Here is a 256,302-nt window from a genome sequence, read left to right on the forward strand (position 1 = left end):
ACAGCCTGGCTGAATGAACACAGGGATGGAAAATGTATGTGTCCTGGGACTGAAAGCACTGAGATCTCTCCTAAAGTTGAATGTATATATGTCTTTAACCCTCAGGTGAGGCCCAACTACCAAGTCGCCCTTTACCATAACCTCTATTAACCAATTCAAGATAGACTTGAAGGCTTAGGAGGAACCTGCAAAGTCCTTCCACTCACATTTGCTCCTCAAAAGACAGTGTTAGCTTGTGTCTCCTGCAACAAATGGGATAGCTTCTTGCACCGCACTTCTCTGTACCTCGATGGTTGTCCTTAGCAGTGAAAAGGACTGATTCAGCAAAGCCTTGCACCCAAAATTAACGTGAAGCCCACCTGTGCTCCTTGAAGTGGCACTGAAAGCTAGTGTTTAAATATTCTGCCACGCGGGCATGTCTCAGGCATGTGCTTAGATGGGGATAGGAATTCAAATGCTTTGTTTAATCAAGATCTGATGGAAGAGGTGTCAACATGGAGGTGGAAACAGCGGTGTGCATTTATGCGCTGAAAGCACACGCGAGCAATGCGATGGTGTCGCATCCCCTGTGAGAAACACGGGGCAAGGAAAGGTGTGTGTAAGCACTAGCCCCTGGTGTGTCATGACACTACCATGGCTCATGGAAGTAAGAGTTTGCTGTCTTGCTTCCAGCTGGCTGCCATCTTGCACGGAATCCTCCCGGAGCCGTGTGCCGCACCACGCCACCCAGAGAGCAACCTGCTCGCACGAGTGGAACCGGCAGCTTCTCTCTTGAATGTTAATTAATTAATAGCTAACACAACAGACGCGCTGCATCTTCACAGCACCTTGCAAAGCAGCTACTTGGAAGTGTGATGAATGCCATTCCTCATGAAGGACGTGTTTTCTCTAATGCAGAGTTTTCTTGGTGGGATTTTCTGACCTGTCTTATGCAGGACCAGCAGCACTATCTCTAGTGGTCACGTCTATGAATTAAGTCTCCCTTTATGTCTCAGAGGAACAAAAATTCTTTCCTCTCTTCTGGGTGAAATACTAGTGGAGCTGAGGAGTGAACTAGTCAAGGCTGCACAATCTCTGCTTGAGCTAGAAGGACAATTAAGAGCTTTTTGGGTCAAGGTAGGTCTCATTCAACAGGCCCACTTCTGCAGTCCTTACCTGGACGGTTGCCCCATTGGATTTATTGGAAGTACAGCAAACTGTAAGATTTAGATCAAGAGTTATTGTTTGCTGCTGTTTCAGCTTCTTTTTTTTTTTTTTGTCATTCTGCCCTAAAAATGCCAGAGCTTGTTATCCTCTCAGAGGTTTAACCTGAGCATTTGTGCTGCAGAATCCCCTATGCCCCTTTTTATCAGCCTAACTAGCAGATAACGGACTTCCTCATGCTTCTCTTTGAGGAGTCCTTGCTAGCCTCCTGCTTTTGTTTGACCTTCTCAGGTTTCCCTCTGCATTGCATTGACCATCACTGGAGCAGAGCAGGAGGTAGATTTCTCTGGTACTGGCTGGGTTTCCTGCAGGAGATGACACAAAGAGAGTTTTATGACACTCACACAGAGACCAAACACAGCATTCATGTCTCTTGGGCTCTTGCAACCCAAGAAGAAAGACTCAAAGTGTCACCTAATCAAAGCATCCTACCTCTGAGCATGACTTTGCTCACTCTGCCTGGTCTGGGTTGCCCTTGCCTAACTTCATCCCTCTAAAAGTTAGATTTCATAGAATCATAGAATGGTTTGGATTGGAAGGAACCTTAAAGATCATCTTGTTCCAACCCCCCTGTCATGGGCAGGGACACCTCCCACTAGACCAGTTTGCTCAAAGCCCCATCCAGTTTGGTCTTGAACACTCCGATGGATGGGGCATCCACATCCATTTCCTGCGCAGTGCTCCACACTTTCTCCACAGTCAGCAGAAAGAGGATGGGCACCTCCAGAACATGGTTCATCCTGTCCCAAAACTCCATCCCCTCCTCCCAAAACAAGGAGAGGAATTGCCTTCTTGATGTGCTGGCATCGTCTCCAGGTCTTGCAGAGAAACTTTGAAGGACCAGCTTGAACAAGACATCCAACTTTTAATTGCTAAAACAAGGTGAGACAGATTCCCATGCCCAGCTTAGCATTTAGGAACCTTATAGGGAAGAACAATTGATACAAGAGCCTTTATGCTTCTTCTATTACTTTATTAGGCAATCTTCAAGTGTATTTATCTCTTCCTTCCAGTCTCTTTAAATGCCACTGAAGTTGCTGTCATCGTAAATCAGAGTCATCACAACTGCCTTTCAAAGCAAAACTTCTAACCCCGAAGAAAAGACATCACTGTGAGGCAAACGCCAGCAGATTACACATTGCAGAGACAGCAGCATGGGGTCTGCTCCGACCTCGTCTCAGTGGGGGCCAAACTGATGGACTTGTGGCGTGCATCCTCCCAGGGAGCAGTCAGCTACCAGAGCATTACAACAGCTGGACTGGTTAACTAGTATTTTCTCCCCAGTTTTGGCCATTAACAGGTCCCTGTAAGAAAAGTAAGAACAGGATAAGCACATATGATACATATCTCTACTAATTTCTTACTTTCTGGTCATTTACAGCTCAGGGAGTTCCTTGAACCTCTTGCTATTTGCTTGCAATGGCCTTTTTTTTCCTAGTTCTCATTCTAGAAGAGCCAGTGAACAGCTGGTCCCTATTCGCAGTTCTCAAGTCCTTCAACATTTTGCAGTCCCTGCTGCACAGGGCTCTGGGCCAGTCCGTGCAGAACATGTCAGGGGTCCCACTGGAGAGGTCTGTCACTGTCCAACCTCGGTGGCTGGGTGTCCCAGATGCTCTCACGCGCCAGCAGTTTTGTATGCAGTGACTTGTTTCCAAGCAGTGGCATGACCGGTCATCACCTGGTGGTCCCCAGCGATGACTGATCAGCTGACAAATGAAGCTTCTCTCTGAAAGAAATGTGCATCAGCCCCGAGGTGAACCTGCAGGCTCAGATTCGAGGTGAATCTCAGGGCTCTGAGTCCTGGGTGAGTCCAAGCTGGGTAGTGAGACCTGGGGATGGTGATTTATAAAAGATCTTGAAGCAGTGAAGTAGAAAAGAGCAAAGGGAATGAAGGTTTCTTTGTGTCTTTCTGTTTTCTTGAGGAAACAAGGCTTGGGACGCCACATCCCCAGAATGCCCACCTCTGGTTTTCCATGTCCTTATCATTCCTACCCCCTCCAATGACACCTTCATCCCTTGTCCAGTTTCTACTGGATCCCAATGTCCAGATTCTACTGGATCCCATTGTCCAGATTCTACTGGATCTTCTACTGGAGAGACATCCCATTCGTGTCTTCTCACAGAGGACAGGCATGGCTCCGAAGGAAGGGTCTCCACTGGTTCCTCTGCAGGGTTATTACACAGTATGGCCAAGTTGTGCATGAGGATGCCTCCTGCCTTGTCCCTCTGCCACAGCCCTTGTTTATTCTTAAACCAATGTTTTCCAATGGAAGGGTAAACCTGGAGAAAAGAATCTCCCATTCTGTAAAAGTCAGTGGTTATGTGCTCTTCAATTAAAAAAAAAATAATAATTCCACACCAGAATCTAACACATAATGGTTTAAAACTAATTTAATCCTATAATGAATCTCTGTCTTTTCCTTACACGACTGTTTCACAATTCTTAAACCTACACCTTGTTCAAAGATGGCTGGTTTCATTTTGTTTGGATTTTTTTTCCAATCAGTAATTTTGTTTGATTAAAACCTGACAGCATCACTGATGTATATATACACATTTTAATTATAATCATACAGTATTGCTCTTCTTGTGGGTTCGGTGCAACTAACTTTATGACATTACCAAAATATTTGCCATGTGTTGGTTAACTACCATACCTAACCAGCTGGGGAAGAGGACATCGGAACAGGTTGGAGAAAGGACACATTCGTACCTGAAAATCCTTTTCAACAGCTATTCAGGTGTTTGAGCAAAAATCTCACTCTATAAATTCTGAAGTCGAACACAATGAAATCAAAGTTCACTTTCAGCATCAAAGAAACATTATTATAAATCCTACCATGAACTCCACGGTAGCAATACCTGGTGTCTGCAGAGCATGCATCCTCGGAGGGCTTTCTAAACGTTAACTCATGTGTGTATCGTGAACAACCCATGAAATAACTTTGTTGGCCCTTGCTAGGACTCTTTAGTCTTGGTCTTTTCTGTATTACTATGGAAATAGAGTAGATTTTTTTTTATTTCCGAAGATCAACAGAAGATGCGTCTCTCAAGGGCATGAAACAAAGTCCAGTTTATTTCCTACAGCAGAATTTCACTCACTGGTACCCCAGAGAGAGGTCTATAAACACAATGACTCACTCCGGCAAGGGCGAATCTCCCCCACCAGTGCGTTACTGCTACATGAAGGTGGCCTGAAAAATCCGTTGACACGACATAAGGAAAGATTTAGGAGTAGTTTGGGAACATAACAAATGAACCCCCCATTGAGTCGACTATACATTCCTTGGATCTATAAAGCAATCAAAATAAGCCCTTTGGATTACTCAAGACAAATGCCCGTCTGCACAACAAATCACTGCAGATGATAGCTTATGACAGCCAAATGAGACGCCTTTTCAGAACATCACCCAGCGGCTCTCACGCGTCTCTGGAGCACATTATAAAGCAGGAGTTAAGAAATTTAAAAACCGCATCACCTCTTCTGGGTTTTCTTTCATAGGCTGAGGACAAGTGACTTCAAATGTGCGTGGGAATGGCCGCTCTTACAGGGCAGTTTGGCCAAACATTCACTACAAGGCATTAGAGCTTTTCCATTGTCTTCGACATTTCAGGTTACTAAAGGATTATATCTATAGACTGTGGTAATCCCTGAATATTTAGAAAATACATGCACGACTCTCCAAACATCAGACATCTGCCCCATGGTGCTGCACATCTGCCGTTCCCGTGGATTTTTGAACAATTTCCTTTGATGAGTAGGTTTATTTCAATGGAAATCTACAAATGAGAAAAGCTCCCGTTCCCTTCGCGGCTGTGCCGAGTCTGCAGTTTTGTAGCTTAACATTTTTATCCAAGACAAAATACACAGTCAGTCTCTTTGGACATCACACAAACACGCATAAACGCCCAGAGATAAAGAAGTTGAACGCACACACACGCGCACACACATACACACACACACACACGTGCTGAAATCTGCTTTGCTAAAAAATCTGGCTCTGAAACAAATATATATTTTTTAAATTAACAGTTTTTAGAGACACTAACTGCATCTTGAGCGCAGAGAACACATTATTTTGTAGGCGTTTTCGGCAGCACAATACCAACCCCTATTTTTAACTATTGACTAATTACCAGTAGATCTTAATTACATGGTGTGTGGAGGCACTAATAAGTTTACAAATCTGCCAACAACCCTAAACACATATGTCTTTTCAAGCATTAGCCTCCCTCTCCTTTTTTTTAAAAAAAAACACCCTTTCTCTTTTTTTCCCCTCCAATTTGGCAGCAGAAGATACTGGAAAAGGCTGTAATTGTGGGTGATTAGAAGGAGAGCATCTAAACACCCATCCTTGTGGGGAGAAGAATGGCTCAAAGCGCAAGGAGGAATCAAAAGTGAAGCCAGCAGAGCCTGGAGAACTTGTATTTTCAGCAGGATGAGAGAAGGGTTGCCTTTGGAGTAGTTTACTTTTGCCTTCTGTGCGAGCTTCGTGGAGCCACGTGCCGGTTTTATTTATTAGCTCTGTTTAGGAAATAGTGGCATGATATGTCCCATATTTTGTGACGGGGCTGAAAATCAACATGAAGGGGTGCAATGCAGAAGGAGCTGCTGGTTCTGCCCATCCTGCCTGTCCATGGCAGCCCCCAGGAACCTCCCCCAGCTCTACTGCAAACCCAAGAGCATCAGGGTCTTATTCTGGCCCCAGCTGGCCTGCTGTGTTCACGTCCGCAAAATCAGACACTACAAACCCACCAAAAACTCTTGCAAAAAACCCCCAGCCTCCAAGATAAGGTAACTATTTGCTATACTAAGATGGATATAATCTCTGAGAAGAAATATGGTGGTATTTTATACAGTTACTTTTGAGCTTCTTATGCAAAAAGCTTTTGGCCCTTCCAAAAGTAGGTAACTTTCCAACAGTTCCCCCTCTGTTCTGCGTTGCTGGGTTATGGCAAATTGCAGCCAAATCCATCCCAGGGTGATTTTCTCATGGTGTTTTCAGAGAATCATAGAATTACCTAGGTTGGAAGAGACCTTTCAGATCATTGAGTCCAACCATCAATCCAAGACTGCCAAGTCCACCACTAAACCATGTCCCTCAGCACCACATCTACCCATCTTTTAAATACCTCCAGGGATGCTGATTCCACCACTTCCCTGGGCAGCCTCTTCCAATGCTTGACAACCCTTTCAGTGTAAAAATTTTTCCTAATATCCAGTCTAAACATCCCCTGGATCACCCCAGCATTCTAGAAGGCAAAGAGGTCTTTGCACTTAGCTGATCATCTGGAAGTCACAGACATTCACAACTCCCTTCAAAACTTGGTCTACCTCTATCTGAAGCCATGTTTTTGGTTGGTTTTGGTTGTGAATGAAAGACATGCATATGATTAAAGAAATGTGCATTTGATAATTGGAGTTATGTTCCTTATAATATACCTAGTATTTGCACCACGTTTTATCATGCAAAATTCCAAGTTCTTCACAAACTTTCATCCTCTTGAACACCCTCTCGTTGGTGACCACACTGTCATGTATGAACTTCTAGTGACTCATTCTGCTCCCTGAAGACACATACATATTTGCTCTCCTGGGTGAGGACTGCAGAGTCTAGCACTGGTCAGGATTTAAGAGCTTGAAAGTGGTTTTCTGTGGCAGCTCAGGAATTTCTTTTTAATCAAATAGAAGATAAAAAATTCCCTTTTGTGTTCCCAAGAGCGAACTCACTCATGTTCTACAAAAGGTACCCATGCACTTGTACTTGGTCCTTACGTTTCAAACCACAAAGTTGATTGCTGTGGTCCATGTTAGCATATGAAGATACTCTTCCAGGAAAAGAGCACTAGGAGGACATGCATTTTGGCAGCTGGCATGGAGGATGTCCCAGAGCCATCGAAAAAGCCTTCAAGTAAGTGTTTCCAAAGAGACAACTCAAGGTCTCTGCTCTCATGTGACCCCACCTGGGGTACTGCATCCAGCTTTGGAGGCCTCAGCACAGGAGAGACACAGAGCTGTTGGAGCGGGGCCAGGGGAGGCCCTGGAGATGCTGTGAGGGCTGGAGCCCCTCTGCTGGGAGGACAGGCTGAGAGAGCTGGGGGGGTTCAGCCTGGAGAAGAGAAGGTTCCGCGGAGTCCTTCCAGCCCCTGCCAGTCCCTCAAGGGGACCTACAAGAAAGCTGGAGAGGGACTTTTTACAAGGGCATGTAGTGGTAGGATGAGGGGTAATGGCTTCAAACTGGAAGCGGGGAGATTTAGATGAGATATTAGGAAGAAATTTTTCACTGTGAGGGTGGTGAGCCCCTGGCCCAGGTTGCCCAGAGAAGCTGTGGCTGCCCCACCCCTGGAGGGGTTCAAGGTCAGGTTGGACGGGGCTTGGAGCAACCTGGACTGGCGGGAGGTGTCCCTGCCCAGGGCAGGGGGTTGAAACTGGGTGATCTTGAAGGCCCCTTCCAACCTAAACCATTCTGTGAATCTATGATTCTGTGATTCTATGACTGATTACTTACTGTGCAGAACTGCACATCTGAAAGTCTGATGGTGAAGGTTTCTGTGTGTTCTTTCCGGTGGCTGAGTGTCCAACAAAAGCCTTCTCACTGGACCATCACCCTCAGCCCATCGCCACCATAATTCTTTTCCCACCCAACAGCACTTATTACAAGAGGTGATCACTTGTGGGAGTTTTAATGTTGCTTTAGAAGCTGTAGAGAGGCTAGTAACCACATCAAAGACCTACCAAAAGCAGGAATTTATGGCAGAGTTGCTGTATGGGATGATTTTCAGTATAAATAATTTTGATAATTTAACAAGAACAAAAATTAATCTTCTACCTTCAAGTGCAAATATATCCAAAGAATGAAGAATGTGCATATTCTTGGGAAAAACGCTGGGGACATTTGCAGTCTGAGTCCACACTGCTGTTGATCTCCTGAAGTATTTGCCATGGAATCACTAGATAAACTTGAGTTTTATGACTACGTAAATGAGAGCAGGTGTCGCCTTTCCATATCCATATTTCTAAATGCAGAAGGGTATTTCTGCCTGGGATGATTCAATGTTTATTTTTACATGGTGGAGGAGAGGAGATTATTGTCATTTGCATTGATGAAGGAGGTAGTTGTCACCTTCCCATTTTTCCATATTGAATCTTTGTTAGCAAATAACATGTCTTGAGTAAAATGAAAGTAGGAGATAATTTAAATGGGTGCCACACTTAGCCTCGGCAATGAAATTACAAAAGTGAATCAACATGAAAGCAGAATCATTTTTCTCAACAATTTAGGTAATTATGGACAAGGCAAGCATTAGTTTTTGCTGCAGAGAAACTGAACCAGTTACTCTGGTATCTTAGGGCAAAACTTCAGCTCCTTAATTAACAGATTGAGAAATATTGTGTGCGCTGGCAGATGGAAGAAATGATAAGAGCACTTGCCAAAGCTGGATGCGCTGGTGATGTGCACATACCAGAAAGCACAGTGCGTGCCTGAACCCAGACTCCAGAATAGCAATACTTAATTTTTAGGCATTGTCTGAAATAGCCACATGATCATTTTTGCCATACAGATGAGAGACCTTAAGCGTCCGTTTCAAGCTGGGCAAATCTCATCTGTCCCCTGAGATATTAAATGACCTGTGCAAAACCAAATTAATTAAAAGCATTTAAAAATAGAGAAAAGGAAATCATGATGCTTTTAATACGGTGAGAGAATAAAAGGAAGTAAGAAATAAAGTGTTTCTGTTATCCTACAAAAGAGATCTTTGCTCAGTTATAGAATAAACAGTATTTATTCCCCACCTCCTTACATCACTTAATGCCAACTGGCAAAGCCAGATGAACGGTTCTCTTCAAAACAGGTAAAAAAGTCCATGTTGCTGCCTGAAACTAGAGCCTGCTCCTGCCAAGACAGGATGAGTCAGGAGAGGACAGGGGCATGGGGTGGGAAGATCGCTGGGGAAGGAAGCTGGTTACTTCTCCTGCTGTCGAGAAGAAGCTGACAGCTCTTAGGGAGAACAAATCTGGTCCATGTCCAGAACCAACATCAGTAATAGGTACGTGTGGATGTGCACTGGGGGCCTAACCCCATTCCTCCCAAAAGTAATGGCAGAAAACTCAGGGCTAGATGCAGTTTATGAATGTCTACTGCCACCTGAGATGCCGCAAGGTCGCTGGGACACCCTGCTCCAAGACTGACAGGAGGTACAGGAGACCCAAGCCCTCTTGGAGCACCAGCTGGAGGCCAGGTGAAATTGCCTGGGGCCTTTCAAATGGCACCAGATGTCTGCGTGTGGGCAACATTGGTGAACTCCTTCTTGACTATGATGGGAACTCAGACACCAAACTCACGTGTGGAAGCAGACACTCAAATGTCTCAGGTTGGAGCTGAATCCAGCTCCCACTGACTTAGAATAGGGGCTCTACCAGGTCAAGGCATTTGATTCAGGACCAAAGTGGTAGAAATGGTGAGTAGTGGGGCCAAAAAATTTACTAAGTGTGGACACATAAGTGAGAAATCCCACGTGGTTCATGGTGAGAAGGCCTGCAAAAGGGTAACCAACATAAATAACAAGAATAAAGTGGGAATGGAAATTCTGTCCTCAGGATGAAAAAGGAGAGAAAAACAAGGACACGTGGTTTGGACAGAGCTTTAGGAATACGGTGCATGGGGGATCTCACAAGGTCAGTCAGGAATCAGGGGAAGACGATTTCTCTGCAGTACCTTGACAAGAGGAAGGACCATGAAGAGAAGAAGTAGAGACACTGAGGTATAATAACCCACATTAGAAACAGGCAATGCTTGGGCTGATGTTTCAGCTAAAGGGAGATGGAAGAAGCTACAGTCACCACAGAGGCTACCACCATCAGCCTTTTCTTTGTTTTCCAAGGGGAAACCCAGGTGGGTTGGGATTAGTGCAACATTCTGTCTTTATTTGGTTTGATAGAAAAGGTCATACATTTAATTAACAACTCTGTAGTGACAGCATCAATTACAGGAGAGTACTTTATTCTGTTACATGCATGGCTTTGGATGAGGTTTACAGCTTTATCGGGTATTAAAATGAGCACTGGGGAATGTGTGGAAAGGGGGACGTTACAGGGAATATACTTCACTTTAGTTAAGGTGTGAAACCCAGCTCTGCTCCGTTAGGACAAGAGGAAACAGCCTGTAGTTGCACCAGGGGAGGTTTAGGATGGATATTAGGAAAAACTTTTTCACCGAAAGGGTTATCAAGCACTGGAACAGGCTGCTCAGGAAGGTGGTGGAGTCCCCATCCCTGGAGGTATTTAAAAGCCGGGTAGACGTGGTGCTGAGGGACATGGTTTAGTGGTGGTTTTTGTCAGAGTTGGGTTGATGGTTGGACTCGATGATCTTAAGGGTCCCTTCCAACCTGGGCAATTCTACGATTCTATTCTATGATTCCTCCCCTGGTCCATGGCTACACATTGGCTTTCCCAGTGACCTAGAAGAACCGAAAAGCAATGTGCTACGTACAGTTCCTATTGGGACAACAGCCAGCCTTCACACGCACCCAGTTCAGAAGGGGAAGCATCAGCTGATAACTTTATTTGTCACTGAGCTCCGAAGAGCAGCGTGGCACGCTGACAGTAGCAGCCAGCTACTCTGTGAGATACGTCCCTGCCCTTCATAGCCAATTAAATCATTGGAGCCCCATGAGGGGAAGTAGGAAATGCTGTGTAGTCGCTTTTCCTAAATCCCAGCTTGGAAGAGCACCAAGCAAGTCCCTCAAACTGGAAGTCTTAGCTGTTAATGCTTTTCCAAGGGGAGAAACACAGTTGCCTGTACCGCTCATCACCTTTTTTGGCGGATGAAGTCATGTTGCTTCTTCCTGCTGTACCTTGAAGAGCATGACCGAGGGGATTAGCTCGTGCTCAGTTTAGCGGGAAAGCTAGGCTTCGCAAAGAAAAGGCAGAAAGCTTCTTGAAGTCACTCTCTTCTGCACAGGCCAGTCCCCAGGTGGGCCTCTGATCAGGCATCCCATGTCACTGGTTCAGATGGCCGCGTCTAAAAGGTGTCCCACAAAGGCAGGTTTCTGAAAGCAGAGAGACAGGTTCCATTTGATGCTCAGTAATAAATGAAAACAGTTGCAGCTCCCAGGAGATTAAAGGAAGCCTGAGGAGAGCTGAAGAAACCATGTCACCCCAGGTAAGATCTAGGTAAGAGGAACTGTGAAGTTTGCTAATACACACTTCCCAAGACCATCCTCACTCTTCAATTTTTCAGGAGGCGTAAAGTGATTTAAATGTAATATTACAGCCCAATAGAGAAAAGTTTGGGGTTCATGTAATCACATATTTAGTAGAGAGCTGTTATCCAGCTTTTCTCCTGCTACACCTGAGGACCTGCAGATGTTTTAGGGACTTAAATCGAGCTTCACAACCTCTGTAGGTTATATCAGTACCTCCATTTTGCTAAAAATATAGCCAGAAAGAGGAGTCTGGTTTTAAGGAACAGCCTCTTGTTTTAGATGCCTTCCTCTGGGATGGCCCCATCCAGCTGAAACCTCAGCGAGTGAAGCCAGGGTGGCTCACGGGGATATTTACCCTGAAAAACACTTGCTCCTGGTTGGACTGCTGGAGCCCAGCCGTATTCTTTAATTTTAATGTATTTCCTGGGACGTGTAAGCCATTCAAAACTACTCAGTTGCATGTGAAATTATAGAGTTGTAAGGATCTGGGATTAGAGGTCAAGCACCTGGCCCAGCTGTGAGAACACGCCACCTTCGGTTGTTTCAAGATATCAGTAGGGACTAACGCATTATTATTGACGGTGACCGAAAACTCTTACCAGTCGACTGCATCGCTAAACTGAAAACTCAGGAACTAAGCCCTCAAATAAAAAAGGAGTGCTAGAACTGGAAAGCTTCACCCATCATTCCTCACGCTCTCTCAGAAGCAGCTTGTAGGATGACCGTGAGCTGGCTTCGCAATACACAACCTTTGGCACCTTCCGCACCTTTCCTAGAGAGCCTAATGTCACCCAGTGCTGTCACAGGGAAACCACTAAGCGCAAGAGCAGCATCGTGTTAATCCTCCCCCGATATACACACGTCGCATTCAAAAAGTTTAATGGAAAGCACAGAAGTTAATCAACAGAAGGACTGGCCTAAGTGTGTCTCCTGAAGTCAAGCTCACGCAATATCTACTAAGTTTACCAACACACCCAGCTTTTAATACTGTGGAGACTTTAACGCCGTGGCAAAGGAAGCTGGAGACTTTTCTGCCTCATGCATGAATAACAAAGCCACCTGCTATATTCCAGCGGTGGATGCTTTATTGTTAGTGATGATGCATGAGGCAGAAATAATGCAGTTTGATTTTCAGAGACAATACCAAGTTGAGCTTGCAAGGCTGTCAGCCCACACTCGTTTGACTTCGGGAACTGAGCAAACAACATGGAAGTAATTGATGGAAACTAATGACACAATAAGATGTCATTTTTCTGACCTACTTTGCTTAAAGTAAATCCCCATTAACTGTAATTATCTGTGCTGGTAGCAGAGTACTCCACATACACCAAACACTCCGCTGGCTCCATCCCCCAGTTATTTAAATGAGGTAGTTCCAGATTTACACAACTCTGATTCTGGCTTACATACCTCTCTATATATAGGGTTTGTTCCTCTGATCTGAATAAATGCCTGCAAGATGGAAGACCACACAGCTCAATTAGAGTGTTGATCAGGACGAAAAAAAAAGGCCTTTAACCAACCAGCACAAGGAGGTTCTGAGCCCATGCCCCGGTGCTGCTGGAGTACCAAAAACGGCTCCCCTTCCTGGTGTCTACACTTGAAATGAGAGGCACAGATGGATCAGCCCTGAGTGCTGCAAGGCAAAAACCCTTGCTAAACATGTTTTATAAATACTTGCAGATCTACGGGTCACCCAGAGTTTACCCGGACCTCTGGACACAAGTGCCTCCAGCGTGACGGAAGCGTGGGTTGCTGCTTAGCGCTGAGAAAAGCTTTCTCCTCTCAAACACAGAATCATGGAATGGTTTGGGTTGGAAGGGACCTTCAAGATCATCCAGTTCCACCCCCCTGCCCTGGGCAGGGACACCTCCCACCAGACCAGGTTGCTCCAAGCCCCGTCCAACCTGGCCTTGAACCTCTCCAGGGATGGGGCAGCCACAGCTTCTCTGGGCAACCTGGGCCAGGGGCTCACCACCCTCAAAGGGAAGAATTTCTTCGTGAAGAAGAAATCTCTCTTAACATATGAGTTAAGAGAGGTATCAACACGGGTGTGATTGACACTGCAACATCCAAAAAACCCTCAAAAATACATTGTGTTGGCTAATAAAAGAAACAGGCTCTGACTAAGGACTCTTTCAGCTCTCTGGAAGGGCCAGTGCTACTGCAAAGCAGGAGTGAGTGAAGCTCTTGTTGATCACAGGGGCAAAGCATGTCCCATGTCCTTGGCCGAAGCGACCATGTGGAGGTGGCTGTGGGTACCAGGGAAATGAAGGGTTTGTGGGGTGCTTTGAAGGCAGCTACATCTCTGCTGAGTGCTTAAGTGAGTGAGCAGGAGCTGGAGAACATCATGGGATAATCAGGAATTAAAGATGTAAGTGGTGGAGATATCACTTCTGGCCACCCACGGAGTCATGTATCCGTGACTCATCGCCTGATGCAGGAAGGAACGTAGCGTACCATGCATCAAAATGGACAAGATCTTTCCAAGGAGAGATGATCCGAGCTGGAAAACCTTTCAAGGGCTTTTCATCCCAACTGTTTATTGTTTCACATTGGCATGCGATTTGCTTTGTAACATTACGAAGCTATGTGTTAAAACTAGTTAGTTTTGTGGTTCAGTTTTTTTTTTTAGTCTCTGCAACTCCTACTGGAAGGCTCTTCCGATTTCTAGTCTAAATATATTCATGGCCATTTCCTACTCATTTACTCTTCTGCTGCTGCCCTTCAGTGTCTCAACGCCTTTCCCTTCACTTGCATTTACTTCCCAGGATGTATTTATAGGCAGAAAACATACTCCCTCTCTAATCACATTTTGCTTAACTAAACAAGCCAAATTCTTCCAGTCCACAGTAGAAAGACAGGTTGTCCCAACTTCTGGTCAACGCCTGGCTCTTCCCAGCACATATTCCGGTCTGAATTCACCCTTCTTGGACACAGGTGACCACAAATACACCGAGAAATTCAGAGGCAGCTTCAACTCTGTATTGTAGCATGTCATATATTGCCCAAGCAGCTGCTTTTCTCACTTCGTGTGCCAACGCTAAAATCCTTAACTGCTGTTTTCTCCCACCCGTATGTCTCATCGCACAAGTTTGGGTTGTTTTTGTATCAAAACAGATGACTCTTCTGCCCCCTTATTGGTTCATGAAATGCAATGTGCACCTACACTTCTATTTAAATAATAAGACCAAATAGTTTTATTACTTCTGTGCTGTTTTGGTGAGGTGTTTTTTTTTTTTTTCCTTTTCAAATCATATGTAGCAAATCTGCTACATAGAACAGTTTGAAGAAATGAGGAATGCTTCCATTTATATCCCATCGTACTGCAAAACAAAAGTTTAAGCTTCATACGGGTGCCTCTCACCCAAGAACATGGGTCCCAGAGTCCTGATTTCTTACATATTTACTGCTTAGATTTTAAAGTGTCAAACAGGAGAGGAATTTTATGGTATATATATACATTATTATACAAGCCCTTATGCACAAGAATTAATTTTGATCAAGTTGAGAGCTGGCGTTTGCCTCATTTATTTCTATATTCCTATTTCTTGCCACAGGTTAAGTCAGCAGAAAATAAGGGACTGTCCGCAGCGTTTAAATTCAGCATCGTGGGGACCTGCAGGATCACGTCCTCTGCGATCCCATTATTTCTCTAACACCAGTTTTCCCCTTTTGAAGAACTTTGTGCCGGAGTTTTGTGCGCTGCAAATGACTTTGATTCGGCCTCATACGGGCGTGCATCAGAGCGCGTTCATCCGGACAATGCGCCGAGCTTTGCTTCCCGTTCCCTTTCTTCTGTCTCTCTGCTACAGGACGATCCAACCGTTTCAAAACCAGCGGCGTCTTTCAGACTTCGCATAACTTTTGAACTCCTTCGACATCACTCGGAAAGGCCAAATCCGTGCTTCCCAGACAGCTTATTTCCTCTGTGCATGTCCTCCCACTCTTCTCAAGATTAAATTAATTTTGTCTCCCTGGAAAAAGCATTTTATCTGCAATTATGCACCTTTCCACATGCTTGGGTTTTGGTTTGGTTTTTTTTTTTTTTCCCCTGTTGAAATTTAGACTCTGCAAAGCAGCAACTTTGGCAGCCAGTTCTGGATCTATCAGCCCTGATATTTTGCCACAACTTTTAAGAAAAAAAAAAAAAAAAAAAAAACAAAAAGAGAAAGGGCAGAATTCAAACTCCCACAGAGAGAGGCAGAACAAGAGCCCATGGGAAGAGTAAAAAGCTGCAGAAGGAGCATCTGGAAGGAGCTTGGTTATGGAATGGGAAAAAAAAATAAAACAACAGAAAAAAGGGGAGATTGTAACCTACAGAGGACAGCACAAGACAGCACAGGAAAGACAGATACGATGAAGGAACAAATGTGAACTGGTAGAAAGGGAACTGGGGGGACGGAGGGGAGGGAAGGACCTTGAATTTGTTTTCCCTGGCCTGCCAGTGGATCCTTGGGTGAAATACCTGCTCAGCCCCAGGCAGATCCCAAAACTGGAGCTGGGAGCCGTTTTCAAAGCTGGCCAGAGTTTTGTCTCCTCCAGCAAGGAGCTGAGCCCATGGAGAGGAGCTGGTGGGTTTGCCTGACCCTGTAAGAACAGGGGGGGTGAAACAGGGTCCCCCAAAGAGGGTGAGGAAGGCACAAGGGCAGAGGAGGACAGAGGATGGGGGATTTTGTGTTTAGGGGAGGGACAGGAGGACACTGCGGTGGGGGATTTGGGAGGTCACTGAGGCCAAGTGAGGTCTGGGTGCTGAGGTGAGCTTGGAGACCTCTGGGATGCGATGGGGGACCTATGGGATGGGGGTGGGACAGGAGCCTCCCTTCCCCAGCATAGCCAGAGGATGGGAAAAGGCAGAGAGGAACCCAGAGGAGGACCTGGAGCTGGCTGGAGGTGGGAAGGGGGGAGGCAGCCTGGCTTGGGGTGGGCTGAGGACAACCTGGGTGGCAGAGGGGTTGTCCTGGGATTTGAGGGTGAGCAGGTCACGGGGACAGGGAGGTTGCACTGCAGGACAGGGGTTTGGGCGCCCAAACACTGGGCTGGGGAGCTGATTTGGGAATGGGATGGGGTCAGCACAAGGAGCCCTGGCCGAGGATGGTCTGGGGGATGCTGGTGTCAGCGTACAGAGGGGGAGTGGAGGTGCTAATGCAGAGGAGATGGGGAGAAGTGCAGTGGGTGCTGGTGCAATGGGGATGGGGGAGTGGGCAGCGGGCAGCGGTGGGAACTGGCACAATGGGGACAGAGCAGAGGACAGTGCTGGGTGCCACTGCAATAGGAACTGGTGCAATGGGGATGGGGCAGAGGCAGCAGTGGGTGGTGGTGCAAGGGGAACTGGGGCAGTGGGGATGGGGCAATGGGCAGTACTGGGTACCAGTGCAATGGGAACTGGTGCAATGGGGATGGGGCAATGGGCAGTACTGGGTGCTCGTGCAACTGGAACTGGTGCAATGGGGACAGGGCAGTGGGTGCTGGTGCAATGGGGATGGGGCAGGGGGCAGCAGTGGGTACCAGTGCAATGGGGACGGAGCAGAGGGCAGTGCTGGGTGCCAGTGCAATAGGAACTGGTGCAATGGGGATGGGGCAGAGGCAGCAGTGGGTGGTGGTGCAAGGGGAACTGGGGCAGTGGGGATGGGGCAATGGGCAGTACTGGGTGCTCGTGCAACTGGAACTGGTGCAATGGGGATGAGGCAGAGGGCAGCACTGGGTACCAGTGCAACAGCAACTGGTGCAATGGGGATGTGGCAGCAGGCAGCACTGGGTACCAGTGCAATGGGAACTGGTGCAATGGGGATGGGGCAATGGGTGGTACTGGGTGCCAGTGCAATGGGAACTGGTGCAATGGGGATGGGGCAGGGGGCAGCAGTGGGTACCAGTGCAATGGGAACTGGTGCAATGGGGATGGGGCAATGGGCAGTACTGGGTGCCAGTGCAATGGGAACTGGTGCAATGGGGATGGGGCAGGGGGCAGCAGTGGGTGCCGGTGCAATGGGGACGGAGCAGAGGGCAGTGCTGGGTGCTGGTGCAACTGGAACTGGTGCAATGGGGAAGGACGGCGGGCAGCGCTGGGTGCCGGCAGAGCGCAGCACCGAACGCGGGGGCCGCTCCCTTCCTGCTGCCCGGCCGTTCCCGGCCCGTCCGGCGGCGGCTGCCCCCCCTCGGCCGCTGTCCCCCCCGGTGGCTGCCCCTCCGAGCGCGTCCCCCTGGGTCGCTGCCCCGCTCCGTCGCTAGGCGGCCCGTCCCGTCCCGTCCTGCGCGGGCGCGGAAGCGCCGCCCCCGGAAGCGGCGGGCGGGCAGGCGGGCGGGCGGCGGGTGGGGGGGTGCCGGCAGCGGGGACGGGGGGGGCAGAGCGAGCGAGCGCGCCCGGCGAAGGGGCCGGAGACGCGGCGGCGGCGGCGGCGGCAGCAAGATGGCGGCCAAGTCGGATGGCGGCGGCGGCGGCGGCGGCGGCGGCGGGGTGGGCTTCGCCCAGCTGCACAACCTGGACGAGGCGGCGGCGGCGGCGGCGGGCGTCTGCGGCGGCGTCGGGGCAGCGGCGGCCGAGGGCGCGGAGGAGCCGGGCGGCAGCAGCTCCTTGCACATCTGCCACTGCTGCAACACGTCGTCGTGCTACTGGGGCTGCCGGAGCGCCTGCCTGCGGAGCCTCTTCGGGCGGGCGGCCGCCGCCGCCGCCGCCGAACCGCTGGCCCCGCGCCCCGCCGCCGAGGGGCCGCCGCGGGCGCCGGAGGCCGGCGAGGGGGTCGAGCGGCCGTGGCTGGACTGCCTGTGGATCGTGCTGGCGCTGCTGGTGCTGGTGGGGGACGTGGGGACGGACCTGTGGCTGGCGCTGCACCACTACGGCCGGCGGGACTACGTCTGGTGCGGCCTGACGCTGGCCTTCGTCCTGCTGCCCTCGGTGCTGGTGCAGATCCTCAGCTTCCGCTGGTTCGTGCAGGACTTCACGGGCGGCGGGCTGGGGGCCGTGCAGGGCCTCAGCAGCCGCGGGCCGCCCATGATGGGGGCCGTCGGCCGGCGGGGGGGACCCGCCGGCGGGGTAGGAGGAGCCGCCGGCACCGCCACCCCCGGGGCGCAGCGCCTCTGCAGGATCTCCGTCTGGGTCTGGCAGTCCGTCATCCACCTGCTGCAGCTGGGGCAGGTCTGGAGGTAAGGGGGCGGCCGGGTGTCCACCCCGCCGTGTGTCGCGTGTGTCCCCCCCCTCCCCGCCCGCCATCCCCCGGGGGTGGCCGGCAGCGCGTTGTCCGACATGGCGGGGGGTGCGGGTGTCGGTGCGTCCCGGGCGCGGGTCGCCGTCCCCTGGCTGAGGTGGGGCGGGCGGGCGTCGCTGCCGCATGGTGTGAGGGGGGTCGGTGTCCCCCCGGCTGAGGTGGGGCGGGTGGGGGTCGTTGTCAGGTCGTGGTCTGAGGTGGACGTGCCTCAGTGTCACCTCACGGCCCAAGGTGGACGGGGGTCAGTGTCACCTCATGGTTGGAGGGGGTCAGTGTCCCCTGGCTGAGGTGGGGTGGATGGGGGTCGTTGTCAGCTCGTGGTCCAAGGTAGACGTGGGTCAGTGTCACGTCATGGTTTGAGGTGGGTCAGTGTCCCCTGGCTAAGATGCGGTGGATAGAGATCACTGTCAGCTCGTGGTCCAATCTAGTCGTGGGTCACTGTCAGCTCATGGTCTGAGATGGACATGGGTCAGTGTCACCTCATGGTTTGAGGTGGGTCAGTGTCCCCTGGCTGAGGTGGGGTGGATGGGGATTGCTGTCAGCTCATGGTCCAAGGTGGACGTGGGTCAGTGTCAGCTCGTGGCCTGAGATGGATGTGGGTCACTGTCACCTCATGGTCCAAGGTGGACATGGGTCAGTGTCAGCTCATGGTCTGAGATGGATGTGGGTCACTGTCACCTCATGGTCCAAGGTGGATGTTGGTTGCTGTCACCTCATGGTTTGAGGTAGGTCAGTGTCCCCTGGTTGAGGTGGAGCAGATGGGCATCACTGTCACCTCGTGGTTTGAGGCGGCTGGGGGTCGCTGTCCCTTGGCTGAAGTGGGGCCAGTGGGGGTCAGTGTCACCTCATGGTCTGAGGTGGACGTGGGTCAGTGTCACCTCATGGTTTGAGGTGGAGGTGGGTCACTGTCCTCTGGCTGGTGTGGGATTGATGAGGTCGCTGTCCCTTCATGGTTTGAGGTGGATCACTCTTCCCTGGCTGCAGTGGGGCTGATGGGGGTCAGTGTCATCTCGTGGTTTGAGGTGGATGTGGGTCAGCGTCATCTCGTGGTTTGAGGTGGATGTGGGTCAGCATCACCTCATGGTCCGAGGTGAATGTGGGTCATTGTCATTTCATGGTTTGAGGCAGAGGTGGGTCACTGTCCCCTGGCTGAGGTGGGGCGGATGAGGGTCGCTGTCAGCTCGTGGTCTGAGATGGATGTGAGTCAGTGTCACCTCGTGGTCTGAGCTGGTCGTGGTCAGTGCTGTGTCCCCCACATGGAGAAGGAGAAGAGATTCGGGGGTTACTCCCACTTTGGGTGAGGAGAGATTCCCACAAAATGAGGCTGTGGGTCTGAGGTGTGGGACATGGGGGTCATTGTCACCCCATGGTCCACTGTGGATGTGGGTCAGTGCTCCCCTGGGTGGAGGAGGTGTGAGCCCCCGCCTTGTGCTGAGGGGATGTCCGAGGGGAAGAGAAGTTCCCCCAGAATGCGTCTGTGGGGCTGAGGTGGGAGGAGTGGGGTTTGTTGGTCCAAGCAGGATGTGGGTTGGTGCCCCCTATGTGGAGATTTGGGGTGACCCCTGTTTCACTGAGGAGAACCCCGAAGGGAGGAGAGGTGCCCCCCAAATGAGCATGTGGGGCTGGGGAGAGGGGAATGGGGGCTGCTGTCACCTCACAGCCTGGAGGGGACACGGGTCGGTGCCCCCCATGAGCATGGGGGCTGGAAAGGGTTCTCTCTCCGTGGGGCTGTACATGGTGCCTCAAGGATGGGGTGGCTCTTGTTGCCCCACAGCCGTGGGGCAGGGCAGGGGGGGGAAGGATGGAGCTGCTCTTCCCGACAGGAGCTGGTGGGTGGGGGGACACCCCACGGGTGACAGCGTGGAGGCAGGCCCGGGGCTGGGGGTGACCCTCGCACTGGCAGCGCTGCAGAGGGAGGTCCTGTGTCCCTGGGGAGGACATGTCCCACCACTCCCCTTCTGGAGATGGGGAGCCCCCACAGAAAGGCGGGGGCTGCTTCAGAAAGGGGGAGAAGACAGCGGACACCCCCCCCGCCCCCGCCGGCTGCCGAGCGCTGGGATGTGCCATTTCCAGAGGGTCGGTGTCCTCTTGGCGTGGATCAAACCCCCCATAGATGATGAGGGTGTGAGGGTTGCATCCATCCCGGAGAATCTCTCCCCACACAGCGGAGGGGGAGATGCCCCCCCCAACCCGGCACCGAAGGAGCAGGTTGTGGGAGTGGAAAAACGCAGCCTGATGCTGTGGCTTTGGCAAAAGAAGAAACCTTCTCCTCCGGGGAGTGGGGATGGCGGTGGGGTTGCCGGTGTGAGGCTGAAGGTCAGGGATGGGGGCTGTTCCCCGCCAGCAGCTCCCGGGGTAGAGGGAGATGCTGGTCAGAGGAGAGTGTGGGAATAAAAAAAGCATCCTTTGGAGTGAGCTGAAAATTGCATTATCCTCCCCAAAAAAAGAGATGTGGGAGGGATTCTCCGGGATGAAAGCCTGTAGATGCAAACACTTCCAACAGAGATGTCGGTCTTACCGAAAGGGGTGTTGTAAGGACAACTGTGAAGAACCCGGCGTGGCCCAGAGTCCTCTGAGATGGGACGCCGGGTTAATAAGATGGAAGGGGTGGGAGATGTGGGTGACGGAGGGTGGAGGGAAGCCTTCGCGTTGTGTCGCGGGGTGCTGGATGCCCCCCTCCACCCCACGGATGGGTTAAGACTGTAGGGAAGAGGCTGCAGATGGGGTTGGTTGGGTTTTTGTAGCTTTAAAAATAATCCTTGGGGAGAAGAAGGTGATTTTTTTTAAGGGGGGAGAAGGTGACGCATCACGGGGAAGCGGTGGGAAGCCCTGGAGGGGCTCGCTGGAAGGGTTAATACCCCTGCGTTGGTATTTCCCAGATAGAATTAAAAGGGGCAAAAATAAGCTCGCTGATGGATTTTAGGAATTTTTTTTGGATGGGAGAAAAGAGGAAGGGGAAGGCAGAATGTGGTGGTTGATGGGGAAGTCCTTCTCTTTTTCGGCTAGAAGGGGTTAATTCTGCCGCCTAATGAAGAAGTGGCTGGAGTTAAGATGGAGACAGCATGGTTGAGCCTGGGGGAGGGCTGCGTGGGTGGAGGCAGGGGAGGGCCTTGACACCTCTTCTGAGGACACCGCTCTCTCCCCGGATAAAATGAATATACACATCAAAGATTTTTTTATTTTTTTTAAATTTTTTTTTTTTTTATTATTTTTAAAGAAGCCGAGGGGGTGGAGGGGAGAGGATCTGCGTAGGAAGGGTGCGTGAAATGTATACCTAGGAAATCAGCCCGGGAGATCGGGCAGCGCAACAGCAAATACATATTTCTTCTGCATCTTCAATGTCATTTGCGTAGCGTTCAAAGCACATTTGTTCTTAACTTCTGCTTGGGGGTTTCTCCTATTTATTTATTTACATTATTTTTTTGTGGCTGAGATTTGGGCTGGGGGGTGGCGGGAGGGGGATGTCTGCGGGTGATGCGTGCCTGAATGATGAATTGGTCCGCGACCCTTTCTCCTGCTTCCCCTGGTACTCCCGACTGCTGAGCCCATCAGCAAAAGCAGTTCTCGATGCAGATGCTCCTCTGGCAAGTTGGATTTTTCCTTTCTTCCAGCCAGGCAAAACGAAATAATTGTGTTGAAACCCGGCATTTGCCAAAACACCCGTGTGCTTGAGTGAACAAGGTGGGGAGGGGGACACCAAAGCGATGCCAGCAGAGATGGAGGGGTGATTTTATTTATTTTTTTTACCCTCGTTAATACGAAGAAGCAAGGCGCAAGTTGCCCAGACTTTATTAATGCAGAGAAAAACGTTTGCTTCTGAGGTTGTGCAGGGCTGGGACTGCCGAAAAGGAGCTCTGCAGATCGGCTGGCGTTAGGTGAAATAAGGCAGCTTTCTCTCCTGTTGATCCCTAAATCCCACTAGCACACGGCTCCCGCTTTTTAAGGTACGACGGTGTGGAGCTGCCTCCCAGTATCTGACCAGAGCAAGAATTAACTTCATGGGATCCGTGGGCTAACCTCCACGAGGGTGTCTTTTTGCATTCCCACTGTAGCTATTGCCAACACCATTAAAATTAATCCTGAATGCGGTGATGGGACTAATAGTGGAAAGCGCTGGTTTCGCGGTGTTCGCCTGCAGCTTAAATCGCTTGGTGCTGGGAAGAAGTTTATACGTGGCGGGGGGGGACAGAGGAGGAAGAAGACCCGGGACGATATAAGTTCAGAAGGGGATGCAGCCAGCCCGGTTTCCTGCGTAATCGCGGAGACGGCGGGATGTAGCGTAATCGGGATCACATGGAGCGTAATCGGGATCGTGCGTTTGGTAGAGGCTGTTGTGGCTGTTGCTCAGCAGCTGGAAGCAAAGTCGTAGAGAATAGAGGGGGCAGATTAGTCTTACAGAAATCCTCGTCCGGAATTGCCGAGGGCTTTCGCTTCTTGGGAAGCTTTATTTCATCTGGGTTTTGATTTGGGGGGATAACACAGTTCCTGTAGGGACTTTTCCTCAGCGTCGGGACAGCTTGCCAATAAGATGATGAATAAATAACATTTCACAGCAGAAATATAAACATACATCGGGCTCTTATTTTAGCAAGACCCTCTCTTCATTTTGTCAGGATTGTGGGAGAAGTAGCTGGTTGTTTTTTGAGCAATCATCTGGGTGGGGGCTTTGTCTTCTGTTCGTGTCCTCTGTTGTCCTATTCAGAGAGTGAATCGTGACCAGGCAGGAGTGCTGGGGGGGGTGGGTGTGTGCGCGATGCAAGTACTTTATCATATTCCTGATTTTTTTTTGTGGCTGTTTTTTTTGCTCTGCTGACAGCCTAAGGCTGTGTTAATACTGCCTGCCTATAGCGGCTGCTGGAAAGAAAGTATGCATATACATTGTAAAAACATGTGTGTGCATACGCATATAGGTGTGTATATATATATATATTTAATTCTTGCTTGAAGTAGTACGATTTCAAATGGCATTGAGAGTGATAAAGCTCAGGTCCTGATTTTTTTTACCATTATAAATCTGCAGTTTTCGCCTTTTCTTTTAAATCTCCTAGATTACCTTGAAGACTAGAACAATTCAGCCAGACTATCCAGAAAGGAAAGGATGCCAGCCGGGGCACATCACGCTCGCTATTGAGCCGCTGCCCTCGCTGGGAGCTGCAGAAGAGCTCTTCATTGAGGAGGGATGTTGCAGTGCTGTGGTTTTGCTGGAAACAGGCTGAAAGCGGGTCGGCCGTCAGAGCTTGCCAGGGCTGTTGCTTTCGCTGAAGCCATTCAGCTGTATAAATTGAGGAGACTTGAAGTTTTCGTGTCTTGGGTAGTTGCGCAAGTTGTATTAATGGCAATTAAGAGCAGAACTTCTGTGTCTGATGTCCCTTTCTTTAACCTCTGTTGGAAGTGGGTTAGTGGGTCGTGGTTGCTGTCCTGGAGTACAAGGGTTAGAGTATAAAGTATGATCCTTCGCGTCACGGCGTGCTATTAAAGAAAACATTATTGGATTCCATTGGATTAACAGTATGCGGAGTTTGAGCTAAAATGAATGCTGATCAGCTGGAAATCGCTCTTGTGTCTGTTAAACTGTCAGTAACGGTAAGTTTCGTGACTTGACTGTACTATGTTTGCGGCTTTTGTTTTTCAAACTGATCTGAATACCTATTTAGAAGAAAAACACTCTGTGAAAAAACAACCAAACAACCCAGAACAACCCTTGTCACTGTTCTGACATTAAAAACACCTTGTGTTTGTGTGTGGTTAAAAGAAAAATTCCTAAAATCTAGGCGAAGACTTGATATCTTGTTTATTAGTGGAAAGACCAAATCTATGAGTTGTTCAGCTTTTGGCACGCCTGGAGGTGGAAGGAGATGAATCAATGGGTTTAAATGGAATATGTGGTATTTAATGACTACGTGATGAGTGGGCTTAGGCTCTACTAAAATACTTTGTTCTGGGATGAACTGTGAGTTAAATACATCCTACTTCGGATAGTTTAGATACAGAGGCAGCTACAACTCTTAAGATATCTACCCAAGTCCCTTGAAGTGGGAGACATCTGCTTGTCAAATGACAGATGAGCGAGAAGCTGCTGACCTAACACTGCCTCCTTGTCTTGGTTTGGGATGTTCAGCTCTGTAGAGCCTTTCTGTAAATTTACTGCCTGCCCTGGCACACTCGGAATATTTTTTTCAGCTTTTTCTGGTTAGCTTGTCTGGCAGCTAAGTTTTTCCCTTTAGCCAAGTTTTAACAGCTTGCTTTTATAGTATGGAGTTTTGTCAGCTTTTGACAAGTTGGCAGAGGGAAGACATTCTGGGATAGATGATAAATATGTTCTCCCTACAAAATCAGGTCTGGGGTATAATTTTTTTTTTTTTTCCCCCCCCAGCGAGGTGGTTCTCCCTTCCAAAAACCGTACCCGTTCTGCCCCCATTTCTAAGAATTTTCTGCAGTATCTCTGTAGGGAAGTGTCAGGCTGCGGGCGTAGAGGTCCAAAGACATTGAATCGGAAGTGCAAGGCAGGTAGGTTCTGTGCGTGGGAAAATAATCATCATCACAATAACAAAAAAGGCTTTATCACTTGAGTAGGGTCTCCATTGGTTGCGAGGTGGTGGTAAGGCTCGGTGTCTTGTTGAGTGCTACCCACTAGAGGGGGTCAAACCACAGATGTTGAAGCAGATCTGCTGTGCCAGCCTTGGGAGGGCAGAGTTTTCTCCAAATCTTTTCATGGGAGAAGTAACTGCTGCCCTGACCTGTTGGGAACTCGCCTTCCTATGCAATTCAGCGTTCCTGCAGTGATGGTGTGGCTTGGGTAGGTGGATGAGCAGGATCTGGAGGAGGGACTGGAGTTTGGTTTGCTCTTGGAGGTGGGGATTGTGTTGAGGAAGAGCCATGTGGGCACAAGGTGCCCTGTGGGTAAGGTGGTCCTGCAGTGACAGCAGCTCATCACCTCTCCACCATGGTGTGTGGGGAGAGGGAAGGGGAAGCAGAAATGCTTTGGTGACCTGACTGTGTTCTTTCTGGAACCAGCATGAAGTTTCCATGGCTTTCAAGGTGAGGACACTGGTGCTAGGTATTTTCAAGAGACCATCTCCAAGGCCAGCCTGGGTGGAGCTTTGAGCAACCTGGTCTGCTGGGAGGTGTCCCTGCCCATGGCAGGGGGGTTGGAACTAGACGATCTTTAAGGTCCCTTCCAACCTAAACAATTCCATGACTCTATAAGGGCAGAAGGCTGCTTTGAAGCTGGGTTGCAGGCGGCTTTCTTAAATGCTGCTACCTGCATGGTCTTTGACCAGAATGTCCCTTTTCAGTTGCTCAGGCTTCATGGTGAAGTCTAGGACACAGTCGTGCCTTTTCTTCCAAGTACCCCATGGCTTCATCTCTAATGCCAGCGGCAACCTGAAAGTGCCTCTCCTGGTGGAGGGAAGGCAGGGTGCCAAGGGAAGGAGGAAAGATGGCTCACCTTTATTTTTATGTTAAAATCATAAGCTCTCTATTTTCTGCCTTTCTAGACACTTCCATTTTGCTTTTAGCTGCATTGAGCTAAGCTTTATTCCTTGCAGTGGTTCTCCTCTCAGTACAAATGTAGGTTATTCAGGGAGCATTTCCTTTAATGAAAAGGATGGAGGTAGAACTGATGGTGATAAAGCATCTCTTTGGAGGAGAGCTGCTTTCGCTGTCTTGAGACTGCAAGGAACAGAAATTGGACGTCAAACGTGTAATTTTCCTTGGGGAATGAAGGCGAGCCTATGGAGGAGTCTGGATCCCTCGCAGAACTTCTCCCTGTACTTTCATTTTGCTTTATTTCCCTGGAATCCTGACTTGATTTTTAGCACCTCGCTGTCACGAAAATCAGTGGTAGTATAAGCCAGTGTTTTAACACCTGAAAGCTTTTAGGCAGGAGGACCTATGAATCAGAGTAATGCTTTGCTATAGCTAGAGATAAAATTAAATTGTAATTAAAGGCATAATAAGCAAAGAACATGTGCCAGATACTGTTACTTCATTGACCCACCTTCTTCTGATGTGCTGGGATTCAGGCTGATGCCTTAGTCTGCTACGACTGCTTTAGGGCACCTGAGATGCTTTTCCAAACCGGATTCCCAAAAAATGGGGAAAGAGCTTTCCTGGGGTGACGGATCTTTAGAAAATCCTCAAACCTGGCAGCAGTCTGGCGGTGGGAGGAACAGCTTGCGTTTCTAACCCTGTTGAGCAGAACAGGGTGACCTTTGCAGGCAGATCAACAGGCACATCCCGTGTCCTTGGGGAGTGGTGGTGCCTGCAGTGTCAAGGATGCTCCAAAAATCTCTTGGGTTGCGGGACTGAGCATTTGGCTGTGTCCCAGGATGGCTGGCAGCATCCCGCTGCAGCTCCCCATGGCTGGATTTTTATTTTATTAGTTTTGCAACTCCCCCCGCTCTGGGAATTTCTACTGCCCACCACCCTATATTCCAGTTTCAGCCTACGTTTGGTTATACCTAAAGGGAGGCCTACAGGGAAGATGGGGAGGGACTCTTGATCAGGGAGTGGAGTGATAGGACAAGGGGGAACAGTTTTAAGCTGAAAGAGGGGAGATTTAGATTGGATCTGAGGAAGAAATTCTTTGGTGTGAGGGTGGTGAGCCCCTGGCCCAGGTTGCCCAGAGAATCTGTGGCTGCCCCATCCCTGGAGGGGTTCAAGGCCAGGTTGGACGGGGCTTGGAGCAACCTGGTCTGGTGGGAGGTGTCCCTGCCCAGGGCAGGGGGGTGGCACTGGATGATCTTCAAGGTCCCTTCCAACCCGAACCATTCTGTGATTCATGTATCTGCTGTAGCGTAGGAGCCACGTTTGTGTTGCTCAGGAGGAGTCTCAGGAGGTGCTATTTGTCCGCCCTTGGTCAAATCTGACCCATGGGCTGAGTACTCCATTTAAAGTATGCACATGCTTGGATGGCTAAGCTATGTGTCTGTGTCTGCTTTCCTTATTTCAGTATAAATGGATGTGTTATTCCTTCCTTCAGCGTCTCGAAGCCCTAGCTGAACCAGCAGCCCTGTCAGAGCAAAATCAGATCTTGGCCAAGAGACAAAAAATAGAGCGAAAGGCAATCTTAAATGTGTCCCCAAAACCATAACGGGACCTGAAGACTGTGCTTCTGCTCACGTCTCCTTTCTTCTGAAATCTGTGAGAGCTCAGGTTCACCTATGAAATATTCACAGTCTGTCCTTAAGTGACTTCAGCCGCACGGAAGATCTTTTGCAGAATTGGCAGCTTTGCTGAAACCTCCTGCGTTCAAGCCCAGAGCCTTTATCGCGCCGACCTCCTCTTCCTCCGCTCCACTCTGCCTGCATGGTTGCACGTTAGGATGCTTTGGTTGGATGCGGAGGCTCTTGAGGATTTTTGCGTCCCGAATAAATACCTGTGTGTTGTATCCCCTTTTGCACAGGATGGGGTGAGGGAATAGGCATGTCCTCACTTGTCCCCAAACCCCATGGGAAATCGGACTAAGCCAGGAGTGAATCATAAATGCTGCCTCAGTGCCCTGCCGGAGATGGTCTGTGAACGGGGACTATGGAAAACAAGCCTGTTTTGAACAGGCTTAAATTAACACTGCAGAGGTCTGCGCTCGTGCTGGAAAAACTCAGTAGGCTGTTGTGCTTTATCACCCTTTCTACCTTTGCAGGTCATCTTGAGGCGGGAAAAAATTTGCCGTAAAACCCCCACCACTTCGGCAGAACTCTTATTAAAAACTCCTCAGGAGCCACAGTGCAAAAGGCTCGGGCACCTGGAGCTGCCTTTATCACCTTTCTAATTAAACCGGCGGAAAAAACAAATCAAACCCAAGTGACAGAGAAGCCTGGCCAGCTGCCGGAGCCTCCTGCAGCTTGTGGGTCTCGCCCCATGGGGTTTTCTATAGGGCAGCAGTGGGGCAGGGGTGCCGGGCCGTGCTTCTGCTTGCACAATGGGCTTCACAGCTCTCTCCCAAGAATAAAGGAGTGATGTCCTTTCAGTGGGGTGGCTCAGGTTTGTCTGCTAAAGCAGGGGGGTGACAGGTATCCCTGCGAGTTTGCAGAGATTTCCAGTGTCTGGGAAAAAAATCACAATTTCCCGGTTTCTATTGTGAAAGAAGAACAGTTTAACTCTTTGTGCTTGGTTTTCCCCCCCCGCCAGGCAGTCCCGGATGATAGGACTGGCAGTAATGCGTTGCCTGATGTACTGAACACAGAAGACAGCAGTAAAGCACCAGGAGTGGTTTTCGGTTTGGGATTGGAATTCATCCCAGTTATGTCTAAGTGAGGGAAAAAAGAGCAACGGAGGCCGATGTTGTTGAAGTAAAAATTGTAAAGAGTGGTATAAGCAGAAGGCATTTAAATAATGTAAACAGTCTGGCATGGGAGGAAGGATGGGAGGCATTCCAGAAACAAAGGGAAAATAGTTTTAAAACATGGCTAAAAATATACTAACTCTTGAATTCCAGAGATTATCTCAATTAGCGCTTTTTCAATATATCTTTACAACAGAATTGTAGGAGTTCACAAAAGATAATGGAGGCTATGAGATACGGGGAAGTGATATTAATTTGTTTAATTAAAAGGATGAAGGGCTCCCTAAAATAAGATTCACTTATCTTCTGTCGCAGGGAGGAACGAGGTTATATTCAGAAAACGGCGTCTTGTAGCGTTGTAATGTGGAGAAAACGTGGCGAGAGCCGGGGCTGGGAGCAGGAGCCCCCTTCTTCAGCCTCAGCGTTGCTCGCTCAGTGACTTTCGATGGCAAATCCCTTCCCGTGGGATTAAATGCGCTATTAGAGCAAAAATGGGGTGATTTTACATTTCTGAGAGGATTTTGTTTGATGTTAAAGGGTGGGTGTCAGGAGGATGGGGCCAGGCTCTTCTCAGTGGTGCCTGGGGACAGGACAAGGGGTAACGGGCACAAACTCAACCATAGGAAGTTCCACCTAAACATGAGGAAGAACTTCTTTGCTGTGAGGGTGGCAGAGCCCTGGCACAAGCTGCCCAGAGAGGTGGGGGAGTCTCCGACTCTGGAGACATTCCAACCCCGCCTGGACGCGTTCCTGTGCCACCTGCTCTGGGTGACCCTGCTCTGGCCGGGGGTTGGACGGCATGATCTCCAGAGGGCCCTTCCAACCCCGGCCAGTCTGTGATTCTCTTTGGGAAGCAGAAATTGGACATTGTCCTTCAATAAAAAAAAATAAATGATATAATTCAGTCATCAGAGCTTTCAGGTGCAAGCAAACCCACTTTTAACTGGGTTTCTGTATGCGTGGAGCTGTGCATGTATGTGCTTGATGTCCTCTTTGGCTTTGGAGGCGTGCTGGCATGTGTCAGAATTTATGTCCAGCCTCAGCTCTGCATATACATCCCTTGGCGTGGGGGAGAAGCCTGCATTTATATCCAGCCGTATTTTAAGACGTGTAGGGGGAGGCATTAGGGGCCGGGGGGAGAGAAGACCCTCATGCCAGATCTAAATTAAATTAGCCCCCCGGATGTATATTAAAATGTTAAGTAGCACTAAGCTCCGTATCCCAGCTCAGCAATATTTCGAGGCACTTTATTGCTTTAATGGAGGGATAAAATAGAACCTGCAATTATAGTAATTTTTTCTAATTGAATATTTTGCTTTATTCTTTCCCTTTCAAAGCATGACTGTAAGTACTAGCCTTCATAAAGCTTTGGAAATATTTATACTTTCCCTTTCTGGCAAGGGGTGTAAATATGCTTTATCTTGGGCAGACCGTTTCAGTCCCTCGTGGCTGGGGAGCAGAACAGCTCTGGAAAGCGGTGGGCAATAAATATTTCCCTGCTCGTTTTAACCATCTTGCCGTTATCACTGGGAAATACCAGTTTCCCATCTGGTAGAGAGGGGAACGCGGTGTTACGGGTTAAATGCTTTTTGTCACTGTGCGTGGGCTTGACGTGATTTTTGTCAGGTGTCTTTTTAATTTATTGTCCGCGCAGGGCTAGTGCTCGACAGCTACAGCCAGTCTTTTATCCCCCGGCCACCTTGTGCGCGGGTGGACGAGATCCTTCATTTCTGCCCCTTAGGCTGGATTTGGGGAGGAGGATCCAGAAAAGCACCTTCTGGATCTTGCTTGAGCAAGACGTAAATGGCAGGAAAAAGCAAAAACTGAAGGGCAGGCGAGGTTCTTCTCGCCCAGAACCGTTTGAGACTGGTGGGGCAGCGATGCTGACAGTAGGGATTGGGAATTCAACTTGAATCGCTGATGGTATAATTGGGTGTTGATGGAGGTCTTTAAAGTAGCCATTTTCAGTAACGCAAAATGCCAGCTTTTCAAACATAAGTTCCTACCTCCAGCTCAAGCCTCAAGCAGGCACAAAAATGCAGATAAATTAACATAATAATTGTGTTGTGCATCCTCTGTGCTGAATATCTGGTTTAAAGAGGGAGATTTCCTGATACTTCCTCCGTGCGTACACCCGTGATGGGATGCTATCAGTTTTACGCTGTTGCAATAGCTGTCTTCTCGTCTAAAGGGGACTTTTGATCCAATAAACTGCTTATCTCGTGTAGTTGTCCTTTCATCTAGCGTGGGTGGTGTGTGACGGCTGATTGAAGGCGCAGTATTGTGGTTCGTCTATGAATATTAATTAGGAATGGAAATAATTTGGAACAGCGTGCACCGAGGACTCTCGAAGCACTGACTGCAGAAATGCGTCTGTTCCTCCCTCGCGGGAGGCACGGCTGGGAGTCCTCTCCCAGGGAAGATACGAGCTCACGTTGGGGTGTGAAGTCACCATATACAGGCTGTTGAGCCAACATGATGACTTGATGACGTAGCGGAGAGGTTGCTGCGATGCTTTTGTTTCCCAAAGAAAGAAGAAATGGTTTCTTTGGGGAAAAGCCGCAGCAGACTCAACTCATGAGTCTGATGCTCATGAGTTGGAGCATCTCATGAGCTGATGCTCATCTCACGAGCATCAGACCCAGAGCGGGAGCCGGAGGTTGAGGCTTTTGCATCGGCACATGGCTGTGTCGAAAGGCAGCGCGATAAAATTGCGCGCCCTTCTTTTTGTCAAGGATGTGCTTTTCTCCTGAATGCTTAATCTTGCCTTAGTCCTTGTCAGCCCTGTTCCGTTGTCATGTGTTGATGTGAATGGATCGTACCACCGGGAAAGGCTCCAGCCCCAAATCTGATGCAGCCTGCTTTTGGATGGTGGGTGAGCCCCTCCATGGGTCCATCTCGTTGCTTTCCTCTGCTTCAGGTTGTTCCCTTGAATAAAAGACCCACAAAAAAGGAAGACATTTTCCACAGAAGGAAATTTTTCACTCTGAGGGTGGTGAGCCCCTGGCCCAGGTTGCCCAGAGAAGCTGTGGCTGCCCCATCCCTGGAGGGGTTCAAGGCCAGGTTGGCCGGGGCTTGGAGCAATCTGGGCTGGTGGGAGGTGTCCCTGCCCAGGGCAGGGGGTTGGAACTAGATGGTCTTTAAGGTCCCTTCCAACCCAAACCATTCTGTGATTCTATGATTCTGTCAAAGTTCTACCATGTGCACTCATCAAGTGTAGAGCCCTCTGTCTCACCTGCTGGGAACTCGCCTTCAACGTCCATGTCTTCACTTGTGGAGTAATGGCAGGATTTGTCCTCTGGCCCTGAGGTGGGCTAGCATAGCGTGGCTGTTTCTGTTGTGTTAAGGTTTCTTGGCTTTCAGGAGGGGGTGGCTGCCTCCAGCCTGAGTGATGCCAAGGAGCTGCTGGGGTGAAGACTGGTAGGTCATGGCCAAAATTGTGCCAAGGGTGATCCCATCGCAATTGAGCTGCAGAGGCTGCAGTGTCCTAATGTACAAGGAGGAGCCCAGAAGGATGCAACACTTTTGGAAGTGAAATATTCCCCTTAGGGTTAATTTTTATTTTCTTATGATAATATGTGGGGTTTTTTTCCCCAGGTGATGAAGGTGTATCCAGCCTATCAGAGTCTCTAGCAAAATGGAGAAACCCTGGCCCAGGTTGCCCAGAGAGGAGGTGGCTGCCCCATCCCTGGAAACATCCCAGGCCAGGTTGGACGGGGCTCTGAGCAACCTGCTCTAGTTGAAGATGTCCCTGCCCATGGCAGGGGGATTGGACCAGGTGGCCTTTAAAGGTCCCTTCCCACCCAAACCATACTGTGATTCTATGAAAAACCACTTCTAGCTTTTGGATGTGGCCACATAGTTCTCCTGTTTGGGTCTAAATTTGTATTATGGCCCATATGTGTGGTCCAGTAGTGGAGCCCGGATCCTTTCACTGGATTAGATTGTAAATGTCGCCTTTGGGGGATTTATATTCAGTGGGTCTCTTGAGTATTAATGCTTAAAGGTGAGTGATGGAGAAATGCCTAGGCATGTCCATCTAGCTGAGACCCAAACGCTGGTGTCCTTGTAAGCCCACCCGGCAGATGCTGATGGGGGAGGACGTGGTTCATCACTCCCGCAGCTTTCTACAGCATGCTTTGCTCCGCAGTGAGGACCCGGTGGGATTAAGCTGGGACCATCCTGGGAGCACAGGACAGGCAGTGAGCCAAGAAACGTGCACTTCTGGGGTCACCCATCTTCACCCAGACCCAGCTCAACTTAATTTGTGGGCTGCTTTTTTATTTATTTTTTTTTTAAAGCAATCTGAGTAATTAACTGATTTACTTTAAAACTCCTTAGAGCCCTTAAAAAAAAAAAAAAAAGCAGTGGTTTAAAAATGGGTTGATTATTCCGCTTTCTTCAAAGCAGGGTATTGGGAAAAGCCGTCTCCTGCAGGCGTGTTCCTCTCCCAGCTCATGGGCACTCCAGGGGTGGCACCATGTGTCACCCGCGCTCGGTGTCACAAATGGCCCGCCTCGGCGTGCCACTTGCTTACAGCGGGACGTGATGGCTGTCAGAGGGGGATCATCTCCATCTGCGGGTCGCGTTTGGTGTTTTGCTCCGTTCCCGGTGTGGCTGGGTGAGGTCTTTGAACCGGCACGGGCTTTGCTTTTTCAATTCTGCGCTTTAGATCTGGGATAATAAAACATCAAAGTGAACCGTACTGTTGTGGATACGGGAAAATCAGGACACCCGGTAGGACTTCAGGGAGTAATAAATTTGTTCTATATTTAATCTCATATTTATCGCAGTGTCAGTATGAGACCACTTCATTTTACTACTTTAACTGTATCTAAGAATAACCGAATACTTGAAATATTGAGAAAGTGGCTAATACCTGGTGGTGGCTGATGGGATCCAGCTTTAATAGTTATTGATTGGTTTCACAAAGCTCCCAGTATTATTGCGTCTTAGCTACTGTATGTTGGGAGTTAAAAACTGTATGTTGGGAGTTAAAAACTGTATGTTGGGAGTAAAAAACCTATCAGTTATTTAAGATTAGATGTAATTGTAGATTTTCAACTTAATTATCCTTCAGTAGTTGAATACAGGCAGGACTTCAGGTGTCATTTACAATTTTGCCAAAAAATTATGGTTGATCTGCTGCAGTTTTATGGTGGGAAAACCTTGGCATCCCAAAGTTCCAATGTTCTCAAGCATTTCCACAGCTGCTCTAAAGTTGGTGTTTCCCTAATTGGGATGGGAACGCCGGTTTGAAGTCTGCTTGTCAGACGATGAACCCAAGAGACAACTGAACCCCGTAGGGATGCTCTTATTGCTTGGTCCTTCCTGGTAATGTCCCGTATCTCAGAACGTGCAGGAGAGTCTGCAGAGGTGGGCTGGAAAAAAAACCATATATTCTCATAAGAAAAATAAAAATTAGCCCTAAGTAAATGGAGTATTTTCCTTTTAAAAAATCAGGAGAACAAAAAAATAAGATTAAACTCTGCTTTTTGGTACTGAAACTTTGCCTGGATAACCTAGCATTTACCTGAATAATCCCTCCATCAGTGTGCTTCAAAGCACCACCTTAATTGATGCTTTACTACTGTTTGTGCAGAGCATGTTTTTAGTCTTTGTTTTACTGCTCTGGAGTTTAATAATTCCATTTATGAAAACTTTTTTTTTTCTTTTTCCCCCCCTGGTATGGCTTGTTGCACAATTAGAGCTTCGTTAAAGGCTCTCATTATTTTTGCTTGTTGTGATCAAGCTCTGCCTGGAACGAACCACTGAATTTTCTGTTTGAACACGCAGATCTCACCGTAATTCCCTGCTGCTCTTTTAACCAGGAACCGGCTCTTTGCAGTTGCTGGGAAGTGACCAATTTTTTAGCAGTGAGGGCAAATTATTTCTGACCCTTGTATTTTTCTTGTTGGTATATAACTGTGTTCTCAGAGAAAAAAAAAAAGCTACTACAATTATCGGGAGCTACATAACTGCAGCAGGGAGTTTGAATTCGGGATTCAAGTTTAATTTCTGATGCTTTGCTGACTTCTCTGCCTGGGACTGGATTATTTTTCCCTTTCTTTCAGGGGATTAGGGGATTTGTAAACCAGCACTCCTAACAAAGGCGTCTAAAAAAAAAAACTAGGAAGGTTCTGGTGGTTGGGATCCGGTGCTGGGTTATTGTGCGCTTCTGTGAAGTTATTGCTTGTGAAGGACCGCAGCCCTCAAACAACATACTTATTCTTCGCTAGCAAAGAATTAAAACACACATATTTAGACTGGATATTTTGCCTAGCATTGACCCTTACGGTCAACGGAAGGGTTCTTGCCTTGCTAGCACTTTCCACTGGGTATAGTATTAATTGGTTGTGCGAATTAACTGGAGACTAAACTTCATTAGGCTGCCATTATCATTGCATGTGTGTTCTTCCTCTCCTAAATCCGCAGCGAAAACATCTGTTAGTCACTCAAAATAGAAAGCCTGCGTTCTTAGGAGCAATTTCACCATCAAAAAAAAAAAAAAAGTGGATTTTTACTCATTAGGCTCAAAGAGCAGTCACTCTTAAAGAAATTTATTTTTCTTCCGATCCCTTTTCCAGGAGGAAACCTGTCAGTAAGACGGTCTCTGTTAGCTGTAACTGCAAGTTTACGTTTGTGTTTGCAGGTGTGGTTTTGCAGTATCTCTCAAAAACTCGGAGATGGGCAATGTCCTCCTCCCATCTTCTGTTTTCTGCTCTTTACCCATTTTCCTTCTGTAGGACTGCATTTGGCTTGGAAGGTACTGTTGTTTTCTTCAGCAGTACTGCTCAGGTAGGTCAAAGTGTTTTATTTGGACTCTTACCTGTTCCCAAACCTGGGGTTTCTGTGTAATCGGTGCATTGAATGCGTGTGGTCGTTATTTTTTTCTAAACCCAGCATCTCCAGGGTTGGGCTACTTGCTGTATTTATGGAACTGAGTGGCAGAAACCAGCAAACAGCAACTTTTTTTGTTTGTTTCTTTTGTTTTTTAAATTTTCAGTATTTTCTTTGTTCCATGCAGACTTTGTTGGGTCACCTAAGAAATTTGCTAGGGCAGCTTCAAGCTGTCCCTGCCTGACTCTCCTGCTCTTGGAGCATCACCTGCTAGGGTTTCATCTGGCCATTGACCCTCATGAAGTTTCAGGTTTTTGGAGCTTCAGTACCTTCCCCTTATTTACCTCAAATGCAGAAGCAGTACCTGGCAGCTGCCCACACCCCAGTAGCCCATCTGAGCCCAGCCAGCTCCTCCAGCAGACAGCCAGGTGAGAACTAGTGGTAGTCAAAGGAAGAAAAACATAACAGCATAATTTCTTCGCCAAAGAGAGTCTTCAAAGTCCCAAACAGAAGCTTGAACACCAGCAAACAGTGCTGCAGCCTTGCTAGCCCGACGTTTCCACCCTAACTAGTCCTGGCTTGGGTATTCAGCAGGCTTTCATAGAATCATGGAATGGTTTGGGTTGGAAGGGAGCATAAAGATCATCCCTTTCCAGCCCCCTTGCCCTGGGCAGGGACACCTCCCACCAGCCCAGGTTGCTCCAAGCCCTGGCCAACCTGCCCTTGAACCCCTCCAGGGATGGGGCAGCCACAGCTTCTCTGGGACCTGGGGCTCACCACCCTCACAGTGAAGAATTTCTTCCTGATATCTCATCTAAATCTTCCCTCTTTCAGGTTGAAACCGTTCCCCCTCGTCCTGTCACTACTTCCCTTACACTTGGGGGAGTGTAACTCCACAGGTGATAAGTTTTGAAGTGTCAGAGGCTGAGAAGCTCATAGTGATTTAAGTTAAAGAGGCATTCATTACAGGAGAAGTCATTTAGGGTTGTCTTCCTACCAATAATGAAGAACTAGCTGAGAAGAGACCAACAAAAGAGAAGGTTCATAATAGAAATGCAACTTAAAAGCCTGACAAATTAAGGCCGGTTTTACTGAAAGTGCTGTTTACGTGCTATATTAGATTTCGGAAAAGCACATTCGTAGGAGCAGGGAATGACCATGAAAATTTACCATCCCAAACATAAAATTTGCTCATGCATCCTTTGCTCGATGATTCTAATGATAACGCTGAAATGACTTTATTTGCCCATTAAAGGATATATATTACTCTTCCTAATCATATGAGTAGAATTATAAAAAGAAATTTCTCCTTTAAATTAGGCTGTTTACCCAGCTCTGTGGAGTAGCTATTATTTTCCTCTATGTACCATCTCCGCAGACCACAGCAATGGGGCTGATCTGCAGACGCGAAGAGTTAAAACCCTCTGGATTCCGTCAGCAAAGACAGATTTTGTTGGTTTATGGTCTCATGCTTCCCGCCCCCCCCCCCCCCCCCCCCCCCGCAGGAGTTCTGTTATCTGATAAGATCTTATCTCCTTGGGTCAAACCAGTGGGATTATCTAAATGAGGCTGTTTTGCTACCCCGTCCTTCCCGATTTAGCGATGGGTTTTGTTGCTCTGCCTTGGCTTTGATGGGGACCCGTTCCTGGGGTGTGCTGCAGTCGTTTGATCGTGAATTAAAGAAATAACTCTACGTCCTGAATGGGTCAGGGCTCTGGGTGATGGGGATGAGTAGCTTATTGTGCAGAGCTCCCTGTGATCTGTAATGACTGCCCGAGTTCAAGGAAGAAATCACAAAGAAGCGTCAACGTTTGGTGTTTTTAATGGAGTTCCAATTTGAGCATAAAATACCTTTTGTTGTTGTTTGAACCCTACCAGTTATTGAAAGGAGTTTACAATGCTTGAAAGAGCTTTTCTGGAGGTATAGGAAAGTGCAACTGAAGCATTTGTATCTTCGGAGATCTCAGGCCAAAAACGCTGTGCGGCTCGTTATCGTGTTTTTGATGGCAAACAGAAAAGAGCACAGGTGGCCTGGGAAAAGGCGTTGGATCCGGGCAGGTGCGTCGTGGTTTTCCTCCAGGTTATCGTGCCGTCATCTGGCATTTGTGACTTCGAAAGTTCCTGAGCAGGAGGTGGCATGTGTTTAATAGCCCGTGATGAATGCCTTAGTCCTCTGAGGGTTTTTGAAGTTTGGCAAAATTTTCTGCAGTGCTGTGGAGAAAAATTTTGCTTCACTTGGCGTTTCCTCACTGCTTTGATTAGGGAGGTTCCCACGTAAGGACGTGAGTTCTGAAGGTTTGAAACTCTTTTCCTGCAAAAATCAAGAATGGCACAATTACAGCTGGGTTTTTTTTTCATGCAAATTCATGTGTGCAACAGGGATCTCATTCCATCACCTGAGCTTTAGACACAGTACATTATGGTGAAAGAGCTCAAACCAGTGAGGTGAGTTTCTGCCCCTTTCAGAGGCAGAAAATACCTATGGAAGAAGTACCTTTCCATAGATTAATTGTGGATACTCTTATTTTTGAGTGGAGCAAAATACTGCATGTTACAAAGTCAGTTTTCCAGCCTCTCTGGAGTGTGGATATGGAGGACCAAGTATTTTCCTGGTGGCATATCAACAGGGTAATGTCAGTTGAGAATTTGTCTTACATTGAAAAGATTTGAAGATCCCTGCGGTTTCTAGGGTTTGTTTGTGCAGTATCTTCTGGCTGGAGTTAGCACCAGGACTACGGTCAGGTGAAGAGCTGGGTTGCATACCACAGTGAAGAAAATTTGGAAAACTTGGGTTCGTTCTAGATATTTTTATTAGGTAATTACGTTTTGTGTGTGTTGGCCTTTAGGAATGTATATGGAGAAAGTGCTTTTTCACTGTTGGAGTTTTTTAGCGTGAATGCATTACTTTGCAGTTGAAGTGTGTTTTAGTGTGAAGGGTTTCACAGGTGAGATTGCCTTAGCAAAGGCCCGCGCTCTCCGCAACTGCTGCAAAGGGAGCCGAGCACCTTTCGGGAGGTGGGAAACCCAGCTCTGGAAACAGGACACGGGCGTTGTAACACCCCCTCAGGACCTGATACCACCTGGGATGCATGTACTGATGAACAGGGTATCCGGCGTGATTTTACACAGGGATCACAGAATCACAGAATGGTGGGGGTTGGCAGGGCCCTCTGGAGATCATCCCGTCCAACCCCCGGCCAGAGCAGGGTCACCCAGAGCAGGTGGCACAGGAACGCGTCCAGGCGGGGTTGGAATGCCTCCAGAGACGGAGACTCCCCCACCTCTCTGGGCAGCCTGTGCCAGGGCTCTGCCACCCTCACAGCAAAGAAGTTCCTCCTCATGTTGAGGTGGAGCTTCCCATGTTCGAGTTTGTGCCTGTTACCCCTTGTCCTGTCCCCGGGCACCACTGAGAAGAGCCTGGCCCCATCCTCCTGACACCCACCCTTTAGATGTTGATGTGCATTGATGAGATCCCCTTTGAGTTTTCTCTTCTTCAGGCTAAACAGACCCAGGTCTCTCAGAGATACCATGGCATGAAACCAGGAATAGCTTCAGAAGCAAAGATGGGTTCTCAGCTGAGTCATTATGTTGTGGCTTCTCTCATATTTATCATTTTTTTGTCTTTTGGAGTACTCGCAGCAGGGTCTAGGGAGAATTTGGTCCTCACTGATTTTGCTGCATCAGGTTATGATCCCAGCTGCAAGATATACAGCTTTATTTGAAGAAAAATCATAGAATCACAGAATGGTTTAGGTCGGAAGGGACCTTCAAGATCATCCAGTGCCACCCCCTGCCCTGGGCAGGGACACCTCCCACCAGCCCAGATTGCTCCAAGCCCCGTCCAACCTGGCCTTGAACCCCTCCAGGGATGGGGCAGCCACAGCTTCTCTGGGCAACCTGGGCCAGGGGCTCACCACCCTCAGAGTGAAAAATTTCTTCCTGATATCTCATCTAAATCTCCCCTGTTTCAGTTTAAAACCCTTCCCCCTCGTCCTATGGCTCCCCTCCCTGCTCCAGAGTCCCTCCCCAGCTTTCCTGGAGCCCCTTGAGGGACTGGAAGGCCACTATAAGGTCTCCGCGGAGCCTTCTCTTCTCCAGGCTGAACCCCCCCAGCTCTCTCAGCCTGTCCTCCCAGCAGAGGGGCTCCAGCCCTCCCAGCATCTCCGGGGCCTCCTCTGGCCCCGCTCCAACAGCTCCGTGTCTCTCCTGTGCCGAGGCCCCAGCGCTGGAGGCAGCACTGCAGGGGGGTCTCCCCCGAGCGCAGCAGAGGGGCAGAATCCCCCCCTCGCCCTGCTGCCCACGCTGCTGGGGATGCAGCCCAGGCTGCAGGGGGGTTCTGGGCTGCCAGCGCACGGTGCCGGCTCCTGTGGAGCTTCTCATCCACCAACGTCCTGGAAGAGGGGAAGCAGTGAGAAGGGAGCGTGGGCGTCACAAGAAGATATGTTGGCTAAATACTTTCTGGGAGGCTACCAAGTGGTGTAATAACTAATCTCAAAGGTGACAGCTGTTTTAGAAAGAAAAGCTTGTTTCTGATTTCAGCTTCTAGATAACGTGGTTTGGCTCGTGCCTTGGAGCTGTCAGTGCAAGAGAGGGTCAGGAAGAAGGTGAAGGGCTGCTGGATGAATTGAGGTGTATCAAAGCTTCAACAAGTGGCAGCGTGAAATCTCGTGTGGCGTTCTTCTGAATTCATAAGAGCAGGAACAGAGCGAAAAAGCAGTTGAATTCAATACCTAGAGAGCTTTCTGTGATCCTGCTGTGTAGGAAGGAAAATTCCAAGTAGCTCCAGCCTGTCCATATTGTGTAGTTAATAGTGCTCTCCCATTAAAATAACCTATTTTTTTAAAACAGAAATGAATCTGTAGGACTCTGCTGAGGTTTACTTGGTGCATAAACTTTCTATGTCTCTTTCCGCTCTTCTTTCCTTGTTTTTTATCATATTTTATGTTTCTGACCAGCCTCCTCTTGCATTTCCCACGGGGCACTGACAGTGATACTGCTGCTTTCGAGGTTCGTTTGCAGTGAGCACAAGCTGCAGATCTCATCTGAAACATGAAATTATCCACTGCATGATGCCTTCTCAGCCCTCCGGAGAGCCTGGCCGTCCCCTGGTACCCCAGCCCACCCCTGCTAATCCACCTGCTCTGTCTGAGCAGATCTGGATCCCATGGAGATTTTTCATCTCCAGCAAGACTGCAAGCCACGGACCTCGTGTTCTCCGGGATGTGAGCAGAGTGTAATATTGATTATAATGCTTACTGTAGTTATTTATGACATTCATTAGCAGGGAAGAGATGAGAGACTATCTTACTGTATTAAGTTGTCCCAGAGACACCTAGATAGTAAATAATAAATAAACAATCGACGATGGGAGTAGAACTGGTGGAAAGCTGGGACGGTCAATGTAAGGATCTACCAGCCAGCCTTTTTAAATTAATAATGTGCAGATTCAGTGTGGTTATTACTTTCTGTGGCTGGTAATGCTATATTAAGGGGCCTAAGTGACTGAAGATGTATCTTGACTGAGCTAATTGAGGTCCATCTCGAGATGGCCATCTTCCTCTCTGCTGCACAGCACCGGGACTTTGAATACATGTCTCCACAGGATTTCACCCAGTGATAAAAACCTCAAAACTGATATTTCGCCGTAAACATACGCTTCTTCTAACAAAGCAAAGATCTCGCTAAAATGATTAATGTCCCTGAAGTGGGGATTTGTTGGAAAAAGGTGGTAAAACCCGGAGCAGCGCAAGGGTATTTCCCTGTGCTGTTCACTTAATTTCCTTCTAGTTTACCACCAAATAGACCTTTCGTTATCGCAAGAGAGAGATGAATGTCTGTGCGCAGGCATGGGATTGGAGAATTTTCTGACTTTACTGGTTATCGTGGACATTTACCCAACATTCAGCTTCTACTGGAGGCTTTTGAACCCAGAACCGGCACAGAGCCCAATACTGCAGCCGTGTTGCCCTATTTTATAAGAAAAACAAAGCTTACCGTTTGGCCAAAGGGGCCTCAGAAAGAGCTCAGTGACAGGAATGGCAGGAGGACTAGTTGAAGGCAGCTGAACTGAAAGCAGGGAAGAGCGGCCAAACTTTTTTGGCTGATCTTAGTTGTATTAACTATTAAAAAAAACACCAGACAAACTTGCATTAATGCTTTACCTTAAGCAGCCGTGACTCGTAAATGAAGCCGTTCAGCTCCGTGTTCACAGTGTAAACCACTGGAGATGTATTTAAAGCAATAAACTCTGTAGTTGCACTTGTATTTTTGGTTTAAATCCTGTTTGCGTAAGGCTGTTAATTTACACGGGGCTTTACAAACACAGGTAGGACATGCTTTCCCTGCCCAGGTAACTCATTCTTAGAGGCTCGGACTTTCCAGATTAGTATTTTCTCCAGGTATTAGGGCATCCCCTCCCTTCCTTTTGTACCTTCTGCCTGGCATCAGTGAGAGGTCCTTGAGCCAAAGCCTGGTTTTTGTGTACGGATATTGCTTCACCCAGGGGGGCTCTGATTCCCAGTTGGGCACTGGGCTCTGTTTTGATGCTGGCAATAATTTTGGGTGTGGTGAGTACTGGACCTAGGAGGTGAGTAGGTGCCTGTATCAGGAACACTGTGGCCAGCAGGAGTAGGACAGTGACTGTCCCCCTGTACTGGGCACTGGTGAGGCCCCACCTCCAATACTGTGTCCAGTTTGGGCCCCTCACCACAAAAAAAGACATTGAGGGGCTGAGGTGGGTCCAGAGAAGGGCAACGGAGCTGGTGAGGGGTCTGGAGCACAAGTCTTGTGAGGAGCGGCTGAGGGAGCTGGAGGTGTTCAGCCTGGAGAAAAGGGGGCTGAGGGGAGACCTTCTCGCTCTCTACAGCTCCCTGAAAAGAGGGGGTAGCCAGGGGGGGTCGGGCTCTTCTCCCAGGGAACAGGCAATAGAACAAGAGGAAAGGGCCTCAAGTTGTGCCGGGGGCGTTTAGATTGGATATTAAGAAACATTTCTTCACGGAAAGAGTTATTAAGCATTGGAACAGGCTGCCCAGGGAAGTTGTTGAGTCAAGATCCCTGGAGGTATTTAGGAGATGGGTAGACGTAGTCCTTAGAGATGGTTCAGTGGTGGTTTTGTCAGAGTTAGGTTGATGGTTGGACTCGATGATCTGAAAGGTCTCTTCCAACCTAGGCGATTCTATGATTCCGTGTGACTACCAAGCTCCGTATGTGTGTGTATAAATAATACTCCTGTTGTGACAAATGCTAGTTAGGACATGGTGCATCCAATAATGACAGTTCCTGACATTTCTTGCTGTTGTAGATCTGTCCTATTCCTCGACTGGGGAAGGATCCTCTTTGTGTTGGAGGCACGGGGAGTTTGGTGCATGGTAGTGCAGGTTGTACCTCCGGCAGGCTGTTGCGCTCCGACGGCGAGCGTGGTGGTTCTCAGGAGGTTTTTCTCTTGCTCGCGATTGCTGGTGGCGTTGAGCACTTCAGGCTAGGCTGAAGAGCGTTGAGTGTCTCCTGCAGGAGTGTATTGTGTTCTCCTGGTGCCAAATGGGTCAAAATCCCTGATGTGGTTGTGGCAAACTGCAGAGCTGGCAGAAGAATGAATAAATCAGAGACCGTATGAACGTTATGGGGAGATGATCGTTAACCAGCATTCATGTGTAAAAAGCAGCGTCTAGACATTCAAACACTGCTAATAGCCTTTGATTAACCATTTTTGTTTTGTTCTTGCTCAGTGTGTTAATCACTGTGATTAAAATGCTTAGCCACCATGGAGCTAGACGTTGTATAAATTAGTAAGTAAGCAAATCCAAACAGATGGGGCAGGGAAAATTAGTATCTCTGGCAGGGCCAGCGTTAGACAAGGCAGGGCCAAGGAAGATTTAGGGGGAGACCCTAAATAATCTAAGAAAAGCAAATTTGCCTCTCCAATGGGCCTGCCAGACCTTCCACCCTCCTGCTCCTATAAAGCTTTGCCTCTTCAAGTCTTCTTTTGCTGCCTCTAGACCCCGTTTCTGTCCTCACCTGGTCCACCACATCTCAGGATGAGCTGGGTCTCTGCCCAGGATGCTCCATTCAGGCTTGGAAACGGCTTTTCCCTTTGCACGAGATGAGTTATTAACGTGCCAGCTTCTCCGTGGCGTGGATGCTGTTCCCCACACTGCAGAGCCTTGCAGGAGGAGGACTTGGGGTGAAGGGTTGACCACTCAGGCTGTTCTGCCTCCAGACAGGTCCAGCTTTCTAGTTATCTGTTTCTTTTTTTTTTTTTTTTCCTTTTTATAGCAATAGCAAAGGATCACTACTGATGTTCAACCTCTCCACCACCAAATGTGTGTGGATACCGTCCTTTGCTGGGAGGGCTGCCTTATTTAAGCTGTTTGGTTTAGGGCTAAGTCCTCGGCTGATGCAGTTTTTCAAGGAAGAAGCTGAGCTGGAAAGGGTGAGAGGCACCTTGCACTACTTGTGAGATCAGGAGCCTTGATAGGTGTCGAGATGCATCAAAATCAGAACCGAGTCATGTCACCTCTAAAGAGAAATCACAGTTAAAATGGGTAAGCGTGGTGTTTTCTTGGTGGTAGACTTAGACAAAGATAGAATTACCTGAAGCAGGGAGTGTCCGTGGAGGTGACAGACCACGCTCACAGCCCTTCTTGTTCTTCCTTCTCCTCAATCTGGTTTTCTGTGTAACTCATTTTCTGGTAGAGCTGTGAAAAAAAATTAAATGGGTAGTTTTGGTGACAGCAGGTTTTTGCCTATTATGCGCTAGGATCTGTAGCTAGGATTTCCAATTTCCCTTCTAATCAAAAGGCTTCCTAAACCTTTCAGAAGTGCTCTCCTGGGATGACTGCACTCGCAGAAATGCAAGCACTTTGTTTCTGCTGGTGTCCGTCTCTTCAAAGGCAGCTGAAACACGGCGCAGCCACCAAACCAGTCCTGCTCTTCCCAGTGCTGCTGGGCGTGAGCATAGAATCATAGAACATAGAATGGTTTGGGTGGGAAGGGACCTTAAAGATGATCCAGTTCCAACCCCCTGCCCTGGGCAGGGACACCTCCCACCAGACCAGGTTGCTCCAAGCCCCGGCCAACCTGGCCTTGAACCCCTCCAGGGATGGGGCAGCCACAGCTTCTCTGGGCAACCTGGGCCAGGGGCTCACCACCCTCACAGGAAAAGAATTTCTTCCTAATAATCTCATCTAAATCTCCCCTCCTTCAGTTTGAAACCCTTCCCCCTCATCCCATGGCTCCCTTCCCTGCTCCAGAGTCCCTCCCCAGCTTTCCTGGAGCCCCTTTAGGGACTGGCAGGGGCTGGAAGGTCTCCGCGGAGCCTTCTCTTCTCCAGGCTGAACCCCCCCAGCTCTCTCAGCCTGTCCTCCCAGCAGAGGGGCTCCAGCCCTCCCAGCATCTCTGGGGCCTCCTCTGGCCCCGCTCACAGGTCTGGGGTGTACCCAGTACACAGCTCTTCCTTTTCCAGTTGCCTCAGCCCAGCACTGTGTATGTGACGGTCCTAGGATATCACAGTGTGAAAAGCTGGAAAATCTTGGCAGTTTCTCCGCTTAAATGAAATGCTGAATATATTCTGAACCAGTGCAGAATCAGTGCAGCGTGCCTGTGCAGTTCTTTTCAGGTTAAGTTGTATTTTGTTCCTGTTTTTTTTTGCTGTGCCAGAGGGATTTTTACTGACAATGCAGCAGCATCGCTGTTGGGCTGATGGGCAGCAGAAGCTTTCGGGCTGCGAGACAAGTGAGGCTGGATTGGGATGTGTGTTTGGGGGAGGAGGTCCCTGCTCAGAGCTCAGCAGTGAGGTGTCCGCACCTCCGTGGGGTTCAGGATGGGCCAGTGCAGCTCAGATATTTTAAGTGGCAGGAGGTGGAATCCTGACCCCACTGGAGTCCGTGGCAGCGCTGGTGTTAACTGGAATTTGTCCCGTAGGGTCGGGTCATGAGAAGCCACAGGAGGCCACCTCTGTTCTTCGGTGCTTAGGTTAAGTTGGAGAGTGTTGTGGTTTTGGCCAAATTGGCCAATGGCCGGCGACAGATGCTCCCTCCCACATGCGGAGAGGCGGAGAGATGAAGAGAGATTTATGAGTTTAGAAAAAACTGAACTACTTTAGTAAAATATTAGTAATAAAATATAAAGGAAAATAATGAATTAGGTACAGTATGTACAAAACTGTATTAAGCTCCCAGGATGACGTCACCAGCAGGCCCTGGGGAAGTCCCAGACTGGACTCAGCAACGGATGGGAGCTGAGTTCCAGAGCTGGAGTCAGGAACCCATGGATCGGGATCAAAGGCAGATGAACAGACAGGGTCCTCCTTGGACGTCAGCCATCAAAGAAAGAGAGTGATCCTTTGATCCCTCAGCTTTTATACTGAGCCTGGGGCAGATGGGATGGAATACGCCTGTTGGTCAGTTTTGGGTCACCTCTCCTGTCCGCTCCTCCCTGCAGGTGGGACCCCTCTACGCTTTTCCGTTTACGACCCTCCAATGGGGCAAATAACGAAATTAGCTGACCTTGGTTGTTATAGCAGTAAGTATAAGCAAGAGCCTCTCTGCGTACCATTCCTTGGCACAAACTGTACGCATTGGTCTTGTCACTCTGAGAACGAACCGTTTTCGGCACAACATGCTGTTCATTTCAGAGAGTTAGAAGAGGCCTAGCTAAGAAGTAAAATTACTGGACAGAAAGTTGGTTCTATTTCACCTCAAACCCGGATGGAGGGTTTCTCCACCCACCCACACGTTGAAGGCAGCTCCTGCTTTGGTGCGAGCGTCTGCGGAGACGTGGTGCTGGTGGGTGCGTGTCCCCAGCAGTCAGCAGCTGATGGATTCAAAAAGCGTCGTAACAGACAGCAGCAAGAGCTCCAACCGAACAGATTCCCAGGCAGAAATCACATGCTTGATGAACTCTGAGGGTACATCCCTGGCTCCCGGTACTCTTCTCTGACCCCAGGCAGTACTATATCTCATTTAAAAGTCAGTCCTTCTCTGCTTGTTTGTTTTCTTTTTTTTTAATTTCCTCATCCCCTTGCTATAGTGTTTTCCCTCTTGTCCTTATATGAACCATCCATCTTTTTCTTCATCTTTCTGATTTCTCTCTTAGCTTGACTAATCACAGCAATTTTCAAGCCTCATAAAAAACTTTGTTGCCTGTCTCTCCTTCCTTACGCCGGCCTTTCTTCCTTGCTTTCATCTCCTGATTTTTTTCCTAGGGACATGTGACTGTATACAGGAACGCGTAAATAGAGCTAAATAAAAATATGTTTCCTTTATACCTGAAATATATAGAAAGACCTAAGGCTCAGCACTAAGCGTATACCTTAAAAAGGTGGGCTTATTCAGCGCTCCTCTAAGGCAATTGAGACATGTGAGTATACAGCTGAGTGCGTTAAGCTGCACAGTGACCACAATTCCGAGTACATTGGAAATATTTTATTTGCAGTGTGTTAAGGTTTTCAGAAACTGCTGTATTGTTATTGCCGGGAAAATGCTGACATATATTTTATGTAACACATCAGGCGGGATACAGACTCACTTTGCAGAACTGAGTAGCATTGCTACGGCCAATTGTTCAACACAGCATTTTGCTACGTTTTCTGACATGCTTAATAAAGATATTTTCATGATTCTAGATTCAGTCTGAATGCCATTAACTGCTGGCTTTCTGAGGGAGCAGAAACGCAGCTCGTAATGCCAGACTCCGCAGGTTTTGCTCAGCAGCCATTAGGTACGACTTCAGAGCCTCTAAACCCTGGAAATAAAAAGCACCTGGGCTGGTTGGCGGAACGTGGGCTGCTGCTTTCTGGCCGATGGACGTTCTGCAAATTGACTTCGCCCATCAATTAGGGTAAGGCAGAGCTGGGGAGTATTTTCTCAGGGATGGGTATAGAGATGGTTGGATATTCTGGCACAGGGGAGACCTGGCAGAGAATATAAGGAAAGCGGCTGCTGTCAGCCTTTGTTAGGGACCCCGCAATATCCATGTGCTGCCTTGGCATCGTCTGGAGCCCGTGGACTTGCGTATCTTGCAGCCAGAATATGAAATCATTATGTCGGTAGAACGGGAGCTGCCTGTCGTCGTAATTGGTTTAGCTCACATTTAGTATTTTTTCACTTACAATCTTCTGCAGCGGATATCCGCAGTAGCGTTTTGGAATTGTACCTGGTTTTGCATGCGGTTTTGGTGTGCTGGGAGAAAATAGTCTGCTTGTTGCATTTCAAAGGATGGTGCTGATTGTGGTAGGGTTATTCTGGGCATCTCTGTGCACTTAAGAGAGTACTCTTAAGAGAGTGCGGCATCACTGAATGTCCCAGTGGAGAGGCGATCAGGCTCATATCACATCCCTTCCCAAGGAGGGCATACCTGCTCTTCAGGCAGGTGTCAGTTCTCCCCGACTTCTGTGGTTTTGTGCTTAGCCTGTAAAGTAGAGGGATTTTCACCATGGAGAAAGAAATATGCATGTAGGTTGTAGAGAGGGGGAGTCAGTCTCTTCTCCCAAGGAATGGCGATAGGACAAGAGGAAATGACCTCAAGTTGTGACAGGGGAGGTTCAGGATGGATATTAGGAAAAATTTCTTCCCTAAAAGGGTTGTCAAGCATTGGAAGAGGCTGCCCAGGGCAGTGGTGGAGTTGCCATCCCTGGAGGCATTTAAAAGCCAGGCAGACGTGGTGCTGAGGGACATGGTTTAGTGGTGGTTTTGTCAGAGTTGGATTGATGGTTGGACTTGATGATCTGAAAGGTCCCTTCCAACCTGGACAATTCTATGATTCTGTGGTTCTATGTTTAACTTTTGCCATCGTGAGGACTGCAGGAGAGGGAAGAAGACTAGACCCTCGTGATACAGGTGTCCTCTTTGACCGTGTGAGCTTGTAGGAAAGCTAGCAGTGCAGGAGAAGGATGGAGGCCAGGAGGAGCGCAAAGGAGGGGGTGGGATCTTCCATGCTCCTTTCACAGATCCCAAGGATGCCCCAGTTTGGTGCAAAAACTGAAGCAGGGAGTGGCAGAGAGTTGACTTGCTGTTTGGCATAGAGCTGAACAGCTTCTGAGTTGCTTAAAATAAGCACTTTAAAGGTAAACGGTCCAGTTATGCGCAAGTTGGAGCTGTGGGGAGGGTTGTGTTGCAGAGCTGAGATCACGGTGTGGGGCAAGTCGGGGGGCTGGACTGTGACATTGCAGACAGTGTCTGTACTGAGGAATGTGGTGGCAGAGGGGCCGGAAGAAGAGGGTGTTGTGGTGAAGTGAAATAAAAAGCTGTATAAAGTTAGGCGCAGTGTGAAATGAACCCAGCGCGCTGGGGAGAGCTGGTGGGAGCTTTTGTCACTGCTGCGACAGTGTCACCCTGCTCTCACGAAAGCTTTAGTGCACCCAGATTTTCTTCCAGTACAAGGAGAGAAGCATGGCAAGTCCTTACCAATTTTATTTACTTTTCCTCAAATGTCTGCAGAACAGAGTGACTAATATCTAGAAGAAATAGTGGTTGCTTTTATGCTACTTCTTAAAAAACTTAGGGGAAAACATGATTATATTTTCCACAGTGATCTTTAGCTTCTTTCCTTGATGTGCTATTACGTTTTTTTCAAGGGAAATGCATCTGAACAAGTGATAGGACGAGGGGAAACGGGTTCAAGTTACGTCAGGGGAGGTTTAGATTAGATATTAGGAGACATTTTTTCACTGAAAGGGTTATTAAACATTGGAATAGGCTGCCCAGGGAGGCGGTGGATTCACCATCCCTGGAGGTGTTTAAAAAATGGGTAGATGGGGCACTTAGGGACATGGTTTAGAAGTGGCTCTTGTCAGGGTAGGCTAAAGGTTGGACTCGATGATCTTAAAGGTCCCTTCCAACCTCAACAATTCTATGATTCTATGATTCTATTAAAAAGCATAGCATAAAGCATGCGATCGTTAGCCTTTTTTGGAATTAATTGATGCTTAATGTGATGATCGACGTGTGCAAGAGACACAGAGGCACTCCCTGTAGTAACTTTTGAATTTGACCAATTTTAGCCAGATTTTTTTCGGTGTGGATTTTGAAGATACCAAATTGTTGCAGAGTCCACGAAGGCAGAGGCGAGAGAAAAACCTCTTGCAGTCACCACGGAGTAAAAGCCGCTACGCGTTGTGTCGGAGAGTCCATGAGCGAGTTCACCAGGAGATACTAATCCATAATGCAGTGAGTTTCATCGCACCCTTTGCTCATAGATCTGTCCATCCCAGAGGAGCATCGCTCTTTTGCAAGTCAGCCTTTGGCAAAGTGATGCCGTAATGTGAGTCCAGGGCTCTGATTTTCCTCCTGCAGCTGCTTCCCATCCCAGCTCAGACGCGTGGCATCCAAGGCATCGCGGAGCGCGGCACTACGGCGGGGTGTGCGATAGATCTCAACGTGCTTTGTAGATATATGCGAGCTCCGTAGGTTGGCCTGGTTACTGAGATTTTGTTCGATTGTGTTGGTTTAACTCAGTGGGAGGTTATTTGAGAAGGAAATGAAAGGCTCAATGAACAGTGAATGCTTGAAGAGGTGTTAAGAGGAAATACCAGACGTATAAGCTTTAGGATCTTTGTTTTAAAATTTTTTGCTGTCTCTTCAGCCAGCCTGGTGTTGAGCAGCACAGAAGTAAACCTGCAAGCACAGAGGAATGCCTACCTCCTGTCGGAGTGAGAGAGTCCCTGTTCAAGGGAAGAGGAGTTTGTGCAGAGAAGACCTGGGAGTCAAAAGAGCTCAGGATATAAGGAGAGCAGGTGTAAGGAAGATACCTATAGGAGAAATGGGGAGGGACTCTTTATGAGGGAGTGGAGCAATAGGATGAGGGGGAACGGTTTTAATCTGAAAGAGGGGAAATTTAAATTAGATCTGAGGAAGAAATTTTTCACTGTGAGGGTGGTGAGCCCCTGTCCCAGGTTGCCCCGAGAAGCTGTGGCTGCCCCATCCCTGGAGGGGTTCAAGGCCAGGTTGGACGGGGCTTGTAGCAACCTGGTCTGGTGGGAGGTGTCCCTGCCCAGGGCAGGGGGGTGGCACTGGATGATCTTTAAGGTCCCTTCCAACCCAAACCATTCTGTGATTCTATGAAGAAATATTTTACAACGAGGGTGGTGAAACCCTGGCCCAGGTTGCCCAGGGAGGTGGTGGATGCCCCATCCCTGGAAACATTCCAGGTCGGGTTGGACGGGGCTCTGAGCAACCCAATCTACTTGAAGATGTCCCTGCTCACTGCAAGGGTTTTGGACCAGATGGCCTTTAAAGGTCCCTTCCAAACCATTCTATGAGTCTATGAAATGTTTTATCTGCCTCGGTTGCTGGCCTGGCCACAGCCCGGGCTGTCATGTCCCTGACCCATGCTGGAGACGGGGCAACTGCAGGATTTTCCTGCAGGGTGGTAGGGACGGCCAGGTGGGAATGGGAGCGTTCAGAGGGGCACGCAGTGCTCTGTGTCTCTGTGTTGGGGACAAATTCTTCTGCAGATGGAAATAATCAGGAAGCCTCATCCTCTTAGATGAAAAAGCAAGAGGTTTTGTCCTTTTAGAACCTCTTTTTGTGACTTACACTCTATTTATATTCTTAATTACTGGGAAATTGGAACTTTTTTGAATTTATTGTCCTAGAAAGGAGTATTTATATGGGAAAAAATCTGATTGTATAAATAGATGAGTCTAAAGTACTACAGAAAAAGAGGGCAATATTGGCTGTTCTAAAATCAAAACTTTCCTAACCGTTACAAGTGATCATGTCAATTATATCAGAAGCCCAGCAGCAGTGAGGTAGTGAGAGGGAGATTTGATTGCTGAAACAAATGTAATTTCCACAGCATTAAGATCTGGCCAGAACTACATTCTGAGGCAGCGGATTGCATTCTTATTAGACGACTGTGGTTCTCCCCGTTTTGCTATAGACGCACGCAGACTTATTACTGTTTAGGCCAAGTAGGGTAGAATAATATCTCACCTACTACGCACCCATGTGTCATTTCTGTCCAAGTTACAACAAACTATCTGCTTCTGAAACCTGTGATCATTATGGCCGCTGATTTTTGCATGCTTGGGATCGATATACTGGAAATAGGGTAAGCCTGGAGAGGTCGGCTTTGCTTTGCAAGATTTGAGAATTTGATCTACGCTTAGGAGGAACGCACCGTGTACGAGAAGTCTGCTTTCCCTTTGGATTGAACTTCAGTGCCAGATGAGTTTCTTTCCCAATATTCTTAATTTTTCCTTCTTTCTGAAAAACCTAGTAGTACACCTGAGGCTTCTAGGTCCAGGGTTGAAAAGCTCTTTGTGTTTGCATTTAGGTTACATCGCTGGTGACTCTTGCCGTTGGTCTAGCACGAGTGCAGTTCTGTGAGCGGCAGTGGGGGAAGTGCTCGCATGAAGAGGCAAGAAGAGCTCTTGCATGTTTTTACAGTCGTTTCAAATAAAGTTCTCGTTGCTGCCAGGTGAAAGGCAGCAACAAGGTGGCAGAGGCTGAAAGTGGAAGGCTCTGTTGAAGGAGATGTCAAGACGAAGCGTTGACTTCCTTCTCCAGATTTCATGCAGTTGGATTATCACTCACTTTTCAAAAACTTTTTAATTATCGCTTTGATTTATTCATCTTTCCCGAAGTTTTTTCACACGATTAGTGAAAGATGGTTGCATGTGCCTATCTTCTGTTCTAAGCAAGATGCTGTAATGCTCTTAAACCCAGCATCCCTCTGTATCCCTCATAGTTGCCTGCACATCATTCTCCACTTCTTGAGCACTCCTTGTTTAACATTTCTGCTTGAGTACGTGTGAATTTGTACGGTTAATATTAGAGCTCAACTATACTGTGAGATCAGATGATTTAAAAAAAAGGAGGATAAAAATCTCATTTCATGAAAATAAATCTTGTGAAACCATGTCTAACCTTTAAAGTGAGCAGGAGTACTTCTGAGGAAGTGAATTCTGTGAAATTGCGCTGTTAAGAGACAGTTGGTCGTCTCTCTCTTGACTCCAGGGCATTAAAACTCAGCCCCTGATCTTGATACTGTCTAAGAGATCACCTGATGGGTCAAGAGCTGGCACGTAATTTCAAGCCCATGGTGTGTGCCGTGACTGCACTACACTGGGTTTGATACAGGTTTGGTTTGCCAGATACTGAACTGGTGCACTCGGACGGACCCCGAGGGTGGGCATCAGTCCAGCGTCTAGTCACAATCCCTGAAGTGGTGACATATAAACCAAGGAAAGCAGCTAGACCATCTCCAAAGGAGAAAACAGACCCTGGTTCATCTCTTTCAGTGCTATTAACGCTGCAGACGGTCTCCAGAGTGGTTTTGGCAGAGTGAGGTTTGGCACTGGTGCAGCATCACCTGGTGGCACCCTTCCTCGATTAAACGTTGGCACGGCCTATCTGTGCTAGCTGCTGCCTTCGATCCTGCCCCCAAAGTTCCTCATCTAGGACAAGTGGCAGCGAATGAGGCTGTCGTACGACGGCGCTGCTTTGTCAGCGGCAGCAGATTCGGGTGAAGTTTAACCGCAGAAGCTTTTCCGAGACAGAGCAGGTGGAAAATACAAAACCTTGCATCGCTTGAGAAGGGATGTTCTTGTTCTGCTCACAAAGCAGTTGCAGAGAAGTCTTTATGTGATGTGATGGATCTAAATGGGTTAAAAATAGCATGGGAGCAAGCCAGTAACAAATTCCTGTAGCTGCTTTTCCAGGCTGCAGGCACTCTTTAGTAATTCTCCTCCACAGAGGAAAGTGGAAGGAGCGGCTTGATGGACTGGTCCCTTTCCCATCTACTGAAGAGTTTGGTTCCTTATGAAGGCAGGACATCAGCCAAGGTGGGCCCCCGGTCTGATATAGTTCAATTTGGATGTGTTGCTGGCAATGAATGTATTGTGGTGCTCGTTGAAGAGAGGCATGAAAAGGGATTGACCTGAGACCCAAATTAGGGTTAGGATTGGAGCCGTTTGGCATTTAGAGTTCTCCAAAGAGGAAGAAATACAGATTCTATCAATCATTGTCTTCCTTCTTTTTTTTCTTCTGTTTTTCCTTCCATTTTTCTTCCTGCTGTTAAAGTCTTGAAGGTGGATATTGATGGTTTATGAGCAACTTAATGTTAAAACAAAAATAAAAGTCTTTGATACTGAAAAACTTCAGAGTTTGGGGATAGGTTTTATTCTTAGCTTTTTTTGATCCGACATGGATTAAGGCACCAAGAAAACGCATCAGTTACATTGAAAAGTCTTCCCATATCACCTCATCCCCCATCGTCGTTTAGGTGAAGTGTTGAGGGTAGCGATAATAGGAGGAGATTGTAAGCCCAAGTATTGGAAAACATTGTTTGGGATGGGTCCAGGGAAGAGTGTTGCAGGAACACATGTAAATGGTTTTATGAAGAAAAGGAATGACTGGTAGAGCTTTCTGGTCTCTTGTCTTGGTCCTTCTTTTGGTATTTCACTGAAGTTCCCAGCTCAACCCAACTCACCAGCTGATTGTCCAGTTTCTCCTTTTACTCTTGCAATTAGTTATGGGATTTCTCCCCAGGAGAGAAAAGCAAAGCAAGGCAGCGCTGTGCTAGTGAGAATATGAATGTGCTCATTGAAAGCTTCATTTAATGTTTATAAAACATCAGGGATCACAGAAATGTTGTAACTTCAAGTTAGTGATATATTTTGTATTTCTTTAAAAAAACACAATTAATGCACTTTGAGGCTGCTGAAACAGTGAAGCAAGCGTTTGTAGGTTTGTAGGAAATCTGTGTCACGCTTCTAAAGTTTATAGCTGTGGGTAGGAGGAGAAGTGTCATCTTATCTCCAGGAACTAAAACATCCTGATTGTATCACATAGAATCAACCTCCAAATTTCATTCCCGCACAGAGAAACCCAGTCAAATAAAATTGCCCAGTTTTGAAGAAGGGCTTTGAAGCTTTGTGACCGCTGGCATTTGTGTCAAGCCAGGGTTATTTACAGGCTGCTGTGAAGGGTCTTAACTAATCACTAGTAGCGTTAGCCCGTTTTTCATCTCTCGGAGAGCAAAACTATCAAATCCTTGAGTTTTGAGTGGGGTTGAAGAGGTTTTTTACTTTTGGCATCATGTTGCGACGTCTGCTAGAGGCACAACAGGCCAGTGTGGTTCATTTTGCTTTCAATATGTAAAAAAAGCAGTACGTGGGAGGTAGAAACAGAGTCTGCCTATGAGGATGGAGGTTGGAAATATTGTCCAGGCGTGTAGGGTTTGAGTTGGGAAAGCCAGAGCTCACCTAGAGTTCATTCTCACAAGGGGATGTCAAGGGCAGCAAGATGATGACCTGGTCTAGTGGGAGGTGTCCCTGCCCAGGGCAGGGGGGTTGGAACTAGATCTTTAAGGTCCCTTCCAATCCATTCTGTGATTCTGTGATCATCTACTCTTGTGTCGTGGCCTGTTGCTGAATGGGATGCATGATTTAACACTAGTGGACACAGATAAGGCTGAGGTCCTCAGTGCCACCTTTGCTTCAGTCTTCATCATCGAGGTCTCCGTGGTTAGTGATGGGGTTTGAGAAGCAGAGGAACATCAGCAGTGGGCAAGGGTTAAGTCAGGGATTACTTGCAAGTCTGTGAGACCTGATGAGCTCCATCTGCGGGTGCTGAGAGAGGCAGCTGATGTTAATGCAAGGCCACTCTCTGTTCTCTCTGATATCTCATGGAGATTGTGGAAGGCCCTCAATGACGGGAGAAAGGCAAATATTGCATCTATCTTCTTAAGGCCACAGGGATGACCCAAGGAGCTACAGGCCAGTCAGCCCCACTTCAGTCCCTGGGGACATCATGGACTGAATCTTCTTGGAACAAATTTCTGGGCATGTGCAGGAAAAAAAAGAGTTTGAGAACAGTCAACATGGATTTACCAAGGCTAAATCACGTCTGACCAACCTGTTTGTCTTGTAGGTTAAAATGGTTGGATTTATGGGTGAGGGAAGAACAGTGGATGCCGTTTACCTCAACTTTAGGTTTCAACACTGTCTCCCACCGTATCCCTATATCCAAGCTGGGATGTTACGGTGAGGATGAGTCGACAACTAAATGGTAAAAAAATTGGTTGGATGGTCTGTGTCAGAGAGTCCTACTCTACCTGGAGGACAGTGTACAAGTGGAGCACCACAGGATTTATCTTGGGACCTGTCCTGTTGGCATCTCTGTCAACCTTGACGGAGTATACTCATCAAGTTTGGAGATGGCGCAAGTAATGTTCACCGGAGAGTCCTGGACAGGCTGAGGGAATGGGCCAAGAGGAAGCTCATGAAATTTGGAAGGGACAAATGCAAAGTCCTGCACTTGGAATGGAGAACCCTTTGCAACAGTCCAGGCTGGGGATGAGCTGACTGGGGAGCAGCTTGCCGAAAAGGACTTGGGGGTTGTGCCCTTGGACGCTGGCAGCAGGGGAAGCCACCAGCGTCTCAGGCTCTTTAAACTGGAGCACAACCCGTAGACGGAGGGAAGTGACAACCCCCTTTGCTCGGCATCAACAAAATCCAGTTGTCTGTCCCACAGTACAAGAAAAACTTCAGCAAACCGGAGTGAGTTCCTCAGCAGGCCACCAGCGTTGTTTTCTTTTGAGACAAAATCATCTACGTGTAATGCAGATGTATTTTCTGTAAGATCTTAGATGCTATGATAAAAAAAGAGCTAGATAAGCTGTATCAGTCGATCTGTGTCATGTTGTCGTGAGTGTGCAGGTTGCAAAGCCAGACTACGAGTAAGAGCTAAGCAAGTAGGCAACTAACTATTCCCAAAATTATCTGAGGGTTTTTTTCTGTGTTGAGTTAAGGCTGAGAATGAGAAGCATGTGTTCTCCCTGCGCATAGCTGGGTCTGTTGGCAAAACTGTTACCAACCATCTAACAAAACTAAGAAGTGGGTTGAACTTCCCAGGTTTTACATTTGTAGGAAAGGCAGTCAAGATTTTTTTTTTTTCCCCACCAGCAGCAGATTGCATGGAATCCAAACTAGGTGGCTACCATCTGCTTTCACACAGGCTTTGAAAACATGGGCCAGCCCTCCACGGCATGGGTGAGGAAGACGGAGGAGAGTGTTTACAAGTCTGTGTTTACGGGATTTTGGGATTAATGTGCTGTTTTCTTATTCTGAGTCAGAGTCAAACTGAATTAGGCTTTGACTGAAATGCTGAGTGCCACTCGCTTTCAGCGCCGCGTTTAAAAGATGAGCTTCGAAAATCTTTCTCTACCAAAATATTTTCACCCCACCCAATCCAGTTTGATATCATAATCCTGCAACGTGTGTTTTGACGTTTTTCTGCTCTCAGTCCAGTCTAACAGTCTCAGATGAGATATTCTGGAGTCTCAGTGGTGAAGTAGAATCCCTCAAAATTTTTGGAGGAAAAGGAGAATAAGGTTTTAGGATTTGGTCTAATGTATGGGTAACTGTGATTTCTGAAGTAGGATGCCCTGACCCAGGCAGAAGGGAGACATCCCAGAGTCAATAAATCACAGGGTGACTTGAATTTGCCATGCTGCTGTCAGGGCATGTTGTGTTTGAGACGCATAAGTACGTCTTCTATTTTTCATCGTATTATATTATAAAAATATAATAAAACGGAAAAAACTGATGTTAGCGTTGCAGTTAAGTTCAGACAGGTGCTGGAGCGAGCCCCGGTGGGAGGACATCAGGGCAAGGTGCTTGTGCCAGGCTTCTCCTTCTGCCCTGGTCTCCTGCATCGCCGTCGTTGTAAGGTCACCTCCTGTTTGGGGTTTTTAAGGGGGGCACGTTGCTACAAGGAACGAACTGTCGGGTGGGTGACCCCAGTCAGTGCAAACGACTGGAGGTGTCACTCAATCTGCAGCGTCCCTCGTGAAGCCGAAGGAATAATGTGCCTGCGATCAAGTGGTGTGACCCGCAATGCAGAAGGATACGCCGGTAAGGAGCAGGGTTCCTCACGCACGATGAGAAGCCTGGTTATTTCACTTGACTTGGCCAATTTAGCTGATTTCACACGGAGGGGCTTGGCTTAAGCTTTTCTCGGCTGTGTGGGTGAATCGGAGGGCTTTACGGCAGCAGGTGAGATTTTGTATCAGTAGAAGGAGTGTTTTGATGGTTCGTTTATTGGGCATTTCCGTGCCTAGTTTTTGCAGTGCCTCGCATGATGCTGCCGTTCCCAGGTCCTGTTCAAAGGAGACATGAACAACTCCACTGCACGAGGAAAGCAGCGTTTGCACAAGGCAGGAGACAACAAAACATCTGGCCTCCGTGTTTCCTTTAGTTCTTAACTTGAAATCTTCAGCTGGATCGTCGTTTACATTACAGCTCATTTACGCCGCTGTTAGAGGAGGTGTGGGTATAATTTATTCTCACATTTACGCTGCCGGAGTGGTTTAAAGTGGTAAGTGAGAATCAGGCCCTGGGTTTTCTGGTGGTTTCTTTTTGTTCTAATGAAGGATGCACAGCTGGATGCAGTAGCCTTTAACCAAACCCTGGAGCATCTCTTCATTACTCTTAATTCACAGCCGTGCCTGGGAGACCTGTTGCGAATAAGTGAATTGGAGGAAAGCGAGACTCGTTACATCGCAGAGCTGCTTTGTTCTTTTACTTTGAGAGTTATAGTTTTGTTTTGAATTATTTAGGCTGCTTCGTTACGTGTTCTGTCATCCTGGCTTTGTGCGCCGTTATCAATGGGACGGCTCAGGCGGAGGGGTGGGGGGCGGTTCCTGCTCCAGCCGCTTGCACTCGGATTTACTCGTGTGACCTTTCGACACAGGAGTGGGTTGATAAATCTTTGCTGACAAGCGAAGAGCCATTACCACTTGTAATTTGCAAATGCGAAACAGTGGCAATTAGGGAAGAGCGACTTTGTAGCACCGGCCCTAGGAATTTATTTAAGGGAAGACGGATTTGGGGTGAAGTGTTGATAAAGAATGTTTTGGTTTTGCCAGGTTCCTGAAAAGCTCTTTTTAATAAATTGCTCATCTTTGGAGGGCTGTAAGAAATACCACGGATTGCCTTTTATCAGCCTATAATGTGCTTTCATCACTCCGGAGAAGTATGTGATAGTGGTACTGAGTTGGTCCCTGGAGAAAGCCGAGGAGACATTGCTAACGGCTCCAGAGTTACGGCTGCAGCGAGTCTGCGTTAAAATGGAGCTTATGTTTCCTCGTTAGTACAAATCTCTCTCTGTCCTTATCACCAAAGTGCTGCTGCTGGTTTCTCACGCGCGGAATTACTTTTCTGTAATGGTACAAGTAATTTAGCTCAGTAATACCGGAGTCAAAACCAACTCCTTTCTGAAATGTTATGATTTATTGCTTCTTGAGGCTCTTAACGTTGAAATGGCTTTCCATTCTTGAAACTCGTAAGGCATCTAAATATTACGCTGCATTTACTAAGAGGCAAAATCTACTTGGTGTTGAAGGCATTGAGATAATAAAGATGGGATCCTGAATGGCCATTTTGCAAACATTTTCTGACAGTAGCATTGAAAAGTAACTAGATATTAAAAATCATAGAATTGTCTAGGTTAGAAGGGACCTTTCAGATCATCGAGTCCAAGAATGTTGTAACTCTGCCCTATTTATTAAGCAGGTTTCTCAGTTTTCTCAGGAATTTGTGTTTTCAAACTTGCAACTCTGTACCTGTTGAATGCTGCGCAACATGCCCCAGTGCTTGAGGAACAAAATAAAAGAGTAAACAATGATTTCTTGGTTTAATCTTCCCATTTGAAAAAAAAAATAAAATAATGGTAACACTAGAGTTCTTAAATTGTTCATCTGAGCCTAGCTAGGGATAGTGGTTTATCAGATTATAAATGTGCTTTCATTACCTGGAGGTATATAATATGTTGGTCTGTGAAATACACACTTGGGCAATGAGAAGATGAAGGTCACAGAAGTCTCGCTGGATGCCCGCCAGTGAGTGTATTAAAATTAAATAAATCCTTGATGCATTGTCGATGGCGCACATACAGATGCTCTCTCTGCTTCAGAGCAGGACGAATGCAGCGTGTGCATTTGCGTACCTGCATCTCACTGACAGGACAAGGGGTGACGGGCACAAACTGGAACATGGGAAGTTCCATCTCAACATGAGGAGGAACTTCTTTGCTGTGAGGGTGGCAGAGCCCTGGCACAGGCTGCCCAGAGAGGTGGGGGAGTCTCCGTCTCTGGAGACATTCCAACCCCGCCTGGACGCGTTCCTGTGCCACCTGCTCTGGGTGACCCTGCTCTGGCCGGGGTTTGGACGGGATGATCTCCAGAGGGCCCTTTCAACCCCTGCCAGTCCGGGATTCTGTGACACTTTGCAGCCCTGTTGCAGATAAACATCCTTACCTTTGGCTGATTTTCTATCTTCAAAGACTTTTTTTAGCAATTGCATCCCGTTCCTGTGACACCTGCTGGTGTTTTTACAGGTGAGGGTCTGCTGGCATCTCCAGAGGGTTAGAACTAAGCCGTGCGTTTCATACCTCCTGGAGCCTCTCCTGGTCGGGCTCACGGCTGGTTAAGGCGACTGCTGCTGGTTAAAAGGCGGCGTTGTGCCCTGTAATTAGCAGACACGTCCTCATCTTCCTTCTCCCCAGATGACGGAGAGTCAAAACAGGCTTTTGGCAGCTCCCACTGTCCTTCCACGAAACAACTGGAAGCCCTCTGTCTTGCTCTATCTGCTGTTGTGCTGTGACGGGCCAAGGCCTCGTGTTGCACCAGGGAAGGTTTAGGATGGATACTAGGGAAAATTTCTTCACTGAAAGGGTTATTAAGCATTGGAACAGGCTGCCCAGGGAAGCGATGGAGTCACCATCCCTGGAGGTATTTACAAGACAGGTAGACATAGTGCTTAGAGATATGGTTTAGTGATGGTTTTTGTTCAGTGTTAGGTTGATGGTTGGACTTGATGATCTGCAGGGTCCCTTCCAAGCTGGGCAATTCTATGATCTAAATCTGCCAGCAAACTCTGGGCTTTGCCATCCTGCCTCACGCCAACTCTCAGGCTTACCATTGCCCACCCATAATTATTTTAAGTTTTAGCTTCTGCGGCTAAGTGAAGGTGAACTGGAGTTTGCCTCCGAGGCGAGCTGGTTCCCCTTCTCCTTCCAGTATACTACTTAGCGGGCTTTGAAAACTGCTGACAGTTGTTTTAAGAGCTGATTTTCAGGTCGGGCCTTTTGTAACTCTGCAGCAGGAGGAAGATATTGTTAGAAACCAGAGGAACGGAAGGGTTGCTGTTGCTCGAGGCAGGAGGAAAGGGTGCTTCGCTGCTGGAGAATAATGCTTTAAAGTGCTTCTCCTGCCCCTCCTGCTAAGGCACTCAGGAGTTTGCTCCCGCTGTCGGGCTGAGATGTATTATTGATAGCACCACGGCAAACCAGGAGGATGTTTAAAACAAGGGCTGGGGTCCAGAAATGATTTGCTTAAACGGTCACCAAAGATGCTGGGGGAGAAAATGAATTGCGGAGTTTTTGCCAGGGACTTGAGGAAATTTGAAGGGGGGCCGTACAGGAGAGTATTCCCGCGTGCAGTGTGCTGCAGCAGTGATTTTTTTGTTTTCTCAAGGTGTAAAAGCAGGTGGTGTGTGAGCGCTGATTACTTAGGTGAGTGCCTTTCAAGCACTCCTCTAATTTAGCACATACGAAAATAGCACCGCGTCTGTTAAACGTATGATGTTGCTCTGAGTCTTTATGTTTGAGCTCATTGGAAAAGCAGTCGGTTCTCTTGTTGGCGTGTACGCTGAAGAGCAGGAACAATGCAGGGCAGTTATGTGCTCAGAGTTGCTCCAAGCAGCGAACAAAAATACGTTACAGTCCCGCAGAAGTAGCAATTAATGGCGTGCATTTATGGAAAAAGAGGGCAAGTGCTCTTCCTTTGTGGTCTGAAGCCCCGTCCTCATGAGGTCACGTCAGGCAAAAGCTGCTGGTGGATATAAGCACCTCAGGTACAGCTTTTTACAGTGAAAAATAGGCAAGAAGAATGCTTAATCTGTCTCTCCGCCTGGGAAGCAGCAGAGGCACAACGGAGCACCAGGGCCCTCGCTGTGTGAGGACGGAGGCAGGCTTTGGTTTTGGTCTTGGCAACCGCAGAAATGTGAAACGGCATCCGGCTGTTGTGGCTTCGGCTCTCGCAGGTCAAACCCAGCGTGCCTGAGTGCAGGGCTGGCTCCTTATCCTGCCCCATGCAGGCTCTGCGCCTGTGTTCATAGAATCACAGAATGGAAGGTTGGAAGGGACCTTAAATATCATCCAGTTCCTTCCACCCCCCTGCCCTGGGCAGGGACACCTCCCACCAGACCAGGTTGCTCCAAGCCCCGTCCAACCTGGCCTTGAACCCCTCCAGGGATGGGGCAGCCACAGCTTCTCTGGGCAACCTGGGCCAGGGGCTCACCACCCTCAGAATAAAGAGTTTCTTCCTATTATCTCATCTAAATCTCCCCCTTTCCAGTTTAAAACTGTTCCCCCCTCATCCTGTGGCTCCCCTCCCTGCTCCAGAGTCCCTCCCCAGCTTTCCTGGAGCCCCTTTAGGGACCGGAAGGGGCTCTAAAGTCTCCCCAGAGCCTTCTCTTCTCCAGGCTGAACCCCCCCAACTCTCCCAGTCTGTCTTCACAGGTGAGGTGTTCCAGCCCTCTGGTCCTCTCTGTGGGCCTTTTGTGGCTGTGTTGTGGTGGGGTCTCGTACTGCCCTCTATACAAAACTGGGTTGAATATTCCAAGAGCCTGGACCATTTCCATCCCTTGGCATCATAACATTTCAGCAAGCGCTGATTTTCTTGGTTTTTCCTGTGCAACTGGAGAACTGAAATCTGCGGTGAATATATTAACATACATTGAATTATAGAAGAGATACTTAGCATTTTTCCTGAAGGAGCCTAAAATGCTTTACAGACGCTTTCATGTATCGCTACACAAACGCAGCCACTTTTGCTTCATGCTTAGATATAATTCAAGATGGAGGGCGAGAATTTTGCCTGGGGAGCTCAGGTAAACCAGAATAAGCCCCCAGATTGATTGGTACGGACAGGTCTTAGCTCAAGATATGCCCTGCCACCCTGTAGGGAGAGCTGTCAGGAGAAGATCCAGATCAGTGGGTGCACAAAGGAACTTGTTGAGCCATTGCGACTACATCCTTCTACAGAAAGGGGTGGATGCTCCATTGTGTCTCCTAGTTTATTTGCAGGAGGACATATCATGAGCATGAGCAAAGAATGTTGTTGCATAAACCCAGGAGATGGCTACAACTGCCACCCAATCCCCCTCTGTCCCATCGTCCCCAAAAGAAGGTATCTCAAAATTGCAGGTGACCGTATACTGCTGGTGACAGAGGATGGCCTTAGGCTGAGGGGTGACATCTCACTGTGTCCGTGGTCTACCTCATAGAGATGTGGAGGTGCAAGACCAGGCCTGCAGCTCTTTTTGAACCAGCTGCATGCTCCACTGTGCCATTGCCGTGAATTTGCATCCTCCTTCTGAAATGAAAAACCCTCCAAATATTCAGGGCGAAATATCACCTGGCTTCTTTGCAGGAGGACATATCACGAGCATGAGCAAAGAATGTTGTTGCATAAACGCAGGAGATGGCTATAACTCCCACCCAATCCCCCTCTGTCCCATCCTCCCCAAAAGAAGGTATCTCAGAGTTACAGCTGACCTTATACTGCTGGTGACAGAGGATGACCTCAGGGTGAGGGGTGACATCTCACGTGGCTTGCTGTGGCCATGGTCTACATCATGGCGATGCGGAGGTGCAGGATCACGTCTACGTCTCTTTTTGAACCAGCTGGCTGCCCCACTGTGCCATTGCCGCGAATTTGCATCCTCCTTTTCTTCTGAAATGAAAAACCCTCCAAATATTCAGGGTGAAAACCGCTAAAATATTCATCTATTCTTAGGCTCATTAAGGCAGCGTAATTGGATGTAGGCGCTTCCTCCGCTCTAACGGTGCTGTCTCGCTCCTGAGCCAAGATTCATTTCCACGGGCAAGAGGATGCTCTGCGCTCTCTCCTCGCGGATAAGGGATGTGTGAAGACTCCCTGTAGCTCACCTCTCTTGGAAAGCAGCAGAGTGTGGCAGCACCTACCTCGCTTCAACCCTTCCCGGGGATGGCTTTGCTCACCGATGCTGCTTTTGCTCCAGCCCTGAGCGGGGATCGCTAATCAAGGCCGTAATCAACCTCTTGCAGGTCTTCTGTTTTCCAGATTGGTGTTCTGTGGCTTCCTCTTCCTGTGATTTTTTTTTTCCCTGTTTCTAACAAAGCTGCATCCATTTGAAGGCTCCTGCTCCGTCTCCTTTCTTTAAGATGTATTTTTGCGTTTTTGCCCCTTTTGTAATTGAAACACTCCATGATCAGGATCTCTCTGGGTGCTCTCAAATGCACAGTGAGACAGATTTTGTCCTAAAGAGACCTAATTTGTAATTTGCACTCAGTGGAAGGCCTTCAAATGCAAAAGCTGCTTACAGTGTCTCTATTAGATGTTAAACAGCACTCATAGCAGGCTGGAAAAGGTGAAATACCATTTTTAGAGGCTGAGGGCAGCTAGAGTTGCTCTCTTGAGTCTACAGCCACCAGGACGGTGGCAGCATCATGAAAGGCTGCAATGTGTGTTGGGCCTTGGCACCCGGCCCCCAACAAACTACCCCGTAAAAATAAGCTTAACTTACACTTAAAAATAAGCTTATCATCAAAAAAGCATTAACTTGTTGCCACCACCAGCTCCTATTATGTGTTTGGTGGCAGAATGAACTCCTGGCTGCAATCAAAGGTGGGTTGAGCCTTAAAGATAACCTGGGACAGAAGGGCAAAAGGAGAAGTTTTACAGGATCACAGAATGGCGGGGGTTGGCAGGGCCCTCTGGAGATCATCCCGTCCAACCCCCTGCCAGAGCAGGGTCACCCAGAGCAGGTGGCACAGGAACGCATCCAGGCGGGGTTGGAATGTCTCCAGAGACGGAGACTCCCCCACCTCTCCGGGCAGCCTGTGCCAGGGCTCTGCCACCCTCACAGCAAAGAAGTTCCTCCTCCTGTTTAGATGGAACTTCCCATGTTCGTGTTTGTGCCCGTTGCCCCTTGTCCTGTCCCTGGGCACCACTGGGAAGAGCCTGGCCCCATCCTCCTGACGTCCACCCTTTAAGTATTTGTAAGCACTGATAAGATCCCCCCTCAGCCGTGTCTTTTCCAGACTGAAAAGACCCAAATCCCTCAGCCTTTCTTCGTAAGAGAGGTGTTCCAGTTTATGGTACCCCGGTAGGTTTGAGATAACCCTTAAGTTTGCTGATGGATGGTGCCAATTCTCCTGCAGCCCTCAGGCTACAGATGGACAGGCTGCAGAGGTGTCGAGGAAGAAGGAGGGTATGAAGGAGCTGGAGGAGGATGCCCTGGAGGAGCCATCAAGCAAACAATTCACTGATTTTTAGCGTGTGTCAGATCTCACTTATATTTCGGGCTGTTGTATTTAATGAAAGGTGGTGTTGCGCCATCCCAGTTTTATTCACAGCTCCCCAATATTGTAAACGTTGTCACTACAAAATGCAGAGCTGCTGGAAAGGCTTCTTGTTAAAGTCATCGTGTGGAAGTGAATTAGCATTTAAGGATTTGGGTTCATCCCGTTTCATTTGGGCTATTCTCGTGCGAGTGTTAGACTTGCACAGAGCAGGCCAGATCCTGATGTAGCGGCTTGAGAGCAAAAATACTGCTGGAATGTCGCGTACCTGGGACACGGTGACTTTTGGGAGGGATCTAGAGTTTGTGGCCCTTGCTGACCTTTTTAAGGACAGTTGGATGCTTTCGTGCCATCAGTTCATTGAAGGCGTTGAATAGCTTTCTAATTATTAACATCCACTTGTAACACCTTGAGGTTGAGCTTTGAGGCTGCAATTTCTGTACTGGAGACAGATGGGTAAAATGCTGCAGATAAGCAGAGGTCAACTGGTTAAGCCTTATTTTGTGAATAGCCTTGTTGGGGTTAGAGAGTGTATTTACTGTATAATCTGTGGAGATGGGTGTAAGAGAGCCTTTGAAGGAATTAGTGAAAATCATTTGAGACTACTTTACATTCAGGCAGTAGAGACTTGCTGCAGAATCCGAGACTACCCGAAGGTGTGAGGGACCCTCTTGTGCTCTCCCACCGATGTCGACCCTAGCGACGCATTTAAAAATTGCTTTTCCGCCTGCCGAACTGATCTGCGACTTCACCGTGGCCTGATGAAGTGGAGTCCTCGTTAAATTCGCTGAAGGCTGGGACTTTAGTTCGGTCCTGCGTGGGCTTAACAAAACGGTCAAGCGCATCTTGATTTTAAGCGTGCTGCGGGCTGGGGCTACTTGAGCGCATGGTAAAGTGTTTTGCTGGCGTCTTTGGTCCTCAGTGGGGCAAAGGAGGTGAATTCTGCCGTCTGGATTTAAAGACAAGTTGCTGGTTTTTTTGAAGAATACCACAAGAGGAAATTTTGGGTGCTTGGAGGATGCTCCCGCCTGCCAAAGCAGATGCTTCATGGGGTGATTGTGCTATGTGGTAGCGTCTCTTTATCTCCGACACCAACGGATCATTTTTGCTCCAGAAGAGTGATGCAAAAATGCTGACACTCCTCATTTTTCGAAGGAAAAATACAAATCTGGCAGTCTTGTGTGAACACATGCGGTGTCTGGGCTGGATGGACAAAGTTAGCTGGGCAGTGGTGAGTTTGCTCACCGTAAGAATCTGCATCAAAATGGGAAATTATGGGAGCTGGAGAAATCAGGCTTGGAAAATAGCTATTTATTGGTAGCGCTCGCACAGCGAATGCTGGGATCATGATCCTGGCAGCGTGTTGTTGACGTGGAGCGCAGTGTCGCAGCAGGGCAGCACTTACAGCCTGTCTGTCTGGGAAATCTATGGAATCTGGCACAAAACTACAGAGGTGCTGGTTTGCCCCTCACCTCTGCTGGGTATGAGCAAGCGGCAAATTAACGGGGGCTTGCTGGAGTAGCTTGTGCTCTGTCTGGCTGCGTAGAGGAAAATCTTCCTTTAGAAAACGTTTTTGGTGTCAGTGTTTAGGTATCGGCAGAGGGAGGGGGCTTTTGCTCTCGCGCCCACCCTTTTTCATTCTTCACCCATTGAATACCCATAAAACTTCGTGTTGTCGGGTGCTGGGAGAGCGGTTTTAACTTAGAAAAAAAGGTAAACTGTCCTGATCCCGTTTAGTGGCTGTGTGGATCTATAAACGGGGATGAATCATCTCCCCATGAAAGCACAGTGATTATGTTGCTGCAAATGGGTAGGAAGGATTTAACTTGGCTTTCCTTTGAAACTCTAAAACTGATGCTGTCAGAGGCACTCAGAAGCGGCAGACGCAGCGAGAGATGTCCGAAGCAGACGGATCTGCAGACCAGCTGTCCAAAGGCTCAGGTCGAAGCTGCACCGTCATCCCCATCTCGGGCTCTAGAGCAAATCTGGTGGTCCTGGTGCGGGTTTTTTTTGCCCACCATAAAACCGAAGCCATCTCCATACATGACAGGAGCACTGTGAGCATTGGTTCATTAGCATTTGTATTAACTTCTGAGAGCATTACCACTGCTAAGCACTAACAGAAGGCTTCAGGAAGCAGAAGTAGAGGCTTGCTGCGTGTCCAGAGGAAGACTGACCAGTCTGCATCCATAATCTCTAAGCTTTGTGCATGGCTCACGGCTTCTAGGCCGTTTCTGGCTCTTGTTGTTCTTCCCTGCTGTTGGATTTAAATTCTCCTGTCCTAAGCAGCCGGCTGCTGGAGCGATGGGTAAATCCAGTTCGTGCACCAAGTTACGAGGACAGTAAGAGATCAGAGATGTCAACAAAATGTTCAAGATGTTCAAGGCCAGGTTGGACGGGGCTTTGAGCAACCTGGTCTAGTGGGAGATGTCCCTGCCCACAGTAGGGGTTTGGAACTAGATGATCTTTAAGGTCCCTTCCAACCCAAACCGTTTGATGATTCTATAAAATTTGGGTAGCCTTTAGCCCCATATAATGCAGATTGTGCAGCGCCGGTGCGTTGCCCTGCTGCAGGAGGCGTGTGTTGCTCTTCGCCACAGCATACTCTGCTGCTGGGCTCACTTCAGGGCCACAAACCGGAGCGGGAGTGATGAGTTGGTGGCATTCACAGACACATTTGCAGGGGAGCCCTGTTTTTTTTTAATAGAGCATCCAGAAGTAGGTGCAGGGAATTCACATAGTGTTTCCCTGGAAGTTCTCCAGACAGATTTCCTAATTCTGAATCCTGATGATATAAGGGGCAAAAAAACTCCAGAAAACCTTAAGTGCTGTTCTGTTATTACTGTTTGTTATCCTGAAATTCCTTGCTGGGTTGCTGGCTTGACCTCGGCAGTAAGATAATGCCCCTGAACTGGGAAAAAAATGGTAATAATTGAGAGGTTCAGTGACCAGCACTATCTGAAAGGCCATTTTGCTCTTCTCAGATTACTTTTGGTTATCCAAACAACCTGACTTCAGGCACGAATTGGATTTAGAAGATGCTGATATGCTGGAGGTCCTTTACATTCCTGTGCCTCGGTTTCCCCCCATCTTTCCCCAGATGTCTTTCTAACATGCTTGACCACCACTCAGCACAAGGTAGTCCCGCTGCTGGGTCACCCTCCAGAAGATGCTGTAATACTGACACTGAGCGGCTAATTTTGTCCTTTGTAAATTTAATTAAGACTTTCAGAGAACACTCCATTGTCTTCAGGAGTTTAGGGGAAGTTCTGTAGATGAATAGTTTGCCTGTTTTCCCTGACGTGCTTTGTTTCTAGCCCAGGTTTATCATCAGTCTTTCCCAGACTTTCATTAAAAGCAGCAGTGTGTCAGTGTGTATTATTCTGGTTAAGTCCAGCCGCATTAACATCTTACTGATTTCTCATGCAACATTTCTCCTATCCAGGAGAAACCAGGAGAATGACTTCCCTCTAATGTGAGTATTCATACCGTGAGAAGAAGGAAGAGTACGGATTATACTTAAAATCGTACTTTTGAAGTACCAGTCTGGGTTGATGGAATTGGTCTGTTACTGCTCCCCAAGGCATACTATAAACTTGTAATGGAGGGGCTGGACGTAAATAAATGCTTTAAGCAGTTTAGTTGGAAGTCTGGATCTTCACCTTACCCTCTTTCCCTCTTCAGTCTCCGTTCCTCCCTCCTGCCTGGCACTGGAATGATTTGAAGAAGGGGTTTGTGTCTGTTTTCACGTGGCTGCCTTGGAGATCTTTTCAGCCAGCTTCCCTCTGGACTATGTACAAACATTAAAAGATGTTTGAAATTACTCAACCTCAACGGTGCTTGAAATTGAGCCATGTTGTGTCAACAGAGTGCTTCAAGTGGTGATTGTAGAGGCCGGAGTAAAGGTTTCCAGCTCTAGTGCTGCCCACAAATCGGCTTTATTAAGTGATGTTCCCTGGCCTGGGTAACCTAGACGTGCTGCTCTGGTTGCTTATTTGTCCTCCTTCCTCCCTCTGTTTGGGTTCTGCAATGAATGAACGGGTTGAGATGGTCCCTTCAAGAGCTGCTGCAGGACTTGTTCTTGCTTGCTTTCCTTTGCGTGCTTGGATCTACTCAACAGTGATTTGGGGAAGAATCAGGATCTTTGTGGGTTATTGGAAACGTGTGGTATTACTTGGCGTCTGAAGAATTTCACGATGCCCTAGTTGGCAGTGCTGTGTTTTTTTCTAGAGCAAACTGTTCAAGAGGCAGCTGAAGCTGCCACCTCTTCTTCACCCTTCTGGTGCCCATGACGTACATGGAAGGGGAACAGTGACATGTAATTTGCCTTATTTCAGACTCGGACGGTATCTTTCCTGAGTAATTCTGCTGACCGATAGACTGCTTGCTGTCTGGGTTAAGAGGACAGCCAAATTTACGACCTTAGAATTTTGAAACAATGCATTTCAGTGGGTGCAATACAGTCTCCGGGTCTTTCTGGCTCAGGATTTCTTCTTTCCTGCAGAAACTTTGATGTTTTGCAGTAAATATCAGGGAACAGGACACTATCATCTGGTGTCTAAAGGCATCCTTTAAGTGAAAGATGAGAAATGAGTTTCTTTTTTGGTTTGAGAAGTGTACTGTGCGTTCAGTGAGTGGGGAACTCTGCTGATGCTGGATTGGATGTTGAAAAAATCCCATGTCTGCTGGTCCCACCTCACAGTGAAAGCAGCAGATCACCCTCTGCGTTTGAGGTCAAAATATGCAAAAAATTTGAAGGGCCAGCAATTTCACAGTAAAGTCGTATGATAGCATTGGAGCTGAGGATTTGAGAGCAGGGGGAGGTTGGTAAAGGCGTGTTTTGTTGTCTTCGAGTGTGGATATCTCATGAGCAGTGCTGTGAGTGCCAGACCTAATGAAGCCTGGCATCCCGGGGGCTGGTGTCTCACGGTTGGCTGCTCCCGACCCCAGGAGGGTATTGCAGACCTGTGGAAGGTTTTTCTGTCATTTATAGGGCTCTCTTCCATGCAGATCCTTTGGTGCCCAAGAGAGGAGAAGTTCACACTCTAGCCTTTCCCCAAGGATGAGAGCAGAGGAGGGTCCACCACCCCCATTCAGCATCAGGTTGATCTTTTGTGGCCTCAAACTGATTTTAAGCCTGTATCTTCCATGGGAACTCAGTGTCTCTTCCCTCTGTCTCTGTAAAATCTCTAGAAACACCAGTTATCTTTAAGATTGCTTCTGCTGTGTCGTATGTGGCATACGTACAATATGGTCAGATAAGAAAGTCCATAAGAAAGCAACTGGAAAAATTAAAACAATTTGTGTGACAAGCAAAGCTTACACGTGGCAACTTGTTCTTTTGCTGGGCGGCTGCCTCCAAGCTGTAGTCCAATGTCCTGGTTTGGGGTAGAGCAGAGCCAGCTTTCTGTTGTCCTTATCTCTCTTCTTCCTCTCCTTGGAGTGAGAGGTGGGGGAGAGCATCTGGCATCTTGTCATTGGCCAGCCTGGCCCAAACCACGACACGCAACTATTAGGGGAAAACCAAAGATGACGTGTGCACTTAAAACTGGAGTTGCAGTGTCGGATTAAACTCCACATGTAGTATTTAAAGTAATATTTAAATGTATACATGCATAAAAATAGGTACATATGGGGATTTTCAAAAGCGGATACCCATATATCAACCTTCGAAGTCATCTGTGCTCATCATGCCCTTCCGTGAGCAAAGGGAAAGAACAGTGCAGGTGGCTATCGTGGAGGGTGGGATTGCTGATTCAGCAGCCATACAGGAAGGTAGAGCTACCAACTGTGAATGTTATTATTTGGGAGAGCGTTTGTTCTTCCTTTTAGAGCTTCGGCTTCCAATAAGTGGTAATCACCTGAGAAAAAAAAAAAAACAAAACCTCGGTTTGTCCTTAAGAAATGTATATATGTACTCCTAGAACCAGCTGGAGAGTATGAGTCTGAAATGCTGAAAATCAAGAAGTAAAAAGTACCACTCGCCCCGTGTATGTTTATATATTTTTAAATCCTGTGATTAAGGCATTTTTGTAGCGATGTCAATTCTGATTATAAGAAAGTGGCATTTATGGAAGAGGCGGGAGCAAAAACCCCTAGCTCAAGGATTCAAGCTGTCTGCTTGTCTTGGTGGCAGGTGAAGAGGCCACCATCCAGCTGGAGCAGAGCAGTAATGATTTTCTATTTCTGAAGTGCCTTTGAAATTGTGGAGGTGTGAGAAGAAACATGCTTCTGGAGGTTAATCTTTCTGATAAACTCGGAAGGGACTTTGCAGCGAGGATAATTTGCGTGTTTGACGTATTACGAAGGCGAGTAAATTTGGACGGCTTCATGGATAGACGTGAAGGCTGAAGGCAAGGGGGAAGGTGTCCCCTTGAAGAACGCTTGAAAATGAGTAGGAAAGGTCTCAGCTGTAAGGAGGACACAAGGTTGTGTTGTCTGTGAGTGTCTCATACTTGACCTTGAGCCTGAGCCTTGAATTGAGTGTTAGGGAGCAGAGGGAGGAGGCACCCCAAAGGTCCCTGCTTCTCCTCAGGGTATGCTGAAAGGGTTGATAGACTGGAAACTGGAGAGGACACGTGTGGGTGTGGGAAGCTGAATGAAACGGATGTCTTAAGCAGGAATGAAAAAATGGGTTTCAAGTGAGAACGTGGGAAGGGAAGCTGCAAACGGGGTGGTTTTGAGGAAAACCTTCTTTACTTTGAGGGTGCCAAAGCACTGGAACACGCTGCCCAGAGAGGTGGTGGAGTCTCCTTCTCTGGAGACATTCCAAACCCGCCTGGACGCGTTCCTGTGCCACCTGCTCTGGGTGACCCTGCTCTGGCAGGGGGTTGGACGGGATGATCTCCAGAGGTCCCTTCCAACCCCTGCCAGTCTGGGATTCTGTGATGTTGCTTTGTAAGCAAGTTGCAAGTCTTAAATATTTGGATTCCTGGAAGACGGTTGAAGATAAAATAATTGGGGAAGAGAACAGCATGCGAAAGTGTGGTAGCTGAAGGGTGTTATAATAGGTGGTACCACCTACTTCTGAGCAGGTGCCCCTTGTCCCAGAGGAGATGATACCTGCTGAAAGGGGGGAGCTTTGCAAAAGCTTGGAGGAGGGGAAAAAAAAAAAGTTAATTATAACTGTTCGTTGAAGGACAGCAAGACTCACTCTTCTAATAATTGCAGAGATTTGGGAGAAACTTCGAAATGCAAATTTGAAAAGTCAACAGAAGTATTTAGGAGAGCAGGTCCCGGTCCACTGCAGGTTTGGGCGTTTAAGATCCTCTCGTATGCACCCTGAGAGCTGTGCTCCAGAGGCCAGGTTTAGATCATAGAATCATAGAATTGCCCAGGTTGGAAGGGACCCTTCAGATCATCGAGTCCAACCATCGACATAACACTGACAAAACCATCATTAAACCATGTCCCTCAGCACCGCATCTGCCCGGCTTTTAAATACCTCCAGGGATGGTGACTCCACCACTGCCCTGGGCAGCCTCTTCCAAAGCTTGATAACCCTTTCAGTGAAGACATTTTTCCTAATATCCATCCCAAACTTCCCCTGGCGCAACTTGAGGCCGTTTCCTCTTGTCCCATCACCTGTTCCTTGGGAGAAGAGCCCAACCCCCCCCCGGCTACCCACTCCTTTCAGGGAGCTGTAGAGAGTGAGAAGGTCTCCTCTCAGCCTCCTTTTCTCCAGGCTGAACAACCCCAGCTCCTTAGAGGTGCGTGTGGATCCCTGCGTATTTTGAAAATTATGCACATTTTTGAGGTGGCTTTGATGTGATTGTCACCCTTTAAGAACAGGACTTAGGGAGCCTGAAGGCCTGAGGTACCTTCTGCTGGGTGAGAGCATCATCTCAGGCCGGTGGGGATGGACGGACGCTCGGTGGTACCCGCAGTCGTAACCTCGTGGCTTCAAAAGAGCTTTGAGGACTGAGAGCAGCTGAGCTGCCGCGTTTCCTCTTTCGCTGCGAGCACCCAACGTGCAATCTCCGTTCTGAACGCGGCGTTCATCTGAAGTATTCATTAAGACGGGGAATTATTTGCATGTTATTAGCATTATTACGGGGAAATAAAGCTGCCGCTGGTTCTCCCCCTCCCTCCATGTATCTTTCATCACCCGCCTTTATAACTGCTCTGAATCCTGTTTGTTGTGTGACAAACTGGGCTGATAAATCTCGTTACTCACTTGAATGGCTGGGAGACTCATTGCACATTACTGAATTTTGTGAATTATGTAATAAATGCATAATTAAAATTAAACCCAGAGCCTCTCCTGGAACCTTATAAAATTCCGTTCGTGTTGAATTGTAGAGAAATGTACGTGGGTATTAAAATTTAAGCCTAATTATTTGGATTTATTTTTAATCAATATTTAATATGCTACCTATAAGTTGCTCCGTACCCACCGCAAATCTGCGGCTGGGGCTTTGCTGGAAAGGGCAGAAAGAGTGTGTGTATGTATGTCTAGAGTCAGATGTTTGTTTTCATCGTGCTTCATATTTTAATATTTGATTACAGAAAGGAAAACTCCCCTGAGCACGATGTGCTCGAAAATTTCTTCAGCCAAGCGAAGGGACTGCTAGGAGTCGGTTTTGCCCCAGCCTTTTCCCACTTGATCACCTTCAAATATTGCGGTTTATTGGAGGAGAATTAAAGTCGTAGGAAATAATTCACCCTAATGGAGCGCCCCTTCGTTGTTCGCTCATCAAGTTGTCATTAAAATCATTCTGAAAATCTTTTCCGCGGTGTATTTCGGCAATCCCGATACTTATTTAAAGGCAGCTGCCCAAACTGCTGTCAAGTTAAAACTTGAGATGTGCTAAAAACTTATTTTCTAGGTGCTAAAGTGGGCTTTAGAGACATTTTCTAATAGAAAGAGAAGCGATGTTTTTAAGGCAAACAGTCTGCAAGCCCCCGTTTAATTTTGAAAGGTTTGTCTCTTAAGTACGGAATTGAATAGAAGGGATTTTATTCCCCTAAATCCCCGATTCTAGAGAAAGCAGCTTGAGATCTCAGTAAGAGAATTAACACATGGGTTAAACTTACAATAAGAAGCGGTACTTGGAAAATGCCTATTCAGATGCCGTTAAGGAAATAATAGGATTAGTTCTTGTCGTGTCAGCGTGGATTCCTCAAGCCGCCGCTGCCTGCTGACACGCAGCCGGTGCGTGTTGCTGGCCCGGCCGTGAAATTGAGGACAATGAAAATAAAGATGGTTTTTCTTGGAGGCAATGCGTTTGAATGTTTAAGCCGGTCCTTCTGCCCACACGTGCGCCAGGTAATTCAGGATGACAAATAAGCCACTAATAATCCCCCCCCCCGCCCCCCGCGATGGCGGTGTTTGGGACCGAGATGATGATCCTAATTGGAGCTGTGGAACTGGTAAAATGCCTTTATCCTAAATCAGGAATACACCGTGGCCAACCTTTTTTTCCATTTCTGTAAGCAGATTTCTATTCCTTTCTATCATCTGTTTGAAACACAAAACATTTTTTTGCCTGTTATTTCGATTCTGTGTTTTTGATGAGCCATTTATTGTTCCACTGTATATATATTTTTAATGTATATACATGATATCCATCATTTAAGATAAAGCATTTTTACCTCTGAATTTTTTTTTTTTTTTTTTTCACAATTCATGGTAATCCAGTATCCTGCAGCAAAGCATTATTTTCAGTTCCTTGTGTCTGACATTTCATAATCGTCCATGTGTATCTTTATTTTTAGCTTAAGCGAAAGCCGTGAAGCGTTAAGGCTGAACCGGGCTTAATTTTGACATCATCCGATTCCGTCATAGAAGGGGCCGTAGGAGATCGTCGCGGTGAAAAACCTCCAGCCAAATGGTAACGAGAAAAAGAAAGGCATCTGTTGAGCTGTCCTCCTTCTGTTTCTTCATCTTCAGACACAACTACGGCTTCTTTACACGCCTTCTCCTTACTTTTCTGCGGGGTTTTCCTCTTCCATATAGTCCTGGGTGTCCTATAACTCCCCCACAAGCCAGTGCTTTGGGAGCAGATTAGGCAAAACCCAAGTTTTCTATAGACAGATAATTGGCAGATGTAGCAAATTACTCTGTAAATTAACAACAGTGGAGGAAACAAGGTAGGCACGTGCTTCGGTTGATATTTCACTCCATAGTTCGTGCGTGTCTGACAGTACACCCAAGTACTCCTTGAAGCTGGAACTTAAGAAGGAAGCGGGAAAAAAAAAAAATCGCTTTACAGATTGGTTTATTATGGAAAGTATTTGCTGTGTTTTGGCAGAAGGTATATTTAGGGGGTGTGCGTGAACTTTCTTCACATTTTGAAGTGATAGACGCGTGCAGCTCACGCTGTCTGGTTTGAGGTGCATCTAAATGAGGGCTCATTTCAGAGAGAGGGAGCGTATGTTTTAGCAGAGTGTTACTCCATACTTGCTGGAGTCGTCTTCAAACTGAATAATCTTACGGCTCTGGAGGACAGCGATATATCATATTAGGTAGATGGCAATTCAAGATTAAAAAAAAACCCAACATCGTCTAAAAAGGAATTAATTTAGAAAAGCCACACTTGAATGCGTATAAGTATATGCACATGGGGATTTTATCATCCATACAAGAAAACTGTACGTTTTCAGGTTACTGTGCTGTGTATTTTTCTTATTCTTGGACTGCTCCTTGCATGGAATGCCTCATTCTGCTCTTCTCGTAGCTGTTCCTTCCTTACTCAGTAACGGGAGTTGCTCTCTTCTAACAAAAAGTGCTTATCCATATTATAAGTATATGTCTTTTTCAATGTCCCCATTTAATTTAATATTTAACAGAGCAAAGATACGTGCATGATATAATGCATCCGCTTATGGCTAATCGTGATTTGATGTGATCTAGCCTTTTTGTACGTAATTTTTTTGTGCCTTTTATCCACCAGGTTATTTTGTAGGTGACAGCGTTAAGAGTTCGTTTACACTTGAAAGTAGACTATTTCTTTTGGAGTATTTCCGGGTTTATTAGTTAGCGGTATCCTTTTACCAGCACAACTAACAGTGCACTGAAAGTGTGAAAGGACGTCTTATCCCAAACTAGGTATCCCCAGTCCTGTTCCAGTGTAAGGTATAGTTGCACTTAATGCATTTTCACCCATCTGTAGAATATTTTTGTGAAGGCTTTGGGGTGGTTACTTTACCCTGCTGGGATTGTTTTTTCCAGCTGATTTAATTTATCTAGGAGTTAGTTGTCCACCCTGAGCTACTTGTCTTGGCTTCCTCTCAGTCGATGGCACTGACACCGCAATGTGTCCTCTCCTCCGTTGACTAGAAAGCTAAACGCATCATGGGCTGCATCAAAAGAAGCGTGGCCAGCAGGGCGAGGGAGGTGATTCTGCCCCTCTGCTCTGGTGAGACCCCACCTGGAGTACTGCGTCCAGCTCTGGAGTCCTCCGCACAGGAAGGACATGGACCTGTTGGAGCGGGGCCAGAGGAGGCCACGAGGATGATCCGAGGGCTGGAGCCCCTCTGCTGCAAGGACAGGCTGAGAGAGCTGGGGGGGTTCAGCCTGGAGAAGAGAAGGCTCCGCGGAGACCTTCCAGCCCCTGCCAGTCCCTCAAGGGGCTCCAGGAAAGCTGGGGAGGGACTCTGGAGCAGGGAGGGGAGCCATGGGATGAGGGGGAATGGGTTTAAACTGAAAGAGGGAAGACTGAGATGAGATATTGTGAAGAAATTCTTTGGTGTGAGGGTGGTGAGCCCCTGTCCCAGGTTGCCCAGAGAAGCTGTGGCTGCCCCATCCCTGGAGGGGTTCAAGGCCAGGTGGGCCGGGGCTTGGAGCAACCTGGTCTGGTGGGAGGCGTCCCTGCCCAGGGCAGGGGGTGGCACTGGATGATCTTTAAGGTCCCTTCCAACCCACATCATTCTATGGTTCTGTGATTCCAGCTTTGACTGGGTGCCCACCTCACAGCTGAGGTTTGCTGGGATGAACTGTGCCGTCCCATCAGCAGGAGCTGGTCTCTGAATGTCCTCTGGTGCCTTTAAAATGTCTTTCCTTGGGTTCGTAAACTACGATATCCCACTGAGAGCTGCAAAACCGCCCCTGCTGCAGCAGGACGGTGTTGGCCATGGAGCAGGGAAGTTGGTGTGCTGATTCCCACGCAAAACCTTGTCCTAGATCTGAGCTGTGTGGCCAGTCATCCTAGCAGGGGTGTGTTTGTCACAGTTTACTTTGATCAAAGCCATCTGCTGGCATCCTGCCTTTGCTGAAGGAGACCTTTGCCAATCGCAGTGAGAGATTTAATTTTATTCTTCTGTAAAATGCCATTTCCACAAAAGCCATGGTTGCAGACAGCCTTAGACACCTTGGGCTTCCCAGGGTCGAGGAACCATGTGGAAAGCTTTATGTCCGGAAAACAGGAGCACGCCATAGTCTGGGATGGGAGCCCTGGGAGACTACAGCCATACCATGTGTCATTGCTGCCATCGGCTTGGATGGCCATGAGTAGAGCACGTGTAAAACCAGCTGAAGGTACAAGGTGCCATTTCCAGTCATCCAGAAACCCCAGGAGGGCACTCTGTTGCAATAGCCTTACAGAGAGGGAGAAGGAAAAAAATATATAAATCCTTTCTTAGGGTAAAAGCCTCTCTTTGCTGAAATTCCTGGAAAGACTTTCATCAGTGGCTTCGCTCTGCGTGGTTCTTCTTTATTAAATGCGGTTTACTGTGGAGAAGGGAGTTGGTCTCCATCACTGGGATGTCACACACGAGGGGGTGGATTCCCTAAAGTGCCGCACACCAAACCCCAAAGACAAGTCTGTTCTGGGTACAAATAAGCTCGCTTTCCAGAAGGGATTGTCCCTTACAGTTGGACTTCTTGCTGACAGGTCTGAAACTCCTCTCTTCTTGGTTGTATTCCACCCAAAAACAGTGCAGCTGAATATAAAACCAAGCCCCTACAAGTATTGCTGGGATGCCAAGAATTCCCGAGTTTTATTTTGTCAGGAAAACACCGTATTCCTCCAGTTCTGCTGAATTTTTTCCTCCAATAAATGGGAACATGAAAGTACACCAAGGGGAAAAAAAAATTCCTGTTGTACTTCGAAGCAGTTTTTTGTCAAGTGGTTCAGTTCATGTAGGTCTAAAGCATTATTTTAATTTTAATTTCACCATTTCGGTTTTAACTTATTGATAAGGGATTTGTTAACATTTAAGCTATTTAATTCTTTTCTTTTTTCTTTTTTTTTTTTTTTTAGGTCTGAAAGGTTTTTACGGGTGGTGAGATGTGCCACCACTTGGATCGATGTGTGTCGTTTAATGTTGGGAAGGAGCGGATTATTTTTTTGTGTGTTCTTTGTTTGGGTTTTTGAAGTTGCTGTGATTATAAGTCAGCGTAGTGGATCCAGGTGAGGTGTATCTACATATATAAACGTATAAACATCACTGTATGTCCGCAGCGGAGCAAAGGAATCCATCCCAGGGCAGAAGACGACCCAGAGGAGGTACCACAGAGAACAGTAGAGGGAAGGGGGAAGCGTTGGCCAAGGAGTTGTTCAAACTCAGTTGATACCGAAGTGCGATGAAAGCTGTGATGCTCATGTGGACTGATGTCAGGTAATGGTAGGACTAGAGGGAATGGATCAAAACTAGAGATGGGTCAATTCAGACTGGATGTTAGGAAGAAGTTCTTCACCATGAGGGTGGGGAGACACTGGAACAGATTGCCCGGAGAGGTGGTGGAAGCCCCATGCCTGGAAGTTTTTAAGGCCAGGCTGGACGGGGCTCTGAGCAACCTGATCTAGTGGGAGATGTCCCTGCCCATGGCAGAGGGGTTGGAACGAGGTGATCTTTAAGGTCCCTTCCAACCCTAACAATTGTATGATTCTATGGTTCTATGAATGCAGCTTCTTTTAGCAAAGAAGCTGATTTCCACCAAAGAAACTGGGAATGTCGGGGGATTTTCTCCACCAGCAGTGCTGCATCAGCCGGAGCTCACCTTAGCCCGAGGTTTAACAAGGTTTTTGCTGTGGTGTGAACGACACGGGAGAGGAAGATCTCTCTCCCATGTTTAGCCGTCAAGGCTGAAGCAGCATCTGCTGGACCAGCGCGATCTCCCAACACTGAGGGTTGTGAAGCCTCAGGTGAGGTCCCAAACAGCAGGGAGCTTTGCCGCTGGGTTCAGCATCGCCGGGATGTCACCCCCTCGGCCAGAGAACTGAAGCGTGCTTTTAATTTCCTCCCGCGCTCAGGTCGGTCCCAGTTCAGCAGAGCGCTCAATCCTCCGCCTGAGCGCTCGCGGTCCTCTGCCAGGACAAGGCGAGGGTTTGACATGAGCTGTGTTGCGGGGATCGCGTGAACCAGGTTAGGGGAAAAAAAAAAAATAAAAAAAATTGTGTGTATATTTATATATATATATATATGAAAAAATAAAAGCATCCCGGGATTTCTGGATTTGGGTCGGATGTGATGGGATCTGGATGATGGCATCCTGCCAGTAACCAGCTGGGCAAAGCTGAGTAACGATGCTTTTCCTTCGTTGCCGTTCCGGCCATAGGATTCCTGTATAAAAGCCCGTTTAAAATCACTCTGCTCTCCGGGATATGTAACTTGGTCTGTTTTCAGCTCGCCACTGCTGATCCTTCTAAAAGAGAGAGGTTTTTGACTTCCCAACCCCCCGTGTGTCCAGAGTTCAGAAATCTCTGCGGAAGACGAAGGAAATTAGAGAAATTAGCTTTGATCCCATTCTGCCAGCATAGGATTATTCCGCATCATACTGATTTTGAAGTTTATGTTTAATCCGGTTTTACACGTCTCGGGGGACCGGGCTTCTTACAACCTCTTCTGCGAAACAGTTGTGTGGGTGTAGCCTCTGATGTAGAGGTAGAATTTGCATTTCCATTACTGCATCCCGTGCCATATACATAATGTCGCTGTTTCGTGATATATGGCTTTCAAAGGCATACGGATATGTGGATTTCAAAGGCGTATCGTGCTCACGCAATTTTAAATGCTCACTACACATTTCGTTAAACTATATTTTGAACCCCGGTCTTGGGAACACCTGCGCATGACTTTCCTTCGGGTCTTCGAACTCTTGGATATATTTATATACAAAAAGGGCTTGTAGCGCCCAGCGCGGATCGTAGCGCGTGGAAACAACTGGCGTGAAACAAGGTTAAAAGAGCCATGCGTGCAGAAATCTTGCTAATCGAGGCAAAGAGGGGGGTCATGGAACTGTTTTCCAGCAAAGCGCAAGGTGTGAACGCTCAGCCCTGAGGTTTTTTGTTTTTTTAATGCGTGGCGCTTTATACGTGGCGAGTTTGTAAAACCCTAAAATTTCTTTCTAATAAACGTGTATTTTCAGGCTTAAAAAATACTTGTCTGTGATCCTTCCAAGGGCCTTTTTGCAGGCGTTCGGTGGCGGCAGCGTGCTCAGAAGGTTTTCTCCTCACGCAGCCCGGGCACGGCGGTACCAGACCAGCAGAGCATTTAAGCGCATGATCTATTTTAAGTACGCCAGCGACGCGTTTTAAAAATGACAACGTGTTTTGCTGGACTGACAAAAGCTTGTTCAGAGCCGTGTTAGGTGAGCGCCCAGATCAGTCCCAGGGATGCTTCTGCTGCCTCCTGGAGTCAAAAAGTCCTTGGAGTGGTCAGAAATACGGTTTATACACCAAAAATGTGTTTTATAGGTCGAGAGTTAAAATTTCAAGTTGGCAAGGGTATCTGTATTTTAGTGGGAAGCCCAGGAGATCCTGGAATTGAACCCTCAGCTCTGTTCCTGCCCTGTGCCTTCACCCTTTATACACACCTTGTGCTCTTACTTCATTTTTCTTAAAGAGTGCAGACAGCACCGCGAGGAGAAAATCCGGCTGCATTTCTGGGAGAGAGGGCAAGCAGAAAGACAATAAAGGATGAAAACAATAGATAACCTAAATATTATGCTGTGTGCACTGAGAAGCATTTTTATTTTTTTTCCAGATCATCTACAGGATTAACTGTATTACAGTAAATGAGTGTGTGTAGACACTTGGAAACGTGTGTGCGTTTCAGGCAGTTTTTAGCAGCGTGAGGGATGCACTCTTGCAGCCTGGACGGCAGGGAATATTCCTGCTTTTCCGAGCTGAGTTGCTTGGGTAGTCCATGCTGTTGCCGTTTTCTTCACTGGCAACAGATCGCTTTTGGGGTAGAACCCACATCTGCCCCGATGATGTTTGAAGAACCATCCTTCTCCCCCAAAGCTGGTTTTGGCAGAGGAACGCCGTTAATCCTGACGGAAACCAGCATATTCAGGGATTTCGCATCATCCATGTGGAAAAGGTGGGTTTGGAAGTGTCCTCTTCCATGGCTTTGACCAGACCGTCCCACGCTCCTGCCACCATGGAAATACCTTCTGTAAAAAAACTTAAGATGTTTTTAAGTAAATTGGCACTGGAAGGTTGCACGGTTCTCAGAGTGACTTCTCTCTTCTCCCTCGGAAATGGCATTTCTGGAAGATTGTGGCGGGTGCTGCTTTAGCCGGATGCTTCGTGCACGTCCCCGGCCAGCAGCCGGGTCTGAGTCCTGCAGAAGGTCTTCAAGAGATCTATCGGATGCCCTACTTTATTTAAAATGTTTGGGGTTTTTTTCGTTTTGTTTTGTTTTGTTCTCATCACTACAGTAAAATTATTTTAACGACCCTTTGGGTATTACCTGCTTTTATAATCTTTCTATAATTAAATTTACAAATCCGCTTTTGAGCTGGTGATGTATAAAAACTCGCAAACGGGATCCTTTGTGCGTTAACCTATATTTATGTTACTTTTATTCCTTCTGGCAGTAATTATCCTGGCTCTAGGCCTAAGATTAATCCATAAGATGCTGAACATGCTTGATTTTTTTTTTCCCCTCCTTCTCTGTGGCAAAGTCTCTCATCTTATGCAGAGCAGAGCAGGGCATTTTTAAAACCACTTCCTATGAAGCAGTTTAACTGTTACCCCTCTTAAGCGGTTCACAGGAGGAGCCATAGCAAAGGTTAATTGATCCTGTGCCATGGATACAGAAGGGAGAAATGATTCAGCCTCCGTCATGGGGAAGGATTTACGGGAGATGCTTGGCTGTTTCCGAGCCCGATGACGCAGCTTTCACTGCACGGACGAGAGACCGTCACCCGTTGCTGCTCGGTGGGACTTTGCGTGGGTCAAGCGGTCAACACGCTGGAGGGAAGGGATGCCACCCAGAGGGACCTGGACAGGCTTGAGAGCTCGGTCTGTGCAAACCTCATGAAGTTCAACCAGGCCAAGTGCAAGGTCCTGCACCTGGGTCGGGACAATCCCAAGCACAAATAGAGGCTGGGTGCAGAATGGCTGGAGAGCAGCCCTGAGGAGAAGGACTTGGGGGTGTTGGTGGGTGAGAAGCTCCACAGGAGCCAGCACCGTGCGCTGGCAGCCCAGAACCCCCCTGCAGCCTGGGCTGCATCCCCAGCAGCGTGGGCAGCAGGGCGAGGGGGGGATTCTGCCCCTCTGCTGCGCTCGGGGGAGACCCCCCTGCAGTGCTGCCTCCAGCGCTGGGGCCTCGGCACAGGAGAGACACGGAGCTGTTGGAGCGGGGCCAGAGGAGGCCCCGGAGATGCTGGGAGGGCTGGAGCCCCTCTGCTGGGAGGACAGGCTGAGAGAGCTGGGGGGGTTCAGCCTGGAGAAGAGAAGGCTCCGCGGAGACCTTCCAGCCCCTGCCAGTCCCTCAGGGGGCTCCAGGAAAGCTGGGGAGGGACTCTGGAGCAGGGAGGGGAGCCATGGGACGCAGGGGAAGGGTTTTACACTGGAAGAGGGGAGATTTAGGTGAGATACGAGGAAGAAATTCTTTCCTATGAAGGTGTTGAGCCCCTGTCCCAGGTTGCCCAGGGATGTTGTGGCCCTGTCCCTTAAAGTGTTCAAGGCCAGGTTGGATGGGGCTTTGAGCCCTGGCCTACAGGAAGGAGGAGAGGGACTCTTTATCAGGGACTGTAATGCTAGGACACGGGGTAACGGCCTCAAACTGGAAGAGGAGAGATTTAGATTGGATATGGGGAAGAAATTCTTCACTCTGAGGGTGGTGAGCCCCTGGCCCAGGTTGCCCAGAGAAGCTGTGGCTGCCCCATCCCTGGAGGGGTTCAGGGCCAGGTTGGACGGGGCTTGGAGCAACCTGGGCTGGTGGGAGGTGTCCCTGCCCAGGGCAGGGGGTGGCACTGGATGATCTTGAAGGTCCCTTCCAACCCAAACCATTCTGTCGTCTAGTGGGAGGTGTCCCTGTTCCATCCCTGGGAGGATGGAACTAGATGATCTTTAAGGTGCCTTCCAACCTACACCATTCTGTGATTCTATATTGTAAAAGCAGTACAGGAGCTCCTGTGTCTGATGGGGCTGGTACGTCCATGCAGTGGGGCGGCCCTGATGTACCATGATTTTGGAGCTGTTGGGCGTGAGGCCATGCTGCCCTGTTCTCCACCATATACTATAGGTACTAACTTATGGGGCACTGCAGTCCTTAGTAGGTTAGGGCTGCATAGAGGGGAGTATCGTTTGTCATCCAAAAATTAAGGTCTCGGTGACCTCAGTAGAAGGATTTCACCCAACTTGATCCAAGTTTGGTGAAATCCTTGGTCGCTCCCCTGGGTGTCCCATGGAATTGAACATTACGGATAAATACTGCAGTATCCTAAAGCTGCTTTGCCACCACCAAATGGTGCTTTTGAGGTGGTTTGAAAGAGTGAAGGAGCACGTCCCATTGCAAAGGCTGTTACTCGCCTGGTGCATCTCTGTGTCTCGCAGGTGAATGTGTGGTTGATTCTCAGAAATGTTAACTGTTGCAAATTCTTTCAGCTTTGCTGAACTTACTATAAACTGGGTTTTGGTCTCATAATGAAACATGCTGATCCCTGACTCCGGTCCTATAATGTGAAAAGTAGCATTTCTGGCATCTTCCGGAGAACATCAGAAACACTGGTGTGTTTTTTTCCTGGATGATGCTGAGCAGAAGTTAGCCTTAGAAGAATGGGAGTTCTGCACTTGACCTCAACCACACTGGAGGATGTATTACTGTGTGAAGCCGAGGACACCTCAGAGGACACAGAGAACACAGCATTTGGAGTTTTGGTTTTTTTCGCCCCCCTGAAGCTGAATATAAGCTGTGATGCCTGGGCCAGCTAGCACTGACCCAAATGATTCCTGGTTCCTGGTTCCTGGTTCTGGCCTGCTCCAGGGATTGTTCCCAACAGGTATTTTAGGTGCAATCACTTTCTTTTGGAGAGACAATGATTTACAGTAGGATGTGGCTTTGCTTGTTGGGGTTGTGAGTTGAGAATGGATCCTGGCAATGTCTATCCTGCGATACTCAGGTTGGCAGAGTGGATTGTTGTGCCCACCTGCCTTCGTGGCTACTGGTCTTCTCCAGACTGGTAACGTCATTGTGACCTGAAGCAGGGTTTTGCAGCCTACTTGATTAAAATTTTTTATCAGGTCATAGAATCATAGAATCATAGAATGGTTTGGGTTGGAAGTGACCTTAAAGATCACCCAGTTCAAAACCCCTGCCCTGCGCAGGGACACCTCCCACCAGCCCAGGTTGCTCCAAGCCTCGTCCAACCTGGACTTGAACACCTCTAGGTATGCCCAGCTTCTCTGGGCAACTTGTTCCAGTGTCTCACCATCCTCACAGTAAAGAGTTTCTTCCTAGTATCTAATCATGTCTGAGAGAGAGAAGTCTTGGTTTTGTTTGTTTGTTGTGGGTTGGGTTTTTTGGATAACCCTTCATAGAGTAAAGAGGAGCATTTAAGTATTTCTCAGATGTCTGTGTTAAAATCCACTATCTGCAGCATGCTACAAGATACTTAAAGAAATCATGGAGGGTAGGTATTCACCATAAAATACCTAGCTGGAACATTTATTCATTGTCTTACCACAGAAGATTTAAGGGCCATCAAAGACAGGTGCCAACAGCTTTCTGGAAACAGGAGTAGGTGTTGGGTGAAAAACGAGCACAGCCCTTGGTCTGGGTAATCCACAAACTGCAGATCGCTGGGGTGTCCTTGCCATTCTCAAACAGGTTGCCCAGAGAGGTGTGAGATGCCCCATCCCTGGAAACATTCTAGGTCAGGTTGGACGGGGCTCTGAGCAACCTGGTCTAGTTGAAGATGTCCCTGCCCGTGGCAGGGGGTTGGACTAGATGGCCTTTAAAGGTCCCTTCCAGCCCACACTGTTCTATGATTCTATGATGTGTCCTCTCCTCCTGCTCATCTGATACTGGCCGGGTTATTGTTCAGCCCTTTCTAACAGCACATCATCCTTCCCTTCTGTGGGTTGACTAGGAAGGAGGAGCCATTGTGGAAGACTTGGTGCTGTTTCTGGAATGCTGGTGGAGCATCAGCATTTGGAGGAGCTCCTCATGGCTGAGCTCTCTTTGGAGACCGGTCCCTTGGACGACATGCGGCCATCTCCAAATAGTGGTCAAGGTGGCTTCAACAAGTTTGTAGCTTGAAGCTTCAGTCTTCCTGGAGCCCCAGATCGATGCAGCATCGTACTCTTTGCTGCTGTGTGGGGAGAGGCGCCACGTGCTGTGGCAAATGTTGCCCGTCAGGAATTTTTCCTTAGCAAACCTTTCTGGAGTCATTGATTTGCAGCGTGTCTGAGCCAAATTTAAGCGTGGAGCCACACAGATCTGAATTTAGCCGTGCTGGCTGTTTTCCCTAGGAGGAGGGATCACGGGGATGGATTTGATTGCCTCGGAAAATTAGTGTTGATTTCAGTGAAGAATATTTTATTACAGTGTTTGCATTGGCATTCTCTTCATAGGATAATGGCTAAGAGTTTCCAGTGTTTCCTGTGCTTGTGTGTATTTAATGATTTAATCTATTCCTTCTGAATACTGGCTTGGAAAAAAAAAAAAAGCGGGGGGGGGGGCCTGGCTGCCTACTTTTAATATCCCATCGTAAAATAAAATCACTAATCCCAAAGGTGGAGTTGCGATTGAAAAGAAAGAAAACCAGTCTTGGGAGGTATTAAAACTGAATAATATGCTTTAAAATAGACACTGATCACGGTGTTTACTTCAATTATGGAAGAGAGCGAGGCCGTAGTGCTTTCAAGAATTGGGATGCCGTTATTTCCATCCCTCAGCGTGGGTTTAGAAATCTGGGGTTAGGCTCACTAGTTTGAAGCTGGTTGCTGCTGAGGGGGTGCTCAGTCTTTCCTCTAGTAAATTTAGTGCATTTAACAGCCTACGGTCACCTGCCCAGGGAAGAAAAGTTGAAAATTTTGCCTGTGTGAAGCCCTTTTTAAGCTGAGGCTTCTGCCGTGACTTTTAGGGTACGGGCACTAACGGCCTTTGGCATTTGCTTGCCCAAGTGCAATTTTATGGGGCAGAAACAGTGCAGTGCTGTCTGATATCTGTTCTACTGTGTTGCCCAAAATGAGCCCTAGTAATAACTGATGCTCTCCGGAGAGGTACCGAAGCCTCATTAGGCACCGGTGGGTAATGAAGGTCGTGTCCGCAGCACCAGCGCTTCCAGGAGTGGGTCGTGCCTCCCCGTAATTTGCAGAAGGCATCACAGAGTCACAGAATCACAGGATGGCAGGGGTTGGAAGGGACCTTGGGAGATCATCTAGTCCAAAGGAGGGTCACCCAGAGCAGGTTGGACAGGAACGCGTCCAGGTGGGGTTTGAATATCTCCAGAGGAGACTCCACCACCTTTGATGGTGGAGATCCCTTTCGCTCTTCTGTTTTACAAATATGAAATAATGAGTTGACCAACCTACTGGACTTCAAACCCTGTTTTCCCCTGCATGGGCTCTTAACTCTTGCCCTTAAACTCCCCTTCAATCCCCATTCCTCAGCACTATGAAGGTTTCCCTGCCCTGAAGACCCAATCGTGTGCTGCGGACGTGGGGCGTGCGCGAGCCAGGGAGGTTGTTTAATAGCGTCAGGCAGTTCGATCCAGCTCAGTTTGGGCTCTGACTTGCAAAGACTGAGGCAGTTAAGAGTCGCCGCTGCACGTTGTGTGCTCAGGAGTCTCCCATATCTTCCCCCCGGGCTGCTTCTAGCGAAGGACAGATTGCAGCGCAGGTAGAGACCTCCAGGATGGAGCAGGCGTGCGGCAAGCTCTTCAGCTGTGCAACTTAACCCGCCTGCGTTTACAACTCGCAGCCTGAAGATTTCCCTCGTCTGCCTTCTCCGGCATCACTCTGGGCCATGGGAAATTTCGGATCAACGGGAAGTATCGTCAGGCAGCTCCAGCGAGGGAGCCCGTCATGAAAAAGGCTGCCTGGTGCTAAGGCTGGCGTTGGCCGCTCGTAAATTCAGCGCTGTACCTGTTACACCAGGCTGCCGCGTCTGGCGCCGGGGGGAACGAGTGTAATCAAATAAAAGGTATTTCAGGCACACAAGTTTGGCCAATTAAAATCATAACGATATGCTGGAGCTAACGAGACCAAGGCTGTGCTTTACGGGAGCCGGGGCATGCATCCAGGTTTGCTCACAGAGCTTCTGGTCAAGGATGTTGCTCCTTCTGCTGAGGACTGGGGAGAGAAGACCCCCCTGGGAAGAGGGGTCGGTGGGAGGGGAGGGCTGAGCATCACTTAGAGGTTATTGCATGTTTTGTGTAAGACCTGAGCCTTGATTTATGGCATCACCAAGCTGGCGGGGAATCCTGTCTGGGTTTTTTCGGCGTATTTCTGGACCAAGAGAACCAGCCAGGCTTTGTTACCTCTGAGCATCTCCCTGAGCAGCTCCCCTTTACGAGAGGAGCAGCGTGGTTGAGAAGGACAAGCAGAAGAGCCCAGATGACCGATCGCTATCACCTGCTGGCTCCAGAGTCTCTCCGTGGGCAGCAGAAGGGCTCCATACGGCATTATGTTTACCAGAGCTGCCTGGAGGAGGTTATTTAAACAAGCAGTGCTGTGAACCATGCTCTTGACATAATTTTTCTCCGTCTGCAGCCTAAATACCAGCCTCTTCTCTGAACTGAATGACCCTCGTAGTTACTTGCATGCTTTTAAGGTGCAGTCGTTCCCTTCGTGAGCTCCTGTGCCATTCAGAGCCGCCTAGCCTGATTTCTACAGCAAGGCTCCAGCGTACACCAGACCCTATGTGAGAATCAGCATTTGTAGGAGCGTATGTAGACACCGGGATCCAGGCTGGATCTGCTGCATGAAATCAGCAGGATGCTGTGAGGTCGTGGTGCTGAGATTGAGGCCATTTCCCCATCGATTCTGCTAAAATACATATATTTTCCTTATGTACAGTCTCGAGACGTGTGTGTGGCTCAGGGGAATGAAAACCTAAGTTGCAATAAAAGTGGCAGCTTCCAGTACCACAAAATTTGGCTGTTCGCGAAATGTTCGTAAGAAGCAACTTGTCCATCCACCTGCTGGTTTCTTTGACGCGTGTGGGTAAGGGCTGGTGCATCCAAATGTGGTGGCCTAAGGTGTTACGTCCCAGTGTTGTGCCCTGTCCCTCTGCCAGCGGCAATACCTCAACTCCTGGGCTTCAACGGGTGGAGAGGTGGGTCTGCGAACGTGCTGCATGAGGAATTGCAGCAGGAGAGGCTGGAGCACGCCAGTCCCTGGGAGGTGCAGGAATTCCAGAGGGTCTGTTCAGCGCATGGCTTTTGGAGCCCTCTTGAGATTGTGCCTCATCCAAAAACCTTGTTGCGATTTGGTATGAATCTGCCAAAAATGCATCACCCCTTGGCGGTGGTGGCACTTGGGTCCTTGGAAACCGTGCTGGGAGCATCTTCCCGAAGGGGACAGAGCTGACCTCAGTCGGTCGGCTTGATATCTCTTGGCTTTCCTGCAAAGCTGTTGGGTGTCATCTGTGCTTGAGGTGCCGTTCTCTACTTGGCCAAGCTCAAGAGATGGTGGTCACTGTAAAAATGTCCCAGTTCAGTCAGATTAGCCAAGCGTGCATTGGTTCTGTCAGCATTGTGTGTCCATGGAAGGATGGTGGACCTGGCATGAGGCTGTGGTGTTTTTCCATAAATTCAAGCCATCGGGGTGAGTTCATGCTGGGTCAGTGCTTTGACTGAGGGAGCTGTGGAAATTTTTGATCCAGTTCGAGGTAACTTGAAACTGGATTTATGTGTTAGGGCAGAATAGTTCCAGTTGGAAGGGACCTACAACGATTATCTGCCAACTGCAAGATCCTGTGGCTTGAACGCTGCTGCCAGCGAGGGCACGGGGCAGGTACTTGTAGCACTGTGAAATGTCCCTGTAGGGTTGGCGTTTCTCTTTTCCACAGCCCAGAGCAGAGCTTGTGGAAGCGACGGGCTGTTTTCCCCCTCAGTCCTACCAGTCAAAATCAGTTTAAAAACCCCTTCACTTTTGATTAAAGAGATTATTTGTGCGAAGAAGCACTTGAGTTAACAGCACCAGGAGCTCAAGGTAAGTTTACAGCAAAAACTTGCACTTCAAAAAGGCGGTGTGTCTTTTTCAGCTAGACAAGTCTACTCTCACCTAGTCCTTAACGGCACGGAGTAATTGGTTCAAGAGACAAGTAGGTTTTGTGGCAGGAGGAGCGACGAAGAGTTTGCAGAGAGGTGTTTGAGCTGGTTGTTGAGGGGGAGGACTGTAGGGCCTGCAGAGGGTGAGCCGTGGCAGTGGGAGCAGTTGCTCTCATGTTGGGTGCACGCATGGTGCACCACGATGGTGTTTGGTACGTGCGGGGCTGGGGTTTCTGCCTGTAAAAAGCTGGTTGTGGTGTAGTGGTGTTGTGAAAGGGAGAGGTGGGAAAGCGCAGCTCCAGCTTTGGAGCCCCCAACAGAAGAAGGACATGGAGCTCTTGGAGCGAGTCCAGAGGAGGCCATAAAGATGATCAGAGGGCTGGAGCACCTCACCTACGAAGACAAGCTGAGAGAGCTGGGGGGGTTCAGCCTGGAGGAGAGAAGGCTCCGGGGAGACCTTAGAGCCCCTTCCAGTCCCTCAAGGGGCTCCAGGAAAGCTGGGGAGGGACTCTGGAGCAGGGAGGGGAGCCATGGGATGAGGGGGAACGGCTTTAAACTAAAAGAGCGCAGATTTAGATGAGATTATTGGGAAGAAATTCTTTGGTGTGAGGGTGGTGAGCCCCTGGCCAAGGTTGCCCAGAGAAGCTGTGGCTGCCCCATCCCTGGAGGGGTTCAAGGCCAGGTTGGCTGGGGCTTGGAGCAACCTGGGCTGGTGGGAGGTGTCCCTGCCCAGGGCAGGGGAGTGGCACTGGATGATCTTCAAGGTCCCTTCCAACCCAAACCATTCTGTGATTCTATGATTCTATATTGAAAGTCAGGGGTACATGTCCCCCCACCCTCTGTTGCATGAAACTTACTCTCCTGTGGATGTCTGCTGCTCTGTGTAAAGTGTTCATCCTTTCTTTACTATAAATGAGTTGCTTTGCAAACTGCAAATGTGATTATTAAATGAACCTTCTTTTTTAAGTGAGTTTTGAAACCCTTTGATGTGTGAACAGTCCCATCGTGTGATTCCGTGGCCACAAAAATGTGCTTTTTATTTTCAAAAGGAAAAATTCAAACCTGGGGAGAAATTCCCAGGAGGGAAGTTTAACAGCTTTCAAAGTGTTCTGCATCACTTTTTCATTGTGTGTGGGCAGGAAGATTTCTCTCCCCTCAAAAGCAGGCAGGTTCCTCTCTGCAAAATGCCTCTGGGCTTTGAGACAGCCTCCAGACCTGTGGTCCCTTCTGGTGGTGCCGTGAAGTTATCTGGACCACAGGAAGCCACCAACGCTTTGATCCAGCTTGACAAAGAAGCTTCGTGTTACCTCCTTAGCCATGGTGATTGCTGGAGTCTTCCCGGTGTTCAGGGATCCCAAACATACCGTGCTCAGAGTCCACCCGGCTGTGCCCAAGAGCTGCAAAGGGTGTAGAGCAGCTTGGGGAGCTGCTTGGCCACGGTTGAAGCCCCCCTCAGCCTGGGGACTTCTAGAGCCTGGCCCAGACAACTGCTCCCCACGGCTTGCCTTTACGTGTGCTGCCTTTTCAAATAAATAAATAAATGCATATCCCTGGGGTGAAACTCTCATAGGCTTCTGGCATTTGAGAGAAGTAACAGTGAGTACTGGGCAGGGTGGCAGAGAGGAAAATTTCCCAGTGTCATAGAATCATGGAATCATAGAATTGCCCAGGTTGGAAGGGACCTTTCAGATCATCGAGTCCAACCATCAACGTAACTCTGACAAAAACCAACGCTAAACCGTATCTCTAAGCACTATGTCTACCCATCTTTTAAATACCTCCAGGGATGGCGACTCCACCACTTCCCTGGGCAGCCTGTTCGAAAAACGTCTTGTGCAGCTGCTTCCATTCGCAGTCCTACGGCTCTAGTCAAGCGGATTAAGACGTGAGAGCATGTGGGACTTGGAAATGGTGAAAAAAACCAAAGTGGTCTCTCGCTGCCAAGAGAAGACGTCCAACAGCTGTCCAGATGGTACGTCAAACCCAACTGCGCTGCCCCTGGTAAACCTCGACCACTTGTCTGCCGAAGAGCAGGACAAGCTGCAGCAGCTGGAGTCCTCCCGGCCAGGCAGCAGTGAGTCGGGTTGCTCAGCTTCTCGGAGGAGAGCAGTAACAGCTCCAAAGTCCTGCTCACAGCTTGGAAACATCTCTGATTCTTTCATTAGATGTTGGATTATGATAGGACTTAGCAGTCTCCGGCTGAGCTTGCAAGGGATGACAGACTGTGCCCCTGTAAGAGCTTGCAGTTCAACGGGAGGTGATGGGCAGACAAGGCGACTTCGGATTTTGCCAACAGCCCGATGTGTGCACAATTTTGTCTTCTGGAGTGAGAGAACGGCATGGAGATTTTCATCAGTATTGCCCAAGAAAGCACGTGCTTCATCTCAGCGCAGTGCGGAGCATCGACACAAGCAGGCAGAGGTGGAGCTCTTCCAGGAGCGCGCGACAGCCAGAGCCGATGCCAGAGCAAGCGGAGCTGTCAGTGAGCTGCCAGGGGGATTGCGGTCCGTGGGGCCCCATCGGTCCCAGGATTTCCTGATTCTGAGGCCTCTGGGGAGAATATCACTGGCTAATGCAATTTGAGACCCATCACTCGGTGAAACCCTGTGGGAATTCAACTCGCTCCCACGTTTGCTGAGCCCATTGCTTGTGCTGCGAGAAGAGCTGCTGTGCTCAGGTGTTCCTTCCTGTCCTTTTCTTGCACCAAAATGTCTGTGTTCAGTGAAGAAATGCCGTCACGCGTGATGAAGCCTCCAGCCAGCTGCCCTCCCAACCAGCACACCACGCGTTTGTCCTGCTGCAGATCCAGGTGGTGCCACGGTCCCGAATGAGGCATCGCCAGGGCAGAGAGCGGACAGGCAGGCGAGGAGTGGATCAGCTGGGGAAACCTCCTGTAGATCGAGCTGTGTGCGAATTCAGGGGTCGAGTAAGGATAGAAAAGAGGCGTTCAGCCAGCCAGGCTGGGATTGTGTTCATCTCCTCCTACGCCCACACGTAGGAGTCAGCTCCAGGGAAAGGAAACCTCTGCATCCTCCACTGGCTGCATCCAGATATCTCCATTAGCAGCAGCAGGAGCCTGGAGAGGAGACTTGGACATGGACATCTGCGGTTCAGTGGGGCTGCGACCCTTCCTGGGAATTACTTCTGCTCGCTTTGGTGGAGCCCCACCCACAAAGCATCTCCCCTGATGGATTTAGGTGGCAGAGCGGTGTGCCACCGCTGAAACGTGGTTTTCGGTGCAAAGCCAGGAGCATCCTGCGAGAACTAAGCGCAGCCCCTTATCTGCACGTGGGGCAGACCTGCTGGGACCTCGGGAACTGCCGGGAGCTGCCACCGAGCCTCGCGGCGAGGGCGAAGTTGTGAAGGAAGCAAGTCCTGAGTGGGAGTCTGTTTTTCTACAAAAGGAGCCGTGAGCGTAGAGACAGCTGAGCGACGGCGCGGCCTCCGCTTTCCTTCTGCACCAGGAATTGCTTCTGCTGAAAGGGCTGTTTTGCATTTTTTTTTTTTAAATATTAATTTTCCATCTAACAGTGCCACTCCTGAAGCTTAGGTACAGCATGTGATTATTCGCGCCTGAGTGCAAAAATCCAGGGTGGGCATTACGCTTTCCTGCTCTACAAGTTCCTGATGTCTTGGTTTGTGGGCAGGAATATCTTTTTCCACGTTGCTGAGAGAATCAGCATTGCGTAGAGGATAAAGTACTTCACTGGGTCCTGGAACATATGGATCTAGCATTCAGCTGCCCAGTAACCTCCTGCTAAGTTTCTGGGGACAAGATCTATTAGATGTTTGTGCTCTGTCTGGCACAGCAGGTCAGTCTGGGTCTTATTTTTATAGCGGCATTAAATAACTCCATCTACAGGGTTTTGGAGGTAGGATGGAAAGGGCTTGCAGTTGGCCCTCTTTAAGTGTGCTTGGTGGATTATCCGTGTCCAGGGTCATGTAATACAGGAGATGCCATGTGCCTCTGCAGCCTCACGTGTGGCTTCATCCACCCCCGGCGCTGCCTGTCTCTGGTGTCCTGGTGTTGGGCAGATCTCCACAGATGTTTTCAGTGATGGATGTCTTCACTGGAAACATTCACGTTTGGTTTAGTTGAATCCTACCCAAGAGCTGCGATAGCAACCACTGCCCGTGCTTACGGGAGAGGTCTTCATTGTGTAATGCTTTACCATATGAGCTTCTTGGTGACGCTCGTCGGTTACACTATCTACTAGAAGAAAGTCCTGCCTGGAGACATGGATGAAGACTGCTGTGAACTTACAGAATTGGGCATCTGAGCATGAAGGGTGACACATTCAGGCAGCCAGCTGTCTTTGAAAGTAGGCTTCTGAATAGGAGCGTAGAGACAGAGTTTAGGATGGATATTAGGAAAGATTTCTTCACTGAAAGGGTTATCAAACATTGGAACAGGCTGTCCAGGGAGGTGGTGGAATCACCATGCCTGGAGGTATTTAAAAGCTGGGCAGACATGGTGCTGAGGGACATGGTTTAGTGGTGGGTTTGTCAGTGTTGGGTTAATGGTTGGACTCGATGATCTTGAAGGTCCTTTCCAATCTAGACAATTCTATGATTCCATGAATAGCTTTGAGGACCCAAGCTGAAGTTCACAGCAAGGGTGTGATGGCCCAAGGATGGAGAGGGTCTTGTGTGATGTGTTTTGATGGGTGGCTTGCACATGGCAATTCCCTGGCATCAGCAGAACTGCTTCCCTGGGCCTGTCCCTACCTGTCCTTTTTTGCTGTAGTATCAAACTTTCTTCCTCGCGTAAAATAAACTGTTTCCCGTTGCAAGGATATGTTGGCCTTTTCTTTAATGAAAAAGATTTATTTCAAATGGATGTGATCCCGGAAACTTGTGCTCCATCTCAGCATCACTTCCCCGTTTTAAGTTATCACAAGTATTTGTTGAAGCACTCCTATTTGTTGCCCCGGCTGTGTTCTGTGCCACCCGTTCCCTGCAGCCTTTCATTTCCATGCTCGGAGGCTGGAATTACAAAGTACGGAGGTGGATATCGGGCAGCCACTGCCCTGCAGCCTAGGGAACCTGTAATCTTGAGTTACTTAAAACCTGCAGCCCTGAATTCAGTCGAGTGCAATCCTAGAAGAAAACTGCTTTAGGTTACGCCTCTACTAGTGAACACACCTATACACTTTTTTAGCGGAGAGAAAGTGACTTGCAGAGATTTACTCATCCCATCTTGAGGAAGGCATCCAGGTCCCTGCCAACCACTGACCTTCCTGCTCTCCCGTCCTACTTCACAGCTTGTCTCAAAATGGAAATAACAATGCCTGCGGGCTCTCACGGCCCGTCACTGTCCCCCAACCTACACAGCATTTGAGAAGGGATGTCCAAAAGCTCTTGAAGTGCCGACTTTGTACCGGCTGCTGTTCTGTTTCTGCTGTGAGCCGTCCTGTCACACAGGCTTGGGAAACAAAGCAAGGGCAGCCAGGTGGTGGAATGGCTCAAAAGCCTCTTTTGTTTGCTTTTTGCTCTTGAAAGGCAAAACGATGTCACAGAGGAAAAGTGAAGGCACGAGAAGGCTCCTTGTGACATTAACACCTGAGTTTAGGAAGTTAATTGCATAAAGCGCCTTGCCACACTCCCAAACCATAGAATCATAAAATCATAATCATAGAATCACAGAATGGTTTGCGTTGGAAGGGACCTTAAAGATCATCCAGTTCCAACCCCCTGCCCTGGGCAGGGACACCTCCCACCAGACCAGGTTGCTCCAAGCCCCGGCCAACCTGGCCTTGAACCCCTCCAGGGATGGGGCAGCCACAGCTTCTCTGGGCAACCTGGGCCAGGGGCTCACCACCCTCTCCAGCTTTCTTTTAGGCCTCTTTAGGGACTGGCAGGGGCTCTAAGGTCTCCCCAAAGCCTTCTCTTCTCCAGGCTGAACAACCCCAACTCTCTCAGCCTGTCCTCACAGCAGAGGGGCTCCGGCCCTCGAATCATCTTTGTGACCCTCCTCTGGACCCGTTCCAACAGGTCCATGTCTTTCTTGTGCCGTGTCCTCCTTCTGCCGAGAAATCCTGCGTCTTGTAGTGCTGTATCAAAAAGGAGGACGTGAAGAGTCCAGAGCGTCATTCAGATGTTTTTCTAGCGCTGCTTGCTGGTGTCCCTGTTCATGCATCACAACGCTCTCTATCATGCAGTGTCCGGCACAGAGTTCATAACGCTTGTGCAGATGAATTATAATGACTTGAAAAATAAGGAGATCTGCACAAGGAGTCGTGGGGCAAGTCTTGGGGGCCGGTTGGCAAGGCAGCGATTAGCTTACAGGCTTAATCAAAGAGAAAGTTCTAATAATATGTTGTGTTTTCTGGCTGCTGATAGCAATGGGGATGCAGCCGCGAATTAAGAAACGCATCACGCATTTTAAACCTCCTATACGAAAATTTCTGCAGGGAGGATAATAATGGCACAAGCTCAACAAAGTACACGGAGGTACTCTGAGGCAAACGGACTCCCGCGGATAACAGAGAACAAGGAAAGAAGAAGAAGGGGGGAAAAAAACCAGCTGGGTTGGAGCAGAACTGAATCCTGGAAATACTCCAGGTTTTGGAAATCGGTAGGCTTCTGGTTCTTGATGGATCCCTCATGGAGCTTAACAAAGACGGGAATGTAAAGATATGTTAATAGCTTTTCTTTGGGAGTTGTTTGCCTCTGTTGTGGACTACAGGACCCTACCCTCAAGCCTAAAAATAGGGATAATTGATGTAATCCTAGACCAAGGGAGTGTGCCAGCTGACTGCACAGATTATAAGCCTGTCTCCTCGGCACCTGGGGGTCATGGGGTGACATGCAAAGAGGACGTTTTTCTGAATGCTGCCCCCCTGCTCATCATGTGTGATGAAATAACAGTGGGTGATGTGAGCGAGGGAAGGATGGACCAATTTGGAAACCCATTGGCCTTCATGAGAAGCACTCTGGGGATGGATTTCAGGAAGCTGATATCTTCTCCGGAGGTCAGCCCATAACTGCGGGCTGCTCTGGAAGATAGCAGTTCACAAGGGAAGGAGGTGACTTTTCTGTCTGCATTTAAGGTGTATTAAACTATCTACTGCTGTCTTGTCGCTGTAGGTGCAACCATTGCAGACCCCTCGCTCAAGCTGAAACTCCCTCTCAGTTTTAAAAATGAAGGCTGGCAGCAAGGTGTTTGCAAGAGGTGTCCAACTCTGGGGTGTACCTCCACATTCATCTGAAAGAGGACATCTCCACCCATGTCCTTGCAGTAGGGGTGGCCTTTGTCACCCGCTGAGAGCCGCTGGGATAGTCTTGAATCCTGTGTTCAGGCTTTTCTCCATGATGACAGGATTTTTTTTTCACAGAATCACAGAATCTTCAGAGTTGGAAGGGACCTCTAGAAATCATCTAGTCCCACTCCCCTGCTAAAGCAGGGCTGCCCAGAGCACATCACTCAGGGCTGCATCCAGGCGAGTCTTGAAACTCTCCAGAGAAGGGGACTCCACACCGTCCCTGGGCAGCCTGTTCCAGCGCTCTGTCACCCTCAAAGGAAAGAAGTTTTTTCTCATATTTGTTCGGAACTTCCTATGTTCCAGCTTGTGTCCATTGCCCCTCGTCCTGTTACTGGGAACCATTGAAAAGAGTCTGGCACACTCCTCCTTCAACCCACCCTTTAGATACTTGTATGCCATCATAAGGTCTCCCCTCAGCCTTCTCTTCTCCAGGCTAAAGAGTCCCAGCTCTCTCAGCCTTTCCTCATCAGGGAGATGCTCCAATTCCTCAGTCATCTTTGTTGCCCTACGCTGGACTGTCTCTAGCAGTTCCCGGTCTCTCTTGAACTGGGGAGCCCAGAACTGGACACAGTATTCCAGTTGTGGCCTCACCAGTGCAGAGTAGAGGGGGAGAATGACCTCCCTTGACCTGCTGGCCACACTCTTCTCTATGCAGCCCAGAATTCCATTGGCCTTTTTGGCAACAAGGGCACATTGTTGGCTCATGGATAATTTACTGTCTACCATGACCCCCAGATCCTTCTCAGAACTACTTCCCAGCAGGTCCACCCCTAACCTATACTGGTGCTTAGCATTCTTCCTCCCCAGGCGCACCTTGCACTTGCTTTTGTTGAACCTCATGAGGTTCTTCTCTGCCCAGCTCTCCAGCCTGTCCAGGTCACGCTGGATGGCAGCACGGCCCTCTGGAGTGTCGGCCACCCCTCCCAGTTTGGTATCATCAGCGAACTTGCTGAGCATACACTCTGTCCCATCATCCAGGTCATTAATGAATATCCTGAACAAAATTGGACTGAGTATTGACCCCTGGGGGACACCACTGGTTACAGGCCTCCAACTAGACTCTATGCCACTGATCACAACCCTCTTTAGTCATCGCCAGAGGGATCAGAACAAGGTCTTTGTGATGCAGAAACAAATATTTGCAAAGAGCCTTCATCCAGGGAGGGTAGTTGTGGAGGGACCTGCTGGTCACCAGTGGCTTCAACCTGGATCTTTAGATACAATCCAGGATACCTTGAGATCTGTCATGCAATCCAGTGGACAATATATCATGTCCTTACCATGTGTATACTAGTGTTGCCATCCCAAAGAAATCCTAGGCACATCCGAACTGCCTGCTTGGATGTCCAGTGGGACCAGGGACCATTCCCAATAGGCAGTTTGGATGTTAGTACCCTGTTCTGGATGCCAGGATAATTTAATAGCAGAGACAGACAGCGGAAGCTGTAGGAAGGTCGCTGGTTCTAGTTTCCTCCAGGTGGTGCTGCAAGTGTCTTTGCTCAATGGCAACAAGAAGAGTTAAAAACAAAACCATTTAGTGAAGCGTCCAGATTGGGAGAGGCAGGCTGGGTGATGGCTGGCTGATTCATCCCATGTCCGTGTCGTGGCAGGGGCAGCCAGTTTGGGAAAATGAAAATGGGCAGCAGGAGGACTCGTGGTTGCAAAGGGTCTGTGCCCAGACCATCCTATGGCTGGGATGCAGATGAGCAGTGACCCTGACCAGCCGTGAGGCCAGAGATATTAAAGCTCTTCTGGGCAGAGTCCTCATGCATAGCATAACTGAGTCTTCATTAGGTCTGGTAGATGCTACTGAAAAATTAATAATGCACTTACGAGTCTTAGTTAAGAAGCCCGCTCTGGGCAGCGAGTGAACGTCCCTGCTGATGGGGCTTGAAAACCTGGAGAGCTAAGTCTTGGTTGCTATTTATTCCCTTTTATTTAGCATCTATATTTAATGCTTCGCCTCTTTCAATGGCTTTGCAAATATGAAGAAATTAATTGGAAAGTTACTGCAGCGCACGTAACAAGTAGAGCCCTGCTAATTAGTCAGGGTATTGACATTCAACAGGCTACTTCAGGTGTTGGTGTTTACTTTCTTCCTTACAGTCCAAGTGCTGCTTTCAGCTACACTTCACCGACGGGGGAAATCCAAGATTTGGCAAAACTGCCTTCTGAAGGGTTTTTCTTAGAAAGGAAAAGCAGAACTCCGTGCTCAGGAAAGAGGAGTTACACTGATGCATTTAATTTCCTGATTTAAAATGAGTTAAACTTGCCCTTTTTACTTTCTTTCTCTTTCGTTTTTTTTGAAGACTGATCAGATAGCATTAAAAATATACCTGACTGGGAATGTATCTCTAATTAATTGTGTTGCAGCAAATGAGACCGTTTCAATAAATCCTCCATGCACATTTTAGACCTTAATCAAGTGGTAACGTATTTGACCGTGCATTGCAGAGAGCTAGGTAATTTCACCCCTGTTGGAATAAGGCTTATTCCGTAGAAGTGATTAATGAATTAGGAGTTCTAGGTCATTCCGTTACTACAGTTGCTGTGAGCCGTGTTTCTCTTTTGCATCCATGCCCAAGAGATAGTTTTCTGAGTGTCTTAGAATCATAGAATCACAGAATGGTTTAGTTTGGAAGGGACCTTAAAGATGATCCAGTTCCACCCCCTGCCCTGGGCAGGGACACCTCCCACCAGCCCAGGTTGCTCCAAGCCCCGGCCAACCTGGCCTTGAACCCCTCCAGGGATGGGGCAGCCACAGCTTCTCTGGGCAACCTGGGCCAGGGGCTCACCACCCTCACACCAAAGAATTTCTTCCTAATATCTCATCTAAATCTCCCCTCTTGCAGTGTAAAACCCTTCCCCTCGTCCCACGGCTCCCCTCCCTGCTCCAGAGTCCCTCCCCAGCTTTCCTGGAGCCCCTTGAGGGACTGGCAGGGGCTGGAAGGTCTCCGCGGAGCCTTCTCTTCTCCAGGCTGAACCCCCCCAGCTCTCTCAGCCTGTCCTTGCAGCAGAGGGGCTCCAGCCCTCCCAGCATCTCTGGGCCCTCCTCTGGCCCCACTCCAACAGGTCCATGTACTTCTTGCACTGAGGACTCCAGAGCTGGACGCAGTATTCCAGGTGGGGTCTCACCAGAGCAGAGCAGAGGGGCAGAATCACCTCCCTCGCCCTGCTGGCCATGCTTCTTTTAATGCAGCCCAGAATGTGATTGGCTTTCTGGGCTGTGAACGCACATTCCCGGCTCATGTTGAGCTTCTCATTCACCAGTCTTCTTCTGCTGGATAATGTCTTGCCTCTCAATCCATCCAAATATCCCTATAATATTAGTGGGAACCTGGTGGAGCAGGGAATGAATGCAGGGGCGAATTAGATTGCTTTCAGTGGGTTATCCTGAATTTGTGGCCAATAACACCCTCCAGTCATACCTTCAGTCTTGGGAACTGAGCTTGCTTTCTCCATCATGGTGGCTTCAACTTGCACCGGGCTTCTGCACCGGTCACCTGTGGATAATTCAGTGGGTTAGCCCTTGAATCTAATGGAGCCAGCGAAAATAGTCTATATCTCCTTTGCCTCTCTGAATGGACACCTCAGGCTTTCCCTAATGACCTTGATGGGAAACTCTACAGCATCCCCCAAGGAGTCTTCAGAGACGTAGGGTGGAGAACAGCCCTGAGCTCTTCCATGCTTTGTAACTCAGTAGATCATCCATACTCACCAAAGGGCAGTTAGAGGACAGCATTTTATAAATTAGCATTGGCGGTGTAGCCTTAAATATTATTTAATTGCTGTAAGAGTTTCAAAGCCCTCTAAGCTCTCCTTGTATTGCTGAGTTTCCTGCAGCCCTTTAGTTTTATACAATATGTCGCCTTCAGCTCCGCGTAGGAGCACAAATAGGATTGAGGTGCATAGTAGCAAAAATGAGGCAAAACAGCCATAAGTAGCCCAAATAAGAAATAAAAAAGAAATGCAGAATGGGTAAAAATTACCCAAATCCTAATAATTGTCAGGGTTGGGGATTGAGGGGTTGGGGTAGGGGAGGAGACTCGTTACAGCCTCTTGGACCCCTACTCATTTGGGAACCTGCTTACAAGTCCAAGAGGCTGTAAGTCTTGTCCACGACATCTGTATTTTTGCTGCTTTGCAGACAGAGCTAGCAGGGGTGTGTTGTTCATGCCCTACATCCCAGCTGTGGCCTCTAAGCCCAGGAGAAACAAGTCTCTGGTCCCATCCTTCTCCTTCCTGCTTCATCTTCTCTCCAGCCGTCCTGGCGTCAGGAATTCTTCTCTGACTCTGCCCTTTTTGCTGTGCAGAGGCCACCAACCCCTTCCTGGGTGTTTCCCCTCTGAAGCCCTGCACCGTCCCCGTGGATGCTCCTTTCCTGGCTGTCCTGGTCCTTCCATCCCCTCCAAGACGCTGCCTCAGCCTGCTGCCTCCAGGATGATGCTGATGCTTTTTAGCTTCCCGGGAGCGGCGGGGCGTTGGGTTCATCCCCGGCACCGAGACGTTTCGACACGGCTGTTACGGAGGCTGGGGAGATGCTCTGCTGGAGGGAAACGTGGCCAGCACACATCAGCTACTACACAGCCGCCGCTTTATCCGGCATCAGGCTCGGATAATCCCCTGTGCCTTTAAACGTGATGCACATCAAAGCCAAACAGTGCAGAGGAATTCCCCCTTCCCGCTCCCGCCTCCCAGCCCTTGCTCCCTCCTTTTTCGTTTAAATTTTAGGAGCTGGAGAGCGGATTGCGGCTGACACAGATTTGTAGCCGTCTCCATGGCTACAGAGACGGGCAAGTTGTATGTGGAGCGTGTTCATTGTTAAGTTTCTAATTTCAGCGAGGTCGCTGGATGGTTTTTCTCCTTTTTTTTTTCCGCTGCTCTGAGATACCCTGGAGAAGGATGAGAGCTGTCGGTGCCCCCGCCTCCCCGAGCTTCTCCAGGAGCGATCCCTTGCTGCATCCCTGCTATCCTCGGAGTAAAAGCGCTGGGAACCAGTCTCCAGTTTTTGAAGCTTCGCTGTTTTTTTCCCCATCTGGTCATTCCTCTAGGTATTCAGCTCACGTCCGCCTCGGCAATTCCCACCGCTCCCTGAAGTTCCTCGGTGCTTTCGGAGATCTCATCTCCCCTCCCTTCTGCTTCCTTCTCTTGCTTGCAGCCTTGCAAGCACAGACATCCCTGGGCGTTAGTGGCCACCCACACGTGCACACCATAAAAGACATCCCTTAGGCGGCTGTCCTGGCAAATTCTGGCCGAGGAGAAAGGATGCAGCATTACCCATGTCTGGCATGGAGGAGAAGTGGGACCCAGGCACCGTTTTTACAGAGTTTGTGGTGTCACTGGTGTTTCAGAAGCTTTTGGCCTTCCAGTTTGACCTTCTTTTCTCATCTTGAGAAAAAACTTGCCTGCATGCAGACTTGGGAATTTTTAAAAAACTTTGTTTAAAATGAGGTGGAATTTGGTGTTTCAAATTAGAATTAAGGTTGCCTCCCCCCTCAAGTCATCCTCTGATGGGTTGGAAGGAGAGATAGTGTCCCTTGTGTAGACGCTCTGGAGCTCAAGTGACCTCGTTTGTTATTTCCCCACACCTGTGGGATCTCCCTCCCTCTTACCAGAAGACATGCAGAAATTCAATGCACAAACTTGGCCACGCAACACAGCACGGGGCCCTAAGACTCCTCAATGACGAAGTAGTAGCCATGATGTGCTGTAAGCATCATCTTTGTGGTCTTTCCTATTCAGTGTCTGGACTGATGTGAGAGCTGTGTTGTAGCCTGCCAAGTGTATCTGTAGGGTGAAGTTGAAGGGCTGTGTTGCTTCTCCCAGGGAACAGAAGATGTCTGGGCTGGTGGTGGAAGACTGTGTTGGATGAAGGGAGGCAACCTGCTGCAATTTGTCTATGCCAGCTATTGGGAACGGTCACTGCCTGGGGATTGTTTGGGTCAATGTGAGTTTCCATCAGCCAAAACTGTGTCACAAACCCTGCTAACCAGTAGCAATGTGGATCATCAGTTTCCCAGAGGTGAAACCCATTCCTTGGCCCTGTTTTGGCTGGCTGTAGGGGCACTTACGCAGTCAAGAAGAACTTGAGATAGCTGGTGTCAGAGCAGAATGTCAGGATGGGGGCCAAACAGGCTGCAGTTTGCCCAGTTTGGCCAAACTGCATGAACAAGGTCAGATCCTGCCAGGGAGTGGATGTGCTCAGGCTCTTCTCCATAGTGGCTTGGGTTAAGCTGGTCTTGTAGCAGAGACTCGAGACGTCGCGTTGTAACTCCAGAAACAGAGCAAAGAATGGACAGCAGGTATGGTCAAGGTCATGAGTGATCCCATGGACATTGCCTCATCCTGTACTCAAAGAAAGAAACCTCCTCCCTCCTCCCTCGAAGAAAAAACCCACCACCTGTGTTTAACCCCTGAGAGAAGTAGTCTGCTGCAACCTGCAAAGCAGCTTCTCCAGTGAGTTGTCAAGCAAAGAAGAGGCTGTCTGGCCTCTTGTTGTCTTTTGATGCCAATACAAGACTCTTCCAGTAGGTACTCTATGGATTTGACTTTCTCCTTGTTTTATGAATGGTATGCGTCTGTGCTTGAGTATACTTGGAAAGCCTGAAGAATAGCAGCCAATATTTCTTGCCTTTAGAACTGCAAAAACAAACATTGGGGTGTTTTTGCAACACATACCACTTCTGCTGGGATCACTGACGTCCTCTTTTTTTGGACTGTAAATGGAAAATGGGGGAAGATGGTACATTTGAGGTCCAGTGCCCTGTGCTACCTTTAAATGTCCTAGATCAGTGGGTCCATTAGTAGCCTGGCTGAAAAACCCATGGGTGTGCTAATTGAATTAAATTCCTTTGTATAAAGCACTGGACTCTTAAGGTCAATGTGCAATGAAACTCAGCCATAATTGAGGTATTCGTTCACTCATGTGCATGCGGGAAGAAGGGCTTGTCTGATTGATGTACCTACTGATGTGCTGCTTGAGGAAGGATTTGCCTGACATTTCAGGCCCAGCTAGTTTGGGAAGGTCTTCATGCTTCCTACACACCAAAATAAGTTTCCTTTATCTGACTCATTCCCTCTCCCTGTAGCTTCATTGAAAAGGTGTTTTCTCAGATGTGTTTGAAAACTAAATCTAAGTTTTTTTTCACTAGTGATGTTAAGGGATGAGCCAGTCCCACCAGCAGAGCCTCACATCAGTTCCTCGCCTTAGCACTGTGTGGAGGGGTGGGTTTTGTGGCAGACCAGCCTGCACTGAGCTGCCCCAGTTGACCCAAGGAAGCAATTTATCCTTCCATTTGCAGTATGTGACCATTTCCTTTTGAAACAGACAGTAAGTAGTTCCCAGGGCTTTTTTTTAGGGGAGACGAAGGAGCGGTTGACTAGAGGAGAGATTAAATCCCATCTGGGGAGTGAGCAAGAAAGCCCCTCGCTGGAGACTGCTGTTCTGGCTGGGGCTCTGCTGGAGATGAAAGTCTTTGGGTGGATTAACCTGAGCAGTAACACTTGCAAATTCCAGCGTATCGTGATTCATAGCATCATAGAATCATTTTGGTTGGAAGAGACCTTAAAGATCATCGAGTCCAACCGTTAACCTAGCACTGCCAAATTACTACTAAACCATGTCAAGCATGGTTCCTTGACATGGAACTGTTCCTTGACAGTTCCATGATTCCTTCTGCTTTTGGAGAAAAAAAGGTGTTTCTGAACAGGGTGGGGGTGATTGCAGGAGAAGGAGTGATGTTGGGTTCAACCTTATGGGTCTTCCCCACCAGGCCTGAGAGTGGACCGTTCACAAGAAGACCAGGGAGGCTGTGGGCATCTGCAGGAAAACCGGGTGGCTGTTGTGGTGGTCTAGCAAGAGAAGGGGCTCTTTCTGCTCCTGTAGACTGAGGAGGGATTGATCAACCATTGCAAGAAAGGCAAAAACATGTCGGGGACTTGGCCTGTGATCCCAGCAGGAGCTCTGGAAGTGGCAGATCACAGCGGATAAACAGAGATCACCAAGCTCTTGTCTCCGGAGCAGCTCTGAGCAGAGGATGGATAAAACCTGACTTTCCACCAGCATAACGCCAGAGATCTTGTCCATTTTCTGCCAGAGTTTGTCCTTTTCTCACTACTAGTAGGCTACAAAAAGGTCATAAGGACAAATCCAGTCCCCAGTCTTAGAGAAGGGCTGGTTTTACTCTGAAGCAAAAACAATAAAATCAAATAATGCCAGACTTTGCAGTAGTCCTTCTGTAGAGAGAGCTCTAGAGGCTTTGCTGCCTCCCTAGGAAAGAAATTACAGTCTGGGGGTTAGCTCTTCTGCTTTACTAATTTTTCAGAGTTGATTTTGGCTTTGGTGTGGCAAATCTCTTCAGAATTTTTGTTTGCTTGCTGACATTTTAATAAAAATATTTTATTTCATGTCTATAGTACTTAAAAAGTAATTGAGAAGGAAGGCAAGGGGATAGCTTTTCATCAAGTATCTCATTTTCCTAAAGATCCTTGCTTGGAAAATATATTTTTTTCTGAGAAAATCTGTGTGCTCCAGGAGCTAAGGTTGAACACTCCTGCTTTGACAGGAGAGAGAAGTGGAAATGCGAACTATTTTTGGGGGAGTCCAAAAGTTTGGACTCCCCCACGATGAAGAGCGGGAGGCTCCAGCACATGTCCCATCCCAGGAGAGCTGCTGAAACAGGGCGCTTCCCACAGAGGCTGCTGCCGCCCTTTTTGTTCTTTGGCTTCTTCTTGCAGATATTGGCACCGCTACCATGGTGTGCTGCAAAATACAAGCTAAAAGGGATGTGTTGACTAGAGAGGGTGATCCTCACACAAAGGCAAATTAATGTTTTGCGAATTCAGATTAATGAAATTATTTCTGTTACCCCAGGAACCTCAGGTTGGCCTCCAGACCTGGCCCTGGGGCTGCCGTGACGTGGATGTAGAGAGAGCAGCAGAGGGCCATCAATTAAGCCTAGCTGGCCTTGAGGAGTGATGCGTGGAGCAGGTGGAGTTAGGCATACAGACTTCATGGACCTGCATCCGGGGACTCAGTGCAGTAATTTCTGCCAAGAGGCAGGGGCTTGTCTTAGAAATGGCAGGAGAAGGAAAGAAAACCCAAGTGTGAGCTGATCAGAAGGTGGAAAATGTAGCATGGAGGTAGAAGAAGAAAGGGGACTCAGAAGTGTCTCTGGTAGAGACCAGCTTAATCCCATCATGTTTTGGAGACCTTGCTGGAACATGGCACCTATTTCTGGTCTCAGAATCACAGAATCACAGAATCTTCATGGTTGGAAAGGACCCTTAAGATCATCGAGTCCAACCAAACAACCTACAATATCTGCCCTTCAGAGCATGCCCTGAAGTGCCAAATCTTGACGTTTCTTAAATACCTTTAGGGATGGTGACTCAACCCCCTCCCTGGGCAGGCTGTTCCAGTGCCTGACCACTCTTTCAGTAAAGGAATTCTTCCTCATATCTAACCTAAACCTCCCCTGCCGCAGCTTCAGACCATTTCCTCTGGTCCTGTCATTATTCACCTGGGAGAAGAGGCCAACCCCCACCTCTCTCCACCCTCCTTTCAGGGAGTTGTAGAGGGCAATGAGGTCTCCCCTCAGCCTCCTCTTCTCCAAGCTCAACATGCCCAGCTCCCTCAGCCTCTCCTCATATGCCCTGGTCTCCAGACCCCTCACCAGCCTGGTAGCTCTCCTCTGGACACGCTCCAGCACCTCAATGTCCCTCTTGTACAGAGGGGCCCAGACGTGAACACAGTACTTGAGGTGAGGCCGAGTACAGAGGCACCATCACTTCCCTGCTCCTGCTGGCCACGCTGTTCCTGATACAAGCCAGGATGCTGTTGGCCTTCTTGGCCACCTGGGCACACTGCTGGCTCATGTGAAGCTGGCCGTCCACCAGCACCCCCAGGTCCTTTTCTGCCGGGCAGCTTTCCAGCCACTCTGCCCCAAGCCTGTAGCGTTGCTTGGGGTTGTTGTGACCGAAATGCAGGACCCGGCACTTGGCCTTATTAAACCTCATACAGTTGGCCTTGGCCCATTGATCCAGCCTGTCCAGGTCCCTCTGTAGAGCCTTCCTACCCTCAAGCAGATCAACACTCCCACCTAGTTTGGTGTCATCTGCAAACTTACTGAGGGTGCACTCAATCCCCTCATCCAGATCATTGATAAAGATATTAAACAAAACCTGCCCCAAAACTGAGCCCTGAGGGATACCACTGGTGACCGGCCACCAAGAGGATTTCACCCCCTTAATCACAACTCTCTGGGCACGGCCACCCAGCCAGTTTTTTACCCAGCGAAGAGTACGCTTGTCTATGCCATGATTCGCCAGCTTCTCCAGGAGAATGCTGTGGGGCACGGTGTCAAAGGCCTTACCAAAGTGCAGATAGACAATGTCCACTGCCTTCCCCGCATCCAGAAGGTGGGTCACATGGTCACAGAAAGAGATCAGGTTGGTTAAGCAGGACCTCCCCTTCCTAAACCCATGCTGGCTGGCCCTGATCCCTTGGCTGCCCTGCACTTGCTGTGAGAGGTCACGCAAGATGATCTTCTCCATGATCTTTCCTGGTACCGAGGTCAGGCTGACAGGCCTGTAGTTCCCCGGATCCTCCTTCCGACCCTTCTTGTAGATGGGCGTCACATTAGCCACCCTCCAGTCATCAGGTACCTCCCCTGTTGACCAAGACTGTTGATAACTGATGGAGAGAGGCTTGGTGAGCTCTCCCGCCAGCTCCCTGAGTACTCTTGGGTGAATCCCATATGGCCCCATAGACTTACGTACGTCTAGGTGCAGAAGCAGATTATTGACTGCTTCCTCCTGGATTATGGGTGGGTTGTTCTGCTCTCCATCCTTATCTTCCAGCTCAGGAGGCTGAGCACCCTGGGGATAGCTGGTCTGACTATTGAAGACAGAGGCAAAGAAGGCATTCAGTATCTCAGCCTTCTCCTCGTCCTTGGTTGCAACTTTCCCCCTCCGCATCCAGTAAGGGATGGAGATTCTCCCTGGCTTTCTTTTTGTTGATGTATTTATAAAAGCTTTTTTTGTTGTCCTTAATGTTAGTGGCCAAGTTGAGCTCCAGCTGGGCTTTTGCCTTGGTCTCCCTGGTACATCAAAGGGTGAGCCCAGGCTGGATTGGGACAGAGTTCAGAGGCAGGGTCCAGAGGAGGGGGCTGGACTGGGTGACCTTTAAAGGTCTCTTCCAACCCAAACTATTCTATGGTTCTATGACAGGACAGGCTGAGTCAGGATGCCCACATCATCCCAAATTCACCAGCTGGAGGGACAGAGTAAGGAGTTTGGGGTATCAGCTGGAAGCACCCCATGTTTCCCCATGGGTTTGAGGCCACCAGCAAGAAGGTCTCCCTTTGCTGGGTCATTGCAAGGAGACCTGGTATCGGTTGAACCCAAGGGTTGAACTTGGTTCTCCCCTTCTCCAGGTCTGGTGCACAGGCACCAGCCACGACTCTGCCCTGCCAGGTCTTTCATCACAGCCTGCCACGGCTAAAACCACACCAGACAGATACCTCCTCCAAGCAGGCAAGAGAAAGGAGGGACTAATTAACCTCCCTTATTATCAGCACAGTAATAAAAATGTTAGCATCCCCGAAAGGTTTGCAGAATTAATCACAGCTGGAGCAACAACGACCGAAGAGTAAACCTGAACAACAAAAGGAAAGCGTATCCCACACATCGTCTTGATGCTCCCTGGCATGTGCGGATCCAGAGTCATGTTTTTGCCTGCCCTCCCTCCCAGAAGTCCTGTTGCAATAGTACACAGAGGCCCCAGCTGAAATCACCCAGGTGGTGAAGGTGCTGCACATCCTTACTAGATGGTTGCTGCTCTGAAGGAATATTGCAGCCTAACAGAAGGATTATTCTTCTATGGGACGATGTATAGGACTGGCAAACATGACACGGAGCCTATGGGACTGCAACGCTTCTCTGAAACAGCAGCTGAAGTTAGGAGAAATACCTTGGGGCATCACAGCCAGTGGTAGATGCCTCCCTGTGGGCAAGAGACTCAGGCTTAGAGGAGCTTGGAGCAAGCAATCCATCTGTCCTGGAGGAGGCATCTGTTTTAGGGAGAGCTGAACTGCTTTCCCAGCCTTGCTGACTGTATGGGCTAGGGCTCCCGTGGCTGTGGTGGAAATGGAGACACCTACAGATAGGCACCTGCGTTAGATACCTCAACCTGGAGCTCCCAGGCTGGTGGTCTTGACTGCTTCGTGGCGCGTATGAGTAGCTTCCATGAAATGTTTTAGGAACCAGACCAAAATCAATTTCAAGATTAAGAAGACTCTTTGGAAAGGGAGGACTGAGGTCTCTGTTTCCAAGAGTTCAGACCCCAAAGCCACAGCCTAGGACCCGAACGCCTAAGCGGAGGGAATGGCTCTGTCAGCAGCGCCTGGGAGGAGAACCTGAAAAGGAAATTATATTAAGTGGTATGAAACGACCTCCCCTTCTCTCCTGGCTTGTAACCCCCCTTCTGTCACAGCCGAGCCACTGCCAGCTAGATTGGAGGAAAACACAAGAAATTTTACAGTAGGTTACGAGGTAGCTTGGCTGGGGATGTTTCTTCCCATCATTTAGGTGTCCATCAGTTTATATTGCTCACAAGGCAGTGCCCTTTGATTGAGAAATGCCTGGTCGAGTACATTCAATTCCCTGCTCTAGTGCCAGACCTCCGAGATGTCTTTGGGGAGGCTTCTCACCTCCTTTCGCTGTTTCCAGCGCCGCAGGGTTGATAGCGCTTCCCTGCCAGAAAGAGATCGCGTGCAAAAGGCACCCGTCGCCTTTCTGCATGGGCTGTTTGTCTGCCCCTGAGCTCCTTAAAGCGGATGCTATTGCAAGTCGGGGTTGCTGACGTTTTGCCAGCATGCACTGGAACTTCTCTAGCACCGCTGCCCGTAATTAAGCTAACGCGATGGTGCGATTGCTCTCTTGTAGTGTGTGTCTTCACCTGGCACGGGGGTGGGCAAGTGAAAACATCATCTGCAACCACAGCCCGCGAGGTGGTGGTGCTGGAGGCTGAGATATGATTTGGGAGGAGGATGCTGTTCGACTTCTGTACAAGGAAATCCAACCCTTTCCAACCTGAGGATCAGATCAAACGCTTGCCAGTCCGCTAAATGCACTAAGTGCTAATTTTGAGTTTTTTTCATCTGCTTCGTGCACTTGAGATAGTATCCCTCCTCTGGCTATCCTCGGGAACTCTTCAAGGAGGTTAAAAATACAAACGTGAAAGCTGTAATAATAAATGTCCCCTCAGGACTGATTTGAAGCCTTTCAGATGTGTTGTGGTGCCAGGGCAGAAGACCGCAGAACTAAAGCGGTATGGCTCGCGCAGCTGAAGCTCGCGTTGCAGAGCCACAGAGGATGTGAGCAAGAAGTTGCGTGATGAAGCATGCAAAATAATGTTTTTTTCCCTAGGAGCTGTTCTGCTCCTGGCCTGGTAGAACAAGGTGTGCATCTGCGTACACGCGTGCACAGCGTTATTCCTGGAGAGAAGCAGACTGAGAGAGGATCTCATCAATGCTTATCAATATCTAAAGGGCGGGTGGCAAGAGGATGGGGTCAGGCTCTTTTCAGTGGTGCCCAGCGATAGGACAAGGGGCAACGGGCACAAACGGGGACACGGGAAATTCCGTCTCAACATGGGGAAAAACTTCTTTCCTTTCAGGGTGGCAGAGCCCTGGCACAGGCTGCCCAGAGAGGTTGTAGAGCCATCTTCTCTGGAGATGTTCAAAACCCACCTGGACGCGTTCTCGTCCAGCCTGCTCTGGGTGACCCTGCTCTAGCAGGGGCTTGGACAAGATGACCTCCAAAGCTCCCTTCCAACCCCTGCCATTCTGTGATTCTGTGATTCAATGGGAAGGAAAGCAATGAACTCAGAGCATATGAGGTGGACCCAGACCAGCTAGCACAGTTCCTAGACACGCTCAAGGTGTTAGGAAGAGCCATGGGCCATTCCTAAGAGGTGTTTTGGGTGGACCCTCCTGCTCTTGGGCAGGAGGGTTTAGCTGCTGCAAGCTCTCAGGACCAGGGAATGGTGCATTTCCTAGTTTATGTACAATGGTACACATAGCCACCGAGGTGACGACCATCTGTTGGGAGTGAGAGAGTTGTGTAGGTTCACAATTCATGTGATTGATTGATTGATTGATTGATGATCAAGGGGGGAGTTGGACATGGATACCAGCGTTCCCCTGCATGCAAATGTTTTCCTTCAGAGTGGGCTGGCTGTGATTTTTGCTGTAATGTTTGTGCCCAAGTCTGGTCCTGTGGGGCTGGCCACCAAACCTTTGACCCTTGTCAAGGTGGTAGCATCCACCCTGGTGACAACCACTTCTGTCACTTTCCTTCCCCACCTTGTCACTGTTTCTTATTCCAGTGGATCCCCTGGGCTCTTCAGGGGAGGACGTGGGGCTGGCTGGACCATAACATCCTGAGCCTTTCCCCCCACCTCAGCTACCAGCACCTTCCCAGGTGCTGCTCAACAGCTGTTACCTCTTGACCGTACCCCTGCATCCTTTGAACTCCTACCAGCACTGCTCTGAACGTTCCTTGGCCATCCTCCAGCACTCAGCTGAGCAAACCAGATGAGGCCACACTGGTTGTTCCCTTAAAGGCTTGCGTACTGAAGTCTCTTTCTCACCCAAGGTCTCATTTTCCTCTTTACTTTCTGCCGTCTTTAGGCTCTTTCTGCTCGCCCCACGATGACATGGTTGGGAACACTGCATCAAGGAGGTCCTCCACCATCTCCCATCCCTCTCTTGAGGTGAATCCCTGCTGGCACAGGCTCCCTACTCTTTCATGCTGTCTCCGTCAGCTAAGTTTACACAGAAAAGCTTCCCCTGAGCACCTTGTAATCCCTGTTAAACTCTTCTCTTCGCCAGCACCAACAAAGCACAGATTTGTATTTCTGTTTCCCCTGGCTTCTGCCATTTAGATCACCCTCATCAGCTTCTCTGGTATGGCCACCAACCGACCAGCCTCCACTGTGGCCCTCGGAGACCTTGGCTCTCTGCAAGCAAACCATTCATGACCATACGGAAGGTCTAAACCAGCTTAACCCATGTGAACTCTCTTCTCCAATTACAGTGACTAGGACTATGCTTCGTTAGTCCATCACAACCTCTCCAGGCTGTGCCTGTAACGACCTGGGTATCGCAGTCATGTTCTTGGCCACTAACCAGGACCAGGACCTCCATCTGTGAAGTGCTCTACAAATGCACAGTAGGAGGCAGTACCTGCCATGGTCTTCCAAAAGGGGAGGAGAAGGAAGGAAAGGACAGGCATGAAGCAGCAGAAAGGAAGAGCCAAAGATGTTTAGGAAATGCTCTTGGGAATTTTTTCCAAAACAATATGTGTGTATGTCTATATCTGTTTGTGCATTTTAATTACCTATTCAACATGTAGGTATTTATGTGTATATGTATCTGTGATCAGCTAGTTCTGAAGGATTTAAGTCAAAAGTAGCTACTTTAACTATCCCCAGCCTACCCCAAGAAGGGGTTTGAGAAGAACATCCAGTCTTCATTTAAATACATCAGGAAACAAGGCATTTACCATCTTCCTGGGCAAATCATGCCGGTGGCTAGTTCTTCTCTCTGTTGAAAATATGCATCCTTTTTGCCTATGAATTGGTGAAGTTTTTGATTTCTGGGCGGTAGTCGTTGTTCACCCTGGGCACACTGAGCTCGGAGCCCTCTGCTCACCCTCCTCTGCCGAGCAGGATTCGTACCTCCAGGAAGGCAAATCCTCGCCAAACCCCTGAATCTTTTAGTGTTAAGGGCATTAATTATCATCATTTTTAAAGGACCCCAAGCAAAGCGGGCCCTTCTGCAGATAAATTAACTTTTTTCCACTTGCATTTCTCTTATTCCTGAAGGCACATCTTTGTGGTGCAAGTCAAAGGCAGGTGAAGCCTGTTTTAATGCCGCTACGCTCTTAAGAGCCTTCAGCCAGCGTGGTTACAGCCAGGGAAGGTCTCATCAGGGTACCACAGCTTAGAATCAGAGAATCACAGAATCACAGAATGGTTTGGGTTGGAAGGGACCTTAAAGATGATCCAGTTCCACCTCCCTACCCTGGGCAGGGACACCTCCCACCAGCCCAGGTTGCTCCAAGCCCCGTCCAACCTGGCCTTGAACCCCTCCAGGGATGGGGCAGCCACAGCTTCTCTGGGCAACCTGGGCCAGGGGCTCACCACCCTCAGAATAAAATATTTGTTCCTAATATCTCATCTAAATTTCCTCAATTTTACTTTAGAGCCATCACCCCTTGTTCTATCACAGTAGGCCCTGCTGAAAAGTCTGTCCCCCTCTTCCTTATGTCTCCCTTTAAGTATTGGAAGGCCACTATAAGGCCTCCCTGGAGCCTTCTCTTCTCCAGGCTGAACCCCCCCAGCTCTCTCAGCCTGTCCTCCCAGCAGAGGGGCTCCAGCCCTCCCAGCATCTCCGGGGCCTCCTCTGGCCCCGCTCCAACAGCTCCGTGTCTCTCCTGTGCCGAGGCCCCAGCGCTGGAGGCAGCACTGCAGGGGGGTCTCCCCCGAGCGCAGCAGAGGGGCAGAATCCCCCCCTCGCCCTGCTGCCCACGCTGCTGGGGATGCAGCCCAGGCTGCGGGGGGTTTCTGGGCTGCCAGCGCACGGTGCCGGCTCCTGTGGAGCTTCTCACCCACCAGCACCCCCAAGTCCTTCTCCTCAGGGCTGCTCTCCAGCCATTCTCCACCCAGCCTGTATTCGTGCTTGGGATTGCCACAACCCAGGTCAGTAATCTGCAGTGGTAAATTTTTGGTACCTCCGCTGTTTGCCGTGCATGGCTGTGACTGGCCAGCCCAGGGCAGTGGGTGTTTGTAGGCATGGTCTGCGTGTGCGGTGTGAAAGCTCACGTCTCTGTATTTGCACTAACAAACCAACCAGGGGAAGGGCACGAGGCTGAGTCCTCCTCCGGGATCATCCATACCACTATATTGTTATGATGGACCTGGGCACGGGTTTGGCCCAGGCCAACTCTCCTTCTCCCAGACAATATCTGGGCATGCTTGAGGGTTTAGCATGGACACTTTCCAACCGGCACAATGCCAGCCTGTTTTGGAGGGGAGGCAAGTTTAGCCATATGGATGCGAGCCGTGCCATGCTGCTTGCCTTCAGAGAACTGGCCCTGACCCATTTTGTTTCCTAGCAGGGACGTGGGACGCGTGTCCCGGAGGCGCTGGATTTGTGCGCTGCCTTGTCAGACTGTGCAAGAAGAGCTGCCCTTTGCCAGGTGTCTGGAAGTTTTAGGGACTAAATGAGACAACTAGACCCCACCAGCTGCCACCCCTCCCTGGGAAACCCATGATGGACTCCAGCATCCAGTTTTCTGTGCATGCACCCAAGCAGAAATAGCCCCAGATTTAGAGCACTTACTGTCAAAACACTGGGGAAACTGAGGCATGGAATTCCTATGACCTACTGGGATCTGGATACTGGATCTACGTGCTCTGGAAACCACCACCAAAGCAATGATTTTTTGATGTGGGCGACCAGTTGGGGTTAGGCGAGTCAAGGTAAAACCAATGTCAGGAACCAGGTTGCTGCATCAATAATCAAGGATCGGAAGGGCTCATCCCATCCTGCCGGCTCCTCTCACGTGCGAACTCTTGAGAGCCCTCAGGGTGGATGGGGATCTGCCTGCCAGTGTTGAACTTACCAGATGCAAATCACCCCTGATCTGGGACCTGGTCATCAGTATTAATATGAGTGTATTTGAGCTCAGACACCTGCCTTTAGCATCCTGCTGTGCACCACGTTGTCCTCCCGTGGCGTGTAGGTTTAAGCTGTGGAACTCATTGTTGAAGAGGGCTGTGGATGCTCGAGGTTTGTGTAGCTTGGAAAGTCGTTAGATTTAGAAAATTGGTGAAAACCCCCCACCTCTATAGGTGGGACCTGATGTGGAAATTGATGGAGAATTGGAGTGTTGCGGGAAACTATCGTGTTACCCAGTTCTTATCCTCTCCTTGGGAATCGGTTATTGACTATTGTTGGAGACGGAAAATGGGTGAGTCTGACCCCGCACAGGGGTTTCATTTATGGAATCATTTAGCTTGGAAAAGATGTTTAAGGTCATTGAGTCCGACCGTTTCTGAGATCTTACGCAATTTGATCCAGCTTAGGCAATTCAAGGGGAGCTGGATTTGTGACCCCACTTTGGACATCTCTTGGATGTTTAAATTAGGTGATAGCACAGCAACTTATAATGCACAGCGTACAAAAGGCTATACACAGCTTTGGGAGAAGTGTTTGGGCTCCAAGGGGCTAATAATAGCCCAGAGACGGCGTGTGTGACTTCAGAGCCATGGTGGAAACTCCACCTCGCCACCAAGGTGACAGACTCCATCTCCGAGGATACATCTGTATAAACGCAGCCTTCACTATAAGGAGCCTGGCTCATACCTAATGCGTCGCAGACCACATAGCTCCCAAAATGACCCCTTTCTCCAGACTTTTCGGCTTTCTGTCTTAACCAAAATTCCTCTTTTAAGTGGGGGGACTGGTTCCCAGTGCTGCTCACAGCACATATTTGGTGTTCATCTGCATAAGGTGGATGAACATCGCTGCTGAATTAATAAAGAGCAGAGCTTTGCTGCTCTAAGTGGCGTTGACGCTAATGTAAAATGGCACAAAGTGGAGCGGGAGGAGCCCACCGGCTTTTCGGAGATGCTTCACCTGGCGGGAGCAGAGGCAGGAACTGACCTTGAAGAAAACTCAGCTGCGATTTTGACGTCTGTGAGCAACTTGAAATGGCTGCGTTGCTCTTCAGCATCGGTAACGGGGACGCATTCGGCGCTGGGACGGCAATGGTGTTGCACCGTGCGCACCTGTACGCACAACTGGATGGTGCTGGTTCAGTCGCTCAACAGCCCTCTGAAGAAGCAGCTGCCGCCAAGCAAAACGAGTCCCCTGCCCAACGTTTCCACTGATTTCTTCCTGCAGAGAGAGAGGCTGTGTAGCTCAGAGCTTCACTGTAGTAGGAAGCGCTGGGCTTTTTTTTTTCTTTTATGCATATATGCGGCTTCGGTTTGAGAAGACAAAGCACAAGACCGTCTCTTCGCTCCGAGTGGAAGAAGTTGTCATTTCTACCCGAGCATCCTCTTCTGTCCTGGACCAGCCTCACAGACCCTGTCTCCTGCGTCACAGGAGCATAGCCTATTCCCTTTCCCCCGTCGCTCCTGAACTGCTCCTAGCCAGACACTCGTTGCTTGAAGTGGTGTTTGATTTAACCAGAGGCAACTTAACACCGTAGTCATCAGTCAGTTCTTAACACTATCAAGGCCTGTGAGATAAAGGGGCGAATTAAAAGGAAGGGAATAAAAAGAGAGAGAGAGAGAATAATAATAATAAAAAAAAGAATCCTGTCCCCTAAGATCTGATTTCGTGTTAAATGTTTTCATCTTTGGAGTGAGCATCAGCAGTGTCTGCTCTTTTCACTCCCTCGTAAAATGCAGTTGTTCAAAGAGATGGGGAATGTTGTCTCATGCAGGAGACGAATGGCCAGTAGCTGCCTGGATCTGGCTACCACACAGGCTTGCCAGCCTACCGCAGGCCGCAGGAGAGGGCTGGCCTCCTTGTTGCCAACACTGGAGCTTAAAAATCAGTGTGCCTGTGCGGGCTCTTCTTCCTTGGGCTCCTCAGGAAAATACTGTACAGGGGAGCATAAGGGAGGAAAGCCAGGTAGGGATTTCCTGAAAAGGTGTGACGGGCTACTGGTGGGACTGTTTGTCAGGAGGAAGATCCCTGGCGTGTGGCCGGGATTTTATATGGTCTGAAATGGGCAGACGCTGCAGACAGGTCAGCCAGAACTTCAGAGGAGTTTGCCAGGGCTTTCTGCGGGCAGGAGTTAAGATGGAGCTGTGCCATCTGCCTTACATTTCTAGGTATCCCGACCAATATTTTCATAGTCCCACTTTACCCCTGCTTATGCTTAAACTGGAATACAAACCAGATCTCCCATGGAGACCTCATCGCTCTCTACAGCTCCCTGAAAGGGGGTTGTAGAGAGTTAGGGGTCAGTCTCTTCTCCCAACTAACGGGCGGTAGGACAAGACGAAACAGCCTCAAGTTGCACCAGGGGAGGTTTAGGATGGATATTAGGAAAAATTTTTTCACTGAAAGGGTTATCAAGCATTGGAAGAGGCTGCCCAGGGAAGTGGTGGAATCACCATCCCTGGAGGTATTTCAAAGATGTGTAGACATAGTGCTCAGAGATATGGTTTAGTGATGGGTTTTGTCAGAGTTAGGCAGATGGTTGGACTGATGGTATGAAAGGTCCCTTCCAACCTGGGCAATTCTATGATTCTGTGATTCTGTGGATGTAAAGAAACGCAAATTGACTAACCTTGATGGAGAAGCTTTGATTTACAATAGTTGTGGTTGCCTTGGACATCAACGTCATGGCCACTGGTTGATCCACAATTGTGGAAGTACTTGGACTGATACTGCATTTGCAACACCTTTGGTGAAAAGCTGAAGTCAAAGACTGTCTCGATGGCACTGCATAGGAGGCAAAGATGTTTGTACCACTCAGCCACCTCAGGAGAAGGTAAATGTCTCCTGTTTCATGAAATAAATGCTGTTCAGACATCACATTTCCACTCCTTGCCACGTGTGCCCAGCAGTGGCCAAGCTGTGAATCAGGGGAATACTTTTAAAGGTTCATTGACTGATATCTGGCACCTAAAATGCCTTTCTTTTGGGACTTTTTGACTATGCTGCATAAGTTTCCAACATGGCAAGCAACCGGCTTCCTATTTTATAGAATCCCAGAAACTGGAGTTGGGAGAGTTGAGTGCAGTTCATCTTAAGGCAACTCTTCCTGCACTGTTCCCTGTTTTTTAAGTCCTATACCATGAATTCTGTAATCAGAGAAAAGCTATGTTTCCTTCAGTTGACTTCAGGATGTCATTGCTGGATTACCCTAAAACCCTTTTTAGGATGGAATGGGATGCTGAGGTAGCTCGTGGAGACCCAAATTTGGTTCTCTGAAGGGCAACATCTGAGAAATGCCTGTGTCAGAAGGGCACAGCCCCTTATTTTTAAAACTGAGGCAGCCTCAGCTGTGCGTGCAAACTTCCCAAAATGCAGCTGTATCGTCCTGCACCTGTTTCTCAAGCGACGATGAAAATGGAAATGTGAATCAGTTAGCAATACGTCTTTAAAACTCTGTTTGCATCATTAGGCATTTATGAGGGATGACCTGACAGCTTAGGGGTCGGGATGCTTCATTACCCCTGCTGCGATTAAACACACCTCTAGAAGGTATTTGGGGGCTTTTTGTTTAATATTTCTGTATAAAATGGATATGAACTCCAAGCAATGCTGCCTGAGAGGCATTCATGCTCTTCTGCAGTGAGGGTGTCGGCAGTACCTATCCAAAGGGGGAAGAATGGCAAAGTAGATGGTCTCACCTGGAAGTCACTCCTCTGATCCTTCACCCAAGTGCTGCATTTGGCTATGGTGCCACTAACGAGTAAGGTTCATCCATACATCGTTAACTAGTGGTATTGAGGACACACTGGGTTATCTGAACATCCTCATATGGCTGTTAGGTACACCCCAGGCAGGCTGGAGCAGCCGCTAGAGGCAGGTGGGACAACCTGAGTCACTGACCCGTCTTGTTCACTGCAGCAAGGGCCTGGGCACGCAGCTGACATGGAGACACCTACTACATGAATGTGGGTTTCTGAATCCAGACATGACTCCCATCACCGGGAATTGATTTGTTTGTCCACCAGTAAGTATCTGGTGAGGTTTGAGATGCCACTAGGAACCATCTAGCAGCTGGGTGTTGCTCCAGGAAGGGATGGCATGCACGAGTGTGGGAGATCCCTCAGGACATCTCAAATGGCAGGAGGTGGCTATGCATGAGAAAGTGAAGTGTGCTGATAGCGTTCATCATTGTTTCCATCTGAGAGAACCTCTTTGGATAGTCTTTAGGCAAGACTTTTGCTCTACAGGCAACAAGCATGGATACATGAACTCAGTTCATCTAACTTATTTTAGGTGTCTACATTAGAGCGGGTGATCATGTGGCAACATCCACAGGCTGCACTGATCTCCGTTGCCATGTGTCTTCCACCCATCTGTTCCCAGGTGCCTGTGCGGCCGCGTATTCTTGATCTCATTTGCAGTTTTCCAGTTCTAAAATCAGAGGTTTAATTTCATGAAAAGGTGGGGTGGAAGGTTCAAAGTCATGCTCTGCCATTAGTCTCCACCAAAGCGTTTTGAAGTCGGGGCTTTTAATGGGAACTCCGTGGAACGGAGGAACGGGCTTTTCACTGGCCCCTGTGCGGAAGGGATCCAGCGTCCAAGGCATGATGTTCTACCTGCAACTACACGAGGCTCAGAGTTTGGGCCTGAGAGGATGTCAGACAGCCCAGCCCTGAACACACCAACAGTTTTACAGCCTTCACACAACAGTCTTCAGATCACCGTCAGACCTTCTGTAGAAAGAGGAGGATAGGACCTTATTTGCTGGGCTCATTAATCTGAGAGCATTCAGAGCCCTTTCTACCCACGTGTTGGAATGAAAGAAGACCGCCAGACTGGTTTGATATCATCAGGTATCAGGCCATATCTTACAGCGACAGTCGGAAAATGTCACAAATATATTAATTTAATAATAGTTCATAGGAGGTTTCTTAAGATAAATGCTTGAATGGTACATAGCACGTTCCTGAGGGATTCTGAGCACTCCAAGAAGTCAGTGATGTAAAGAAATATTGAAATAGCTGGGATCTTGAATTTTTAAAAGAATAATAGCTTTGCTAACAGTATTGTGAGCCAGCCACGAGATGTCTCTGTGGCAGTACGGCATTCCTGGGCATGGTCCTTGGTAAACAAGAGAGACAAAGCTGGAGCTGGAGCTGAGTGTTTATTCATAATTATCTCTTTTTTTCAAGATACACCTCAAGTTTAGGATTTTCTTTTTAAGATACACCTCACGTTTAGCTTAAGATTCCTCTAGCAGCGGCAGCTGGCTCAGGGGTGGGCACTCTTTGCAGCTTCTTGCAGGCGCTGTTTTTTTCTAACGTGTGCCTCTCAATATTTCCTTGTTAAGAACAGGTTTTGGGTTTATTCCTCCTACCACACATTTTCACAAAGACCCAGTCTGCTACCTAATAAACTCAGCATGTTGGCAGCCAGTCGTCTGATACTTCTGAAGCAAGTGCCTCTGTTTCTACTAACACAGGCAACTTGATTTGTAAACAGATACTTAAGTGGGTGTTTTTAGCGGTATAGCAGATGGTCAATACAGCTGCCTTCTCTCCCTTCTCTGCATTCGCTCCCCTCCTCTACAATTACAGTTTCTTGCCATTTTTCTCTGTAACGTGGATTTGGTTTAAAAAAAAAAAAAAAAAAAAAAAAAGCATTACAGGAGGGAGAAAATTGCTCAGTGAATTTCAAGAGGAAAAATTGGATGGCAACCTCAACTGTTACCTTAAAAGCACTGTGAAAGCTACCCACACATCCTCACTTTGCTTGACTTTCCCCGCTTGAGTAACTCTGGATCTCAATGGGACTGCTTGTGTGGGTAGAGCACAACACGGGGATCGACTTTCCTCACGCACAGAAACTCGTGACTAATGCTACAATATGCAGCTGAAGTGTTCATTTTCCTCTCTGCTTGATGTAGTTAGTCGCTAGTACTTGGGCAGGTGCTTCCCTGAGTTCTGCGTCAAGGCTGGGAAGTAACGTGAGGATACGAGGGGACGGTGTGGATCACTCTCCAAGGGTTCGCTTGCTTTGGTCCAGTAGTGGGACTGGGGTCTCCGTAGGTGTTTTGCTCTTGCTGTTGCATGTCCCCCTTCCATTAGACTCAAGTTTTCTAAAGTTACCTTGCTGTCTCCTGTGGGATTGATGTCAGCCCAGTGGGTGGTGGGATAAAGCCAGCCTAGTGGGTGTTGGCATTGAGTCCCCTTCCCTCCTGGGCACTGGACCACAACGCAACATCTCTCTCTTCTGAAGGGTCTTCATAAACACCTTAAATATGCCTTCTGCTTGCTTTCAAGCTATCATTTCTACTTTCCCTTCCAGCACAGCCCCATTGCATGGCTAACACCTTCAGGAGTCAGCACTTAACCTTTACAGACACATTAAAGCAGTGGAGTGAGACTAATCCAACACTAGTCTGGGGGCTGGACTGATTTAAGCCACTGCTGCAGCTTTTAAAGCAAACCAGCCATCATCTCTCTCTTTCTTACAACAGGTTTGACTAGGGATCAAAGTCCAGGTGGGGTCATATTGAATAGTCTTTTGTCCTCAACAGGTTGTCACTCTCTGCAGTTCATCTGTGAGACCTGGAGATGCTATCAGTGAAAGCAGGATGTGTTCAGCCTATCCAAGCCTGGATCCTCCACGCATTGCCTTCTGAGAGAGGATTGTGGTTCAGTTCTTATCCCCACAGCTTAAAATATTATAGGGTTGGCTGCCAGGTCTCCTGACCTGACACTTGAAAAGAAACTCATTGAGAAATTTCTATGCTATTGACATAAGGTGGTGCATTTAGCCCCTGGAACAGGACATGATCTGTTCTGGTTGCACCTGGGATGTGGGAAAGGTTCTCCCTGGCAAAAGTAGCACAACCCTGTTTGAACTGATTGTCTGCTCAGGTCTGAGAGCATCACTGCGTGTGACCGACCTCTTGGGCCAGTCCATCAAAATATCCTGGGTTTAAAAAACCCCACTCCTGTGCGTATTAAGCTAAGCTAGTCTTTTTGGCAGAGTAGGTTGAGGGCAGCTTGTGCACTGAGTTGCACTGGTAGATCTCTGCCTGGAGCAGCAGCGCCTTGGCTCCTTGCTGATGGGTCAGAGCAGCATGTCCAGCACTGCCTGAGGCACCTGGGAGGGTTTCCTGCCTCTTCGGCCCTTTTCCAAGCAGATTGCACTGAGGCATAAGTCATTCCTTCGGTGACCCCGTTCATGTCGTTTCATTAATCTCCTGAGAAAGCTGACCAAGAGCTTCTCAAGGCAAACTTTTATTTTCCTGGTGGAAAACATCATGTCAGCCCTCCAAAACATCCCTTTTCTGGGAGGGTGCCTGTTCCAGTAAAGACTCCAGCAGGAAGGAACCCTCTGAACTAATAGTCTGGTGGCTTGGGTACTTATCTAGAGATTACTATTTACAGGTTCTCCCCCTGTGATGGGTGCCCCCATGGGTGATACGTGCTCCAGTAGCCCATGCTGTGGTTTATCTGCCTACCCCCCACATTGGCAAGAGACTTCTCTCCATGATGTGCTGTATAAACTTCCCAGCCCTGCAAGGACGGGGCTTGGGGGATTCATTCGTAAGGGGTGGATGGGCTGGCTGCTCCAGCTGCCTCTTCCTCTCCAGCAGCAATTAGGAAAAGCTGCAAGGAACTATCACATGTCATTTCCAACACTGGAGGCATCTAGGAGAGCTTGGGTGAATGCCTGAGGGATTGCACAAGGGGTATTTGCAGCCAGGGCATCCCACAGCACCCACGAACTGCCCATTCCTTGTCCTTACCTATCTCGCTGATGGGATCTCGCTTGCTGCTGGCACGTGGAACTGGAGCTTGGCTCTAAATCCAACTGGGAAAACAGCACTGGTTGGGTTAACGGTGCTGGTGGAGGGATTCGCACAAGGGCAGAGGGGCACGACCTTTCCCAGGGACAGGACTTTGCCGAAGGTTTTGCTCCTCTTCCCTCCCCTCGAGGAGAATTTCTGGCCTGCGACACCGCTGCCATGCTGTTTTCTGGCTGGATCCTCGTTGCGTGGGGATGGCTACGGCTCCCGGCTCCTGCCCGTGCCTCTGGCCTGCATCCATGGCTATCGAAGGACTCTGTGCAATAGCCAGAGCCGCTTGTGCTTCTGTTCCCTGGACCTGAGCCCAGCCGATTTCCCTCCCCAGCCCTCCTTTCCATGAATGAAGTGGAGGGATTTGGCTGGGTGCCCGAACCCTCCGGGCTTTTATCAATGGGATCAACAGTTTGTCAGATCCGTGATGATGAGTCACAGCGAGATCCCGTTACTGTTCGTTAATACCTCGCGCGATGCAGGTCAGCCTGCCCTGCCCGCGGCTGCCATTCAGCCCAGCTCTGCAGAGAGCCAGGGACCTGCGTGGAAGGGGTTTGCTTGGACACCCTTGAACGTACGTCCCCTCGAGCTCACACATGGACACCACCACAGGCTCTGGATGGCAAACAGACCCTTCGTGCTCAGGGCACACACAGAAGGCTGCGTACACAAACACACCTCCCGTTTGTCCGCATGTGTGTGCACACACCATTGCATGGGTACGCTACGCACACACTTGCAAAAACCAGGTTGCGCACACTCAGACATATACGCATGGGTGCAAAAACAGCCATGCACACACCTGGGCATGTACATACATGTACATACATACGAAGCTTGCGTCTAGCTTTGGAGTCCCCAACCTAACGGGAGACACGGAGCTGTTGGAGCGGGGCCAGAGGAGGCCCCGGAGATGCTGGGAGGGCTGGAGCCCCTCTGCTGGGAGGACAGGCTGAGAGAGCTGGGGGGGTTCAGCCTGGAGAAGAGAAGGCTCTGCGGAGAGACGTTCCAGCCCCTGCCAGTCCCTCAAGGGGCTCCAGGAAAGCTGGGGAGGGACTCTGGAGCAGGGAGGGGAGCCATGGGACGAGGGGGAAGGGTTTTAAACTGAAAGAGGGGAGATTTAGATGAGATATTGTGAAGAAATTTAGATGAGATGTTGTGAAGTGTGAGGGTGGTGAGCCCCTGTCCCAGGATGCCCCGAGAAGCTGTGGCTGCCCCATCCCTGGAGGGGTTCAAGGCCAGGTTGGCCGGGGCTTGGAGCAACCTGGTCTGGTGGGAGGTGTCCCTGCCCAGGGCAGGGGGTTGGAACTACCTGATCTTGAAGGTCCCTTCCAACCCAAACCATTATATGATTCTGTGATTCTTTGATTCTACGATATTTGCATAAACACACTTAATGCATGCATACACCCAAGCACGCGTGCATATGCTCAAGCTTACCCAAGTACAAATATGTAAACACACACCCAACATATGTGCATGCTTGGACAAGGTGGCATCCTGCATGTCCCCTCTTCCCAAGGGCAGCCGTGCAGGGCTGTGGTCCCTTCTTGGAGGAGATAAGAAGGTGGCTCACACACTCAGAGAACGTCCAAAAGCTGAATCCAGCTGAGATCTGCACGATGCTACAGCACGTGTCGGCTTATCCATGGTGGTGTCAGAGATGGGTTGGGGTGACAAGGGCAGCAGGGAGAGGACTTGCTCACCACCACATGGGAGATGAGCGCTGAACCACCTGGCAGAGTCCCTGTCCCATCAGTAGCTCACACTGATGTGGTCAACCAGCTCTTTTTTTTTTTTTTGGGGGGGCATTTTTTTTTGTGTGTTTTGGGGGTTTTTTTGTGTGTATGGTTGGACTCGATGATCTTAAAGGTCCTTTCCAACCATGAAGATTCTATGATTCTATGATTCTCTTTCCCCCACAACTGAAATTTAGCGGCTTCACCTGTGGCGTTGCCAGTCTCAGGCTCTCTAGGATGCACGTCAGGTCCTCAGAAACTAACTAAAACCAGGCAAGTCAAGAAAAAGTCATCAGCATTCAATTTTTTTATTCTTTTTTTTTTTTTTTCCCTTAGGTGTTAGAGCCTGGAGAAAAATTTTCAAGTCAAATCTTCTCACCTCAGAGACATTTAAAATGCCCATCTTTGCATGAGAGGTGCAAAAATCTGTTTCCAAAGGTTTCACGTTTCATTTTGTGCAGTGTCTTTTCACCAGAGCAACTATCGCAACTTTACTTCAAAGTTCTTTTCCCAAGGAAAGCAGACCTATGTAGCAGTGGAAGGTGGCTGCCAGCAGCCGAGGACCCCTCACATCTTTTAGTACTAATTTGGCAGAGGATAAACCCTACGAGTTTCACACAACCAGGCACAGGGATAGAGAGGAGGGACCAGTTCATATCCTCAGTGAAGGAAAAAGCAGCCTAGGAGCATACGCCTCCTTAAATTCCAAAGAATTTGTAATTCCAAGCCGCCCCTTAGAGAGACTTTATGAGTTTCACAGCCTTGGGTAAATCTTTCATTGGAGTTTGTGCTATATTGGACACTAGAGAATCCACCATCCCTTGGAAACCAGCCTTGTTTTGGTCTTTTACTCACAGAGCAACCAGTTTTCTTAGCTGCGTCGTACCGTAGGGGGAGGTCTGGTAACGATTTCATGTTAGAGCATGTAAAGAAACACTTTGGGGAGACAAATAGGAAAGGCGCAGGTTTTTTGAACCCTGGGATGCTGCACGAACATTGAAATTCCCTAACGGCCATAATAATAGTAAAGCTGATGTTGCCTTGATTGTTTATGGCTTTCATTTTCATTCACCCCTTGTCAATGGCAGAGTGAAACTTAAAGTGTATTTATGCACAGCACTGAAAGTACAGTTATACAAATGGCAATGGAAGTGAAGTTCATAGGGAAGGATCATGGTCTTATTACACCAGCTGATATGGCAAGAAAATGACAGCAAGCTTACGGGCTCCAAACCTGCATGTCTGACCATCCTTTCTGAACTTTCCTAAGGTCAGGCAACTTTGAGGGTACCAAGCTGGAGCTCTTCTAAACCAGGTGCTCCTCACTGGGGATCTGCAAGCTCAGACCAGCTCCCAAAAACCCGAGTGCCAGGGACTGGCAATACCTGCAACGCGATTCAGCGGCAGGAAGGCAAAAAGTCCCACTGGGCTTTAGGGTTGTTGGCTTTGGGGTTTATTTTTTGAGCATTTCCTGAAAGGTTCATCATATCTGGGGCCTCATCTGTTACCTTTGGGGCTGGTGCCATATATATTGTGGAGTACGGTGTCCAGCTCTGGAGCACTAAGCACAAGAAGGACAAGGACCTGTTGGAGCGAGTCCAGAGGAGGCCACGAAGATGATCAGAGGGATGGAGCACCTCTTCTATGAAGACAGGCTGAGAGAGTTGGGGGTGTTCAGCCTGGAGAAGAGAAAGCTCCAGGGAGACCTTAGAGCCCCTTCCAGTACCTGAAGGGGACCTGCAAGAAAGCTGGGGAGGGGCTGTTTGCAAGGGCATGTAGCGATAGGACGAGGGGCGATGGTTTTAAACTAGAGCGGGGGAGGGTTAGATTAGACATTAAGAAGAAATTCTTTACAGTGAGGGTGGTGAGTCACTGGAACAGGTTGCCCAGAGAGGTGGTGGAGGCCCCATCCCTGGAGACATCCAAGGCCAGGCTGGATGAGGCTCTGAGCAACCTGATCTAGCTGAAGATGTCCCTGCTCATTGCAGGGGGGTTGGACTAGATGACCTTTAAAGGTCCCTTCCAACCCAACACATTCTATGATTCTATGATTCTAATGAAAATATTTGCTCTCTGAGTAAGCATTTCTTATTTCAACCAGAAAGGGTAGAGAGACTGAGGGAGCTGAGCTGAGCCTTTTTGGATGGGCAAGAGTCACACCAGGAAGGCCTTTGTTTTAGCATGTTGGAGGGTTTTTAGGAGAACTACAAGGACCATGGCCCTTGCATCTGATCTTCTGAAGGACCCTCTTGCCACCAGATCTGGCCCATCCTTGGTCTGAAAAATCATTTCCAAATGGCTGGCAAAGAAAAAAAAGTGTGAGAGTTGGAAATTCATCAGGTTGTTGGCCCAGAAAATATTCCCTCTTCCAACAGTTGCAGAGGTCTTCAGTTGTGAGATGACCGAGACCCCTGGGGGCTCTGGGACATCCTCAGAAAATGGCAGGTTGAACATCCCTCCTCACAGGGCTTTAGGAGCATGTTGTGTCCAGGTCTACCCAGAGAAAACACGGCCACTGAAGGAATCATTGATGGCACAAAGCCAGGTGGAGATTTGTGGATAAAATATGGGAAGATTGTGACGTGTCAAACCCCAGAGGTGCTACTTCATTTCATCTGGAGCAGACTTCCTAGAAGATCCTATCTAGCATGGTCATCTGCACCATGGAGAAGCAGATGCAGCAGGGATTTGCACCTCGGTCTACCACATCTGAGGCACGTGTCTCACCCACCAGTCTCATCCTGGGCTGACCTGAGCACACTCCTTTTTTATGGGGAGAACTGAGGAGGTTGCTTTCCATGAGCAGATCTCCACTTTGCCCCAGGAATATTTACATAGGACGGAAAAAAACTTTTCCTCCTCTATGCACACAATTTTCTGTTATCCCTCAAATAGCTGCCACCAGTCTGTACCCCATTCCCTGCCCCAGAACCCATGTGGGGACCACAACCAGAGGTGGGATGGTGGAGGTCGTGAACCTCCGCGTTGTCTTGCACACGGTTCCCTCCCAAATTTCCTCCAGGCTCTTGGGTGCAACCCAGCCCAGCGCAGCATCAGCTACGTGTCGGGGGAGAATAATTGCGTTTCCAGCTTCCGCTCCCCGAGCATCTGGTTCCCCTCCCCTGAGTGCAGTGGAATTGCTTGATCTCCCCACAGCCCTTTCCGCCCATCAGACAAAACCAGCCCCCCCCTTCCCTCTCAGCCCCATTCCCTCCCACTCCTGCTTTCCCCCAGAGCCTGCTTAGACCCATTAAGTTTTTAATCTGGCTCGTGTTTACCATCTCCACTTACTGTTGCTCCATTCTTATTTCTTCTGTTTAATTCCTCCTGCCCACATCGCTGGTGATTCAGCATCAGGAAGGCAAAAAGTCCCACTGGGCTTTAGGGTTGTTGGCTTTGGGGTTTATTTTTTGAGCGTTTCCTGAAAGCTTCATCATATCTGGGGCCTCATCTGTTACCTTTGAGGCTGGTGCTGGGTCGCTGCAGCTGAAAGGGGCTGATGGATGGCACCTGAAGCCTCTCCTGGGAAGGTCTCATCGCAGTCGCCCCGCTGGCAGCTACTGCCTGTACATCCATAGCCGGAGCTTGGTTAAAGTTTCCAAGAGCAGCACGTTGAGACTGCAATCTCCTGCAAACCACTCTGCTAGGAGGTCTCTTTTTGGCCAAGTCTGAGGGGCCGGTTCCACGTTGTGGAGTGGGCAGAAGTACCCCATCTTCTGCAGGCGTGTAGGAGGCATCACGGGTGATGCAAGGTCCTTGCCTGTACAGCTGGATCAGGACCTGGAAGAGTGTTTGCAGTTTGGGCAGCCCACACAGAAGACCTCAGGACTTCAGAGAAGAGGCTCTGGTTAGTTTCTGTATACAGAAGTTGCCTTTACATGGGGGTTTTTACTAGTAATTCCCCTGTCCAAATATTGGTGCCAGATGCCATCTGAGATGCCCTTAGGCTATGCCCTGACCTCACTGCAGGAGGTCATATGTCTCTCATAACATCCTCCTCAGGAAACTGATGAATTGTGGACTAGACGAGGGGACAGTGAGGTGGATTGAGAGCTGGCTATGTGACAGGACTCAGAGGGTTGTGATTAATGGAGCAGGGTCGAGTTGGAGGCCTGTAACCAGTGGTGTCCCCCAGCGGTCAATCCTTGGACCAGTATTGTTTAACGTATTCATCAACGACCTGGACAAGGGGACAGAGTGTATGCTCAGCAAGTTCACTGATGATACCAAACTGGGTGGGGTGGCCGACACCCCAGAGGGCCGTGCTGCCATCCAGCGTGACCTAGACAGGCTGGAGAGCTGGGCAGAGAAGAACCTCATGAGGTTCAACAAGGGCAAGTTGGTCCTGCACGTGGGGAGGAAGAATGTCAGGCACCAGTATAGGTTAGGGGTGGACCTGCTGGAAAGCAGCTCTGAAGAAAAGGATCTGGGGGTCTTGGTAGACAGTAAATTATCCATGAGCCAACAATGTGCCCTTGTTGCCAAGAAGGCCAATGGAATTCTGGGCTGCATAGGGAAGAGTGTGGCCAGCAGGTCAAGGGAGGTCATTCTCCCCCTCTACTCTGCACTGGTGAGGCCACAACTGGAATACTGTGTCCAGTTCTGGGCTCCCCAGTTCAAGAGGGACAGGGAACTGCTGGAGAGAGTCCAGCGAAGGGCAACAATGATTGAGGGATTGGAGCATCTCCCTGATGAGGAAAGGCTGAGAGAGCTGGGACTCTTTAGCCTGGAGAAGAGAAGGCTGAGGGGAGACCTTATGATGGCATACAAGAATCTAAAGGGTGGGTTTCAGGGTGGCGCCATCTGGCTCTGATGGTGCCAGACTCTTTTCAGTGGTTCCCAGTGACAGGATGAGGGGTGACGGGCACAAGCTGGAACATGGGAAGTTCCGATCAAATATGAGAAAAAACTTCTTTCCTTTGAGGGTGACAGAGCACTGGAACAGGCTGCCCAGGGAGGTCGTGGAGTCCCCTTCTCTGGAGATTTTCAAGACCCGCCTGGATGCAGCCCTGAGTGATGTGCTCTGGGCAATCCTGATTTAGCAGGGGAGTTGGACTAGATGATCTCTAGAGGTCCCTTCCAACTCCGAAAAATTCCGTGATTCTGTGATATGTGCTCGGTTCAGGGTTGAACCAAATAAAATTCTTCCCATGTTTTCATTTCAGTGAGAGAAACCTCATCCATCCAACCCTAATTGCTTTGCTTTTTTCCACCTCCAGTTCATCAGCCAGACTGGAAAGCCATGAGTCCCACCGCCACACCAGCTGCACAGACAGAACATCCAACAGACACCTTATCGTCCCTCCCTGATAGAATAGGAAACGGAGGCACAGGCAGGTCCCAGCAGAGACCAGGGTCCATCAGGCCTAGGGGACATCCTCAGCCACCAGATCCCATTCCCTGTGACCACTTGAGCTTGTAGCAGTAGGACCCGTTGTTCTTTCCGCGGGAATCCTGAATTAGCCCCTGCACAGAGGCACCCATCATAGTAGGGTGGATGCATCCACACTGCCCATACTGACTCCCAGTCTTGCCCACCAGGACTGTTCTGCAGAACTAAAACCGCGCAAGGGGCTGTGCTGACAGTGGGGATGGCGCAATCTGTGTCCCTGTGTCATCCGCTGGTGCAGACACAGCCCTTCTGTCCCATCTCCACCACCGCTGCCTCCTCTCTTTCAGGCATCTTTCTCTCCAACAACTCCCAGCCCTGCCCAGGCATTTATCCAGCAGAAATACGACTTTTAATTACTATTTTTTATGACTTCCTTTTCGTAATTGCACTGGGGGCTCTCCGCTGTTCTGCTTTAATCTGCATCCTGAGAAATCACATTCTCAGGCATGATCTACTGAATGGGGAAGGGAATTAGGGCTTTCAAAATGCAGCGATGGGCTTGTTGGCAGCAGAGAAATGTGGGACGCGCTTTAGCGTTAGCGCAGCTCCTGTCCACGCAACGAATGTCCCTTCACTCTTGCTGTTGTCTCCCAGCCATCAGGGTGGCCAGAACCATTTTCCTTCTCGGCAATGATCTCTGTCTTATTCTGCCTCCCAAACTGGGCTTGGGCTTGCTCTGCCATCTTGCTCCAATGTCTCTACCAGCCTTGTGACCCCCAAAACTTGACCCAAAACAACGGAAATTTTTTTTTTTTTTTTTTACCTGCCAAGCCATGTTTTGGCAAACTCCTTTTCACTGTGAACCGCTGCACGAGGTCTAGCTGGCTTTGCAGTTTAATTTCCTCCCCTTCGCATCCCCCAGAAGCATCCAGGGGGTGGCCAACGTCCTGCAGACCACCCTTGGCCTGCCTGTTTCCCACCCGGCTGCCTTTACGCCGAGGTTTCCACAAGAGCGGCTGCCTCGGTAAGCACAGGGGCACTAATTGGATTAAAATATCAGTGTTAAGACTTTAGCCCAGCAGCCCCTCCCTCCGCCCCATTGCGGCTCAGTGTCCCTGTCGTTATCTTTTATTAGACGGCGTCTATCAGGATGTTGGGATTGTTCGCTGCCTGCCATCCACAAAGGAGGATCTGCGAATCGTTTAACTGGAAAGTCGTCGGACAATGCAAACATTTATTCCTCAACATGAAGATGTGGAAACCAGCTGCTCCTTTCAATAGGGCCAGGTCAAGGGCTGCCGGGGGCTGAATGGCTGGAGGCAGGAGCGGGGGCTGAGGAGCATGCTGAGAGCCGAGGAGGTTGTCTCCTTTTGTTTTGGGTTTTAAAAGCCAAACCAGCCTTCAGGCGTGGTACGCTGGGGGAAAGAGGAGATTTGGGTGGCTGTGAACAGTGAAGGGAGGGCTGTCACCGCTTTCAGAGGGAAACAGTGTGGGTTTCCCCCCCCCACAGTGGGGACACTGCAGGTCTGGGATGTGGGTCCTGTCTCGTGCTTAGGACCAAAGTATCTGAAGGAGGAGACTGTGGTCACCAAAGAGCCTTTTGTCAGCAGTGGAGACACCTCCAGTCGTCTCACCCACGAGAGGTGTCCAAGAGACACAGGAACAGCCACCTCTGGAGGTGCCCATGGATGTAGATGGCATCTCAGGTGATGAGGTGAGTCACGTAAGGGGCTCTGGTACTAGTACAATGATAAACTGAGAGCAAGGCATGAAGGCCTGAAGGCCGGGGTACAAAATATCCACGTGGAGGGTGGACTAAGGCTGGAGAGCCATGTCACAGTGGCATTATCCAGGCAGAGAAGTGCGAGCTTTATGGAATAACCCCTCTGAAAGCTGTAAGATCCAATCCTCAGCCCCCGTCCTGTCCTGGGTATCCCACAGAGGGATCCATAATCCAGCACGACCTGCGTGGAACCAGGGGAAACAGCGAGGCGCCTCCTGAGCTGGATATCCCCACCGAACGGACGCAGGGCTGGGTGAGTGGCAGATGTGCGGTGAATCACAAAGCTCCTCAACACCACCAGCTTCAAACCTTGCACGCGAGACTCCTTCCCGCAGCAGAACCCCCGAGCCATTAGATTTCTTTTAGACTAAAGCAGCGTGTAATATATAATTGATAATGGTTATTCCTGGTGCACTCCTTGTAATGAAATTTTAATGCTAGGGACAACTTCGCGTGCGCGCGTATGTATGTAATATATAGCTGTATCTTCACGCTGTTAAGTACAGGTGCTCACTGTTTGTTCTGGCAACTAAGTGAATCTGCGATTTTTTTCTCAAGGTTGATGAGGTCATCGCCATATTTCCCTGGTGCCAGTAATCCCACCGAGGCCAAGGGTACAGGCCTTGAAGTGGACTCCGTTCCCAACTTGTGTTAAAACATACGGTTGAGTGATGGTTTTTGTCAGAGTTAGGTTGATGGACTTGATGATCTGAAAGGTCCCTTCCAGCCTAGGCGATGCCGTGATTCTGTGACTCCACCTGATACAGAAGAGTTACCCAAGCCAGTCCCTTCCTTCATGCTCTGGGAATTTGGCTGCCCATAAGTGACATCTCCATCACCTTTGGGCCCCGTTAGGAGCAACCGCAGCTGGTCGCGCCAGGCTCTCACCCCCCCAGCAAGCTGCCTTTTAGCAAGTTGAGCAATTTGGACCCCTGCGGTGTATAACAGCCTGCTTTTCTCTTTGACACTGATAAAGTGGTCTTGCAAACAAACTCCAGCAGCGACAGTGCGATGTGTTTTGTTTTTTCTTTTTTTCTTTTTCTTTCCCCTGCTTTGTCTTCCCATTGAATGGTTGGCATTCTCCAAAGAGCACAAAAGACTTGAACTCATGGCAATAATTAGCTACAGGGGGGCTAATTAACTCCCTCTCCAATGGTCCAAGGTTCCCACTGAGCTGTGTTTTCCCCTCCATTGATTTATTTCCATAGGCCAGGGCAGGCAGCAGCGTATATAACTCCCTCGTTGCTGGTGTCCAGCCCTGAGGCCTAACTGGAAAGCAGAGGGATCTTGCCTCTTGATCAGGTTTGCCCAAATTAATGGGAATGAGGAGAATAAGTCATCTTACCCTCTCCTATACTCCTGCCTTTATGCCGGTTACGGATGTCACCTCCCTTTCAACATGCTCTGCTCTTATGCTCTTACCCTTTTCCCGTTCCTGTGTTCACTATACAGGGTTCAAAATGTTGCCTCAGGTTTCTGGACAAGTAAAGTGAACCAAAAAAGTGGGGTTTCCCAGACTGACTGCGTTGAGTTTTTCAAAAGGTGGCAAGTTTCAACTGAAGCTTGGTTAGGGCTGTCCATCCCACTTGGACTCACTGATGTCTTCTGCAGGAGTAAGGTCATGGGAGAGTCTTTTCCTTGGGAAGAGGAGGCTGAAACGTGTGCCCTCTCTTTGTCTGCCTCCCTTTCTCTTTTCTATCCAGGTGACTATTTTTGTGATGTTTGTGGGGGTGTACGATTGGGACCAAGTGGGGCAACCTCTCTGTGTTCGCTCTGTGTAGCAGCTGGTCCTGGGGCCTCTTGAGGACACACATGGTGGGGCAGTTTGGGACAGCGCTTGTTGGTCTGGGCCAAGACTGTGCCAAGGACTATGCTGGCAAAGTCCTCCCTACTCCATGCTGGTCACTGGTGCCAAGGACTGGGATGGGGAGAAAACCTGCAAGAGTGGGACGTTTCCTCGACTGTTTTCTTGTGCTCCAGGTTACAGGGCTGCCAGATTTCCCAAGCGTTAGCAATGCAGCTAAACGAGTTGTGCTTCTTTTGAGGAGTGTGTTCCCTGCGTTCTCCTCCCTGCCCTCATCCCTGGTTCACAGCTGCTCGGTGGGGAAGTGCAGAGGTGGTGATTGCTCCAGCCAATTTGCATGTCCCATCTCTATCCCTGGTCACTTCTTCATGGTGCCTTTTCCACCTGCACTAGCCCAAATCCTCCCTGCAATTTGGTCCCACCATCTGGCCACTTTCTTAGGCATAGCCCTTGCTCACTGCAAACGTTGTCCGTAGAGGTGGCTTCGTGTCCTTGGTGGCTGTTTAGCCAAAGCAGCCAGCATTTTAATCTATCCCCTGGAGCAGAGGGCAAGCAACTGAAAGGGTGTTATGTGAGTCACCATCTAATTTCATTCATTGATGAAAGTCACTACTGCTGCTTAGGGCACCTGCCCTGACATCAGCCAAGGCACCAATGAATTAAAAGCGCTGCCAGCAGCCAGGAGATGTGCTCAGGTTTGCCCAGGCCCTGCCATGGCTGAATGATTGATTATTGTTAAGTCGTAAATGGAACAGAGTCGGGACACGAGGGCTGGGGTTCAACCTTCTCTACTCTTAACTCTCCTACCACCATGCCTAGTGCCATTTCAGCCCTGGTGAACTCCGACTTACCCAAACCATCCCTGCCACAGCTCAGGAGTTGGTTTGGGCCAGGGACCATGCCCCACAGGCGGTTGGGATGGAGCCACCTTGCTTAGGAGGGTGTGAAAGATTAACAGTGTGGACATGGCCAGGCCTCAGCGCTGGTGACCAGGCTCCAAAATGGGTTTATTCCCTTGTAGAGGTGTAACCTCAGCATCAGCTCTGGACCCTGGGCACTGCAAGGGTTTGCCACTTTGCCTTTCCTGCATCCCAGCTGCTCTCAGCATCCTCCTTTTCTGGTAGCCTTTACGAGGAGTTGGGTCAAAGAGATGATCCCCCTCGTGGCAGTCTTCTTTCCTTTCCAAGATTCAGATGCAGTTTGGAGTTTCCTCCAAGTACCCAGCCCAAGGGCGTTGGCTTGATGGTGGCCCCTCTAAATCCCTTGCAGGATGCACACGTACCACCGGCTGTGCTTTGCGCCGGGGTGGGCGAGTGCTGCATCTCGGAGAGGTTCGTGTGAGCCAACCGTTGTCACGGTAACAGGAGAGTTGGTGCGGAGGCGGAGAGGGGATGCCAAGAGTGCAGAGGATTCGGGGAGGCGGGGGGGGGGGGGGGGGGGGCAAGGCACTCTCCCGTCATCCCTCAATGCAGAGATTCCCCCAAGGTAGAGACATCTCTCTGGTGCTTTCCACGCCGGGGCTCGGCAGCTTGCCGGCTCGGCTCCTCCCCGCTGGCGAGGATGAAGTTGATGGATCTGTCTGCACTGTTCCTTCTCCGAGTCAACCCATTCCTCCCTGTAGCACCAGGAAAAAAAAGAAAAAAAGAAAGAAAGGAAAAAAAAAAAAAAGAGCAGGCTTTTGATGAGGAAAGAACGAGGATCCAGAGGATTATGGAGGAGTAATGCCAAATTCCCACTGTTCCCATACCCGTGATTCCTGCATTGCAGTGTGGCACTGGAAGGCACCAACGCTAAGGGCACCATCCGTCAATACCTGAGTGCTGACACGGGTGGCCCCTTCCTCTGCCTTCCCCAGAAAATATCCTTGTCCCCACCTTGCCCCTTATCAGGAGGCTCTGAGAGGTGGCACACCATGGAGGCGATGCAGGATCACTGGCGTGGCAGGTAGGACACAACCCTGGTGCGGGGGCCCCCATCACTTTTCTGTCCTTCCCTGCAACTTGGTTGGCCATCTGAATGCTCCCCAGCTTCTCCTGGGGAGACTGGAGGGAGGTCACTGAAGGTCGCGGCTGGCCTTTTGCTGTGGTTCAAGGGTGATGATGGCAGGGAGCAGAGGTTCACATGCGGACATTGGGGCGTGCAAAGGGAATGCTGCAGTGCAGCCATGGGAACAAGACTCTGGGCAGTCCCCTGGGCTGTGTTCACTCGCAGGTTGAGGCCTGGATGGGTTTGGGCCAGTATGAGTTGTGCCAAGGACCATTTTAGCAGTTTTGGTGGGGACAGTCAAGTCCCAGTGGCGTGGCAGTGTTTAACTCATGGCTCTAGAGGAAGCCATGGTGGCTAGGGTAGAGGTAAAGGTAGGTGCCACACTCCTCAGCGAGATCTCACCCCTTAGCCCAGCTTCTCCAGATCTTCCCATACCTGCATTGCCTTGCTGAGGATGTTTCCATTCCTTTCCCTGAATTTTTGGGAGCAGGGAGCTGAAACCTGCAAGTGGGCCTTTGACTACCAAAAGGCAAAGTGAGGGAATTGCATTTATTAGGAGTGTTGATGAGACCACCATGAGGAAAAGAAGTTATATGATCTTAGTGGATAACCATGGGGTCAAAAGTCCTCACGACAGGGGCTGGGTGGGGAAGGGGTTTTTACTGCTGCGTTTCCCTGGCTGCTCCACAAAGAGCAGCACAAGGTCTTACTTGTGGGCTCAGCTCAAAATCTCAGCCAACTCAAAGAATGAATCCCCACCTGGGCTGGGGATGACGGGTTATTTTACCAGCACCAGGATGAGCCGTGGTTTATTATCCTACTAAATATTGGGTCCTAACCTGAGCCATCAGTTACGTGCCTGTATTTAGGCAGGATAAATCCAAGCTGAGGCAGTGGGGGCCGCTAACACAAGAGCGAGTCCTTAATTTTGTTATTGCGTGAGACTGTTGGCTTTGTCCCTCTAGCTTGGTCTACAGCCCGGCATGACCGCAGCACAACTCAAGGGAGAGGTGAGGAGGAGGAGTAGGGTCAGACTCTGGGAGAGACGAGAGCGCGGCCAAACAAGAGCCGCAGCGGCCCCGGCTCGGAGAAGCGGCTGAAATGCATCCGTGGCTGAAAACATGCCTCCGCTGGGATTTCCAATCAGTCTCTAAATGCAATGGAAATCACAGGCATATTTATTCGCTTCCAGTTCTTAATCCTGCATTGAACCTGATGGTGGTGATGGATATTAGGGCTGATTGGACATGGCTTATTATTATTATTACTATTATTATTATTTTGCCAGCTGCAGGGTGTATGACTGGCTCTTGCAGGGCTCTGCCTCTTCTCTGCTGCTCAAGCGACTCCTGGGGGCCTGCTCCAGTCTAGTCCTGGGGACCTGGAATGACTCCGTAGCAGGATCGTATTTTGTTGGGTTTTTTTAGAGGTTTGGTTTTGTTTGCCTTTTTTTTTTTTCCCTTTTTTTTTTCCCTTCTCCTTATTTAAAGGTGGGGAAAACCCCTAAAAATTTCCAGGCTTGAATATTTATGGATATATATCTCTATATACAATCTATTAGGGCACCTAAATCCTGGCTTGTGGGGTGAGGACATGGCCCAGGTGGTTTGGCAGGAGGTGTGAGTTGAACAGTCTGGATACGGCGTGGTGGGGCCAGGTGGGCTCAAGGAAGGGACCCTGGAGTTGATTTTACCGGTAGAGCTATAACCTCTCTGCATCTCCCCTTCCAGTTGTCCTTGCCCATCCTTCTCCTTCTCCTTCTCCTTCTCCTTCTCCTTCTCCTTCTCCTTCTCCTTCTCCTTCTCCTTCTCCTTCTCCTTCTTCTCCTTCTCCTTCCTCTTCTTCCTCAGCTTCATTCACTCAAACTCACCTGCTGAGCGTGTAAACAAATATTTATTTATAAATATATTTAAAGAACATGGCCTTGGTAAATGGTGCCCTGAGCTGGAGACAAAAGGGGTGGGAAAGGGGGAAAAAGGTGCTCATGGGGAAATGAATGTAAAGACCAAATCTGAATCACCCAAGGGCTGCAAAGCTCTTGGTGAAGGAACTTGATTAATGCCCCTATTTGACCTCATCCATGGCTTCGGGAGAAATTATGAGGTCATGTTTTTAAACTTTAGGTCTCGTGTGACTCGTTTTTGGCCATTTTTTTGGATCACGTTAAATGTATTTTTTCAGAAAATTCTCCAAAGAAAATCCCCCCAAAAAATTCCTTCCCCCAAAAAAACCTCAGCCATCTTGCCCTGAGCATTTTGTTAGCTTTGATTTGGGGTATGTGGATAATTCCTTATAGCAGAAACAGGTCTTGGACATGTCACCAACTTGTGTCATCAGACTTCAGTGCTGAGCCCATGAGGAACCTGGGGAAACTGAGGCACAGAGGGAGGCACGTCTCAGCGCTCAGGGCTTTTGGGCACTCTGATGGGAAAAAACGGGGTTCAAAGCAAAGTGTCTGGGATCATAGAGTACCAAAATTGCCCGGGTGGATCAGGCTTTTCACTGTGGTATATTTTTTATCCCAATAATTACCATTTAGGTATTGTGTGGGTACATAGGAAACACACAGCCACAGGGAAGCTTTCCTCCCAAAGCATAAATAGAAGTTAATCTGTGTCCGGGAGGGCCCTTCTGTAAGCACGTGTTTGCGTGGCAGCATGTTGCATCCATGTGAGTGCATGTAGATACGCTTATTTAAAGTCCGGATCCTTTTGTGCTCCATATAAACATCGTTTTTAGAAGTCAGCTGGGCTTTTAATCTCTTGGGCTTCTGAAGAAACGTTCTATTCAGGAAACAATTCAAAAACCCCAAGCTCCTGACCACTTGTTAGCGCTGAGCAGGAGGAAATCTTGTGCCTCGGGGCTTTGGGGACTTGGGCTTTTGAAGGTGAAGTTTGCGGGGAAATCCTTGCAGCGTGAAGCGCAGCTCCTGCCTGATTATACGGGCAGCTAATAAAAAGAGAGAGGAAAAGGTTTTTACAGGCTGTTTGGGGCTGGATGCTCTGGGTGGGGGGAGAGAGTGATGTATTTTAGGGGAGCGGGGAGGGGTGTGAGGATGGGAGGTGGGGGATGTGGTCTGAAGGATGCTTCGTGCCATGCCCTTGCCTCCATGCCGAGCAGGCGTTCAGGTTGCCCACATGCCTTTGGTGCAGCAAACCGGGCTCTTCCCCTCCATGAGATGGGGGACACAGTGCTGGGATGTCAGAGAGGAGGGACGCGGGAGCAGGCAGAACTTGGGGGAAGCGTCGCGGCGTCTCCTGGGCTCCCCGTGGCCAGCCGGTCCTGTCGCTCGCTGCTGCAGTGGGGACGGGATTTTTGTGTGTGCAAACATTCGCCGTTCCAGCGGCGTCGGTTCCTGAAATGACCCCGTCGTCGCTGCAGGACCGATCCCTTTATCTGTAGCCGTGGTGCGCTAGAGGAGGGGATGGAAGGAGGAGAGCGATGGAGGGGAGGAGGAGGAGGAGAGGGAGGCTGGCAGCTGATTACGTGGGAGGCATTTTGTCCAGCAGCAGCAGCAGCAGCAGCAAGGATGCAGATGAAAGAAGCATCCCGCCTGCGGGGAAAGGCGATGGCGAGGATGGTCCGGTTGTGCCCATGGGTGGGATGGCACGCATGGCACCCAGCTTGGCGTCCCCCTCCCGTCCCCGGGCACCCCTCCACCCCGGCGGGGCTGTGCGGCTACCGGGGCTGGGATTAAGATGGATAGATTGGTGAGAGGCGTTTGGTGTGACTGGAATAGAAAGCACGGTGGCTTCGTGCTGACTTGAGGGCACGGATCCAGAAAATAGCATTGCTCAGGAGATGATTACTTTACTATTGGAGCTTGTCCTTAAAATAGTAAGCTCGCTCCTCGCTGCCCCTCCTTGCCCTTTGCCTCTGCATATTCCTCGTGGTGGCTGTGAGATTCCTGGGGTCCCCCCCCTCCCCAGTATATACCTTATTTATTTCCTTATTATCCACGTCTCATTGTACTTTGTAAGGATGTCCTTGAAGGCCTCCTGGTCGGCGCTTAGCTCGCGGCGGGGGCAGAGCTCAGCTCTGACCGTCGCATTTGTAGCAGGGGGAGGATTGGGAGAAGCTGGGGCTCCCTGGGGAAAATCACAGTCAGGGCATCCGCAGGGTGATGAACGCAGGGTGGGAGTCCCCACGCCTGGGGTGATGCTGGGATGTCACCCAGGAGCATCTCTGAGGAGCACCAAGGACCGCCCTTGGACATCTCCTCCTGTCTGTGAGCCCTGAGGCAGGGCCTGGCAAGGATGCGCCGTGATCCTGGGTGGGTGATGCCCCTGCCCCAGGCTGTCCACACAGTCTGGCTCTGGCCACTGGGTGGTTTTTTTCACGTGCAACAGGCGACCGGGAGCAACAGTGAGAAAAACAAAGCCCAAAACAGAGCAGGGAGCGACCCAGGGCAGTCGCTGATCCCTTGGAGCCAAAGCTTTCAGCACAAGTGGAGCCTCGTGCTGTCACCGTGGGGGGACAGTGAAGTCCATGCCAGGTCCCGCGGGTGCATTTGCGTCTTTTGCTCTGGCGTAGAGAAAGCCACCCGTGGCAAAGGAGTCATCGGTGCCGAAGGCTGGAAGGGGAAGCGGCAAACCTCTTCCACCGGCTCAGCTAGGAGACCATGAGTCAGAGACCTCAGCAAGGGTTCTGAGCTCATTTCAGGGCTAAACTTAGTTCAGAGAGTCCCAGCAGCCACTCGGGAGCGTTGCCACATTGGGATGGATGCCCTGTAGCAACATTTTGTAGGCCAAGCCATCCGGTTATTATTGTTAATGTTAAAAATATTCTCTGCTGAGTTATGGAAGCTTTTGCTCTTGCTAGGCTGTCTCCGTGTGGATGTCTCATGTCTTCCCATGTCCTGGGTTTACATAAAATACGGAGTTCTTGCAAAGGGAAGGGGAGATTTCTGCATCTGAGGATATCCTGGGAGAGAAAAACTGGGATCATAAGGAGAGAAGGGAAGAGCTGTGGGTCATCCAGAGGAAAGTAGGGAGAGCCATAGGGTCTGTACCAGTAAATGCAGCAGACACAGGGTCTGCCATTTGACGGCCTACATTGCTCCTTTATCATGGCTCCGGTTGGCCAAGACCAAGGAGCACTGACCCCCATAATGCCCAGGCATGGGGCAGGGACTATGACTGTTGCCACAAAGTGGTCTGGGTACACCCACCCGCCTTCAGAGGACACAAGAGTTCAGTAATACAGACCTGCCCCTAAAAACTGAGCTTTCCTCTCCCATTTTGCAAGCCTTGGGGCAGCCTGAACATAACTGGGGTTGTACAATTCCAGACATGTTATTTCCAACGTGGGAGACACCAATCTATACAGTCATAACAGACATTAACCAGGACCAAGGTGCTTAGGTGTGGTTTCCACCATGGCAACATGGGGTTATGATGATCTGAAGCTCTTCTGGTATCTCCTGCCCTACCTCAAAGATGGAGATGAGCTTCAGACTCACTCAGACAAGCAAATTAAAAGGTGAGCTTTATCACTGACACTACTAAAATGATGTCCTGGTTGCTGACACAGCTTTGACTTGCCGAAGAGGACCAACCCAAGTGGTCGCTCGTTTGAGTTTGGGAGTTAACCCAGCCCAGGGGCCATCCCCAACAGGCAGCTCAGGTGCAACCACCCTACTTTGTCGAGTGAGGATTTGGTGGTGCGGAAGTGGTTTTAGGACCAGAGCTGGATAAGGAGCTTTAAAATATATACATACATTTGTTTATTTATTTAAAGTTATGCAAACAGCTGCATGGACACGCTCATGTTAGCTTCAGCTGGCCTTTTTTCTGCTTAATTAATGATGACGACTCTTGCAGCGTGCTTGGCATTCACTTAAAAAAAGTGTCATGAAGCAGCTGGTTATTTCTGCTTTTTCTTCTTAGTAATACTGCTAAACCAATTTTGAACAAGCTAAAGACAAACTTAGAGGAGCCTTTTGGACACCAGGGTAAGATCTCTTGCAGACAGCCGTGCCAAGGCTTAATGTTTGGTTTGAAGGGTGACTTGAAATATTTGTGGACAACCTCACACAGAAACATCTCTGTTCTTCCTGAAAAACAGAGGGAAAAAAACCTCAAACCAGCAAAAAAATCTCTTTGTTGCTTAGTGAGACAATTTTTTATCTGATCTTCTGGCAGGGACAGACATTGAGAGGGGACGGGGCAGGTATGGGCAGGGAGCAGAAGGGAGCATGCCAGGAGGTGAGCAGGTCCCGAGATGTTGGGGACCGGGCTGGTTCATTTGTCACCAGCAAAAGGACAGAATGAGGGACAGAAGAATGACCTTTTCCAACCATGTAGGGATGACCAGGGAAAAGAGAGGAGATGGGAACATGGAGGAGAAAGCAATGAGCTAAAGACAATCCAGAACTGACATCTAACTAATCTGCTTAAAAGATATTTCTGGGTCTGTTCTAGTAATTTGGGGATTTTTTATTTTTTTTTTTAAGACTGCCCGTTCTGGGATTAGCTCTCAGGAGAGCAAGGACTGGAAATTTTTTTCAAGCTATTTGTGACTCAGCAGCTGGGAAGCGCTGATTACTGGCAGCAGCTGACGTCCGAAAAGCATCTAAGTCTTTATTATATTATCCAAAAAGGCCACAGACTTTTTTTTTTTTATCGCCCCAGCTTCAGAACAACGAGTACCCAAGCCTTCAAGCAAGGCCGGCAACACAGGGCAGAAAAAGGCACTGCAGGAAAATTTTAATCTTTCCCAAAAGCTCTTCAAGTTTGCCTTTCCTAGGTGCCTCCAACCAGTTGCATTTCCTTGGATGGTCCCTTTGAACGTAGGCAAGACAAGCAACCCAAATTCAGCCAGTCAGGTGGCCGGCTGCTCCCAGATGCCGTTGGTAGATGAAGTTCACGGTGTTTCTAGGGAGCATGGCTTCCATGTTTTCATGGGAGAGTACCATCCTTTCTTGCATGTCCCTGGAACGCTGATTTCCGTGAGGGTAGCATCATCCAGGCCAGAGGCGCACTGAGCAAGTTGGGTCACTCCTCTGTGGCTCCGTTTCCCAGCACTTGTAGACTCAGTAGACCACATCAGGTTGAGGGTATGTCCTCTCCGTCCCAGTCTTTGCCAGCAGCCCTAAGCATTACTGTAGCATTGCTTTAGTAGTTATTTATCGTAGAATCATAGACTCATAGAATACCAGGTTGAAAGGGACCTCGAGGATCACCTGGTCCAGCCTTTCTCGGCAAAAGCACGGTCTAGACAAAATGGCCCAGCACCCTGTCCAGCTGGACCTCAAAAGTGTCCAATGTTGGGGAATCCACCACTTCCTGGGTGGTTGGTCTCATGAAAAGTTTTCCTTTTATGTCTGATCGAAATCTCCCCTGAAGTAACTTGTACCCAACACCCCACGTCTTTTCCATGTGACGCCTTGTAAAAAGGGAGTCTCCTTTGTAGCCACTGTTTAAATACTAGAACATGGTCTACCCTCAGCCTTCCTTTCTCATCTTCTTTTCTTTTCGTCAATGCCACACCAGTCCATCTGGGTGGTCTTGGCAAGATCTTCTTCACTAACCATTCAAGTCCAGGTCTGATTTGCGTGGCCGGGGATGGCAAGTTGGGGGCCACAGAAAAGTGCTTTGGTGCTGCTGCGTCAGGTCAGGGGCGAGGAGTGAGACCTGCCTCCCCCTTCTCCAGGGCACTTGGCTGTAGCCCATGCAACAAAGCAAGTCAAGCCACGCTCGCCACTGCTTGTCCCTTCTCCCTCAGCCTCTCCTTGCCTTTACAGCTCCTGTTTGTCATTCAGAGACAAACTCCCCCGCAGCTTTCCCCTCTGTTGCAATTATAGACTTGCTTCCTCTGCTCATCTCCGACTCAGCCTGCCCAGTAAAGCTGATAGCCAGGAAGTTCCCGGGATGCTGCGAATCCAAGCAGCCGATCTGCATTACCAAATAAGTGACGGGAGTGAGACAGACACAAGGCCGGGTTCCCTCGGCCAAGCGGAGGAAGCAGCAGCACGTCAGCAAGATGCGCCCTCGGTGCAAACCTCCATATGGACGGCAGCATCCCCCAGAGTCCCATCACAGGAGCTGAGCATCCCTGCCGCCTGCTGGAAAAGGGGGCTGGACAAAGCCGTGGTGGGCAGCGACAGCGTCCCAGATTTTGCATCTGATGGGCACAGAAGAGGCCAGTTTGGGATACAGGCTCCGGAGCAGCTTTACTCTTTTTTTATTGTCCCCCGCAATGAGTAGGAGTGGGATAAAAGAAGGGGAGCAAAAGAGGAGAAGGTTTCAGAACACAGGAGGGCACGTTGTTCGGGAAATGAGGAGGAGTGGTAAGGCACCACAAGAGTTACTGAAAATGAGAAATGCTTGGTGAAGAAGGTCACGACTGAGGTCTGTGCCTGCTTTAAAGAGGGCATAGACGTCCCCCTCATTTACCAGGGATGGTAAACCGAAGCAGCATCTGCTAGGGTTTGGTTCGCATGATGGGGGCTTGCAGAGACTAAGGTTGGAACCCAGCTGCACTACGTTTTTAGAGACAGAAGCACACTTTGTAATCCCTGTCCTGAAGGGTATGGGTCACACAAGGAAAGCAACACTCTTTAGAAGGTCAGTAGCTAATTTGGGACCAGGACTCGTGTCTGATTTGGGGCTCACAGCCTGGGGCTGTGGACCTTCCTCCTGAAGACTCAGTCCCCTTTAAGATGAATGACTTCAAGGAACAAAGGGAATAGAGTTGCATGAGACTGTTCTCTAAAATCATGAAGGTTCACAGTGAAAGGACCAAGGGCAACCAGTGAAATGATGAGAAACAAGCCTCAAAAAAACACATGGTAGTGCAGGGTGTTGTTTCATGGTGGCACTTGGTGCTGCAGGGTCCTGTGGAGGTTGGGACTAGAAGTCCCTTTGAACATGGAGCAGATGACCATGGAGGGCATGTCCATCAGTGGATAGCAATGCAACCTGTACATCAGAGGGTCCCTGAGCTGCTGATTTGCAGTGTCTGCTGGGAACAGGAGAAGGTCCCTTTATAAAGCTTCCTTCAGCACCTGCTAGTGGTCACCGCTATAGATAAGAGACCTCTAGATGGGCCTTTGGTTTGATGCCTGTCTCTTCTATGAGTCTCTCAGAGGACAGTGGGAACAAGATGCACGTGGATTACAGTAATCCCCAGCTTTCGTGTGGGTACTCCTGAACGCCCTAATAGAGTTTGTCCTGGAGCCCGTGGTGTGAATCAGGCCCCTGAACACCAACAAGAGCTTGGGTTCTTCCCAAACCGGTTTTCACACGCTTCTCTCCAGAGACACACCATGTCTTAAACCTTCTCAGATCTTTCTTATGCAAAAACCAAGGGCTCATTCGGAGAGCAGCTGTTGGGTGCAAACCCAGCTAGTTCTTTGTGCCTTCCGAGGCATGCAAACCCATTGGGGAGGACCTCGAGGGACCGTGAGCATGTTCCTGCTGGTGAATCTGTGGGAAGATCCTGACCTACGTTAGCATAATCAGATTTTTACACCTCAGCTCTGATTTTTGTGCCATCTTGGTTCTGCCACGACCTGATTATGACTAAGAAAAAGCAACCCCAACCCTCTATCAAGCCTGCACTGGTTGCGTGTGCCCCTGTGATTCCTTCTCCAGCCCCATCATCCAAGAGCAGCCAACATGCCCTGCGGCATGACATGCTCATCCCTCGTAGAGTGGCCTTTGTGAAGGCAGGGACAACATTTCAGTGACCGTCCCCTGAGATTTATATATCCAATATGTTGTAGGAGTGGGATGAGTGATCTCCACTAGAAAGCTGGTGAGATGCATGGGAGAATCAATAACTCCCTGAACAAGCCAGAGCAAAGGCTCCTTCCCCTCTCTAAACTCGTTGGCTTTTACGGTCCCTCTTGTCTGTCTTCCGACATGAGCACGGGAAGCTGTTTTAGGATAAATCCCAGTCCATGTGTACACGTGTCTCACCCATGAGGATGGGATGTGTTCTCTTTCCTTCCCCTGCTCTGCTTTCAGCCCTGCCCCTGTCTCTCACTTTGCTTTCCTCTGTTCAAAGAGCTTCTCCAAAATATGTCATTACCAAAGGTGGGGGGGGGAAGTGGAATTATCCAGACTTTGTGTTCGTACCAGATGTACGAAGCTGACCTTTAGCATATGCTTGTGGAATTGGATTTCTGAAATAGCTCGCATCAGAAATAATACTAGCAAAGTTTATGTATTAGAGTGTGTGTGTGTGTATGCATAGCTGTGTGGATATAGATACAGATACAGATACAGATATGGGTGTACATAGAGACATCTATGTGTAGAGACATATACTTTCACTTATTTTAATTGATACCCAGGCCTCATTTTGCAGCTATTTTGGTGCTATTTTGGTGCTATTATTGGAGCCTTCTGATTCCAAAGAATCAAAACATCACCCTGTGAAACCAAAACAGTGTTTTAGAAGTTAATGGTCTTAATTCAAAAAAAGGAAGTCTCCTATGTTGCTTACAGAAGATTTCAAACATTTCTCAAGGTGGGCACATTCCAGCGAAACAGCTGATTTTAACAACGCCATCCTTGCCTGTGGACAGCCACCCGGTTGGAAAATGAAATCTCACCAGCCGTAGCGACCTTCAGAGTTTGGTGAGGAGTAGCAGTCTCGAGGCTGAGGCACAGCGCTGGGACATGGGAGTTGGGGTTTTCTTCTGGGGTCTGACACCGTTTCAGATGATTCATCGCTTCCCAATCACCGCAGTGCACTGCTCCCGATCGGAGCTGGAAGACATCCCTTTGTAGGACCTAGGCTGAGATCTCCCGTGCTTCTCTGCTACGGGGGGATGTAAATGTAATTCTTCTGCTAATAACCATAAATCATCTGGAGAGGACTGGCTCCAGCTGTGTGTTATCCCTTTTCTAAGGAGGGGAATGCAACTACTATCATAATACAAATAATTGAGTTCGCACTGGTAAATGAGACGTAAAGAGGCCATCTTCTGAATTAATAAAATTTCCAGAAATGGCAGAAAATCAAACTCCATCCAAGAGTAAGTGTTAATATCTCAGCTCTTATTTTATTCTTGGACTGGGAGAGGGGAGTTGAGATTGTGTACCTATTTTTTTTTTTCTGCAGAACAGCCTTTCTCTTTGTGGAAAATCATTTGACAAGTGGGATTTTCACCTTTTGGATATTTTTTTTTTTTTAGATAATCGAAATGTGCTGTGTCAGCTCAGTGTTAATTGGTGTCCACCCTGGCCCCATGGCCTCCTAGGATGCAGTTTGACCATTTCAGGTCTTGGGGGTCCACTTCCTCAGGGATGAACCCCCATTTTGGAATTTTTTACCCCACCCACATTAAAAGGAGTGACCCCAAATTTTTCACGGAGGGTGCTTGCCCAGCCTGTGAACTCCCTGACCCTTATTGCATCAAGAGTTCTTCCACAGAACAGCTCAAAAAATCAATCAAGTAACATAATAAAATGCTGAAGTGATTTAATACGTCTATTTCCCACTAAATCAAGACTTAATAAATTGTCTCTTTTTTTCCTCCACCCTTTTCATTCTTTCTTTCTTTTCTTTCTTTCTTTCTCTTAAAATTGCATACAGTATTGAATTTTTTTGAGATGGAGCTTGTTTCAGAAGCTGTATAAATCTGGAGGAGTTCATTAAGCACCACGGAATTTATAGAAAGTTATAAAGTTTTTAAATCTACAAATGTTTGACATCTTTAAAGAATTATTAATTAATGCATATCATTAAATACTGTTAAAACTCATGTCGCATTTATGAAGCATTTGAGCTTCATTGAATATGCAGATCAGGTAATTCATCTTTTTAAGCTCCATCGGTCTTTTGGTTCTTAAAAAAGACAGGGTGTTAATGGGAAGGAGGAGAAACCAAAGTTTGCAGAGTTCTTAGGGTAGGAGGATTCACAGCCAAAATAAAAATTTCTCTATTTCCAGGAATTTTCATCCCAGTCTTCTGCATGCTCTCCTGATTTCTGGTGCCTTCAGCTTTGTATGAGCACAGGTGCCTGGTGGTGTTGCTTAGGGTCATGGCCTTGTCCTGGGTCATTGTCCTTCAACCATTGGGGGCTGGTGGGTTGCGTTGAGGTGGGAAGGTGACACAAGCTTGAGAAAAGCAAGTCCATGTATGCTAGGCAGTCACCTGGAGGTGTGAAGTTTCTCAAGGAGACTGGGAGGTGTCTGGAGGCCCTGAGTGGAAAGCCACTGTAGGCTGCACAGATGGGTGACAGTGTCTGCTCTGTATGGATATTGAGAAGGTTGCTAGAGAAAATTAGGGGAAACTGAGTCACAAAGGAAGTGAGGTGATTTACCCTGGATTCGTTGCAGAGAAGCGTCCACTGTCTACTCACATCTGACCTCGAGGAGCGACTGAGGAAGCCAGGTCAGCTCAGCCCAGGGAGGAGAAGGTGATGAGCGATTGAATTGCTGTCTTCTAACATCGGGTGGATGGTATGGAGAAGTTCAACACACACTTTTCTCAGGGACACCCAATAAAAAGATGACAGGCGGTGTCCCGGGCTGCAGCAAGGGAAATTCATCTAACTTCATCTAATGTCCAAGCTGGTCCTACTCAGGCTGGGGGGAGTTTCACAGGAGGCCTATGGAAGTCCCTGGGTGGGTGGCTGTGCATGCAGGAGAATTGCTGATGACATGACAAGCTGCCGTCACAGCCCGCTCCTCTCTGAAATGGCATCACTGAAGCCCCAGCCCTTGCAGAGAGCACGCAGAGATCCTGGGGACAGGAGCTGGGTACTCGTGGGGATGTCCCCACAGTGTAGGGGAGGTCATGGGGTGCCGGCGGGGTTGGGGGCTGAGCAGACAGTTCTCATTGCGTGTTTGGGGCATGTCAGATTTGCACCCAGGGGTGTGTGTAGAGGGACAGGTAAGAAAATACAGAAAATAGAGGCTGTGTGCCTAAAGCTAGCTTGATATTTGATGAGCTCCAGGGAAAGGAGTGGTGCTTACTCTTGAAAAAATGGAAAATCCTCTTTTGAGATCTTCACACTGTCACCCGCTGTCTGGGTTGTAAAACTGAGGGTTTCACTAGGCAAAACCTGTCACACGCTTCCCATGGGGGTGCACAGCCCCCAGGGTTAGTCCCAAGGGCTCTGGCAGGCAAGGAGACACATCTAGCAGCAAAGCTGCGGATGGGATGCATCCCACCCTTCACCCTGCACAGGTGATGGCTCCTGGTGAAGACCCTCTCCTTACCCCCTTCCCATATAGGGATGGGTGGCACGTCCCGTGCTGGCACAGCTCTGCAGTGACCACCACCAAGTCTGCCATTGCTTTTAGGTGCCAGGAGATCCAGGCTCCACCACTAAGGCTGTGGAGAGTCATCCCAGCCCCACCGAATTTGGGGCAAAGCTCTGGTTGATATTGGTGGGAGGTTTTCAGTTGTTCTTCTCCAGAAGAGTGCATCCACACGAAATCATCCTCATCTTCCCCATCACCTTCTGGCTCTTCCCACCTCAGGAACAGATGCATCTCTCGAGCAAAGACAGTCCAGGGGAGCAGTCCAATCAGAGCGTCTCCCCCAGCCTCCCCAGCTCATGACATGTCCGTCGTGTCTGGGGGGTGTCAAACATCTGGAAGGAGAAGACAGTGGCGAGCGAGCATCCTTTTTGCATACACCCAGGCACAGCAATCACTGCGTCCTGCCCTGGTGCACTTCATAGCACCATAACTACCTGTGGAGATAGATGTTGGCCACCAGATCGCATTAAGGTCCAATTAGCTGTTACTTTTGTTAGGTTTATTTATGACTAGTCACACCAGAACCATTAAAGGGACTCGCAGGTTTACTCAAGCAACAATCAAGACACAGAATTACCCTTCCTTACACCTAAAATCAAAGCAATAATTCACTTTGTTGACTTTACCACAGACTGCACAGTCTGACACGGAGGCCAGAAACCCCACCTTACCTCTGGGAGATCTCCAAAGGATCTGCCTGGTATCGTCCCCTTATTTTATCTACTGTCCACATGGATTTTTCTAAGGATGTCTGTACTTACTTTGGATGTTACAGCGTCATTACTGGTGACTCTACAAATCACTCCAGTCAAAGTAAGTTTAGTATTTATCCTCACTTTGTCATGGTTATATTGCAATTAGGAGTTGCCCATGCAGTTCATCTCTAACTGAAAACAATTTGGGCAAATAAATGGCAAAATGAACAGAATTACCGTGTCTCTATCATGGTCTCTAACAAGGTTGCTGAAAGTTTCCAGGATAGAAGGGTAGTTTCTGTAAGCCAGCATACCCGCAATCCAACGTCCTCGTGCCAAGAAAGCTTCTTGGGTTTAAGTTTCATGTGCTTACATTGCTGCAAAGTTAAAACTCTTTGGCGGGGCCAGCACAGGAGGCCACTGTAACAGGGCAGTGTTTGCACCCAGAGCTGAGCAAGGCTCTGGTTGGACTCGATGATCTGAAAGGTCTCTTCCAACCTAGACAATTCTATGGTTCTGTGATTCTATAACGCTTATAGCTAATGAGGGGACCATCGGCTGCGTTTGGAGGATGGGTGAGGAGGGGACAGGGCTCAGCGATTAGCCGTGCTTTGAAATCAATGATTAGTTCACTGATCTTCTCAAGATGCTCTTGATTCCCCACGCTGGGGAAGGGAGCTACAACCCCAGAGGTCCCCATCCCTCCCGGTGCAGGTAGCTGTGGCTGAAGTTGGAGGCTACTGGTGCTTCCCACCTTGGTGTAATCCCATTCAAGGAGTTTTGTGGGTGGAGAGTCCGTATCATATAAATTAAACCAGGGTAGATAAAGGCAGCTGAACTTTAGTGGAGGCTTAAGAGCTTGAATTTACATGGGGACATGGCAGAAAGTCTGTCTGAATGTCTTCTGAGATAGGTGAGTTAAAACCCCAGGTATGCCTATTTTGAACAAATGGCCCCTATTAGACTCAAAATTAAATTAAATAAACAGAAATAATACTGGGAGAAGATATATGCACGGGGGATTGAATGCAGAATAATTCTCTGTCTTTGAAAATCACATTTTCCATAGGTTTGATTCAGTTTTTCAGAATGTTCCCATACAGTAAATCTTTAAAGAAAACTTGAGGAACTCCGATTAGGTGGGGACTGTGATCTGAGTAACTTTTGTAGACAAAATAAGCCCAGTGACTTCAAGCCCTAAGTGTATGAAGGACTTCTTTGCCCACTGAGCAACCCGTTCACAGAGCTCATCTTGAGGGATCAGAGGTTGAAATGAGGCAAAGGCAAAATATAGAATATATATATATGTGTGTGTGTGTGTGAGAGAGTACTTCCTGATATACGTACAGATCAAGTAGAAATTTTTTTGAGAAAAATTAGAAATGGCCTTAAGCCTCATCTATCTGAGGACGTATTCTGGACACCATACTTGACATTAGTGGTTCGTAATTAATTCCCTGTGTTGATGCTCTTATTCCAGAATCAGACACGCCTTATTTCAAATTAGTTCAATCCACCCGGGACCCCGCCACAAAACCAGGTTAAGAAATTAGCACAAATCAGCTGAGCTTTGGTAACCAACGTGATAGGCGAGCAAGCCCGTAGAAAATGCAAAGGAATTCAGCTTAATTTTACATATCAGAGAGGCGGATAACAATCTAGCAATAGCAATACCTGCCTCTGAGTAAAAAAAACACACACGTGAGCAATAACCAAGTCTCAGCTGATGCACGGTAATATTTTAGGTCGCAGTGATGTGATATAGTGTAAGAGCCCCCGGCACCGCTGGGAAATAGCTCTTCTACTCTAAACTCTCTTCCTGCTGTAATCAGAGTGATATTTTCCCCTGAAAATAAATCTGCAGAGAAAATTTCATAGATCAGTAGCCTGACTAGGAGAAGGGGTTGGGAGAGCTCCATCCGGGGCGCAGTGTTGATCGTTTACCGATTCTTCTACCACTTGGTGTACAAGTTAACAAATCACTAGTTTGATGTTTCTGTATTTTTGCTGATTTTTATTTTTTCTCTAGCTGTTGAACTTTTAAACTTGAAACAAGCATGGAATTTCATCCCAGGTGCCGTGAACAAATCTACTTATCCTAAAAACCAATACAGGTGAAAAATAAAAATACATAAAATAAATAAATATTAAAAAAAAGGAGCCTATTTAGTGGCAATGTTGGGGGGCTGGTATAAGCTGCCTGATCAAAGGACCCTGCGGTGTCTAAGCTCTGGTGGGGATGGTCCATATTTGGGGACTTGTTTGGGTCGGTGCTAATTCCCTTACCGTGTGTAGGCATCATTCCAGAAATCCAAAGCTTCAAGTGCACAGGGTGCATACCCGAGGGGCAGCTGCACATTTTCTGGGGACTATTTAGCTTGCAGAACCAGAAGTGACAATGCTGAACCCCTCTTTTCTCCGACCCTGCATCCGATGTCGTGTCGGTGAGTGAGGCAACAGCCTGGACCTTGTCAGAGAGACCTCGTGGTCTCCATCGTCTACCACAGGAGTGTGCCAAACCGCCGTGGGGAGTGGGTCTTCCCTTTTGTGTTGCTTTCTTCAGCTTGATGGGATTGTGACCATGTTTGTTGGGAAAAGTCCCCACTGGCATGAACTAAACAAATTCCTGCCTGAGTGCAGGAAGGGGCTTTTTGAAAAGTCCCAAAGGAGACTGCAAGCAGAGTCCTGATTTATTCATGGAGAAAGAAGAGGCCCCATCAGTAATTAATCTGGTGTGCTTGAGCATAGAATCCCCTACTCTGCCAGAGGTTTCCAGCTCCAGAGCAGCATAAAGAAAATCACTCTGCTATCAGAAAAAGATAGGGGAAAAAAGAGAGAGGTGAAAATATCTCTGAGAGTGGGACTGTGGGGCATTGATGATAGGGAAACAAGTAGACACAAAGCAACCCACCTCTCATTTTGAGCCTGGTGATTTTCCTAAATCATTGGGACTTCCTTTTGCTTCCACAAAACTCCTGCAAGCTTTATAGTTGGTGTAAAATGTGGTTTCTATGTTGTAACAGCCCTTTAAGGTACTTCACTTTGCCACTCTGAGGTGTTCTGTGAATCAGATGCTCTCTTCTAGTTCTCTGGTCTTCAGACCTCCTGGCCTAGACCTCCTTCAGACCTTCTGGCCTCCAATGACCATGGTGTAAAACCAGCAAGGAGTCCAGAGTTGTACCCCAGCGGTTATCTGGCCAGGGTGTATCAGACCTAAGTCTTAAAAGTGTCTGAAAGTGGCTTCAGATATCAACTGCTCCATCATTTCAGTGAGCCACCTGTAGAGCTGCTGTATGGATGAATTAGGCAGTGCCAGGGCATGATTTAGGGACAATAGCGTTGGCCTAAGTGCTTCCTAGGTGCACTTTTGGAGTTAGCACAGGCCAGGGATAGTGCTGGGGTGGTACTTTAAAGGTGGGAGATCAAAGAGGAAAGTACTTCTTCATGGTTTGAAACCCATTCCAGGTTTTGCTCTGAACAAATGGCAGGAGCTGTGGTATACAGGGAGCTCCAGGACAGTGTGAAGGCACCAGGATTAGTGAAATAAAAAGTAGATGAAGTCAGGGTGGGGAAACTGTCTGTAAGATCATCTGTCTCCTGCCCCCGTGATGTGACCAACCGAGACAGTTCAGCTCCCCAGGGACACTGGTGCTAACGAGGCCTCGGGTGAACTTCTCAAGTGCAGTGAGGTCAGACCTTTTGCATAGCTGCCCTTTGGCTGCGGGACTCAATCCTCAAGAGATTAGAATGACCAGAGATCTTAGTCACTTTTGGAACAGATGATGGTGGGGCCCATCCCTTCACATTACTTTCCTCTTGATGCGCTCCCTAAGGGAATGATTATGGTGATGATGCGAATGTGAAAATACTAACCAGGCTTTCTCAGCCAGGTCTGTAGCAAGAAGAGGAGCCATGAGTAAAGGGGTGGTGGTTGGAGGATGGAGCATGCTGAGGTGGTGGGGAGGCCACAGCTCTTCTCCCAGGAGCCACACTGCAAGTGACAGGACTATCCATTTTATCCATTTATTCATCTCTTTGTGTGAGCTCTCACAAGCAGAGTTACCTACGTTGGTGTCTCTCCTAGTACTCCCTCTGCACTGAAGTTCTGTACCTCACACCTCTGCAGCCCACAGCCAGTGCTTTTCTGCTGTCCCATGAACTGCTGTGGGACTGGACAAACTTCAAAGCTGGTGGCTTCAGTGTGGAGGAGAAGCTGTAGTGCAGCTGGTGTCTGGGGAGTCTGATACTGTGGCCAGCGTCTGTCTTGAAGTGCAGACACATCTGCCATGTGGCTTGACAAGACCTGGTCTTAGTGGACAAAAAGTGGACAAAACTTGAACATCATCTCCATTTCACCTTCCTAAGTCAGGACAGCTTCCAGAAGAAGTAGCAGGAATGTTGAATGTCAAGCACCAGTCCAGGGTGCCTGAGTCGGTGGGCACTGCAACACGCTAAAAGTTTAGTCCAAGGCCCAGGTTCAAACACTTGAACTTTCCCTTTGGTTCAGAGTATGTGCAGGAGTTTTGATAGATCAGAGTCAACGGGGTCATGACCAGACCACCTACAAGGTGAGACTAACTTGGGCATCCTGGAGATGCCCAGGTTCAGGAGAATGCTAAGTGATCCAGGTGGTCTGTGCTTCACGTTGGCCAGACCTGGCTTCCCATACAGGCAGGGGCAAGATGCCACCACGGTGACATCAGCAACAACATGCTGCAGGACATCGTCCAACTGTAGGTCCCGGTGTTTCAAGTTTGGAAAGTGGTGTTCACCGCTCAGATCCTGGATGACCAAGGGAGGGTTGCTCACCCACTGAGGGAGATGCCCACTGCAGATCAGTCTGTGGCATCCCACCATCTTTGGTCACTTTGACGAAGCGAATAGGGACAAGAGAGATGCCAGCGCTGGAGACGTGTTCAGCAATAGGACTCAAGACTACATCTTGCTCCGACAAGGTCTACCCACCCTTGCAGTTTGCTCAGCAGTTTCTGTCCGAGTGCCCAGGGAGAACTCAACAGCGGGGAAGACAATGTGACACCCACTGTTCACCCACGGGAGAGGGAACATGTCATTAGCTGCCTAATTCGAGGTTTTGCTCCTTGTGTCTCCTGTCCTCTTCCTAGCAGCAGACCAGCAAACCAGCCAGAGTACAGTTAACCACATATAATGTGCGAAGCGGGATGGACAGGGCTGATTAAACGAGAGCGCGTGGTAGCTGTAAATAAAGGACCTTAAATGAAATCTGTCACAACTGTTAGGCTACGGCCGCAAGTAAAGGACAAAGAAATATCTACAGGAGCTCAATAATGCAGACAGTAGGTTCTTTATGACTGCCTCTAAAGATGCAGTGAAAATGTCTTTGGCTTTGTGGGAGCTGTGCCAAAAGCCCGTGATAATGTGCATGGCAATAGTATTTATAAAAATCTTTAAAAAAAAAAAAAGATTAATGGAATTTATGCTTTTAGGGCTGGATTCTCCAAAGCGGTTCAGCGCTGGGCTATCTCAGCTCCCATTGAAGTCAACAGGGGTTATAGCTCTGAAATCAATGAAGGAGCAGAGTGTTGCTGATTCTGAGAGCTCTTGAAAAGCTCATCCCTTGGTTATTTTTGGCTAAGCAGTCAAATAAATAAATATGCCCACCAAAAAAAGAGCCCTATCCCTAAAAGCCCAGCTCCTCCCGTCCTTCCTTGTGGAGAGAGAGGAGAAGATGATTTCAATAATCCTGCCCTAAACCTGGAGGAACACTAATCATACCAGTGGATTTACATTGTGATCAAGGGGGGCACCCTGCTCCCTGTTTCATGGGGAGCCCAACGTGAAGGAATGCTTCTCCACCACATCTCCTCCTCCCACGGCAAAACCAGGTTTGTGAGGGGTCCAGCTGCTGCTGTCTGTTCCCATCGTGTCTCTCAAAGTGCCTTTGCAGCCCTCCTGGTTCCAGGTGAGCCAAGGGGAAGGGTGGGGGACAGGAGGGGATGGAAGGAGAGAGCAACAGAATCCTTTTAGAGAGTGCAAATAGACAGAACAGGAGCCTCGGGAAGAGTGGTGCTTGTAGATGTCTTGGCTGGGGAAAAAAGAGGCATTCAGGGCATGACACAAGTAGGTCGCTCTGCTTCCCACTCTTTACATCTTTAGAGGAGGCAGAGCCAAGAGGCAAGGAGTCATCCACCTTCTCCTGCCCACAAGGCTTGTGGAAATGCTACCTTCACCTGCTCTTGCGAGTGTGCATAGACCAAGGGCCATTGCCTGGTCTGCCCTGAGGACCAGCGTGGCAAATGGCTTAATGCTTCTAAAATGAAATGGTTTCATCTCTAAACGCATCCTTCCCAGGGTGGCCAGGAGTGAACACAGCTCTCCAGCCTTGCGCAGGTAAACAGCCTTAGGATGCCTCTACAACTTGACTTCTTCTGTGCTCCACGTGGGCTGTTACACCTTCCTTTTTCATCTTTTTTGTATTTTTCTCTTTGCCTTTGCAAAAGGTGGCTGGCTTGAAGGGACCAGAGGCTACTAATGCAAACCTGTCTAGTTTGGCTTTCTCTTGTCTGCCTCTGTGGGCAGTCCGTGCTGTGTGGCCATGTTGCAAGGAACCAACCTCAATGGGAAGGAGAGTCTTGCTTCTTGGCCTGCCTTTGTGCTAAGCTGTTGTTTAACTCCCTGTGGGAAGCAAGTTTGTGGAATTTGTCTGCATTTTCTCTTTCCTATCTTTCCAAATAAGGCTACCTTCCCATTGCTTCACAAGTGATCCCTTGAGCCCACGTTCCCCTTTGGCTTTGGACTACATGGGTTTGACTGCAGACCATGGACACAACCTTCTCCACTACAGGCATTTCAAAGAGCCGCAGAGTATTTGAGGCTGCAAGGGACCATTTTTTCTTTGGGTCTCAAAAACATCGAATAACTGTATTTTGGGAAGCTGTCATTGGCACCACTCTTATTCACTTCTTGTACATTTTTGTCCCCAGAAATGCAGTGATAAAAATGTATTTTTTTGTGTTAAGTATTGTTGTCATCCATGTTCACCTCTGCAGTTGGCCTCGGTTCTTCTTCCATGCCTCTGTGGGGGCTCTTCTCCCTGGCAAGCTTGTGCTCCTGGCTGCCTTAATCTCTCCACGCTGCCTGTTCAGATTCACTTTCTGGATGCTGGGTTGTTTGCTTGTTAATTAGTCTTCCCCGTGCTGCAAGTGTGGCGATGCTGCCTCCTGCCACCATGTTTCGTGTACCGCCTGCTGGAATAGAGTATGAAGGGCCTCCACGTTTGCAAAACTAAACAGCCTATTTATTAAATGAACTATTTATAGAAATGCTGAAGCCTGGGAGGCAGCACCAAAGCCTGAATATCCACTTAACCTTTGTGTCCTGCTTGACATGATGCCTGCTCCAGCCGTGGTAATTCCGTAATTCCCCCTCCTGTCCGGCCAGCCTTGCAGTCCAAAGCACCACCCCATTTATTTTGCTAACATCTGAGCATTTTGCATCCTTAATGTATTTATCCTCCTGACACGTAGGGACTTACTGATGGTGGCACCTCAGTGTTGCTGGCCCTTACTACGTCTTGCCACCCAAGGGATTCCTCAGGACACAAATATCCTCGGTTTGCAAACAGTTAATTCATTTTGTGCTGTGCTTAATTCAACCGAATGGGAAATTTGACAGAACTGTGTCTTTTGTGATGGTTTAACCTGTTCTTTCCCGCTCACCCCCTTGTTTGTGTGCTTTTCTCTCTCTGGTGACGCCTCCCCCTCTCACCAGAGGGAATCCCAAGGCAAGCAGGACCAGCAAATATTCCCTGTCAGGCTCTCGGGGTTCACTCCTGGCCTTCAGTCACGGATTTGCACACAATGCTATGGATTGATTTAATCTGGCTCACTAAACAAACACCAGGGAGATCCCCTGTACTAAAAGGCTCCTTAATTTATCAAGTTAAATCACAACAAGATTCTAGCTGCTGAATCAGCAAAATTCAGCCTGGAAGTCAATGCAAGACCAGGCACTTGCAAACAACACGGTTAGAGCAGGGAGCTTGAGCTCACCTGTGTGACTTTTCGTTGCAATGGAGCAGGGGCGCAAACATGATCAGTCATTTCTCTGCTGAAGCGACAAGGCATTTTTCAGTCTGTCTACAGAAGCAGCTGGAAATTTGGTCCCCAGGAGTATAACTTGGAAGCCGAGGGAGTAGATGTTCTGTGGATTTGGACTTAAGGAAGGGGGAGGAAAGTGTTTTCAACCAGGGAGTGGCAAAGAAGTGGATGGCATTTGGGTGAGCAGGACTGTTCCTGGGTATCATGGCAGAAGGTGGCTTTGGAGCTTCACCCAATGGTCTGATCACCCCTGGGACATCGCTGCCGTCCTCCAGGGAGCAAAACTGTGTCCATCCATCTCCTGAAACTCATACCTGTGGGCAAGGCTGATTTCACACGACTGTTTTGGAGATGGAAGAGATTTGCCTTAGGTATGAGCAGCCACCAGACAACCCAAATGAGCTTTATTAACTAACTGCCAATAATCCCATGCTTTTCACAGGAAGAGGGAACCTGAGGAAATCCAGGCAGGACTTTCTTTCTCGTTGAGTTTCTCAGACCAGTGTTTCCTGGGTCACAGCACATGACCTGCCCTGAAAATTTGATCCTGATCATATGCTTATAGATTTCATTTCACCACTCTTTTCCTCTGTGAGAGCTACACCAGAGCATAAGCCATTTCTTCCATGCAGCTACCTGTGCTCAGTCCAACCCATGCCATCAGCTGGCCCAGAGTTCACCCAGTTGTTCAAACATCCGTTTGCAGACGTTGTTCTTCTGTGATGTTATGGTCCAATAGCGAGGACCATGAGGTAAATAACCTTAATTACAGGCCACTGACATCACTCACTGAATATTAATAGCAGATTTAAAACTGTAGGCACACTTTGTACACCACCATGGTCAACAAGTGATGGTTGGTGACTACTACCCATGCTCTCCAAGACACTGCTGTGGCTTGTCTTTCTGTGATCCCGTTGGCTTTTCTCACACGTCCCTTGGGCATATCACTTATTGGCTCCCTTCTGAGCCTTAACTGGAGTTGGCCGGGATGCCTAATCATGTGAACACCGTAATTGCCGTGTACGTCAATCACATCGCATGCACAGTCGGCTGTCACAACTCCGCTCCTGCTTCCTAATGGCGTCTGCTTTCAGCCCCATTAATGACCGTAATTATTTTCCTAAGCATAAATTGTTCCTAATGACCGTAGTCATTTTTAGCATGATAGCACAGCAAATCATGCATCCATGGGACAGGATGAAGCCAAGGAACAGACCTTTCAAAACCTGTTAAATGTCAGGCACACATATTATTTACAGGGCGCTTTAGACTGTGCTGTGTTGTTCCCATTGTTGGTTTGGAAGTTCAAACAGTTTGACACTTCTCTTTGGCCTTTTTTGGCTGTGATCAAGGGCGGTCTTGGTAGCGTGATTCATTTGCCCACCACTCAAAACTAGACGTATTGCCCAGGCAAAGGGAGACACTCAATAGGTCTCTTTGAATTGCTGGTCACTGAATGCTGGGGCAAAATGATTTGCAAAATTGATATTTCAAGGGAATCTGTCAAATCAAATTTGTCTCAAATAATTCAGCACTCCAAGCTGCAGCTTGTAGGTAGCCTTCTTTTTTGAAACCTATGCAGTTTTGTTTTTTCATACCCATCGCTCCATCTAATCTTCATCATTTCAGTCTCTACTTTGGGGCTCTGTCAAAAATACCTGCAGCTCAGACAGAATGTAACTCTTGGGTGTAATTTTCTTAGAAGACTTCATCACACATGATTAACTCATTTGTAGTCTTAATTAGATCTTGATCTTGGATGACTGTTGAAAGATCTGTAAGTTGATATTTGATTATTGGAGTAGTTAATTGTGCCCTGGGCACAGGAACCACGGATTGACTCTGCAGAGTTATCACTGTCAGTAGAAACAGCCGAAGGAATGCTGCAGCATCCAGGTTAGGGACAGGGCTGAGTGAGAGCTGATGACTTTTACTCCTGGGACTTCATCACCAATCAGGATTTGCAATGTTTTTGCTCAAGCTCCAGCATCCTAAACTCATACTGTTGTTGGAGAGTCTTTACTTCCATTACAGAGATGTTTCTAACTGTTACAGTTATTAAGAAAAGCACTTCAAGTGCTGTCCGTGAGCTCTGAACTTAAATAAAAAGTCTGTGGTGTTATTAGTATGCCATCCATTTGGAGAAGGAAAAATACATGTTTCCATGCACCCGTACAGGTTAGGGGTTGACCTGCTGGAGAGCAGCTCTGTAAAGAGAGACCTTGGAGTCCTGATGGACAACAGGATGACCATAAGCCAGCAATATGCCTTGTGGCTAAGGAGGCCAACGGTCTCCTGGGGTGTATTCAAAAGAGCGTGGCCAGCAGATGGAGGGAGGTCATCCTCCCCCTCCCCTCTGCTTTGGTGAGGCCACATCTGGAGTTCTGCGTCCAGTTCTGGGCTCCCCAATTCAAGAAGGACAGGGAACTGCTGGAGAGGGGACAACAAAGGGCTACCAAGATGAGCAAGGGACTGGAGCACCTCTCATGAGGAAAGGCTGAGAGCCCTAGGGCTGTTCAGCCTGGAGAAGAGAAGACTGAGAGGGGATCTCATCAATGCTCATCAATATCTAAAGGGTGGGTGTCAGGAGGATGGGGCCAGACTCTTTTCAGTGGTGCCCAATGACAGGACAAGGAGTAACGGGCACAAACTTGTACATAGGACATTCCACTTAAACATGAGGAGGAACTTCTTTGCTGTGAGGGTGGCAGAGCCCTGGCACAGGCTGCCCAGAGAGGTGGTGGAGTCTCCGTCTCTTGGAGACACTCAAACCCTGCCTGGATGCGTTCCTGTGCCACCTGCTCTAGGTGACCCTGCTCTGGCAGGGGGTTGGACTAGATGATGCTGGATGCTGGATCAAGCACTGGCTGGATGGGCGGTCCCAAAGAGTGTTGGTCAATGGAGTTAAATCCAGCTGGCGGCCGGTCACAAGTGGTGTCCCTCAGGGCTCAGTATTGGGACCATTTCTGTTTGACAATTTTATTGATGACCTTGATAAGGACATAGAGTGTATCATCAGGAAGTTTGCAAATGACATGAAGCTAAGCGGGAGTGTTGATCTACATGAGGATAGGGAGGTTCTACAGAGAGACTTGGATAGATTGGACCGATGGGCCAATGCTAATGGAATGTGCTTCAACAAGGCCAAGTGCCAGGTCCTGCACTTGGGCCACAACAACCCCATGCATCGCTCCGGGCTTGGGGCAGTGTGGCTGGAGAGCTGCCTGGCAGAAAAGGCCCTGGGGGTTCTAATTGACAAGCGGCTGAACATGAGCCAGCAGTGTGCCCAGGTGGCCAAGAGGGCCAATGGCATCCTGGCTTGTATTAGAAATGGTGTGACCAGCAGAAGGAGGGAGGTGATTGTCCCCCTGTACTCAGCACTGGTGAGGCCACACCTCGAGTATTGTGTCCAGTTCTGGGCACCTCAATATGAGAGAGATATCGAGGTGCTGGAGCGAGGGCAGAGGAGGGCAACGGAGCTGGTGAAGGGCCCGGAGAATAAATCTGATGAGGAGCGACTGAAGGAGCTGGGACTGTTTAGTTTGAGGAAGAGGAGGCTGAGGGGAGACCTCATCGCTCTCTACAGCTACTTGAGAGGCCATTGTAGAGAGGTTGGTGCTGGTCTCTTCTCCCAGGTAATTAGCGATAGAACAAGAGGGAATGGGTTCAAGCTGCAGCAGGGTAGGTTTAGGCTGGACATTAGGAAAAAATTCTTCCCAGGAAGAGTGGTGAGACCCTGGAATAGGCTGCCCAGGGAGGTGGTGGAGTCACCATCCCTGAATGTGTTTAAGGGTCGTTTAGATGTGGTGTTAGGGAATATGGTGTAGGGGAGAACTTTGTAGAGTGGGGATGATGGTTGGAATCAATGATCCCAAGGGTCTTTTCCAACCTAAATGATTCTATGATTCTATGATCTCCAGAGGTCCCTTCCAACCCCTGTCAGTTTGTGATTCTGCGATTTCTGAAGAGGGTTAACTGTATTTTCTGCGTAGGACTAAAAATCCCAGGGAAGCCCGTGGCTGTGTGTAAGAAGAGGTGTCTGGGTCTGAGTGACTTCCAGACAGCACAGCCAGCCTCGAGGCTCCTGGTACTGTCAGAAGTGGTCTCAGCTGCCATTTGTGAAGCAGGTACCCTTCGAGCACCCTTGTTGATTGTGGACGTTGTGACTGTAGTGACTCTCCTCCACAAACTGGGCTCAGCCTGGTGTGGGAGCAGGCAGTGGTGGTTGACATGTGTCTGTTCACACATAGATGACTGCCCCATGCCTGCAATGCCTCTTATGAAGTGGTTGTGCACCTTAGGAATGGCTTTTCAGATGTGTTTTCTGGCCTTGAGGCCAGTTGGTCCAATCTGTGCTTTACCATTGTGTCTCTGACCCTTGTTGTCCTTACATCCTTCTTGAAAGGGAGTGTTTTCATCCAGCTTGCCAACTGGGAACTGTCTCCCATCCAGGCCACCTCCCAAACCAACCTCGGGTATCGTTTTTGGTCTTTGCTCCTTGGTGTGGGCCAAAACCGTGCTAGGAATAGTGTAATGAGATAGACCATGGAGCTGTAGCACCGGTGTCTTGGCACTATTTCATGGAGATGTTCTCTGGCTGTGAAGCCCTACCTACACAACTAAGTGATGAGGGGGCTGGAGAAGGGGTTTAAACTCAGCAAGCTGCTTAGGAAGAGCTTAGGAAGGGCAGAGCCTGCATGAAGGAGGCCAACAGGCTCCTGACCTTGTTCTCTCTCCTTCCTGGCACAGCTCTCCATGGTTTGGGGTTGAAGAGCTGATTTTGGGCAAACTTGAGGGACTGCTAGGTGTAGTCATGACAGCGGGCTCAGACTAACCCTCCGTTAGCTGGCAGCATGGATACACCCCAAAACGAGCGCAGAGGGTCTCCCAAGTATCCCAAAGTGGAGGAGCCCTGCTCATCTTGCTTTACCCAAGAATACCGATGTACGTTGGAATGTGCCCTGCCTCATTTCTGCCCGGAGGGAGCTCCAGCTGCTCGGCATTGCATCGCGATACAGCTAGGCAAGAAGGCTGCAACCAGCTGCACCACCTGTTTTTCAAACAGGGCTCATTTTGTGCGCTGATTCATCACAGGCAGGGCTAAATCCATATGTTAGGCAGGAGGCAGGACTGATCCTGTGGATTTCCTCAGCCCGATGAGTGTTAATTTGATCCATGCCGCTGTGGCAGGGGGAAAACATGGGGGCGGTGCGGCTGAACATTGAGATTCTGAAAAGGGTGATGGAGAATTTAATGGATCTTGGCGGCTTAATGCTCCATTTTTCTTGTGATTCCCCCTCGTTTCTTATCGCTCGTATTTACATAAATTATGGGGACTCCAGGGAAGCTGCGAGGCATAGAAATTTAATCAACCTGATTCTCAGGAGCCTGGTCACTGTGCAGCAAAAAGAGAGAAGTGGAGTGGAAAATAAAAAAAAAAAAAATTAAAAAAAAATTTAAAAGGAAAAGAAAAAGAAAAATTAGGAAAAAAAAACAGAAAAAGAAAGGAAAAGGAAAAGGAAAAGGAAAAGGAAAAGGAAAAGGAAAAGGAAAAGGAAAAGGAAAAGGAAAAGGAAAAGGAAAAGGAAAAGGAAAAGGAAAAGGAAAAGGAAAAGGAAAAGGAAAAGGAAAAGGAAAAGGAAAAGAAAGAAAAAGGAAAAGAAAGAGAAAAAGGAAAAGAAAAAAGAAAAAAGAAAAAGAAAAAGAAAAAGAAAAAGAAAAAGAAAAAGAAAAAGAAAAAGAAAAAGAAAAAGAAAAAGAAAAAGAAAAAGAAAAAGAAAAAGAAAAAGAAAAAGAAAAAGAAAAAAAGAAAAAGAAATCGTCAGAGCACAGGATGTGTCAAAAGGGACTGTTACTAACACCAGCCCCAAGCCCGGTTGAGCAAGGAGCTGGATTTCAGGAGCGGGGAAAGGATGACATCACCTTTTTGCTGCACACGGGGTTTTCTTGCGAGCGAGAGCGAGCTGGCTTTTACGCGCGGCAGGTGAAGAGCAGCCGGGGAGGCAGTTTAACCGCTCTCAGCCCCGCACCGCAGCGCTTTTAATTTCGAGATGCTGATGGGGGAGATCCTGGCGTGGGGAATCTCCTCTCGGAATACCCTTCCCCTGTGGCCAGGCTCCTTTTTTCCTCCCCCCGCCTTGTTCTTCAGCAATGCTGTTAGAGGAGGGATTGAATCCAAAGGGCTAGGGAAGAAGCGGTTGCAGAATTGCCCAGCTCCTCCTCGCAGGATGACATAATGCGTGGTGTGGTCTCTGAACTCATGGTTTGCAGAGGAGGGGTCTGCGGGGACGGAGCGCGGTTTGAGGTACACCCACGTATCGGTTAATGGTGCTGGGTGGATTCAGGCAGGGGTGGAAATTCGGGAGGAAAACCGAATGAAGGGGGGATCCACCCCTGGTTTTACCACCTGATTTTGAGCGCTCGTGCCCTCTCCACGTTCGGTAGACGGACCCTCCCCTTCCCAATGCAGCTCACCCTCTGCTTTGGATATTTTTTTTTAAAAAGGCTCCTTTGTTTCAGGGTGTTTTTTCCACTTTATTATGAGGTAACTGCTAGCATGAAACACTTGATTTTTAAAATGTCAGACTGGAATTCTTATACTTTCCTGCTCTGTCTTTGATGCCTTTTTACTTCTAAAGCAAAACTGTTACCCAGATTCATACATCACTCCCCTTGGCCCTGGCCATATTTCAGTCAGATATTGTTTCTCCAAGATGTTGGGATGTTCGGACTGAACATCAGCAAAAGCTTTTTCGCGGGAGATTGTGCAGCACTGCAAGAAAGAGGTACTCAGGAAAGTGGGGGAGTCTCCATCCTTGGAAGTTGTCAAAATCTGGTTAGCCCACACCGTGGCTGACCTGATCAGGTGTTGGATGTGGTCCTGCCTTGAGCAGATGGTCAGACAGAGACCTCCAGATTTCTCTTCCACCCAGTGTTCCTCTGATTCTCTGCAACCTCAACCAGGCAGGAGGTCTGTTGGGCTGGTTTTCCACCTGAACATTGCATGACACAAAGCCAAGTAGACAGAGGTCCTTTGCAGTTACTCTTATCAACCAAACCTGGTGTCTGAGCAAACTTAGATGGGAGGATTTTGTTGTGGGGATTTTGGGCTGCCCTTGTGCACTGCAGCCTTTTACCGATCCTGGTCTTCACCTGCCTGCCTTCCCCCCACTGGTGGCAAGATCAGCAAGCCCAAGAAACACTTTGGAAGAATCCCGTTAAATTTCTTTCTATTCCTTCGCTGATGACAGTCTGGGAAGTTACACTAGCTGTCAGTGTTGAAGACAGCTTTATCGGATGCCGGGCTTATCACAGCTCACCTTATGCATGGTGACAAGCTGCATTGACTGCATTATTAATCTGACAGGCAAATGCTCCTGTGCAAGGGGGAGCGGGACAGGATATGAACCATTAGATCCAAGGATCTTCCTTGCCAGGGTGTGGAAGGGGAGCATCCTTCCCTGTCTTGCCCATTAGCTGGACTGACTGCTGTCTACGCTACCGCTGCCAAACTGCTGAGGAGAATTGGGTCTGATGACCAAAATGGTGCTCCGAAGTCCATGGAAGCATGACGAGACCCTCATTGGCACCAGTGAAGAAGTGTTTTGTCAGTTCATTGTGTTCGGTGATGTTTAATGAGCCAACTGAGGAGGGTTTGAGGAAGCCTCCATCATTAGTCTACCGTCCGTCTAGAGCAGAGGGTTGGGGTTTTCTTCCTTTGTTTATTTGCTCCTGATATATCCCTCTTTGAGGTGTCTATATTTCTCCATCCTAGTTCTGGGGTACTGTTGATGCAGCCCATATAGAGTTGCCGCATCACTGACAGCAGGGCAGAAGCAGTAGGAGCTCCACCGTGACAGTGTAGAGTGAGAGGTGTGGTACAGAGTAAGGTATTTTTAATAGCTGATACCTTCTTGTCTTGCATAGTAACCCATCCCTTCCACTATGGACCAGAACAAGGCTTCATTTTTCTGGGTGTTTAAAAAAAAACAACGCAGGGCACTCATATTTTTTATATAGGCAGTAGTGGCTACAACATATGGGAACTGGTATTCTTGGATAAACAGCATGAACAGAGCAAAGGTGCATCTACCTTTGGGAAAAAAAAAATAAGATATAAATAGTGGGAGCCATCTAACCAGGAGAAAACCTCCACAATGTAGACACTTATTTCTGAGCTGTTACCTCGATCCCCTTTAGAGTTAATGGAGGGAAACATGTATCTAAAGTAGCAGAAATGCATTTCTCTCAGTTGATTACAGAAAGGACCTGGGGCAACTAACTCAAAAGTAGACAAGTATATTTTAGTCACCTAAGATTCAGTTCAGCTTGTTGCATTATTCATTACTTACTGCTTTTTCAGCTTCAGCGTTGTGCCTAAATACAGGTGGCGAGCATCACTTGAGGTACCCAGAGACACCCACGTGGGGATGGCAGCTTGGATATAGGACCTATGAAAGCCTCATGACCTTCTGGACCAGTAGCATGTGGCTAGGTGACATCCTCAAAACTATCTTAAGGGGTAGAGCTCAGGCTCCTCAAGGAGATGCCTCCTCACAGGTGTGTAACAGGAGGGTGTTTTGGAGCCCACTGGGAAGGCAAGTTGCTGTGATGTTGGGCCAGTCAGACCTTTCTTCTCGTTGGCAGTGGCTGGTGGTGCAGCCTGTCCCCTGAGGGGTTTCTTGCAGGTTCCTTTCTTTTTTCCTTTTTTTACCCACTTTGACTAGAGCGCGGGGTTGTGCTTAGGGATAGACCGTGGCCTCTGTTCCACCTGCTTGCAGCGAGAGCCACGTCAAGGCCACAGAGGTTTTAGTCAGCTCCAAAATGACCATCCTGGCAGTTGCTTCTGGAGACACAAAGACAGAGACGACAAAGTTTGAGTGGCCAAGGAGTAGAAGCAAGTGGAAGCAGGTGACTCCATATCTTCTTCATAAAAGGACACTAGATTTTATCTCCATAATGTCACATACACTGGGAAGAAGGCACATCCTGGAAATGCAAGTCTGCCCAGGAATCTTATCCTATTGAGTCTGAAAACATGGAGTATCTGAGTCACAGCTCCTAGGAAAAAACATCATGACATTTCTGTAATCCTGTGGGGTTTTAAGCTTTCTCTTCTGAAAAGCTGAAGTTTCCTCTGAAAAATGTGGATCAGACCCCAAAACTTCTAGTAGTTTTAGTAAGCGAGAGGTCTATCCCATTTCTGCTTCCTCCTATTTCTACCAGTCACTATAGGAAGGTACTTCCTAGGAGAAAGCCGGCCGTGCTGAATTGCAGATCAGGAAATTCTGGCTATGTATATACTTAATAAATAAAACAGATCCTTTTGGCCTCATCCATTTTCTTAAACTCTCTTTCCCTCTAAAACAGAGTGGCCACATCAGGACTGCTGTCCCTGCGCAGGTTAATTCCTGAAGCTTGCCAAAAATTTGAGTGGGCAAAAACTATAGCAAGAACCATCCTAAAGAAGTTCAAATGAGAAATCTCAGTCTTAAGAACTTGATTTACTAACACGGATATAACCTATCTGTCCAGAAGATGTTCTGCCCAAATGCTTGTGTCTGTTGCATCAGGATAGGATGGTTGTGGCACGCTTGTCTGTTGCCAGAGGTACCTGAGATATATCCAGCACCACATTGCCCTGTCTTGGTTCCTTAGTCCAATAAGCAGGTAGTGACAGCGAAGTTCATCTGGTGGCCCCCTTCAATCTGGAGCCAAACTTGGACCCCAGATCACTTCTGAGGTGTGATTGCACTGACACAATGCGTCAAAGGCGGTAAGATAGGCAGGGCTCTGCAAAATATTTGCAGTGATTTATCTCCCACAATATAGAGAACAGCTTTGTACTACAGTTTTCTCCAAAAGTTTAATTAAAAAGTTCTTTTTCTTTCATTCCTTTTGTTCTCTGAAAATAGGAGGAGAAAGGAGATGGATAAAAATAAAATAGAAGTGAAGTTAAAGCATGCAAATGTTGATTAAAAAATATCAACCCACTCTACTGTGAAACGCTAACAATGGTTCCCATGGCTCCTGTCTCCCGAGTCAGAACAGCCCCAGTGGGTGAACTTTTGATTTCTAAAAGCACTGCCACTTCTTGAATGGGCACCCTTAGTTCCTCGCTCTCAGGAAGGCGATATCTGCTGTAAGGAGATAAAATCGCCTGGTGAGCTCCCATGATTAGAAAGTGATGTCAGTCAAATTCCAACTTGAAACAAGTTTCACATCTTTGAACTGTGTGGGTAGGTAGTAAAGAGAACAGATCACCAATGGGGACCAGGATTTTTTTCCCCCGTTATTTGCACGGATAAATCAAACCTGGACGGCTTTCTGCAAGCCAAAACACAAGACAGGGATCTGATGATGTTCTTAAGTGAAATTCCCTACCCTAGGTGCTAAGGGCAATCGCTCCAGAAGCTCATTACCGTCCTGTTATGCCACCTCCCAGTCTGTGCATCCGTGAAGAAAAAAAAAAACCCAGTCATTTATTACGTACTTAATTGTCACTTTCAGTTTGCCCAATTTACAGCAATATTTAGCACTAACACACACTTCAACCGACCTGCAGAAATTTCACAGTGTTTATTTTGGCTGATGAGTGAAGAGTAGTAGTAACCTCAGTGTGTTTCTCCAGGGCTTGCTCTTTTACCTCCTCCTTCTTCCCAACATGCCAGCAGGTTCCTACTCGCAATCAATACAATCATTAGAAAAACATTAGCCTCCGATAGAGATCCCCTAACCCATTCAGTAGCCAGTGCACGAGGCGGGGAGCAAAGTCCAAGAAAGTGGAAAGAGTTGTAGGTTGTTTGTGAGATCTTGGACCAGTTGCACCACTCCCTGCTGAAGACACGATAGTAGATGGCTTCGATGCCCCCCGACCACCTTCCTCCCATCTTATGGTCCCCAACACGCAGTGAGCGTGTGTTGATATTTGCAACCAGAAGATGGGAGGAGGAGGACAAATCACAGGTCAGCCCCAGCAGCTTCTCCCTGAGCAACTCTGGGGCTTCACGTGCTTCAACTGGGGCAGCTTTCGAGGGAGCCCTGGGAAAGCCAGGGCAAAGCCATGATTTCAGATTTCAGCGTATTGGGTGCCTTTGCTGCAATCTCAAGCAGCAGGCTCAGCAGAGGCTGCCCGGCAGATGCTAACTCAACTTTTGGGTGGAATTTCTTGAAAAAAAAATAACAGTTGTGGTGGTCCAGCCAGCTTTAAAGTCCATCAAGCGCAGGTTGAGCAACAGCAGGACGGTGTAAGAACAAGGCAAACACACAACGCTGCATCCCAGGATGCTCTTGAAGGGCCTTCTTGAGCTAGCTGTGGGGCTGTCAATTTAATAACAGAATTTTCCTTAGTGGTTGAATTTGTATGTGATTTTTTTTCTAAATGCTTGGCAGCATGAGAAGGGGTTGCCCAGTTTCCACAGAAAAAAAAGGAGCTTTCATTTTGCTAGGCTTGAACTGTCATCTAACCATTTCATACGGTGCTCCTAGCTCTTGCTAGGAAAACCTTTCATTGCAGGGCAGTCGTGATTTTATAGACGTTTATCTTACATCACATCTGTTGTCCCTTTTCTGGAATGAGGAGTCTTGGTTTCTGTGACAGCTTCTCGTATAGAAACTGCTCCATCCCTCTGATCACCTTCACCACCCTCCTCTGAACCTTTTCTAGTTCCGCTACACCCTTTCGGAGGCGAGTGGGGACCGCAAACGCACAGCACGCGGCATCCCAGACAGTGCAGCAGTAGTGTGATTTCTGGTTTTCTTTCTTCCATTTTCCATCCCCCTTTTTATCTGATTTTGCTCTTCTGACCCATTCCCGGGCTGTGCCGGTTGCACAAGCCGCGGTGGCTGCAGGGCTGGCAGAAGCACATTGCAGCCGTCTGGCTGGAGAGGACGTGGTGCAGCGAGAAGGTTTCCAGCCCTCCCTTTACAGCCTGCAACGCTTTTCCCCCCTTCTCCGCTCTGCCTGGCTGCGATTGCGCTGCCTTCTCCCGCTCCCTCTGCCTGGCACAGATGGTTGGAGGTTTTTCTGAAGCTGGAAACACGGCGTAAAGACACTGAGGCCGCCGTATTCCTGCGTGATGCTCAGCCTTACGGAGGGAGCGGTTGGCCACCGCGGCCGTCGGGCAGTGGCAGCTTCTCGTCCCCGTCTCCTCCCATTGAGCTAGAGTGGTTTTGTTACAAACAGGTAGGTAGATTTAATTAGAAGCAGCGAAACATTTTGATTTATGATTCCTACCCGCCTTACCTCCTCCCCTCCCTCTCTGCTCTCCAGCTTCACGCTTGTCAGAGCAGATATTTTTAATATATATATATATTTTTATCACAAGCCACTCCTTCAGCGCTACCGGCAAAGCTTTTAGCAGGGGAGAAGATGCCCAGCTTACAAGTAGCTCTCCAATTACTATTGCTTGCTTTAGTGATTTTCCAGGAGAGGCGAGGGGCTGTATCCTGGCTGTTTCTCTTTCCTCCACGGCGAGATGTTCACCTCCTCTCATAGCATCATCCCCTGGCTCTCCTGGGTGGCACGTTCATCCTTCGCCATGGTGGAGAGCTGTTCCTCTTTGCCCTGCCTTGCTCTCGGTCCAGGGCACTGGTCTGTGTCTGCTTTTCCCCCATAGCAGACATCGAGGCATTAATAAATTAGCCCCTCTGGCCTCAAGGGTAGATAATCTCTACCCTCTCGACATACCCCCTCAAGGGTAGATCATGTCTACCCTTGAGATTATCAAAAGCTGAACTAAATCCCAGGGCAGGGGCAACAGGAGGGGAACGTTTCTGCAACCACTGAGTTTGCCAGATCCACGTCTGAGCTTAGGTTTGGTTCATGAATTAATACGAGAGAAATCCCTTTATATATACGTCGGGCCGGGATGCGTGTGTGTATGCATATAATCAAATGAGTCATTTCCACGCCCATTTGTAGATCGAATGTAAAGTCGCACCTCCCAGAACTGAGACTGGGAGACGGGACTTGCGGTGACGGGGATGGAGCTTGGGGATGCAGGGATGGGGCGGCTGAGCACCGGTCCCCATCGCACGGCCGTGGCAGGGGAGGCTCCTCCATGCCTCCCGAGCAGCCCGGAGCAGCGATATGATCTGTGCTGCCGGCGTGGCTGCGGTGGCTCCAGGGAGACTCTGTCCAGACCCATCGTCTGCAGCTCAGGAGGGAAAACAGAGAAAGGCAGGGGGGTAATGGAAGGGCTGAAAGAGGTGCCAGGTGGTGAGCAAAGTTCAGCTCATGTAACGCCTCGGAGAGCCGGGGGATGGGGGAAGGACAGCGAGAGCTTGGCCATGGTCTCTTGATGCCTCCATGTGGAGCAGGAACCCGATACAGAGACTTTTCTCATCTTTAGCTGCAACAAGGGGTACCAGGACCTGGCTGCTTCCCTGCGTCGTCAGTGAGAAACACTTTGCCTTTCCAAAGACAATGATTCAATCTGCATGAATTACAGCTGCCTTTTAAATTTTATTTTATTCTATATTTTATTTTATTTTATGTTATTTTATTTTATTTTATTTATTTTTAAATTTAATTTTATTTTGAAATAGCATTTCGCCATAATACGTTGCATGGTAATGGGTCGTCCCACCCAGCCCCACGGATGGCGTACACTGAATACGAAGTTTAAGAAGTGAAATACAACCAGGAAGAAGAATTTTGCCAAGAAGTGACATCTCCTAGGTTTCTAAAAAGAGCTTTCCTAAATCATTCCAAAGGCCTTTTAGACTAAATCTTCAAAATACTCATTTATTTATTCCAGCTGGACCTCAAAGCTGATTTCCCCTATTTACATCAGACAGCAATTCCTGGTTCGACCTGCTCCACCAGCAGGAGATTGTTTGTATAGATGTATAAATGAATAAAAAAACCGTGTATATGGTCATATATATACTATATATATACACATGCACATATCTTTTATTTATTTATATAAATATATAGGTCATGAATCAGTTTTTTGTGCATGTATTTATACATACGGTATACCTCTATGCGTATATATACATACACGTGTGTGTACACTTATAATGAATAAATAAGCCATAGATATGCATGCATGTAGGTTTGCACATATGTATGAAGCTAGATCTCTGTTTAAGGTTATGTGTAAGGGTATGTATATGTATATGTGGTTTATTTATTCATTATATATTTTTCCTTGGGATACATTGTCCTGCGTGGTGCTCATACGTTAAAAAAAAAAAGACCAAAACTGTTTAAAAATTCACTCCAGAGTCATTACACAAGGAGACTAGTGGGCGAAATCCTGGGAAAGATGAAAGTGGGGCAACAGTCTAGTGTCAGAAAACAGATTTGGATGAATACGTAGATGATTTCTAAATAGGAGAATGGTTAGACCAGAAGGATGGGATTCACCTCACCTGACTTTGTGCTTTGGCAATGGAGGTATTTCCAAATGGGGTATATAATATGTAATTAAATTCGTAATTCATCTCAGCCTAAAGGAGGCCTCTGAAACCCATCACATGTCACTCCCAGTAAAAAAACACAACTTTTTCTTCCTGTTGAATACAAAGGGCACTTCACATTACCAGTGCGGATGGACCTGTGGCTAGTGGGTCCCTGGCTGCCACCTGGAAGGAGCCCCCTCCCCTGCAGCCATCGGAAGCACTGACAGCTGTTGTTGCTCCTCTGCTCGTGATTTTGGTGTACCACCTCATCCTCCCACTCTCTGTCCGAGAGAGCTGATCCTCTGGAGGATGACTCAGCGCAGGAGGCTGGTTTCATGAGATGAGTCACCCTCTGCAGTTGCCCCTTGCTCTCCCTTGGCCGCAGAGGAAGCCCGGTTGACATCAGATGTCTGATGTTGGAGACATGAATAACCTGATGCCCTGCGCACGCACTGCGCATCCGCTCACCACAAACCCCAAGGCTCCGCTAACGTCTCATGTCAAGCTGGTGACCTGCAGTCAAACTACTAAAAACATGGACCAGAAGGAGAAGCCAAGGGCACTTCCCCATCCCACCAGGGCTGGCTGCACCGCAGCATTGCCACCATCCACCAAATAAGAGCTTTCCACATAGACCTCCTCATCCTCGCCTGACTCCTCACCCAACCTCTCCTTCTGCCTCTTTCATAGTCATAGTAGAATCATAGTATTATCAAGGTTGGAAGGGATCTTTCAGATCATCAAGTCCAACCATCAACCTAATACTGACAAAACCCATCACTAAATCTTATCGCTAAGCACTACATCTACCCGTCTTTTGAATACCTCCAGGGATGGCAATTCCAACACTTCCCTGTTCCAATCTTTGATAACACTTTCAGTGTAAATATTTTTCCTAAAATCTAATCTAAACCTCCCCTGGTACAACTCGAGGCCGTTTCCTCTTGTCCCATGGCCTGTTCCTTGGGAGAAGAGACCGACCCCCCTGGCTACCCCCTCCTTTCAGGGAGCTGTAGAGAGCGAGAAGGTCTCCCCTCAGCCTCCTCTTCTCCAGGCTGAACACCCCCAGCTCCCTCAGCCGCTCCTCACAAGGCTTGTGGTCCAGATCCCTCACCAGCTCCGTTGCCCTTCTCTGGACTCGCTCCATCACCTCAGTGTCTTTCTTGTGGTGAGGAGCCCAAAACTGAACACAGTATTGGAGGTGTGGCCTCCCCAGTACCGCAGGGGATGATCACTTCCTTAGTTCTGCTGGCCACACTATTCCTGACACATGCCAGGATGATGTTGGCTTTCTTGACCCAACCCTCACCTTCAAGGGTGGTGGCACCATCCTGCAGCGGTGTCGGGCTGTGGGAACCAGGGGTTAAGCTGCACCGGCTGCAGGTTGCGCTCCCAGAATGTCTGCAAAGGGGCTCGTTCCCATGAAGTTGGTCACAAAAATCTTTCCCTCACCAAATGGTGAGCCTAAAACTCTTTGACAGTGTCCCTCGAAGGCACTGTCAGCTGTGATTGTCTTGGACGTTGCACCCGAGGCACGGGCAGCCTCTCGCTGATTTGGGATGATAGACGATGGGCCAAGGAAGGTTTTATTTTTTACTGTACTTCCTTCTCCACGTGCCTGCCCGTCCAACTTCATAGTGGTGTGGCATCACATGAGTAATCCCTCAGGACTTACTGTACGCCGGGAGGCCTACGAGACACCCTGCCAGCTCCCGAGAGGATTTGCAGAGCTCAGACCTCTTAGCATATAGCTGTGCTTTCACCAGCTGACGTGGCAGGGGTGGGGATCCCTCCATGTCTGCGCCTGGGCGAAATGCTCATTACGACCAGCAAGGCGTTTTACAGTGAAGCTGCTTACTGTCCCCTGAAGGAAGATGCCCATTTGTCAAAAGCAACTGGCTTAGGTGGGAAAACACTGGTTTGGGGAAAGCTTTTGAGGGAGGGGTTTTATTTTGGGTCCAAGATGGTCTTCTGTCTCCATATCGCATCTTCTGAAGCAGCTAAGCATGTCCGTATAGGGATGGGGTGCATCTCCCATACCTTGGCATGTATGGGGAAGAGGGGGACCAAGAGGTGGTTTTGCAGATGTAGACATAGCCTTTCTGTCCCATTTGTCACAATTTTACCTTCTTGCCCCCATTTTACAAACAATGCCAAGCTGAAGGAAGCAAAGCAGATCTGCTGTCTGATGTGGACCAGGATCTCCAGTATCATTGGGGAGGTTTTTGTTAAGTCCATGCTGAACGTCCACCCTGGTTTGTCCATTCACCAGTCATGCCGTGCACCCTTGGCGTTAATCCCAAAGTCATCTTGCACTTAAAATTCATGCTCCACCCACGAAATGCCTCCTAGGAAATGCAGGGCTGACCAGAGGGGCTTTCTGCAACCGGGCTCTGCAGGAGCCGTCCGTCCCCAGCCCTCCTCCTCCTCCATCCTTTGGATCAGGCTGCGCACACTGGTTTTGATGAGGTTTTTCTAGAGCCTGGGAGGGGAGCCGTTTTCCTGTGAAAGCCACTGAACGGCAGGTTTCATCTCCCGAGCTGGCTCTCAAACACAGAGCAAAACCATCCCCGGCTCTCCCTCTGCTCATTAACGCGCAACTGGGAGAGAGGCAGGAACTTCCTAATGACTCGTGGCTCGGGAGCGAGGAGACGGCGCTTTTGTTATTTGTCATGTCGGAGCCAGTTTCACCTTTGATTCCTCTGATGGTAGGAGGGGACTGCTGACAGCAAGGGCTGAAAGCAGGCATCGTCAGGAGAGGAGATGAAGGCCCAGCTTAATGCCTTTTTTTAAATTCTTTTTTTTTTTTTTTTTGTCCTGTGCATTTAAAAAGCTGGGCTGGGTAATCTGGAGGTTTGGACAGCATGAAACACCTTACTTTTGAATGGCTGTAGCAATTTAAATGGGGGAACTCAGAGACAGGTGGATTTTTTTTGTTCTTCTTCTTAGCATTTTTTTTTATTGAAGTGATTGTCATGGAAAGGACTGGAGGTAACTAATACATTCTGCAATTTTCTGCTCATCGGTTAGAAAACAGGCAGAAAACCAGCCCCACAAGCCCGGGAGTGCTGGAGCAGTTCATCTGCCGTGGATGATACAGCTCTGGCTTTCACACCAGCATCACCAGAGGGCTTGAGCATCATTTCCCAAGTGGAGGAGGATGAACAGGGTCCTCCACCATACCTTGCAATCAGTTGGTGAAGCCAGCTGCCAGACAGGAGAAGACCTGGGTTCAGATCATATCCAGCTGAAGTGAGCTTTATGTATCACCACCACCCTTTAACAACCCCTCCACAGCACTGGTTATGGGGCTGGTGACCATCGCGCACGCAGCAGGGCGATGCTTTGGCCATTGTGGCTCCTCCAAAGGACGTGTACGTGTAGGTGGCATCTCTCCTCCCACAACCTCTTTACCTGACCCACACATACAGGCTGGGCACAGCCTTGTTTGGGACAACCTCAGATCCTCCCAGTCTTCCCCCAGGCCTGTGTCCCCCCCTGCCACATCAACCTGATTTTTAAGCAGGGATCTGAACTCCAGCCCTTACCCACCGTGAACTACCCCATGAGGATCTGCTCTCACGAGCTGCCTCCAACATCACCTCTCTTTTAGTTTCTTCTTCGGTTCCACCAGTGAACCCCCCCCCAAAAAAAAAGTTATGTGCATTGTTTCACTAGACCTCTATTTAGTAGAAAGACCACCACAGTGATTTTGGTGTTTCTTTATAAATCCATCTACGTAGGCACAATATTGTCTCTCACCACAGTCTCTGATCACCTTATCATATAACCACACAGAAGATTGAAAAAGAAGTTGATTTTCAACCCAAAGATGTGCTTCCATCCCCTGTGTACTTTCTTTGGTTTATGGAGAAAGGCCTTCTAGACCATCCATGGAGTTTCCTTATAATAAACCTCACACCTTTTAAAAAGGAACTTTCTCTGTTGGCTTTCAAGTGAAAAATAGGTAAAACGTGGGACTCGAAGCCCAAACTTTGTGGCAATGTTTAAACCAGGGCAGTAATCAATGACTGTTCTCTGATGTTGAGACCGACCTGTGTGCTCTGCTCACATCTGCACAATCAAATCTCCCAGCCATCAAAATGATGGGGCGACACCCCAGATGTTTTATTGTAAATGTTCCCTGGCTTCGGCTAATTCCTCATCCATGCCTGGGAATTGTCTGAAGAAGGCTATTTCTCCTAGCACAAAGCTGTGCTGGGATCACGCTAACAATTTAAGTGTGGAGAGTCAGGCTTCAACCCTTTTCCACATTCCCACGTGCTGCTGAGTTTTCGAGCATGGATGTAGTCATGCTGTTCCTGCAAAACATTGAACGAAAGTTATTTAAAGTCATAGCTGAGGTGTGAAAAGTCCCAGTCCTACAATCACTTTATTTTCTACCATTCACGAAGGTACCTCAAAGGGTACCTTTTGTTCTCAAATGGCTGGGCATGTTCCGCTCCATCACTGAGCAGGTGTTGTGGTCCATTGCAGATTCACCTACCTTCCCTGTGTTTCTCATAGCTGATACGCTACAAAGTACATACTTAAATTATAATACATATATCCATTGTTTTTCTTTTTCATTGAAAATCAACCAAACCTTGTGGTATTACCATTTAATGCGCTTTGTTGTTTTTGCAGACATTATATGATTTACTAAAGCGTTAATTTCCTATAGCAAAAGTTATAATGGGATACAAAAGTAAAATTGATTTTAAATTACCATGGCAAGCTTGCAGAAACACTCCCATTATTCAGTAGAATGGGTGAAGGCACTGCAGTTTTCACAGCTGTGAAGGAAAATACGTTATTTAAGACCATAGGCTCTTGAGTGACATTGCCAGGCTTTGGTGACACCATTATGGTGGAGTTCAGTTATTAGGGAACGTGCTCTTAAGAGACCTTGATTGAAAGCAACCCAGTCCATGCAGAAATGCCACGTTATTGTGACTTAGAATCATAGAATCATAGAATGTGTTGGGTTGGAAGGGACCTTTAAAGGTCATCTAGTCCAACCCCCCTGCAGTCAGCAGGGACATCTTCAACTAGATCAGGTTGCTCAGAGCCTCATCCAGCCTGGCCTTGAATGTCTCCAGGGATGGGGCCTCCACCACCTCTCTGGGCAACCTGGGCCAGTGTCTCACCACCCTCACTGTAAAGAACTTCTTCCTAATGTCTAATCTAAACCTGCCCTGCTCTAGTTTAAGCCATTGCCCCTCGTCCTATCGCTACATGCCCTTGCAAACAGCCCCTCCCCAGCTTTCCTATAGGCCCTCTTCAGGGACTGGAAGGCCACTATAAGGTCTCCCCCGACCTTCTCTTCTCCAGGCTGAACCCCCCCAACTCTCTCTCAGACTGTCTTCATAGGAGAGGTGCTCCAGCCCTTTGATCATCTTGTTTTGCTTGTGTTTTATTGAAATGACGCTGGTGGGGATGGTGCTGTGGCGGTCACCAAGAGTGATCAGTGTAAGAGCAAGAGTTTCAGGCATGGCTTTGCCTCCTGGGCACTTGTCCTTGATATCCCTAAAAGCAAGGATTGTCCCTTCTTTGCGCCCACCTTTGTGCATGGATGGCTGCCCTCAGTGCGGTGCTTCCCAAACGAACACCATTTTTCACTTGAAAGCTAAATTAATCCGAAATTATTTTTCAGCGAGGGTGGCTGAAGCCAAGGGAGAGGGAGGGGGGTGGATTGCAAAGCCCAAGGGCTCTAACTCAAGCACAAAGTCTGCTTGAGCCAGGGTGATGTTTTTCAATGCTGGGATGCATTGGGAGTGCGATGCACAGATAAGCGGCCTGTGTTGTGACGAAAATTAGAGCCGAGGACCCTCCTAAAGTCATGGTGATGAATTGCGGGGTCTTGTCCTGAAGGCTTTACCCTTCTTCAGGCAACTGCCCAGGAATGAGCTGGCTGTCAGTGCCCTGGGACAGGGTCCTTTGCAAGACCAAGGCTTTGTAGAGGCAACAGCGATCTCGGACTGGCTTAAGCTCATGGAGTCAGAGATGCTTTCCCGTGGAAGAAGACCGACGATATTAAATGTTTACAATAAATCAACATAAGGCGTTATTACATCCTGTCTTTCCTGGTTTATGAGAGCACACTGCACGGTTGCAGCTACAGCGTAGCTGCCCTGCTGTCTGGAGTCCCCCTGCTCATCCCATTCCCAGCAGGCGCTTGGATGTGCCCACCCTAGTATGAAGGCTCAGAGGGTTCAATAGTATGGATGTGGCCAGATTCTGCCTGTTGGCCTCAGGGCAGGAGAAGGACCCTGAAATGTTTAGGTAATTACTTTATATGAGGCCCCAGAGACTGGAACAAAGCTCGGTGTAAAAAACAATTCCTTTTCTTGGCCCAATAAATGCCACGAGCCCTAAAACTGCTTGTTCCTCACCTAATGCTTCTGCTCCGTAAACATCACGTAAGGAAAGTGCTTGTTTGCACTTGGGAGCACGCGGGGACTCTATGATTTGACACGAATAATTCATGGGAATGTTTGCTCCCGCAACGGCGTGCTGCAAGGAGAAGATGAAATGAGACAGATCATTTGAATTCCCCGTTGCCGTGGCTGCATACGAAGGCTTACATGCAGATGTTGAGAGCACCCACAGCAGTAAGCTATTTATTGATATCATAACCATTTCTAATCCAACGTGGATTCTAGGGCAGCGCGGAAAGGAAAGCGGTTACACAACAGGATGAAGCTATGACCAAATGGAGGCAGGGTGATCTCAGAAATATGGGTTTTGCTGCATAAAACCATGGGTAAATTACCCTGATTTCCTACGTTACAGCTAGGCTTGTCTGAGGGGTAGACCCCTGATGGTTATGGCTTCAGAAACCAGTGTAATGACCACAAAATGTCTAGTATGGTCCAGGGCTGCTGGGGCATAGCCATGGGGGAGTGCAGATATGTCCCATGCATTTCTCTGTTTCTGCTTCCCCTCCTGTGCAGTGTCGCTCAGCAATTGAAATTATAAGTTGTCTTGGTAGGACTTGACATTTATTTTTGTTTAAAAAGAGCTTTAACTGCTAAAACCGCTATTTTATTTTTTGGTTGGCATTTTTACTGGTCTTGGTCGTTTCTGAAGAGTCCAAAGGTCAACCCCACCATGCTTCTTCCTTGCCTCTTTCTTCCCTGCAGATCTGGCCATTACAATTTCAGGACAGTTGGAGTCACTTTGAGGCCAAAACTAATCAGATTGCCAACAAGTAGCTAAATGAGACACAGGGCTGGTGTTTATCAACTGAAATCAAATTCTTCCATACCTAATCTTAAACTCTTCAGATTTGGGGGGTTCCACTGAATAGAATAAATCTCCTTTGCATCACTGCTACGGTTCAAATCCATCCCTGAGAGTTAAGGAGCTTTGGTAGGCTAATGGAAAAGGAATTGATGTCAGAGGCCAAATCTCCAAAAAGTAGTACCAGCCTCTGCTTAAGCAGACAGAGTAAATTTATTTGTCTTCATGTGCTTTCTCACACGCGTGAAGACATGGAGTGTTGTAGGGCATGTGTGCACAGACAGGTGGGATAATCTCATCATGCTTTGCGATGTCCTCGGAAATGATCAATCCAGCACCAGTCTTAGCACGGTGTTGTGCCCAACACAGAAAACTTGCTGAGGGTCACCCTTTCAGGCAGATGTCCCCTGAAACCTGCCCTTTCAGGCAGGTTTTCCCTAAGGAAAAGTGATTTCGGCTTCACCTTGCTTTCTTGCCAGTCTGTAGAAGTATCTGAAGTGGTTTATCAGCCTCAGCCCTGACCCCTCTAACAGGCCTTGGAGGGGACCTGTCTGGGTGAAGCATGGCCAGTTGACAGGGGATGAAGATGACACAGCGGGTGGTGGTATCAGAGGGGGCTATTCTCCTCCCTCACATGTACAAATAAGGATGGGGCAGGGGCAAGAATGCATTTATGCCGGGCAGTGGTTTTTGGCCGGGGGGTCTTGGCCTCACCTGGACCATCAGCAAAGTTCCTGACTCACCCCGGATTCCCGACGTGCACCTTCCCCTGAGGGCTGAGACAAGACAGCGTCCGTGGGAAATCGAGGGTCAGATTTTGGCTCTTCCACAAGCTCCCTCTGTGACCGCAGGCAATTTATTGCATCTCTCAGTGCCTCAGTCCCCCGCTGTTAATAACACATCCTTTCCTTTGCTGTGTTTCTGTCCTTGTCAGTTTAGATTGTAAATCCTTTAGGGCAAGAACTGTCTCTTACTATGTGTGTGAACCGGACTCAGTACAATCAAACTCTGATCTCAGCAGAAGCCTTTTAACATTGCTATAATAATAGATAACAGTGATATCTGGGAGCCGGGACTCCTGGGTTCTGTGCCCAGGTCCCTCAACCCTGCATTGCAGCCAGGGACAAGTTATTTTACCCCTTCCTAGAATAAAGCACCTCTAAAATAGTGGCCAGAAGGACTGGCTGAATGGCGGGGGGAAACAGGATCTATTTACGAATAACTTTAACATAGGGTTGATGGGGTGCAACAGTTGACTAATTGGTTGTGAATGACTAGTATGAATTAGATTTGGCTTCCTACAGAACTGATCACTAGTCCTAAGGAAAAAATAATAATGAAAGGGGTTGCGCTTACCCATGGGGCTGATCCGATAGCGGAGCGAAGGCTTTGTGGACAGTGACTTGGCTCTACTGCATGACTGCTATCCTGCTCCCTCATGCTCCCCAACCTTCTCCGTTTGCTGCCTTAATAAACAAAGCTGTTCAGAGAGATGTATTCTGCCCATGTACAACACTCTGCTGCCTACAAAACTACCGAGCGCGCTCCCAAACCTCCTTTATATGCTGCTTCTCTTTTCTAAGCACTGAGCAGTGACATCTTTGTCAAAGGGCATAGCTGGTGACAGGAGAACTAGCAGCCCCGGAGGTTGCAAGGACAGAGGGTCCCGGTAGTTGTAGCTTGCAGGGACATGCAGACTCTGCTGTCAGTCTCACAGCAAGGGTTTCTTCCAGCCGATGCATAGAGTGGGCAGCAGGGACCAGGGAAGGGCAAGATCTCCAGGCGTGAGGCGAATAAACTAGGTGGCTCCCCATGGGCAAAGCGTAGATGGAGAAATGGTGAAGAGGAGAGCCTGCTTTGTAGTCTGTGGCAGGGTGGAGTTGGTCTGCCTGGCTTGGTGGCCTGTTGTCGTAGAGATTCCCACTCTGGGCTGAGACCTGGAAGCTCCATTCAGTTGTCCAAACCAGGCACCCAGCACCATTCAAGGTGTTGTGGTTGTCCCAGTGCATCCTTGGTTGTGGATCTAGAAGGCCACAGGTCTTTTGGATATCTTGTGTCCTACTTTCCAGCAGTCTGCGAATATCTTTGATACCCTCTGAAACAATGCCAGATACCTATAAGTCTTGCCCCTGGTCTCCAGCTTTGTCAGAGATGCCTTGGAGAAGCCAGCTGGGGGATTATGCATGGAATTGTCCTATATGGGGGCTTTTATCGAAAGGCAAGACTACTCCTCTGGGTGGGGAAGGACACAGAAGCTATGGGACAGGGTCTATTCTAGACAAGAGCTATTCATGGTGTGTGTCGTCTTCCCAAGGCTGTGTATTTGCTCCACAACAAAAAGGAAGGCCAAGTTAAGAGATGGCTGGAACAAAAAATATCCGAGCCAGCTCTGGGAGCTCCTACTCCGGCTGTCAGATGGGAATGCATTCAGTTTTAGTGTGAACTTTACTTCCCACAGGAAAAATCCTTTCCTACCTGTTAGCATGGTCCCTGGCACTGCCCCAGTCTCCATGCCCCCCAAGTCTTTTCCATGGGGAAGCATGTGCATCCAGGGCAAGTGAGTCCTCCAAATGGCATATCAAAATGATGGCAAGGAGGTGCGAGGCATCTGATAAGAAAGTGAATGCCAAGGAGATGGGAGACATCTGGTATCAGCCATCAGATCTCAGCTAGTTGTCTGGACCCTTCTGTAGTCAAGGGAAGGAGACAGGAAATCTGTAGGAGGTGTTGTAGACACTTATCTTGGGATGGGATGAATGGCTTTCCGGGAATCTCTCGCTTTCTCTCCATTGATAAAAGACGGAACAGAGCTGATGAGTTTAAATTAGCTTTCCCACTTTGGGACTGCTGAAATAAGAAAGGAAATCCCATTCAAAGAGACTTGGGTCTACTTCTGTGGCTCCAGAAAAGATTTTTTTAGGCGCATGAACTTGAGCTTCAACAAAAAGCTGCAAACAACTGAAGAAAACTCCTACCACATCTAGGGTCACCCCTGAGGCTTGAGGGTAACATTTAGCACAAAATGTTCCTTACAGCCCAGGCAAAAAGGTTGCATGAGAAAAGCAAGGGGAAAAGGGATTCATTCACAAAGTTATGTTAAAAGGCATAGGATTGGTGTCCCGCTTTTAGCTGTCACCTGAAGAGGCAGGGCATGCAGGCCAGGGGCGGGGGGGGGTAGAAGCTGGAGGATTAGTTCCCTCCATAGCCTGGAGGTGACTCAAGCCTGCAGCATCCTCTTTCCAACAGGGTGTCCACATGAGACCACGTTCGTAACCCAGCCTGCTGGCACCCGGCCACCCCGTGCGGCTGAGGAAGCGTTTCCGACTGGAGGGAATCAAGCCTCGGCATTATTCTTTCTGGGCCACCCTTTGAGCCAGCAGACGAGAGTCTTCCTGACATGCTGCCGTGTCTCAGGAGATGTTTAAGTGTTAGATATCCTGCACAGCAGCCCCAACACAGGAATCTGAGAGCTTTGTCTCCTCGGTTGGCTCGGCGTGGTTAATGGGTTCGCCTGTGATGTTCGATGCCCAAGGTCAAGCCGTTTCTCCATGTCTAGCAAAGAAGGGATTTGGACCCACAAGAAGGGATCTGAACCCACCCAAAGGGGTCTGAACCCACCCAGGCACTCTCCTGGGTGGCAGGAGAGGGGACAAGAGTCTGTTCCTAGTTGGGTGTTGAGGTCTGGGCTAAGACATGGAATGGTGCGTTGGAGGCAGGGGAGGATGGAAGAGGAAATTATGACCCTTTTGGTGGCCTAGACCTGTCACTGGTGTTGGACAGGCCCTCCTGTGTCTGCCTGCCACAGCTTACCTGCCTAGGGGACTCAAATACCTGACATTTTAGACTAGGATTTGAGGGGTTTACATCCTGGACTGAGATGCTAAGAGTCAGCTGCATCGGTCAGGGCTTAGCTTTGGAGGCAAAGGGCAACCTGAGTCAGATTCAGAGTTTGTAATGGAGGGGTTATGTCAAATCCCAGCTCCCTAAGGTGGCAGGTGGGACGCTGTGCTCTGCGATCTCAGGTTTACGGGCAGGAGACATCTCTCAGAGCCTGTTCAAACTGGTTGCTGACGGCAGGTCTCTCCAACATCTTCTCTGCAAATGTAGGAGGTGGCATATGCTACGTCCCGTGATGTTTGAGGTCTCAACTCCTGTGAAGGACAAGGCAGGACTTGTGGGGGCAGGAGGGCTAACAGTGTCAGGCTGCATCTGGGGACTGTGCCCGCAAAAGGGCTCTTTTGAACATGTGCACAGGTAGCTGGCACGTCCCTTAGCTGCAGAGCGATCCCCCTCGGCCGGGGGCCAACAGCAGCTGGGCAGGAGGTTGCAGGGAGGACAGATCACTTGAACGTGGTGCCATGGGAGGAGCAGGGTCTCAAAAGCAGGAGACAGGCTGTGGAGAAGCAGATGGTGGGAGGGGGTTACCTAGCGGGGAGCTGGGGGAGGCAGGGAGGAAGGACATTTTGGGCTAGCAGTGAGACTCCTTGTAGCCAGAAGAGGACATCCCTTTGCTTCTCAGCTTACCCCAGCATACACAGGGTGGGTTTTTTTGCTTCAACCCATTACTGCAAAACCCCCATCTGTATTTCCTTCAGCTCCTCAATGACCGTGACATCTGCTCTGCTCCTGTTTTAAGAGCAGATCCCTGGAGTGCAGGAAACTCTTCCAGGCCCATCCCAACAGGCAGCTGCACCACCTTTCCCAGCCAATTCTGCAGCATCTGACACACAGACGGAGCTTACCCAGCTGCTTTGGCCACACGCCGTCCTTCTTGGGAGGAAAAGTTTCATGTTCTCCATTGCCCGGGATCCTTGCCTCACTGCACGAGATTAAATCCTCCCTCCAGGAGGCAACGCTCTGCAAGATCAGAGAAGGCAGGAGAAAAGAGAGGAGCCAAGGCCAGGGCTTCGGAGACAGCGTGCGAAGCCAGCAGGGAAAGGTTGCATGTTTGCACTTCGGAGAGGCATTTGGGCAGTAAATGACAGAGGCGCTGAATTATTCCACAGGAGAAGGAGGGGGTGTGAGCGCAGGAGGGGAAAATCCATTCATTCATTACAGAAATCAATAGCCCCCACATGTCATTTAAGCTGGCCTTCCCCTGGAGAAGTGCAAGGTGGAAGAGACCTCTTCTGCTTTTCCGATGAGAGCAGAAACTCTGCTCGGGCTCAGCCAGGGGAAGGTGCCTAAAGAGATTATTCAGTGGTGACTCCTGAGTCATGGCTAGATCAATGAGTTCAGCTATTTATCGGTGCTTCTGGGATGTATCTCGTCTAAGCATTTACGATAGTCAATGTTAATGCAAACATCCTCCGCGCAGCGCAGGGCAGCTGCCTTGGCTGTATCAGGCATGCAAAAGGCATTCGGTTGGGCTGGGGAAGTAGTTTGGGTAGCAGGAGGTCGAAAGGACGTGTGTGAAAACGAAAAGCTCTCTTTTCTTTTGTATTAGGCACCCACCTTGCGCTTCCCAAAGGAGAAAAGGAGCCCAGCCAGCAGGGACAGGGAGACAAGGACCTCCCAAATTAAAAAACACCAACCCCCAAACTCCACACCAATTTCCCCCACCAGCTCGGGGACAGTCACTTAACCTCTGTGCCTTCATTTCTGCACCTAACTGTGCATGAACGTCGGTCCCTTGGGCTGGGCTGCAGGATCCTGTACCTCGCAGCCCAGATGCTGTTCACTGGCAGAAAGCTCCTGTGACCGCTTTTGTGTCACTTGGATAAACAGTCTGCCAGCACGAGAAGACTCAGCTCTGCCTGGAGGGTGGTGGAGCAAGGACGTGGTCAGGTGGCTTCACTTTTATCAAGCTCCGAGCAGAAAGCTCCTTTTAAATTAGTAGAAGAGGAAAACAGAAAAATTACTGTAATACTGGGCAATACTGTACCTGGGCTGTTTCTTCTCCTGAACATGACCACTAGGAAGTCACAAAGTCACAGAATCCCAGACTGGCAGGGGTTGGCAGGGGCCTCTGGAGATCATCCCGTCCAACCTCCTGCCAGAGCAGGGTCACCCAGAGCAGGTGGCACAGGAACGCGTCCAGGCGGGGTTGGAATGTCTCCAGAGACGGAGACTCCCCCACCTCTCTGGGCAGCCTGTGCCAGGGCTCTGCCACCCTCACAGCAAAGAAGTTCCTCCTCATGTTTAGGTGGAACTTGCTATGGTCAAGTTTGTGCCCGTTACCTCTTGTCCTGTCCCCGGGCACCACTGAGAAGAGCCTGGCCCCATCCTCCTGACACCCACCCTTTCAGTATTTACAAGCGTTGATAAGATCCCCCCTCAGTCGTCTTTTTTTTTGAGACTGAAGAGACCCAAATCCCTCAGCCTTTCTTCATCAGAGAGGTGTTCCAGTCCCCTCATCATCTTGGTAGCCCTTTGCTGTCCCCTCTCCAGCAGTTCCCTGTCCCTCTTGAACCGGGGAGCCCAGAACTGGACACAAAAAAGTGGTCCTCTGTGTCATGTTATTTAGAGTCAGTCTTAATTAGGAGTTACCTGTTAAATGAATCAGCTGCAAGTGCAGCCACCCATAGGCTCCTGTGTAGCTTGAGTTGCTTCGTTGTGTTACATCCTTACTGGGGGCCCCCAAGCCCCCAGCAGCTGGAAGAAATACCGCAAGTAGGCAAAGCTGCTGGCAGGCTGGGAGGAGACTTGTAAAGTAACTGCAAGTGTAGCAGGGAAGGATACTTATGTGAACTTCCTAAGGATGCTGAGGGGGAAAGGGGTGTTTCTGCAGGGATCAGCACAAATGTGCTGAGGTAAGGGCTCCTACACCTCCCAAAAGTGCTGTGTCTCGTCTCCTGATGGCTGGCGACATCCTTGTGGCCTTTGAAAAGCCACTGCGAGGGGATGGTTAGGCTCGTTTGATTCTCCTCTACCCGATGCCTCAAAAGCCCCAGGAGACTGCGATACCCAAATACAGCGCACTGCGTGCGTGTTTGCGAGACTGCTGTTGTACTTATAGCCCCCTTAAAGAACAGAGTACGTACACGCTTCAGAACCCGCCAGTACATTTCCTCTGGCCAGGAATAGCTGATGAGTAATACAAAGCGGCAGAGGTAATAAATATTAAAGAGCTGGAAAATGTTAAAGTGCACGGGCAGCGGAGCTGACTCGCGCTGTGGGTGTGAAGTGCACCTCGCGAAGGCATTGCTTTTCATCCTTCAGCGTAGAAATAAACGTTGCAATTATTTTCTCTTAATAGTGCGTTGAAAGGCATCGTGCATTTCCATGGGCTCGTGATCTCCTGCCCTGTCCCTGGTCTCATCCCCTTTACGGGTCCAAGCAATGCTTTTTCTGGCATGATGTGTCTGGACCAGTGGAGACACAGCCAGTGGGAGGAAGGAGATGTGACACCAAGCATTTGAAGAGGGATGAGGTCGTGTTTCCCAGGAGGTTGCATGGCTGGAAGATTGCAGATTAGGATTAAGCACCTCATGGTGGGTGCACTGAAGGCGGCGTGTGGCGGTTCATGAATGGCATCCAGCTTTGGCCGTCACGACAGGTCATTGGAGTTGAGGCATCAACTCTTGGGTCCTGCAAACATTCTGAACTCCTCCCCACCCCTCTCAGCCCATAGTGTGGCTGTTTCCCAGCAAGACATGATAGTGACAGCAGGCAGATGCCATTTCTGTGCTGGAGTTTCCTCCCGGTCCCCAGCTGATACCAAAGATCCCTTCTCCTCCCATCAGACATAATGATATAAGGGCCGTGCGGCAAAGACACCCCCCAAATCTTCCTCCACCTGGCTAGAGCCAAAATGCCTATGAAAACCTTTCTACCCCATTTTCTGGTCCCCATCAGGGTCCCTAAGAAGGTGCAGCTGGATGGGGCCGACTGTGGCGAGATGACAAGGGTTAAACTCTTTCCTGGCAGGCTGGGAGGACGGCGTGTGATTTCTCAGAGCCGTGCGCACCCGTAGAGGAAGGCAGACCCTTGCTAATGTATGCGCAGCTTCTGCGAAACTAAAAATAGCCGGGATCTGAGGCTGTTCTTCCAGGATTTCACAGGCGCTCACCCAATTTTTAGCTCCTTCTTCTCAAACGGATGGCAAAACGAAGGCGACAGCCTCAACCCTTGTGCAAAGCCGCTGCGTCGGGAGCCTTGCTCCAAGGATGCCTTTGACCCCTGCGGCACAGATGAGCTGGGGATGTGCTGCCGAATGTATAGTCCCGGGTCCGTGACGGTCCCTTGCAAGCCTGGGGTGGACCCCAGCATTTGCGATCGCTGCTGAGCAGCCCCCGGAGGATTTGCTGGCCCTGGGGCACTCTGAAGCTTTGCTCTGCAGTGGTGTGTGCCAGGAAAGGGATGCAAGCGGTGGGGAGAGCACGTTGCAGCCAGCAGCAAGCCTATAGCTCTGACCCTGGCAGCTCTGCAGCAGGCAGGGGCTGTTTTTCATCCTCAACAGGTCCTCAAGAATCAGCCTCCCTTTTCCTTGGCAGGGTCCTCTCCCCCTAGACTTCTCCTCTTCCCCCTAAACCTGGTGTTTTTCTGGTGTGGTGTTAAAAAAACCCCTCTCACTGGCAGAGTGTCTCCTGAACGTCCACCTGCTCAGCTCTACAAAGCCACCGTCCGTGGGGGTTAGGAGAGGCTTTGCTGTAAGGAAAAGTCTTGTCTAGTGATTTCAGGTCCTGCTTCAGCATCAGTGACCTTGAAGGCCGGGGGACAGTAAATACTGTAAATTCAGTGAATACTAGCCTAGAATCCATATCGGTTCCTGTATCAGTTCCCTGATCTCCCTGAGGGAGACGTGAACCCCTGGTCTTCCCCAGCAGCCACATCACTTTTTGAGGGTTTAGGCCCCGGCAACCTGCAGTCTCTGTTCTGATCTTTGGACCTGCTACCCCAAACTGGTTTGTTAAATCCCTCAGGAGGTGGGAAACCCTTGGAAGAGAAACCCACCACATTATGTCTCCAGCTCCAGGGGACTCAGAGGTAGTTAAAGCTGTTCCTTTCCCCTCTGCTCCTCTGCATCCTCCACCAAGGTGTCTTGCAGGCTTGCAGACAGCCGTGAGGAGATGAAGATGTGTCCCTGTCTTTGACTGCCCCGGCCCAGAGCAATGCAAACTTCTCTTCTCCTGAGATATCTGGTGCCTCTGGTGAGCCCATGTGATGCCAAGTCACCTCTCAAGACCATATGGGTTAAGCATCCCGTCCTACAGAAAGGGCGAGGTGGCTATTCCCGTGTGTCCCTATAGCATCATGCCTTTGAATACTCACATTTTGGGAGCCCTCAGGCATTTCTCTGGATTTGCCCTGAAACTTCCCTTGCTTGGAGCCAAGACAAGTAATCTGAAAGACCTCCGCTCTCTTTCAAGGCCTTCGGCTGCATCTGTTCCTGTAAGGCTGACTGGACTGGGACCAGTTTTATTTCCAAAAGGAGAGCCCTGACATTAAACCCTATTAGCTCAAACACACTTGAAGTGAAAATTCAGTCTGAGTTCAACTTTTTCCTTTCTGTGTAAAGCTATTTAACAGCTTTGATTTAAAACAGAAGGCTTTGCCGGAGGCGATGGCACTAGGTGTCGGAGTATACTTTAAGTAAATAAGTGTGTGTAAAATAGGAAAGGGACTGGGACTTAAGTATTCATTACTAATTTTGAGGGGGGGAGGAATCTGTGATAAAAGACAGCACTTGGCTCAGTGCTGGGATGCGAGACCATCCCACGTGTGATAGATGCTGTGACATGTCTCTGCACCACCCGTCACTTCGATACCCTCTCCAGCAGCCCCTGCTACCCTGCCTGCTCCTTTATGCAGGATGCTTCCCACATTAAAGTCAGAAAAGAGCTGTCATACCCTGGCGCGGGAGAGGTCTTTGGGATTTTTTCTGTTTTAGGACTCTACGCCTCGCAAAATAGTTGGCAAGTAAAAACATAAACATGATTTCTACGAGCCTGTGTCGAAACCGTAGTGGCTCCCACTACAAAGCTATTCTCCGATGCTGTATTGATTTAATGAGCAAAGACCTAGAAACGGGGATTCTGCAACCTGGATATCCAGGGAAGTCCTGCAGCCCATGGGCACACAGGCAAGGAGAGGCTGCCTGGGCAGAGCTGCCTGCAAAATTGGGGTTGTAATGAATATACCAATGACGTTCATTTTGCAAATAAAGAAATGCTGGCCCAGCTCTGGTTGCGATCTTTCAGCCTGTGAGTCAGAGAGAGCTACTCTGCAGCTAGGAAAGGAGAATAGTCACAAAGATGAATCCCGGAGACATCCCCCAGATTGGGCAACGCGGGTATGGGCAGCTCTTGTGTTTTTGGCCTCTGGAGCTGTAGCTGCAGTGATGCCCTTGCCCCAGTTCTCTGCCCCATGCATCTGCTGGAAGTTATGACCCTGGTATCTGCCAGAAGCATGAAATGCACACCTGCAGCTCTGCCATATGCTCTCGCAGTCCCAAATATCTGCTTAACCACCAGTAAAAAGGGAATTGAACAAAGACCAGGGACGGTGTCCCAGAGGAGGCGAGACAGGTATACGTCCCATTTGGCTGGCATTGCAACCAAAGTTGTAATTTCAGAGAATGCAGGAACATTACTCTGAAGTTATCAGCCACAGCTCCCTGTTTTGTATATCAGAGTCCCCAAATGATCAGCCACAAGTTAAATCAGGCTACAAACATCAAAGCTACAGGAACTGGATCCTAAAAATCCTGCAGCGTCATTATTTTATTGCCTCTCTCCAACTATTTGATGAAATTGACTCTTTTCAAGGAGGGGGTGATTTGTAGGCTTCCTTTAAATAGTGAAAATGATCTGCAATGATTGTGGTTAAGCACTGGAACAGGTTGCCCAGAGAGACTGTGGAGTCTCCATCCTTGGAGATTTTCAAAACTCAACTGCGCAAGGCCATGACCAGCCTTCTCTGAGTTCAAAGTTGGAGGGGAAGCTTGCTCCAGAGACCTCTGAAGGTCCCTTCCAACCTAAATTATTCTATCACTCTATGATACGCTCCTCCCCAATATACAGTTTACAAAATAAATCGGATGCCTCTTGCGTGGTTGGCGTATAGTAAAGCCATCTGTGCTTTAAAACAGCTTTAAACTGGCTTAGACTATGAAATTATTACAGTTTCTCCTGCACAGCAGAAGACTGGCACTATCATTCTTTCTAGTAGATATTTCAGTTGCAAATAGTGTTTCAAAAAAGCAAGACTTTCTAATATAAATGGATGTTCAAGTATCATCCCCTCTCAAATACGTGTATTTAAAGAATAGGGTTTCAAATTCACATAAAAGCCAATGTTTTCCCTGAAGTGGTTGTTATCGTGTCTATGAACTAGGGGTATTCAGGAAGTTTGACTCAACTTGACCCTTTGGCGTTAAAGGGAACAGGTCTTGGCTAATGCTTTTGAGAATCTGACTCACAGGGAAGTTTTCAAGCAGGGATAAGGAAATAACAAGCCTAACAGGAATGTCTGGATGCTAGAAAACATGAAAAGCGATTGAAGTGGCCAACAGTACAGTTTAACTCAAAAATGTTAATATAGGCCAAGTAATCCAATTTTCTCACCTTGATGAAAACACTGTTGTGTAATCTAGTTGTGAGCGGCTCCTAAGCCTGATCCTGGATCACAGTGATGTTGGGATAAGTTAGAAAGTGGATAAAATTTCATATTGGAGTTCCAAGTTAAGCACCGAGATGGCAATAAACTCTGTGTCTGAAGAAACACAGTGTCCTCCATGACCTATTAGTCTACAGAGCTCATTAATGATGTCATGCTGCATATTTAAGATTTTTAGGCATCTCTAAGGCATGGAATAAGCTTGGTTTGTGTTCAGCAACATTCTCCTCCAAGAAGCAAGATAAGGCATAGAGTGGAGATTATTAATTGTTTAATAGGAGCTGATAGAAGCAATTAACTAAATAAGAGGTAGTTGTACACAGAAGCATGTTGACTGGGCAGGAGAGGGCAGAAACTGCAACACTTGATGAACACAATGAACACAAGCAGGGATGAAATGAGGAAAGCCAAGGCTGCCTTGGAATTAAACCTGGCAAGGAACGTCAAGCTCAACAGGAAGGGCTTCTACAAGTATATTGTGGGCAAAAGGAAGACCAGAGAAGTTGTGGGCCCACTGTTGAGTGAGACAGGAGCCATGGTGATGGAGGATGTGGAGAAGGCGGAGTTACTGAATGCCTTCTTTGCTTCGGTCTTTACTGCTCAGCCCAACCCTCAGGAGTCCCAGGCATTGGGGGAAGTAACGGGGAAAGAAGACTTCCCTTGGGTTGAGGAGGATCGAGTGAGGGATCAGGTAGGTCAATTAGATATTCACAAGTCCATGGGCCCCGATGGGATGCACCCGAGAGTGCTGAGGGAGCTGACAGAAGTCATTGCTGGGCTGCTCTCCATCATCTTTGAAAGGTCCTGGAGAACGGGCGAGGTGCCTGAGGACTGGAGGAAAGCCAGTGTCACTCCAGTCTTCAAAAAGGGCAAGAAGGAGGAGCCGGGGAACTACAGGCCAGTCAGCCTCACCTCCATCCCTGGAAAGATGATGGACCAGCTCGTTCTGGGCGTCATCTCAACGCATGTGGAGGAAAGGAAAGCTATCAGAAGTACTCAACATGGATTCATCAAGGGGAAATCATGTCTGACTAATCTGATAGCCTTCTACGATGGCGTGACTGGATGGATAGATGAGGGGAGGGCGGTAGATGTGGTCTACCTTGACTTAAGCAAGGCGTTCGACATGGTCTCCCACAGCATCCTCATAGGGAAGCTTAGGAAGAGAGGGCTTGATGAATGGACAGTAAGGTGGATAGATAACTGGTTGGAAGACAGAGCTCAGAGGGTCGTGATTAGGGGCACAGAGTCTAGTTGGAGGTCAGTGACGAGTGGTGTTCCCCAGGGGTCAGTACTGGGTCCAGTCCTCTTCAATATATTCATCAATGACCTGGACGAGGTGATAGAGTGCACCCTCAGCAAGTTCGCTGATGACACAAAGCTGTGGGGGAGTGGCTGACACACCGGAAGGCTGTGCCACCATCCAGAGAGACCTGGACAGGCTGGAGAGTTGGGCAAAGAGGAACCATATGAAATTCAACAAGGGCAAGTGTAGGGTGCTGCACCTGGGGAGGAATAACCCCCCGCACCAGGACAGGTTGGGGCTGACCTGCTGGAGGGCAGCTCGGTGGAAAACAGGATGACCATGAGTCAGCAATGTGCCCTTGTGGCCAAGAAGGCAAATGGCATCCTGGGGTGCAACAAGAAGAGTGTGGCCAGCAGGTCGAGGGAGTCATCCTCCCCCTCTACTCTGCCCTGGGGAGGCCACACCTGGAGTCCTGTGTCCAGTTCTGGGCTCCCCAGTTCCAGAAGGACAGGGAACTGCTGGAGAGGGGACAGCAAAGGGCTACCAAGATGATGAGGGGACTGGAACACCTCTCTGATGAAGAAAGGCTGAGGGATTTGGGTCTCTTCAGTCTGGAAAAAAGACGGCTGAGGGGGGATTTTATCAACACTTATAAATACTGAAAGGGTGGGTGTCAGGAGGATGGGGCCAGGTTCTTTTCAATGGTGCCCAGGGACAGGACAAGGGGTAATGGGCACAAAACTGAACATAGGAAGTTCCACCTAAACATGAGGAGGAACTTCTTTGCTGTGAGGGTGGCAGAGCCCTGGCACAGACTGCCCAGAGAGGTGGTGGAGTCTCCGTCTCCAGAGACATTCCAACCCTGCCTGGACATGTTCCTGTGCCACCTGCTCTGGGTGACCCTGCTCTGGCAGAGGTCCCTTCCAACCCTGTAATTCTACGATTCTATGATAACACACTTCTTGTTGCATTTTATTTATTCTTGGGTATAAACCACATCAAGAAGCGCCAGAAGTGGCAAGATCTCAGAAAGCGTTGAGAATCCCAATCCTGAAAATAAAGGGCCCATCAAAATGATGAGAGATTTAGTCTTATGTGGTTGGGATGACGTATGAGGATGCTGGGTTAAAGGAAGGGTTTGTGCGCTGCTTGCTTAGTCCTATGAGATTTCGTGTGCCCCTTCTTGCTTTTGAGATGTCAAGCCATCTTCCCCAGTTTAGCAACAGTCCCCAGCATGGTTTTGGCCCAAGGCAACCAGCAATGGGGTAAATGAGCCTTTCACACCCTTTGAGGATTAGCCCAGGCCAGGAACCATTCCCCTGAGGTGGTTTGGATGCAGCACCTTGTTCTGGAGGAGTCTGATGCCATGGAAGCAGCCAGACAAAGCTGTGGTATATCAGCACCTGGATGGGGCCCATAGATGCTACTTTGATACTCGAACTAGGAACAATAATTATCCATCTGTGAATCCTTATCGCTAACTTGCAACATTATGGCGAAGAAAAAAGTCAGTAACAAATGTCGATATTGAGCACCTTAATTGTGACGGTAACTGTAAGTTTGATTTTGATTTTTTTAATAGACAGCATTTTACTTTCATGCTCCCCTGTTGCTCGAGCGCTGCATCTTATATTCCTTTTTATATCTGTTAGAATGAAAATAATTCATTAAAATTAAAAAAGCGGGCCAAAGCCGCAGCTGGTGTAAATTGCTAGAGCCCTGTGGATGCCAGCTTGCTCCAGCTGAGATCTGGCCTTACATAACCTCTTTTTAAGGGTACGTTCAGGCAGCCTTTGCTGCAAGCCTTCCATCCGAGCAGTTACACGCGTCCTCATTTCCTCCCTTCCAAGGAGTGGGCTTTTAATCTGTAAACACCCTCTAGTGCTTAAGGATAATGGTCCCTTGCAAGAGTTAGCAGAAGTGCCCGCAGAGGAGACAGCAGGAGGGTGAGCCATCAGATGAATAACTCACCCCATCCCACCCTTCTTCTTCCAGGAGTGAGCACCAGGGAGAAAGCTGGTGCATGGGATGGATGGTGAGGGAGATGGTGTCCATCCATACCATGTGCGTTGCTACCATAACACCTAGGACATAACCATGCTCCTGTAGTGCCATGGCAAAGTAGGTTTCTCCAGAGAGAAGCAGATGAGGTTAATGAGATGCTGGGAAGGGTGGTGTACCTGTTGCCTTCCTGGTCTTGATAAATCCTTCCCATGCAAAGGGGCATGTAAGGTGCTGCAGGCATAAGTTTACACCTACTCAGCAGAGTTAATTTTCTGAGCTCCCCCTTTCCCTAGAGGTCTGTTTGTGCCCTCTCAAGCATGCTTTCCCATTTTTCATGCCTGGGTTTTCTTCTCTGAAAGCAGTACTAGGCCTGGCTGTGCTTGGTCAAGAAGAGTTTCCCAACCTGGTGTTGCTGGGAGAGGTCTGGGTACCTCAAATCCTATTCCTTTCCGTCTTTCCATATACCTATACTAGCAAACTAGGCAATTTCAAATCCTGCTCATGGGCACCGTAACTTCATCATGATGCTAAATTTTTAATATAATCACAAGATTGGTCAAGACTTACGAGCGCTCTCCCAAGTAATCATAACCTGGGCAGGGCCCGGGACTCCACAGGAGCCAGGGATCAACTCAATACTGAGCATGAAGGCAGCTACCTGGTTTTGGAGGATGAGAGATTTCATTTCTGTGGTCAGTCTTGGCCCATTGGCCTCAGGACAAGTGGTCAGACCCCTGTCCTTTGTTGACTATTGTAGATATAGTCTGAGATTACTGACCTTGGCCAGCTGGTGGTTCTGTGGGATAGACCAATGGCATCCTGGAGTGCAACAAGAAGAGTGTGGCCAGCAGGTGGAGGGAGGTCATCCTCCCCCTCTACTCTGCCCTGGGGAGGCCACACCTGGAGCACTGGCTCCAGTTCTGGGCTCCCCGGTTCCAGAAGGACAGGGAACTGCTGGAGAGGGGACAGCAAAGGGCTACCAAGATGATGAGGGGACTGGAACATCTCTCTTATGAAGAAAGGCTGAGGGACTTGGGTCTTTTCAGTCTGGAAAAAAGACGACTGAGGGGGGATCTTATCAACGCTTGTAAATACTGAAAGGGTGGGTGTCAGGAGGATGGGGCCAGGCTCTTCTCAGTGGTGCCCAGTGACAGGACAAGAGGTAATGGGCACAAAAATGAACATGGGAAGTTCCACCTAAACATGAGGAGGAACTTCTTTCCTGTGAGGGTGGCAGAGCCCTGGCACAGGCTGCCCAGAGAGGTGGTGGAGTCTCCGTCTCTGGAGACATTTCCAACCCCACCTGGACGCGTTCCTGTGCCACCTGCTCTGGGTGACCCTGCTCTGGCAGGCGGTTGGACGGGATGATCTCCAGAGGTTCCTTCCAACCCCTGCCAGTCTGGGATTCTGTGACTCTTCTTCCCTCGAAACATAGCCCAGGGCCTGTGCTGATGTGCCTTTCCATGTTCCTGCAACCCTCTTACACCTCAGCACCCTCTTCATTTCAAGCCAGTGTGTTGCCTGAGGCTTCCTCCTACACTTCAGAGCCACCTCTGTAAATCGAACAGTGCCAATGTACAGGCACAATCCTGTAATAGTTCACCCTGTTAAACTGTCAGTGCAGTCCCTGGCAATTTTTGACAAGACCAACTAGCATGGACTCCACGTGGAGTTGAGTCATGCCAGCTGGCCAAGGACAAAGGCTGGTCTTTGGTCTGCTTTGTTTAATGGTATAGACAGAGCTTCTGACTCCAAAATCCTGTCTCTGGACATTTCTGCTACAGTCCTTGCTGAGACTGCTGAGCAGCCTCTGCCATCCACATGAAGCATCTTTTTCCACAGCACTTAGGGTAAGGTGTTTTTTTTTACAGTAGAAGCATCTTCTCCCTCCTGGTGGCATCCTGCGGCTCTCTCCAGAGGTTATTTGACCACATTTCTGGAGCTGATGGCTTTGGCTCCTTAAAAACATGGTTTGGCGCAGGGACAGCAGTGACTTTGCCCCGCGCAGTTTGTGTGCTACTGCGACATACGTAGTAAATAAGCGTGAGGGTAATTATACCAACAGGAATTCTGGGAACCCGGCCAGAACGGAGGGGACAGCCAATCCTTTGTGCATTTAAAGAAAATCACCCCAAATCCCCCTCCCAATCCCAAATTAGTTCTATCTCTTGAAGCCATAGTGGGACTTAGAACTAAAAATACATGCATACACACAAATACACGCACTCGTATATAAAAATAGCCAGCATTCAAAAAACAAAAAGCCCGATGTTAGGCTCCTGTATCCAAAATTAAGCTCTTAAATAAATAAATTAGCCTGATTTTCAAAAGCACAGAGCGGTGAATGGTTTTCACTGACATAAGAGGAAGCATCGTGTTGCTCAAGATTGAAGATCAGGCCTCAATATGGATTTGAAAGTCTAATTATAGAATCCTGTTTGCTACCACTTGACCGAGAACAACAAATTTCAGGTGAAATGACATTGATTTTTTTTCTTCTTCAGCATTTGTCTACACTTAACCAGTGTTAGTAAAGGTAGGAAAAAGCCCTTAAACAAGTAAATAAAATACCACAAAGAAGAAACAGATATACTGGAATAAAACTGCTTACACCAGTGTTGTACATTCGTGTTCAGGAATGGGATTAAGCGTTACCGATATTACAGCTGGGTGAAATTTTATCTTGATTAATTAGACGGGTATTTATTAGTTGTTGAAAGCCTACCAGGCAGAAATACTGCTTTTCCCACTTACTTTTGCACTTTCTCTGCTGAAAACTCAACAGTCGTCTGGCCTCAAGGAGGAATGCGTTTTTAGTCCTCCTTTTCCTCCCTTCATCAGATTTGGGTCTGAAGGATGCTAAAGACAGAGCACCATATTTTTGCATGGACTGGAAGTACAAAGAGAAGTTAATTTCCCTTCAGCTGCAAATGGTCGTTGGAGCTGTTTTGCTCATGCACCGTTCATTTGGGAGGCTGTGACCTTTTGCTGGCCAAAATTATGCCCAGGGATTCCTGAGGTCACGGTCCCCTGTGGCAATTGGATTGAGACAGGTTTGTCCTTCTCGTGTCTTTCAGCACAGACCAAATTGAGCAGAGCTGGGCTTTACAGTATCAAGGAAGTATGGAGGACCATCACCAGGCAGAGCAGTATTTTACTGCCTCCAGCTCTGGGGCCTCGGCACAGGAGAGACACGGAGCTGTTGGAGCGGGGCCAGAGGAGGCCCCGGAGATGCTGGGAGGGCTGGAGCCCCTCTGCTGGGAGGACAGGCTGAGAGAGCTGGGGGGGTTCAGCCTGGAGAAGAGAAGGCTCCGCGGAGACCTTATTGTGGTCTTCCAGTGCTTAAAGGGGACCTACAGGAAAGATGGGGACAAATGTTTTAGCAGGGCCTGTTCCGGTGGGACAAGCGGTAATGGCTTTCCACTAAAAGAGGGGAGATTCAGAGTAGGTATAAGGAATAAATTGTTTACACCAAGGGTGGTGAGCCCCTGTCCCAGGCTGCCTAGAGACGCTGTGGCTGCCCCATCCCTGGAGGGGTTCAAGGCCAGGTTGGCCGGGGCTTGGAGCAACCAGGTTAGACGGGACTCTGGCTAACCTGGTCTAGTGGGAGGTGTCCCTGCTCATGGCAGGGAGGTTGGACTAGATGGCCTTTAAAGGTCCCTTCCAACCCAACTATTCTGTGATTTTGTGATTGCACTCATATGTTTGTGTTGTGGTGGTTAGAGACTGGGGACAGCACTAAACTCTCTGGGTTCTGCTGCCCACCTGTTCGGAGGACTTTGGGAGAGCCCTTTGGGTGATCCATGACTCAGTTTCCCCATCTGTGGAAGGGGCACATTAGGGATGATCTTTGCAAAAGGCTGTGGGCTCAACAGCCAAGAGAATTTGGTGTTGCTGTCATTGCTGTTGTTCTGGCCATTGATGGAGACAAGACCAAGGCATTACTGTGTGGATGGTGATGAATCTCTAGAGATCAAGGAGAAATCACTGCAGGACGTGGTGTCCCTTCTGTTAGTTTCTTCTTAATCTTTTTTAGTGACTCAGTGACATTGTTATAGTTTGGTTCTGCCAAGCCAGAGTGCTTGGAAAAGTAGACAGTATTAAAAATAAGCAAAACCCAGACACAGCTGGTGGGGACAGCAATGTGGAAGAGCAGAGGTCTAGAAAATGTGAACTGTGAGAAGGGACTGAAAGAAATTGGTGTTTTTTTAATCTGGAGAAAACAAGACTGAAGGTTTACATGGTAACTATGTGCAGACAGGTAAAAGACTGCTGCAGGGTGAAAATGAATAAATTCTCCTTGTCCATGGCTGGGATGATGATAAATTAGTGGCTTAACCTTCAGAAAAGGAGTTTAGGTTTCGTGTACTAGCAGGAATGGGAGCTCCTGGGAAGGGGAGGCCGTGCAAGACTACAAGATGGCTTCAGTGAATATCTCTGTGGAAAGAGTTTGGCAAAGGTGATGCTGTCTTTGCCCATGGGCAGCACCTTATGGGCAGCACCACCTTGGTTTTTGGTGGCCCTGTTTAGTTGTTATTATAAAAACCAGTTGCATGCTCTTGTTCTCTGCTTTCTCCTTGAGCCACTCTCCCCAGCTTTGCCTTTCCGGTGTAATTTCTCACATGCATAAAGAAAAGGCAGGATTCCTGTGTCATCCTGCAGCTTCTGGGGCTGAGGGCTTTCAGGGAAATGCCGAGTACAGGCGGTGGCCTTGGGCATGTTGGGGAGTGGGAGGACGCCTGGTGTCCATGAGAGGGCAGGTGGTCAGCGGGCATTTCTACCCCACTCGGACGCTGCTGGGGATGTCACACCAGTGTCACCAGTGTCGTATGTGACTGGCGTAGCATTTTCTCGAGTGTCGAGCCCCATCTGGTGGCTTTCCTGCGTCATTTTTTGTGTCCTTGCGTCTTCTTTCGGGATTTTTCGTCTTCTGTGCTTGCAAACTGCGAACGGGAAGGAAGGACAAGGTGCTTGAGAAAGGGCAGGGCTTGCTCAGCTACCTCTGCTTCTCTCCCAGCTCCCTGTCCCTGGGTGAAACTTGGAGATATAGAGGCTGACGAAGCTTATGTCCTTTCCTTCTGCTCTTCCTTGCCATGCGATCTCGCACCAAGTGGCAAGGAATGATCTAATCGTTTTGGCGAAACCCCAGTTTGTGCTGTGAGCCCCTCCCAGAGCCTCCAGAAGGCACTTCAGTCCTCTGTCGTGCTGGCATCTGAGGTGGGACAGATGAACAGTCCCAGGAGGGGACATTTCTCTCCATTGACTAGCTCAGATGACCAACTTCAGGGTCAGCATTAGGTGAAATGGTTCCCATCCCAAATTTCAGAGCACAAGGTTACAGCCACCACTCAGGTTGAGAATGAAAAACACCAAATATTAGATCATTAGTATCACCAAGCATTAGAAAGGACCCTGTTAGGAGATGCTTCCTTTCTTAAATGCCATGATTCCTGTGACATCCGGGCACCTTGTGCTACCCTGACTCGATCAGCTCCATTTACAAAGGTTGGCCAAATGTTCCATGACGGGAAGTTGTCCCCCCAGAGTGAGGTTTGCAGGTCTCCTTGCACATCTGATATGGAAACAGGGGCGACAAAACAGTACCTGTCGTGCATGAGACACCTCCTTCTAGTCCAACGTTGCCCAAAGTCTCGATAGCTGACCAGTAGCAAGCTGTGGTCTTTTGCATTTGTGGGTCACACGTGCTGAAGGGGAAGGTGGTGTCTCATTGCTCTACCTGTGATGAAATGGGGTAAAATCTCTGGGGTACATGGGGAAATTTCCTTACTACAGTGCTGCAGGGGCTTAGACGATCTGTCAGGCCACCGCCAAGTGTCATGACCAGCATTTGTCAAGTAGCTTCTTTTCTCTTCACAAGAACAAAGTGAGTGAGTTGTTTTCTTGTGCAAATGTTTCATGAGCGTTTCCTGCCCCCATGCTTCGCATTTGGGTGCTGCAAGGAAAGGTTTCCCACTCCTGCAGTACAAAATGTTGCAGGAGATGGTGTTAGAGCTGTGTAGACACTCCAGGCTCCCTTTTACTCAGACATCCTCCTTCTACCCTTACAACTGGCCCACAGCCCTGTCCCCCTCGTGTTTTGGTGCACGCCAAAGTCTCACGCTCGGCTTTTCCTCCTGTTTCCTGCAGGTATATCCGAACTATGTACCTGGGGATCCAGAGCCAGAGGCGGAAGGAACACCAGCGGCGTTTCTACTGGGCTATGATGTACGAATATGCAGACGTAAATATGTTGCGCCTCCTGGAAACTTTCCTCGAGAGCGCCCCTCAACTGGTGCTACAGCTCTGCATAATGATCCAAAAGAACCGTGCAGAAACATTACCATGTAAGTGGCCTCCCTCGTCCCCCCCTCCCCATCCTCCCGGCCTCTCCCCTCTGATCCCATGCTCAGCTGCCGATGGATGTTTTGCTAACCGTCCGCCCTACGCAACCTGGCGTGTAAGGGGCTGCCACTTGGGACAAATCTCATTCCAGCTCCGCGCTGCGTTCGCTGGGTAAAATTTCTGCTCGTTCCACTGAGAAAAAAATCAGTATCAATGGAAAAACAAGATTCAGCTCTTCCACACCCAGTCCAGTCTAACGAAATGATGGTGTTATCAGGAGAAGGCTGGCAGTCTTGGCTGCGATGGCAAGTGTCGCCATTCATTTACTGCCTGACACTGGGCAAATGCAACCCTTCTCTGCCTCAGTTTCCCTCCTTTCTTAAGTAGGATGATAAAACTGGCCAAATTTGAGTTTGTGTTGTGAGGACTAATGCTTCAATGCCTGTGCAATGCTCTGATGGTGTGACGTGTAGTATAAGGTGCTTGGTTTTATAGATAAAGGCTGCAGGACCTTTTCTGAAGAGTTCCCAGGAATTAAGGCTTGGTCATTGGTACTGTGGTTCTCAACAAGTACAAGAAAAGAGAGGGGAGAAGGCAATGGAGGGGACTGTGCAGAGGCAGAGATGTTGTAGCACAGGTATCGCTGCAAATGTAGATAGATGAGCAGAGGCTTGGAAGCAACCACAGAGAAGAGTTTGCCAATTTTTATGTCCTTTGCTGCAGTGATGTCCTGAGCCTGGGGCAACCACCCCAGTCAAGAGGCATATGCCCCTGTCCCAGCCCTGGGGTGAGCAGCTCTACCAGCCCATGCCCGTGGGAATGCTGGTTGCCAAAGGGTCCCCAGCTTGAGGGAGAATTGTCCTTTCCAAGGACCAACAGTGGTATCAGCTGATGAGCTGCTGGGTTACTCAGCCCTTGCTCAATTCACACACCAGGGATGACACTCAGCTTCCTAAAGGCAGCCTGTTTGTGGCGTGCCATTTCTGGCAGACCTGAGATGTTTCTTGGGGCTGGGGTTGGAACCGGGCAGTTCTTCAGGGTTAAATTTTGCTGATTGAACCAACCAAGGTCACCACTATGTAGAGCGTCGGTAAATCGGACTGCTCTCCCCTTCCTCCATACTTTAAGCATGTCCATCACAGCTGTTTATAGAGGCTTCCCTTCTCCTATTTGCGCACTCTTTTTTCTGAAACCTATCATCACAAGCTCTCCAGGCCTCCAAAGTGCTGACACGATGAACGTGCTTTTCTATAACTTCTGCTGGAACTGCTCACATTTGCCAGCACCCTTTTCCTGCTGCTTCCAATGTTATTAACCCTACTAAAAATGCATAAATCATAACCTAAGAGGCTTGCCAGGGCGTTATGCAGACTGTTGGGCTTGCTACAGAAAGCACGGGGTGAAGTTTGCTGGTCTCTGTTGTGCTGCAAGTCAGACGACACGGCCGAATAATCCCTCTAGGCTTTCAAATCTGCGGCTCTTTCAGTTTGCCACTTCCAGGCATGGCTGCCTAATCCACCGAACAAGCTGCATCATTTTCCAGCCCCCCACTCCCTCCCTCCCTCCCTCCCTCCCCTTCTTCAGCTATGCAGTTCCTCCGTTCCTCCACCACAGCGACCAAGCTGTGCTCTCTTCCAAGGCAATGCACGTCCCCGCCTGCCTCCCCGAGCCCTGGAGGGCTCTTTGCCTGCCACGCTCCAGCAGCCGAGCTCTCAGGGTCCCCAGTGCATCCTCTCCCTGCCCTCCCTCCGTGCCGGTGCCAGAGATGCGGTCGTGCATCGCGGGGCTGCGTGCCGAGCGGCGGGCGCTGCTGATGGATACGAGCGGCAGAGCTGGCTCGGCGTTCCCGACTCAGGTGCAAGGTTGCCTAAAGCTCCTCCGTGCCGGTGGCGGTGCTTCTGTCTTCCCCCTCCTCCCGGCCGCACGTAATTATGTAAAAGGAAATTAAATGCTGAGAGGAGCCGTTATGAAAGGGAGCCTCAAAGATTTCCCTTAAAGCAGGCAGAAGCCAAAGGAAGATGGGTATTGTTAGGGAGGCTGTGTGTTTAAAAATCAAATCAAGTCTCTCCTGGCTCATCGTGTCTATGTGAGCGTGGCTCGTCACAGGGAGAGGCCAGTTCTGTCTCTAAACAGGGACGGTATCAGCTGCGGCTCTCAGGGACTGGCAAAACGGCCCCCAGCAGGGACTACAAACCCAGGTACAGCCTGTGCTAGTGTGTCCAGACTCCAGCTATTGCCATATGGTTCACACAGCCTCTTATGGATGCGCTTAGTGCTAGAAGGTCAATTTGCCATTTTATATGGCGTACATCCCTCCTCCAAGCCCCAGAGCTCCCTGCCCTTAAGACTGCAATACCAAGCCCAGCGCAGGAAGCCAAACCAGGCTCCGGTCTTCTCCTAATGGGTCAGATAATATCTCCTTCTCCTATTTAAGGAGCTTTAGAAAATGAGTTACTGAAATAGCTGTCAGGAAGTTTTGCTTTTTTCTCCTAGTTCCCATGTTAAGATAGCTGTTGAGGTAAGAAGAGTGAATACACTGGACGTCTTTGCTCAAACCCTCCAGAGGTGTTTAGGAACATGGTGACAGAAAGGGCTGATCTTGCCGACTGTGGTTGCAGTGAGCAGGGGAGCGCTGCAAGGACTAGCAGAAGGGGATGCAATCAGGCTAACTATCTATTGGGTGGGCAGAAGAAGGAAAAGCCTCACCATGCTGTGCAAGAACCATTTCACCCTGAGAGTTACCTGTTGGAAAAGGCTGAGTGGAACCTGTTTTTGTTGCTCCTTCAACTCTCAAAGAACAGGCAAGTTTCACTAATGGGGCCCTGCTCACGCAAGAGTTAGCATCTCCTGCATGGTCTGACACCACCAGCAAGAGAAGTGCTGGAGCTGGAATTTGAGGTCAAGTCCCAACCTCAGTAAAGTTTGGGACAACACCCCTTGGGATTTTATGAAGGTCAGGATTCGTTCCTTCGTCATATCCCTAGCACAAGGCAGACCAGATCCCAGCTTAGCTGCTGTCGCCCAATGACTGGGGAAGAGCAGAAAATAGCACAGAGAGAAGAGAAGTAAGAACTCGGTGTACTCCGTCAGGTGAGCAGATCTGACCTGGAAGGTGCACGCTGAGAGCCTGAGCTGGAGTACTTTGTGCTGTGGCTGCTGGGACAAATGGGTCGACACCAGCTCCTGAATATGCACGTGGAAGGAGCTGGTGTTGGTGTGCAGGCCCTTTGCGCGCAATTCGTCTGCTACAACCACAGCTGTCTGGGTCCAAACCAGAGTCAAATGAAGGTGAGGGAGGAAGGATGTCTCCAAAACATGGATCAGCCCGTGTCCAAAGTGGCTGAAGGAGGTGAGATGAGATGTTCACCCTCCTTTCTCCAGGGAACCTAGACAGAACCTGGGTGATGCATTTAGGTGTTCAAGGCCAGGCTGGACGGGGCTTGGAGTAACGTGGTCTGGTGGGAGGTGTCCCTGCCCAGGGCAGGGGGTTGGAACTGGATGATCTTTAAGGTCCCTTCCAACCCGAACCAATCTGTGATTCTGTGATTCTGTGATTTAGACCTGCCCCTAGGGTTAGGCAGAAGGAGGTGGTGGGACTCTGAGACGGCACAACTCTGTCCATGACTCACCTTACCTGTCTCTGAGATTTAGGAGAGGATGGATGAAAGGGCGGCCATCTCTCCCAGATTCCTGGACAGCACTGGCCAGAGGACTTCCCCTAATTTAGATAACACGGTGTATTTTGCGGGGAGAAACATAATATTAACGACAACCCAAAAAAGCCCAGCAACCCAGATCTTCATTTCATAATCACTCCTAGCAGATAATCCTCCTTGTTCTTGCAGAATAAGCCATCCTTAACCCTCTTCACCCTGCAGAGGTGCCTCTTCCTCTGCACTGAGGGGGAAGGAGCACATATAACCAGCTTAAAGGAGACACCCAACTTGAAGGCAGTTAGTGAGGTGAGAGGGATTCCAGTTTTTCAGCATAAATCCCCTCTTAAAGAGGGTTCCTTTTACTTAATTTTTTCACATGCCTACTTTAAGACTTAATGAGCATTAGCCGAACCGCTGATGTCCTTCCACTCGTGTCACGAGTGCTTTACGGAACGCTTTTGCTGGGAATTTGCCTGCCTGAGGCTGCAGTTTTCATCACAGGGTTTCCCCCTACAAAAACAAGAAAAGAGGGCTGTCTATCCACCGATGCTGTGCCCATCTCCTCTCTAACCCTGCTGTTGATCTGAAAGAGATCTGCAGCGTCAGCCTTCGTTATGCAAAGTCCTGTTGAAACCTCTGGGATTTTGCGAGGTGTCTGCACTCCCTGCAGCCCGCAGTAAGTAGTCTGAAGCTGCTCGTCTATTCAAGAAAAAGCAGCGTTAGCTTCAGCCTGTCTGGGGGGGGTCACTTTTTTAAGCAGAGTGATACAAGTTGGGCACTAAAAGGGATTTTAGACAGCTACAGATGTGTGTTGGCTGCAGAAATAGCCTGGTGGCATTTGCAAATGATGTAGCCAAATCTCGTCCCTCCCAAAGCAAAGTCCTAGCTGTTTCACTGTGTCCTCACTCTTTCTGTACCATGTCTGGAGGCCTTTTATGATCAGGGCTTCTCCTTTTTTTGCAAGGGCACTCTAAGATGCTTTTTCCTCTCAGTTTAGAAAATTTGACTGGTGTTTGCAAGGTATTGGAGGACAAGCAGCAGGGGTGGGTTACCCGTTGCCCTCACTGCCCAGGGAAGGCATTCCCCATCAAGCTGAGTGGGTTCGTGACGAGCCAACCTCAAGTTAAACACTCCTGCACCTGAGTGAGAGGATTCCTGTGTGGGTGATGATGTGTTAAGTCTAATGTGGAGATAAATTTCTCAGTTAATTTTCCCCCGATGACAGGCTGGTAGTTAACCAATAATATGCTGTGAATAATGGATATGCTGTGAACTACATACTGTCTGAAATGTCCTGTTAGATATATTCATAGGGTAGGAAATATCCCAAGGCACCACGACTTGTTGAGGAACGGTTTGAGATCCAAAACCAAGGCCATATCTAAAGGACAACACATGAATGGATTACTTCTTACACAGGCCTCAAAGATCAAAGTAACCTTCTTAGCTGAGGCAGCCAAGTTAGAAAGGGAACCTTCAGCCTTTAGTTGCCCAAGGGCGTGATTTTCAAATGTGATCAGCGCTGGCCTGAATGTAACCAAAGAGACTAAAATTCCCATGTCTCCACTGAGAGTGGAGAAGAGACTCATTAGATTTGAAAGTTCATCCTACAAGTAGCACTGCTAACCTTGAAAGAACACTAGAAGTTAGTGCAAGATCCTTCCTGCTGGCCTGGGCCAAGCAGGTACGTCCATCAGAGAGCCCAGCAGAAATCCAGTTCTGGGGTGTAAGTGGACAGTCACTGGCAACGGGCAGCTATCATCACTGCTGCTGCCCTGTTAGCATGGGCCTGACGTGGTTTTGGCTTGGGCCAGCTAACTCTGAGCCAAAAAATCCCCAAGGACTGCTTGGGAGTAAACACAGACCAGGGACCATTCCCAACAGGCAGTTGGATGTGGCCACCTTTGGATGGCAAGAGATGGGGTACGGATGGGGCCAGGCTGTGCCTGCTGGCCTCAGGGCTGGAGAACAATCCCTGCAGATACTTGGTTCTTAGTAAAGATGCAGTCACAAAAGACTATGGGTGGGAGATGCCACGCTGGATGGAAAAGCATGTGTAGAGGAAAGTGCTTGCTGTGGGATGTTGCTGCCTGTTTTCCACAGGTGTCTTTCAATTTGGGTCTAACAAAATATACACATTCCAACAGTGCTCAAACATGAATCCAAAACCCCAAATTCAATTCTCTGTGACCTCACTACACAAAATTGTCCCCATTTGTGCAGAGTCCCGCAACCAGAGATACCCATCATAAACAAGCCGTGGTTCGACCCTTTCTACACAGGCATCAGATTCCACAGGACTCAGTACAAAAAAGATCGACATGTCGTCTGCACCCTCTATTTGGGATGGGTGAGACATCGATGTAGGTCCAAGCAAAGACCTTTTCCTTCAGAAAGAGAAATCCTCTTGCCTTTTCTGACCTGAGTATTTATCCTAAGATCCATCACGATAATAGCGATGTATGCCTAAAAAATCTTTGCCTCATAGATTCCTCAGTAACAGGGTGGGTTGGGGGGCGGGGTGAAAGGTCTACCAAAGTCACAGTCTGGCCTTTGGCTTGGGCTGGGAGACAGATGATAAGGAAAAAGGGTGCTAAATCTTTGCCCATGGGGTTGAAGGCATATTCTTTCTCCCTCTCTCTCATGCCTTTCCTTGGGGAGTAAAAGAAATGGGAGACATCCATCACTCAGCCTTGGTTCCCTGTGGCAGAAGAGGCTTGAACAGAAAAGCAGTTGCTCGTTGCCATGGGGGCAAGGGAAAAGGACCTCACCAGTTGTGTGCTTGCTGAAGGGGCTTGGCAGGGAGGAACCAGAGTACTCTGCGTTGAAAGTTTGACCTGATTCAACCACAGTTTCCCTTTAAATGTTCATCAGCAGACCAAGGAGGCACCTTACGAAATGCCCAGATAGCTCCACACACATAAGCAGCTCGCCTGGGAGGCCACTCATATGACTCAGTTACTTTGCCAGACTGGGGCATATGGCTCTGTTCTTGCCGTCCCCTCCTTCTCACCAAAGCCGGATGACAGATAACAATTTGGTGCCCTGCTTGAAATGAGTCTCTGGTCCCAGGCCAATTCTCAGCAGCATCAAAAAGCCATCTCCACAGTTGGCAGTGGGCACTCAGGACGTCTTGCTCTGGCATGCTGAGAGCAGGCCAAGCCCGAGGCATGCTGGCAGTGAGCAACATGGGGAAAGCTTGCCCTATCATCAGCCGTATTGTCCCAGCGCGGTGGGGAAGGACTGGGTCCAGGAGCCTTTGAAGCCAGTGACAGCTTTTTTTTTTTCCCAATGGGCTTTGGAACAAGTCCAAGGAGAGATGTCATCCTTTAGCCCATCCCCACCTGCAGCTTCTCCATCCACCACCTTGCCATAGCTCTTGCTCTGTTATTTCGGAGTGCTGATGAAAACCCTTCTGTTCCATATCACGTGCCATCATCACGCATATGACATGCCACAGCCAAAAAAGATGAGTCACCATTCACAGGACAGTACTGGCAGGTGGCCAGTGCTGCCAATTTTAGGCTTTGTAAGGCTGTGGTAATCGTTGGGAGAGGGTTACATCATCAGAGCTCTACACAAGCATTAGCCCATGCTGTTCCTAGGAGCTGCAGGCCAGCTGGGAAACTGAGGCACAGATGGAGAGGTCTGAGTAGCCTGAGGTCTTGGGGAGGATCTCTACGCTGCAGGCTCCTGGGGAGCAAGTTCATGCCAAGCAGATTCCAGGCAGGAAATTAAAGCTTTTTCAGGTAATTTTATGCTGCAGACTTTCTTGGAGACATACCTCTTGTGGCAGATTCGTGATTAGACCACAGGAAAAGGTGGCTGCATGCTGCTGTGCAATTGGCTAGTAAAATGCATGGAAATTCAACTATTTTCATCTTCAGGTGGCTCTAGTGTGCAGGTCTGGGGCTCCCATCAGGCATCCAAGAGAGCATGCTAGCTCTGGATAAACAGGGAGCACGTAGTCACTGAGACGTGCAAAACAGCTGTGGAAGACGCAGGGTGGGTGCTGGGCAGGGACTTCTCTGTGCTTCTACCCCTGATGTAGATGGAGCAGTTCAGGTTAATGCAACTGGCTCAAAATTGCTGAGTATTGAAGGAAGGAACTTTCATGTTTCAGAAACTGTCAGTCATTTTAGACGACTAGCTCAGGGTGACAGTCTTGAGTCTGGGACTGCAGTCGATTTACTGAGTCAACAGAAATCTCCTGAAATGACTTTTGTCCTAAGTGGCATTTGACCAACCTCATGCTCTCAGTGCCCTCAGCCCCTTCACGTCTTCGCATGGGTGCTCACTGTTGGGGGACGTCCACCAGGCACGGCTGTTTTCCCTGTCGCAGAAGCCCATATCTGAAATACCCTGAGGTGCAAACGGAGGTTTGCAGTAGGGGAACGGATGCATGGTTTGATCTCAGCCTGTCCTTGGGGAAGGTGATGTTCATTAACCTGTTGAAGAGGCAGTCTCAACTCCCTCTTGTACACACATGAACTTCCGAGAAGGCAAAGAGACCCAGGAGAGACGAGCCAACCTGAGCACAACTTAACTGGTGGATGCTGGCATGTCATTGAGTTCTGGCCTGCTACACATCACTTAGACCTTTGCAGAGTGTACAAAGCATGGGAAGCAGAGGAAGAAACAGGTTCCTGATGTTATCTTTGGAAATCAGTGTCCCTGGTGCCTTCAGCTACCCCACTGCGAGACAGCACCAGCTGCACCACATCCGTTTTTGTCACTTTGTCACTCCCCCTCACAGAAATGCTCTGCCAGACTCACTCTAATGATGCCAGCCCTGTGCACTCTCCACAAGTGTCAAGTTGCTCCATCTTTTCAGGAGGCAAGTCACCTCACCTGCAATTATGCCGAGACAATTCCACCAATGGCCCCCTACACATTAACAAAGACTTACAAACCGTAAGGTTAGCAAAGTGTGCCTTGCTGACACATGTTCTCTAAACACACTGAATGAAGACCTCTTACCTTGGCCATTGAGTGTGAACCAAGTTGGGTTTCCTTTCTCTTTCCCATCAGGTCAAAAACATTCCCAGAACTGGGCTGAAGTTATTTCTCTAATGGCCTGCAAACTTTCTGTGCCCTGGCCATGCCAGAGGTGGTTTGCAGGATCCATGTTTGGTACTGTCACAGACTGAAACACTGCCTTGATGTTGCCTCGTCTCCAAGGAACTGGCCGTGGGAGCTGTATTTATATCAGGAAGTTCCTTCACTAAGCCCTGGCAGAAGATGTTGCTTCCTCAATCTGGTGATGAGTCTGTTGGGTTTCATCTATGCTAATAAGCTGAAACACATCAGAACATGAGCACAGACACCAGATCTTCATCATCTACGTGGCTCAGTTATCATCACAGTCCTTGGCACGTTTGTAGCCCACAGCAGCTAGCACCAACCCAAACAATTTCCAGACTTGGCTCAGGTGTTAGCACAGGCCAAGGACGATTCCCAACAAGCAGTCTGGATTGGGCCACCCTGGTTTGGAGGCTGAGACAGAACAATGACATGGATGTATAGGTCAACAGAATTAGGCTTTGCTCAGTTACCGATCTCTAGGCACAGGGTTCAAAAGCCAACCCAGACCTGTGCTAGGAAAAAGAGATTCTCATGGTTATGTTCAGAAGTGGACAGCAGGACTCCTAGGGCTTTGCTTCCCAGGGCTGATGTGCTCCCCTATTTTTCAGAGTATTTTAGTCCCACCTGCAAGATTACAACATCCTTTCAACTCGTGCTAGGCAGATTTAAATTCTTCTGAATTCATCTGCATTAAAAAAGATTGCCAGGATAACAAATATCAAACGTACAGTGTCAAAATGCAAGTATATTATATGTGTTTGCAGAGTTGTGTTGTTTCATGCCAACTACCCCTATTCAGAATGGGTGGGGAAAGATTTATTCTAAATCAAGCCGTGTGTGGTTTTCCTTAGCAAAGCGGTTTTTTTTCCCCATTTCAGTGCATTCCAGTAGTATCATAAGGTGTGTTTCTCTTCTAAAGGTTCCTAGCAGCAGAGTTCAAATATCATTAGGTCTGAAAAATCTCAATACAGGAGGCTCATTTTGATCTTTACAGAGTGTAAATTGGGAGCGACTCTGCTGGAGTCTCTTAAGATATTCAATATACTCAAGAATCTGAGCAAAGAACTGGCTGCTAAAAGTTGCGTCTAAAGTGTCCTTCACAAAGAACCAGCTGTTGAACGTGCAATAGGATTTTTCCTCCAAGAGTAACTCTTCTTGGATTTTGCCATCTTATTTTTCCCACTTAAGGTAATCACACATTCAGGTTTTTTTTCCTGTTGCTCTGGGAAAGACTGTTTTAAATAGCAGAGGGAAAAACCCCTATATCTCAGCAATCAACCTCCATGCAGCACTGCACGTCTAACCAAGAGGCTACAAGAGCAGCACAGTCATACTTCGGTGTCTTTAGTCCCTAGACTTCCATGGTAGGTCCATGCTAGTGGTGGTGCTTAGCTCCCATCTCAGGTGCCTGGTAAGATTTGGATGCCTCTGGGCCACGCTGATGGCCATGTAGATACAAGGCTCTGCTCAGGCTACTCTGGTTTTTGAGCTGAAGTCAGAAGCAACTAAGCACAAGAGGAACCAGAAAGCACACCACGAAAAAGCAGTGGAAGTCTACAGAGATGACTTGTACTCTTCTCTGCTGGCTGTGTTCCTTGCAGGTTGAAACACGTTTCTGTGATAGATTCTACTGCCCTGTGACATTGCCTACACAGAGGGATTTTGCTCTGCATGCATAGATTTAAAACCTGTCCTTGCTGGAGGTGTTGTCAGGACATCCTCGTGGAGCATTTCAAGTGAAATCTCTTGAGGTCTCTTGAGGAGCTTCAAATCCTCTTGTCTGTAGCTGTTGACTTTTTGGGGATTCAGGTGGGGTTCTTTCTCACCGCGATTCCAAGACAGCAGTTAAAGGCATTCAGATTAACAGGATTTAACTGAAGTCTTTATAATTACAATGATGACTGCGCAGAGGCTATCTCACTCTGAATAGAGTGGCAATTCATACAGCCTTTGACAAAAATAGACACGTATAAGAGTTCTCGTGCTCTATTTCCAAACAACCTAAACTGTGCCCAGAAAATCACAGAATCACAGAATCACAGAATCTTAGTGGCTGGAAGGGACCTCTGAGATCATCGAGTCCAACCACATAAAAAAAAAAAAAACCAAAAAAAAAAACAAAAAAAAACCCACCAAAAAAAAACCCACAAAAAAAAAAAAGCACCCACCTACTAAACTCCACACCCACAACCCCACACACAACACCCCACCACAAACCAATAATCTTGGGCACTACAGCATGCCCTGAAGAGCCATGTCTACGTGTTTCTTAAATACCTCCAGGGATGGTGACTCCACCACCTCCCTGGGCAGGCTGTTCCAGTGCCTGACCACTCTTTCAGTAAAGGAATTCCTCCTGATATCTAACCTAAACCTCCCCTGCCGCAGCTTCAGACCATTTCCTCTGGTCCTGTCATTATTCCCTTGGGAGAAGAGGCCAACCCCCACCTCTCTCCACCCTCCTTTCAGGGAGTTGTAGAGGGCAATGAGGTCTCCCCTCAGCCTCCTCTTCTCCAAGCTAAACATGCCCAGCTCCCTCAGCCTCTCCTCATATGCCCTGGTCTCCAGACCCCTCACCAGCCTGGTAGCTCTCCTCTGGACACGCTCCAGCACCTCAATGTCCCTCTTGTACAGAGGGACCCAGAACTGAACACAGCACTCGAGGTGAGGCCTCACCAGTGCCGAGTACAGAGGCACCATCACTTCCCTGCTCCTGCTGGCCACGCAGTAAAAAAATCCTGGCTGCTGCTCCCCCAGCACATTTCCACTGCAGATTTAGCCCAGGTGATTGGTACCTGGATAAATTTAGAGCAGGCTCAGACCAGACCGTCTCTCATTCCTGTATGTGCGGCATTAGGAGACAGAGATGCACACAGTTGTTGGTGCTGAGCATCTCTATGAGCCTTAATGCAGCCCTGTCCACGTGAGATTCAGCATGCCCTTTGGAAGAGGCACTGGGGAAGGACGCGCCGGGGCATTGTGGGAAGATCCTGAAGAGATATTTGCACTTGTGTAAGACAGCCTGAGTCCTCACTGCTGGGGGTGTGGGTTACCAGGCTCCACAAACCCCAATTTAAGTGATAACAGCAGCTATTCTAGTTGGAAACACCATCAAATGTGGCCCCACACCGACATCAAAAAACACCATCAGAAAGACTAATGAGATTTCTGATTTACTGGCCAAAAATCACAAAGGGAAGAACTGTTCTATATTAACACCCTCAAAATAGCATCCACTGAAGTGGAACTGTTTGCTTTTGGTCAGAGGGGGACAGTCAGTTCTTTTCTTTATATTTTCTTAACATTTAGGGGAAGTTTCAAAATGGAGGAGCGCTTTCAAAATAAGCAGCTACATGTCATAAATAATGTCACATCAAAAGGGACTACAAAGGAAAGATTGGTCTCGTTGGGTGTCCCCCTTCACCTCTGCTCCGTGGTTGCCTCCAGCTTCTTTAGGACTGAAACTATTCACCAAACTCACCCCAAATTTCCGACTGCTCTTAGATGCCTGCCATGCATCGCTCCCTCTGAAAAGTGTGATTTTGAAGTTAATTTCTTTTAACTCCAATCAGACACTCTGGTGGCTGGAGGGATTTTCAGAAGAGGGCTTTTCTTCTTAAGGGGGGTTTGCCCATCTAGCTATAGCAATAGAGTCACACTGGCATTTTCCTCACACATAGCTTTGAGAGCATAGCTGACACCAAATTCCTAGAAGGATTAACCTATACTGCCAAAATAACGTTTTGCTGGCACAAAGCTGTCTGCACATCTGTATTACCCCTTACCTACGCTCTAGCTGCCACATCTGGGCTCCCCAGATCTGTCTGGACACAGCAGCCACCTGGGCTAATTTACTCTGCCAAAAAGCCCAGCGTGGAAAATCTGATAATATGAGAGGCTCCATCTCCAGGAGTTGGACCACAGGTCTTCCACGTTATTTTTAAAGTGATGGGGAGGATTATATGACCATGTTTGTGATAGGCAGAGGACTGTGCACAGATTATGTCTATACCTGTAGTGCAAATGGTGCCAGAGTCCAAGCACTGGCAGTCGAGTGTTTCTGTTAACATGGTCTCTGGTACAGTTTTGGCCAGCTAGCCCTTTACCAAAGCGTTCCCAAGCAAGGGATAATGAGTTCACATAGGCCAGGAACCCTTCCAAAAAAGGCAGATAGGATACAACTACTCTGTTTTGGAGTCTGCCACCTGGGCCCAAGGTCAACGAATAGCTGTGGCTCTGTTTCTCATTTGCTGGTTCAGATGTCACCACAGTGACCCAGGTTCTCTCAAGTCTTGAGTTCCCATGTGCTCTTCTCCTGTCTGCTGTTTTTTTATGAGCCATTATCTGGTGGCAGCCACTGTACGAGATCAAAGATCCCAGTTAGCTAGGTGCGAAGAGGCTGGTTTGAAGATCTGTGCATATGTAAGGACTGAGATTTCAGCTTCACCTAAGTGCTGCCAGAAATGTTTCAGCTGTGGATTGGATGTCAGCAGCTTTTTTTGCCTACAGAAGTAGGTAAAATCTGAGATACCTGCGGTCAGCATCCTATGAAAGGGTCAAGGCTGTTATGGAAAGCAAATAATGGCCTTACACGGCTATAAGAACTGTGTACCTACACGCCTGTTGAGATCAGCCTTCTTCTCCTTGATGTAGCAGGGGATATTGTCTTTCTGCTACCACTTCCTTGAGGATGGTGATAATCTGACTGGCTGTTCAGCGAAATGCAACTTGAATATGTCCTCTGACTGATCATGGCACCCTTCTCTCATCAGGTGGGTGTTGGGGTGTTGTTTTGCCTGCTTGGCCTTCAGTGGTATAAAATCATGGTGTTGCGTCACTTGAATTTGCCCGCGTTACATTGGGTCTGTCAACTTCTGCTCTGCAGAAGCTGATGGTAGCTATCCTGCTCATCTTGAACCCAGGAAATGGTTTCCCCAGACACAGAATCACAGAATCGTAGGGTTGGAAGGGACCTCTGGAGATCATCCCGTCCAACCCCCGGCCAGAGCAGGGTCACCCAGAGCAGGTGGCACAGGAACACGTCCAGGCGGGTTTGAATGTCTCCAGAGACGGAGACTCCCCCACCACTCTGGGCAGCCTGTGCCAGGGCTCTGTTCCAGAGCCCTCCTTTCTGCTCTCCTTTCCTTGCTGGAACTCAGAGCTCTCCTCTGAGCTCTTGTGGGGATTTGGTGGATGCCAAACCACTGCTACCTAGGTACTTTTCATCTTACTCACTTCTTCTTGTTTGGTCATTTCAGTTCGATCACCCACACTCCAGGTAGAGTCAACGGAGAGACAGCGAGGCATTTCCAGAGGGCAACTCATTCCATGCCTCAGACAGCTCTCCTTGGGTCGAATAAACGCTGAGGCACAGGATGCACGGAATATCTTCAATAAGAGCTTTTTAAAATGGGGGGGAAGCTTTGCCAGTCCTTACGTGGTGGGTGATAGCAAACATTTCCAACAGGAGATTTGACACTTCGCTGAGGGTATTCAAGGACAATCCAAAACAGAGGGCAGATTATCCCATTTCTGCTTGGCCTAGGGTGCTTGTGCCTCCCGCAGAAGGATCAGTCGCTGGCTTGCATCCAGGAGAAGATACAGGACTGGATGGCCCCAGGGCCTGAGCCAGTTTGGCAGCTCCCGAGTTCACAGAGGAGATGAATAGGAGGAGACATGACAGAAGCAGCTGAGATAATGAGAGCACAGATCAGACGAATGTGGCCGGTCACCTCTTCTAGCAGTAGAGACAAAGGGGCATTTGGGAGAACTGAAAGGCAGCAGGATGAAAGGGGAGAAAAGCAAGTCCTTTTGAAACACAATCCATAGTGAACCTGTGGACCTCAGTTCCTCAAGGCAGTGCTGAGGCAAAGGCTGGAGGGGAATTAAAAAGAGATGCAATGTTTCTGGGGTCAGTGAGGACGTCTTAATTGAGCAAAAAGAAAAGGGTTTAGGAAGCATTCACATTTCGGGACATGAGCCATCCTTTAACTGGCAAAGGGTGGGAGGGCAACTCTCCATGTGAGCAAAGTATTCTGAAGTTGCCTTGCTATGGACTTTCTCACTCTCAAAATAAAAGGTTGGGAACATGGATGTTCCTCTGGTCTGCTGTGGAAGAGCCCTCCTTGTGTTAGCTTGGACATGGACTGTCCTGTATAGAAACTCAAAGCAAGCCTCGTGTCAGGAAATGTCGGTGAGATTCTGTAGTAGAAGACCCTCTTCTTGTTGTCCAGATCTACTTGGAGATTGGTCCCCGAATCCACCGGTGCGACACCTCTTCCTGGTGCCAGGCTCTGGTTTTTCATCCCTGGTCACTCCAGCTCTGAGTACAGTACAGAGGTGTCACATAGATGTGGACAAGCCATTCCTGTGGCAGACTTATGAGTGATGTCCACCATAAGTGGAATAGCGCTCATCTGCCATAATGGACTGGTGGCACACTGGACAAACCAGTTAAGGAAGTGTCCTGAAGTCTTTTGAGGCAAAACAGTATATGCAGCCCATTATTATTTATATACTGGTAATGATCCATATTCTTCCACGTTCAAAGTGGAAAACATAGAGGGAGAATGAAGGAAAGAAGAAAAAGTCATTCCCTCCTCCTAAAGGGGAAAAAAAAAAAAAAAAAAAAAAGAAAGATCAAGCATCAAACTCCAGCAGAAACAAATGAAAATCAGAGCTGGGGTCTGATTCTGATCCCTTTTACTCCGGTGCAAATAAATAAAAAGAGATTAAAAAGTAAGGGGGAGCAACTTTCAGGCAATGCTATTACATCAGCAGAATCTGTCTCGATCTCTTTTGTATACAAATGCATTTTCACTCCCTGTGCATCAAAATGAAAACCTGTTCCTCGATTCGAGCTTCAGGGAGGAACGTGCCACCCAAAGGGGAAAACACGATAACAGGGTTCACCGCACAGAGACCTGAGCAGCCAGCGAGTGATGGGGAGGAACCGAGACGTGGCGCTTGGCATTAAGTAAGCGCTGCCTTCGCAGAGGGGTTGATGGAAGGTTTCGTGTCGCACTGAATATTTCCTGTCCGGCTCACCCGGGAGAAATGTTGGTATCTTCCCGTTTTGTTTTAGTAGAGTCTTCAGGAGAATTAATGTCAAAAAAGAAATAGAGCACCATTTAGGCATCGCTTTCAGCTTTAAAGGGACAGGCACCACAGTAAATACTTAGGGAATATGCTACGCTGAATGCATTCAAATTACTTACAGCCAATAACCTGCAGCTGGATTTGTGATGAAGACTGTACATACCCCTAGTGAAAAACCTCTCTCCTCAGCCGAACAGCACTGTAAGCAAGGGAAAAATGGATATATTGTTCATTTTAAATATTCGTTTTTGTGTGCGTGTGTGATTTGTCTGCAGCTTTTATTAGACTTGTTGTAAAACCGTATGTAATTGCGCAGCGTGAATGGGTCACGTAGACTGGGATGGCTTTCCATGCGCTGTTTTTATTCCTGCGCGTATATGGGCTTTGAAACCAGCAATGGCGATTTAAGGGGAGTCATTGTTTTGAGTCTCTCTTGGGGATGTGGATTTTTCAAAGACCCTCATTATATTTCTGAGATGGTCTTTTCTTTTTCTGATGATGGGCCATCGGTAGGAACTAGAGGATGAAAACTGAAACAGGCTGGAACTGAGCCTGCCCCTGCGAGCTTCAGCAAGGCTCCAGGAGCTTCCCTTGAACTCAGAGTGGTCCATGCTCCTCTCCTCAGGTATCAAACCATTACCTGCATTTACTCTAGTCCACTCATGTTTTCTTGATCCCAAGCAATGGCTCTTATTTCCCCATCCCAGAGACTCTATCCCTTGGTCTGACACATTTCTCAGAAAGTTTAACCTGCCTTATTTCCCACTGCTTTCTCATTTTTCTTCACCATTTACTGTTGTTTAGTCCCCGTGCCACGTGTGTTTACCGCTGAGGACTGTTCATTAGCTTCCCTGAGAAAGGCAGAATTACTAAGGCAAGAAGCCATCATCAAGGCAGTTCAAGATGATGGGCGAGTTCAGCTCCAGATTCAGACACCTAAAGAAAAGTGTCTCCAATGGAGGTGCCTCCATGTGATGGGGGTGTCCAAGCTTCCCTTGTATTCAGTGTAGATGTAGGCAATACAACCACAGGGTCTCAACGACAACCTTCGTACTGCCTGTCTGTGCTGGCCATGACGGCCGAGGAAACAATTTGGTTGACTTTTGCCTAGTGTCATTTGAGATGCCCTGAATACCCTGCCTCACTCCAGCTCCCAGCTTAAAAATGTTCTTGTCTTCTGTATGCAAACTTGTCACATCTGCCAGCTCCACATGGAGGTCTGGGATATCCTAGAGCATCTCAAATGTTGTTGGATTCCCGTCTGTGATGGTTGCACTAAGTCTTAATTCTCCATTGAGGAAAGTAAGAGACATCGCTCACCTGTGGACACCCCCAAGGTGAATCTCTACAGTAGGAGCTGAACCCTGTCTGAAATGCCTTGGCAAGGTGCACTGTGTTGTGAAGTAGATCTATTCCCTGCTATAGCATGGATTTTATGTGAGAGCTTGGATAAATACTTCAAATCTTAGTGCTTCTTCTGCCAAATAGGGACATTATAGAGCTCTGCCTCACCATGCCGAACATAGATTAGGAGATGTCTCACCATAAGGACTTCAGGACATATTACTAAAAGGACCTGGGGAACTAATTCTTGTGATGTGTCATTCAAGACACATGGGCTTGACTCCTCAATGGTGCTGACTATGGCCTGTGAGTCACTCATTGCAGGTGACAGGAGGAGTTCAAGGGCTGTTGTAGAGCCTGGTACAGAGAGTTTGAAGATAACCCCGTTCAATGCCACTCTGACTTGTTACAGGCAGGCAGGATACAGATCCCACAGGTGAAGCCACAGGGCATCCAGCCCCATGGTAGATGATGTCCTGCTGGCTCGAGAGTGCCCACACAGATGTGTCAGTGCATGGTGGGTGTTTTCCACTCCCAAGACTAAGCACAGAGTGGGAGGAGTGGGAGTGGGTTTATTGAAGTGACTTCAGTTTTAAACCAACCCCAACCCTTTGATGAACAAACCTTGGGAGGGAGTTGAAACCCACTCACGCTAGATGAAGGTGCGTCAGTCACCATGTGCAAAAGTCAAAATCAAAATTAAAAAAAAATACTTCCCATGTGATCCAACTTATCAGGACTTTTTGTTCAAGTTATAATTGGAGACATCTCTATAGTTGCTTAGCTATAAGGCCTGGAGAAGTGGAAACGAAGGGAACAATTTATCCCACAGTCTGTGAGAGTTGTACATTGTATCAAGATTTCACATCAAGAAATAACAGAGAAAGACGGGAATCAGAAACTCATGGTCAAGATGACAAAAGCCAAGGTGTACTTTGTCATTTAAGTCTGTATGAAATAGCCAGGGAATAATTTCTGTGGCAACACGGTAAGAAGTACTGCAGAAATCTTCATATTGCTCTGTGGCTTCTGCTGATGTCCACCTACTGATCGCACTCCCCTGGCACCCAGGTTCAGATCCTGCTCATCACTAGGATGCCAAAATGTGCATTCACCACGGAGTCCTGAATTTTTAAACAACAGTGGGAATATGTCAAAATGTCTAGAGATACTTCATCCCCCCCCCACCTCCTCGGATCTCAGTGCAAATGAGGAGACAACAAACTGTTTTGTAAGGGTAGGACTCATCCCGCCTGACTGCTGGTGTTCGCAAGTCCCCGCACTCCCCTGTCAAGGGATGGGGACAGGCACTTTGGGAGCATGAGTCAACCCCCCCCTTGTCCCACACATGGATCTTAGGACAGGGTGAATCACTTTCTGGGGGTGTCTGCCTCTCTCTGTTGACTCGAGGAGACGTTCAGATGACTATCAGCAGGCATGGTACCGTGCAATGGGAGTGACTCAACACACATACCCTCAGCCAGCGCTGTGCAATTTACGGCAAAGACTGTGATTAGTGTAGGCTTCTGCACTGAAAACGTTATGGTGGGAAAAGCCTTTATGTGTATACTGGGGTTTTGTTTCTGTTATATTTTATCCCTCTCTCTATTCTACAATAAATGAACCCAACAGAAACATTTTTTTAGAATCATAGAATCATTCAGGTTGGAAAAGACCCTTGGGATCATCGAGCCCAACCATTAACCCCACTCTACAAAGTTCTCCCTTACACCATATCCCCTAACACCACATCTAAACGACCCTTAAACACATTCGGGGATGGTGACTCCGCCACCTCCCTGGGCAGCCTATTCCAGGGTCTCACCACTCTTTCTGGGAAGAATTTTTTCCTAATGTCCAGCCTAAACCTACCCTGCTGCAGCTTGAACCCATTCCCTCTTGTTCTATCGCTAATTACCTGGGAGAAGAGACCAGCACCAACCTCTCTACAGTGTCCTTTCAAGTAGTTGTAGAGAGTGATTAGGTCTCCCCTCAGCCTCCTCTTCCTCAAACTAAACAGTCCCAGCTCCTTCAATGGCTCCTCATCAGATTTATTCTCCAGGCCCTTCACCAGCTTCGTTGCCCTCCTCTGCCCTCGCTCCAGCACCTCGATATCTCTGTTGTATTGAGGTGCCCAAGCTGGTGTGACACATCTGTCTCTTGTGGGTTGGCGCTGCTTGAATTTCAGTATATATGTACTTCTAATGCCGTACAAGTTTCTACTATAACAGCCCTAAAATAAGACAATAGCACCACTAACCTTAAGAATTGTGTGGCATTGGTCAGCCTTCCAAAGCTGTAATGTCTACCAAGAATGTAACACATCCAATGGGTTAAAAATAAACCTAATCTATATCTGTTTGCGGCTGAGGCTGTTCACTTTCAGAAATGTCCATCCATTAGAGTCCCCAAGTCCTGTATGCAAGTGTTTCTTATTGAGGACTTGGGGAACTTGGGGAAAAATGTGGTTTTCTTAAGGATGGTGGCCTAAAGGTTCCCACTTTGATAAGGCCATTGGTCTTACTTGTTTGTAGGTTTTAGTTTTTAAAAATTCAGTCTGAAATGCTAATGCACATTTGAGCCCAAGGCAAGGTATTCAGAGGGAGACTTGAGAGCTGGTGGAAAGGCATAGTTTTGGTGGACCTGCAGGCTGGGAGAATATCAACGAGGGCCAGAGGTGGAGGTCTGACATCCTTCCTGGCCACCTTCTCCAGACATAGCTAGGCTGGAAAGGGGGAATTCTAACCCCACTGCACTGTGGGGTGGGATCCTCAAAAAGAAGATAAAGTCTCTAGAGTGAGGTCTGAAGAGCCACTGGATCTTCCTTCCATCCCCATGGGAGCCAGGTCCTTGTGGGCACAGGGAAAAGTGAGAAGGAAACAAAAGAAGAAGAAATGTAGGGTTTTCAGACTTTTTAGCTTTTTAACCCATAGCAGCTGCCGCAAGCTGCTCCTTGAGTTTTCTTGAAGTAGTAAAAGCAAAACAGACCTGGGCTTGTTTTCCAGTATGTTACACATCACAGATGGAGGGACGTTTGTTATTGTTTGTTTTGCTTGAAACCATTAGCACTTGTCCTTTAGATTGTATGGGTGATGCTCCCAGAGAAATCTTTGGCAAAGGCCCAATCAAAGTATAGCTACCAAATTACTTAGCTTCCCAAACACGGATCTTAGCCCATCACCTCTTCCCTCACCGGCAGAGCAGTTGTCCAGTGAGCAGCAGTGGGAGCAGTGGGAGCAAAGGAATGAGATGCCAGTGGCCTTTTCCCAGGAATCTGTAAATTAATTTTTATTATGATGCTTGGCTCAATGAGTTGTTTCATTTACCCTTGCGATAATCAATGGTATTGTATTTTTAAAAGCTCCTGAAGTGTGATGGGGCACTATTTTATCCGCTGGAGGAAAGAAATAGTTTAAGTGTTGGTTGTGATGGGGAATAAGATGAGGGCCCTTTGGAATATCATGGGGTGCCTGCCTCATGCTAGGGTGCAGGGGGTTGAGTTGGGAACCAAGGGTGACCCCAGGGCCGGCAGTGCCCTCACTGATGGGAGCAGTACCACAGGGTCTGAGTGCACTGGGTAGAGCTGCGCGCTGGTAACGGCTCCCTCAGCAGTCCTAGACAAGGCAAGGGGATGGACCAGGTCCAAGGTCCCTCCAGGGAGTCCCTCCAGGAACAGAATGAGACAGGGCTGGAGATGGGGCTGGAGACACGACCGCCACTTGGATCTGTGGTCCATCCAGGAGACGAGGCTGGAGATAAGCTCCCTGCCATATAGATCTTCAGTCCATCCTGGAACCAGGGCAGGGGAGTTGCTGGAAGGATCAGATTCTTTGTTTTGGGACCATTTGAGGGTACTGACGAGTCTTGATGTTCCCTGTATTTATATATTGATCTGCATGGGACCACAGGGTGACAAAAAATTGACCAATTGCCAAAGGCCAACGCAATCAGAGATTCCTGATTATGGCAGAATCAAGCACAAGTCAATGTGAATGTTGCTTGTATGAAAGTATTTTAGAATAAAAAAGATCCGTGCAGTTACAAGGAATACAGATGCCCTGCTCTTACGGCGGTGCACTCCAAGACAGACCCCTTTCTACAGAAAGTAACCTTCATACTCGGGCTGCAGTGTTTAGATGGGAGCTGGATTTCAAGTTCTCAAACGTGGATCTAATAAGGATGAGGACAGAGGCTGTTCCTTCCAAGGAGAGAAGGGCTGGGGTGGGGTGGCAGGGCCAACGGCTCATGAAGATAAGCATAATGTGCCGTGTCAGAGAACTCCTGAATACAGCATCGTTTCCAATTCACACACTGATATTTCTGTATTTTTCTCCTCTAGACTGTAAGGACAACCTGACATGAGTTGAACCCTTAAGCTACTGAGCCTGCCCCAGATGCAATAATGTAGTGAGCAGATGATGTTTTCAACCAAACCTCCTGTCTAACTCAGTGGATCTGTGTGTCTTCCGGCAGGTGTGTCCTCTGTGGCCTCCCTGATGTCCCTGGCTTGGGTGCTAGCCTCCTATCACAAGCTTCTTCGGGACTCTAGGGACGACAAGAAGAGTATGAGCTACAGAGGGGCCCTCATCCATGTCTTCTGGCGCCTCTTCACCATCTCATCCCGAGTTATTTCTTTTGCTCTCTTTGCTTCCATCTTCCAGCTCTACTTTGGGATCTTTGTAGTGGTCCATTGGTGTGCCATGGCTTTCTGGATCATCCATGGTGGGACAGATTTCTGCATGTCTAAGTGGGAGGAGATCCTCTTCAACATGGTGGTAGGGATTGTGTACATTTTCTGCTGGTTTAATGTCAAGGAAGGGCGGACTCGATACAGAATGTTTGCGTATTACACGGTAGTCCTGACGGAGAACGCTGCCTTGACGCTCCTTTGGTATTTTTACAGAGATCCTGACACTACTGACTCATATGCCGTGCCAGCACTGTGTTGTGTCTTTCTTAGCTTTGCTGCTGGGATAGCTTTGATGCTGTTATATTATGGTGTGCTGCATCCCACGGGGCCAAGAGCTAAGATCTTTGCCAGCTCCTGTTGCGCCGAGCTGCTCTGGGGCATTCCTTTGCCCCCCGATGTTGAGCCCATGGCACCCCAAACCCCTGGGTACCGGGGGGCCCAGGCTACGCCCACCAGAGCGGTCACGGAGCAACAGGAGGAACTCACAGCTGACACTTGCTTGCCCGTTTTCCAGGTGAGAGCAATGGTACCATCTACTCCATCTGGGCGACCCTACCCCCCAGAGGGGCCTCTCATTAAGATTGACATCCCGAGAAAAAGATACCCTGCATGGGATGCTCATTTTGTAGACAGGAGGTTAAGAAGAACTATCAACATCCTCCAGTATGTCACCCCCACAGCTGTAGGTATTAGGTATAGAGATGGACCTCTCTTATATGAGTTGCTACAATATGAATCTTCACTTTAAAAGCTCCTTAAAGCAAAAGTAAAAGAGGGGACCTTATTTTTGTTTACGGTAAACACAGATCATGAAACAAACACAAACCTTCAGATAAGCTTTCTTTCTGGTTGCTGTATGTATAAAAAAAAAAAAAAAAGATATTCTCTATGTTTTGTAAGTAAAAACAAAAAGAAAAACTTTTCTTTTGTTTTTTACACACAAGAAACAGTATTTCAACTTCCACACCTAGGATTCACAGGTGGAGAAGGAGGCATCTCCACATCAGTTTTATACCGTACACCAAGTGTAGAACATTATTTATGGGATTGGTGCTGATTGAAAAATAAAAAAAACAAACAAACAAACCTACAACTGCCTTATGCCCTTAGGTGCTGAGTTTCATTAAGTACTGTCACCTTTCTCATGCAAAACTCTTTGATGATTATATGCCAGGAAAAAAAACAACCAACTGAAATACAAACCTTAAAATGAAAAAAAAAAAAAAAAAAAAAGAAAAAAACGAACAACAACAACAAAAAGAGAGAAATGTATGAAAAACAATCTTGTTGCTCCTATTGGATTTAGCAGAAAAAACCCAAAACATCTACAGATTAAGAAAGCAAAGCCAAGACACCCCCGATGGAGTTTGATTTTTCCAACAGTTGAAAGACAAAATCAGGTCTGTAACTCAATTTGGCAATGCATTTATAACGCCGTTTGGCCAAGCCCGCGAGCCTTGACCGAGCCGTGTTATAAACGCGCTCCCCCCGTGTAACCGCTTCCCTCGTGCAAATGGGCCGCGCGCAATGGCCGGTTTGCACCAGATTAATACGGTAATACAGTATCTGATCTTGTTTCGAACAATCGCACACGCTAAAGAGCCACTGTCCTCAGTGGAGTAAATAACAACCGTCTGAGCCCAGAATAAGGCCTGCCACCTTGATTTCTGGAAAATGCGAAATCTGCAAGCATTGAAATTATATACCAAAAACATTATACTAAAGTACATCTACACATATCTAATAACTCTTTCAGTAATAATAAAACTCAGCATAGTAGCAAAAAGCGAGTCAATTTAAAGGCACAATACTTGATCAGTGACTGGCAAAATAATTTGACCTACTGTATCATTTTAAGGCTGTGAAAGGCATACATGTATTATTTGTAATCTCGTGTAAGACCTGTCATGTCTCACTCAGTGCGAGCCTTAAAGTGATTGTAAAGCATCCTTCGTTCCATTTCGGGGTTTGGGGGTTTTGATTTTTGTTTTGTTTTGTTTTGTTTTGAAGGAAAACAAAACATGAAAATCGGGATAAAAAACAAACAAACAAACAACAACAAAACAACCAACAAACTTCTTCAAATGGTAATAACCTGTAAACTGACTCACGTCTTGAGATGATTTGGTGCTTTGTATTTTTGTTGATGTTGTTGTTGTGATTTAGCTGAGAATTCTTCAACTCGGTACGTGTGGGGAACTGCTGATAAAAACTGTCTCGTGTCACCCTCTACTGTAAGTACATGGCGAGAAACACCACCAGAGGAAATTCAAGAGCGTTAGCCAGAGCATCGTGGTTTAGCTTAGCCTTCTCACCGCAAGGAGATGCTGCCACCTCCGATGATGGCAAAGCCTAGATGGTCACCTGCCGAGGGTTGTGTGGTTGTCTTGACATTTCCAAATAACCCGCTCGGTGTCTGAACATTCACATCTCTTGAATTCTGTTTCTGTGCTGGAATCTCTTGTTTCGAGTTAAATCACGGGTTTGCGTCTATCTAACACCCTTTTCCTTTTCGAGAGTATTGCTCCTTTAAAGGGTTATTCCTGTTTCAGGGCATCTTTTCAATCCCACCATCCCTCTACTTGGGAGGGGAAAAACCAACAACAACAACATGAGATATTTTTAAGTGAATGCTGTAGTATTTTCTGTGTGCAATTGCAATTTTTTATTCCAGAAATACTGTAACTGTCTAGGGTGCAAAACTCCCATGCTGACCTATTCTGAAAAGAAGATCAGCATGGGGGGGATATTTTTTAATTATGATTATGATTTATTTTTTTTAATTTGAGGAATCGGTTGGTTTTTTTAATTATAATAGTATTTAAAGAAACTAGTACCAATTTTATATAACAGTTTAAAGAAGCTGAATGCTTTCTTCGCCTGAATATACCTGAAGAGAAACATTTTTTTCAATCAGTGATCCTTTGCAGTGTTCTGAGAAAATGTTGGGGTTTCTTCAGTTGTTTCATTTTGTTTTGTAAAGGAAACTTCTAACTGGTGTCTGTCCCTTTTAAGGAGGGCAGGACTCATGCACGCCAAACTATAGACACACGGCAAAGTTTATAAGAAGCCAAATTGTCACTGGTACTGTAATTCCCAGTCAAACTCCATTTCAGGCAAATGTTTCTGGGCTCTGATTATAACTAATAAGGCAGTCACATTTTCATGCAAAGGGAGGGATTTTGTCTTGTCATTCCCTATCTAAATCCCCAGTCCCTTGTTTACTGTGCGCATAAATATATATATATATTCACACATATATATTTGTGAAAAGCTTTCATTTCCCTCATCCATTGTCTGTGTCCCATGGCCAGTCCCTTCTCAAATGTCCTACTAACATTTCACCCTGTTTCTTCCCTCTGTCTCCGTAAAAAGAGGTAATTTGTGAAGTGAACTTGCTGTCCCCACCTATCGAGTCATAAAAACACAGAGGTGCCCATCTTCTAGCAACAAGCCTGCATTTCTCTTCCCTGGACTTTCTTTGACTTACCTTTAATACTAGTGTAGATTTGCTCTGATCCAGTTCCCTGAGACTCACGCCCTGTGTAAAGACTCTCATTGGTCCTTCCGTGGAGATCTCTCCTCTACACATCTGCATTTCATTGGCATAAGCATGAGAAAGGAATGGATGACAAACAGCCCTTCTGTTCCTCGGGATCCTTCCTCCAGGAGATAGCATCCTCATTTCCAAAAAGCACCAAGAGAAGGTCCCCCTCTCCAAACTTGTTAACCTTGAGGTCAGATTTGGAGATGTGATCCCACTCCCAGGCCCCACTGGACAGCTGGACCCTGCCGCTTTGCACCAGGACAGTGAAATGAGTCAACGAGCCGAGGCACACTCATCGGGAGTCAAGGAGGAGACCCTTCAGTGTTGCCTCTCATGAGCATCTGCAGCCTGCCTTCCCTCAGGAACGGGACCCTTGCTCCAGACCGCCACACCAACAGCCGTCCTCTCCATCCCGTTACGGGAGCGGAGGGGCAAAACACTCTAGAAGTGACCTTACCTCTCAATGCAGTGCTAATTTCTCACAACCAAACCAGCTTGACTAAGGGCTTGACACACCCCTGCTCCAAAGTCCTCCTTCGTGGCTTGTAGTATGGATAACAATGAAGGCAGGTGCCTCCACTGAGTGTTCAGACTGTTTCATTACGCTTAGGTGCATAAACTTTCTGCCTCCGCTATTAGTCCTTTCTTTGAATGATATCCACTGGCATCTTAATTTAGCAGAAGATTTCCAGTGAGAGCCTGTGTCAACCCTGAAGAACTATTTCTCTTTGAAGGACTTCATTACAGCCTTAACGTAAAACACGTGCTCTACCACTACACCCAACGAGTTCATGGTGGACAGTTTGGTGTGGTGACCATTTCCTCTTGGGGTTATCTCTGATTTTGTTGCCAAACAGCGCCTTTTGCCAAGCCAAAAGCTCGGGGAGGAAAACTACCCCCAGCTTTTTATTGGTACTAATCCCAGTGCTAAGAGTCTAGTCCTTGCCTCCTGTGGTTTTTTTTGCCCAGGATCTCTTTGATTTTTGGTGTGCAATTTGGCAGGATGGTCAGTGACTTGTTTTGGTTTCACTTGGTTTTTAACACCTCAGTTTCTCCCTGGTAGCTTAGATATGCCATGTTCCACCTTCTTGCCAAAGGATACTGCATGAAGCTTTTTTCAAACTGTCGTGGAGAAGGTTGAGTCCATACGTATTCACATCACAAGATCAGTGGGCAACATCTCTGGCACATTTGTGCTGCTGGATTCACCCTGGGATCATCTAAACCAGCCAACTGTGCCACACCAGGGCAAAGCCAGGGCACAAGGGCTCCACCATCCCCACTGTTATATTGTTCAAACCTTCCCTGGCATGGTTTTGACCAACTCCAACGAGCCCTGGGCTTGGGCACAGCTTGCACAGGCGTTGACACTGGCCAGAGACCATCTCCAATCAGCAGTTTGGATGCAGCTGCTCCGTATCGGGGGTGAAAGGGTTTAGTAGTGTAGGTGTGGCCAGCACTTGTCAGTTGGCTTCATAGCCAGAATGGATGCTGGCAGTGCTTAATTTACTAAAAAAGATGTAACTGTATGCCGCAGACCAGGACTCAGGACTTGGTGGATGACATCAGCTCTGATCTCTTATTTTTGTATTTTCCACCCAACTCAATGGACAAAGTATTTTATCAGTTCACTTTGTTCTTTTTGCTGAGGTTATTTTGCAAACAGCACCACTTTTATCATGCTGGTGTCAAACCATCCATCTAGCCCTCCATCCATGTCAGATGGCCGGCGTGCTTAGTGTCATAGCGTTATATGTCCGTAGGCAGCTAATTTGGAGACAGGAATGATTCAGACCAGACCAAATCAACAATGGAAATACAGGAATTTCAAGGTCCCTGCCCATGCCCTTGTCATGCTTTGCCACCCACACAAGACATTTTTCATGCGCAGCAGATCCAACCTGAACTGCAGAAGAGGAGCCGATGTTGTATAATTACCAGCGGAAAGTGCAAGCGAGCCACCGATTTCGAGTAGAAATATATATATTTTCAGTGTTTGGGATTGGAGCTAATTGTCTGCTTCATCCTTCTCTGCACCTGCCAAAAGTCAGTAGTCATTTGCATGTATTTTTATTTAAAACTGACTAGATGAAGCAGGACAAAATTAATTTCAAGCTTTAGTCAGTGGTCTGCTAAAACCTGGCTGATGCTGCTCACGAGGGGAGCCTTGCTATTGACTTTCAGAGAGCAATCATCCCCTGCTCTTCAGATATATTTTTGTACGCTCAAGATTCACTTCACAATTTATCCCTACTCCTCGTCCCTGCACAGAAATGCATGACACACCTGTCACCCACATACCTGCAGCATGACTAAACCTCCTGAAGAAAATGTGGTCTGAGGTTCGTCCAGCGTGATTTCATTGAAGCTCAGAGGTGCTTTGAAAAGGAAAACTTACTACTGTGCATTTGCAAAACCTTTTAGTGCCTGCTTGCTGGGCAGCTTGGGCAAGAGACGATTTGGAAGCTGCCGGAGTCAGCGGAAAATTGCAGAGACAGGCTTTTCTAGGGTCTTTTCTTCTTTCACTGGGTTAGCTTTTCTCTGGATTCTGTTCAGATCGAATGTGGTCATGCAAAAAAAAAAAAATAACGCAAAACCCAGAAAACAAAAACCCAAATAACCACGGCAAAATAAGGTCTATACCGATCCCCATAGAAGCTGAGATAGCTGACGTTAGATGGTAGGGATGACGTGAACTCCGTTGTGTACCCTTTGCTTGCTGAAGCTTGCATGTTGTTATTTTGGCAGTGGTCTAAAGCCCTGGGCCTTTGGGGATGGTAGTTTCACAGGGTTATGATTGCTGTTTTTATTTTTCCTTGGAGCTCAGGTGTATTCTGGTGCAGAGGATCTCAGCCTGGTTTGAACGAGAAGATTGGAGGCTATCCCAAATAGACGTGGGCAAACCTTTCACTGTGTGCAGAACGCATTTCCAGACCTTTGGGTACCGCTAGAGATTGTTGCAATCCACTTATTTCTCCATGAGCACGTTCAGAATCGCTTCATTGTTCCGTTGCGTTTGAACATGGGAATAACGGTGCGGTGACTTTTCTGTCGAGGTGTGATGTGAAGAAAGGTAGGAGCCTTCCTGCTGTGCTAGATATTGCCTGTGTTCAACCTTGTTCCTTACTTGAAGCTCAGACAGTAGGATAATGAGAAAAAGGAGAAAATGAGGTGACAGAGAGCTGCATATGTTCCATTGGCTCTTCGCTGATGAGGAGGGAAGCAATTGGTGACAATTAAAGTAAATCTGCATAAACCATCTGGACCTTAATGCATGTTCAGACGTACACATGACCCAATTGGAAAGTGATGTTGTTGATAAAATAATGTGGACTATCGTTTCCTGTTGTATATTAAAAAACTAAAAAAAAAAAAAAAACAACAAAAAAAACCAAAACAAAAAAACCACAATAAAACAAAGCATTGCAAGCAGACAAAAATTAAAAATTATTTGCGAACATAAAGTATACTTCCCGCCCCCCAACTTCTGGGACACGTGCAGCGAGGCAACTCTTTGAAAACCAGGCACTTTGTAATACGTGGAGTTATTTGCATTTGTGCACTGCTGTGTTTGTCCGATGGTCTTTTACAGCGAGCGTAGAAAGTGGCCATGGTCTAAAACTCATCGCAGATTTCTGGGTGACAGTACTCCTGGGTTTCGACCCCCAGCTCTGCCACGAAGTTGCTGTGTAACCTTGGGCAAGTCATTTAACCTTTCTGTGCCTACAGTTTACCCATCTGTACATGGGTATAATAATATTTACCTACCTCACAGGGGTGTTGTGAGGCTTAAGTAAATGCGTTGTGAGACGTGCTGGAAGTGCGCCGTAAAAAATTTCATTCTTGCTGGGTTTGTGCTGTTATCGGGAATGAGCAGAAAAGGGATTTGTTCCAACACGCAGAAGGAAAACCTGCTGGTGCGTGTGTGTGTCGAGGAAGCGATCTTAAGTCTTTTCTCTCCCCAAAAGCAAGGAATGGAGAAAATCGTTGTGCGCCAACTGACTAGCCTTGCTTTCCTGGTCAAATGTAATAGCACTGTTTGCAATATTATTTTCTTACACAACAGGTGACCTTTCCCTTTTCCTTTCTGTTTCTGGAAACTTGAAACTAAAGATCACAAAAGTATTTCTGAACCGAACAGATTACTGATGAATACTTGAATTCCTTTAAAAGTTGCTCTCATCAGCCACGGTTAATGTGCACTAATCTTTCAGTCATCAGCTTCCATCTGAATACAGTGAAAAATTTGCTCACGCTGTTTTGGAATAGCCTGGACCTTATTTGGGAGGCTGGTATACTGTTTGCTGAGGACTCTTTAGGCATGGGAAAACTAGTGTCTCAACTGATAAACAGGTGGAAAATTTTTTTTTTTCCGTTTTTGCCTTTTAAGTTTCTTGACTGCCTAAGACAGCACAATAATTGCAGTTTACTTGGTTGTACAGTAGCTTTTTTTTTAACTATTTCCTTACGCGAAGGGCGAAGGTGGGTTGTGAAAGGATAAACTAGACCCAACGCTGCTCACGCGCGACTCTTCTCGAAGTACCCGCTTTCCTGGAGAAAAATCTGTGCCACATCCAGAGAAACTAGACCAGGCCTGCCTTCACCATCCTCCTGCAGGCAAAACTTCCCTTGCCGTCAGTGGGAGTTTTGACTGTTAATTATGTGTCTATCAAGGTGGATTCATCCCTGGTTGAACCCCCAGACACGCGGGGGAAACCCGAAATAACTTTCTTAAGAACGAGGGAAGGGATCCAGTTTGTTGCTTCAAATATCTCCACTGGTCAGATAATTCGGAAGGGGGGAAAAAAAAATGTGATTGAAAGCCTGTTTTGGTTTTTTTGTGGTTTTGAGCCAAGTGTTTTTATTGTCTAAGTGTTCTGACCATCATATAATGTCTCTTTTGGAAATGCGATGCGAGGCAAGACTCCCTGCTCCCTTTTAGAAAAGCTTTTTGAAGTCTACTCATGCACTCCTTACTCAGGTAAAACTCCTGGGTTTTGTTGTTGGGTCTCGTTTTCTTTCCTGAGTAAGGACTGTGAAATCTGGCCCGTTCTGGATAACCGAGTGGTGTTTCGGGCGGATGTTGTCTTCTCCAACCCAAAACTTGCCTTGCATGAAGCAAGAACGAAGCTAGGAAACCCTTCTCTAGCTCCGTCTTGGTCTGCCACGTACCTTCCCTGTCCCTTTTCTGCGTCCACCAAGGGGAGGTAGTTCAAAATCTTCTGGCTACATGGGCCAGGCTCTTCCACATGACTAACCAGGCAGCTGCATATCTTCCCTCTGGGGAAGAGCAAATTCAGAAGCCCATGTCTTGCAGATGGGCCACGGCTCATCTTCATCGGCTTTGGGTCTTCTCCTTCCCCGTTCTTCTCCCCAGACATTTATTTGCCCTGTTTTAAGCACTCAGCTCAGTGCTTCTGGGTTCTTTTTACTGCTTCTGTTCCAAAAAAAAGATTGAAGCTGGGAAAAAAACAGCTCCTTCGGTGCTATGCTAACTGCTTTGTTCAACCCAACCAAATGCTGGCCGACATATAGATTTTCCCTCTTTGTCCTAAGAAGCACCACACGTCTGTGTCTTGAACAGGGATGGACTGAGAGAGGTGAGAGAGGGCAAGTGTGGTTTTGAAAGCAATTAAAGTCTCACGTGGATCTAGTAGAGCAAAAAAAAAGATGGAAATGCAGGATGCTTTCAAAGCTAATTGTCGCCCACCTTGTGGAAGTAAATAGGATATAGCCTATGAGGTATTGAGGGCATTATATATATATATTTAAAAAAAAAAAAAAAAAAGGCAAAAAGTTCACCTTATCAATAAATCGCCCTTTAATTTTCCTGAAAATGTACTGTTCAATAGTAAATACACTTGGCTGTGCTTGCACCCGGTTGTTTTGCTTTGACCCACTTCAGCAGCAATGGCTACGTTAATTGCAAGGGTAAAAAAGACCGTGAAGAGAGAGAGAGCTCCTCCTACTATATATTAGGCATGATGTGAAGTGGGTGGCTATGAATTTTCAGGATTAAAGGGACTAATCAACATGTATGTCTGTGTCTATATACACAGTCCTGTGGAAATATAGAAAAGCATACATGCCACGTTACTGCAACTGTATATATGTTTTAATATATAGGAACACCTTGTGAATTCCAAAGGGCTTTCTGAGATGAGGAAGGTAGTTTCTGGTGCGAGGTGCTAGCAATTTGGGATTTGCAAGCAGGATTGAAATAAATATTCCTTGTATGATTTATTTTAAAAAGTAAAAAATTGGCATAAAAGACCATCAGAAGCTTAAGGTCCTTCTGGGGAAATGCTGTACCACCTGATCTTCCACTTCTTAAGAAATTTGGAAGCCAAAATCAGGCCACAAATGAGGGCCAAATGCAATGTCAGTATAAATCTTTAAATTAAATAAATCAGTCAAGCTCCATTGATGTTCAGGACCACCCTTAGTCTCCCTGTGCTAAAAAAAAATAGTCATTTCTGCTCATGCCAGGGGAGCCCAAACTGGGCTCCAATTGGGTTTTTTTTTCTTAACGTGTGATAATAGATTTCCTGTTTGAGCTCGTAGATTTTGTCAAAACCCAGGCAAAACTTGGACAAAATCAGGATTTTCTTTCCCAGCGGAGCCATCTGAGTGTAGCATAACCCTGACCGACACGGGGGCTTTGTAGTCTCTGGCTTCAGCTGAGGAAGAGATGGCTTCCCCTTCCACCAGTATGGCCATTGCAATGCGAACAGCCCAGTTAATTCACACAGCAAATTGGGCCTTCCTTTGCAGGGGTTAAACCCCTCACCCCACCCCAGTCTGATTTCAAGCCCTTAGAATCCAAATGCCAAATGCCACTTAAAGGGAATGATTATTGTTTTCTCTCCAGATGTCATTCCCGTTCATCAGTCACAAGGACAAGCAGCTCATATTTTCCATTCTAGCTGTATTTACCAATAAAACTCGCCGCCAGTGCCAGAGCCTCCTTCCCTCGGACCCAGCTGAACACCACCTGCATGCCGCCCCCGTCCTTCCTCCCCTTCTTCCACCTTAAAAGCAAACACTGTTCCTTCCCAAGTAGCGAAGATCCAGGACAAATGCCAGATGATTACACCTGCAATCTGTTCGCTTTAGGATTTTATTTTAGTTTCTGAGGGCATACGAGTACACACAGGGACGCGCGCCCGCAGAAATATCCGTAGCCTGAAGTTGAAGCCACCTGACTTCAATGGACTTGCTCCGAGCTGACACTGCTGAAAGAGAAAGTATACACCAAGTGCACCCCAGGCGACCCCTTCAAATTACTAGTTTCACACCATTCCCGAATAATCCGTTCTTTTCAACAATTACTGAAGACTGAGGGTCAGTCAGCCAATCTATGATGGATAAGTAGTAGGAGAAGTGGACTGGTTCTCACTTATCCATAGACCTCTTAGTACTACTCGAGCAATTAAACAAGCCTTAAATTGGATGTAATTGCAGCCATTTGGAGGAGAGCTGTGATGCATGTTTTGTAAAAAGTGTCTAAATAGGTATCACAGCCAAATCCCTTGGCCCCATCTTCTCTATGTGGGGAAGGGAGAGGGAAGAGAATTTTACATCGAACGCCAAAGTTTGCCATTAGCTACAAAATGTGTCCCCTCCCAAAATGTATCTAAAACCATTTTTTGGTGCAAAATGTTTTCCTATCAGAAAAAAAACCCCGATGGTTTTGGCTAATGTTTCTGTTCTGCAAACTCTTTTACCATTCCAGCCTTTTGTTCCAATGAGGAATGGGAATTAGTTTCAAAAGTGTTTAAATTACTCAGGGAAGGACTATTTCACATCTAGGTCTGGTGACTTCCACTCAACGTCACCAGGCCAAGTTCAGACCATTCCACTACAAGCAATGTGATTACCCATGGTACGAAACCAGTATGAGATGACAGCTGGGGTGAAGCCCTTGTGTTGTCTCCTCTGTGCTCCCTATCGCAGACTTACGGTGATCTGCTTGGGAACCTGACACAGCATGGCCCATCACGGAGCTGTTCCCTTAAAACCAGGATTTTCACAGGAAGGTTATATATTTCGCAGGCTTTGAATGACTTTTTGATTGCAAGGAAATATCATCCCTTTGGTGTATATATTTTTGGATGCACTGTTGTGTGCAGAAGGTAAAATCTTGGTGCCTGAAGATACATGTTCTCTCTCCATCTCTGCCATGGGCTGTTAGTTGGGAAAGACAAGGGGATTTTAGGGTTGCCTCTGCTGGCAGATATAATATGTTCCCTAGTACCATTGGCCTGTTCTCCAGGGCATGTGATATAGCAATGGACAGGCTGTTGCCTGGCTCCCATCACCGACCGATCCCGCCTCCAGCCCTGCCACGCTTGCCCCAGGTGTTGCAATGTGGGTTGAAAGATTTTTGTCTACCCAATTGAAGTGCTGGGAGAACAGCCTAGTTACGTACTCCTTGCAAAGCCCTTCAGCACCTTCCGATTGAAAGGAATTCTGAAAGTTCACTGTATCTTCTCAAATTAGCTTTCATCCTAGGAGCATTTTTGATTAGTGAATTTTGATAGTACTGGAAAATTGGCACAGCCATAGAGAATAGCACAATTTAAATACTTGTATTTCAGAAGTGCCACTTTTCCCATAAACATTGAAATTTGACTAATCACTGCTGGAACTCGTTGTTAGCATTCAAAACCCGGAAAATACTCTTGCACTTGATTCCTCAGATAAACCTTATTCAAGGAGAACAAATTCTCCAATCACTACAAAACGGTAAAAAGAAGCTATTAATGCAGGACACCTGGGTTCTTCTAATGTTTTTGCACTGCAATAAGCTGTAGCTCCTGATTATTGTCCGTTTGCCTTGCAGTAGGAACACTGGGACTGCAGCCAGGCTTAGGACCCCCTCGTGCTAAGCACTTTACCAAAACACAGAGAGATATGGACCTGACACAAAATAGCTCTCAGTTTCACTGTGGTGGGTTGTGTGACCTTGGGCAAGTCATGTAACTGCTCCATGACTCAGTTTCCTCATCTGTAAAATGGGAGGTGTGAAGTCTATCACACTATGGGGATTATTTAGGCAACGTTGGTGAACTGCTTCAAGACCTTAACATCAAAAGCCCTTCAGTGGTGTTGGGCAGAGCAGGACAAAGCAAGCATCATGTCACCTTTCCCCTGTCTCCACGTAGCCCAGCAGAGACGAAGGGGCAGGCTGATCTGAATGTGGGGTTCTCGCGGAGGACTAGCACAACCCACACAAGACACCACGCTAAGCTTTTGGGGAGTGCTTTTCTTCTTCCTTGAAATGCTCCGCTCTCTCTTTAGAAAGCAGTTGGAGAAGTCAACCAAGAAGCCAGGGATTTAGCACAGTCCTGTGTAGTCATGGAGTCAGAGAAAGCAGAGATGGAAAGAGCACATGGGTCATCAGGTGCATTCCCAAGAGCCCATGCCGAAGGCATCCCTGCGTCTTATTCTCCCACTCTAAATCCTGACTGGTTGGAAATGTTCCAAAGAAGGGATTGGCTCACCTCAGACCCTCATGATCAGGCACATCAGACAGAAATAATGATCTACGTTTTCCTAGCAAGCAGAACATTTTTTGTTAACTAAGCTTGAAACTTAGTCATGCCCATGCCTTGAATCTTGCCTTATTAACCAAACTCAGCCCATTCTGGACCCAGGTCATTCATCTGAAGTTGTCCTATCAGTGCCATTCTGACCCAAGCGTGGCTTGCAGGTGAAGATACCTGTCCACCCAAGTTAGGATCAAAGATCTGGAGAGGGTGCCTCCTTCCTAGGTCACTTCTGCACCTGAGCCATCCTTACTGGGGGTCTAGAGAGACTGGGATCCAAATTAGACCCCCAAAAGTATGTCTGAATGAACAAGGGAAACTACTTCAAGTCCTGCCACAGGCAATTCCTTTTCTCCCTCACTTTTCAACTCCATTTCTAGCTTCTGCCAGCAAGCTGCACACGTGGTGCTTGGGAGATACAAGGATTTCCAACAACCCCTGCTCTGAGCTGGCCAAGGGCAGACCTGAACCCTCCTCTCATGTCCAGTGAGCGCATTTCTGCCGGTCTCGGTGGCGTTGCCCTTGATTTGGTGCAACGCTGCCGAGAGCAGGGGTAGGCTGCTTGTCAGCAGCTGTCTGAAGAGCTACGGTGGTTTAGATGGGATGGGCTGACAGGTGTCAGCACGATGCAAAACTGGTGCTATTAACTTGGCATAGAGTGCCTGCGAGTCTCTTCTTTTTCTTTTTCGATCACCAAGCAATTACCTTACGCATGGGAAGCCCATTGTTTATAGACAGTGTCTGTAGCGACTTCTCGTTTCACAGGAGGGCTCCGAGTATGTACTCTGTCTTATACCCCAGCTCTTCCTCTAATTTCTATGTCTTGGAGGAGGATGTGTGCATGCGTGTGTGTGCTTCAGTGTGAATTTACGAGTGAAAGAAATAGAGCAAGGGCCAACCCAAATATTTAGTGCAGTGGAGGTTTTGACGGAGCAAGGAGTGAATGAGAAGTCCGGGCTAAGACCTCGGAGAACCAGATGTGCAGATTTTGATCTCCGCCTCAGTCCGGTGGGACTTCTGTAAATCCATCACGATCGTTGTCTGTGTCCAGGACAATTTCTTCTCTGGGCTCCTGGGGAGGGACAGATTGAGATATTCAGGGCAGGGCTCCGCAGAGGGATGAGATCAGGCTCGCTGAGCCTCTTCGACCTCCCCTGGTTTAGTGGAAGCTGAAGGCATCCAGCACATCCCAGGAGGCAGTCCACGTGAGGTTGCGCCCTGTTTACGTTAGATTATGCTTTGAGCATTCAAAGTTCAATTCTGCTTTCTTTACACTGGCGCAAGCACGTTGCACATGGCAATATGTGGTCATTTTGATTTAGGAAGGCTGTTAAAAAGTGCCCAAAGTGCTAGATAAGAGCTCGCAAAATCAACGTGCCCCTTAAAAGAGCAAATTCTGGTCTCGATTTCACCAAGGCACCAGCCACCCTGAGTGAACCCCACTATCTTTTCTGGGAATGCCCTGGTTTTTCTGCCGCCAGCGAGGCCAGAATTTGGTCTGGCCCCACCTGCCCTCATTAACTCCAAAAAAGCCCTTTCTGTTTGCTGACGACGGCTATGTGAGGGCAGCGACATTTCAAATTCTCAAAACCTTGTGGTGCCTTTTCTTGTGGTGCTTACCCTTCGCAGGACTTCAGTCAAGGCAACCACTTGCATCAAACAGCAACGCTAGTACTTTTCCTCTGTATTACGTGCCAGTGCAGTAACAGACTTTAATGTATACGTATATAAATATAGATATATAGATATATTGCTATAGTTATAATTATATATATATAATTGAGGTTCTGATGCCACTGTATGGGGAATGGACCATTCCTCTGCAGGATTATACACTGCTCGAGTGAAACCAACAGCTCAACGTCCTGTAAAGCGTTACAACCTTGGCAAGGAGCTTCTCCTTCCCGCCTTCATTTTTTCCGGCTCCCTTTTCTCCTCCCCGCTCCCAGAAACGCACTCCGGCGAAAGCGGCTGTTTCGCACCGTAGCAATTTCTCCAAATAGCTCTCCCCATCGCCAGCATATGCCGCAAGGCAACATCTTCCTCCTGACGCGGTATGGGGAGGTCTCCCCTTGCCATGAAAGGAGGACGATGGGCCCAGCTGAGCGGCATCCCAGGGTGGCATCCCGGGGCAGCATCCTTGCCTTTTCTTTGCACCGAGGCGATGCAACCCACCGGGTGGCAAGCGGCGTTATTCCCCCGCTAGCGAAACCATCCCGCTGGCGAGCCTCTCCATCTCACCTTCCCCAGCGAGACACCAGCTTGGTGTATTCTTCTTTTTTTGCCTCTTCGGATGCTCGGTTTCCCGTGCTGCGCCGAGCGAGCCGAGCGCCGCAGCCCTCGCTGGCGGGGAGGAGGGAAGATGTTGGCGGTTGGCTTTGCTCACGGGAGTAATTCTGCCTGACTTCAAGGTGGGGGGACGACTTCTTTTTGTCAAGGGACTGCTGGGTTGGGTCACTCGTCACCTTATCGTTACCTTTGAAGTATTGCTGAAACTACAGACAGATGACAGAACAGATGTTGAGTGAAGGTATTTTCTACTAAAGGGAACAACACCAATAATACTGTAAAAGGTGCTAGAATCAAACCTCATTTTATATACTTTGGTTCTTAGATTTAAAAAAAAAAAAACAAAAATACACAGAATTCTTCCTGTGCAGCCTTACTGTAGATTGCTATAACCAACTCTTTATCCAAAAAAAAAACAAAAAAAAAAGTGAAAAGGTTAAAAAAGGACAAAAATGAAGCGATCCTGTATAAAGTGTAACAAATATGACTTTCCTATATAAATGTAAATGATCAGACATATATTAAAATGCACTTGAGGCAGGCAGCAAGCATGAAAAGCTTTTGAAGCATCCTTTTTAATGCACAACACCTGTCTTTTTCCGTTGGGTTTGTGCAAGAGGGAATGTGCCGAGTCACTTTTATTTCCTTTTAATTCTGTTTGTGATTTTTGGGAAAAGGAAAGAGGGGTGGAAAGAGGGTGGGAGGTTTAGCTGGAATATTCACCTCAATTTCTTTTTTTTTTAAATTTTTTTTGTTGTTAGTTTATGACATTGGTGACAGTGTTTGTACTCACACTTCATTTCTCAAATGCTTTTGAAAGCTTTGTTGCCTGCCCCAGGTGCTGAGCATAACTCTTACCTCAAGAACACTTACAAAAAAAGTCAATTGTTTTTTCCCATCTCTGGAAAATTAAAGCAAACAAATGACAACAACAGAAAAAAAAAATAAAAAAAGGCAAACAACCAGCAGTGAATGAAGGAATGAAAAATAAAATAGAAAGAAGTCAAAGCAGAGGTTTGGTGATCAAACCGAGCCATTCTGGTGCTTTTCCCCTTTTTGTGTTGCTAATGATCAAAATTACATGAGATGGGCTTAGACAAGTTTGTGGTCTTAGGATGTAGCAAAAAATGTATTTAAAAAGAATACAAATTCGCATGGAAAAAACTCTGATGGAACATTTAAAGAATGGCTGTTTCAATGTCAGACGTTTAATGTTAGCATGTGTGTGTGCTGTATATACCTTTTCATGTGTGACATGTACAGTTGACTGAGGAAAAAAACAAACATATGGAACCGAACAAAAAATAATAATCAAATGCTATTTTATCAGATGATGCACTTTTTCACCTTGATGAGAAGCCACTGTTCACAACTATGCAATCTTCCAGTTTCTCTCTATATCTCCTCTCTCCAACCTCAAATTTCCCAACTATTTTCCGTAACCTAAACCGTTTTTTCTTTTGTACAAAGAAACACAAAAAGTTCCAAACTCTGGTTCAAGGTGAGAGTGCTACTGTGACTTTTCTCAAACGATAAGAGCTAACAAACAGACAAACAAAAGGGGTTTGGTTTGGTTTTCTTTTTAAGAAAAAGGAGGTTCGGACATGACCCTCTTTATGTTCTCTAAGTGAATCGATGTTTTCTACATGTGCCAGGCTTCTGTTGACTGTTTTTGGGTTTGGTTTTGTTTCTTGGTTCATTTTTCTCTCTCTTGGGTTTTAGGATTATTTTTTTTAATCGTTTCCTTATGTACTTCTTTTCTTTTTTACTTCTGGTTTTGTATTGTAGGTATTGGGGATGTGAAGACGAAGGTGAAATTTGGCTTAACTTCAAGTGTTTTAGTACATGTGTGTGCTATATGTATATAGTTTTCTACATAGAAAATTTTACGCGCTTTTTAACGCACTTTACGACTTGTATGTACAAAGTTGTCTATATAGAAAATGTAGTGAGTGTTACCCAGCCTTCAAAGAAGAGAGTTTTGATTAAGAGGAGTTAAGATGTTTGAGTATCTCACGCGCACACGCGCGCGTGTGTGTATTATATACTATATTATATATTATAGAAATATATAATAGCGTATGTCCGCGTTAGGGTGTGTATAATATATACACACATCCAAACACATGATCATGCCCATCTATACCATAACACTAGAGGTTTTGTATTTCTTTAAGGTTTTCAAGCTACAGTAAATAGCCTGGCTCTACTGGGTAAACTTCTTCCCTGTCCTTAGACAAAAGGTAGAAAATTGCCCTCCCCTGTTATTCACAGTGCATATTCCTGGGGGAGGGAGGGGGATTTAGCCTTTATAACCTTTCTTTTCCCACCCCAGTTTGCCAGTGGGTGAGAGTGTTGGTGAGGAAACAGGGTCGTCCAGTGATGAGCTCAGGAAACCACGAGACCACGCGATGTGGCTGCCATGTCCCCTGCCCACCACCCACTCACCATGCAACTTAGAGCACATCACTCCCACTTCTCTGTGCCTGTCAAACTGGGGTTACTAACGCTTACCAAGCCTTTAAGCACTTTGCACTCGTGGTCCCTCTCTGCAAATACTGCAGGGTCCCCTTCAATACCAGTGGGAGGTGATTTGGGCCAGTTTTACAGTGAGATCTTCACCAGCCTACCCCTTGTCCTCCATCTCTTTTCTGTTCAGGAAGCCCACTGCTGCCGCGTTGGGCCATGCTTTGACCTTCATTCCCTCATCATCACATTTTAAATGAGCATCGTTGTGCTTCTCCTTCCTTCCACTCAAGGCTTCCCCATCCTTGGGAGCCACGGCCCACCACGCTAACACTTTTCACATCCCTTTATCAGACTCTCCTCTGACATGGTGCCTCCTGGCACTAAAACAACTTGGCAAAGGGCAAAACCTTGGGCTTCTGCCATTAGCCCACTCTTGGCCTACAAACTACAGACCTGGTGGTCTTGACCCTTATGGGTCCCTTCCAACTTGAGATATTCTGTGATTCTATGGTCTCAAGTTTCTTGGGGTAGGGCAGATGAAACTCCATTTCTGACTCATTGGGCACCTGATTTAGTGAAGCTCTTCCATGTGACCAAGGGACAGCTGGGGCTGGGTATCACACACAGCTGTGGATACAGAAAGGACCCTTCCTGAAGCCAGCAAAAGTGGGAAGGATGAGGGGAATGGATTTGTGTCATCTCTTCCATGTGTCAGTGGAGACACAGGTGTCCACATCAGTCTGTGGCAGCATGTGTGCTTCTTTCAGCCAGTCTTTTGCACTTGAGTCCTTAAACAAGAATTTCATGTCAGCCTTCCTACTGAAGTTAAAGCCACATTTATCTGAAAACAACCGTAGTGGAAAAGCTGGGGACAGTCTTCCCATCTTGCATGACCTATGGCTTCAGTCGTTGTCAGCCAGTTGGTTGATCTGTAAATCCAGGTGGGCTCAGAAACCTCCTGTGGGTGCTTCATGTAACTCAGTTCTCTAGAAAGCAGCATTCATACCTAAATAACTTATTGCAGGACACCTCCCTCAGCCTTACACATTACACATTGTCTGTTTAATGGTATAATATGTAACACAGCTGAATTGCCTTAAGTGTCTACTTATCTGCTCTTCCTGCACAAACGTGGGCTCTTGCATCTACTTGGGCTGACAGGTTTTAGTCTCTGGTTGTGGCTGATGTTTGCGAGGAGCTGTGGTTGTCCCCTGGATTTGCCATTAGGATGCGGGCATTTGTGGGCTGTGTTAATAGTCAATCCCACACAAGTCAAAGAGAGTATTTCTCCTCCCTGACTCCCTTTAAGGCAGAACACCTAATTTCCTTCCCTGAAAATGTAGCGCTGAGAGGTGCCCACCTGAGGAGGCCAAGTGGAGTCATCCTCTGCCCCAGTTAGCACCTTGTACTGAAGCCTTAAGGAAAATGATGAAGTTAGTTAGTTTTCTAATTGCTAGGTTCAGCGAATGGAGGAACCAAAAGCGCAAGTTTGACTCAATCCATTATCTTGCAGCTAAAATCTTCTAAATTCTTACACCCCAGTTTCTTAAAGGGAGTAACTTGCAAAGTCTTCTTCCTCTCCACCAAGAAAATCTATGTAAGGGAAAGAAATACGTGGAGGATGCTTGGCAATATATTCTTTCTCTCCAGGCTACTCAGCCCCTTCAAAGCAAAGCAAAGCACCCATCAGAGTTACAATAAAAGCAGAGCTGTGTTTCAGTTCAAAATGCCTTTTTGTGATATGAAGAAACAAATCTTTAAGAGTGAGTTTGGCAAACAGCAGGAGAGGTTCATTTTGTGAGCAAGTATAAAGCCACTTGCAGCTTTCAGACCCTAAGAGAGCATATTTCTTGATACCACACACACCCCCTGGTTGGGGATGTTTGTTCAAAGTACTTTGCCTGAGCATGGGATCCAGCCCTCTAATTTAGCCAGAAAAGCTGGTTATCCAGCAAGTTATCAAGGTCCCTTCCATACTCAAGAGAGACAGCAAGATATCTCCAGGTAGGGATTCATCCTGCTTGGTTTCCAGTTTAGATCTGTTCTGTGCCCTTTGGCTGGTTACATTTAGGTGAGTTGAATCCCACCAAAAGTGGACAGGATTTACCACGCTTCCAAACCATGGCTTACCATGAGGCTTGTCCTCTTTCCGCTCTGCCAATGAACATTCAAAGTTATCTCCTTCAGCAGAGCTCCATGCTTGCTCAGGAGCCTCTACCAAAGTGGCACCTTCACATCAGGCAGTCCTCTTCCAGGACTGAAGGGTATCAGGCCGCAATTCAGAGTGGGAACCGCTCAAGAGAGGGGGGATTTGATTTTCTTTAGTGATACACACTTTCTGTGACAGTCTTCTGGTCACCCTAGGGGTTCGCAAATACACCTTGAAAATTAATGCATGATCAAAAACCTGTGTGTTTTCCTAAAGGATAAGGTCATTCTTTGGCTAAGTGAAAAGGAAAAAGTAAAATCTGAGCTACAATGGTGACTTGTTTAGTAGATTCACACAGCGAGGTGGTAACAATCGCATTGGCTTCTTCTGCTCATTAGCAATCTGTTCTGGTCAATTCTCCTCATTTTCTTTAATTCAGCCATGACATTGTAAATGACATGAGAATAAAGCTCAAATTGCCACCGTTTGCAGAACAGCTGGGGAATCATACTCCTTCCAGGGCACCCTTCCTACCTTTGCAAGAAGATCAGGAGATGTTCGAACAGCAGCAAAGGGGCTGCCTAGCCCAGAGCTTCAAACTTCTTTTTGTCTGTGTTTCACGTAAAGCACCTGAGAGCTCCTGACATTCCTGGTAGTATGTGACTCCCGTATCCTAGGATATGAGGGTGTCACGCCCTTCCTTTGCTGCACATGTCACTTCATGAATGAGGCTGGTCCAATGGCCCAAAGAAGAGCTTTTACCAACCATGCCTATGCTTATTGGAAAGGTTTTCCTGTATCCAACCTGGTTCCCCCTTGCTATCGTTAAACCCACTGCTTTTCATCTTCATGTCTTTTCTCCTGTGGAAGCACCAGGTACATATTGTCCTGCATTGATAGACTAAATTTAAAAGCCAGGAAGCCCAAGGCTATTCCAAATCCCTCCCAAGATGTTGTGATGAGAAGTAACTGAAGAGCCCCAGTCATCCAGGTGCCTTAACAAGTCTCCTTTTCGGAATGCAGAGCAAGCAGCCAGATCCCACCAGGTACCAACACCAGTCACACCAACGCCCGGTCACTTCAGTGGTACCGTTTTTCTTGCCACGTATCTGCTGTTGCTTGTAAAGAGCAACAGAATCCATCAAGGGGCCGCCCTTCTATCGAAGCCTTGTTTCGTTGGCCATCATCAACAAGCCCAAGCCGATATTCACGAGCATACGTTGGTGAATGTAGCCTCAAGCGTTCCCAAGGTGTGCTGCTTCCCCTTGGCCATCAGAAAGGGAGGGGAAATGGTTTGTCTTTCTTTCACTTATGTTCAACCCCAGCAGATTCCCCTACTGTAGAGTCCACCCTCTTTTTCTGCCGTTGTGCACTACTAGTACCCCTAGAACACAGGCTATTTCTCGGAGCTGTTTTAACAACATTAAAAGTCATGAAAAATCAATGGGAATTTTTCCCTTGGAGATTACTAGTTTGTAGGAAACACTTCTGATTTACTTTCCCCTTTCCTCCCTGCTTTCCAAATGACATTATTTCTAAATGGGCTCTAATATCAATATCAATATCAATGTTAGTAGGATCCATTGATTAAGCTGTGAATCAAAGCTCACTGCTGTGTTGAATATACATATGTTAATGACAGTTGCGTTAAGCCAAATTTAGCAGCTGGATTCTTCAACATCCCTTTGTTTTGTATCTACCTCACTATGATTTCTTTAATTTCTTGTGATTTAGTGTTGTATACAATGTCAGAGGTGATATGTAGATAAAAATATATATATATATACACAAATATATATTTTTTGCTTTGCAATAAAGCTCAAAGCTATAACACGAATATTCATAAAATGTCATAATCTTTATTGTAATGTTCCCTTCTTAGTTGTAAAATCCTGTCTGGATCCTATTTTCCTGTACACTAGAATTGATATTGTGTTCATGAGTGAATGGCTGTTATTTGTGTTACTTTTCCATTTAAGTGATTTTTTTGAGATGTGAGATAGACACCAGGACTGTCAAACATGAATTGGTTTACTTTTTCTCTCCCCCCCGCCACAAATACAGCCTGTTTGTAACTGGAATCAAACAGCGAAATTGAAAGAAAATGATTTGCAGTCCTGATCTTTCAATTTTGGTTTGTCTGGTCTTAATGTTGAATTTGGTAGGAGGCAGAGAGGGAGAAAAAAAAAAGAGGGGCTATTAGGATTGATGAAAGAAAAATATGTTCAACCGTTTCCATTTGGGTGAAGTAATTCTTTGAAATAGTTGAAATGTGGCCCTTCCCTGAGCATGGGGACCACACTCGTCAAAATTAACTCTTGCCATTGAGAAGTTGTGTGTCTAATGGCAGTCACTGACCCAGAGTTACTAATCCAGGTCCTTACTATGGGAATGGAGAGAGACAAAAATTTCCCTAGGACGGTTCACCCCATGCTAAGACACTTGTCTTATGGGGGATGCATCTCCTTCGGGACGGCGGTGTCTCCCCGTCTCTGTGAATGGAGCTGAGAAGACAAGCTCACATTAGATACTTCAACTCTATGGGCTAAAACCAATTTCAACGACTCCCATCGTCAACGCACAAATATCATCCTGGCAAACGAAAACTGTCTTAGTTTTTGGTCATGTGCATTATTCTGAGCCACATGGTACCTTGTGCTCTGTCTATGGAAGGAGTGAGGAAGGTGGGAGCTCCTGGTACAGTGAGCAGGACCTTGCCTACTTCTTCTATGCCCATGTGGTGGAAAATGTCCTTGGACCGGGTGACTAGCCAGAAATGCCGTAACGTCCAACACCTGGCACAGAAATGCTGGTTGAGTCCTACAGTGTGGGGAGGAGTGGCAGGGAGGACTGTTGAGGTGGACTCATCTGTTTATTCCCAGTAGAGCCTTTCTGAGAGCCTCACAGCTTGATTCTGCCACCTAAAATATGAGGGGACAAAGCCCACTTCTTCCCAGTGCAATCCTTCCTCAACCCCCACACTGCTCCCATAGGTTGGAATTAGAAAAAAGCATCAAGACCCAAATGCCGAGACTCTTTGCTTGATAAGAAAACATTTCCATGGATCTGAAGCATTGACTTTAGTGGGAGCAGAATGGGGGGAATCCTCTCCATTTCCTCTCCATCAGACTGCGGGGAAGCTAATATTTTTCCCCCATTGCTTTGTCAAAGCAAACAAAAACTTAGTGACCAGAAAGAATTGGACACAAATGGAGTATGACATATTTTTTTAAAAGCGGGGAGAAAAAAATACCATTGAACTTAAATCCAGCTATTCCATCTGGGGAAAAAAAAAAAAAAAAAAAAAAAAGAAAAGAAACGTGCAGGAAATGAAACCCAAACATGAATAAATCTCAAATAAATCTCAGTGGAGAAAGTGTTAGTGGGTTTTACCTAAAGCACAAGACAGGACTGCAAAACATGTATTTAGACTCGGTTTCACGAGACCCCTTCTGCGTAGTCTTCGCTCTAAAATTGGCACAATTGTTCAGTACAAACAGCATTTTTTTCCTCATTCTGATCTGGTGTCTGTACAAATCTGGCTTGGTTTTTGGTTTGTCTTTATTATTTTTGTTGCCTGTTCCCAGCTATTTCTATTTTTATGGTGTAGTATTTTGTCTATAGGGAATGAAATACAGATGTGTTCATGAAATTGTATAGCAGATGGAATTACAGGTTGGAGTTGATATGAAAAAAAAAAACTAACAATGAGAAAAATATCTATATGAGAAGTATGCTTCCAAAGTGTGTGTTTGAATTTGAGCATTTTGTCATTCTACTGAGCTTTTTGAAAGGTTTATTTTGAAATAATGAGACTTTATGAAGGTTGAGGGTTTTGAGATACCAAAAAGCACAATTATCGTTAAACTGTTATAATTTCATTGAGGTTCCATTATGTTATTTCATTCTTCGCCTATCTGAACATTATAAACCCAGAATTTTGACATGAAATACATAATACTTTATATCCGTTCATTAATCATCTTGCATTAGGCAAAAGGGAGAGATGCAGCAGTTTCATTTCTGCTCAGAAATCATGCAGAATTCCTGGCCTTATTTGTTCTTCATTTGCTTTAAAGACAGGATTGAATTTTGTACTTAGTGGTTGTTCTCTTTGACACCTATTATAAAGTCAAAAAGGTTTCCTTTTAACTGAGTGACAAAGAGTCTATGCAGTAAAGGGAAGAGACAGCTTGGTTTTTATCACATCTGCAGTGAAATGTGGTTTTGGAAGGCCTAGGTCATTGAAATCACTCATGGATCTGATTTGGTCACACTGATAAATGTTAACGAGGGGGCAGGTTTGTCCTTGTTGCACTCCACAGCTACAGGCAGAGGCACTGGATAAAGCAAGTGTCTGAAGTAGTGTTAACGGTGTCCTCAGATGTTCAGAGGGCTGGTGGGTTGTCTGATGAAATGGGAGAGTCTTAAGCATTTATTTTCCTTCACCTCTTTGTCTGAAAGGAGCTCAGATTTTCTTTCCTTACTCTCACAAGTATTTCCACTGATGCTAATGGGATGGGTTTGGCTTTGTTCATGGAAGCATTTCCTTGTCACATCTTCTTGTTTCTTTTTACTGTGGTTGTATCATGATGATTTGCTAATGCTGACTTCAAGGTTTTATGTCCTTCTGTAGCATCAGGTCTGCTTTACTGAGAAGCTCTGTGTGTCTCTTCCATCATGTGCAGTATCTCTGTGGAGGAAAGAGTGTTTCTTCTAGCTTCATGATCACTGCTGCGCTCTCTGCTCTTTCCAAGGTGGTAAGACTGTTCTTTTCTATAAAGGTCCCATTTATTTTGGCAGCTGTATCATGAGCAACGTTTTCCTCTTGCTTCAGCTATGTAAATGCAGGAGAACTTTGCCAGCTTCCATGGAGCTGGCTCAACATTTATCCTGGCATAGAGCAGCAGCATCCATTGGTGAGAAGGGTGTGCTATTTGAGCGGGAGTTGCCTCTCTGGTGATATAATAGCATTGTGAATGTCTTCTGCTGTCCCTCTTACTGAAGAGAAGATTTGGGTAAAGGGTTGAGCAGGTTTTGGCAATGGAGCCCTTACAGAAACCAAGATTCATTTGATGTGGATCAAGGGTCTCCTGAGATCCCTTAGGCAGCAGAGCACTGACAGACACGTTCACCTCTGGAACTCTGTTTTGTTTTCTTGTGGTTTTCTCCTAAGATTTGGAGGCACAGAGCCCTGCGGAGAGTCAGAGTTGGCTAAATCATGGCTCAGGTCAAGTCAAGATTGTTGGCAGCAGGTGAGGGAGATGTCCATGCTATTAAGATGCAGACTTGTGTCTGAGATATGAAGGTGAAACCATGATTTGAGGACTTCTGGGTCCTTTAACGGCTGTATGGTTGGGCATCAGGACATGCCCAGGCTCATATGCTAAAGGGGAGACCAGTGCACCATCAGAAGATCCTTCAAAAAAATATCAGAGCTTAAAATACATATAAAATGTACTGCAATTTGAAATCCTTCTCTGAAATGTGGACTTACTTAGCAAAGGGGACTAAAGACATACTGCCTGAGGTGGCAACTGTGTATGGCCATTCCACTGTCAGGAAAAGGTGGTTGTTCAAACAAGTGATGGATCATCTGAAACCTGAAGAGAATTAGCCTGGAATCACCAAAGCAGTCATGCCACCCAGCCCACAGTCCTGCCTGACCGTAACTTGACTAGATGTACAAGGAGGAGGTGTAAGGGTGGTAGATGCTGAAAGGATAATCTTCCCCCTACTCAGTGGGCCTGTCCCATCCCTGAAGCTGGCTTGAATCGCAAACATGTACCTTGAATTACATTTCTGAAGTGATAATGACATTAGCTGTGAGGACACTCAGCTCTTCTTGGTGCCAGTCCCTCTTTGGATCATTAGCTCAACACCGATGACATCGCTTGGCAGTGAATTTCTTACAGATCTGCCTGGGCACCAGATGAGCGTTGTACTCCCCAGCCAATTTCAGTGTTCGAGACGAACAACCAAACTCCCTTGCTGGTGGACCTGCTTGGGGTCTCATCTCATGATCTAGGATGCTCTTTATATACCACGGAAATGCAGGGGGAGGAGTTGAATAACACTTGGATGTGCTCTGAATATGTAAAAGCTCTAGACTTGATAAGAGCCACAGATTATTATCCCATTCCTCTTTGGTTCCTTGTCTACGCCCACACTAATAAATTAAACAGCACAGGACCTCGGAACAGGCACTGGCACTCAGCTGTCAATATTGTTCAATTGTATGTGGGGTCCTTGGCACGGTTTTGGCTGGGGACAGCTAGCATTGACCCAAACAATCCCCTACCTGAGGATTTAGCAGGCGCTTTGGTTGTGGGCACCCCGTCTTGGAGGTTAAGGGAGACTCTCACAGGGAGAAAGAATGGGCCCTGGCAGTGTTTTGTTTATTAGAGGTATAGGTAACATGAACCTCACCAGCTGCCAGTTAAATGGCATGACAAGCCATGGTGTGATAGTCAAGAGGAGGTAGTGTTAGGCTAGACCTGCAACCAAGTCCCTGCTTAATAAGAGAGACAAGGTTTGAGGGAGAGATCATATCTTTTACTAGAAATATATATTTTATTATTAAAATACCTCCCCCTTTAAACCGTGCCTCTTCTATTACCTTAGACTATGCCAGCTACCAAAATGTGACTCAGAAGTGTTTAGAAATGTCTAACAATGGATTTTGTCTCAGCATCATCATTCTAGCGTTAACGAACTTTTGTGGCCCTTTAAATCCTTGTGGCCTGCACCCTGTTCTTGTCCCAGGGTACACACCAAAGCCAGAGACTTCAACTTTGCAAGGTGCCAAAGGTTTCTTATTAAGTCCAAAAATACCATCCCTGCTTTCTGTGGAGCCGAGGGGATCAGTATGTTCCAGGAAGAGCCCAGAATTTTTTTGCTCCATGCCTTCCCTTTGTTATCCTGCCAACAGAGCCTCAAGGACAGCATATGGCCTTATTACACTTGCTTTTTATAAAAAAAATAAATTCAGACTCCTCAGTGCTGCATGAGTTTTAATGGTGTAAAATGTGCTGTGTTTATGCGAGTTTCCCTCCGACAAGCAAGATATTTCTGCAGAATTCAGCAGCTTCAGAGCTGGCTGCATTTTCTTGCAATAATTCCTTATTTTTTCAGGCTAGGGCAATGATTGCTTCCCCCCAGTCCAAGGCTGATTTAAAATGTAATTGTTTGCCTTCTTCCCAAAATGCTTCCTCAGCTCCAATGCTCACTAGGAACTCAGCCTTGGGCTTTCTCAAAACTCATAGCCAAAAGAGCTGAAAGAATTTGCATCAAGTGAACGCTGGGGAAGTGTTCGGCATGGCAACTTGAGATTGGGTTAAGAGTTCACAGATTTGGTAAAGCAGATGGCTGCACATCTCTCTGGCTCACTTGGATTTGCTCGCTCTGTCAGGTCCTGTATGCAGTGCATCAGATGCTTTTGAATTATTACTTTTTTTTCTATAAATATGAAACTTTTTTATGGGAGAAAACAAAAGCATTTTCCTCTTCTTACATCATGACACAAGCAGCCCTGATCCATATCAACCAAATACAGGTCATTCAAACAGCGGAGATCACCCATAACACTTTATTGGAGCAGTACGTTCCTTTCTCAGGAAAAGAAGAGCCTGGTTTACCTGGAGAAAAAAGACAGCTGAAATGACTCTGGTATTAAAATTTATACCAAATTGCATGATTTTTAAAAATGGAGAATTTCAAGCGAATGCAGGAAAGAGCGGTTGGCATCAGTGAAGAATATAGATGAATGTAGATAACATCAGTGCCGTTATCTCCACATTGCTGATGTGCAGCATCGCTACTCTGACACAACCCTTTCAGTCATGACTTTCTCCGCATCGAACTATTCAGCTGAAATTGCCAATGGAGATGTTCCTTGGAGCCCACTGTTGCTTCAGCCTTCGTGATGGGATATTGGGACATTGGACAAAAATTCTTTAGCGTTGCTGTTCCATCCATCAGCACTGCAACTCCCAGCCTACTTTCTTTGAGATACGTTTGATGTACCAGGTAATTGAAGAAACGATTCTCTGCTCACTTCTCATTTGGTCTAATCTGAAAAACTGTTTAAGCAATGACTAAAGTCTAGTTATTTTCGTGTCCCATGGCTACCTCCATAGTTTATTTTGCTACTTGAGGAGTTCCAGAAGATACGTCCTTCAAACTTGCAAGCTTTAGCAGCCCAGTGTGCGGTCAGAGGTTCTTCCCCTAGCTGTGTCCAGGCTGTGTTATCATGGTAGGATCTTAGAGTGCTTTGCTTTTGTAGGCACTAAGAAGGACACTATGAGAATACCCTACCATTTTAGTTCCTTGAGAATTTGTCTTAGCAGCAATAACGTAAGCTTTTAGTACACGGCTTATTTACTATTCTTTATTAAGGTATCTTTTGTCTCCATCACCATGACAATTAGTCACCCCTCTGTACCTTATGTGGATACATGTGAGGCAAGATATTGCTACTCAATGATTCTCCCAGAGCAATTTTATTGCTTCCCCTTGCTCTCTAGCAAGAACCGAAAAGGTCTCCCACAGAGCTCCAGTAGGAATCTCTGAAGTTTTAAGATTTTGACTGAGTCTCCGCTAGAAATAGGATCTCGTCCATGTAAGTGATTCTTGGCCCTTCAGCTTTCCGTTTGCTCCAAAACATTCTGGCTGCTTTGGGAGGCAAAAAAAAAGATAAAAAAATCAATAACTTTTGCAATCTAAGGTGATATTCATCTCACCTGACTTTAGACATCTACAGCGTGGATGCCCTGCATGAGTAGATTAATGAACGGAGGCCACTTTTACAGCCTGTAGAAATGAATATGCGCTTCTGGGATGCAATTCCTGTCACCGTAAAACAGCTGCCCACACTTTGTCAGATGAATCATGTCCTAGAAATGTCTGTGTCTGTCTTGACTTTAGAAGTCCAAGACACTAACTTGAATACAAGCATCAATCTCTGTTCAGATAATGAGGTTCCCAGTGTCTCAAGACCAAAATCAATTTTTAAAGTGTACTCTGCAGCCTGCTTACCTGTCAAGGTGATCTTCTGTTTCTTACACACTTTATGGGTGTGGAAGGAAAAGAACTTCTCGCGTTCAACATAATGAGTCAAGTTGGTGACATTACAATTTCTACTTCTGCAAAACATCTCATTGGAAACTTTATGGTCAGTTTACACCTTATTTGTATGGTAGAACTTCCAAACAATCTAGTTTTCATCTTCTTCCCCAACTCAGGGTTTCAGTAGAGAAGTGTCACCTGCTGAAACTCTAGTCATTTCAGTCTTGGTCATCTATCTTGGTCATAGTCTCACCAGACTTGGTCATAGTCAATTTTGCGTAGCTTGTTAATTCAGATAAGCTTGCAGCACAAGGTAGCACAGCCTTAAACAGCTGAGATCAGCCTGCCAAGCCCCTCCAAAGGGGCACTGTAAGGTCCTTCAGCACCTCTTCCAGATTTTTACTGCACCATATAACAACAATTCAAAGGCGTGAACTGCAACGTCTGCTGCCTTACAGTTGGAGAGGAAATCTTTCCGCGTACCCATCTCTCTTGCACAAAACTGACATCTTTTTCTGGCAGAACAAGTGGCGTAGTTTGTTCTCATCTTCCAGAGGTTTTAGTGGAGTAACATCAAGGATCCAGTGCTGAGACATTCCCTGTGCATTCCATAAAGCACAGATCTTGCAGATTTCTTTGTAGACATCTTGCTGGAATCTGGATGCTATGAGCTGCTGCACCAATCAGTGTCCTTGCATGACCCAATGAACAAAACGCGTTCGGTTCCCAAAACCACTGGCTAAGGCTGCAGTCAAAGGCTGCACACAGATGACCCAACCGGGAAAAGAAACTACAGGTGCATGTAGATGAGAGGAACTGGTCTGACACCTGCTGTGGAAAAGAACCTGAGATGCCTTGGCATGAAATGGAGGAACAAGAAATTAAAACAGCTGTTACTCCAAGATGGATTGATGAGTTCAAGACGGAATAGAACAGCATTGAAATGTGTCAGTGCTTTAGAAAATCCAAAGCTCCACGCATTTTTAAGAGCTTGGAGAGAATGAATATTGCTGGTAAGATTCATTTTATCTGACTTTTAGATAACTAAAAGTTAACTCTCCAAACTCAAGTTAGTGCTGCTCAACTTTCTCTTTGATTCTCGGAGAATAATACTCACCTATCCTAGCAGAGATATCTAAAGTAGAGAGATGAATCGGTCTCTGGAAATGCCTATTTCTTGCCACCGACTACAAAAGAAGCCAAGGGTGATTTTTCTAACACAATGTGGAGATCACAAGCTATTTTCACTAGGCGTGCAGCAAATTCTTCTGTGTAAGAATGAGGCAACATTCCTGCTTCTTCCACCCACGATTCATCAGAGAAGTTCAGACATTATCATCCAAGGGGCAAAACCACTCTAGAGGGTCGATATCTTTGTTGTATCCTAGAATAATGAATCCTGCTCCTCTCAACTAGCCTCAGAGTCTTGCGTCCCTAAGTTTTACATAGTCTAATTTTAAGCAACTTGGCTTATCAGACTTTGACAACTTTTATAGCTCAGGAGCTTGTGCTTTAAGCATCTGAGTATTTTCTGGGTAGGCAGTAAGGAAGTCTTCATGGACATTCTGGCCTTTCAACCTTTTTGGGTTAGGCTTGTGGTTCACTGTCTTGCTGTTGCTTAGAGTTTGGGAGAAGCAGTGCTTTTCCTTTCACAAGGATTTTTGTTGCCGTTGTTGGGTTTCTCTCTGTCTTTTAAATTGATTTTTCTTTAGAATAATGATCGTGGCTAAAGGAGTGCTCTTGCAGTGAGGCAGCACTCCTAGCACATACCTCCGAACTTTGACTGCTTTTCCACTGGCTCATCAGGCTTCCAGACGAATGCCTCATTTAATGAAAGCCCAGGGTACAGGCGCACTGTGATGAGAATGTGTCTAATCCTGACCCTTTCCTCTTTAAAGGGACAAGCATTCCTCCTGACTAGGGACTTTGTCAAGTATTTTACTTTTCTATGAGCCAGATTGATACGAGCTCCCGCGATGTTAGGTAGACAGCACCAGCAAAGGTAGGCTCTTCTCAAAAAGTAGATAGTTTTTAAAAATAAGGTAATCAAGGTGAAGTGGCAGGTTTGCCACGTGGAGGAGCTTCTCAGGCCAAGATCAAGGTGTGCTGTGGGAGAGGTGTGGGTTCCTACGTGGAGGGGCTTTGCAATGAGGAGCTGAGGAGCAATGGTGGAGCTGACTGCAGGGGTCAAGCCTGATGGGACGATGTAGTGTCTGACGGAACAAATGTGTGGCTACTGACACAACAAATGTGTGGCTACTGACACAACCAAGAGCACCTTGTGCTGGATTTGTGCTGTTTCTTACAGCCTCACAAGTGTTCAGCATAAAATCTAAAGGGAGGCAGGGATGGAAGACCTTGGAAAAAACATTTGTCTTTATCTTCATTGAGCTCATAACGTTCATCCAACTTCCTCCAGCCTCTGTCTGGGGCTTCATTAGCTGAAGATTGAGGATGACACTTTCAAAATGCGAGGTTTTTTTCTTTTAATATAAAACATTCCTTCTAAGTAAATCTGCAGCCTTTCCCACCTGAGTATCATATATTTACTTACCTAGACATTTGGAGCGGGGAGAGAAGTTGAAAGAGGGATTAATCTCATTTAATTTTTACTTGCTAAAAGTTAAAATGCCTGGTCTAAACTCTTTGTATCCCCTTCCTCTACCACCACTGGAAGGAGACGGGCACCTTCGGAGAGGAATTCATCCCACATATCTCACACCACTTTTTTGGGTCTGACTTTCTGGTGAGTAACTTGAACTCAGAAGAAACTCATCCTATTTATCTGAGTAAAGGCCACTTGAGGAGGTAGAAATTGCAGAACCGAGCACTAAATGAATTCCTGAAATACTCTTCAAGGGACAGGGACATTTCTGCTGTGAGCCCGTATTTGAGGTGGTTATGAAGTCAGCCGGATACCTCTTCTTGGAGCTGTGATTTAACCTGCAGCCTCAGGTCTTCCTGACTACTTTCAGATTACTGTGTTGTCTTGCTTAGATAAAAGTCTAGTTGGTTATAAACTAAAACCAACGTGTTTGATGAAATTAGCAAGTTACCATCATGCTTCTACTATTTTAAAGCTTGTTTGACTCCGAAAAGTCAAATCTGGCTGCAGTAAGCCATTAAGGTGCGTGTCTAGGGCATGTGATAGGCTGGGTGGAGAGATGTACAAAGACCGGGGAGATGTATATTAGCAATGTGCCACCAGTGACAGGCAAGCAGCAAAGTGGTGTTTCTTCTCTGAGCACTGGGAAGTTTTGCTGTAGTTTCGGAGTAGACGCGAGTATAAAGTCGAGGTACCTCAGCTGCTCTCATCCAGCCCACAGAGGCAGGGCAGTCGGGTGCACTAAGGCAATTCTGGATTAACTCCATGGAATTAAGGGGCTGAACTTGGTTTCGCCCCAGCGATTTCCTGAATTGCCTCCTTTGCGGTATATTCCACGTGCCTGCTTGCTGAGCTGTGAAGTTGGTTTTTTGGGGTAGGAGCTAAGCGTCATCCTTGAGTTAGCTCCACGCGGTGGGTTATTGCCAGGGCTGCAGTCATTTGCATCTCATCTTGATAATTTCAAAAAAGAGCGAGCCCCTTGTGAATCCATCTCTGGCTTGGGGTCATGGGGCCGGTACGGAGGATCCTTCTTTAGGGAAGTCATCTGTGCAAGAAGTCGATCCTTTAAAACATTAAATGCACAAACTCAAATCCCGGCTGTGGGAAGCCGAAAACCAGTTTGCCCGGCCAGCAACTGGTGGGTGACGGAGGGAAGCAGCAGTTTGACGACACAAAATCACCTGTGAACTCCAGGAGCTCAGTGGGGTGGCAGAATGCCGTGACTCAAACACACAGTCGCGTCCCTCATTGAACGGTTTTTACATTTCTTTAAATGTCGGGATTTCGACAAAGTTTTCATGCTTTTTCTTAAGGCAAAAGTATATGTGCTTGTGAAATTGTGAAATTGATGTGTTATTTTGTATCTGTTAAAAAAAAAATGTATTTAAAGCTAAAGAGCCGTTATTGTGCGGGGTTTTCTCTCAAACTGGTGCATACACTTTACATCAGGGACCTACTATACATAACAAAAATCAGTGATACAGTTACTGTAAAACCAGATACACACCTTTTACTGTAATAATAACTTTAAAAACCTTGCACTGTAATGGTTACTATTAAAAAAAAAAAAAAACAACAAAAAAAAAAACCTCTTGTCAGAACTGATTTTGTATCTTTGATTATATCTGAAATTTTAGCATTTTTGTATACTTACCATGTCAACGATCGCATCCTCCATGGTTAATTTCCGGGTTCTGTTTCCTTTCCGTCTAATCAAACACGTGCATTGCTACATGTGGATGGGCAGGGTTTGGCCACGGGAACCGAGTAGGTCACCCCCCTGCTCTCGTTCAGAGACGTGCGCCCGAACAAGCCGAGCAGAAGGAAAAACAAAGACCCCTAAAACCATTTGGATGGTTTCAGACCCCGTTCAGAGTTCCAGCTGCCCCGATCATGCGACGTTTCTTTATTCTGGCATTGTTCTGGCCACGTTGGCCATGCAGCTCCGTCACGCAGCAATGCATTGCGAGTAGGTAGGAAATCCAAACCGACGAGATAACTTTGCAACCACTAAGTTTCTTGACTTTTTCTTTTTCTTCCCCTTTTTAAACGTTTTCTTTTTTTTTTTAAATAAGATGTATTTGGAATCAGACAGCATGGTGTTGCAATTCTTTCTATTTTTAAATACTGATACATTCTGTGTGTAAAGTCTTGTTTCTTAGCTAAGAGAATCTTAAATGTGGAGCTGAGTTCGAACCATTTTTTTCCTTGTTGTACTGTGATTTGGGAATTATTTTGATATAATCCTTTAATTTGGTAGAAGATTTCCCACACCTTCTCCCCTCCTTCCTATCATCATTTCATATTTTTTACAAAACTGAAAAAAAACAAACAAACAAAGGAACAAATAATCTTTTTTTCTCTCTTTAGGCTGTGTAATGTTGTGTTGTCCAGATTCTGTATAAAAATATGTATATGATGTATCTGATATTTGGCAGTGAACGGCTGCAACTTTAACCAATATAATTAACAAAGAAATGCATAATGTTGGTGTTTTAAAAAGTAAAAAAAAAAAAAACCTAGTTAAGATGTTTGTGTAAACTTGCATGGTTTAAAATGTACTTAGTGCATTGAGAAATGTTGTTAGGGTCCTAAGTGAAAGGCTGGTTTACTTTTTGATTCTAATGGTGATTGGTTTGTTGATCAGAATATCCCCTATACTGTATGTCTTAGTTTATTTAGCATATTTATTTTTTTTTTCTCAAGATCTAGCATAGTGTATCTATCTATATGTAATACTGTTCCTTAAAACCAGGTTGTGGAAACTGCGTTTCGTCCGGCAAAATGATGTTTTGCATCACAGTTGTGATTCAGTTGCGTTCCATTTAATTTGCTGTGAAGTCCAGGTTTTGACTTTCCTTTGGGATCTCACTTGCTGGCGGGGAGATGCTATAGAGCCCAGGCTGTGAGTGCTGCTGGGACAAGGAGGACCCGAGGGGCTTCCTCCAGTCGGACACCAGGACATCAGCGTCAGGGCTGGC

At 48.0% G+C, this 256,302-nt stretch overlaps 1 protein-coding gene and 1 long non-coding RNA gene across 2 annotated transcripts; both read left to right on the top strand.

Moving 5' to 3' along the window:
• Window positions 1-17,754: 17,754 nt before the first annotated feature.
• Window positions 17,755-223,613, top strand: XKR6 (XK related 6). Its single transcript, XM_063330691.1, has 3 exons — window positions 17,755-18,549; window positions 199,578-199,774; window positions 221,429-223,613. Exons 1-3 carry the CDS (start codon window positions 17,816-17,818, stop codon window positions 222,391-222,393), a joined length of 1,896 nt encoding a protein of 631 aa, XP_063186761.1. The 5' UTR covers window positions 17,755-17,815; the 3' UTR covers window positions 222,394-223,613.
• On the top strand, window positions 46,285-80,939 carry LOC134513661 (uncharacterized). The gene is made up of 3 exons (XR_010070483.1): window positions 46,285-47,571; window positions 74,802-74,917; window positions 78,287-80,939. It is a non-coding gene; the product is annotated as an uncharacterized LOC134513661 (long non-coding RNA).
• Window positions 223,614-256,302: the final 32,689 nt, after the last annotated feature.

This window comes from Chroicocephalus ridibundus, chromosome 3 (genome assembly GCF_963924245.1).
Source record: "Chroicocephalus ridibundus chromosome 3, bChrRid1.1, whole genome shotgun sequence".
Classification (NCBI taxonomy): Eukaryota; Metazoa; Chordata; class Aves; order Charadriiformes; family Laridae; genus Chroicocephalus; species Chroicocephalus ridibundus.

Coding starts and splice junctions, on each gene's coding strand:
- XKR6 (XM_063330691.1), top strand. CDS start 17,816: ATGGCGGCCAAGTCGGATGGCGGCGGCGGCGGCGGCGGCGGCGGCGGG. Junction 18,550..199,577: donor CAGCTGGGGCAGGTCTGGAG/GTAAGGGGGCGG, acceptor TGTTTCCTGCAG/GTATATCCGAACTATGTACC. Junction 199,775..221,428: donor CCGTGCAGAAACATTACCAT/GTAAGTGGCCTC, acceptor GTCTTCCGGCAG/GTGTGTCCTCTGTGGCCTCC.